The 288,358-nt window shown below is 36.0% G+C and overlaps 1 protein-coding gene across 3 annotated transcripts; it reads left to right on the forward strand.

Annotated features, from left to right (window-relative positions):
- The first annotated feature begins 64,197 nt into the window (after positions 1–64,197).
- Positions 64,198–204,450, forward strand: LOC138716529 (segmentation protein Runt-like). Of its 3 annotated transcripts, none has more exons than XM_069849679.1 (4): positions 64,198–65,599; positions 121,284–121,397; positions 185,612–185,788; positions 194,837–204,450. In XM_069849679.1, the coding sequence occupies exons 1-4, from the start codon at positions 65,122–65,124 to the stop codon at positions 195,415–195,417; spliced, it is 1,350 nt and encodes a 449-aa protein (XP_069705780.1). In that variant the 5' UTR covers positions 64,198–65,121; the 3' UTR covers positions 195,418–204,450. The 3 variants fall into 3 exon arrangements, with proteins under 3 accessions (XP_069705780.1, XP_069705781.1, XP_069705782.1); XM_069849680.1 differs by having other exon boundaries at positions 185,612–185,749; XM_069849681.1 differs by lacking the exon at positions 121,284–121,397.
- Positions 204,451–288,358: the final 83,908 nt, after the last annotated feature.

Here is a 288,358-nt window from a genome sequence, read left to right on the forward strand (position 1 = left end):
ACGTAATCAATAAAGGAATAGAGGAAAATAATTATAAGTGCAATACATAAAAATAAATAAATTTATTTTACTCTCAATTATATCCATAATCCTAAAAATAAAAATAAATTCGCTAAAAATTTTAATCTTATAATAACATTCAACCGCGAATACAACAGTGATCTTATGATTTTCTCGTTACTTCTTTTTTGTAGAAAACGTAAACGGTTACCTCTGTTAAATTAAATTTCATGTTCTATTTCAGTACCTCCAATTATTAATTGAAAATTTGTAAATATTTATTATTTAAAGTGTAATTTTAAGTAGATACATTAATGTATCTTTCGGCAGCTACAAATGTAGGCAGCAGTAAGTTTGTAAACTGTCTTCAATTTCGGTTACAAATATTGCAAATTCTATGAGAAGTACGAGTAAATAACATTATCAAGCACTGAATTGTTTCACAGTTTAAAATCGCAGAAGAACGAGACTTAGCTCGTTTTTTTCTGCACGCGAGTCAGCATGATTCATCACGTCGCAGTCCGAGAGAGTTCGTACCCCGAGAGAACCAGTCAATCCGTCAAGCCCCCGCAGCCCGGGGAGATCAATTTCCAATCCATTATTGCTGTTTTGTGAAACAGAATGGGGGCCGCTTTGTTGCGTGACCATAGTAATACTCTACTACGGCCGTCAAACCCGCACAACACACGAGCCAATAAAATATTATTTCCTACAATCGAGACCTAAAATAGTACTCAGTCCCTACACGCCCTGTCACGAGTAAACCAAGGCTACATTTTTAATAACATAAAACATTAACTCGTGGATTCACAGTGCCAAAACACTGCTATGTTTTTAATTGCTCAATTTGCTGCATATATTTCTTTAGCGACGATAAAAATTTCTGTAAGAGCAAAAACAAAATAAATTCTTATGTAGAACATCCTCAATGCTGTACAGGTCATTATACCAGCCATCAGATACTAGGATCGTGAGTTCTTTCTATTGGGAGAAAAGAAAAGGTAAAAGCCGTTCCCTTATATTTATAGCATGTAGAAGAATCGTCTTTCCGAATGAGAATAGTATTTAGTAATAGTAGGTCTAGTAGTAATACTAGTAGTAGTAGTAGTAGTAGTAGTAGTAGTAGTAGTAGTAGCAACAGTAGTTGGAGCAGCAGCTGTAGTAAAACACATAGTACCAATATCAGCAGCAGTAGTAGCAACAGTATCAGTAGTAGTAGGAATAATAATAATTGTAGCAATAACATCGGTAGTAGTTGTAGCCTAGTAGTAGCAGTGGTAATATTAATAGCTATATGATAATATCGCAGTATAGTAGTACTAAAAGTAGCAATAATATCGGTAGTAGTAGTATTAGTAGTAGGACTATACCTGGTAAGGTTTATCTTGTCTCAGTAGCAATAAAACCAAGTCCCTTCAAATGAGGGTGGAGTTATAAGAGGGTTGTAAATTTTCAGGATTCCTTTCAAAACATTGTTATTGTACAGGCTGCCGGAACTCAGTTTCTTGAAAGACAAGCTCAGTGATGGAACTACACAGTGCGAAGAGAGATATTTTGTAATTTTATTTTGCGCTGCAGAATGTATCAACTAGTCCCTTTCGCCACTGGATGGATAGACAGCACAGCTCCACTCCCCCATCGCCATAACGACACAGACGAAGTAAGACATATCTCCTTTCTCTCTCTTTTCACAGTGAGACAAGATTCATCACACAACCTTTAGTAGTAATTGTAATAATAACATCGTAGTAGTTCTAGCCTAGTAGTAGTAGCAGTAGCAATAGCCCTACTAATAGTTACATACAGTAGTAGTAATAGTAGCAATATGATAATATTGGTAGTAGTAGTAGTAGTAGTAGTAGTACTAACAATAGCAATAATATCGATAGTAATAGTATTAGTAGTAGCAGTAGTAGTAACAACTGTAATAATACTACAGTATTAGCAGTAGTAGTAATAGCAGCAGTAACAATTTGTAGCAATAACATCGGTAGTAGTAGTAGTAGTAGTAGTAGTAGTAGTAGTAGTAGTAGTAGTAGTAGTAGTAGTAGTAGTAGTAGTAGTAGTAGTAGTAGTAGTAGTAGTAGTAGTAGTAGTAGTAGTAGTAGTGAATGTTAGAAAACTGTATAGATAAATATTAATTCTGTGAATATGACTAGGGCTTGGGTTCGCTTTTCGAAGGCCGGAACCCGATGGGTTCTTGCAATTGGTATTGCAATCGAAAAAAAAATTCTGTACGAAGGAACTATGGAATTCACAACACATTTTTAGCTTTAGAACACTAGCCAATTAAAGAAATGACACTTCTAAATAGTTGATTGTCTATTTATAATATTTTTTTCACCCCTAAAACTAAAGAAAATTAGTACATTATGCAACTAGCCTATAATGATAGTAATTAAGACGCGAGGATGTTTATGAAACGAGCGTAAGCGAGTTTCATAATTTTCATACGAGCGTCTTAATTACCATTATAGGCAAGTTTCATACGACTTTTTATGCTCGATCATATTTATAAGTTGAAATTATTCATAAGTATTCATGTTATTCTTATGTGACTGGGGAGCGAACTGACCTTGTGCAATCTCGTAAATTGTGAGATGTGCGCAGACGCGAAAGTATTGATTTTTTCCGGGCAACGAATGTCGACGACCTTGATATAATCTAGAGAGTAAGATAAACGTTAAACTTGATATAACCTTGAAATTGAATTCGACATTGAAAAACGAGATGACAAAGAGAATTAATTTTAATATTATTTACAATTAACGCTAATTATTATAGTAACAGAACATAACCTTCTGCGACAGTATTGGATTTCCAGCCTGCGTGACGTTTTGCTAGTTGTCTTTCGATTGCAAATCCGAGAATAATCGAATACCTGAACTTTAATGAATAGATGTACTTTAATGACATGCATTAAAGGACTGCTACCAGGTGTATAATTACTACATTTCGGCATGGTCGAGCATAAAGGTACTTTACTAACAACTTCAAATTAATGTAACTTTGAAAATACTGAGATTAGGACAAGTGTTTATGTTAATTTTTTGTTCAGAATGTCTTTGGAATTAAGCTCCGTAAGTGACGGAAAAACCTCGTAAATCACCCTGTATCTTAATGTCGTTTATCATCTGATATCTTCTTCTACCCCGAACTCTTCTCCCGTTCACCATTCCTTCTAGTGCATCCTTTAGTAGGCAACTCAGCTTCAATATAATATAGATATAAAATTGGGCAATATGTATCTCATTTGCCAGCAATATTATGATCGAACTTCACATTACTATACGCTGTCTTTAAATGTGAAGAGATCCCAACATTCATTGAGGATCTGTTAAACAGTTATCCGAGTAGCAACAATGAAGTTGGGATTTCGAGCACTGCTATAGTCGCCCCTGAAGCGATGGGCCCAAAAAGCGGTCAAATTCCACTTATTGGGAACCCCTGACACAACATATTTCGTATAGAATAACATGTTTATACCCCAGTTGTTGCTGCGTGCACGATCCTATACACTGCAAACGGATGACAGTAGAGGGTCATCTGGAAATGATAATAAAGCGGAAAAGTGCATTGTATCACAAATATGTTGGTTATTGGATTTTTGCATCAATTCCTCTTTATAATTGTTACATTCCATCGGCACCAAATTTAGGGCTACGTGGCAACACTGCAGTTGTGGTCGCTGCATCAATATGAGCCATGCTATTTGTTCCGATAAAAAATATGACGACACTCGATGTCTGTGCAGACTGGAAGTATGCACCCGATATGTCAGCAAAGTTTACGTCTATTTCACTCATCGCACAAATATATTATTACATATGTGTCATTTTTGTGGTTGTGCTTTCCAGGAAGTGGCAAGTGGGAAGTCTGTGTCCCAGCTTGTAGTCTAAAAAATTTTATTTTTTGTACAGTTTTTCTGAACTCCAAACATCCTGACCATGAATTTTTAGTTGCATACATCCACAAATATCCTAAATAAAAACAACATTTACATAATCATCATCGTGAACACTTACTAGAATTCGTCTTAATATGTCGTTCAATTTTCAGAGAAATGGGTAGTAAAATTTTATTTCGATTTTTAACATTCATTCTTCGTCTAAGCTCATTTTGTATGTTTTGTATCCAACCTAATAACCGTACTAGACCAAAACAATATGGCATCACTGAATGATCTACTATTGGTTGAAAGCCAAACCAATATAACCTACGCTATAAAATATAGTCCCGTAAATATCTCACTAGTCCCGCGCCATGGCGTCGTGGTCTAAGGCTCGCATTACGGAATGCGCGCTGGTTCGAGTCCTCATAGGGGAAGAAATTTTCTCATGAAATTTCGGCCAGTGTATGGGATCAGTGCCCACCCAGCATCGTGATGCACTTGGAGAGCTACGATAGGTGGCGAAATTCGGTTACGCAAACCAGCTGGGAGGTTCATCGTGCTAACCACACGATACCTCCATTCTGGTTGGACGATCGTCCACCTCTCCTTCTGCATGTAGCCGTTAGGCCAGCAGCCGGATGGTATGTCTTGGCCCTCCATGGGCTGTAGCGTCACGGATTATTGTTAAATATTTCACTGTAATTAACGTTTTTACGCATATGACAATTCAAATCAGTGCAATGTAATGAACCATTATGCCAGATTAAAAGAAAACTAATATACTTATACATTAATGTGTAGTACAGTACGATTATTTAGTCCTGACAGTCGCCGGAGATGTGCGCCTGGGTCAAGTGAGTCCATTTATTTACGCCAAGGGGTGTTTGGGTTAGTCACTCACTTGCCTTCGGAGCGATCGCATGTCATGCGTGCGGTAGAGCGGGATGTTTCTAGCATAATTAAGCTGTACTGCATTCCTTTACCGACCACTCGCCCTTATCTCCACTTCGGAACTCTCCCCACTACTCCTATTACTTCTCCTCTTTCGCGTCGCTGAGTTGTTAGGACTAAATAATCGGTCCGTACTTTATCTTCTCTGTTTACCTCGGCATAGTGATACATTAGTATGGTTCTTGACTTGGATAATAAGAATACATTTTGGAATACCGTAGGCCTACCTTCCATATTTAATTCTCTTTACGCATTCAAGTCATATTATACTCATCGTTATCATCGTCAGAGTATTATCATACCATATATTAGGATCAGAAATGACTGATAAATTTTGTTTCAAGCTCGTCATTCAACAGATAAACATAACACGATCCTCTCAAACTTATTCCGCACTTTTAGGAGAAGTGCAATAATTTATTGTAGTGTTGAGATATTTGAAGTTTAATGTTTAATAGGTAGGCCCACATTTGAATTACACTAGTACCATAGGGCATCCATTTATAACCTACCGGCTTGTGACCATATAGAAACAGAGACGTTTTTACAGTATTAGGTAGCAGTGTTATCACTAGTGTTGAGAATTATATGCCCTAAAAACCCTAACATGCTTATAAATATACACTTAATATTACCGCGATATGCACATGTATACACACTAAAAGTTGAAGAGTCGGTACAATTATCATAGTACAGGATCCCACGGAGAACAAAATATAATTATAACGGGAAATATTAAATTATTGCGCATAAAGAAAAACACGGCCATTTTAATTTCCTAGTTATTTCCTTATTGGCTATTGCTTTTTTTTTTTTTGTAGTGGCTTATTTTACGACGGTGTATCAACATTTTAGGTTATTTAGGGCCGTATTCATAGACATTTTTAGCGCAGGTTTCCGGTGGATGATCAGCGTTTTTCGTATTCATAAACCAGTGTTAGCGATAGGATATGATTTGAATTCTGTACTAGTAACCAGTGGATAGCCGGGGCTAGCTTAGTACGCTCGTAGCGCGTGCTACGAAATGTCTATGAATAGCACCCTTAGCGTCTGAATGAGATGAAAGTGATAATGCTGATGAAATGAGTCCAGGGTCCAGCACCGATAGTTACCCAGAATTTGCTCATATTTAGTTGAGGGGAAAACCCTGGAAAAAACATCAACCAGGTAACTTGCCTCGACCGGGATTCGAACCCGAGCCACATGGTTTCGCGGTCAGACGCGCTAACCGTTACTTCACAGGTGTGGACTTGGCTATTGCTAATCTCATTGAAACCAATTCGATTGAATAAATGAAACTTTGTGGCCGAGACGTAAATGGAAGGATAATATTAAAATGGATTTAAGGGAAGTAGGATATGATGGTAGAGACTGGATTAATCTTGTTCATCTCCGGGTTCCTTAAAAGCCATAATTAAGTAAGTATGAAATTTTGTGACACAACAATATTTTCAGATCCAATTTGTCTTCTGTCCGTGAAAATAAGCTTGTGCATAGAAAAAGTTCTGTCAATAGGTATGTAACATGAAGTTAGAGATCAACACTTATAGGCTAAACTGGGTACACGATAGAATTAACGTCCACATCCCTATGGTATCCTTCAAATTCCCTCATCTTCTTTAGACCATTCTTCTTTACTTTAGCTTACTATGCGTTTTCTCGACAAAATTTTATTCAGAACTCCTTGATTTCCTTGCGAAATATGTACAATATTAGACACAAAAAATGATCGCACTCCTGTAGCGTGAATGTCTAAGTGCACGTCGAACAGCATATGGTTCACACGACTAGGAAAAGAATGTTTATTTTGCACCTAATTTACTTCTTGAATATATCATTACAGATTATTCATAATACTTGGCCTGTAAACGGATAGGAAAAGCAACAAACAAACAAAACACAGGAAAAACGGAGAGAAGTCATGCATAAGAAATTCCTTCACGTGTAAACCTACATTCTCACGGAAACAACCGAAGTCTTTCGAAAGAGACTTTGCGTATGGCAGCCGGTTATTTTTTTATCAAAGACTTTACAAACCACAGAAGTTGAGCGGAAAACGCTGTTTTTTAATTTGAAAAATCAAAATGGCAGACGAAGTCATTAATACATAACAACGCCGTCTATACAAGGAACTTCAAAATAAACACACCAAATTCAGTCGCCTCCTGTGAATTGCACCATACACTGAAGTCTACCCAAGAATACAAACTTTAAAATCGTCCAAGTACTACGTAACTAGATGAAATGAAAATTATTGCTTTCTGCTCAATTTTAGCAATTTGTGCATATACCCAAAGTCAAATCAAGGAGTTTTAAAATAAATTTTTTCGAGAAAACGTGTTGTGCCGAAGTCCAGAAAACTATAAGAGAGTTTCCACTAATAAAAAAATTTAAATATTCATAAAATAGATCTTATTATAGAACTTTGCAGGCATTTTCACGAACCACCATATGTCAATCATCCTAAATAAACAAGAAACATGTAATTATTGGTTTCATTAAGATATACAACTCTGGTACAAATATGTATTTGCATATATTTCTCATCAGTAGTTGTCACAATTCAAGAAATTTGTGCACTTGTGGCCTTCTTCTTTCCAAGGTGTGATTTATCTTGTGCAAGAACTGTGTTAACTAGGGACCGTACTTTGTAGCCTTATTACTGAAATTTTTACTGTAACGGATGAGTGCGCGCATGTAGCAAGAGAAGTACTTCTGTCTCTCACGCGAATTCTATCGAGTAGAACAAAACATAGACAACTTTAACAATTACATTACAGGTAATATTTACAATTTATATTATTTAAACTATGTATACTAGAATACGTTATTTTTACTATTTACATTATAATAAACAATGTAGGCCTACTTTGATCAAATATTATTTACACTATTATGTACAGTGTTTTGTATTATAATAAAAGGTATTTTATTTCAAAATACTATAGCCTACTTATTCTGTAAATAGTGTATAAAGGGGCTTCAGACATTGACTACTTTCAAAAGCCTTTTGTAAAAAGACTGTTTTTCGTCTCCAAAATATGATCTTTCTTCAAATATAATTTTAGAGGAATATGATTTTTATTTTTCATGTACGCAGCAGTTTTCCTTCATTATGAAATATCATTTCTTTGATACAAATTGTCTTATTTAACATTAAATTGCAATTGTTTAACCCTAGAATTACATGTAACTAAACAAATATATATATATATATTTTTTTTGCTATTATTATTATTATTATTATTATTATTATTGTTGTTGTTGTTATTATTATTCCATTGTTTTCTGTGTTGTTATTATTTATATTTGATGTGCATTTTTATACCGGTTGAGCGGAAGAGAAGACTTTATGTTCTTAACTCAGCTAGTGAAAATAAATGAATAAAATAAATGAAGAAATAATTTAAATTGTAGGAAACATCATCGTAGTATCAGTGTTTGTCACTATAATGCATTGTAAACAGTCTATGAGGTCTAATTTTGAATCAGCTTCAGCACAAACAAGATACTGTGGCACGCGTCAAATATGACGCCACATCAATAAATATTTCGTAAATCTATATAAGAAGTTAATTCATCAATATTATACCATTATTTATTCAGTTGCAGCTAACACTCTTCTTTCATATTGCACTGTGAATAGGATGACTAGATTCACATTGATAAAAAAGAGGACACAAAACTTCAAAGAGGAGGACATTATTCGAAAAAAAGAGGACAGAAAATATGTACTTAGATTCAGGATTAGACCTATATTATACTTTAAATTGTGTCAATATCTATTTAATTACAAAATATTTATAGTACAGATTTAAGCCCGTAACACACTACAGCGAGAAATATGTAATGCGTTTGTCGAGCTATGAAAAATACTTTTGTGCTAGATCGTGCGTATTTGCTTGGTTTCCGCACAAAACCAACCCGCGGTAAGTCTAAAATTCCGCATTCAGTATTCCCAACCTAACACACATAACAATTTCCCTCTTCTTACCGCTTAAGTGACATATTGATTTTACTGCTTTAGGCTTTTAACATATTATTTTTAGAGACGTTCAATATAGTAATAATTATAAATTGGAAACTTACCACTGCAATTTCACCTAAATTGCACTGTTAATTATTGTTTTTAAATATTTGCAAAAATTAAGTAAACTCTACAACTCCACTAAAGTTACTGCATTTCGTGATGCATGTAACATTAAGGAAGTCGTTTGTTTTAAGTTCGCATTTATAGACGGGAGGGAAAAAAAAGACAGACGTATATCACGGCCCGCTGGAGTAGAGTAAACACAGAAAACATTTTAAAGCAACAATGTTGAAGATATGTAGATATTTTTGTTTTGCAAATTTGCCGTCATTGAACAGAAACCAAGATGGAGATTTCATTGCAACTAATTAGAAATTCTTCTTTCAGGTATGTAATAAACGATCTTCGCACAAAATAATGTACGATACACGAGCGGTATGTTTTCTTTCAATTCTCGAAAATTAAAAAAGCTCAACTACGTTTCGGTTTTTCAAACTTTTCCTCGAACATGAAAACTTCAACATACCGCTCTTGTAACGCATATTACTATCCTTTAGCACGGAGCAACGCTCGAAATAAGGCACAGCTGAACATTGGTTGGCTAGCGGTTTTTTTAAAACACAGTTACCCCACCATCTATGTTTCATGCTCTCGCAGGTAACCTAACCTAATTGTAGCCAATAAAATTTATATTACGTAAATGAAATTGAACATTTAATAAAAAATCAGATGTTCAAAATTATGTAACTTTATTTCAATCAGTGCACATCAAACTCAAAGATCTCGCAAAGTACTGTATTATATACAAGGTTTTTGATCAAACTTGATTTCTAAGCCACCGGCTGGCTCAGTCGGTTAAGGCGCTTGCTTGCCGGTCTGAAGTTGCGCTCGGGCGCGGGTTCGATCCCCGCTTGGACTGAGGTTTTCGCCAACCGTAAGATGAATGCCAGGTAATTTATGGCGAATCCTCGGCCTCATCTCGCCAAACACCATCACGCTATCTCCAACCTCATCGATGCTAAATAACCTAGTAGTTGGTACAGCGTCGTTAAATAACCTACTAAAAAACTCGATTTACTAGCTACCTCTGAGCAATGACCATAACAAGGAGAAGCAAAGAGAGTTATGATCGTTGGCAAAGAATATATTCCGTCGATGTTGCTGCCACCTACAGGGAAATTACTTAAAAAAAGGCGTCAAATCAGATCATTTCAAAATATCAGGCATACAGGTTACGAAAAGTAGAACATTTCTTGATTATTTTTAAATAAGCCCGGGCCCCGGACAAAGGCCTAAAAAGGAGGACATGTCCAGACAAAAGAGCACGTCTGGTCACCCAAACTGTGAACGAATAAGTCTACTGTCCGTTACTCAGGAGAAGACGAGCGGAAAGAATGTGACCTTCTTGACTATCGCTGTTGATTATTATAAACATCGCTCAGATAAGCATGCCAGTAGCCAGGTTATTACTCGTGCAGGAACCATGAGTAACAATGCGTATGGAAATTAAAGCTAAGTTGAACAGAAGGAGATCTAATGTTTCCGCTTACTGCAGTACAAATATTGCACGTGTTGTCGTACGTTATCTGTTCACATCCCTTCCTCCTCAGTCCGCTCTCGTATTCTCTTGAGTCACCGACAGTACATTAAACGTTACACTAAAAATGAAGAGACAGGGTCACATTGCGGGAAGTAATTCGTTATCAGAAGTTTAAAATGCACTTCGCATCTAAGTGTAGAGTTGCTATGCTCTTAAATTTCGTAATCAACAAATCGAAACAAACCATTAATTTAAACTTTAATCATACAACTATTCGTTTTGCGGTATGGCTAATTTAAAAAAGTGATTAGGTTCTCCACATGAAATGGTTCCTTCGTTCGTGAATATTATAAAACTCACTGCTTTCGACGTCAGCGCTTTGTTTAACAAGAGAGAATGCGGTTGAATGGAACTTTGTTTATTTCTCTGTGACTTTCTGTTCACAGTGGACGGTTATATTGCAAAAAACATCTCGTGTTGTGACACAACGAATGTCACTGTTGACACTCTTTTCTGATGCTGAACAAAACATTGATGTATAAACTAGCAAATCTGTTAACAGTACGCTAGCACAGTGAAGGAAGAGTGTAACACAGGAAACAAGCAAAACCTGAATGTCACAAGAGCGGCATAATGCCAATGGAATCTTCGATATAAATCTATCCATACGTTTAATTAGGGTTACCATCCGTCCGTCATTTTATCCTGTCGGGGAGGCACTAAAAAACAAATTGAAATTTCACATTTCAACTAGAATTAATATGAATTTTGAATAATTTGCGATATTATGCATAGAATATCTAAGCAAATGGTGAAAACCTATGAAAGAATTTAACTGCTTTCAATAGTTGAAGCTGGAGCACATAAAAAAACATAAAATATGATGACCTATTGACATGCATTGAATTCTTACACTTTAAAAATGTCACTATTCATGATTCTAAGCTATTTTATCAATTTTATTCTGCAATGTACAAATATATGCCAATCAAGTTAATTCGGAGAAAGATTTAAGTTTAGATGAACAATGGTGCAAATTCTTCAATTCCAATAGTTCTGCGAGCAGTAAAACTTTCTCAGAACTCTTAAAAATATGTCAGTTCTATTTATCCCAAGTCACAATGGAAGTGCTGAGAGAGTACTTTCCCTAGTATCTGCTCAATGGATAAAAGAACGAAATCGGATGCTAAAGGAGACAGTCAAAGGTATCATCATGGTGAAATATAATTTCAACGACATGACCTGTGAACAGTTCCCTAGTTATATGTTTTTATTTTTTTTAATTTTTTTTGTTATTTTACGACGCTGTATCAACATCTAGGTTATTTAGCGTCTGAATGATATGAAGGTGATAATGCCGGTGAAATGAGTCCGGGGTCCAGCACCGAAAGTTACCCAGCATTTGCTCGTATTGGGTTGAGGGAAAAACCTGGAAAAAACCTCAACCAGATAACTTGCCCCGACCGGGATTCGAACCCGGGCCACCTGGTTTCGCAACCAGACGCGCTGACCGTTACTCCACAGGTGTGGACTAGTTATATGTTACAAGATATAAGTTTGTCTCTTCAGGGTCTTGTGCACAAAGTGGGCTCCACCGATAAGTAGGGTACAGATGTAATACTGATGCAGCAACTATGAGAAAATTTACAAAGGTGAGCCATTCTTTTTTTCTTTAATTTTGTTCATATCAAATTTTAAAAAGTTCTCCTTTTTTCAGCAATGTCCTCTTTTAGATTTATATTTTAGATCCCATGTCCTCCTATAGAATTTCTTCTCATGGTAACCCTATCTACACCAGAGTCACCACTAACGTCACAACCATTACCTCCACCACCAACGCCGTAACCGCAAAAAAAAATCACCACTGCTGTCACCACTTCCAAAACCAGCACCTCCGGTTACCACATACAAAATCTCCATACTTAGCATTACCATCACGGTCAGCACAAACAGAATCATCGTCGCCTCCACCTATACCATTACCACTTACTTCAGACCCACCACTGTCAATCACCATCATTGTCTCTAACAGAAGCACTATTATCATTGTCATTACCACCAATACCACCATAATTTTCTCCTTCGCCACCATCGCCACCATTACAACCACATTAATTTTTAACTGGAGCCATTGGCATTGCGGTGTAGGGCTTTCCAGAAACTGTGGATTCGTAACTATACGATTACGATAATATGTTATTAATGTGGCGCAAGACTTCCTCTTAGAATATAACATACAACAAAGAAAGAGAGAAAACTAACTAAGGTGAGCCATTGTTTTTATCTTTAATTTTGTTCATACCAATTTTTTAAAAAAGTCGTCCTTTTTACAGCAATGTCCTCTTAGTTTAGATTCCATGTCCTCCTATAGAATTTCTTCTCATGCTAACCCTACGTTTAATTAACTATAAAGAAATCAACAAATCCATGGCAAAAATTTAGGAGCAATATTATATCTTTCACTTCAAACAGAAAATATTTCTTTGTAGACTACGTTTCTCGTAAAACTTCTGCTGTCTTCACTTTGTGTTACACATATTTTTATGTTATCTTGTGATAGCTTTCTTAATATAACCACATTATATTATTATTATTATTATTATTATTATTATTATTATTATTATTAATGGCAAGAAACATTTTGGAAGAATATAGGGTTATAAAATGGGGTTTAACTATTAACAAGGACAAATCCAATTACATGGCAATACAGGATCAAACTCAAGACTTTATATTAGGAGAAGATATGGGAATATTTAACATTGCGAAAATTATAAATATCTTGGCGTAATAATTGTTAAAAACAACCCAGCCACTAGCCTTTACAAGGGGGCCAGCAGAAACGGGTAGGTGAAACCGGGATGCGACATAAACACTCAAGCGGACAGTATCTTCTTTACATATTAACAGTTTAATTTCATATAGATCAGAGGTGGCCAAAGCGGGTATCGTGATTACATCGTGTAATCACAGACATTCAAACGGTTACGAGGAGTTTCCTGTATATTGCTGTGTGTTTCATTCAGGTACTGAAGGCAAGCAGTGGCGGTATCATGTCGCTCTACAAACTCTGTCTCCTGTAAGGAATAAGAGATGATTTCGTGAAGAATGAGAAGGAGATCTCTTGTGTTGTTCTGTCGGACAAAATGTAATATGTTTACTTTGATCAATGGTTCAATTAGGAGTATATAGAAACATTAATTGCCACGCTGAATAATGTATTATTATTATTATTATTATTATTATTATTATTATTATTTTTATTATTATTACTGACCACTAAGTATGTGTTTCTATAATTATTCTTCTGTACGTGCATGAATATTGATATTCTTAGATCATCTCCCTAGAAGGATAAACTTATTAGGTTTTATCTCAATTTTAATCTTCTTAATCTTTAGATGAGGGTAACTATTTATTAGTTATTCATTTAATAATAATGTTGTAGAAAAACTTTTTCAATATTATGTGCCAACGAACTTTTAAACGCCAGGAACTGACATGTCTTAAATCATAGCCAGGGAGAGAAAGATGAAATAAATAAATGTAAAGAAGTCAGCTACTAATGGGGTTTGAAATATCTCGTATTCTAAAGCCTTTTAATAGAACAGAATTTCTCAAAAGAGTAATGATTAAAATAACTTAAATAACTTGTCCATAAGAAGTTTTTAATTGTGAAAAACTGTGAATTTCTCGACTAAGTATCAAGAGAAGAATTTAGAAAATTCCTGATTATATTCAAGAGGAAGGTTAAAAAAAGAAGCAAGAAAAATCGTATATTATTCACTGGCTCTTGATGACAGCAGTGACATTACTGATACAGCAAAGCTTGACATTTTTATCCGCGGGATTCATCAAGATGTTAGTACAGGAACCACCACTGGTTGTAGTTTTCATGCCAAGTACCTTTCCTCCGTCTCCTTACTTCATAGGCTGTCTGTCGCATATAATCAATCACTGTAGCTCGAGTTTTGGTCACCGCTGATATAGATTAGATAGACCTACCATTACGCTTTAGAGATATTGTTTCTTTTACTTTTTCCGATATGTATTTCGTTGCTTTGATAACTGTGTCACGCTTGTGTAAACAATTATTGTGGTTAAGAATGCAGATAGCAGTTACATTGGTTTTGCCTTTATTAGTTCGTATTGACCTCGTTCAGTGTTGTTACGAATGCAATAAACAATATCCCAATGCATTGAGGGGATTTTGAACGTCACATAGATTGAGAAATGGACCCCGCTCTGTAAAGCTATTTCGTAAGCTGGTGAACAAGTATGAGGAAACTGGTACTGTTATCCGATAAAAAGTGATCGGGTAAACCGAAATTGGGATATTTCTTAGTAGACCTACTGTCCTGAAGAGGTGAAACAATCGATATCGGATGTCATTGAAGAGAGAGAGAGAGAGAGAAATAACTCGTCGCCCTTAATTAAGGATGACCACGAGGATTCGGAAATTAATAGCAAATAAATATAATTAATTAAATATGAATATTGTTATAAAAATAAAATGTAATAATTAAGCACCATTGATTATCAATTATAAAATAAAATCTTAGAAGATAACTATAAAATTATATTTATAAATAAAAGATTTTATTTAAAATGAGCATATCCTTAATTAAGGCCTTCTGAGTGGTATAAATGAAACTGTATAATCTGCAGAGAATCTTTAAGAAATGCACTTGTTAATACCGTTTATAATATAGAAAAACGACTATTTCTTATTATATTGGTGGTCATATTTAAATTTCTGTTTCCTGTTTCTTCCAGTTATAAGAAACTCCCATTTTTTTTTTACCAACAAATTGGTGTATTTGCCAAAATTATGGCCATTTGGAACTGGGAACTTATTTCAGAATAACATTATTTATCAAAAATAAAAGAAGTGTGACGGTGGGTTGCAAGAACGCTTTTATTCCTCCGTCAGCTGCTAACGGACCAATAAGTTCGAAAGACGCGCTGCAAGAAACATCTTTATTGTTATTAGTCCGTTAAAGGATTCACTAACTTAGAGATCTGATTTCCCTCCTATAATAATATTTATTCCTCCGTCAGACAGCCATCTTGTGTACATTTTGTGTTTTGGCGAGTAGTTTATATATTTTGATTCATCATAATGTTAGCTGTATGAGATTTAGGCATGCGATATTTTGTATAATAAGCCTATATACACGATATTAAAATAATATTGCATATCGTTGGCTAAAAAGTGATACATCGTATCTGTACATTTGCAGGTAAATAAAAAAAACTGTTTTAAAAATGATTTTCTTAAAATAGACAAACTTAATTGTATCCTATGTTTCTGCTTTGTAAGATCTGCTATTCGAGGACAAAATATTAGTACACTGTTCAATTTTGTGAACATAATAATAATGTAGTTAATCTAAATACTGTAGTAATAATGCAGTTAAACTAAATTACCAATTTTGTAGATACGGAGTATCTCTTCTTAGCCATCGATACACGGTAATTTGATTACTTATTTATTTACTAATTCTTCGAATATTGAATTTATTATTTATTTCCTTATTACAGACTCTAGTTCATTGTCTGAGGACGAGGTTATATGCTTTCTAGTCTGTCTTTTTATTTTCCATAAAATTAATGCACTCGTGCGCTATTTCTAATAACAAATAATCACATTTATCTTTCTCACTGAAACTTCTGTTCTTGACTTCTTTCTGGTTCGTATTATTCTATATTTACTGCAATTTTTTACAATAAAAACAATACCTCACATCAGTCTAGCAGCCAATGTTAACTTTTTTATTCATATTGCTGCGTCATTTGTGAAATCCAAAGATGCTTGGTTAACGATCCAATAACTAGTGACCAGTTAAATTCCTTTTCTGCAACCCGACAATCCACTAACTTTAAAGATCCACTAACTAAAGCAGAAATACATTACTTATAGGTCTGTTTCTTGCAACCTAGCATGAAACTTTTGAGTGTTCTTTTTTTGCAAACACTGTTTGTTTCAGTTAAATAGCTTGTCTTATTTAGTGTTAAATTGTTCAAAAATTTTCCACAGCAAATGATGCAGGTTATTCAAACTTGTTTTATTTTTTTTCTGTTAGAAAAGGGGAAATTTGCTCGTCAATAATGTCGGACTGTTGCCTGTTGTCAGCCCTGTTGCATGAAAGCGCACAGCGGACCGCAAGTTGCCAATCCCTGGCTGGAATCGTTCATATTTCCTTGTATGCATTTGTCACAATAAATTCCGTTACAGCTTCCTGTATCTGATGCGAATTTTCGGACACACGACATTACGGATGCATGGAAATGCGTGTGTTTTGAATTTAGAAGGGCGGCAAAGTAGTGTGCAAGTCATCAATATGACATCTACATATTCATAGTGACGCTGCGCGGGGGGCAGTAATTCACAAAACAACCAAAAACTTTACCAACACTGCGCACCGAAAAAAAAATCCACCCACTCTATCCCATCTATTCACTTCCAATCCCGGCCAACAGTGTATCAATCACCCCATCTCACCCCCTCCCTACAATAACCCACCGCAATATCTGACTTTACAGCCACTACAACCGAACCCTACCAGCATTTTGGGTCCAATGATCAAACCACATTCCATACATAGTTGACAAGTACAATCAAAACTACAGCAGGGCTATCTCTCTTTTCAAATCTCTTTTTTTTTATTTGCCACAGAAATGCGGGCTGCTATGGTATGAAGGCTTTACTCCAAAACCAGAGGGTAGTAGCAGAGATGAAACTGTAACGCAACACGAAGTGGTGGGGGTGAGAGGGGTTGGAATAGACCAAATGGATAAAAAAATTTCAACATAGCATCCAAAAACCACCGTAGAGGCATTTTATTAGTTAGTAATGAGGGGACATCAATTTTAAGCTTTGGCTGGAAGTCTAAACCAAACCAAACTACCCTCAGCGCCACTCCGTGTGTGTACGGGGGTGTGGGAGGGTTGCAGTAAAAGTGATGTTGGGACAGCTATACCGGTCGGGGGTGAGTGGACGATGGTTATGTGTGATTGCGTATGACGAGAGAGACGGGCTATGCTGCAAAAATGAGACGGCTAGATGTGATGGGTAAATAAACTAAATATGCCAAAAATGTGTGTGCATATGTGTGTGTATGGGTGGGATGGTTCGGGGCAGATGGGGCGGGTGGGAAAAAGAAGGGGTGATAGTGTGTTTTTAGAGAGATGGACAGGGCGATGAGGGGATGTGACGTGAAAGAGTATTGTTGCGTTTTCACCGTGCCATCATAGTATCAGTAACAGCAGGGAGAGGGCAGCACAGTCGTTTGTAAACCGCGGTAATGGAACTCTGTCGACACGCGCGCCGCTCCGTCACCCGTCTCAAATACTGAAGACAAAACACGATCTGAAATGCGCATCCCGCCACATCGTAATCATTCCCATTGGTTGTTTAAATGTGCAAGGGAATTGCATCTGTTTTTTACAGGGACAAAATTGAAAATACAGCAGCTCTAAAAATGTTACCCGCCGCCACAGCGCTCTAGTGCATGGGTGTCCAAACGCCTATAGAACCAGGAGATACTACACGTCAAGCACGTTCTGCTGAGGTCAATAACTTTCCATACAAAATAGGAAAAACGACCTTAAAGAATATGAGTTGTGGGTTGCTCACACCAGGGGTTACCTCGTACGAGTTACAATATTGGACATCTATGGTCCAGTGGCTAGAGCGCTGGACTTATAATCTTGTGGATTGCAGAGTTGACAGATTCTCTCGTCAGGAATCCCGGACAGATGATGATACTGCGTACCTTAATGTGACTACATAGTGAATTAATTCAATTTGTAATACAACTGATTTTATTAGTTTTATGTATTTGAACTAATTACATAGTGCTTAAACTTTAATTTTGTACTGTACATCTTGATTACACAACTTTTAATACTATATCACTTAGGAATATATATGGTGATTACTTTCACGTCTTAATTTGACGCCGAAAGACGCAAGGACCTCGCAGTTCTGAAGATGGTCCCCAAGCCGAAATTAGTCAACTAGGTAGGTTATTTATAAAATTAGTTCAAATTATTATTGTATTCCTAAATTTAATTTTGTTGCATATTTGCCACATTATGAAATTTCCTTTGAATTATTGATGAAGTCTGGAAAAATGTGAGACTGATCTCCACAGAAAATATGCATAACACAGAGTTTAAATCCTATAAATAATAAATCAACTTCTAAAGAGAGTACAGAATTAAGATCCTGTACAATACCTAATACATACTATAGTATAGGTTGGACAGGGTTTTGAAACAATTAATAAGGCATTTTAAAAATTATTTTATAGCAATGAGCAATTTTTTTTTTTCCCAATCTTTTTGACATTCCGGGACAAATATAACTCATCCATGACACAGAACACACCTCTGAAATCCAGAACAATCCTCGAAAATCCAGGACGTCCGGCAACCCTGGTAGACCCGGGTTCGATCCCTGGCGTACCCCCGATTTGTAACTTGGTTGGGCAAGCACATGGTCAAGGTAACACATGAGATTTCTCCGAAAGTTCCGATTCTCCTGTAGCATTCCAAAAAACCTCCATCATCATATTCTCATTTCATCAGGGTGTAGCTTATATCAGCGTTCTATGGTGCACCCTGGGCAAACACTCTGTCGGTAAATTGATCTACACAAATGGCTTCATATGGATGAATGACAAAGTCAAGTACAAGCCATTAGTAATAAAATAGGAAGAAATATCGGGATCAAGACGATGATTCTACGTTTTGAACCATTAATTCTTAGTTAAAATGAAAAGCACGCTATAAAATGTGGATTTAAATGGTATTTAAAACGTAGAAAAGTGTTCCTAAAATTCCAGAATTCCTTACTGATTTAATATTCAGAGTGATAATTGAAGTTCGTCACTTATATTACCTAATTATTATCCACTGTCACATTCAAGTAGATAGATATCAATTCCAACATGACAGTACAGGGACATCATTTTATTTTTATTTCAACTTTTATTGTACCTGAGTTTTTGAAAATACTTCACTCCCACCCCTTCTACTAACGAAGTTCCAACTGTCCTCCACATAGAACCAAGGCCGCAGTACTGAGTTAGTGATTATAGTACGTTTCAGAAATATGTTCGCGTTTTCCAGTGACGAAAACTTGCAATATTGAATCATATTTTCGCACAGGTATTGTCGTCCGTTTGCCTATGTCGTATCCCGATTTCCCCCACCTGCTTCTGCTCGCTCCACTGTAAAGACTAGTGGCTGGGCTTTCTTAGCTCTTTTCTGAAAACATTAACTTCTGTTAGAAATTAATTGGACGTCTACGTAATATTATGCAACTGTTTAAAATAACTTAAATAAAAGGGCCTCGTTAAGTAGTTAACTATCACGTGATTCCCCCCCCCTTTCTACGATCCTGCGACATAATCATTTTGACGGACAGTAGATAGCATGTCTGAGTAATTTTATCTGTGCGGGTCGGGCAGAAGTGAAGACTGAACTTACAGTACGTAAAGTACTCTTTTATAGAGTAGGTACAGAATTATTTCAACATGAGTTACTAAGTATGAAGGACGAAACTGGTAATTGGAATTAGATGCAATAGTCTATAGTGCGATAATAGGCAAAAAGAACTGAAGCCTGTATCGAAATGAACGACCACTATTTTCAAAAATGTGTTTAAATATCCATAGGTATTATTATTATTTTTCATTTTAACTTCATTCTCTATATTGTACGCTAATGTGCTGTAGACTGTATAATATACACTGCATAATGAATACGTCCACATGGATAACTCAGTTCGTGAGTAAAAACACTTATTGTTAATACTGTACTGTATTTTGATTAAACAAATCCTAATGAAAATTATCACACTCAAAATCGCGATATTTCCTACTTTACGTAAATGGATGAATTACTTTTCTTCCCTCCTGTACCTAGTAAAGCGATTTGTTTGTATTTTACGCCAGTATCGAACTCCAGTCGTGGAAGGAGGTAGCAAACGGTGTTTCCGGGTCTCAATCATTAATCCAAAGGAATAGGCAGGTTAATATTTAAAATGTTAGTAAAAATAAAATTATGTCCCTGTATTTAGAGTTATTGTAACACTAAAATGAAATAAGTACAATTTCAATTTAATTACACATTCATAGCATAAATTACATAGGCTACTTTAAAAGCTACGTTATAAATTTAGCCGCAAATCTACTTATTACAACAGTTCATACCAAGCTGATAGGAGGAAAAAGCGTTCAAAATTATTCCAAGTTACGAAACCACTAGCTTCACTAAAATTATCCAAATTCAATCTCAAATTGACTAATTCAGTGAATAAAGAGTAAATTCGAATCTACAAAATTTAACTCACTAAGATGTAATGATTACTACAAAGCAACACTATTGTTTTTGTTATCCATTGTCTCGTAGTTGCAGTACCTAAATACATTATAGGCCTACTGTAAGTTCACGGGTTGGGATTTTAAAAGCAACAAACCTAATAAAGATGATTTCCTTATAAAGAGAAATAAAACTGAGGGTATCATACTCTAAAACAGTGACGTGTAATGAATTTTATCCTTGTGTGAGGGAACTGCAAGTAAAAATTCACCGCGAAGTTTCCAGCTAGACAGATAAACTTCTTTAGGTATTGCGAATATGCTCGGAATATAAGTTAAAAAAAAAAAACTGAAAATATTTTAAACTCACTTCTCATGGAAACTAATTTTTTTTTTATTAATTACAACATAAATTTAATAGGATCAGTCTAAAAACTTATCTGATCATCACATATCAATATAATGCAGAAATATTTAATTAACATTTTCGCCTTTGTTATGGAATCATTAGATTTACATGTATAATGTAGCTATGTAAGCAACATATATTATACAGGATGTTTCCGGGCTGGTGTTACAAACTTTCAGGGATGATGGCGAAGGGCACATCTATCAATTTGAGATAAGGGACCCTGGTCAGCAAATGACTGAGTCGAAAGTTACAAGAAAAATAGTTGTGTAGAAATGAAATAATTTTATTCCTCTGTACACCTTATTTATGTGTATTTATCTGTACATCTTACACATACTGTATTCATCTGACGTTGTTTACGTTGTCTACTTACAGTATTCCATTCAGTGCGCTGTCTGAGGGATGGGGACAGGAAACTACACTAAAGCAATGCAGATAGCGTAATGTGTAACGGACATGGTCGGTCCTGATATGCACGTCTGTAAATAGCAATGTACGTGTACAAGTTGCAGTGTCCAGTCGATCAGTCCTAGTGAAATGGAGGAGTACACGAGAGCGGAATATGCAGACCTGGTTTTCGAATACGAATGAGCCAATGGCAACAGTAGAGTAGACAAGGTCACAGATTGTATCGGGACAAGTACCGAATTAGCAGACATCCGGTCCATACCATCTTTCCACTTCTGTTCCAAAGGTTAAGGGAAGGAGAGCACGTGGTGCCAAATTACAATTCCATTTCCACACAACTATTTTTGCTTATAACTTTCGACTCAGTCATTTCCGGACCATGGTTCCTTATCTCAAATTGATACATGTGTCCTTTCCATCATTCCTGTTTGTAACACCAGCCCGGAGACGAGTTTTGCAGTTCGACAGTACAAAAAATGACGGAAACAGACTAATAATACTTTTACGTCAGACGGATTGAGCCATCTATGTTGAAGCAGGACGATCTTTTGTGATGGAACGTTTAAAAGTGTTCCAAGGTTGTTCTATCAGTAGTACAAAATTAATGGAATAATACACGATTACATTATTTCGATTAATTATCTTTTGTGTTAGAAAAGTTTAAACAACTTACAGAGCAATTTTCTAATATATTAAAGATGCAGCTTAGGCATCAAATTTGGACTTGTGTTCTCAGTTCGTTATGGTGGACTTTGAAATAAGCGCAATTGACTCGGTACAGGTCATTCTAACTAATAGCACCGTAAATGGATGCCTATTCCATTTTTCACATGAAATTTGGCGGTATGTTGTTAATTTAGGCCTGAATGTACGTTTCAATGATGATGACATTATACGAAATGATAACAGACGCCTGATAGTCTTCCATTTGTACTCTTAACAATATTGAAGAGATTTTCGATGACTTGAGTCGTCTAGAATCAAACTGTACTTTGTCCAAAGTTATGAAAAATGGAATGAAGATATTTTTCAGTGCAAATTTTATCAGGGAATATGATAAACTACTCGGTTGGAAGCGACTTACACTATCTGCTTTAACTTCACTAGTAAAGTCACTTTTGGAGTCAAAGCGCAATTTCACTCCATGATCGACCAGTCAGAGCCTCTAATTTTCGGCCAAGTTGTTTTGTTACTTGCAAAGATTATCAGTTGTATATATTTAGTTGAGTTTTAGTGCTGAAGCCGTATTCCGAAATGACGCAATTCACAATTTTATGGTCTTGAGGCTAGGAACACGTTCTTAAGATGAAATCTGAAAGTGTGCGTGCGGAACTGAACTGAAGGATTAAATGGCATACCATAAGGAATAAATTTATATTACTGTTTGATATTAAACTTCAATATTTTTCATTTTATGTGCAGTTGAAAATGGGGAGATATTTCTGTGTCACCTTGTATATGAATGACTGAAATAAAATTCCCTAATATATTCTGTAAATAATATAGTAATCGCACAATGGACCGTAAATATTGTGGACTAAGAAATATGGATTAAAATATATAAAATGCACAAAAATGTTTGAGAAAATTTTAATATGGTGTACTAAATCATACAGTGGACGATTTTTATAAGTTGACATAAATTGGTAGACAAAAGTGTTATGGACATAAAATTACTGTGGACGAAAATCTCAACCGGACGAAAATTTATGGTGGACGTAAATACTGTGGACGAAATGTCACTGGACAATCAGTCTGTGAATCGATTTTTCAGTTCAAGTTAAAATAAATACATGTGCAGTTATCGGGTACAATCCTGTCCACCCGGAATAAATTTCCGGTAGAGAATGAAGATTGCTCTCTCTTTTGCAAGTATTCAGAGAGTGTTCAGTGAACTGTTTGTCCTACACGATTAAAGCGGCGGTTTTACGTCATGATGAAAACATGACCAGAGATTCCCGTTACTTTTAAACGCCAAGTCTTAGCTCGGATTTCACAGAAGACTGAGTCCTACATAGCCCAGTATTTTAAAATGTTTCATGTTGATATTGATTATGATGACTGTTACACTTTTACTATGTCCTATTACTTTTGACCAATAAAACGGTACGAAAGGGCTTCTTTCAACCAATCATGGCTGCTTATCGCACAATTTAATCGCTTCCCTAGCATTTGTTTGTTTTTATCACTACTCTAGCATTTGTTTCTTTGTTTGCCAACATTTCAAACTGCAAATTTACGGTACTCCTATAAAATATGCTTTGCAATCGGAATTTGTTTCCCACATAGCTAAATAGTCGACTGAAAATGGTGGCTCCGTTCAAATATTTTGGTGAAGGTAACATTAATGAAATAGAATTTTATTGTATTAGAGTACTTTATTTCTTCTAATCTTTATATACTTTCTCCTGTTTTTATCACCTTGCTACCATGATATAGAGCAATTCGGTTTTTGCAACATGTTCTACATCTCTCAAAGTTTTGTTTTCATTCCTTTTGCAGATTTTAATTAAGCGTAAAAGACAATGACTATACCAGTGGAGAAGGCCCAAGGTGTGTGATGGTATGCTAAGTGTAAATCACCAATAACAGTTTGAGCGACAATTCCACCGGCAATGTGGAAGAAGGTCTCCATCAAAATCCACTATAATGAGATGTGCCACGAACTTTCAACAGACTCGTAGTGTTAAGGATTTGCCACGATGTGGACGACTATTTCATTCTTAAAAGGAATTTTAAAACGTTACATTTGTTCAGATCAAATTTCTACACATTTAAAGGACAAAACTAAAATTATTTAATCATATACAGGGTTGTTTCCGATCTCTGATAACGGATTTGATGACATCATGTGCTTCAGGAATCACACCAACAGCTGAATTGCGGCGAGAGGTGACAGACCAGTAGTGAGTGATTTCATAATCAGAGTGCACGGTGTATCACAGTAGCAATGCCCAAGAAAATCTATCCTTTTTGGGAGGGGTACATAACTCTTTCCGATGCCAAGTACAGTTACGTGAAAATCATAGCAGCCTGCAAAAATCGTGGTTTCGTTATTTCCAAGAAAGGCATCTTGTGTGTACCTAATAAGACTGGCAAAGCTCGGATGGGATTAATTCCAGAGTGGAAAAAGTAAGCAAATCCACCCCCCCCCCGTCACAAGTCGCCGCACCCCACGAGATGACACAAATTAATTCCATTCGAGCTTTACCAATCTTATTAAGTACACAGAAGATGCTTTTCTTGGAAATACCGAAACCTCGTTTATTGCAGGCTCCTTTTACTTTCACTTAACTGCACTTGGCATTGGAAAGGGTTGTTATGTACCCCTCCCAAAAATTCTCGATTTTCTTAGGAATTTCTGCTGTGAGTCGCCCTGCACTCTGACTATGAGATCACTCACTACTGGTCTGTCACCTCGCGCCACAGTTCAGCTGTCGTGTGACTCCTGACGCACATGATGTCATTAAAATTCGTTATCAGAGATCGGAAACAACCCTGTATTATCATAATGCACTGTCCTCTTCAATTAAATGAACATAGACCTATTGGGAATTAAAGCAATGTCTTTCCCAAAACACGCTATGAAATGTTCCATATAAAACAATTTGTATCTCGAATAGGAAGCAAATACAAGAAATAAATGTATTAAACTTTTTTGTTTGAAATATCTCAAAGAATAACCCCCTGAAATTAGTGACATTACTTTCGGTTCACAGTGTATATATCGGCTTGAATTATTCATATGGATAGAGATACAGTATAATGCCTAACACATGTAAAGAAAGGAGGTAACGTAATACAGTATGTAGTAAGCTTAGACGTAAAACAAAATCCTTTTATGACGATGACGATGACAGCTACTATGGCAATAATGACAAAAGTACTTGTGCTTAAGAGAATATTTCCTTAATTCTGATACAAATAACCTATAGGCCTAACTTGTCTGTCACCTTCACTATTTTATTTTAACTTTCTCACGGGCTTGTCGAGAACAATGAAAGCAGTATAGAAAATGTATTCAAAGTTGTGTTAAACACGTTGAGAGAATGAACCTCCTTGTTGGAAATGATCAGTTTTGAAACTTGCGATTTAGCCCGGCAGCAGCTGTCGGGACTTCCCCCTCCATCAGTAGGCGCGTGCAGGTATGCAACTGTGCTTCACACCTCGCATCACGATCGATAGGTCGATCGCTGCCTTAATTACCTCGTGTCCGACATTCTCCCTCCTAGAGTACTGATAATGGGCACATTAAATCTGTGCATTGCCCCATGCATAAATAACAACTTATAATAGGCGAATTCGAGAATAATTATATAAATAATAAATACTCACTAAATGTGTTTATTATTTATCTTGCTTGAAGAGCCTTTCACGACCTTTCATATAAGATTATTACTTACTTACAGATGGTTTTTAAGGAACCCGTAGGTTCATTGCCGCCCTCGCATAAGCCCGCCATCAGTCCCTATCCTGTGCAAGATTAATCCAGTCTCTATCATCATATCCCACCTCCCTCAAATCCATGTTAATATTATCCTCCCATCTACATCTTGGCCTTCCCAAAGGTCTTTTTTTCCTCCAGCCTCTCAACTAACACTCTATATGATATTAATTTCTGGATTCGCCAATACGTGCTACATGCCCTGCCCATCTCAAAGGTCTGGATTTAAAGTTCCAAATTATGTCAGGTGAAGAATAAAATGCGTACAGTTCTGTGTTGTGTAACTTTCTCCATTCTCCTGTAACTTCAGCCCCCTTAGCCCCAAATATTTTCCTAAGCACTTTATTCTCGAAAACCTTAATCTCTGTTCCGCTCTCAAAGTGAAAGCCTAAATTTCACAACCATACAAAAACAACCGGTACTATAACTGTTTTATAGATTCTAACGTTCAGATTTTTTGACAGCAGATTAGATGACAAAAGCTTCTCAACCGAAAGCAAGTAAGATTTCCGTGATTTCCCTGATCGTTTCTGGATTTTCTCCTAACATATCCACATCATCTGCATAGACAAGAAGCTGATGTAACCCGTTCAATTCAAAACCCTCTGTTATCCTGGACTTTCCTAATGGCATATTCTACAGCGAAATTGAAAAGTAAAGGTTATAGTGCATCTTCTTGCTTTAGCCCACAGTGAATTGGAAAAGCATCAGATAGAAACTGGCGTATACGAACTCTGCTGTATGTTTCACGGGACACATTTTAATTGATATAAGATTGTTACTAATAATGTTTCAAAACGAGATTTCTTGCTCTCGTATTCTTCCATTATACTTACAGATGACCTTAGAAGCACCGGTACAACCCGAGTCACTCATTAACGGTCAAATTATTTTTCTTTTTCGTATAAATAAGGTTAAATTGAGACAAAAACACATTATTATTATTATTATTATTATTATTATTATTATTATTATTATTATTATTCTCTACATAATTTTATTGTGTTAGGAATGGGTGAAAACCCCTGTTCTCGAATGAGGACACTGGCCTTATGTGATATATGAAATTTACCATAAACAGAAACATTGCTATATATAATTTTTAATTATATTATTATTATTATTATTATTATTATTATTATTATTATTATTATTATTATCAAATACTTTCCCTAAACGGGGATTGCCTAGAAGACAAATTATATCATTTACAATAGCATATATTACATGGATAATTTATTATGAATATAAAAACCAATGCAAGAAAGAGAGAAAAGTAAATTACAGTGCAATGTCTTATCTGAGGTGATTTCTTAACAATGCAATCGAACCTTTCAACACAAGTAAACAAACATTGGTAATTATAGATGATGGCAAATAAAAAGCCTTGCAAAATTCAAAACAATCTACTTCGGGATGGATCCTCTTGCTCCGACCATCAAGCCTATTACGTCTATCTGTTGTAACTGATATTTCTCTTGATAATACGGGATTTTTGGTTCATAGATGAATTGTTTCTCCTTATGGACATCTTGTGGTTGGCTCTTGCAAGTCTCGAAACGAACTGTAGAGTCAATAATAAAACCTCTCCGATGGTCCTGGAAAGCGATCATATCTATCCTACGAATACTGCTGGTGGTTGATAGACCATGAACCTCTTCGAAAACAGTAAACCCCGTATTGCGTAGTGCTTGAGCAATGGCGCTTCTTACTTGGTGTGTCTGGTATTGCGCAAAGCCTCGCCATGAGGGCAAGAACCGAGGACATGTGGGAGAGTTTCTATCTCGCTGCCGTTATTGTTGTCCATGGTCCTTCCAGGCATGGCACGAACTACATTGTTATTCTTATTTTGTATTAAATGTTCGAAAACAACTAACACACAATTTTACATTTAATTTTATGCAATAGGTACGTGGTTTTCCCTGACAATCAAGAAGGAATTTTGGAACCTTTTCCTGTGAATTTGCCAGTTCGTAAATAAAATTAGCCAAGCATTCACAATGCTCATACCCAACATTAGCCTACAGTAAAAAGTGCCTAATACCATTTTCTGCGTCTTATTGTGACATTATACTTTTTAGAAACTAGCCAATCATGTTTATCGACTCCACCCATATTTGAGCTGTAATTTTGACAACTTTTGGCTGTGGAACAAGGATTCCTTTTCTCTCTTTTCTACTGAAAGGGTTTCAGTACTCACTGGTTCAACATAATTATGATTACTTGCCAGTCACAACAGTATTGCCATGCCATTTCAAAATCAAAATTACTTCATCTCTGTCAAAAGGAAAATCGTAAGTTCATCTTGCAATTCCTTAACATTCAAGACAAAATCTATTTCATTATGCACTGAAAATCCTACTTAACACTATTATCCTGTGACTATAAAATAAAATTTGAAAATCATTAAGACTCACGGAACACCTAGCATCAGGGGTTTTCCGCAGAACACATTTTTAAAAATGCTGCTTTAGGAAAATAAAAGATGCTTCAAGAATAAAAAAGTACGGAAAAAATCTCAAAATGAGTAGAGAAAATGTACAGTAGAACAAAACAAAGGTTAAAGCACTTAGACCCTAAACGAAATTGAATATATTGCACCACGTTACACAAAATTTACTTCGCAAACCTGTATTTACTTATTTTCATTCATAAACGTAGGAAATTATGTAGAATGTTATAAGAAAATTTTGCTCTTATAAAGAAATAACTTAACATATTATAGTAATTATCGAACTTGGTTATGTAACAGAACTTAAACAGGAGGCCGTCATCACAGCATGAGCACAGTTGTGTGTTCTTACCTGGCGCATCTGGTCCGACGCTGCAGGAATGCCGTTACAGCTGATGAGTGAATTTGAAGAGGATGATCCCATTACGCAATGCATAACCAGCCACGCGGCGTCAACTGAAAATGAAAGGGATTTGATTGAGTTGCTAGGGTACATTTTCCGAGGTTCTAGCGCTCCCAGCTCTTTTCACATGTTAATGTGTTTCAGTGTTTTAAGCGTAAGAAATAAAATTAAAGAGTATGCGTACACTGTGAATGGATACCAAACGCTCTACCTTATTGCTTTGTCGCCGTGATAAGTCCTCTGAGGCAAGTACACCAACAACGAGAAACGAGAGTGGAACAAGGCAAAAAGAACATAAGAAAAGAAACGAACTGAAGACGGAAAGCAAAAGAGGAATTAAGGGGGGGGGATATACTGGTTCGACCACTAAAAAATTGGGAAAATTCAATATTTTTTTCAGCAACTAATGACTCTTTCACCTTGCAATTTAACATGCTCATTATTCACTGCTTCTGTAATGTAGACTATTTTCAGATTTACTAAAATTTTCACCATTATTAGTAATTATAATAACAAAAAAAAAATGGCAGTTTTTGTGCACTGATGTGCCGTTTTATGATAATGTCCACAAATATAAGTATATTTCTGAGCTATTCGTTTTTCTATTTATTCCTGAATGTCAAATGAACAATATGAACTGCAATATTTGAAACGTCTACATTAGAAGAATTTTTTTTTTAATTTCTTATGAGAAGTTAAATTTGTAATATTTTTGAGGTAATAATCTATAAAGATTACAGCAATATTGTAGTTCGCTTGTTCACAAGTATGAAAGACAGTTACATGCAAAATTTTACTGCTGTATCTTAAACACTTACCGAGTTATCACAAAAACGGTTTGGAAAAGCACAAGTTACGGTAACTGAGCTTTGAATATACAGTATTACTCGACCAAGGCTAGTGGAGTCCTGCAGCCCGGAGCCGTGGCGCTACTGCTCCTGCGTTCGTAATACCGCATCGCGATAGTTCACATTACGCCCGTGGCTCCCTCGCCTTGGTCGAATAATACCTTAGGCCTATGTGTGAAGAGCTAAATAAGCGCACGCTCGCACGTTTATGGTCATATCTACCAAAATGTCGTATAGATCTTAAAAATTCCTTCACTGACATAAAGATAAATATCCAATCTTTATATAAAAATAAATTGAAAACTAACTTTCTTGATCCTCAAACCTGTATATTCCCCTTAAACAAAGAAAGAAAGTTCGAGAGAGACGGTAGAAAGAAAGAAATAAGCAGACAAGCAAATGAAGTGAAATAAAAATAAAAAATTCAAAGAACTAAAGAAAGGAGAATAAAAAGATTGAAAAATAAATGCGGTAAAAGAAACGCAAAGAAACAAATAAGATGGAAAAAAAGAGAGAAAGAGGGAAAGAAACAAAGCAGAAATGAAAGGAAGTTAAGAAATGTGTTATGAAGGGAAAAATGAAAAAAAGAATAGAAAGTTGAACAGATAGAACATAAGAAGGAAAGCAAAATGAAATGCCACGAGCAAATGGGACACGTATTGTATTATTAACTTTAACATTTTTTTTTGTCTCTTCTTTCCACCAATGATGAAGTGGGTCCAACATGTTACAAAAGAGTATGTGTGTGTGCGTGTGTGCGTGCGTGCGTGCTTGCGCGCATGTAAATTTTTATTTATTTTATTTTGGTTGGTTATTTAACGACGCTCTATCAACTACTAGGTTATTTAGCGTCGATGAGATTGGTGATAGCGAGATGGTATTTGGCTAGATGAGGCCGAGGATTCGCCATAGATTACCTGGCATTCACCTTACGGTTGGGAAAAATCTTAGAAAAACCCAACCAGGTAATTAGTCCAAACGGGAATCGAACCCGCGTCCGAGCGCAACTTCAGACCAGCAGGTAAGTGCCTTAACCGACTGAGCCACGCCGGCGGCTTGTATGTATGTATGTATGTATGTATGTATGTATGTATGTATGTATGTATGTATGTATGTATGTATGTATGTATGTATAGGCTACAGTGTGAACCGAAATTCTACCGAAATGCTTATGGAGGTACACTTCAATAAACAATATGAGTTAGGAAACTTATAGTCAGAAACTAATTTCATTGTTCGCATGATTACTGGGTTTTAATGTCCTTTTTCCGTTTTATCTCCAGGAACTAATAAAAACATAGGTCTAATTGTTTGCAACAAATCATAATACGTAGAATGTTACATACGTAGAACAAAAAATAAATAGGGATCTACATGAAGCGCAATTGCAATAATTTAAGAAATCCATGTGAGTGCACATTTTCTTCGAAGTTTGATCCCCTAAAGGCTCTGAGTATAGTTATCAGTAGAGTCCTGCGTTTGTTTACTTTCAATACAAATTAAGTGTGCATGGATTATAGACCTGCTACGGAGAGCTTTGACTCGTTTCCCCGCTCCGTTTCGCATGTTTACACCTGCTTATTCCTATAGGCACTGAACAATGAGGACACTACTCATGTACATAATATAGCTACTGTCACGTGGATTTAATAACAAACTGAATATGTATTTAAAGCCACCGTATGGGCAACAGTAGATTATTCTCACAATAAGCAAAACACATCTAAATTCTAGACAGGCCTACTTTTTAGTTTTATATATATTTTTCATCGAAAAAATAATGTAATGATTTTTCGCCTATTTACAGAGTTTTTAATAATTTAAATTGGACTTTTCAAAATAAATATACATATTTTAAGAACTGAAAATTAGTTTAGAAGTAAATAATATAAGTTACTGAAAGCACTGAAATTTGAATATTCACAATATTAAATGAGTTAATATTGAAATATAAGAAATATATTTCGGCCCTGATGTTTCAACTTTAGTCCATTTAGAAATATATGTGTTCTTTTGTCTCCTTTTGTGTTCCCGTTTCTAATGCCAGATTATTGAAATTAATTATATATAGGCCTACTTGTTTTACACGTCAACGTTGTAACTGGACACAGTCTAGCCTATACCTATTCTGAAGCTAAAAATATGTTGTGAATTTTATAGTTGCTTCGTATAGATTTTTTTTTTTTTTTTTTTTGCATTTGTAACTACAAAATTACATTTTTATTACGCATTTATCACACAATTGTTACAAATCACGCCACTCTTGTAAATTCTTAAAGACTGTACATTAGGATACATAATTAAACTGTAAAGAATCAGGCAGGAATCAAGTTCCTAAAGTCATATCATTTGTAAGAATTTTTGTGATAAGTGCGTAAGAACAAAGTAATTTTTAATTAAAAATTAAAAAAAAACAACAACAACAAAATCTATACAAAGCAATTAACAACTTATTTTAGCTTCAGAACACTAGCTAATTAAAGAGATGCTTTATACTCTATCTGTAATATTCTTTTATCCTTAAAACTAAAAAAAAGTATTTTACTAACAACTTCAAATTAGTGTAACTCTGACAATATTGAGATTAGGATACATGTTTATATGACATTTTTTGCTCAGAATGTCTCCGGAAATAAGCTCCATAAGTGACGGTAAATCCTCGTGAATCAACCTATGTATGTGTATACACGCGCACACGCGCACACACGCACACGCACACGCACACGCACACGCACACACACACACACACACACACACACATATATATAAGTGAATTAATGAATGATTGGTGGAAATTGCAAAATTATTTACACTGACCACTTGCCTCACTAATCTCTACACATTACGAGTGACTAAACATTTTAAGTGTTTCAAATGAAACAAATGAAACATTTCTCCTTCTTCCTGAAAAAATACATTTTCTCCTTTCCTAATGAAGTGCTCGCTACCAAATTCTTCTATTAGAGTACTTGTCTCCAAGATCCTAGCTTTGTTTTGTTTCGGCATGTTCACTGAACAGCAAACCTGAAGTGTTTACCCCGCGCTATACTCCACACATACGTATACTGTTGCGGATTGCTCGTAGTCTCTAGGTAACCAAACGCAGGACTCGAGTTATCAGTTACTGTCTGACCTTTTTACGTAGCCCATTATTTTTATTTCATTTTCTTTTTTTTTTTCTTTTTTTCATTTCATTTATTATATTCCATAGATCTTACATGAGCAATGAAGCTTTAAGATGTGGAACAAGGCAAAATTTTACAATAGTACAATTACAATTTTTACAAATTTTTACAATATTAACTCATTAATGGCCAAATTATTTTTCTTTTTTCGTATAAATAAGGTTAAATTGTAGGAACTTTATATATATTAGACTAAAAACACATTATTATTATTATTATTATTATTATTCTCTACATAATTTTATTGTGTTAGAAAGGGGTGAAAACCCCTGTCCTCGAATGAGGACACTGGCCTTATGTGATATATGAAATTACAATAAACAGAAATATTGTTATATATAATTTTTAATTATACTACTACTGCTGCTGCTGCTGCTGCTGCTGCTGCTGCTACTGCTACTACTACTACTACTACCACCACCACCACCACCACCACCACCACCACCACCACTACTACTACAATATTTTACAATTTTTACAGTTTTATATTTTTGTAATTTTCTACAATTTTTTACAATTTTTTTACAATATTTTGGGGAGCTGTAGTAAGTTGATGTGAGGCCCGAGGATTCTCCAAAAGATTACCCGGAATTTGCCTTATGGTTGGGGAAAACCTCGGTAAAAACCCAACCAGGTAATCAGACCAAAGGGGGTGAAATGAAGTGAGGCTGAGGACTCGCCATAGACTATCCGGCTTCAGTCCCACGGCTTATCGGAAATAATTACGTTTGTGTGATTTTTTCAAGTAAGAAGGATCATGATAATATTAAATCCTGTTATCTTGCAATTCCTTTCTGATTATTAGTTTCCTATTTTATTTTGTTCCATTATATATAGCCTACTTTACAACCAAAAACAGTTTGTCAATCTTTCGGTGCATACTAGGCCTATAGATCTACGTTTGAAATAACTGCTTACTAAAAATCGAGAGTTCCCTTAAAGAAAAACAATAAAGTCTATTTCCATTGATTTAGAACACATCCTAAAATAGATGTATCAATGGCAATGTAGATCAATACATAGGTACACTTCTAAACCGGCTAAACTACAACTTGTGAATGTCAAAGCATATCAAAAGGTAAACGACTGACATCGTTCATTACACAATCATGCATTTGCATTGTTCATCTTCAGAAGACGCATTTACACTGGTAGTAAGTTATTCCCACGCCAGAGGTCATAGCAGGCAATAGCTTGTCCAGGAGACAACAGCAAACGGCTACATGGTGCTACATCGCCATTATGGTTAAGTAAGATGTATCAGTGTAGTTTAAATCAGATGGCGTCACAGCTGCTGGTCAACGTGACGGGCTGCTTAATGTTTCACCATACATGCAGCGCTCATCTTGCTGCCCGCTGCCCCTTAGCATTCAAATTAATGTGAAACCTGCTACAGTCAGTGCTAAAACCGTCGAGCGACTGCGATGCGACGCATTGTTCAGCCTACGAGATGTGCAATGAATCAGACTGATTGACTGGCTAGCTGATTCACAGCCTAACTGACTGACTAGTTGGTTGATTGGTTGATTTCCAGTACCATCAGATATAGTCGACTAAGAATGAAAACCTCGTACAGTATCTCACGAAAACCAAACTTTACAGGAGAAACAAAAAAACTGTCTGTAGACTTCATTTTTTTAAATATTTTTTTAAGGGGTTAGGTACAGCTTACAGGAGTAAAATTTTTGGAAATATTCGCCATTTTTTCCTCCATTACTACATTACTAGTGGCAAAAAAAATCGGACCGACGGAATAATCAAAGTCCCCGAAATGAGCCACTGCGCATGCCACGCCCGCATTCACAAGTAGCGAGTAATCTATTGAAATTGTTGTAGTTTCGACTGCTGACGTAGCCCATTTCGAAAGCCATTAGAAAATAAGCTGGTAAAATTCATGTTCTGGGAGTAATAAATTAATTAAGTAGTAAAATATCGCTGCAATCGAAAAGTACTGGGAATAAATTTGAATAAGGGACAAAAGAAAGTTTCCTTCCCAGGCAGGATTTGAACCACGAAAGTCTTAGTTACTAGTCTATCGTGCTGTCACTGTGAACAAGGCTCTGAAATCAGCTACAAGGATCGGTCCGGTTTTTTTGCCACTACTGTACAATAATGTAATTTGGTATGTGTAAAACTTATTGGGGATCATCAGTGCGGTTTTCGGCGTAATAGATCGACTATTGATCAGATTTTTTGTATTCGACAGATAATTGAGAAAAAATGGGAGTATAAGGGTACAGTACATCAGTTATTCATAGATTTCAAAAAGGCATATGACTCGGTTAAGAGGGAAGTATTATATGATATTCTTATTGAATTTGGTATTCCCAAGAAACTAGTTCGATTAATTAAAATGTGTCTCAGTGAAACATACAGCAGAGTCCGTATAGGTCAGTTTCTATCTGATGCTTTTCCAATTCACTGCGGGCTAAAGCAGGGAGATGCACTATCACCTTTACTTTTTAACTTCGCGCTAGAATATGCCATTAGGAAAGTTCAGGATAACAGGCAGGGTTTGGAATTGAACTGAACGGGTTACATCAGCTTCTTGTCTATGCGGATGACGTGAATATATTAGGAGAAAATACACAAACGATTAGGGAAAACACGGAAATTTTATTTGAAGCAAGTAGAGCGATCGGTTTGGAAGTAAATCCCGAAAAGACAAAGTATATGATTATGTCTCGTGACCAGAATATTGTACGAAATGGAAATATAAAAATTGGAGATTTATCCTTCGAAGAGGTGGAAAAATTCAAATATCTTGGAGCAACAGTAACAAATATAAATGACACTCGGGAGGAAATTAAACGCAGAATAAATATGGGAAATGCGTGTTATTATTCGGTTGAGAAGCTCTTATCATCCAGTCTGCTGTCCAAAAATCTGAAAGTTAGAATTTATAAAACAGTTATATTACCGGTTCTTCTGTATGGTTGTGAAACTTGGACTCTCACTCTGAGAGAGGAACATAGGTTCAGGGTGTTTGAGAATAAGGTGCTTAGGAAAATATTTGGGGCTAAGCGGGATGAAGTTACAGGAGAATGGAGAAAGTTACACAACACAGAACTGCACGCATTGTATTCTTCACCTGACATAATTAGGAACATTAAATCCAGACGTTTGAGATGGGCAGGGCATGTAGCACGTATGGGTGAATCCAGAAATGCATATAGAGTGTTAGTTGGGAGACCGGAGGGAAAAAGACCTTTAGGGAGGCCGAGACGTAGATGGGAGGATAATATTAAAATGGATTTGAGGGAGGTGGGGTATGATGATAGAGACTGGATTAATCTTGCTCAGGATAGGGACCGCTAGCGGGCTTATGTGAGGGCGGCAATGAACCTTCGGGTTCCTTAAAAGCCATTTGTAAGTAAGTAAGTAAGGTATGTGTAAAACACTGTCCTTCTCCTATGTGAAAAAATATTTTTACGATTTAAAAAAATTATTTATATTTATTTTTCAAAATTCAAAATGGTGGCAGTTCACTGGGCAGTGATGAAGTGTTTCCCCTCATAACTCATAAACTTGTTAACTTCTTCATGTTCTGTCTCTTTTATTTTTTTGCTGAAACTCACGTTTACAATATCATGCTCTTTCAACTACATTCCTTACTAAATATATATATTTTTTAATTTTGTGTTAGAAGAAAATATTGATAATTGACCATTTTTAAACGAATTTATTTTTTATCAGACAATCTATCAAGGTAGAGAAGTGATCTTGCATCATATTGTAGATACGACATGCATAAATACACAAAAGAAATTTCATCACAGAATGTAGGATAGTTTTAGAGTTAATGTGGGAAACGCTTCATCACTGCACAGTGAAATAAATTAAAAAAAAAATGTAAATAATTTTTTTAATCGTAAAAATATTTTTTTTCATATAGCAAAAAGACAGTGTTTTACACATACTAATTTTCATTATTGTACAAGATACAGTAATGGAGCAAAAAAAAATGTTGAATATTTCCAAAATTTTACTGCTGTAAGCTGTACCTAACCCCTTAAACCTACTTGAACAAAGTTAACTTTAAAATCTCTGATTTTGGTGTATACAGGGTGATTCAAGATCTCTCCAATAAACTCTGGGAATCGATAGATTTCGCAATGAGGATCATTTTTCGTAAAACAGCCCATGTTTTCCGATGCCTCATGTAAGAGCTACGCGATATAAAAAAAGAGATAAGTTTTAGTGACATTACAGTTAATTATATTTCTTGAAGTACCCTTGCGGACAGATTACAAGTGTCCTATCAATTTGCTGCCCCGTTTGAATGGAGCGTTGTTCCGAACACGCTTCAGCTGCTCATGGAGGATGTACCCTTCACGAAGGGGACATGTGATTCAACGTAACGTCCCAAAGCACTTCAACCTGGTTGTACGAGAATATCTGAACAACATCTGCGGGGAGCAATGGATAGGGAGAGCCGGACCTGTTGTGTGGCCAGCGTGATCACCCGACTTCACGCCCTTAATCTTTTTTTTGGGACATGTGAAGTAATGCGCCACTCGAATTGACATTACAGAGGAACTGTTTATGCGAGTATTAGCTGCTTTTGATCAGATTCGACACAGGCTGATAACCACTGCTACGACGGTGTAATGAATGTAATCAGGTTCAGGGTAGACACTTCGAACATCTGTAACTTGTCAGCATATTTAAAAAATAATTCATTTCACAATTGTTAACGTCATTAGAACCTGTCTTTTTTTTTTTCGATGTCGCTTAGCTCCTACACAAGGCGTCAGAGAACATGGGTTGTTTTACGAAAAAATTATCCTCACTGCGAGATCTATCGATACCCAGAGGTTGTTGCAGTGGTCCTGAATCACCATTTATAGTCGTTTTTTGTTAAAAATTGTTTGTTGGGTCCATTATGACTTACGAAATATTTACACTTTGTTCCTGATGACATACAAGTTTTTCATTTTTATGTTTGCTTTGACTAGCACTCATTTATCTTGATATACAAGATTTTCACATTATTTTTAAATGTAATACTCTTACTTCTGAGTACTTTAATGCAAATGAGCTACATTAAAAAAAAAACAAAACAAAAATTTTATCGGTTGAATATAGAAAGGTGAATGAGAAGAAAATAAATATAAAATTAGTTAGTATTAATGGTACTATTCGTAGGAAATGGTAAATATTACTGCAGAAAACGAATATAAAATGCAGAAAATTCAGATTCAGAAAAAGGTTACTACGTGCTAGTTTTAACACAAAACAGAAATCCTTCGACACAAGTCAAATATTTAGGAATTATAGATCAACATTTACGTTGGAATAAACACATTGATTTTATGTGTACAAGAATAAGAAAAACAATTTATAAATTAATAATACATCGAGATTTTATCACTAAGGAGACATTGAGAATAATAGTTTTAGCTTTAGTACAATCATTAATACAATATGGTATAATCAATTGAGGAGAAGTAGCATCAACTGTACTTAATCCATTAATTTTATTACACAGAAAATTAATAAAAATTTGTCTAACCAAAAATATGGATTACCCAACAAATTTAATTTATACAGATTTTAAAGTATTCACTATTGAAGAAATTTATAAATATAGTTTACTAACTTACTACTACAGAAATAAAATAAAACACAAATCTAATCGACATGAATATCGTACTCGAAGACAAAAGTCTACCTTCCCATTTATTGAGCCTAAATGTCATACAAGTGCAGCTCTTAAACATGGTGCTGGTTTCGGCCCAAGACTGTATAATAAAATTACAAACCATTCTCCAAATTTGAAATATTTTAAAATTGAACCTTTTAAAAAAGATATTTATAAAATTATTCCTGATCTATAATATTAATATATGTGTGTATTTTTACCTTTTATGTCAACTATATTCATGTTTTATTGAATATCAGTGGCTTCTGCTGTCAATTTATATTAAATGTATTTTTTCTCTCTTTTTCTCTTCTTTTTTTTTTTTTTTTTTTGCTCTTGTGTGTTATTTATCGGTCTGAATTAAGTTAATTACTGTATTTAGTAAACTGTCTTTGTAAATTTTATGTTAAACTTATTATTGGCTAAGACCACGCCGTACACGAGCCTGGCTCTTACTGTAGTGGCTAGAAAAAATTTTGTTTTATAATTTTTATTTGTACTCCCTAGTTAGCTACATACGAGGAAGTGCATTAATGAAAAAAATATGCTGACGAAAAAAATAGATATTAGTTTCAAACAAAGCTTTTACTACACTTTACTTGTACTTCAAAAGAGATATCAATGAAATGCATAGTTTTACGTTTTACATACTCTTAATCTATAGTTATCATTTAGTTTCATGTGACAAAAAATTATCTAGCACAATGAGATTAAACAGCTTCTGCCTTTCTTTGGCTTACATTCCTTCAACTAACAAGTTGCTGTATTAGTATCTTCCTTTCCCCCAATTAACTTTAAAAAAACAAGCAATGTCGAAAGCATTCCGTGCAATGAAAGAAGAAAAGCTGGTAGGCTAAATACATTTATTAGGTACCAAATAGGAAAGAATTGAGAATGCTGTGTTTGCAATGAAAGACCTGCCCTTGGGCAGAACGCTATGAATGAATGACTGAATGGATAAATACACAATGAAAACCTTGTATGTTTGACTTACGAATTTATTACACAAAAATCCAATATTGAAGCCTACAAAGTCCTACAAGGTTTTCATCTTATTATCTGATTTTTGTAAACGAATTATCCTGGAAAATTAAGCAAAAAACATAATTTTATTTCTCTAATTAGGTTAATACTTACTAGAACTTACATCCAGTTACAATATCTTCTTTGAAAATTGGAAATTGTTAGTAAAAATCGCTGTTGAAATAGCTTTCGCGTAGGCTACGTGGTTTTCACACTGAACATGGCAACACCTCTACATGCGAGTTTTGATATTCTGCCAGTAAAGTGCAGCACATTACAAAAATAGTTGTTTCTACACTTTTTACGAATGAGTTACGAGATTATCTAACGATTAAGCCAATTTTTTTTAATTGAGATACGAGGTTTTCATTCTTAGCCGACAATATAATTAACTAAATCTTTTCTGTAGACATAATTATGAATTTATGATGTTGAATCAGTGCTGAATTATATGAAAACACCTATTAAATGAAACTAATTACACATGAAGATAGAATGGTGCTACGTTTAGAAATATCCTGAATATGAGATGATAGATATCGCTACCAGAAAGAGTTTGTTTTAGGATGCTTCATATGACAGGAATCTATCGACACGGACATTCAGCTCAGACTCAAAACTTATCTACTCTCTCCATACCCACTAGTGATGCCACTCCACATGATAAAGTCACAAGACAAGTCTTGCCTGCTCTACTATAGTTGTGAACATAAAGTGTAAATGTTCTGGCTATTAGCCTCTAAATTTGATTCAGAGCTGTGAATACGTAGCTATTTTTGTAGATTAAAATTTACATAGTTCCACAACCGCTCGAATTCGGATCCATATTCAATATGATTTTTTTTTCTTAAAATTACTTCAAACGTTATGCCTAAAAGTTACGACCTTTCTTTATGAAACATCCTATATAGGATCACAGATTAAAAACGGAGAAAGGAAAAAGAAGAAAAGAAAAGGCAAAAAGAAAGGAAATGTAGGAAGAGAAAAAGTAACAACCAATAGGAAATTAAAAAGAAGAGGAAAAAATAATTGAAATAAAACAAAAGAATAAGAGAATAAAGAAATAAAATAACAAACGAGAAATAAGAAGAGAAGGAAAATTTTGAAGTGTAAAAGTCGTAAAAACGGAAATTGAAAAGTAAAATGGAGGAAAAATGGGAATAAATATTAAATGCAGTATAGAAATAAGGAAGAATAGGGATGGATGGGTGGGTGGATGGATGTGTCATTGGGTAGGTTAGTTAGTTAGTTAGTTAGTTAGTTAGTTAGTTAGTTAGTTAGTTAGTTAGTTAGTTAGTTAGTTAGTTAGTTAGTTAGTTAGTTAGTTAGAGGTCTCGCAAACAGAGAATACCGACAGAAGGAATGCGAATGAAACAATGCGATAAGGAAGAGCGGGCGACAGGAAAGGTCACGAGATAGCTTGAATGATATTCAAGAATACAGTCGGAAGAGAAATGAAATCGATAGAATCAGTCTTGCGTTGTGATAGTTACATTACGACTTTAGTTTGTTCCATTGCATGTGAATACGTGTCTTGTATCGCATGGTATTATTATTTCATTCGTAAACATATGTTGCGCGTTTTATTAGCTTCGAATTTTTCTCTTGCTACGTTCTTTATTTCCACACCGATGTCCTCATTTCTTCATCTTCTTGGAAGAGACAGTACTTCCATCGGCCCAAACCTCTCGCCCCCTCGGCGTGCCTACAGTACATACACATATTAAAACAGACAGCAACGCCACCATTGCATTTCGGTAATCGTTCCTTGCGCGAGCTTTAGTTAGTTAGAGTCGACGGCAATTCGGAAGGCGGTTGTCTGCTAGCGTTTGCGTCAAGAGAGACAGATAGAGAGAGCAAGGCAGCGTACAACATTGCCACATCGTACTTCACGAGCACGTGCAATACAAATAACGCAGGAGAGAATTTAAATTATGAAAAGACAATAATGACCTTAGCCGTTGATTACTGTAAGCATGACACCAAACAAACCCTCTTTCCTTCACTAACAATATTCTTTGCACGGTTCTCAATCCCACACCACATGCTTCTGCAGTCGTTTCTTGCATGTTGGCAACGTTTCTGCCAGCATCAAGATGGCCGGCAGCGTTCTGCTCGTTAACGTTTTTAAAATAATTATACACCTTAAACACTATTTTCCGCGCCTGCTTGTGTAATACTTGTCTTTTTATAGCCTCTTCTTCCATTTATTTACCTTACATACACACAGTAAATGTTAGTTTTACTTATTCAATGTATTGAAACACTCGCACGTGAACAAACGAACTCGGGAAGTGCTTGTTATAGACTGATTCTGATTGGTTCTACTGTACAAGCTTGTGATGTCACATACCAGAAATGCTACGGCGCATATAGAAGCTAACCGCCTTCCGAAATGCCGTCTAGTTTAGTTAGTTAGTTAGTTAGTTAGTTAGTTAGTTAGTTAGTTAGTTAGTTAGTTAGTTAGTAAATGAATGAATGAGAAATTATTGCAGGGAAGACAGAATAAAGACGAAATATTAATGAAAGAAGTACAGAATAAAAAAAAAGACAAAAAGAAGACAGAGTGCTGAAGTGGAAACCTGAAGTGAAAACACCACACATATCAAGTGTGGAATTTGAGAGCGTCTAATTTGAGTGTTGCGAAGCCCCCTGTACCAAACAATGCGATGGTTCCAGAGAGTATCAACAATAACTGAGCTGAAGGCAGCAACTGCAGAGGAGGGGGTGTGTGAAGAATATAACAGGGGTCGGATTTATTTGCTTTGGGGTGAATATTAATGCCGACTGCTTTTATGTGAACAGAAAAGGGAGGCGGAGTGAACGGGATCATGACGTCATCTAAATTACATTGTTGGATCGCAGCGCCGACGTCTAAGGTGCGCAGTGCTTACTTTTGTTCACATCTCAAGCTCTCTAATTCTCCCATTAAGATTTCTTTGCTTATTTATTCCTATTTTCTATTACCGGTAGGGCTTTGCAACAGTATTCTTTCTTGACTCCACATTAAAATTTCTAGCGGTAAGAGAGTGAGGGGAACACACGTTATTCTGTATGTATTTGAGTACAAAGAGGAACGTGAAAACTGTACACCAGCGGTCATCAAAACACTGCACGCTCGTGCTAGCGTCTCTTACCCGCGGATAAGACACAGCCCTAGCGTGCAATCGTCGCTGCTGGCGGGTATGCTGCCTCTCTATCCCTTGTGCACGACGGAGCAGAGTTCCTTACCCTTCATGCACTCTACCCATTTCAGCGAGTGCTGACGACCACTGCTGTACATTTTAAAATAGTTTTGGGCTATTTCAATACGAAAGTAAATTGGCATTAAATACTGTCAAAATACCAGTCATAAGAAATTAACTCAATGTAGTAGACAAAATAAGAACGAAGACAAGAAACGCATTAGCTATAAGTTACACTATTGCCACAAACCCAACACCACCAGCATAATCCTTCGGACTAGACTTCAACAATGTGACGACAATGGAGCAAAAACACATCTGATCGTAAAAGAACGGTCGCTTTGCAATGCAGTCAACAAAGAAAAATCGAAGGACGTAGGCCTACTCTTGTAGGACTGCGCGCTCTTAGAAGAACCTACCCGTAGATCACATGGTTATTTGTAGCTGTGTGAGTAGCGAGCGAGAAAATATTGTCATGTTATTGTTTTTCCTATTTTCGCTGTAAAATACAGACACTCCATCATAACGTATGTAACCAATCTTAACCAAAAGTTGACAATTATAATAGCCATAAATAGTCCTATCCATTGTTTTTAAAGTGCACATGGTCAGAATCTCAAATATGCATGGCACATATGCATAGCTGTGGAATTCAGTTAAACATGACGTACTGGCCTACAAGAGGGCGCAGTGTAGCTTCCCCAAAGAGTTCGCGCTTACTCTTTGAGGCAGATTTCCAACGGTAACTTATTTCCAAGTTCAATGTAATATTTTCTTCACACAGGTTGTAGTATGTCATACTACAAGCGGAAAACCGATTGTAAGCTTGTATTTAGGTAGGCATACTGAAGGAAATCTAGAAGAGTGTCGTAAAAGACTGGAAAATGGAGAAAGTAAAAGAAAAATAACACCTTCAATGACTCAGCTTTGAGGAAACGATTGAAACTTGTAAGTTCAAAATTAGTTTTGTTCGTCTACTTTAGTTCAGCTTTAGTCAATTTACATTCTGAATTCGTTGTATACTGTTTTGTTGCTAGGGTACCGTACCAACATCTCTTGGACGATTGAAGACAATGTTCAGCCCAGATCAATAGAAAGAGCTGGCGGGTCATGTCAGAGATTTAGATGCGAGAATCTACGGCATTACTAAAAAGCAGTTGATGATGCTTGTTTTTCAATATGCCGAAAGGAACAACATAAGTCATATTTTAACAAAACTACAAAACTCGCTGGAAAAAACTGGATAATCTGATTTTGCAAGAGAAACAAGCTTAGCATCCGCTCGGCGGAGAAATGCAGTTAGGGAGAGCTTTGGCATTTAGCAGAATCCAGTGTCATAGGCTTTTTGAAAATTTGAAGACATTCTCGAAGAAGAAAAGAAATTTCCCCCCTCGTCGCATATTTAATATTGACAAGAGCGGATTATCAACTACCCAATGCTCTCCCTAAAGTTATTTCGCCGAAAGAAAAACGACATGTTGGCAAAGTTGTGTCAGCCGATAGAGCCGATAGAGGTCAAAATGTGACAATACTGTGTTGCATGTCTCCTACTGAAAACTTGGTCCCCACTTCTATTTTTGTACCTCGGAAAGGGATGAATCCTGATTTATACAGAGACGCACCAGGAGGTAGCCTTCCACTTATACCCGATTCTGGCTATATGAACACTGAACTTTTCCTTGACTGGTTAAATCATTTTGCAATGTTTGTGAAGTCTAGCGAAGAATATCCAGTTTTCTTAATTTTAGGTAATTACATTTCCCATTGCAGTTTAAATGCGGTTATGTTCTGCAGAAATAATTTCATGGCATTATGGTCTCTTCCTCCGCATGCCAGTCATATGATGCAACCACTTGATAAGGGTTTTTTGGTCCACTCAAGAAAGCGTTCTCAATTGAATGTGACAACTGGATGGTCAATAATCCAGGACGAGCCATCACACAGAGGGAGTTATCTTCACTATTCAGATCTCCATATGAGAAAGTCTCGACAATTGAGAAAGCAAGGAATTCGTTCAGGGGAACTGGAATACATCCCTTCAACCCAACAATATTCTCTAATGAAGACTTCGAACCAACAGCTGTGAAAGAGAGACCCAATTCTGCCGAAGAAGAGAATGAAGGACACGTTCAAGGATCAAGTAGTAGGCTTAATGATAATGGACCTAATAATGAGGAACAGCCAGTTGAGGAATCAGAGCCAGTTGATGATTCACAGCCAGTAGGCCTATCACCATCTTCAATGATGCCTCTTCCAACTGCTACATTTGACCAGAAAGTACAAAGAAGAGGGAAAAGATCTGAAATTATGATGTCTTCACCTTTTAAAAATAGACTGATAGAAGCATCAACGAAACAACTTACAATTTATTAATAAAGTTAAGGGTAAACGCAAGCAGGTACTAAAGCACTTCGATCCTGAAGGTCCATAAACTTAATCTTCAACTAGAAATCAAGACATTCGCTGCCCAGGTTGTGATGAATCATACCAGGAACCCATTAATGAAGACTGGATACAGTACACAAACTGTCAGCTATGGTGGCATGAAGTCTGTTCCTGTTATGAGGGCGCAGGCATATTTAAATGTGATGCCTGTTAGTACGTACTCCTCGAGAAAACTGTGCGTACTCTCACAGGAATGTGCTCCTATGAGTACGCATTTAGAATCCTTTGTTTAAATTATTCATTTTGTATTATGAGACAGAGAAAAGATGATAATATCAGTGAGTAGACAAATGTTCAGTCTCTTGATTTGTGAAATTGTTTTGTATTTGAAACACTTAGGCCCGGTTTCTTCAACCTTTGTTAAATTATTACAGTGTGTTATTCCATTTTAACTGTAATCTTAACAGTTGAAGCATTTCTTCAACTACTGTTAGTACTAACAGGCTGTTAAAATCTATGTTAATTTAACTGCCCAATTTCATGCAGTCAAATCATTTAACTCTCTGTTAGCATATAAGTATCCAATATGGCTGGTACGTTGCATGCTGAACTTATATCTTGATTATTTAGAAAATGATATCCATGAATACATAAACAGAGCGGATGATTTCTGTGATTTCACAGACCAGAAGTTCATACAAAGGTATAGGCTATTTTCTGCCAAGCCTCACTTTTCGCTTTCAACTTAGATCCGTTTGTTTGTTTATTCTCATTAATTGGTTTATACTGCGAAATAATTTCCAGCAAAAGGTTTCTTTCGAACGAAGAGAAATTAGTCCCAAGATTTCTTTTTGTTCCAGTATTTTCCATTTCATAACAGCAATACCAATACTCCGCTCCACGCTATTGTGATACAGACGAGGAAAGAATCAGAAATCAAACCTGAGAAAATAGAAAGACTTCTATTCTCTCTGAATCAAACAACGGAAACAACCGAGAATCGCAATTGTCAGAGTTCAGAAAACAGCAGTGAGCCTATTCTTGGTTATAGGTTATGGTTAAACTCTAGAATCTCTGGTCCTAACAGAGAGTTAACAAACAGAATGTTAAAATGTGAAATGTAAAGTCGAAGAAACGCAATATTTTTAACAGCAATTCATACTTTTAACTTACAGTTAATTAACGCTATGTTAGGTGCATTTTAACAAAGGTTGAAGAAGCCGGACCTTAGTCTAGTGTGATTTGAAATAAATATTTTCTCTTAAGTGCGCTCTTAGAGGAACCTACCCTAAAGCATTATCTTCAGATTACGACATTTTAAACTTCCAAGTGCCTATTACACTTTGCTTAGTCTATGTTAACGTAAAGTAACTTTTCAGCAAGTTAAATCATAGTTAATTAGATAAGTTACATACTATAAGAACATGATTTATATAAATCTTACAGAGCCTATTGCATTTGCGAATAGAGTCAATCCATATCAAATCAACAAGGCGCTCAACCCGACCGACTCAGATTTCTTTCAAAATTTGAGGGTTTGTTTTACCTGCCGAGCTAACTAAAACTGCCGAGTTTCATAGGCTATGTCCTGTGCTTTTCGTTTTCTGTCAGTGGCGTTTCAAACATGAATAAAAATCATATTTTTCTAAGCACGCCGCTTCAGTTAAAATTATATATTTAAAAAACGTCTCCAGATAAATTTACAAAAATTGGGTGATACGTTCTTAATATGTGATAGTTTTTATTGCTTATATTGTTTTCTCCATGTATTCAATTACACTAAAAAAACATGGTGAAACAATTTTCATATATTCATATTTAAAAATGCGGGGGTTCTATTTTAAGGAAAAAAATATATAGTACTCCTTAATTAGTGATAAAATGAACTGATAAGTTTCAACTTGGAATCATGATTGGTTACAAAGATAAAAATTATTATGTCGCTCTAAGCGTAATCTAACCGTATAAGTCGCGATAATTAGCCTATGTCCCACACATTCGTTGTATTTAATTTTGATCATATTCTTGAATGTCGCTATGTAATTTAACATGTAGTACATAATTTGAATTTTTTTAATTATTACCTCAAATAAATTATTATCACATGCATTTTGTTAAACCTGAAGTTCTGTAAGAAATGCCTACCTTTGATTGCTGAGATGAAATAGCCTGATCATCTTTCCAGACAGGATGCTGCGTTGTCTCAGCTGCATTTTAAAACTGCTTAGCAAGTATAATATCCATCCTAAATAGCAGGACTGTATGAAACTTGTATTCCAGGCACTGCGGTGGATTTTGCAAATCGAAGAGAAAGCATTTTTTCCTCTTCAGTATAGCTTTTTTCAGTCACATAAACGGTATTAATGTTTGGGAGATGATCCCTTGTCCAGTCGTACAATTCCCTAGGTGTAGTTATTTATCGGATGGTCTCTGCAAACTAACACAAGCCGCAAACCTTTTAAGTGTTCCACCTACAACGTCGCATGCTCTTTTGCCATGCGATATGCAAAAATAATGCAATTCTGCTGGTAATACAAAATCTTCTTCATGCAATGTGAGGTTCAGGAATTTTTTTCCTATTTTTGTACTGAGCAGAGAATCCATCGGAGAAATACATAATTTTTGTGGTGAATTACATATGTTTGTTTTAATGACTCCATTAGATATTTTTGAAACAGATGTACAGCTGTAGTGTCATATTTCGGGCAGTATGAAATTATTACCAGATTTTTAATAGAGACTGTATCGGATGACGATTCGTTGTAATATATTACGAAAGTATGAATGGTTGTCTGCACATTAGTCCTGTGATATGACTGAATTTCATCTTGGATTACGAAATAATAGTTTTCAGCGAAATCGCATAACACAACAAGCTGGCATGGCTGTAGAAATGATTTCATATCACGTAGAAACTTACTTTGTTCAGATGATATAAATGAGTGAGTCAGTAAATCACCAAGTTTCTCCAAGAGACAGTCGAAAAATTTGTCTGTGGGTTTCATTATGGTCTCAAGCATTGATCGGTAAGTCGTCATCCACTGCTTGTAGGTCACTGATTCACTGAAGATTTATTCGAAACATTTGTCTAAACCCTCTCTTATTTTTAATGGTTCAGGACATTCTGTACATTTCCTGAACAAGCAATTTATATGAGGAGGATTGCACACCAAGTAGCCAAGAAATGTTGATAAGTTGGAAGGTATAAAGAAAAATTTTCTAGAAATCCACGTAGACCTGAAACTTTAATAAATTGCTTCCGGCATAAGTTTTACATTCTGATAAGGACACAAACACAGATAGTATAGTTCCACTAACTCCAGCTAGAATACAATTGCTTGGTCTAAGAGCTGAAAATTTGGAGAATATTACCTTCATTTCAGGGTTAGAATTTTTAAACACTGCATATAATTTATTTCTGCTCATGTGATTTACTCCCTGATTCTTTAATCACAACAAATATTTCTTACCAGGCATCATTCTGCTTATCTCGTCAGAACAACAGAATTCTTTAACTTTACCGGCAACAGCCGAGAGCAAGGGTTTTCCAGGTTTCGAATTTGGTGAACACAAAATTGCCTTTCCCTTTGCCAGGACTTTGGCTTTCCGAATTATGTACTCGAAAGCTGAAAGAAACTCTTTTTTATATTATCTACGCTCCAACTTTTAGGTAGTAGTGTTAAAGTGGTTATTTTCTGACTTTTACCTGAATTTTGAAAATTTTCCTGCAACTGAGACAAAATTTCAGAATCAGAAAGGTCCTGGTTCCTCGGCGTCTTTAATATCGAAGACTTTATCTTTTACAATATTTTCAAATTTCTGTCTCTTATATTTCTCTTGTTGTAGCTTTTTTTGTTCAATAAGGAACACACCTTGGTCAAAAAGACTTGTATTTAATGAACTTACATTTGCTGTAGAGTCGACGTATTCTTCATTACTACAGTCAATCTGAGCATTCTGCGTAATAGCATCATATTATATTTTTATTCTTTGCGACACATAGCGCACACCTTTTGTTCCTGTTTTAAATCAGGAAATACATTAAGCATCCACGATATAACACTTCTTAAATTTTTCCTCTAATTACAATGCCTTGATTTCTCGAAGGGATTGCAGCAAACATAGGCCTATAACTTAAAACGCGACTCCATTACATCGCACAAAACTACCACATACTACAAAAACTAACGACACTGCACTTGAAACAGATCGCACGTTTTGTATAAATTGAAGACTGTATAAACTGTCACTCATGACCGCCTGACAGATCGACGACGCAGATATAATCAGACAAGTACGAACTCGCGCGCATGCAGTGTTGGTGTAAAATGGGTTTAAGTGCTACAAACTAATACGTTGATATATTTTTTTTTACTGATATTCCTGAAACGTTTCCAAAATGAAACTTACACCAAGGGGAGAATACTCTTACCTCTATAACATACATTTTTTCGAAATAATTTATGTCCCGCATTCATAGATATTCAATGTTAAAATGTGTTTCACGTGACCATTCAATAAAGAATTCATTACTTTGATGCAAACCTATTTTTATTGAAACGTATGATCCCTTAGCTTTAAAATAAGCCCAAGTTTAAGATTCTACCTCAATTAGAAGAGAAGTTATGAATTATTTTTGTTGACATAAGTTAGTGTGCGATATTTTTACATTTTTTCTCGTATTGACAGAATTGCTGTATGGATATCGTGCATTATTGAGGGCTAAAATTTTACATAATTAATTAACTTAAGGTTCTTTACCATCCCACCAAATTTAATGAAAATCTGAGGTGGTCGTGTTGAAAAGTCCACTTTTTTGTGTTGATTTGACATGGAATGACCCAATACTAAATGAGGTAGTAGAGCAAGTGATCAGCTTCAAATACTTGAGGTGTATTATAAGCAGTAGGCCCTCTAACATGAGCCAAGAGGATAGCAATAGCAAAGGAAGCTTTTAATAGAAAAAGGAGAATCTTTTGCGGAATTCTAGAAAAAGAACTAAGGAAGAGAGTAGTGAAGTGCTCTGTGTGGAGTGTGGCATTGTATGGAGCAGAAACATTGACATTAGACGAAGCGAAGAGAAACGACTAAAAGCATTTGAAATGTGGGTATGGAGATGAATGGAGCGTGTGAAATGGACAGACAGAATAAGAAATGAAGCTATGTTGGAAAGAGTGGATGAAGAAAGAATGATGTTGAAACTGATCAGAAAGAGAAAAAGAAATTGACTGAGTCACTGGCTGAGAAGAAACTGCATACTGAAGGATGCACTGAAAGAAATTGTGAACGGGAGAAAAGTTCGGAGCAGAATAAGGTATCAGATGATAGACGACATTAAGCTACAGTAGGTCTATAGCCTGTTAATCATATGCGGAGACTAACAAGCAAACGTTCTGATGGGGGCAGATAAAGAAGTTAAAATTTTTTCTTTCACCATGTTAATAATGTCAAAAGAAGTTCTGTTACAAATTTTGGCCACTCGACCGCAATTACGAGGGTCGTAAAAAAATAAGTTTACCAGGGGATGTTAACAGAAAAAAAAAACAATTTCATTGAAAAAAAATTATTGGAACAGACAAAGCAATTGTTGAGCTATTTTTGAACATATTTTACATCGGAATTGAGACATTTCTCATATCATGGGATCGACAGAGAGAGGTCCAGACGCAGTCAAACGCTGGTTCCGATCTGAGGCGGCTGACTACTACGACACAAAAATTGATCCCATGGTACGACAAATGTCTTAATTTCAGTGGGGGATATACTGACGAATAGCGCAACAATTGCTGTATCTGTTTCAATAAATATTTACATGCAATTGTGCTTTTTTCTATAAAGGGCCCCAGAGAAAATTACTTTCTGGACGGCCTCGTAATTGCGGTCGAGTGGCCAAAATTTGTAGTCTTTTGACATTATTAACATGGTGGAAGAATAAAAATTAACTTTTTTATCTGCCCCCAACAGAACGTTTGCTTGTAAGAGAAAGGCAGAAAATAGGAAAATTTGGAAAATTCTGGGTTTGCAGTTAAAGACCTGCCCTGGGGCGGAACATTTATGTGTGTGTATGTATGTATGTATGTATGTATGTATGTATGTATGAATGTATGTATGTATGTATGTAAGTTATGTATGTATGTATGTATGCCTATTGCTTATCATTTTTTACTCTTCTAAGACATGAGAGAGAGAAATGCATCATAGTCTCTGCCCTCAAGAATTCTGTAGTTCTAAGACAAGAAGTGATCGGCCTATATCAATTGTTGGCGAAAATGAGATTTTGCGATATGTTGTGCAACTGATAGTATCTTTAGTGTGGCAGAAGATGACATGCATTGGGAGAGACTTATGTCTATTATTTTTCTCTTCAACACGTTGTTGTGAAACATGATTACTATGATTCTATACGGTCGTTCAAACTTGAACTGAAAAACTGCAAGAAATTACAAATCACATTTTGCCTTGGAGCCACAGAACTGTACCTCTGTTCCTTCATAATAAAATGAGCGCGACTTCTTATTGATTGGACAGCGATGCAGGACAAGGTACACAAATAAGTGAATATGGCATCGAACCCGATTCGTCTCAATTTGTTGCGAGAAACACTATCGCTTGAGTCGCAGAGCTTGACTCGTGAAACAGACAGACTAAATAGGGTGGGAAGAAAAACAATTTCTTTATTGAACGCCCATTTACAACAGACATTTTCGCGAACGCTCAATGGAGGAATCTCTGTGTACTGCCAGCACCACCAGCGTGTGGTCAAGCATGAGCGGGACAGTAACGAATTACCATAGTAAAACTGTCAATGGCGGCGACATATCATTTTATTGATTTTAATTAGAGAAGTTTTACAATGATATTTATATACTGATGAACAAGTCATTATCACAAATATGATAGGTTAATATTAACACCTGCGGAGTAACAGTTAGCACGTCTGGCCGCAAACCAGGTGGCCAGGGTTCCATTCCCGGTCGGGGAAAGTTACCTGGTTGAGGTTTTTTCCGAGGTTTTCCCTCAACCCAATACGAGCAAATGATGGGTAACTATCGGTGCTGGACCGCGGACTCATTTCAGCTGCATTATCACCTTCATCTCATTCAGACGCTAAATTCTTCTTCTTTCTTTATTGGTTATTTACCGACGCTGTATCAACTACGAGGTTATTTAGCGTCGATGAGATTAGTGATAGCGAGATGGTATTTGGCGAGATGATCGCCATAGATTACCTGGCATTCACCTTACGGTTGGGAAAAACCTCGGAAAAAACCCAACCAGGTAATCAGCTCAAGCGGGAATCGAACCCGCGCCCGAACGCAACTTCAGACCGGCAGGCAAGCTCCTTAACCGACTGAGCCACGCCGGTGGCTTTGGGACGCTAAATAACATAATATGTTGATAAAGCGTCGTAAAATAACCTACTAAAATAAAAAAATAAATAAAAATATATTAGTGTAGCCTGCAAAAGGCATTATTAGAATTTAAACATATAAATTACTGTATCATGAATAGGCCTATGTAATGGACCATTTATGAAATTCTTTAGATCGAGTGTAAGGTCTTTATTCTTGATAGCCTATGTAGCCTACTTCTTAGACTAGGTAAGAATGGATTTAGTCCCACAGAGTCGTGGTCTAAGGCATCCACCTAGGACTCGCATTACTGACTGCGTGCTGGTTCGAGTTCTCATGCGGCAAGAAATTTTCCAATGAATTTTCGTCCAGTGTATGGGACTGGTACCCGGTGCTCACCCAACATCGTAATGCACTTGGGAAGCCACGATAGATAGCGAATTCCAGTTACGAAAGCCAGCCTATAATGTCTATAATGGATTACTGTGCTAACCACACGATACTTCCTTTCTGATTGGACGATCGTCCACCTCTGTATCGGCATGTGGACGTGTAGCCAGCAGCCGCTGGTTGGTCTGGGGGCCATTAAAAGGCTGTAACACCATGGATTAGGCCCTATAATAATAATAATAATAATAATAATAATAATAATAATAATAATAATAATAATAATAATAATAATAATAATAATAATAATAATATTAATAATTATTATTATTATTATTATTATTATTATTATTATTATTATTAAGAAAGGATGTAAGAATGAAGGATGAGTAAGCCTACACTCTTGTACCCAATACAGTAGAACCCCTATTATCCGTGGTAATGAATAGGGTTGACTGAACGGTTAATCGAAAAAATCGGATAATCCGTACCATAAAATATTTTCGTAAATTAAGTGAATAATAGTGAAGTTTCGTCATTTTCTCCGTTGTCTTGTGTTTAATAGCCTATGCTTGGTTGTGAATCAGAAGTTCATTAATTTAAGTTCGGTTATCAACAACGTGTTTTTAAGGGGTAAGAAAATCCCTTTTAATGGCTGTCAGCAGAAAGATAGGAATACTGAAGGTCTCATGTTGTAGATTTAGATACTGTATACACTTCAATCTTTGGTTTTTATTAAATCGCGCACCGTTGTAACATTAGTCTCGTATTGTAATGCGAGATGACCGACAGTTTCTCTTTCCCCAAACCATTTAATTATTTTCATTTTATTCGAAACTTAGCACAACACGTTTTCTTTTGATATTCATGGAATACATTTTATATGGAAGTTATAGAGTACGGCAACACGAACAGTAGACCAAAACTGTGTAAATGTAATTTTTATTTTTAGTAGGTTATTTTACGACGCTTTATCAACATCTTGGTTATTTAGCGTCTGAAAGAGATGAAGGTGATAATGCCGGTGAAATGAGTCCAGGGTCCAACACCGAAAGTTACCCAGCATTTGCTCGTATTGGGGTGACTGAAAACCCCGGGAAAAACCTCAACCAGGTAACTTGCCCCGACAGGGAATCGAACCCAGGCCACCTCGTTTCGCGGCTAGACACGCTAACCGTTACTCTACATGTGTGGATTGTAAGTGTAAATTCTTTAAATACTTGTAATAATACTCTCTAGAAAAAATACGTATACTAATATAATGTACAGGGACATCATTTTATTTTTACTTCAATTTTTATTGTACCTGAGTTTTTGGATGTACTTCACTCCCACCCCTTCTACTAATGAAGTTCCAACTCCACACAGAACCAAGACCGCAGATAGTAAGCAGTACTGAGTTACTGAGTATAGTACGTTCCAGAAATATGTTCGCGTTTTCCAGTGACGAAAGAGCTTTCAATATTGAATCATATTTTCGCATAGGTACTGTCCGTTTGCCTACGTCGCATCCCGATTTCCCCCACCTGCTTCTGCTCGCCCCTCTGTAATAGCTGGGCTGTCTTAGCTCTTTTCTGAAAACATTAATTTCTCTTAGGAATTGGAAGTTTACGTAATATTATACAGCTGTTTAATTTAACTTAAATAAAAGGGCCTCGTTAAGTAATTAACTGTCACGTGATTTCCTCCCTTTCTACAATCATGCGGCATAACCACTTGGACGGACAGTAGATAGCATGTCTGAGTAATTTTATATTTTCGGGTCGGGCAGCAGTGAAGATTGAATTTACAGTACGTAGAGTAGGTACAGAATTATTTCAACATGAGTTACTAGTACGAAGGACGAAACTGGCAATTGGAATTAGATGCAATAGTCTATAGTGCGATAATATGCACAAAAGAACTGAAGCCTGTATCGAAATGAACGGCCACCATTTTCAAAATTGTGTTTAAATATTCATATTATGATTATTTTTCAATTTAACTTCTTTCTCTATATTGTACGCTAATGTGCTATAGACAGTATAATATAGCCTACACTGCATAATGAATACGTTCGCATGGATAACTCACTTCGTGAGTAAAAACACTTATTCTTAATACAGTAGGTACTGTACTTTGATTAAAGAAAAACCTAATGAAAATTATCAAACTCAAAATCGCGATATTTCCTAGTTTACGTAAATGGATAAACTACTTTTCTTCCTTCCTATACCTAGTAGAGTGATTTGTGTTTTACGCCAGTATCATCGAACTCCAGTCTTGGAGGGGGGAGCAAGCGGTGTTTCCGGTTCTCTAAAGATATAGACAGGTTAATATTAAAAATGTTAGTAAAAATAAAATGACGTGTTCCTGTACAATAATATCTACTTCATATGTTTATGTAGCAAAAAAAAAAAAAAAAAAGGAATGAGAGAATAAGTCGGATAATCCGCCAATCGGTTAATAGGGTCACGGATAATCGGGATTCTACTGTAATTAGATAATGGTAATGATTGATGATTATAATTACGATGATGTTGACGATGATGATAGAAGGGAGAAATAGGAGGAAAAAATTTAAAAGGTACGCGATTTCACGTCTTTGCAAGGGAATTTGACGCTGTGAGGAAATAAGTAAGCCTATGTGAACTTCAGGCCTGTTGGCCACTTCTCACACTCCGTTTTTCACCATTCTGTTGAAGGAACTTAAGATAATTTTCAAGTGGAAAAGCTTAGATTATAACATGAATCTTCCCTAATTAGACTTAGTGTCAATTCTAGGAATTACAATATACTGCTGTCCAAAAATCTGAAAGTTAGAATTTATAAAACAGTTATATTACCGGTTTTTCTGTATGGTTGTGAAACTTGGACTCTCACTCTGAGAGAGGAACATAAGTTCAGGGTGTTTGAGAATAAGGTGCTTAGGAAAATATTTGGGGCTAAGCGGGATGAAGTTACAGGAGAATGGAGAAAGTTACACAACACAGAACTGCACGCATTGTATTCTTCACCTGACATAATTAGGAACATTAAATCCAGACGTTTGAGATGGGCAGGGCATGTAGCACGTATGGGCGAATCCAGAAATGCATATAGAGTGTTAGTTGGGAGACCGGAGGGAAAAAGACCTTTAGGGAGGCCGAGACGTAGATGGGAGGATAATATTAAAATGGATTTGAGGGAGGTGGGGTATGATGATAGAGACTGGATTAATCTTGCTCAGGATAGGGACCGCTGGCGGGCTTATGTGAGGGCGCCAATGAACCTTCGGGTTCCTTAAAAGCCATTTGTAAGTAAGTAAGGGTCTAATTCATTAAGCGTTCACCACAGGAATCCGATGAAATTTGTCACGAGATGATGTGTGATTGCTTTTGCACCGATGAACTGATCATTTGAATGGTGAAAGAGAAGGAGAGTATGAAAACCAAACAAAAATCCTACCCCAACATTGGCATTGTTCGCAACTAAATCCACTCGGGCTCACGTTGTCATTCTGTTAACGAACAATATCATTAGTATATTCTAAAGCAAATAATAGACCTACTGTTCTTAAATAAGTCTAGGCCTATACTACTGGATACGTTCTACCAATTCATATAGCCCGAAATTCTAATCCCCCTCGTGAGAGACACTTAAGACCTATCCTCTGGAATGGTCGATTCTCCCATCTCGAAGAGCCTGCCGTATTAGGCCTACGTCATCGCAACGACCCCACAATAACTGTTATTATCTTAACGAATGACCGTTTTTAAACGGTTTTACTCGGCTGTTAGAGAAACGGTAGGTAGTAGAACCGTCAGCTCAGGAGATGTTATTTTGATTACTCCCCTAACTGAGGGCAAATTACAGCCCTTAGAATTACTCTTGCCACCCCTTCTTAAGCAGGGAATTATGGGATATCCTTGCAGTTCTCGTGATCTTGTGGAAAACCTCTGAGCTCATTTGTTTATGTGCTGTTTTATTATGTGTGCTTCAGTACTGAATTTCAGTCCAAATTGCCCCGACAGCAAACCAGAAGCAATTACTGTGGTTTATTATGTAACAGCGCTATACCAACTGAGGACACTGCTAGGCTGGAATGAGGGATTTAGAAAATAAATTTCTGAGCAAGGATGGTGGACAAAGGGAGAGGCAATTACGACGAATGGATGAAGTTACACACAGGGGTTCGCAAGTAGCTTAACTCGCAGGTAGAATCCGTATTCAAGAATTTATTCTTTGAAGTCCACCGAAATAGATTCAGTCCGCTTGTCATAAACCTGCAACAGAATACAATTTTTGTAGGAATTATTACTGTTTTCAATAGCTTTACCTTTTCAGAATTTCGTAACTTAATTTTTTTCAAAGCCGTCCATCATTGTCGTCACTATTTTCATTAGCCATTACTATTCTCGACATTATTCCTATCCTCTTCTGTCATTCCCTTCTGAATTCAGTGCTGCACAGTGATGTCATGGTTTTTAGAAAAATAGTATACGAAGAAGACCATGATTCAAGCAAACATGTCCAAAGCTCCTACATATAGTCTGTGCATTTCGAACTGGCGGATCAAGGTCATTTCGTCTCCTCCACACTGTACCCCTTCTCCTAAGCTCTGGCTGGTCCCCTTCCCCTCTAACATGCCACGCCACAGGTCCAGCTTACTTTTCTTGAAGAACTCATAGGACTAGGCTACAGTAGAACCTCTATTATCCGTGGTAATAAAGGGGGTGAAGTGAACGGTTGATCGAAAAAATCGGATAATCCTTATCATATAAAGTTTTCATAAATTAAGTGCATAGGCCTAATACAGTTTCGTAATTTCCTCCGTGGTCTTGTGTTTTTAACACGCTAGGTAATGGATCAGAAGTACAGTCATTTAAGTCTGGTTTTCAACGACCGATTTTTAAGGGCCAAGGAAACTCCTTACGACGACTGTCTGTGAAAAGATAGGATAGTTCTGGTTTCATGTTGTAAATTTACATACTTTATACACTTGATATTTGTTTTTCATTAAATCGTGAACAGTTTTAATTCCTATTTCGTATTGTTATGCGAGATGAACCACAATTTCGCTTTTCTCAAACCACTCAATTACCTGCACTTTTTTCTTAGCACAACATTTTTTTTCTTTTGACACCTCTGAAAAACCTATTGCATGGACGTTAGGCCTCTCGAAGAGTAGACCATACTGCATAAGGGTAAAGGTTTGTAAAACAAACACTCTGTAGAAAAAATTCGTACCAATATAGCCTTCATATTTTTTCTGCAGCAAAAAAAAAAGAGCGAGAGAGAAAGACAGTCGGATAATCCACCAATCGGTTAATAGGGTGACGGAAAATCGGGGTTCTACTGTATTACTACCTCCGCCACTGACTGTGTATAGGCTAGATACATACTCGTACTGTGATGTATTTGCATTACATTGAAACGGGCAGCCTTCGAGCGTTATGAAAAGAGGATGGAAGGGGAAAGTATGCGTGACTCTCTGGAGTCACAGTATCGCATCCCTGAGCTAGACAATAAATTCAAAATAATAATAAAATTAATAATATCTGACTAATATTTTCCATTTTTCCAACTGTTGACTATGTTTCTTCTAATTTCTACAAAATTCGTTTGTAAACAATGTAGGCCTAATAGGCCTATACCTAGTTAGGGCCTAGTCCTGCAGACAACGTCTGTCCAATAATTATAGGCCTACATTAGTTGATAAAATTATAAATTAATAAGCTTAGGCTATACTCCGAAATTAACAAAAAAATTGAGGCTCTTAATCTAAACCTCAATGACAGATTAAATGGACTACGAAAAATTTAATTCCCAGGTGATAATGTAAGACTATAGACTAACCATTAGACCTGTTACTTATAAAAAAATTATGGAAAAATGTTCATGAAAAATAACAGAAACTAAAAAAAATTCCATTTACTAACAACTAAATGAAGAAGAATTTTCTTTTCTTCAGATGTAAGCAGGCATAACACTTACTGATTACTTACTTAAGGAAGTTTATTGCCGCCCTCACATAAGCCCGCCATTGGTCCCTATCCTGAGCAAGATTAATCCAGTCTCTATCATCATATCCCAAATCGCTCAAATCCATTTTAATATTATCTACGTCTCGGCCTCCCCAAAGGTCTTTTTCCCTCCGGCCTCCCAACTAACACTCTATATGCATTTCTGGATTCGCCCATACGTGTTACATGTCCTGCCCATCTCAAACGTCTGGATTTAATGTTCCTAATTATGTCAAGTGAAGAATAAAATACGTGCAATTCTGTGTTCTGTAACTTTCTCCATTTTCCTGCACCCTTAACCTCTGTTTCTCTCTCAAAGTGAGAGTCCAAGTTTCAAACCAGAAAGAATAAGTTAAATGGTAATACAATTATTTCATAAAATCTACCTTCCAGACTTTTTGACTGGATGATAAAAGCTTCTCAACCGAATAATAACTCTCATTTCACATATTATTCTGAGTTTAATTTCCTTCCGATTGTCACTTATATTTGTTGCTGTTGCTCCCAGTTAGTCTATTTCAATTTTTCCACCTCTTCAAAGGATAAATTTCCAATTTTTTATATTTTCATTTCGTCCAATATTCTGGTCACGAGATATAGGCTTAATCATATATTTTGTATTTTCGGTATTTACTTCCAAACTTATCTCTTTACTTGCTTCCAGTAAAATTCCCTTATTTTCCCTAATCGATTGCGGATTTTCTCCTAACATATTCACGTCATCCGCATAGACAAGAAGCTGATGTAACCCATTCAATTCTAAACCCTCTCTCTTATCTTGGACTTCCCTAATGGCATAATCTAGAGCAAAGTTAAAAAGTAAAGGTGATAGTGCATCTCCTTGCTTTAGCCCACAGTGAATTGGAAATGCATCTGATAAAAATTGACCTTTACGGACTCTGCTGTACGTTTCACTGAGACACATTTTTATTAATCGAACTCGTTCCTTGGGAATACCAAATTCAATAAGAATATCATATAAAACATCTCTCTTAATCAAGTCATATGCATTTAAGTAGGTTAAAACCTGAAAGATAGAATTTATAAAAACAGTTACATTACCGGTTGTTCTGTAGACTATAGTTGTGAAACTTGGACTCTCGTTTTAAGAGAGGAACAGAGGCTAAGGGTGTTTGAGAATAAGGTGCTTAGGAAATTATTTAGGGCTAAGAGGGATGAAGAAAGTTACACACCGCAGAATTGCACGCATTGTATTTTTCACTTGACATAATTAGGAACATTAAGCCCAGACGTTTGAAATGGGCAGGGCATGTAGCACGCAGGTGGGCGAATCCAGAAATGTGGAGGGAAAGACCTTTGGATAGGCCGAGACGTAGATGTGAGGATAAAATTAAAATGTATTTGAAGGAGATGGGATATGGTGGTAGGGACTGGATTATTCTTGCTCAGAATAGGGACCAATAGCGGGCTTATGTGAGGGCGGCAATGAACCTCCGGGTTCTCTAAAAGCCATAAGTAAATAGGGGCTGTATAATAACTAACAAAGACATAGGCCTATTCTGAAGTCTAAATGAGAGACAATTGAATGTTGAATTATGCTGGAGAGATGTGGTTTCAATTTTATCGTTTGTGGTGAAGTAAGAAAAATTGCAACGTTTCGTGGGTTGCTCCTATTTGCGCCTTCAATTGAATAAAAGTGGCCATTTGTAATGACCAAAGCTCGGAACTTGGGGACTTGTGCCTTTGCACGTGGCTAAGCGACTGGACTTCCATGTCAACAACTCCCGCTTCCAGCACGGAGGTACAGTCAGGTCTGCTATAAAAGTAGTTTCTGGCTGTAACAACGTATTGATAGTATTATGGTAGGTTGAAACACGTAATTCTAAAGCATATGTATAATGAAAATAAACACGAGAAATATATCAAATTTACTATTCTGCTCTATACATTTTATTACAGTGTATGACTACGTAAATTCGAAGATTTCCGAACCCATAACTTCTTCGCCTATTAGTTAAACATGATTTGAAACGAGAAAAACTCATTTCCACTTTACATGAAGTGACGGGAACAAACTTAAAAAACTGAATGTTTTCACTGTTACTTTTTTTTCTATTCGATTTTCAGTATCTGAGAAAGATAAGTATTTCCCAAATTTTTCGAGAAAATAGTTTTCAATTTGTGTCTCACTACTAGGGCAGGTGGACAAATTTTCCACCGATTTAAGGGACTTCAATGTCTTTCACCGTTTCCAACCTCTAGTTTATGTGTGGTACAACTTACAAAATATAAACTTTCCATTCGAAGAAAATAATGTATCTCCCCCGAAGTCCTCCACGAAATTCTGTACCTAAAATTAAAAAAATGTATTTTCAAACTTCTAGGCCCATAATACCCATTCTAATAACACGTATTTTCTAATTTCTCAAACAGACCGTTTACCTGTAATTCTCTGAATGTCATTGGCTTCGACACGACACAGTTTCCTCGTCCGTCTTCCTGTCATTCGATGTAATCACTTTCTTAGTACACACGACTGTCCCTGAGCACTTGCAGCGTGAACATTGTGTACGTTGTACCTGTAACCTTACTCATGCACACGTCACACAAGTCCCCAAGTTCCGAGCTTCAGTAATGACTCCTACGAATATGATTACTTTTTCAGCTTTTCTTCACATTAAAACGAAAATAGGCCTACATCCGATCTTGAAAAAGTTAAATTTTTGTCACTTCACCAAGAATGGGAACAGTTCAAGCTATACCTCTTCTGAGGCAGTTTGAAGTAGTAGACCATAGATGTCCAATTGTAACTGGTACGAAGTAACCCCTGGCCTAAGCAACCCGCAGCGCATATTCTTTAAGGTTGTTTTTCCTATTTATATGGAAAGTTATTGACTTCAGCACAGCATGCTTGACGTGCAATATCTTCTGGTTCTATAGGCGTTTGGACACTCATGTAGTTGACCTTAAGCGATTAGACTGTGCATATCAGGAAAAAGGCTAGTTGGAGCAAGCAGTTTTCAATAGTGTAGCCCTAAAGGAAAATCGGTGTGGAATTTAGCCTATTGTTAGTCCTACATTAAATAAGACTTCAAAATTTTCCACTTGCCACTTAAACTTCCATTCGTGATAAATAGCCCATAGCGTTATAACTCGCTCCCCTCCCTCCTCCAAAAAAAAAATAGGCAACGCTTGAGTCATAGGCCTAACTAGAGTTTAAGTTAAAATAATCAATAATTAACTTAAGCAGTAGGCTATTACTAAAGACAAGAAAATGTAGGCTAAAAAAATTAAATTATGGTTTATTTATCGACGCTCACAACTGCAGAGGTTATATCAGCGTCGCCGGTGTGCCGGAATTTTGTCCCGCAGGAGTTCTTTTACATGCCAGTAAATCTACTGACATGAGCCTGTCTCAATTAAACACACTTAATTTCCATCGACCTAAGCCGCGATCGAACCCGCAACCTCGAGCATAGGAGGCCAGCGCTATACCAACTACGCTACCGAGGCCGACTGTAGGCTAAGAACTGTAGACCTATTTTCAATATTAAAATATTCTAATTTTGTAGCTATAGGCCCTACATTTGTGGAATAAAAGCCGAGCTAGTTAATGACTTTGTTCAAATGAAACCAAGACGTTACCCTTTGCTACATTAGGGTCTATTGATTGTTACCTATTGCAGACTAAATAAAAGTAGGCCTCCTACTTTCTTTTCTGTTAGTCTAATTGATTTTTTTTTTCACAGTAACAACAAGTGATAAGTTATAGTCTAAATTAGAATCTACGTACTGTATAAGTAAAATAAGAAATTAAAACTATGCCTAACATAAGCTTAGGCCTATGTGTGGAAACTGGAAATGGAATTAAACCATGATACCAGCCTTATTTGCAACTTATAAAAAATTGTCTACTTAAGAAATGCAGAAGTAAATGATTTAAAAAATACGTTCAGTGTATCTGATATCATGGTTTGATTGAGTTAACTAGGCTGGATCCGGGATGGATCCTTGCACTTAGGCCATAGTTTAAATCAATTTCCTTTTTTTAGGATGAAGTTTACCCCAGTTTAGGCTTATACGGAAGCTAGGCCTATGGAAAATTCTTCATTTGAGAGAAATTAGGGAGGAAATATGCCATGCGATTGGCCTAGGCCTATAACCTATAAGGTTTTCCTTAACGTATTTTGCTCCTCAAGCAAAAACTGAAATGATGACCTTGGAATTCGAGTGGACTGCAATTTCTGGAAAGGGGCACTATGATCCAATATTGCGATATTTACAATCTATTGCGCTAACCCTCAATTTAGGCGCGTTCCCAATCCCACACCGGCTGACTATAATAAAGTTCGCTACGTACCCGGGTTTCGAGCAGGCCACCTTACTCGTCCCTATGCCAGCCACTCTTTGCTTCGCCTGCTGGCGTATGCTAAAGAATAATGACGGAATGGAGAAATGGTGGCGGAATGAGTCCTAACCAGGACTCGAACCCAGACCGCCTGCGTGACAGACTGAATTCTGACCACAGCGGGAGACGACATTGATCGTAACAACATGTGCCAAGAGCATGTAGGCTATCTATTTATTTTTTAACGGTCGTTGTGATAGTGGTGATGGTAATCAAATCGATTTATTTTTAAGCAAAAGGTAGTAAGATTACATTAAACTCATGTTAAAAATTTGAAGTCGCTAAAAAGGATCGCGGAATGGTGTCCACTAAGTGCCGGGGGTCAGTAACACTTGGAGCTATTCCTTTCACCGCTGCGATAGCTTCACTAGGAATTTCTTAGAGTGACCGAAGCACAGAGCATCTTCCCGAGGTAATCTGTGTGAAGTGAACGAGGCGCAGGACTGAAGTGGATGCACACAGACCATCGTGTGATTCCATAAACCGCAAGACACTGGCAAGTTCATCAAAACGGGGCAGGGGGAGGCCGTTTCTTCGCCTCCCCACTCCGTAAAACTCGTCTTCTTTCGCCCAACCGGATGCCAACGCCGCCAGTAGGCCAGGCTTAGTTGCTGGGTAGGCCGCAAAACTCGGGCGGTGGCCACGACACAAACCACGGCGCTACGGATTGGAGCTGATGTAGGCGGGGGGAGGGGCGGACAAGAGGCTCGCAGGGTGGGGGGAGAGACGTCCCACTCGCACTCGTCACTCCGGCCGTCCGTCTCTTTCCCGCAGCCCGCATTATAAAACAGGTTTTTCAGTCGCAGGGGCCGGCTGTAAAAGAGGGGTGGCGTAGAGGGCGGTGTATGTGTGTCTGTATGGGATATTGACGAAGGAAAAAGTCGTCCGGCTCGTCGTGACGGCCCGCGCAGTACTTTCCGAGCCGCTTAGCGCTACGGTAGCGTCAGTGTCCTACTCTTCAATCGCTTTTTTTTTTAATTCCAACTCATCATTTTGACTTGCGTCGTGCAGTGCGATTTTTTTTCCTAAATGGAAGTCCATTCCGACGCGTAGCGCGGTGCAGACAGGCTGTAGGTCTGCGGGCAGCTTCGAGCCCCTGCAAAACTCACGGAAGTCTTGGCAAAACCTGAAGATTCTTCGTCAACTCGGAGCCAAGTGATCGTCTGCCCCCAGTGTTTATACTACACGTTATATTCGGCAATGTTCGGTTATATTCGGTGAGGGAAGGGTAAAAGGAAGAAGAAGAAGAGGCGAAGAAGAGAGACAGAGAGAATTATATGTGCGAGTGTGGTAGTGGTAGGCGTCGTGACGCTAGCACCCCCATAGGGAGGGACGGACGCCCTCTCCCCTGTGGTAACAACGTGACGTTGAGGTGAGGTCTTCTCAGCGTGGCGGAGCGCCACAAACGCATCCCCCCTCCCTCCAGTTTCCACACTTCGACGTCGCCCCCACCCCTCCTCTCACCCCTTCATCTCTCTATCTCACACAATATTTTTTTTCCACAACTCTCTTGGAACTTCAGTGCACGGGCTGCGCGCACGGTAGGGACATGTAAAACTATCAGCATTCTTTCCAAAACACCCCCACACACACGACGCTGTGACTTTGCAGAGGAGGGGCGAGCGTTTAGCGACAACGTGCCACAATTTCGATTCCGATTTTCAAAAAAATAGAAGCGAGGGACTCGCACCCGACAGCCACCTGTTCGTCGCGACTCCAGGCGGAAGAATACCACGGCGGCGACTCTTTTCCTGCCGATGAAGAAATGCTAACGGCAGCTACAGTGTGTTCCAGAAGAAGAGAAGAGCACCCTCAAGACGCTCTACGAAATTAGGAGCTCCTGCCTGTCGACCGGGAACCCTTCTTCAGCGGCCACGGAGGAGCCCTCCTTCCTCAATGCATCTACCATCTCCCTACGACTTGGACATCCACCACCAGCACCGCTCGAGTCTGTCACTCGTCCTCAACAGTAAGAGTAGTGTTAGTGCAAAGTCCGGGGACGGCCACGAATCCTCGCCGGCGATGTCAGGCTCGGTGCCCGCGAGTTCGGGCGAGCCTTCCCCGGCAACGACGACCACGGTCCCTGGTACGGACTGGCTGCACGAGGCCTTGCAAGAATACCACGGGGAGCTGGTGCAGACCGGAAGTCCGGCGGTGCTATGCTCGGCGCTGCCTACCCACTGGCGCTCCAACAAGTCCCTGCCCGTCGCCTTCAAAGTGGTCGCCCTGGACGATATCATGGACGGCACGCTAGTGACTGTGAAGGCCGGCAACGATGAGAATTTCTGTGGTGAACTAAGGAACTGTACGGCCGTCATGAAGAACCAAGTGGCCAAGTTCAACGACCTCAGGTTCGTCGGCAGAAGTGGCAGAGGTGAGTACATACACATTCTTTCTAATTACTAGTCCTATGAAACTTGTTCAGCTGCAATAGTCATTCAGAACAGTGGCTTCTGACGTGAGTTCTATGCTATAAGCATGTCAATTATTATCGTAAAAAAAGTAAAATCTGAGCTGTAAATATCACAGGGATGTCTCAACTCTGCAAATTCTTGTAAACATGAAAGTCATGAACTTTGAGACAGGAATGTAAAAAAAAATCCATTCCACTTGCAGAAAATTATGTGAAAAGACAAATAATAATTAAGAAAGGCATGTCTTGCCATCAAAAATGATGTACAAATGTGAAATAAATTAATTTAAACAATTCATCAAGGTTTTCCACCAGCATATCTGTGTAAGTTACACTAGATTTGTCTAATGTTGATGTAAATAGGCTGGTAAGATATAATCCCATCCGAAAGGCAGAAAAGACGACGATTCTATAACAAACTATTTGCACTGAATTCCTTTAAAAATGCACACAGCTTTAAAATAAATTTATTTCTATCTCATTCATACAGTATTTCAATTAGAACGTGATTATAATTTTTGACGCTGAAGGCCTAGAGTACGTATAAGTTTCAATAGGCCTATTACAGTTTGTGTTCTTCCAATTTATAGCCTATGTTTAGGCCTATGTATAAGTTATTCATTCAAAAGGTTCAATTCAGAATGTATTAATATGTCCCAAACGTTTTTGTAGAGTACTGAATTTAAGTGGAATTATTAAAAAGGCAATGCATATGTACTAAGATGAATGTTAGTGAATTTTTCTGAATCAAATGACTAGGGCCTATATAGGGATCTGTGATTGTCTTTTAACAACTACATCTTTCACTTTACAGTAGGCTAATTGTTTTCAATTTTCGTAACATTCAATATGATGATTTGTTACGGCCCACTGTTTTTAGATAAGCTACAAGATAAAATTTCAAGAATAATGTCTCCTTAGCCTATAAACCAGCTGCGAAGACCTACTAAATTAGCTTGTTTGGAACATTAATACATTTAGGAATAAAAATCATACATTTATTTTTGACAAAAATTGTAGTATTATAGATAGTTGTTTTGTGTGGACTGCTTAGTCGGTATTTCAGGTCTCGTTTCTATCCCCTACTAATTTATGTGTGTTCTTTCTTTTCTGACGTAAGAATATGATGCTTGAGACACAGTTCTGTGTGAAACTTACGTTTGTTAGTTCAAATTCGACCAAGGTATGATGTTAGGTTGTCATTGCGACATCCTATGTTGTCTCAGGTCAAGATCAGATCCTACATTGTAGTAGTAGCAACTTATGTCTATGTGATAAAGAATTGTGAAATAGGCTTGATGGTAAATACTTAAACATAGCAAACTATATTATATGCCTATATATATTAAGCTTAGATACATATATTTTAATAAATGTATGTTAATTATCTAAATGATACAACATGTTGAAGAAATGTCTGGTGTCAAGACGCTATAATATCCAGATTTATCATACAAATGCCTGCAGATGCTATCTGACGTAAGGGACATTAATCCTGTCTTCACACGTAATACATTGCGTCTCCATTAAATTAATTAGCCATGCCATTAGCCTATGCTCCTCTCACCACCATGAGTTTCATGACTACCTCTGTCGAGGCTCTCTATTGGCGTTGCATGTCTTATTATCACGCATGACTGTAGGCTAGTTATTAAATGTAGGCTATAATATAAAAATAATACATAGTATATGTGAAATAGATCTAAATTATATTGGATATACCCTGGTGCAAACTAAAGGACTTCATATCTTGAGAGTCATTTGATTCGAAAACAGTTCACAAGACACTTGCCACTGATTACAGGAATTAATAATTAAGATTTTAATTTTGAAGGCTCGATAAACATTTTTCACTTTCCTACGAAAAATAATAACTAGATTTGCCCGTCTTGAAATTATACACATCAGTTACATTCCTTCAAGGATTGCACAGTATACTAATTTATTCTAAGGTTGCCGAGAAGGAAAGAGAGAGAGAGAAAGTAGGAAATTAGATAGAGAGGAGAATTATTCTTAGTGCTTAAATATTAAATTCGCTTAGTGTAGGCTCAATCAAAAATTATTTATTTATCTATCTCCAGATGAAAGTAAGATGACATTCATAATTCAGATGGACTGATAGTAATTATGATGAATTTAATATCTAAGATTTGTGCACACTGAGAATTAGTTATTGTAATGCTGTGTTTTATGTTTTTCTTTTAAGATGAATCAATCTGGTTTCAGGTCAGTGTTAAGTGTTAATTATAAACATCTAATTTAACAATAGACTATTGCAGAAACTTTATATAGGCTATACGATCAGCTTACAAAATCCGGACCTTTTCCTTCATATGATCGACATGTTCCTTCCAGTTCCTCCTACATCAATGTATTTTCTTCTGTTAATTCAAGATGTTAAGTTCTCTCCTAATAGCCTATCTCGTTTCTTTTCCTGTCCTGACAAATAGATACCTCCGTCAACACTGCTTAAAAACTTCATCTCTGAGGCCTCAATTTTCTTTCCTTATTCTTCCTCAATGCCAAGTATTCCACACTGTAGGCTATAATAATGCGGGAACTGCCATTATTTTATAAAATTTCAGTTTAGTTTTCTCTCGAGTATTATTATTTTATTGTGCTGTATAGGCTATGTAATTAAATATTATAATATCTTCCTTGTTAAAGTAAGATAGGCCTATTTCAACAAAAATAATTATCAAAATAGTTTACCTGTTTTACTGACTTCACTTCTAAAATAATTTTCGCCCTTGATATTTGTGATAGGGTCTAAATGCTAAACCGTCATATTATTGAACGACATATCTGCAGTGCTTGGGAAAAGTAGCATAAGTTAAGTCAGTTTCCACAAACATATTTTATTAATTTATTGACAACTTGCGGAACATCTCCTCGCTTGGGAAAAGAGACATAAGTATTTCTCCCATTACAATAATTTATACAGAAGAAAATCAAATCGAATAAACCAGTGTGAAGACAGTTTTTTTCCTTCTCCTGTAAAATTAACATTTTTGACTTGTGCTACTTTTCCCGAGTACTACAGATATTTAAGCTCTAATTCTTACACATAGCCTATGTTTTAAATTAAATATAGTTTCTTGTAAGTTATGTTCGGAATTAAATATTAGAAACTGATAGTCCACGAGCAATATCGTGTTTAGGAGTAGCCCAATGTATTTCATCTTAAAATTAAACGTGATTGTAAAGATATGTCACATTCTTACGAGATCACCAATGTATAATCTATAATTAAAAAGTGGTTTTGAAGGAGGATATTCTAAAAGGAATTTATAGGATAAAAAAACACAAAAGATCAGAATTTAAAGATTGAAATAGCTACGTGTGGCTATGTACTGCAGGAAAAAAGAGGGAAATTAATGTTTTTCGACAAGAATATCCATGAATACTTGCATAAATTCCGCATTGATTAATTAATTGATTTTCAGGAATGTCAAATGCCACCGTGACTTGTAGCAGGATTAAAGACAATAAATGTACTAAATAGGCCTACTAAATAAATACAAAAAAATTAATTGATTATGAATTTGAAGCAATGAAATTACTATGTTCAAAATTTAGTACAACTTACTTTTATTACAATTATTTTCAATGTTAGTCAAATAGGCCTAGAAGCTATGACAAAAATTTGCTACTTTGAGCGTAACTATAAAAAGTTTCAAGTTAGAAGAATTATTATGTATTCTTCAAAGTATAAAGTAGGCTATATTAGGCCTACATGCCTTATTCAAGTCTAGAAATAATAGTGATTTGTTTTTCTGTAATAATGTTTGGACTCACTCAGATCCTCTTAATATTCTAGCATCTCATCTAAGAATGCGATATTCTAATTTGTTAAACGCCAAATAACCGATATTGATAAATAACAATATTTTATAATTATAATAGGATCATAGTGATAAGAACCAGGTTTGAAACAGTTATACAATAATAAAAATAGTATACCAGAATATTTCAACTTTACGAAGCAGAGATATGGATAACTGCTCATTTGGAAACAGACAGTAGGGTCTAACATTTGAAGAGTAAAGAACCTGGTTGGGACAAGTTTCCAAGTTAAGGTTTTTCCGTGGTTTTCTCTCAACTAATCAAGAGCAAATGCTGGGTAATTTTCGGCGCTGGATCCTGGACTCATTTCGCTGGCATTATCGCCTTCATTTCACTCAGACGCTAGATAACCATCGTAGTTCATAAATAATAATAATAATAATAATAATAATAATAATAATAATAATAATAATAATAATAATAATCGAAAGGGTTGGCATTCGGGAGGTCCCGAGTTCAAACCTCGTGGTCGACGGATCTGACTGGGTTTTTTCATGGTTTCTCTCAGTCACAAAAACAAATACCGGGTTGGAAATTTACATATCATGATTCATCATCGCCTCAATCACCATCATAATATATTAATAAAATATTAAAAAAAAATAGTTACATGAACACAGGCGATCTACAACACAATAGAAACAGGAACTCAACAATAGTAACGGCTTACTGGTATATTCACAGATCCTAACACGCGATATGAATACAGATGTTAAATCGTGTATAAATAAATTTAACAAAATTATACTTACTTACAATTGACTTCTAAGGAACCCACAGGTTCATTGCCGCCCTCACATAAGCCCGCCATTGGTCCCTATCCTGTGCAAGATTAATCCAGTCTCTATTATCATATCCCACCTCCCTCAAATCCATTTTAATATTATCCTCCCATCTACGTCTCGGCCTCCCCAAAGGTCTTTTTCCCTCCGGTCTCCCAACTAACACTCTACATGCATTTCTGGATTCGCCCATACGTGCTACATGCCCTGCCCATTTCAAACGTCTGGATTTAATGTTCCTAATTATGTCAGGTGAAGAATACAATACGTGCAGTTCTGCTTTGTGTAACGTCCTCCATTCTCCTGTAACTTCATCCCTCTTAGCTCCAAATATTTTCCTAAAAACCTTATTCTCAAACACCCTTAATCTCTGTTCCTCTCTCAAAGTGAGAGTCCACAACCATACAGAGCAACCGGTAATAGGCCTATAACTGTTTTATAAATTCTAACTTTCAGATTTTTTGACAGTAGACTAGATGACAAAAACTTTTCAACCAAATAATGACAGGCATTTCGCATATTTATTCTACGTTTAATTTCCTCCCGAGTATCATTAATATTTGTTACTGTCACTCCAAGGTATTTGAATTTTTTCCACCTCTTCGAAGGATAAATCTCCAATTTTTATAACAAACAAAATAATAGTAGTAGTAGTAGTAGTAGTAGTAGTAGTAGTAGTAGTAGTAGTAGTAGTAGTAGTAGTAGGCCCTAGTATTAATAATAATAATAATAATAATAATAATAATAATAATAATAATAATAATAATGCTACTATCGAGACCACTAGCGAGCGATTCGTATAGCTTACATTGCCTGATCAATAAAAACCGATCCCAAGTTCTTCGTAAGCATCTCGAATATAACGAACAACATAAGTGACTACAAGAACTCCTGGAACCAGACTATATCACCAGTGTATAAAAGAAACTCGCATCTTATCAAAACGATAAATAACGTAGGACCGATCTGAAGAAAAACATAAAAGAAAAAAATCTTGGAAACCAAACTATTCTGAATATGAACATTCTGAATATGAAACAGATTGTTTTTCTTCTGCATATTAAGCTCAGAGCCTGTTCCATCCAGAGATCAGGAGTTCTTTTATCACTCTCTCGGACTTCCTGGGCTCCTCCTTCCCCCGTGACATTATCACGTGCTACATATCGTCGTTGTTCCTGCAATAACTCCCATGTGACATATTTATCGATTTTCAGATTTTTGCTCTATTAAATAGCTTAAATAGTGATACAGCAAATGATAAAATTTCCTATACGTACCTAATTATATTTCTTTCTTTCGAAAATGTTGGAATTCACAATCCCCTATGATGAATAAATAGGATGAATAAATGTTTTTTTTCCTCCTACTAAAAAATTGTACATTTTGCACATAGGAATTATAGCAGGAACAACGACGATATACAACTTTGTCCAGTGCCATGCGAGATACATGCTTGTCCCGTTAAAATCTTCTCTCCACCCAGTTGCCAACATTCTAAGTCAGTGGTTCCCAAACATTTTTGATCGCGGATCCCTTTCAACTCGAAAAAAGATTAACGGATCCTCAAATTAAATTAAATTAAATTAATATCACTAGATTAACAAAAGCTTAGATATCAATTTAATATGCCTCCGTATTTATATTCTGTACATATTTAACTACATTAATTACCTACCATGCATAGCCATGAGTTCATAAACATGCAGTAGTATTTCTTTGGGTAATTACATGAATAATTATAAAAAAAATTACTTTCAAATTGCTAATGTCAAGTATGGAATTGTTTCCTCATCTCACAACTCACTCGGTATGACTCCTCTTTAGCATTTTCATTGTCGGTTTTCGCACTTTTCACGAACATATTCTGATACTGTTTTAAAGGCTGGTTCACAATAAACCGGGAACGAAAACGAGAACGGGAATATTGTTAAAATAAATGTATTTAAATGTGAGCATTCACAATTAACTATTGTGAATGCTCACATATAAATACATTTATTTTAACATTATTTTCGTTCTTGTTCTCGTTGCAGTTTCCGTTCCCGGTTTATTGTGAACCAGCCTTAACCCTTCAAGTTATGTTGAAAAAAAATTATGTTCTTATTTTTACATTCGGGGTGATTTGTTTCCAAATGTCTATGCAGGTTTGCGAGCAATAAAGAACTGTTACTTAACACTTTGTTAAATAGTACACAAAGGGCGTCTGGAATAATTTTATTGCCTGTAACTTATACGTAAATCCAAGAGCCAAATATGATTCATCATATTTTAATTTTTCGGTTGATTTACCCGTTTTTAAATTAGCAGCACTGGGGTGTGACACATGACAAGGTGATCGACTGGTTTCTGAATTTGTAGAATTGTCATTTTTATTGTCTGTTATTAGCCACCGATCTACTGAGACGACACACTATAGCTAATATGGAATATAATATGTAATATTGAATTAATATTATTATGTTCGGAATTAAAGACACGTGGTTATTAACACACAGTTTAACACGAACGCCTCACACAAGCCTGTTCGTACTGAATGAATAAAAACCGACTTCACAATAAAAGTAGCAGAAGCAGAACGCATGCATAACAATTGACTAAATTCGTTTCTTTTTTAAAATACAAGTCTCCGAGCACATTTACAAAAACTTATTCTTACGTTCTTACACTGTTGGTCTCGAGAGAAAAAACTGCAAACATTCACATACACCAAGCAAATGAGAACTAATTAACTAATTACTCGCCACCTTCACCAAGCAGACAAACATTTTTCTACAACAACTCGAAGGCCAGCTCACGCACTGGTGAGATCTGGTCATCTACCTTTGCCGATAATTAGCCTATACTAACTTTTACAAGTACAGTCGCGTATAGTACTGTACAATCGCGTCGAGAAAAACGGTAGTAATGTATGAAGAGTCCACTGCAAGAATGATGGATATCATTTGGAATACATTTTGCAGGAGAAGGAATTGAAAGTTTGAAATGCTTAGCGCTCAAAGCTTAACTGAGATTTTCCGATCATTACTGGACAATGACTATCAGTGTTAATGCCATATAATTCTCTATGTACATTCTACATGTCTTAAGCTATGCATTGACAGTCTTGGTTCATTTTCGACAAGAAAGTGACATCCATCATTCTTGCAGTGGACTCTTCATATGTTATTATTTCAAAATATACGATATTTAGGCTACCAACCGCGGATCCCCTGATAAATGTTGGCGGATCCCCAGGGATCCGCGGAGCACATTTTGGGAACCATTGCTCTAAGTCTCGTCTTAGCCTCTATGCCATCATTTCTTACCCTATATATTCTTTCGTTTATTTCTAATAACTTATATGCTGAATCTTTATATCAGCTCTTGTCTCAGCTACATACTGTAAGTCAATAGCCTATTAGACGAATCATTGCATTACTACTGTATTTCCACTTTAGCATCTGAAACATATTTAAAAGCCTAAACTAATATAAAGATGTATCTTATTATAACTTAGTATTAATTTGCCGTAAATTCCCATAATATAGACCTAGTCTAATACATAGGCCTTAACTATATTTTTATTACTATATCTATAGGCTACTTTCTTTACTGAATAATATGGACATAGAAATTTCTGTAGGCTACCTGTAGGCCTATCTTACACCGTTAGAGTCTAGAAATATAAAATCGATAAGCTGTTGTGTGAATGCATTTAATCAGGAGGCATTAATGCGTGAAAGGTAACATTTTCATTGATTGGCATTCACGTACACAGCAGTGTCCAGGATAGCCTATGCCGCGTCATGAAAGTAAGATAGATTCCGTCCCTTTATTGCTTTGTTATGGCGCCTATTTAACCAATTTTTATGTTATGCTTATTAAGCCTACAACAGAAAAGCTATTCACAGACGACTAAATTATGAAAATAGATAAACGAAACTATGATGTAATGAAAAATGGTAATAAACAGAAGTGCTTTGAGAAAACCAACCGCACAGTCTTTGGGAGATTATGACCTACTTCACTGCGGTGAGAATCTGTCATTAGACAGCTACGACCAAGGCTAGCCATATCTAATAGGCTATGTATGTAAAGTGGTCTATGAGGAATATGAAATTCAGTACTAGGTGTATTGATTATTTACAAAATTTGCATACAATAAAGACAATTCTTGTAAGTCTACTGTGTATATTAAGGCAAAACAAGAACAAAAGTAGGCCTATGACGACTTACCTCTTATACCTACAATTTTAAGCTGTTTAAGTTATTTGGAGTCTTACTTACTTACAAATGGCTTTTAAGGAACCCGGAGGTTCATTGCCGCACTTACATAACCCCGCCATCGGTCCCTATCCTGTACAAGATTCATCCAGTCTCTATCATCATATCCCACCTTCTTCAAATCCATCTTAATATTATCCTCAAATCTACGTCTCGGCATCCCCAAAGGTTCTTTTCCCTCCAGCCTCCCAACTAGCACTCTATATGCATTTCTGGATTCTCCCACACGTGCTACATGTCCTGCCCATCTCAAACGTTTGGATTTAATGTTCCTAATTATGTCAGGTGAACAATACAATGCGTGCAGTTCTGCGTTGTGTAACTTTCTCCATTCTCCTGTAACTTCATCCTTTTTAGCCCTGAATATTTTCCTCAAAATCTTACACCCCTAATCTCTGTTCCTCTCTCAAAGTGAGAGTCCAAGTTTCACACCTATACAGAACAACCGGTAATGTAACTGTTTTATAAATTCTTACTTTCAAATTTTTTGACAGAAGACTAGATGACAAAAGCTTCTCAACCGAATAATAACACGCATTTCCCATATTTATTCTGCGCCTAATTTTCTCCCGAGTGTAATTTATATTTGTTACTGTTACTCCAAGATATTTGAATTTTTCCACCTCTCCAATTTTTATAGGCCTATTTCCATTTCGTAGCATATTCTGGTCACGAGACATAATCATATACTTCGTCTTTTCGGGGTTTACTTCCAAACTTACCGCTTTACTTGCTTCAAGTAAAATTTCTGTTTTCCCTAATCGTTTATGGATTTTCTCGTAACATATTCACGTCAGCCGCATAGATAAGAAGCTGATGTAACCCGTTCTATTATTTGTAATTAATAGACCTATAAAGTTTCTGCAAGATTTGAAAGTTTGGAGCAGAACTACATTTTAATACGATCTTGTAACGGTTGAAAACATAATAAACACCAGCGTGTTAATAATAAAAATGAGCTAATAATAATAATAATAATAATAATAATAATAATAAATGATAATATAATCGCATTCATCATCATCATCATCATCATCATCATCATCATCATCATCATCATCATCATCATCATCATCATCAGGGCTCTTAGGGCACAGGGACTGTTTGTTCAAAATTCTACTTCTCTCTTGATCTTTGTAATACAAATATGCTGGAAGAAATTTGCATACTATAGTCTACCACATCTTTCTATCAAACTAGCCTTCTTAACACAGTGAACACCCAATTACAGATCTGAAATAATGAAGTTACATCTGTAACAAGGTTTACCAACCGGAAGGCCGCGACCCTTTCTGTATCTGAAATTATACCCTGAGGCGAGGGTCCGAAGTCTCTCTGTCTCTCTGTCTGTCTGTCTGTCTGTCTCTCTCTCTCTCTCTCTCTCTCTCGCTCTCTCTCTCTCTGGCAGAAAAATGGCTTCGTCCGGAAAAAAAAAAGTTCAGGTATAATCATGAGAAATTGCGATGTGATCAAGTTATAGATCTGGAGGGAATGATAAATCTTCAGCTTAAGGAACACTGAGTATCTCTGATATCGTAGCGTTTTCTTTTTCAATATTTCTTAACTCTACTCGAGTTAATCGGAAATTTAAAATAGTCTACTTGCATCGGAAATATCCTCATGAAATTCCGCTCAGTGTATGGGACCGGTGGCCACCTAGTATTGTGATGAATCTGGGGATTTATGATATACAGGTCGATTTCGAAAACCAGCTCTGACGACTGGGGAGCTCATTGTGCTGCCTACACTTTACCCCAGCTCTGGTTAGATGATCGTTCACCTCTGCTGAGATATGTGGTCGTAAGTTCAGCAGTGGTCTGGGCCCCTTCATGGGTTGTCACGCCACTGATTATTAAATTACTTGCATCGGCATCTTTTACATAAATTATAAACTGATTTCGATTATTACAAAATGAGTAAATAAATTTTATATTTCCTTTCCTCTTCTTATTCTTCTGGTATGGTTAGGATAGTAGCTTGTTCCATGACTATCTCACCTTTCTCGTGGTGACTTCTGTAGGCCATAACACTCCAGTTGAAATTCTGTCTGATGTTTCTGTTTTTACATGAGCCAACTGTTTTATTCTTATTATTGAAGGATGCACTGGAAGGAATGGTGAACGGGAGAAGAGTTGTAGATAGAAGAAGATATCCGATGATAGACAAGATTAAGCTAGATGGATTGTATGAGTAGTAGTAATGGGGTGTGATTTGGAGACCTGTGATTTTGTCACTGGTTCCAACTGTGACTACAGTTCCAAATTCACAGCTCCGAGATATCGCCATCTCTGTCCGATATGCGACTCACAGCGTTGGCGACTGATGAAGGCCTACCTATGTACAGCTTGATTCAACGATATTGGCCCTTGTCCTTGCTCGTTTGGCTAGTGAGCGTCATAAGAAGGAAATTTAATCACAAACATGCATAAGAAGGGAAGGGGGAAGAGAAAGAATGAAAATAATATCTATCTATGCTCTTAGCTGAGAGACACTCCATGTCAAGATAATAATGTCATCATGGCATTGTTTAGTCAACAGACGTGTGGTTAGTAACGGGACGTGTGACAGAATATTGTGTTTTAAGACGGAGTGTACCGCGACATGATAACCGAGTTTTCCAATTTCCGAGATTTTGTAATGCACTTCACAGACGTGTATTGTACAATGTTTCATGCACAATCATATTTTTAAAATTGCAAATAGACCTACAATATATTTTGCATTGAAAATTTAGACCAATATTAGGCCTATTCCAAAGCCTTTGAAAAACTTCACTATAATGGTAACTAAGTAACAATAAGTGCATTGAAATGGGTCTATTTCAGAATAGAAGAATGGCTTCCATTGCACAAGTTTCTTGTGGGAATTCTAACTTTCAATAGCTGTAAATACTTACTTACTTACTTACTGGCTTTTAAGGAACCCGGAGGTTCATTGCCGCCCTCACATAAGCCCGCCATTGGTCCCTATCCTGAGCAAGATTAATCCATTCCCTATCATCATATTCCACCTCCCTCAAATCCATTTTAATATTATCTTCCATCTACGTCTCGGCCTCCCTAAAGGTCTTTTTCCCTCCGGCCTCCCAACTAACACTCTATATGCATTTCTGGATTCGCCCATTCGTGCTACATGCCCAGCCCATCTCAAACGTCTGGATTTAATGTTCCTTATTATGTCAGGTGATGAATACAACGCGTGCAGTTCTGTGTTGTGCAACTTTCTCCATTCCCCTGTAACTTCATCCCTCTTAGCCCCAAATATTTTCCTAAGCACCTTATTTTCAAACACCCTTAACCTATGTTCCTCTCTCAAAGTGAGAGTCCAAGTGTCACAACCATAAAGAACAACCGGTAATATAACTGTTTTATAAATTCTAACTTTCAGATTTTTTGACAGCAGACTGGATGATAGAAGATTCTCAACCGAATAATAACTATAATTTCCCATATTTATTCTGTGTTTAATTTCCTCCCGAGTATCATTTATATTTGTTACTGTTGCTACAAGATATTTGAACTTCTCCACCTCTTCAAAAGATAAATTTCCAATTTTTATATTTCCATTTCGTACAATATTCTCGTCACGAGACATAATCATATAATTTGTCTTTTCGGGATTTACTTCCAAACCTATCTCTTTACTTGCTTCCAGTAAAATTCCCGTGTTTTCCCTAATCGTTTGTGGATTTTCTCCTAACATATTCACGTCATCCGCATAGACAAGCAGCTGAGGTAACCCGTTCAATTCCAAACCCTCTCTGTTATGCTGGATTTTCCTAATGGCATACTATGGAGCAAAGTTAAAAAGTAAAGGTGATAGTGCATCTCCTTGCTTTAGCCCACAAAGAATTGGAAACGCATCTGACAGAACTGACCTATACGAACTCTGCTGTACGTTCCACTGAGACACACTTTAATTAATCGAACTAGTCTCTTGAGAATACTAAATTCAATAAGAATATCATATAAAAATTCTCTCTTATCCGAGTAATATGCCTTTTTGAAATCTATGAATAACTTATGCACTGTAGATGTGTAGTCTGAAAATGAAAAATGTACATCGTCGAGCCCAATACAATTAAAATAAGCTATTGGAACCAAACCATTCTTACATGCGAAACATTTAGTATGACTATATTATTACTGTTTAAATTTTCGTGGTTTATAACCTGTGGGTCGCAGTCCGAGACAGTTTGCAAAATCAATTACGAATGTCTGCGACTTAAGCCGTTCGTTGTATTGATTTTAGAAACATGTGTGTCCTCACACAGGGAGGCATCGCTTCATGCGAGGTGCGATTACTACAGCTTGATGTGTGCGCTCAGAGGGTGCGTTAGTAGGCTACAGATCAGATGTGGTCTGCCTCCTGTCGCAAGGAGAGTAAGTTGCTGACTCAGACCGACTCAATGAAATTCATTTAACTGAGATATGTTAACGAGGATGCCAATCTTGGTGCACGAAATGAGTAAGGCACAGCTTCATCTCTGCGCGAGCCATATCGCGACGGATGTTTGTTCGTTGCCAATGCGATGTCCTGACCCGTCTTAGATGGAAGCCCAGCAACATTCTGCCGCCTTTAATAATAATAATAATAATAATAATAATAATAATAATAATAATAATAATAATAATAATAGCCTAATAATACCCTAATAATAATAATAATAATAGCCTATTAATAATAATAATAATAATAATAATAATAATAATAATAGCCTATTAATAATAATAATAATAATAATAATAATAATAATAGTTAACGACGCTGTATGAATTACTAGGTTATTTAGTGTCGATGGTATTGGTGATAGCGAGATGATATTTAGTGAAATAATGCCGAGAATTCGCCATAGATTGCTAGATTGCCTGACATTCGCCTTACTGTTGGAGAAAACCTCGGAAAAGACCCAACCAGGTGATCAGCCCAAGCGGGAATAGAACCCACGCCCGAACGCAACTACGGATCGGCAGACAACCGCCTTAGACGACAGCTACGCCGGTGACATGAATATTATTATTATTATTATTATTATTATTATTATTATTATTATTATTATTATTATTATTATTATATTGTATTTATTTTAATCCTTCTGTCAAGTAGGCCTAGGCCTACAAACATTTCTTCAACCAAAAACTTTAGCTCTTTTTTTCTCCGTTGGTCACTGCCCCAATATTCCACATTCACATCGTATTTTTGTTCCCGATCTCCTTTCTTCTCAAAAACAGAGGCCTTCTCTAGTCTTTTTTCCGAATTATATTGATCTTAATAATCTCAATCGTATAACTTTTTTTTTTTCTTTATTGTGCTAAAACAGCATGTTCCATTGCATACAATATTTGCAATACTACATGCTATGTTTATGTTACATATCCAAAATTTAAAATAAACAAAAATTATCTACTCTACACAATATATGATCAACTAGCAATTATAAATCTTATGCTTAAGTACATTACAAATGCACAATTAATTAATACATCATAATTACACATTACACATCCACAATTAAATTATCTATGTACTATACAGAATCAATCCGCTCGCCAGTTACAAAGCTTATGCCTAAATGCATTATCAGAAAAATTTTTTACAAGTGTTGCAATATTACATACTATGTTTAATATATTTATATGTCATTTTTATGTTACATACATGTTCACAGTCATTTAACAATACACTATTGCAATAGACGGAGTCATATTTGAATTGTACATCACAGATCCACAATTTAAAATCTTATAATTGTATGCTTGTTTGGATTCATGTTTAAAAAGTGTTGTACTTATTTGTGTTCATGTTTATAATGTGTTAAAGTCTATTGATTGTATGAATGTTTTGAATTGTTTGTAGTGTTTCAAAATGAGTTGATTTTGAGCAACTGGCCACTTTCCATGATTCATTACTATTTGATGTCTGAAGATGTCCCTCTGCTGCTGAAGTTTTCTACACCTGTATATTACATGATCCACAGTTTGGGCCTCTTGAAGACAGGAGCATGTAGCATCATTTATTATCTTAAATCTTTGGAGATAGGATTTTAGTATGCCGTGTCCAGTTACCATAGCTGCAAATCGTATAACTTATTACTATTATTATTATTATTATTATTATTATTATTATTATTATTATTATTATCATTATTCAAATCCGGCCGGCCCCGGAACAATTTTTCCATTGAAATTATTTACCACCAACACCACCACCACCACCACCACCACCACCACCACCACCACCACCACCACCACCACTAGGCCTACTACTATAATTTATTATTACAAAAAAAACTTACAAATGGCTTTTAACCCTTTGAAGCACAAATTAATTGTTTATGTTTTTCATGTCATGGATCGTACCAAAGCTTCGATCAATTCTTTTCAACATTTTAACTCTGCACACAATTTAAAAACACAAACGGCACCTCTATGTATACTCAAGAGATGGTTCCTTGGTGGAATATCTGTGCCATAAAATTTAGAAAGAAAGGAAACGGTGGTTCTTCTGAATAACCACTATGCTGCAAAGGGTTAATGAACCCGAAGGTTCATTGCCACCCTCACATAAGCCCGTCATCGGTCCCTATCCTGTGCAAGATTAATTCACTCTCTATCATCATATCCCACCTCCCTCAAATCCATTTTAATGTTATCATCCCATCTACGTCTCGGTTTCCCTAAAGGTCTTTTATCCTCCGGTCTCCCAACTAACACTCTATATATTATTCCCTCGATGTAATCGAGCCAGATAATGTCCTATTCCAAGGCTTATTTTAGAGATTCGTAACAAGCTATTTTTTTTACAGTGATGGGTTGTTAGCCCTTCGCCCAACCCTCAAGCTGGAGACAACCCCTTAGCGGCTGTCCACGACTGCTTATTGAATATATTCGCAGTTACCCTCCATATCTGGAGATTATTATTATTATTATTATTATTATTATTATTATTATTATTATTGTCATCATCATCCTCATAAAGTCTGAGGCACAGTCTACATATCATGATTCACAGAAAGAATTAGCCTACTTCTTTGACCTATTCAACTGCTAGAAATAATGCATTATGTCATTATCAATGGAGGACATGGGGAGAGAAGCATTTAAAAGGAATGCGAAAACGCAGCCTTCCAAATGAGTTTGAGGCTGAGAAGAGCTGAATATGTGAGCTCCAAGCCTGTTGGCCACTTGTCTCAATCCGTCGTTCGCTATTTCATAGAATCAATGCTAGAGAATATTGAAGGGGAAAGCCAAAAATTGACATAACCTAATAGCTACCACATGTGGGGGGAGCAAGAGGACAGGAATGCCGTAAGATGTTAAATGCCTGCAGTCCCACTGACTGCATCAGTCCTTGCAAGAGGAGGGTTCCGAGCGCTTGAACTGTGCGAGTGACACTCGGGTAGGCCTACAGTCGCCGCAAGTAGCTTAAAGAAGGTAATATGCGAAAGACAAGGGTCCTATTTCGAAGGCTTTAATTTGAAACAATTCTGAAAATTGTGCGGAAAAGGATATGTAGGTCCGTGGCCCATTTCTTTTAGGCTTATCTCGAAATTTATCTTAGCGTCTTAGAAAAACCATGGAAAAATCAGGGTTGTAGGTCCGTGGCTCATTTCTTTTAGGGCTTATCCCGAAATTTATTCTAGCACCCTATAAAAACTATGGGAAAACCGGGGATATAGATCCGTGGCTCATTTCTTTTAGGGCTTATCCCGAAATTTATTCTAGCACCCTAGAAAAACCAGGGAAAAGCGGGAATGTAGATCCGTGGCCCATTTCTTTTGGGCTTATTCCGAAATTTATTTTAGCGACTTAGGAAAACTATGGAAAAATCGGGGATGTAGGTCCGAGGCCTATTTATTTTAGGCTTATTCCGAAATTTATCTCAGGGACTTAAGAAAACTATGGAAAAATCGGGGATGTAGGTCCGAGGCCTATTTATTTTAGGCTTATTCCGAAATTTATCTCAGGGACTTAGGCAGACCATGGAAAAATCGGGGATGTAGGTGCGTGGCTCATTTCTTTTAGGGCCTATCCTGAAATTTATTCTAGCACCCTATGAAAACTATGAGAAAATCGGGGATATAGATCCGTGACCCATTTCTTTTGGACTTATTCCGAAATTTATCGTAAGGTCTTAGGAAAACCATGGGAAAACCTGGGATGTAGGTCCGTGGCCCCTTTTCTTTTGGGCTTATTCCGAAATTTATCTTAGCGACTTAGGAAAACCATGGAAAAATCGGGGATGTAGGTTCGTGACTTATTTCTTTTAGGCTTATTCCGAAATTTATTTCAGCGACTTAGGAAAACTATGGAAAAATCGTGGATATAGGTCCGTGGCCCATTTCTTTTAGACTTATTCCGAAATTTATCTTAGCGTCTTAGGAAAACCATGGAAAAATCGAGGATGTAGGTTCGTGACTTTTTTTTTTTTTTAGGCTTACTCCGAAATTTATCTCAGCAACTTATGAAAACTACGGAATAATCGGGGATGAAGGTCAGAGGCCTATTTCTTTTAGGCTTATTCCGAAATTTATCTCAGCGATTTAGGAAAATTACGGAAAAATCGGGGATATAGGTCCGAGGTCTATTTATTTTAGTCTTATTCCGAAATTTATCTTAGCGTCTTAGGAAAACCATGAAAAAATCGGGGTTGTAGGTCCGTGGCTCATTTCTTTTAGGGTTAGCTATCCCGAAATTTATTCTAGCGTCCTAGGAAAACCGTGGGGAAAACCGGGAATTTAGTTCCGTAGCCCATTTCTTTTATGCTTATTCCGAAATTTATCTTAGCGTCTTAAGAAAACCATGGAAAAATCGGGGATGTAGGTTCGTGACTTATTTCTTTTAGGCTTATTCCGAAATTTATTCTAGAACCCTAGGAAAACCATGGGAAAACCGAAAATTTAGTTCCGTGGCCCATTTCTTTTAGGCTTATTCCGAAATTTATCTTAACGTCTTAGGATAACAATGGAAAAATCGGAGATGTAGGTCCGTGGCTCATTTCTTTTAGGGCTTATCCCGAAATTTATCTTAGCCTCTTAGGAAAATCATGGAAAAATCGGGGATGTAGGTCCGTGGCTCATTTCTTTTATGGCTTATCCCGAAATTTATTCTAGCACCCTAGAAAATCATGGGAAAACCGGGAATGTAGTTCCGTGGCCCATTTCTTTTAGGCTTATTCCGAATTTTATCTTAGCGTCGTAGGAAAACCTTTGAAAAATCGGAGATGTAGATCAGTGGCCCATTTCTTTTAAGGCTTATCCCGAAATTTGTCTTCACCTTAGGAAAATCACGGAAAAGGCACTAAAGACAAATGTAACAACTTTTGAGAGTTGCAGCCCTTTAATTTTCCACTTGAAATAGTAGTAAAAATATCTTCAAAGTGCAATTTTTTGTTCATTAAAAGCACGGAAGACTAAAATTTTACTGATTTAAATTTTAACATTGCTTCTACTAACGGTCATCCCACATATTCTTGGTTTCTAGAACATTTATATTTTACGTTGTTATCAATTTGCTTTACTTCAAATAATAGTGATGTTATCAACGCACGTGTTAGCCTTTGCGTGTTTTGGTCTCACATCTTTTCACGTTTCTTGGACGCCCAACAGTTCGACAGCCTCTACCTATAATTCATAATTTACCTTCCTTTCTTTGTTATCTATTCAATTCAAACGTGTTTGTCTAATATTCTATCATATTTAAAATATGGTTCCACTTATGGTTCCATTCTGAAGCCATTTTAACATTCTATTTTAGTTTATACACCTCGAAAGAGATCGGTGGAAATCCATTCTTGTTCATATTTTTTAACAGCTGATCATGTTTCACTGTTATAGAAAAGCACTGGTAAGGTATTCACATGTAGAATCCAGTCTCGAACTGTGTATTCGTTCATGTTTTTTTTTTCTTAAAATCTCTGTGTATGATAAAATATGTAAATTTGGAGTTCATGATTTTGCATGAACGTGAAAGACCTGCCCTTGGGCAGAATACTGAAGAATGAATGAATGAATGAATGAATGAATGAATCCTGATCAATTTTGTAATGACCAATGCTTCCCAATTGAAAAGAAATTTGAGAACTCGTGCCCTCTCGAGAATAAGTTAATTCTATGGAGTGATGAACATCCTTAGTCAAGAGTAGGACTACACTGTGGAAAGAAGTAAAACCAAGGGTCCCGTACCGTAGATTTAGGCCTACAGGACATTAAATAATTCTGACCTTAACAAAATCATGTCATAGCCTACTTTACGAAGAACTGTAGAGGCAATCGTTATGTTTCTATGATGCATTTGGCAACATCACGACTACTGCAATAACTACCAAGAGCAGCCTGCACTCCTTACCTTCCTCTCCCCCCTCTGCTGTACTCAGTCGGTGACGCACAACAGTGCGCTGCGTTGCAAGGTTTATTTTAACTAACGATTTTCACAATTATTCAACAGTAATCTCACTAGAGGTTTTGATTTATCTAGAGAAAATCAAAACTCGATTTAATTGATTATTACACGATTAGAAGAAAGTATATAAAGATTAGAAGTAACGAAGTACTCCAATACAATAAAATATTGACTTACGAAAATACAAAATGTCTTCAAATTTGTACCATCTCAACATTATAAATATTACGCTAGTAGATGGCAGTAGTGTGTTATGATTAGCTGTTTTCTTATCAGTTGTGCCAACTATGGAATCTTCATTGAACTCTATGGACGGTTACTGGTCAAGAAAGCTTTGTTGATTCAGTTTCATTTTCATTAAAACAGTTGCATTTCACTTTCAATTATCTCGATCCCAGTAATCAACGTCACTTGACAGATGATTTTCAATAAATCTTAGTAATATTAAACAATCTCTGATACGTGACTATACATAATATATAGCATAAGCTATAACATAACCTAAATACTTAGGCCTAAACGAGTGTTAGAAAAGTTTTAATTAGGGATGATGAAATAAAAAATAAACTTGAATATTTTAAAAGAAACAATTATTGAAAGTAGGTATAATTTTCAAATTTGAATGTTTTAGTGGTTGGTGGTTCAGTTGATGTTATATTGGACGTGTGCGTAAAAGAAGTGAACTCGTTGATGTACATGGTATATCCCTCAACTTATTCAGGATTTCCGAATGGTGCTCTTCATTTATTTGTAAATAGGGTTTCAGGGAAGATGCATAGCTATGACCAGTGATCTTTATTAATTCTTGTTCTTGAATGCCAATGTGAGTCATATTCGAAAGTGTTGTGCATCGACTGGAGTGGTTTGTAATTTTCTGTTTTTTGACGTCCAGACCAGTGCAGTTTGAAATGTTGGCAAACAAAGAAACAAATGCCAGGGTAGTGATAAAAATAAACAAATGCTAGGGACGCGATAAAATTAAACAAATGCTAGGGACGCGATAAAATTGTGCGATAAGCAGCCACGATTGGTTGAAAGACGTCCTTTCGTACCGTTTTAATGGTCAAAAGTAGTGTGACGTAGTAAAAGTGTAACAGTCAATTTAAATTCATGGCTAAACGGTTTCATATGCAAAAAAAAAAAAAAAAAAAAGAATAAAGACAATAACTGTTCGGATTATTTTTTACCTATCTGCTTGTATAGCAATGAGTAATTTTTCTCTGGTCATGACCACAATTGAGTGCTGCAGACTTTGGGCAAATATTATTTTCCTGCTTAACTGTGTTTTATCGAAGGAAAAGTGTAATACAAGTTTTTTATATATATATATATATTTAACGTATAGAATCACCTCTTAAATTTTGGTACATCGCTCCCTTTCCACTCTGTATATGGACTCGAAACTGGGCTAGATATCTGATAAATATCGAGGACATCATGCCAGAAGAGCTTATCAACAAAATTTCAAATCTAAGTTACATTAGAGCCATATCTGTACAGTAGATATGGAATTATTTTTCTTATCCTTGTGTACATAAGAAGATACTTTCTTTGATTCTTTCTGATGTCCATTGTAATTCCCAAATGATTCTTTTCGAAAAGATTCTAATTTCCATTAAAATATTTGAAGAATGCAAAATTTATTGTAACACCCTTCTGGTATGATGTCCTCGATATGAAGATGGTAATTGTGATGGTGATGATTTAATGACGGTGAGAGTGTACCATCACAGTATATTTAGTCTAGGCCTATTATTTTATAGATTTATTTCTACTGGCAGAGTTAACGCCGTAAAAGCCTTCTCTTCTACTCAACCAGTATAAGAACAATAGCAAATATAAAAAGACAGTAATATTAGGAGCAATATATAATTAATAGGCCTAATAATAATAATAATAATAATAATAATAGGCCTAATGAGAGAGATTTAAAGGGAAATAAATCGTCCGGTCTTAACTAAAGATCACCATGAGGATTCGGAAATTGATGGCAATAATATAATAAATTGAAGATATTTTTGTAAAAATAAATTGTAATAATTAAGCACTGTTAATATCAATTAACTTATATAAAATCTTAAAAGATAACCTTAAAATTAAATTTATAAATAAAATATTTGAGTTAAAATTAACCTACGGCATAGCCTATCCTTAATTAAGACTTTCTGAGTGGTATAAAAGAAACTGTATAATCTGCAGAAAACCTTTAAGAATTTGGATGATAATTTTTTGAATTTCAGAAGATGGTATTGATATTGGTTTAACAAATTATGTAAACTTTGATAAAGAACACGAGCATCAAAAAGTAAACCTATTGCTAATCAATTGAAGAGAAGGATGTTATACTTGGCACTAAGGTAGGGAACACAAGGTCCATAAATGGTCCTCTTTTCATGATCAACGCGATGAGCTTGGTTGAAATCTCTCTTCATGCGTAAAGTTAGATCTATGATAATAGCCTTTTTTGTTACTTGTTTAATGCTATTATATCTGCTCTTTTGTGAGAATCATCTTCAGAAATACATTGGATCTGTTCATGAACTTCCCAACCCTTGTTCCGAAGAAGACATGCGACAGCTCCACGGACTCTATGATGCCTGTTGTTACGCAATAACTAGGGACCGGATTTTTATGTAATCTCAAGGTGTGGAATATGTACATATTTATGTAAGAAAAATAAACTGAATATGTACCAAAATATGTAAAATCATTAAAATATTTAATATCAATATCTCTCCAGTTATTTCATAGAGCACCTGACTTTTTTGCCGCACACTTGACACATTACTATTTTTCCATCTGTAGTGAAAGTTTGAAATTAAATCACAGCTGAGGTGCTGAGGCGAATGTCACATCGAACCTGGCGACGCTTTGTTTTGTGTGAAGATAATTATGGAGGACATACCTAGTAATCCTTTAGACACTTAGGATACAAGTTAGTGTAAAGTGGATGTATATTTGAGGTATTTATAGGGGATAGCTCTGTGCCCACTCTGTAGATACTATAAAAACCCCTAACCATGCGGCTGTCAGACTTGACACAGGTTTTCCATGGCAGGATTAGGAAGAGGGTGGGGTAAGGTTGCAAATTGCATGGGAATGGCTTGTTAAGACGTGTACAGAACAATTATAGTTCGAGACAAATCATGTCGTCCTCGTCCCACTCCACCGCATGAAGACAACGCTACTTACTGAGTGATTTTTACAATACAAGGTAGTTGTATGAGAAAGGTTGCCTTTTGTTCATTCATATTTACAGTGGGCGGTATGGGGTGAGTGCCTCTATTACTTTCTGGAACTAAGGACGTTATATTCCGTCCCGAAATACATCTTTTCTTGGGTAGGTAAAAAGGCTTTTTAAATCTGTGTATTTCAAATTGTAAACTTCTCCAGCAGAAGTTTTTTTTTTCTTTTAGAGAAGTAAAACTGAATAAACCCCCTAAATATGTAGATTTATGTAATACCAAGCCATAATATGTAATGTAAAAATATGTAATATCAAATTTTAATATATTGATGGTCATTACAAGATTCGCAAAGATTTGTTATTTATATACGGTTAGGTTGAAAGGAATATAATAAGTAATTACATAAAAATCCGGTAACTAGCAATAACTCTTCTTTTCGACAGAACCCCAACACGTGACCGAGAATAATAATAATAATAATAATAATAATAATAATAATAATAATAATAATAATAATAATAATAACAATAATAATTATTATTATTGAACAGAAGGTATAGCTTCCTGTTTTGTCAGTTCTGCACAAAAAATAGGTAAAGAATACGTGGTTAAAATGAGTCTTTGTTGTTGTAACGCTAGCTATTAATCTTCAACAAACACTCTCCAGAAGTCTTTTCGAGGCGAGTACCTCCTGTGGGAATTCTGACATAATTAAAATTAAGTCGTACGTTAGTTGTGTTTATTATTAACGCTAGTGTCTTCCAGGTGGGCAACTTCCTTCAAGTCACTCAACTGTGTCCCTTCTATAACTGTGAATTATTTTTCCTGTGACTTTAATTTGTTTCACAAGACAAAGGAAGACCCAACTGCTGCGTGTAGTCTACACAAACCGTTCCGTTCCAATGAACGAGCTAGAAATATAGTGAGATTATTGTTGTGGCCACGTTATTAAAAATTAAACAATTTAAGCCACAAAATTGACAACTTGCGGATCAATGCATTAGTTGACTAACCAGCGATAGAAGACTCTAAATAATTTCAAACTTCAGAATCGTCAATAATTGCACTGGAAATTAAGTGGGCTTCTTTGGCGTGGGAGTCCCCCCTGTATAGTGGGTATTTTGTAACTGTAGCTGATTAGGTTCGATAATCATGGATCAGCCGGTCGATATTCAATTAAAGAGGAAAGTTGGCCCAAGTAGGTAATGTCGGAATCTCTATTGATAATTCATGTTGTCAGGGTCGTTAGCTTACTTCGAAATTATAAAACTTTAATTATATATATTTTAATTAAAGACTTGGGGTTTGAATAATTAACGAATGTAACAAGTTTATTAGAAGAAAATTAATGAATAAAACTTATTTTCATTCATTGCCGGACAGATTGCAGAATAAGTAATTAGACTTAAGTTCGAGTTTTTTCACACAAATTTACATTTTTTCTCATCCTACACAGACAGAGTATATGTCCCTCGCCCTAGCATGTAGTAGTTATTACTGTTATGTCCATTTTCGGCTTTTGTCCTTCAAAATCTAAAGTTCCTTCACAGTTTCCTTCAACGGGACGGTAAAAACCGATTGAGACAAGTGGTCAACAGGCTTGGAGATCACATAGATTATTCCCCACAACCCTAAATTGCTTTGCAAGGACTCGCGGTTGCGTATCTTTTATTTTGTTTTCTCTTCCATTTCTCTTTTGTCATCGTCGTCATCATCATCGTCATCATCATCATCATCCTCCTCGCTCCTCATTGTTGTAAATGGTAGTTATTCCCATGCTCACCACAAGACCAGGATATTGGTTATAACCTTATCATAATAGGGGACACAGCGAGCCAAAGAGACTAGTCCCTGAAAATAATGTAAGCTTAAATTTATTCATTCATTCTACTCAAGGGCAGGTCTTTCATTGCAAATTCAGCATTCTCCAATCTTCCTTATTTTCTCTCTTCCTCTTAGTCTCCGAATACGATCCATATGTCTTAGCGTCATCTATCATCTGATATCTTCTTCCGCCCCGAACTTTTCTCCCGTTCACCGTTATTTTCAGTGTATCCTTCAGTAGGCAATTTCTTTTCAGCCAATGACACAGCCAATATCTTTTTCTCTTCCTAATCAGTTTCAGAATTATTCTTTCTTCATCCACTCTTTCTAGCTCAGTTTTTTTCTGCCTATTTCACACTGTACACTCTTCTATAATGGTGGTAGTAATAATAATAATAATAATAATAATAATAATAATAATAATAATAACAATATTAATAATAATTCATTTAATCTGGCAGAGCTAAGGCCAGTAGGCCTTCTCTTCCGCCCAGCCAGACTCTATATTCTAATTGAATACAATTGGTTACATAGTTATTACGTTAATATCTAGGCCATAAAAAACAACATGAAAGTAAATAATGAAAGTTGGATAAGTAATGTTAGTGAGGCAATAATAAACACTAGTAAGAAATAATAATAATAATAATAATAATAATAATAATAATATTAATAATAATAATAATAATAATGAGATAATTTAAATATTTATTCTGTGATATATATAACCATTAAATATCGAGAAACCTGAAACAGCTATCATTGTTAACAAGAATTGTTAGAAAAATATTTCGTTAGTCTATTATTAAATTGGTTTGATGAATAACAAAACGCAGGACCATAGTCGTAATTTAAATCAATGCGGTTCAATTAATACTAATTTTCAATTTGGTTTCGTCTTACAAGCACGAGGATGAGTTCGTTACACATGGAAATTTCTATAGTCTATTTGTGAGCCTGGGAAATGGTATAGGCTAAATCAATTTCTGTGTGAGAAAACTCCACAATTTTTGTTCTGATATCTCTCGCCAAATGTTCAGTTCGAGATGATGACGAATGCATAAAAATATATTTTGCGTTCATTAAATCTATTATTTGGGACTAACGATTTGCTTCCTCTTTAATCTAAGAGTGTACGCCTGGAAACAGGTTTCGCTTAATACAGCGCCGTTCGCAAAGTGGCATGGTCAAGTAGCACCTAGCTTGTCTGTGGTTCTGTTAGTTAGCAACTTTTACAGAGGTAATTTATCTGCTTACCTATAGTAAGTGCTGACCATACTCTGTAATTCACATTTCGTATCTTTAGAAAATAATTCTATACAGACGTTGGATTTCGTCTTTATCGATAGAAATTAAGCCTAATCACATAGTTCTTTTCATTAAATTTGTTGAAGACTGTTGTCTTAGTTTTAACTATGTCGACCTTTCGAATCTATCTTGGTTACGCCTAGCTTTCTTGACGAATTTATGAGAGCCTGTTCTAGTCTATAACATATAGGCCTATTATCGAGCTCTTTTTTTCAGGTAGAACGCGCTTTGTGTGCCGTCGTTTTTATTTAGTAAAGAGTCGGTTTTTCTCACTTTTTCACTATATTCCGAATTATTGAATCAGATCGTTATTGAACGTCAGGATATTTCCGCAGAAATTTATAGCACGATACTTTTTAACCATTTTTAGAAAAATTTACGTTATCGTAAATGAAGATTCGGTGTTCTAATGTGTATTACATTGCCACGAATTAAAGTGAACTGTACTGGATGGAAATCAGCTGTATACTAATGCTCTAACATTGCCGTCTCTTCAATCTGTATTATTTGTCCATATTATGCAACACAAATCTTCAAACGTACTACAATCCAAGAGAAATGTACATTTTATTTCCTCGGCAGTCACGTTCGATGTATAACAGTAAAAGGCCCACGACATAGCTATACCTGAACGAAACCTGTTTTCTAGCGAACGCTCTACAAATGAAAATATTTTGCGCCTAAAAATTCATCGTCCTCGATTAGGTGTGAGTGAAAAGAGTGGTCAGGCTAGACCAATGAGGACGATTCACCCAAATGTAACAATGTAATTAAATATAAGCTAAACTACACTTTTAGTCAGTATTTTATTCTTTGTAGCACACAATAATTACTAGCTATTAATAGTTTTCGTTGAATATCTATAACAAACTAGCCTATTCATAGAAAATGTCGATGTTGACAGTTCCCTGATCACGGCTAACGTGATCAAGTTTCTGATTCGCTTGCTTCACTTCCGTTACACAACGTGCACACGTTTTCTCCTTCCCTACGCACCATAACACTCATGAAAATTGTCAGAATTTCCATTTCAAACCATTAAATAATATCGAGCAACCAATAAATCATAAGTCATTGAAAACACAAGGGTTTGTGGCATGTTTGGTGCAGATTTACAGATAAAACACAGTAAATTGTCCATTATTTGTCCAATTTCATGAAAAACGATACATCTCCTCTCGATCGATGTTTTGCATTACATTTCAGTCGTTTAAAATAATTGGATTAATTTATAAAATACATGTGCAGAATGGGGCAAAGCGGCAGGATTGATTTACAGATCCATAATTTTAAAATAACGTCACGACTGATTGGATATCCGTGTGGTCAAAATTAGAATTAAAAACTCTGCATTTTTTGTTGACCACATTCTTCATTCATAATGGACACTGTTGTATGAATGTATGTAGACCTGCATATTATTTTCGGTGATCAGTATTTTAAACTTCAGTAGAAACAAAATAATACACTAAGATATTATTTTTCTTCGAAAGAGAGGTTATACAGTTTTCCATGTGTAGGCCTACAGGTCTATGTTATAGACAGCGGCGGCTCGTGATAAAATATTGCGTGTCTTCATAATTGCATGTCCGAAAACCGAAGGGAACTTGAAATAATTGGTAAAAATTAGTAGATTTAATATAATTATTATGACTCTAACGTCTCATTATCGAAAAAAGACCATGTTGTTGTTTAGTCAACTGTCCGAAGACAAATCTCGACCGTGTATTAGTTCAAAATATATATTAGCAATAATAGTAATAATAATAATAATAATAATAATAATAATAATAACAATAATGAAACCCCAATTATTTTATTTCAGTTTGATCATCACGTTCATCTTGTAGGATGTGACATTATAGCAACCACATATAGCTAACTAAAGTACTCTGAAGTATAGTGGTTCACAAACTACATGCCGTAGCAGCACTGTACACACATCCATACAAAATAAAAGATCCGTTAGCGAGAAATACTGACACCTATAGTCTAAAATATAGACAAATAAAAATGCCGGGTTGAAATTTTCAATCCCATGGTCCATTTTCTTTTTCCCTCCTGTGTAGAAAAAGAATTTAGATTTTCGTATCATATCATTCATCTTTCTCATCTCATTCAATAGCCACATTCAGGTCAAGACGCATGTCTTCACCCGCTTACGGGAGGGGGCGTCTTCTATACAACCGTTCCTGAGTTCCCAGCCTTTCACAATATCTCTGCCAGGATTCATTCCTTAACAGCACTTCCAAGGGCTCTTCGACATCTTAGAAGGGCCGCTGGAATGGACCTTGTGCTGCTTGGTCACCTTGGAGGTGTGAACTTAGAGCGGGGGGGAGGAGGCCGCATTGGGTGAGCGGATGAGGAGTCACATGCGGCCAGTGGGCTGGTACACCCTCATCCTCATTCATCCCATACACTTCGGGGTGCACAATAGGCCTCAATATGGCCGACGTGCCAAGGGTCGTCCTAACCTAACCTAAAATATAGACAACTTCCTATCTCGAGAACGCAACGAAGCATCTGACATCAGTAGGATAGATTAAAGCCCAATTGTATAAAACTCCCTGACTAAAGATCAACTTTGATATAAGATCGAAAAGTGAATCGAGTTCAGACACTTCTTCTATTGTATAAAACTTTTCTGCGATCAAATTATTGGTTCAAATGCAATCTAAGTTCACGTGAAAAGGATTTGGCAACATCGCATAAACAGGTGAAATACGTGATGCGCGGACCATGTTATACAGGTTTGTTCAGTGTTGCCAATCTAGCGATTTTAACTCTTTTTCAGCAACAATTTCTTTTAACTTTTATATTGCTTAAATAGGGATTTAGTGACCTTTTTAGCACCCCATAATGACAAAATTTAATCTTTCTTTGTTGATAATGAGAAATCTAGCGACTTTACAACTACTTTTTCGCGACTTTCCGTATTACACTCTGTTGGAGATACTGTTTTTTTTTGCAATGTAAATAATGGCGGACAATAAGAAGAAGGTTGACTGTTCCCCAAGTTGTTATCATGTTATGGTGTTTGATACTGCTAAACATAATAAAGCTTTACAAAACGACAATTTTCGTTTAGTAATACAGTTAATTGAACATTTATGAATGTACCTATCATATCCATTAATAATTAATGGTTGTTATAAACATAATATAATTATAGGTTATGTTATTTGATACTGCTGAACACGATAGAGCCTTATAAAATATAAGAATGTTTGTGTATTAAGGCAAGAAATTGAAATAAATATATATAAATGTACCTAACATATCTATTAATATTAATAATAATGGATATTTTATTTGCACAATCTGTCACTCGTTTATTTCAAACAGAAAAGAAATAACTGAACTTGGATCATCTAACTTAATCGGAGAAATTTCTTCAGTCAAAGTTGACTTTAGTTTGAGACAAATTAAACTCAGATTAGACTTTATACAACACAAAATTCCAAGTTCAGCTGAAACAAGGATCAATTTAACCTCTGATCTAAGATTAAATGGTTTATACAATCGGGCCTAAATGTTCACTTACCGCCTTGTGCTCTTGACGAGTCATAAGCGGCCAGCTACAGAGAATTTTGGCCCGCGCATGTGTGTCAAGTCGTGTAGCCTCCTTGATAAGAGCACGGCTTTCATGTGAACGTACGTTGCCAGATTTATACAAGAAGTCTGTGAAAGTTGCGGGAAGTTTAAACCACTCGATTCGGATATTACACTTTCGCAGTACGTAAATGCGGCATTAAAATAATAAAAATGGTCGTGTATTAACGTAAACAAAGTGTTCACGTGCTCTTGAGCTCTTATTGACGCACCGCCACTGGTTATAGACATTTAACCTGTTTCTCCAATTGCTAGAGATGAGGCGTGGTTTTCTCTTCAACATTTTGGGATCTTCCTAGCTAATTCTCTCCTAGAGGACGATTATCCTTTACAATTTTTTTTCCACTAGCCTTTTGCTCGATATTGTTTCTATGCGTTTATCCCATTCACGCTTTTGTTTTCCTACTCATTCTCAATATCTTGGATGATATTATCGTTCCTAGCTCGACCACATTTACTTCATCACCTTCTTCTTCTTTTCAACATTTACACAAAAAGAATAATGCCGAAATTACAGAAGTCAATGAAAATTGTAACAGGCTACAACTCACAAAACAAATTAGACTTAGGCCTATATACTGCTATCATTATTGTGTGCTGACAAACAAGTTTAGTCTTCAACAACAGAAAATGAAACAACTAACAGCATAGGCCTACCATATAAATAAAATTGGTGAAATGTATGATATGATAATTTCCTTAATAAAAATCAAAGCTATAGAATTTTTAAGAAAAATATAAGTAGAGTAAAAATGGAAATTGAAAGAGTGTCATTGAACAAGCATCAGAGTTCAATAACCTTGGTCATATAATCTCCGAGCATAGAAATGATATTGGCATCAAAATTAATAAATTAAATCCATTAACTCGAGTAATAAAAGAACAAGGAAAACAAATGAACACAAATACAAAATTACGTTTAAAAACATCACTTCAAAGTCATGTATTAAATATATGTCAGTGAAATCTGAATCTGTCAATAAAAAATATAAGCGAAAAATAAAAGCTGTACGTATGAAATTTTTACAACCATTATATTGGGATGAAGTAAGCGATACAGACTAAACAGGCAAAGAAATGGAAATATTCTTGATATTATACTTCATATATGATGAATATAATTCATGTCAGGTAAACTGAAGCGACAAAGTCCACAGAATGAACGATGATAATCTTCCATATTCTTCCTTTGCATACCAATCACGAAGACACCGGCATCTGAGATAGAGTTGGAAAGATCAGAGACATCTTGCAATCCAAAAGAATAAGCTGTAAGCCTGAAAGTTATGATGATGACTATAATCATTTTATTTGGCTTAATTCCCATCTATTTGTGGTTATGCTCACAGATTACCAGATTTCAATTGAAACAAAGAGATTTAATATTTCAGGAAAACTTTAATGTGACGATTGATTTCTTTTCGATTAATACGGGTAGGTCTGTATTTTACCATTTCTTCCTCTTTTTCATGTCTTATATTTTTATAACCAATATTTTGAGTAGCTTATAGTATTATACCTACTGGTCTCAATCTATTCGTAGCCTACATTTTTGGAATAGGCTATTCTTATAATTCTGTGGCCAAAAGTGATATAGCCTACAGTCGAATTTTGTTATTTCGAAGTTGAAGGGATCATTAAAAAATCGAATTAAACAACTTTCAATTGTTTTCTTACTTTCTACGTCAGAGGCATTTTGACTGAAATATATTAACTTTTCGAGAAAAACGGTCCAAATCAACCAACTAAACATAGAAGGGCCCATGGAAATCGCACCCCGAATCTCTTGTAGTATAGAAAATCAATGCACTATAATAAGAATAAAATGATTTATTCAATATTCTCTACAGATGCAGGATATTCAAAGCTTTAAAAAAAAAAAAAAAAAAACTTGGTACATTTGTTTATTTTTTAGCATTTTTATCTTTGATTCATGCAAAATTCTCCGAGTTTACTGAACGATTGGAAAATTTGTTTCACCCATATTTTGCTGTCCTTCAACAGAAGAAGTTAATTCGTGAACGTGTTCCATGACCTGTCGATTGTAGGAAATAGTTTCTCGGGATGTTCTGGCCCTTCTTCATCTCAAGACAGGACGACAGCCTGCTCGCACTATGTTGCGGGTTGATTTTCGTAATTCTGGAACTAAATTTCGTTTCATTGCACTTAGAATTGTACAAAAAATCGAATTAGACGATTTTTTAACATTCCGTTGTATAGAAATGCTAAGGATCACGCGAAAAGTTAAAATTATTCACATTTTTTTATTAGGAGGCGCGCGGTAGCGTCGCGGTTAAGACGTTGGTCTAACGCTGCAAGTTGGAAGGTCGCGGATATGATTCCCGATGGGATCATGGATTTCTCCATTGATCTAATCCTTCCAGCCGAAATATGGCCCTGGGGTCTACTCAGCCTCTAACAGAGACATTTCCTTGGGAATAAAGACAGCGGGCATGTAGGACTGACATCCCTACTGCCATTAACGCCGATTAAATTAAATATGGGAGTCTGAACCTCCCGCCACCTTCTAGGCCGATTTGCCAAATCATGGAGTTGATTTTGACTCTTACATTTTTTATTAATTTCTTATTGTGTCATTTATAGTATGTCTACTATGTATTATTTTAAGTTACCTTAAGGTGCACATCGACTATTAAAATAAAAACCCACATTTTTTCTTTAATATCTTTCAAACTTTGGTGACATGATTCTTGGGAGTAAACTAAGCAATTTATATAATTCGAACTTGAAAGTCGAATTTGAGAGCCCAAAGAAAAATTTGTTTTGGGAAAAAAAATTAATAAAAATTTTCGACCGAACTAACTCCATTAGAAATTGACCTAGGGTAAAACTTCTTTCGCCAAAATGATTTCGTACATATGGCGAATGTTACATACTAACATTATTTATCTTGAACCATTTAAAAGATATGCCATATTATATAAACACTTTAGAAAATATATATATGTATATATATATATATATATATATATATATGTATATATATATATATATATATATATATATATATATATATATATATATATATATATATATATATATATACAGGGACATCATTTTATTTTACTAACATTTTTAATATTTCTGGATGAACGCCGTTTGCTACCCCTTCTACAACTGGAGTTCGATGATACTGGCGTAATATATAAACAAATCACTTTACTAGGTATAGGAGGGAAGAAAAGTAGTTCATCCATTTACGTAAACTAGGAAATATCGCGATTTTGAGTTTGATAATTTTCATTAGGTTTTTGTTTAATCAAAGTACAGTACAGTAATAACAATGAGTGTTTTTACTCACAAACTGAACTGTCCATGTGGACGTATTCATTATGCAGTGTATATTATACTGTCTACAGCACATTAGCGTACAATATAGAGAAGTTAAATTGAAAAATAATCATAATATGGATATTTAAACACATTTTTTAAAATGGTGGCCGTTCATTTCGATACAGGCTTCAGTTCTAATGTGCATATTATCGCACTATAGATTATTGTACCTAACCCCAATTACCAGTTTCGTCTTTCGTACTAGTAACTCATGTTGAAATAATTCTGTACCTACTCTATAATAGAGTACCTTACGTAATGTAAATTCAATCTTCACTTCTGCCCGATCCGAAAAGATAAAATTACTCAGACATACTATCTACTGTCCGTCCAAGTGGTTATGTCGTAGGGTCGTAGAAAGGGAGGAAATCACGTGACAGTTAATTACTTAACGAGGCCCTTCTATTTAAGTTATTTTAAACAGTTGCATAATATTACGTAGACGTCCAATTCCTGACAGAAATTAATGTTCTCAGAAAAGAGCTAAGTCAGCCCAGCCACTAGCTGGCGAACAAAATCTGGTGGGGGAAACCGGGATACGACGCCGACGTAGGCAAATGGACGACAGTACCATTGTGAAAATGATTTAATATTGAAAGCTCTTCCGTCACTGGAAAACGCGAACATATTTTTGGAACGTACTGTTTACTATGACCATAAGGCTACTATGACTGTATATGCGGTCTTGTATCTGTGGGGTGGGAGCGAAGTACATTCAAAAACTTAGGTACAATAAAAATTGAAGTAAAAATAAAATGATGTCCCTGTATATATATATAGAGGTTTCCGAAAAAAATGTATACATACTTTGACAGGCGATATCTTTTAATATATATCAAAGTTGGACTGAAAAACAACAGTAATGTGTAGTATGATAACCCGTAAACACAGGAGACTCACATACGTTATGCTAGCGTTGCTGCGCGACAGGTCAACCAACAACAAAATGGAGCCAAGATTATCGTTTGAACAGCGGAAAGCAATTTTGAAGTGGTATTGGAGAACCGAGAATGTTGTTGAAGTTCAACGGCAACGGAGACGCGAGTACAGAACAGAACCACCAACGCGATTAACAATTGCACGCATTCGTGACAAATTTGAGACCCATGGTACCATATGCGATGTTTACAAGGGCAGATCTGGCAGACCTCGCACATGAACAAGCCCCGCGTCCTCGACTATGGTTTTGGAACGTTTTGAACACTCACCGCTGAAATCTACAAGGCAATGTGCACGTGAGACTGGGATTAACAGAACGTCGTATTATCAAAACAGCAAAGTTGAAAGTTTTCACCCCAAGACTTTTGCATGCATTAAATGCAGATGACCTTGATCTAATTGGACCATTCTTTTTTGATGAAACAGTAACTGACCAAGTGTACCTGAACATGTTACGCACATTCGTCTTTTTTTTAGTCGGTTATTTAACGACGCTGTATCAACTACGAGGTTATTTAGCGTCGATGAGATTGGTGATAGCGAGATGGTATTTGGCGAGATGAGGCCGAGGATTCGCCATAGATTACCTGGCATTCACCTTACGGTTTGGGAAAATCTCGGAAAAAAATCCAACCAGGTAATCAGCCCAAGCGGAAATCGAACCCGCGCCCGAACGCAACTTCAGACCGGAATGCAAGCGCCTTAACCGACTGAGCCACACCGTTGGCTACATCTGTCTTACCCGCCATTCGTACACTCTATGGAAATGAGGAATTTTACTTCCAACAGGATGTACGTGCGTATCTTGATGACAATCTTCCAGGGCACTGGATAGGACGAACAGGTCCGACTGAGTTTCCACCGCGTTTTTCGGATCAAACTCCGTTGGACTTTTACCTATGGGGGATTCTCAAGAATGTTCTATAGCGTAGAAAACCAGCTACACTGGCAGCACTTCGGGAAGAAGAAATTGAAACGGCATGTGCTGCAATCGCCGAGGGCACTTTCGCAAACGTTGGTCGAGCAGTAGTTCAACGTAATCAGAAGTGTGTCGACGCCCATGGTGGGCATTTGGAGCAACTGTTGTAACTGTGAAAGTCCAAGATTTTTGGCACTCTCTTTATATATACATATATATAATATATTTATCGATTAATAATAATAACTTTAGTTTACAAAATAGCCACAAGTTTAAGCTTTAATTTGGTACCTCAAAGAAGTCTTTTGCTCAATTTGAAGTCTAATTTTTGTCCGTCGGAAAGAAAAAAAACGTCAGAAAATGTGAAACAGGAGAAAACAGACACTGAAGATGGCGTAAGGTATGAAAAGCATAGTGCACTTATATTAGGCCTATATTATTATTAAATATCCTTATTTACCAGTGGTATGCTAGGGATTTAGTTTAGTTATACTATATATATATATATATATATATATATATATATATACATACATACATACATACATACATACATACATACATACATACATACATACTACTTCTATTAGGCCTATAGCTGCCAAAATAATTTTGAAATTATTGAGGTAATGGGTACAAGTTAAATATTTTTTATACTAGAAGAAATGAGCTTTCAGATGAGGCAAAAACATTATTTACCAAAATTTTGAAGAAATCCGACATTTCTAGAGTCGATGAGTACCTTAAGAAATTCTCACTAAAGTTACAAATTAATTTCAGGACAACATTTACAGACTCGCGTATCGCGACCCCCTGTTTGCGGGTTTCCGGCGTTAATAAAACAGGAGTGCGTAGTTGATAGCTTCCCCAAAGTTGGCATTCACACGGCAATTAAGTTCTCCGCTAATAAAGACTTAGTAATTTAACACAAACCAATGTGAGTGAGTGGCGGAGGAGGGGGTCGCTGCTGGGAGCCGACTTTTTAAGTTTTAATGACGTAACTGCTCTTCTGACATTTATCCCAGGGCACAAAAAGACGAGCCGTGCATGCGGGCGGGAGCCTGACAATTAAAGTCGGCATTATATAGCCTCGTAATCCTGCTTTGATTCCACGACTGTTTAATGACGCTGTATCAACATTTGAGGATACGTAATGCTCCTAGTATAAGGTAAGGTTCTCCCAGGTGACACTCCATCACAAATACGGGCACACAATTACATTCCCCGGATGTCTAAACAGAGAAGTGGTGTACGTAATTTGGTACTAAAACACTTGGATCATCGCGTGTTGAATTTTAATGTAGCAGGCAGCATGTTGGCCTTTTTCTTATAAGATATTATCGCGAACGGAACATGCGATATTTAAATGAAATTCTTGTAGTTGCGGTTCTGAAGAGGAGAAAATTCAGTAGTACTATCTAGGCCTAGATGGTCAGCCATAATTAAAAAAAATTATTGTCACGAGGTTAACATCTACTTTTTCAGTGTACTTCGGCGCGTTTTTACCACTAAATAAGCTATAATACAATCTAAGCATTACTTAGCAAGACTAAAGTATTGTTACAGTCATAAATTCTCATGTGAAAGTAATGGTTAAAGGAAAAATTTCCTTTCGGAAAAATGTACAGTAGGCCTACATTAGAAATTATACTCTGATTGAGGTTCTGGGCGATTATGTACCTCAGGCAGTACATTTCACTTGACGAAATATGTCAGAGGAAGAACAATTGGATGGAGATACGCAATAATAGACCAACCAACAATTTGAAAAAAAAAATGAGATAGGCCTATTTGCACAGATCTGTTGATGGCAGGCTAATTTAACTCGGAAAATATCAAGAATACGATATCTGAATTTTTCTGCAATTTATAAGCAAAAATTCGTTTATTGCATAAAATTCATTTATTTATTTTCCTTTGAAGTATTATTTCAACTGCTGATCTCTTAGTAAAATTCGGTTAGCCCTTCTTGGTATTATTTGTGCTATTTTTTGTAATAGTATGAATGTTATAATACTTCTTGCATAAAATGTTTGATAAAAAAACAGATTTATTTCAATGGCTAATATCTCGAAACAGGTTTTTGGCGCTTGGTCTCTTATTGCGTAACTCCGTTCAATTGTTTGCATGCATCTATAGTCTGATTAGTGTAATATGTAGCTAGTATGCAATAGATGGGGAAGGAACTGGCAACCCTAGCCCAGTATCTCCTAGTCTAGTTGCTTCATAAGTGGTGTCTTCTTGGTATCACTTGTGAGGTTCAGACCTGTCTTCGGACACTTAACTAAACAACAACATTAGGAGTAACTGTTTCGGAAAGTTTAAAAAAAAAAAGATTCTGAAAAACAAACGTTACGATCAATGGTTTCGGAAAACAGATTCGGGAAATGGTCTGGAACGAAATGGTTTCTGCCAGATATGCTAATCCTATTACAATGAGTCGTTCTTCACTAAGAACAGTGGCAATATGACAGGGTCTGAAGGAAATTTGCACTAGAATGTTCGTAAAATTTAACATTAAAATGTGACAGGGGACTCAGGAAATATACTGGATTGAGTAAAATGTCTTATTCTTGGTAGGCTATATGATTAAGTTCACAGGTTTAAGTTCTTGGTCTTACTACAGTCTCTAACACGTATTACTGATATAAATGTAACCAAAATTACTGTCAACAAAATGTTTAATGTAATAACTACAAGGTTCTTCATAACTAGGTATACCTCGGATTTTTAGGTACTTAAAAACTAGCTTTTAGGCACCTAAAATAGGGCCTGAATTAATCAAAATAGGCACTCAAAACATAGATTTAGACACTTAGAAATATAATTTAAAGCAGCTAAAAATAGCTATTATTTTATGCAGCTAAATTGTATTTTATATTACAAACAAACTACGGTAACTATAAAAATGGAATTAATTAATGAATATTACGCGTTTCGGTAGACAGTGACAAAAATTGTAAAAAAAATATTGCGATTAGAAATGTTAAGTCTTAAATTATGAATACCGGTATGCAATTTTTAATGAATTTATCGGCCTCATTGCTCTAGGGATGCTAATATATAAGTGCCCATATTACTATTAAATTGATTAATTTACCAATCAATTTACATTTAACACATTATTCATAATTGGTATTGCAATATGAAACAATGTTTTTCTCTAATTTTCTATTGTGAAACTTTTCCTTTTCTTAGAACTATTTAATAAGCGAAAAAAATATTTTTCAATGATACCGAAGCATTGGATGGATATTTAAATCTAGCAATATTTGCCACGCTGATTTCTTTAGGTAGAACTACATCCTCCCGACTCATCACAATCCTACTCTCTGCTGAAGAACTCAACAAAATCACTTTCCAGCAATTTCTTCATTTCTACAACCAAACTATTACAAGATATTTGAACCATACCCACTTTTTATTTAAAGACTCTAGTATTGTTGGTCAGATTTTTAGGCAGTTGATTTGGATATAAAATTTCTAGGATTGTTCATAATAAATAACTAGACAATAAGAAACCAAACCTAAACCAGCCCAGTCCAACAAAATTCTATCCAAGACATTTAAAACTTTCTCTTCCACTGTTACATGAAATTTTAAAAATATCTTATGTAACAAATAGAAATAGGCAATTTTAGGCTCTAAAACCTTAAAAATAGGTCTCAATGGGCAAAATAGACATTTTATGCACCATAGAACTGCTTTTAAACGTTCGTATTTTATATAAAATGTGAAAATATTTAACTACTTTTAGTTAAAAAATAGGCATTTAACCTAAAGCCCGAGCTCTATTCATAACATTTTTTTTTAACATTGGCAACTTTTAAAGTTTGCACATTCACAGTTGATATACAGTAAATGCATTATTATTTAGACCTATAGCTACTACATCTTGTCAAATTTTTTATTGATCCTTTTTGCATTGTCTTCACACCTTCACGTTTTTTCCACTCTTCTTTTGGCACGTTTTGGTTTTACTGGTTCAACATTTCTACTTTCACTATAATCTGCCTTCTTCGCTTGAGTTAAACGTATAATGTACTTCGCTTACGACTTTTTTCGCGTCCATAACAAAGCAATACTAACTTCAAAAGTTATCAATAGAATTTCAGCCAGCCACCGGCGTAGCTCAGTCGGCTAAGGTGCTTGGCTGCCGATCCGGAGTTGCGTTCGGGCGCGGGTTCGATTCCCGCTAGGGCTGATTACCTGGGTGGGTTTTTCCGAGGTTTTTTCCAACATTAAGGCAAATGTCAGGTAATCTATGGCGAATCCTCGGCCTCATCTCGCCAAATATCATCTCGCTATCACCAATCCCATCGACGCTAAATAACCTCGTAGTTGATACAGCGTCGTTAAATAACCAAGTAAAATAAAAAATAAAGAATTTCAGCCTTTACAAGGTGGACGAGAAAAACGGATGATATTAAACTTCACATTTTTCCGGCTAAGCTCGGTTGGACTCGGCTGCGAACATTCTCATTGTGTTTACCATTTAGTCAGGATGGAGAACTGGAGTGGTGCACAACGTGTGTATGTTATCAATGCATATTATAAAAAAGCGATAGTTCTGTGACTGCACAACGCTTGTTTCGGCAGCATTACAATATTCGTCGTAATGATTCAGTGCCATTTAAGGATGCTTTCAAAACATAGATGAAAAATTTCAAAGAAACGGTTTCTGCTCTAACGAAGAAACCTCCAGGGAGAATAAGAAGTGTGCGAACATCGCTGCTGTAAGAACAGCATTTGAGCGAAGTCCTAAACTTTCTGCTCGACGTCACTCTGTTTCTCTTGGGACATCGCATTCTAATGTCAGGGGAATGTTGCATAAACACTTAAAATCCCACCCATACAAAATCTATGGATACATGCCCAGATGACACTGAATCATTACGATGGATATTGTAATGTTGCCGAAACAAGCGCTATGCAGTCACGAAACTATTACCATTTTTGTAATGCACATATGCACGTTCTGCACCACTCCAATTCTCCATCATGACTAAATGGTATACACTCTAAAACAAAACAGAACGATGAGACATTTCTCTATTCCTCATTTATTTCTGTCTACTTTCTATTTATTACATCATCATTATAATAATAATAATTATTATTATTATTATTATTATCATTATTATTATTATTATTATTATTATTATTATTATTATTATTATTATTATGCAGGTTTTACAATGTTAAGAACTACTTGAGCACAACCGAAGTTCTGTCTCTTTTCTCCAACGTTCCCCGTCATTCCAATCTTCATCCTTTAGTCCTTTATCGTGCATTCTGCTAAAAATTCCATTCTTTCATGTAGGTAACCGTCTGTCATCCTCTTTCTTTCCTACCAGGTGGAACCCACTGGCTAGTATTTATTCTCTGCCTTCCTTTTGACGTGTCCATACTATTTCGATGTTAGTTTGTTCGTTATGACGTTCATTATTGAACTTTTTTATTTAATTAATTTTCAACTCTCTATTAGGTCTATCTTTTGGTGTTTTCTGCTTGAACTCATAGATGATGTTATTTACCATCAATGTGCCGTTGAAACGTGTGTTCAGGTTTGCGCCCAGCAACTGTCCTCATTTGTATTGTATTGTACAGTGCATATATTTCGTCTTTTCACGCTCGCATATGGATAGCTGCGGTGTGCACTGCCGCTTCCTCTCTAGCTCCGTAAGCGTGGAAAGATAAAATGTATGTTTATAGAATGGTTAATAACTAGACATACTCGCAATCGTATTAGCATTCGTACAAATTACCAGACTCTAGACAACTCAAGGAACCTTTTTTATTCAAGGAAAATTTCCCGAGAGCTGAGTTCTGGAATCGAAATCTAGACCTCCAGATCTGGAAACCAGCATGCTGACTACCTGATTACGCAGACAATCAATTACTGAATTTTGAACATTAATCTTTTCTCTAATCACATTGTTCCTTATTCTGTCTCTAGATTCTTGCGACGCGTCACCAGAAATCCATTTCCGTCCAAAATAATATTATTTTATTCTGCATTTTAGCTCCCACTTCTTGTAATTGTATTATTATTATTATTATTATTATTATTATTATTATTATTATTATTATTATTATTATTGTTATTTGAACCTACCAACCTACTCCATTATCTCCTGGCTTAGTTGCCTCATGAATGATGCCTTATTGGTGCTACTTATGAGCAGAGACCGGAACTTTGTCAGAATGCCTTTTTAAATGTGTTACGTCTCTCTTCATTTTGAAAGTAGGCTAAATCTGTATGAATTATACTTTTGTGATTGAAACGTCACAGTTTTATGTTACCCTTTTCTGTCTTTTTAAATATAAATGCCTAATTCACAAAATAAATACTTTTTTTGCCTTTATTTGACTATTTATCTATTATTTATTAATGTATTATTAAAATTTGCCTACAGGTATATTTTAATTTATTTCTATAACCGTTACAATGAAAGCGACTTCACCGAATGTATATTATTGTCTTTCAGTAAGTTCATATTCTCTTTGCAACAATGAGTGCGGATCTAACGTTATTTTTAACGGTTATTTTTCTTTCAGTTCTCATTGCGACGTTGTTATAGCTATCGTCGCTCTTATTTCCGGCAGCCAATCACGTTGCAGGTCGGCTACATTTAAACATGTGCGTCTTCCTATTCGCTGCTGATGACGTTATGCACTTCCTAAGACTCGATAAATACTTAATATAATCGCCCGCCATTTTTGTTCTTTCGTTGGCGTTCGCAGAAAGCACACGAGGATGTTATTTGCCGCTCAATTATAGACTTTATAGAACCTTCACTTCCTAAGGCGTAAGCAAAGAGGAGGAGTTGCGCCAGAAATAACAGCGACACGACTGTAGCTAAATATTTCATATCGCAACATATCAGTACAACCAAACACAAAAATGCACTTTCCAAGGCTACTGGGAAGAAGATTTCTTTGCTTCCAACAGTAATTGCAACATCGAGTCGAAAATCTCAATATGCATTCGACTTATGTAAAACTTTTCTTGCTGTCGAAATCCCTTTGTGGAAAGTGCAAGGTTGTGTGTCTAGTGCAAGGTTTTTGTAACTGACTTTCATTGCGGATTTTAGCTATTTATAATGCCCTTTTGTCTGCCTATTTTAGCTATTTATGATGCCTTTTTGCCTGCCTATTTTAATGATTCATAATGCCTAAACTTCCGGTCTCTGCTTATGAGGTTCAAACCTGTCTTCGGACAGTTTACTAAACAACATATTATTATTATTATTATTATTATTATTATTATTATTATTATTATTATTATTATTAATTTTCTTAGTTTCGTTTAAGATAACTTGAAAACATACAAAAAAACTGGCCGCATTTGCAAGCATGTAGTTCAGCTATTTCTGCTAACACGTTTCGGAAATAAGTCTTCGTTAATCTTCACCGTGTCGATGTTTAGCTTCATTGTATACACACATATTTTGCACGTGGCTCACTAAATGCAGTGTTTGTGGAAATAATCCTTATCTACTTCCCTTTGCCCACCATCGACTATAGTCCATATGAATCAAAAATAAAAAAGAGCCTTTAGTAGCTGTACGGGCGGTGTTACCTAACGCATTCGATTGCGGTCCACATAATAATTCATAAAGGATCGCTTCATGACTCGCGACTGTTTATTTCCCACGAAAAAAAATCACGAAAAGTTGCGATAAAATGAGCGAAGCCAGTTCTTTTAGGAAAAAGACAGTCTACAATTTTAATGGGCCTTCTCTTTCATTCCAGACTCTGGAATTATGCACAAGCCAAGTTCTTTAGAGTTGAACAAACACTTTGGAGCTGCTCTGAAAGAGTAATGGAAGTGTTATGGCTACTGTACGTAGGAATTAGTGTTGTGACCAGCCCAGCCTGTGTAATTAAATCTGCATTCAACTTGTGGTGGTATCAGAGTTAACTGTTTCGAGACTTTCATTTTTAAAACGAGCCTTTGTATAACACCAAAGCTATGAGGAGAGAGAAGAGGAGCAATTTTCGAAAACGTTCTCCAATTACGAACAAAATTCTTACTCACGTAACTCCTTAGCCCATCTTAAGAGAACTCTTATCATTTCCAAGACCTGTCACTCCATAATCTTATACACCTACAACATAAGAAAACGGACCCTAAAAAACATTTACACATACACGTGAAAATTTATTCCTTATTAAGGAAATTTTTAGTTCATTTATCTTGCTAAGTTTTATAACTGTACTTGCATCATTATTTTTGTTTTAATTTTGTCGTAATTTGCTAAAAATTTGTTTTCGTACATTTTATAATTGTACTGGCATAATTAACAATTTTTTTCTTGAAGCAAGTAAAGCGATAGGTTTGGAAGTAAATCCCGAAAAGACAAAGTATATGATTATGTCTTGTGACCAGAATATTTTACGAAATGGAAACATAAAAATTTGGAGATTTATCCTTCGAAGAGGTTGAAAAATTCAAATATTTTGGAGTATCAGTAACAAATATAAATGACACTCGGGAGGAAATTAAACGCAAAATAAATACGGGAAATGCCTGTTATTATTCGGTTGAGAAGCTTTTGCCATCTAGTCTGCTGTCAAAAAATCTGAAAGTTAGAATTTATGAAACAGTTATATTACCGGTTGTTCTGTATGGTTGTGAAACTTGGACTCTCACTTTGAGAGAGGAAAGAGATTAAGGGTGTTTGAGAATAAGGTTCTTAGGAAAATATTTGGAGCTAAGAGGGATGAAGTTACAGGAGAATGGAGAAAGTTACACCACGCAAAACTGCACGCATTGTTTTCTTTACCTTACATAATTAGAAACATTAAATCCAGACGTTTAAGATGGGCAGGGCATGTAGCACGTACGGGCCAATCCAGAAATGCATACAGATTGTTAGTTGGGAGACCGGAGGGAAAAAGACCTCTGGGGAGGCCGAGACGTAGATGGGAAGATAATATTAAAATGGATTTGAGGGAGGTGGGATATGATGATAGAGACTGGATTAATCTTGCACAGGATAGGGACCGATGGCGGGCTTATGTGAGGGTGGCAATGAACCTGCGGATTCCTTAAAAGCCATTTGTAAGTAAGTAGGCCTAAGTACTGGCATAATTATCACTCATCTCTTATTCTGAAAGGCAAATAAATTAATTGCTACTCAAATTCCCAACATTTATATATAACACATATCTTAGGTAGTCTATCGGTCTTACTAATAAACCGTGTATAGTTTTTATACGAGACTTATGCAAAGTTGGGACAGAAATCGTTACTAATATAAACCATGTATAAGCGATGGATGTATAAACAGTCTGTAACTATCCATGGGAATTCCTTTGCAGTAGTTACATACACGAAACCCCTTATTTAAGCGTTGTATATAGAGAAAAATGGCCGCCCCTCTAACAGCTGTTCGTATCGACTGTCATTTTATGATGATGGTTGCCTTGTAACCACAGAAGAACAAACCAAAGAGTACATAATAATATTGCTGTAGCTTGTACTCTTTGACCAAAATATAGTGTGGTAATCGATCAGAGCCAGTTGTACTATGGATACTTAACACGCCACACTAGAGCGCTCTACCGGATGCAATAGAGAACCTCAGATATTCTATTAACTTTCGTAATGAAGAAAATGACGAAACTATGACGTAGATACGTAAGAGTTATGTTGTTATACACGACGTATGTAGTGATTATTAGTAAGGAATTTACACACGACTTATAAACGAGCTACTTATTACTAAGACCGCATATGTAGCCTATTACGCAATCAAACGAAAACTGTACCCGCACAATTGAAAATTTATAGGATTTAAAACAAATGTGATGTGCTAATTAACTATAGGAAGCAGTTTTCTCAGAAAATCACAGACCATAGTGTATGTAACGTAGAACTTCACATTTGCTATGGATATGAGTGACTGACCGAGCTATGAATGCGTTGTAAAAATAAAGTAAGGCACAGAGATAAAGAAGTCGTAAATCACGAACGATATACGATTAATATTTCCCTTAGCCAACAAGAAATGTTTCAAAATGATAGTCATACATCAGCTCCATGTGGAGCACAAACAGTGTCGTGATAATTTAGATTAGTTCAGTAAAATTCTCAGAAAAGTATATCCGTCAGAATTTGTTTCTTAATTTTTGTTAATGTTATGGCAATGCGAACGTGACAAAGGCGCTTATTCTGGAGTCGGTATTGACACAGCCATCAAAGGCTAGACGCCTTACGACTTTGGTAAGCTGATGTCTAATGACAATAGTTAGCAGTACATGTGCATGTCTTGAGGAGGTAAGCAAGGGATCGCAGAAAGCAACAACTTTGCCAGGTGGAAAATTTTCCATTTCAGAAACGTCTGTACGAAACATTTCCTTTTCACGTCACTATTCATTCATAATCTTCTGTCCAATGGTAGGGCTGTTTCTTCACTGCAAACCCAGTATTTTTCAATCTTTATATATATGTATACAGTGTGATCGGAAAGTCCCTCCGCAGCTCTATTAGTTCTAGTAACCCTAAAATACAATCCTGTAGAAAGTTGGGACTCACCGATTCATTCCGGTTTGACAACTTCACACCCACAGTCCATCATACGCTTAGTGGCCAGTACAATCACTTGAATTCTCTGCCTAGTGGATTTTAAAAAAATTATGGTTTATTTAACGACGCTCGCAACTGCAGAGGTTATATCAGCGTCGCCGGTATGCCGAAAGAACTCCTGCAGGGCAGAAATTCCGACACACAGGCGACGCTGATATAACCTCTGCAGTTGCGAGCGTCGTTAAATAAACCATAATTTAGAATTTATACGAATATATAGGCCCTATAGTGAAGTAGACAAACACAATAAGAAATGAAGCTGTGTTGGAAAGACTGGGTGAAGAAAGAATGATGCTGAACTGATCAGGAAGAGAAAAAGAAAATGGTTGGGCCACTGGCTGAGAAGAAACTACACACTGAAGGTAATGAAGGATATACTGGAAGAAATGGTGAACGGGAGAAGTGTTCGGGACAGAAGAATATATCAGATTATAGACGATACTAAGGTATATGGATCACATGCAGAGACTACGAGAAAGGCGGAAAATAGGAAAGATTTGAGAATGCTGGGTTCGCAGTGAAAGACGTGCCGTATATAGATAGGTCATTGCTGTGACTTAAGTGATAGTGTTTCCAGTTACAATTACTACATTACGCTTACTTGTTTCATTTCTAGCATGAAGTAAAGACTTAACCCCGCCTTTAAAGACTTAATGACATTTAATGGTGGGTCTGATGTAAGTGGTAATGGTACAGGTGGAGGCGACGATGATTCTGTTTGTGCTGACCATGATGGTAATAGTAAGTATGGAGATTTTGTATGTGGTAACCGGAGGTGCTGGTTTTTGAAGTGTTACCAGCAGTGGTGATTTTTTTTTACGGCGTTGGTGGTGGAGATAATGGTCGTGATGTTAGTGGTGACTCTGGTGTAGATAGGGTTATTCTATAGGAGGACATGGAATCTAAAATAAGAGGACATTGCTGAAAAAAGAGAACTTTTTAAAAATTGGTATGAACAAAATTAAAGATAAAAACAATGGCTCACCTTAGTCAGTTTTCTCACTAGTTGCTGGATCAGTATTACATCTGTACCCTACTTATCGGTGGAGCCCACTTTGTGCACAAGAGCCTGAAGAGACAAACTTCTATCTTGTAACAAATAACTATGGAACTGTTCACAGGACATGTCCTTGAAATTATATTTCACCATGATGATACCTCTGACTGTCTCCGTTAGCATGCGATTTCGCTCTTTTGTCCATTGAGCTGATATTAGGGAAAATACTCTCTCAGCACGTCCATTGTGACTTGGGATAAATATTTTTAAGAGTTCTGAAGGAAAGTTTCAGTGCTCGCAGAACTATTAGAATTGAAGAATTTGCACCACTACTTATCTAAACTTAAATCTTTGACAAAATTAACTTGATTGGCATATATTTGTACATTGCAGAATAAAATTGATAAAATACTTAGAATCATGAATAGTGACGTGTTTAGAGTGTAAGAATTCAATGCATGTCAATAGGTAATCATATTTCATGTTTCTTATGTGCTCCAGCTTCAACCATTGAAAGCAGTTAATTCTTTCATAGGTTTTCACCATTTGCTTTGATATTCAATGCACAATATCGCACATTATTCAATATTCATATTAATTCTAGTTGAAATGAGAAATGCCGGACATACCAATTTTTTTAAATGCCTGCTGGACAAGAGAAAATTATTAAAGAAGAGGACATGTCCTCCTTTTGCCGGACGGATGGTAACCCTAGGTGTAGGCGATGGTGGTAGTTGGTGGTGACAACGAATGCCAGAATGGTGGAGGCTTTGGTAGTGGTTTGGAAGTGTTGAAGTTTGTGATGGTTTTGGTACTGGTGAAGGTGGTGGTTGTAGTTTTGTTTAGTGGTGACGTTGGTTATGGTATTAGTATTGATGCGGTGATGGTGACACTGGTGGTCTTGTTGTGGTGAAGCTGGTGATGGCTTTGATGACAATAATGGTAATGAAAATAAATTGAAATATTTACGACTGTGTATTGGTAATACAGAAACTGAGTTGGGAGACAGAAAATTCATCTAGCTTGAGTTATTTTAATGGTACTAGTAGACGAACTTTTTATAGTACTAATACAGTGTAGTATATACAGTCACGAAACTCAATACATAGTAAATATGGGCTATTCTATACGAAATCAATTAGTAAAAAACCTCGCATTTTTTAGTACTCTAATTTTTTCCCTATTTATACAAGAAGCTGAGAAGAGTGCATTTTAAAAAATATACTATCGAAAGTCAAACGGTTTTCGTATTGTTGAGCGATAAATTTAGCGTATTTTATAAAACAAGCCTCTTTCAGCGCTCAGAACTCTGGAACCGTTTACTGCATAACATTGAACGGGAGCTCATTTTGAAGCTGACATTTGGTAGGTTATGTTAAGAAGCAATCCTTATTTTTATTGTGTACAGAGAGACAGATAATCTGATTTTACTTACTTTTAGGTTTTTTGCCCATTTGTAAAAATGTAAAATAATATTGAGAAAAAACCTTGCATTATTAAGAGGGATTTGGCATTGTTTTCTTAGTGGCTCGGCAATAAGTTTCGAGGGTATTAAATAAATTATTTTTACACGCCCAGACTGAACGACGCAGTACCGCATGCACTGGCCGAGAGATGAAGATAAGCGAGCATTGGGCGTCATTTTACTCCTGTGTTTATGAAAACTTGTGATAAAGCTAGCCCAGCTATGCGCTACTAGACGAAACATCACGTGTTTGTCTCCTGGCCTTGGTTGTCTCGGCTAGCTCTTGCCTCACAGTCAGCTGGTTACTTCAGCGTACTATTTGTTTTCTTTATTTGATATTTTCAATAGGCCTACTTTCTTATCAACGGTGCACCAGTAAAAAATATGTTTATTTGTACTTTCAATGCGGAATCTAACCATAGGCCTATTCTTTAAAAATATTTTTTCGTGGGCAAAGGCGTCTTAATGAAGAAAAATCTAAATTTCTCTATTTCCATAAAAAGTAAGAAAAACTGTTTACATGTCAATGTAAACTTTAATTTCTCAGCATCAAAATAAACCATGATTTTGATCATTGGGTGAAAGGGTTTCGGAGCCACAACAGTTTAAAGTTGCTAATTTTATGAAAATGCGATAAATTTAAATATTTTAAATTTAAACACTATGAAGTTCTGATCCCTCAAATTTTGCACAAAGCATTTGTGCTCCAGCTTCAACCACGCAGTCAACGGACAGAAAAAGTTTCATTGTATTTAAAAATTGCAAGGTCAATTTTCTCTATATTTCGGTCGAGTTGAGATGGAATAAGTTAGCCCATATGCATCCATAGATAGTTGCTAACCACTAGGATCGCTACTATCGCCTTATTACAGACAATGCGAAATAGTACCTGCACAGTCTATTGTTCCTAGTACCCTCATAAACTCAAGCTTCGTGACTGTATATACTGGTACTAAGGCAGTCGGAATATAAAGCTGCACATCAAAGCCTTCTTTTGCACATGGAATAAAGAATAGGCGTACTTTATCCTTGATGACCGCTTCCTCCGAGCTCCAGACTAAAGTAAAACGAACCGGCAGCTCGAGTTCAACAGGTCTGCCGAAATTCTGCTAATAAAGCATCGCAAGGTTCGCAGTGTCGTCCACTTGGTTGCATGCTCTGCTGATCCGTATTGATTTTTATCAACTGAACTCTACTTGCGAAATGACTCAGCAGGCAGGGTAGGTACAGTAGTTATCCCCTCTCTCTACATCCCCCTGTGTGTGTACACAACCCTCCCTCCCAGCGCGCCCTCTGTCCCTCCCTCCAACCTTCCTGTTCCCTGGATACCATGCTTGTGTCAACAATGCTCTGCCTGCCTTTCTAGTGTACTGATGTTGCCAGCACAATGCAGTCAGGCCAATCTGTGCAGAATCGAGAAGGCAGTGAATCAGTAAAATATTACCCCGCAAAAATCGATAAAATTTACCTTATGCAGTTGACAATATGTGAATGTTGTTTTCATCCGCGCTCGGAAATGATCGCAATTTTATTTATATAATTTATCTGTTGTGCTGTTAGGTGACAGGCGTAATGTGACACTGGCATATAATGACGGCAGTACACGTCACAGCACGAAAGTCGTTTCGGTGATTGATAGACTATTTGACAAAGTATCGATTGTTTGGAACTTTTGGACGGACAATGATGCTCTATCAAGTATAAAAATCGTTTAGCTCGGAGAGACTTATAATATAATGAAGATAATTTCAAATTTTTTAGGTACAATATTTTTATTTTCCAAGAAATGGATTTTTTGGGAAATTAAAAAGAAATACGTCTTTAAAACTTTTGAAAGGTATTTTGGAAGAAATTATTAAGAAAGAATCATTAATAGAATTTCACGTACAATAAATGATCCTCTCCATGTAGCAATGTGGAATTAAATAAATGGCTTACTTTATTAAATAAAAATAAATAACCCCTTAAAAGAACAGCTAGTCACGAAAATCGACAAAAAAATACTAAAAATCAACTAAATTAATTTTTTAATTAATATAATCTTAATAACATTATTAACTACAATCCTATTGGTAGGAGAAGTGTTGGAAGACCTAGAACCCGCTGAATAGATGACATCATTCTTTGAAGTCGGAACAGGCCTTGAGGCCTATACCCTGAAGAAGAAGAAGAAAAAGAAGAAGAAGAAGACTACAGGAAAAGTTGAATTACATTGGGTTGAATATCTGAATGTTTCACGTAACAACATTACATTGAACAGAAATGGCAAGAAGTTATACGAACATATATTAGAGTTAGTTAGTTAGTTAGTTAGTTAGTTAGTTAGTTAGTTAGTTAGTTAGTTAGTTAGTTAGTTAGTTAGTTAGTTAGTTAGTTAGTTAGTGGGGCTTAAAAAGGGTGCGTCAGCTACTATGGCTATTTGCGCTCTTATTTAATATCTTTCGCAAAACAGAAACACAATACAATAACCAGATTGCTTAAGAGAACTAAAAAGCGTTGTCACGGTTAAAACGAGACAAACAAATGCAGTTTCAACAAGGTGATGCATAAAATCATAAAAGTGAGCATTTCTCAGAAACAATAAAATAATAAAACAAATGCCACCAGAAATAAATTATCTGGCGCATTTATAAAATGCTCGGATGTAAAAAGTCCGAATGTCAAGTTTGTTAAAAAATATATATACTAAACAACAAATGCAACCTCCGGATTTAAAGGGTCCGGAGGATAAGTAAAACGATTCAATAAAAAACTAAATCACTCTGTCAAATCCTGCATTCGATAAAAATCTCAGAACTGCATTTGTATAATTAAAATCATTTGCAAGGCTGAATTCCATGACACGGTCATATTTTCTACAATGCAACATAGCATTAGATGTTGTCTACTGAATTAGTGTAGATGAAGATGATGAACAATCAAGACACAATGAAAATTTCAGTAGAAATATTAAGAAGTTGAATGATTCATCAAGACGAATCTCTTTTCTTCCGGATAAACGAAATAGAGCCAATAATATTCAAATTAATTGCACATATTTATAACATACTGCAATATATACCATACCACAAAAAATAATGAGCCAAGTCTTGATGGCAGTTCCCCTATATATATGCAAGATGTTTCACAAGATTGTCCACAAGTAGCATATATACTACAGGCGCCCTTGTTTACTGTATATGCGCAGTGCATTGTATCTGAAACTTAATAAAATTAGACTGCCCGTTTTTTTTCTGGATCTGTAAAACTGCACTGTATTTTGGGTATAGTGTATAAAATGCAGCTGTTGTGTGTAAGCTTAGTTATGATTGGACGTTTGGTAACACTTTCAAATATAGCTCAGTCGATTTAGACATTCCTGAACGCTGCTATCTTGACAGTGTGAAAGAAATGTATTTCTGAAATAAGGCTTCAAACTACATAGTGATAAAAGCAGATATGGAGAGCTAGAGTTGAATTTTCACGAGAACAAGAAATGGCCAGTAAATTTTTCTGGAGCCCTCTCATTAATTAACATGATTTTTAAAGTACCATACATCTTTCATATCAGTACCCGACTTTACAACTCATCCAAAGGTGTCTTGCCAATGATTTTCATTGCCTTAAAAAATTAATCAACAGTAAAAAAAAAATCGATCCCTTTGACAGAATTTAACACTCGTGAACATCGGTTTCAGTACAAATGACTCGTCAATATTAATTCATCATCGTAATAATAATAATAATAATAATAATAATAATAATAATAATAATAATAATAATAATAATAATAATCATCATCATCATCATCATCATCACAAAAACAATGAAATAAGAAAGAAAGCGAGGTTGAAATTTAAAAAAAACTCTAGCTGTATCAGGTTACTTACAGTACATGAAAAGGAGACACTGGTGATGAATAATGATAGAAGTAGGCTGGAAGCCACTGAAATTAGATCTTTGAGAGCAAGCTGGGATATGACTAAACAGGAGACTATGAGAAATTAGCTCTTAAGACAATAGCTGGTAATATACCTACTAGTGTCGTGCAATGTTCGAACATGAGAGGGAATATGAAGATACTACGAACTTCGCCCTACTCCATAGACATCCCAACAGTACGTGGAAGTGAAGCATGTGAACTAAAATAACCGAGTCCATTGAAAACCGGTAAGAGGCGTTATGTTCGGTTCATGTTTGCCGAGTCTCTGCAGAACTGAAGTTTTCTTTACGTTTGTTCAATATTTCCCTTTCTTTACATATGTTCGGTGCCATTCTCTTTAGTTCCTACTCTCCCTGCGCCTTTATGCTTTGCCTGCATAAGGACATCAGGCACATATCTTGCGAAGTCACGAATAGTAATGATTATAGGTATTTTTTTTTTTTGTTATTAATATGACTGAACATTCACACATATACGTATAAATAAATCAAAGAAAATATAGGTATTTAAAAAAAGTATATGTTCAAAGTACCGACTAGTACGTGCAATGTTCAAACATGAGAGAGGAAACCAAGATATTGCAAACTTCGTCTTATTACATATGAAAAAACAAATCTCAAAATATTATGTGCTCAAATCCTTAAGCGGTTTAAAATAGTGTTCTGCAATATTCGAACATGAGAGAAGTAACCAAGACATTACAAATTTCGTCTTATTTTACATGAAAACCTAATCGCAAGGTCTATGCTAGAACATGAAGGGGTGGGAGTGGAGGACAGCCAATATTTTTATAACAAAGTGGAACAAACACGACAGGCCTTCTTCTGCAGAGCGAACATCGACGAATGTCGAACTTCGTCAAACTCCACTAACTTAAATGGAACTTAATGCCTGTAATACTTCCATCATCCGTATAATTACACAAAATTTTTAATATTGTTACCGAAAAACTGTGATTTATTTGAATGTTATGTCAAGAACATAATTATAGCTATTTTCTTTCTGTAATTGGTATAGTAACAACTGTCATAAATGCTTATTTCTGTCGAAGTTTAATCATATTTCTGTAATAAAAATTACCTCTCCTTACAACTAAATAATACTTCACAATATTTGTTCTAAAATTCTGTCTCAGCTAAAAGCATGAAGGGTTGGGAGAGGCGTGTAAGAAAGCCCAGCGAACTTCAAGGACACAGATCATACAAGGGGCAAGACCGAGCGAGCGAGACAGATCCGCTTCTTCAAAGCAGACTTCGGTTCTTGTCACGCTCGACAAACTTGAACCGAACATACAGCATGAAATGTACGACACTAATACCTACATCAACGAAGAAGTAATAATATATAGGCTATTCACAAAGGACTAAACAACGTAAAAATGATGAATAAAGACAGATTACAATACAAAATACTAGAACACAAACCAATGGTAAAAAAAATCTTAGACTAAACAAGACACGGTCAAACGAATGACTGTTTTCCGAAAACGCAACGGGCAATGCTCTGCATGAAGAAGATCATCCTCATCACCAAAGTCGTAATGCACAGCAAACTAGGTAATTGAGAAATAAAGACAGAACAGCCATATCGATAAATCTATATTCAGATCCGCCGTTACTTTGTTCCCAGTTTTTCGTGAAAGATGTCCCTCTCGTAACGAATGAGAAGACTTCTTCTAATGGAGAAGAATGGGAACAGGTTGATTCATAATCTCGCTGGTCACAAAGCCGTCTATGTAATGATACCGCCTACACACCACTAAAAGGTGCACTGATTCAATTCAAATCCAAAATGAATATCAATTTAAGTGAGGATGCATGAGAAAATTAATGACTTAATTGTCAAGTGATAGGTATTGAAAATTAACCAACCATCGTATAGAAGTACGTTCATAACAGGCGATGACGTCACACGCCTATAAAAATACTGGAAAATGTAAAGAAATTATCTTCCTAAACAGGCTAGAAAAAATCAAAAGTGACGCTCAAAAGGTTCAACAATGGTCAAACCAGATTCAATATACTTTTAAAATATATCACTTACACATAAATTACACTTTATTATTATTATTATTATTATTATTATTATTATTATTATTATTATTATTATTATACCATCTCATCTTGTTTACCATCTGGATAGCTATCAAAATTTCACGAATTTCATGTTGTAGAGTTGACGATCCTACATCGCTGATTAAAATTTCATTGTGAAATACCATCTTATTATTGGATATTAAAAAGTGTTTATAATCATGAACGTCATCAGTTCCTCATCCTTCTTGCTTTTATTCTCCTCTTTTCCATTCTTTTCTTAGGTTTTCAATTTGCTTCTCTTCCTCTTTCTCGTAGTCGCATAGAATTATTACCACCTAAGTTATTTATTGCATGATTTCTTCTCAAACTTCTTTTGCTATTTCAGTTAAATGTTTACTTCTTTCTACTCGCCTCTGTAATATCACCATTATCATTATCATAATCATAATAATCATCTTCATCAGCTGCACGGATTACGCCTCCTGGCCTTTTCGATTTCACAAAGTTTTGTTTGATTTTAAAATTGTTCTATTCAGCTTTTCCTAAGTGTGCCAACATTTCTTCTTCCAATAAGTTTATAATTACGTAAGTAATTATACCATAAATGGTTCTGTCCTATCTACATGGGTGAACTAGTCTCCATATTGCATTATAGGGTTGTTTCCGATCTCTGATAACGAATTTGATTGACATCATGTGCATCAGGAGTCACACGACAGCTGAATTGTGGCGCGAGGTGACAGACCAGTAGTGAGTGATCTCATAGTCAGAGTGCACGGCGACTCACAGCAGAAATTCCAAAGAAAATCGAGCCTTTTTGGGAGGGGTACATACTAACCCTTTCCGATGCCAAGTACAGTTAAGTGAAAATAAAAGAAGCCTGCAATAAACGAGGTTTCGTTATATCCAAGAAAGGCATCTTCTGTGTAGGCCTACTTAATAAGATTGGTAAAGCTCGAATGGAATTAATTTGTATCATCTCGTGGGGTGCGGTGACTTGTGACGGGGAGTGAATTTGCTTACTTTTCCACTCTAGAATTAATCCCATCCGAGCTTTGCCAGTCTTATTAGGTACACACAAGATGCCTTTCTTGGCAATAACGAAACCACGTTTTTTTTTTTTTGCAGGCTCCTATGATTTTCACTTGGCATCGGAAAGGGTTGTTATGTACCCCTCCTAAAAAGGCTCGATTTTCTTGGGCATTGCTACTGTGATACACCGTGCACTCTGATTATGAAATCACTCACTACTGGTCTGTCACCTCTCGCCGCAATTCAGCTGTCGGTATGATTCCTGACGCACATGACGTCATTCAAATTCCTTTTCAGAGATCAGGAACAACCCTGTACTTTATCTATTGTTTATTTATTTAGACAGTAAGCAAAGTGAGTACAACTCAAAAATATACAACAAAAAATATTTCTAGCCACTTCCGTAAGAGCTAGGCTAGTGTACGATGTGGTTTTACCCGATAATATAAAGCATAAAATTTACAAAGGCAGTTTACTACACTAATTAACTTAATTCAGATCGGCAACTAACACATAAGAGATGTTGATTTCTAATTAATTTCTTATATCTTTACATCTTTTGTAATCCTTCTAAAGGTTGGAGCAAACTCATTTCTACTGCTTGTAGGTCTTATTTGTTAAATTTCTTTCACGATAAGTGCCCATATTTTATACCCATATCTGTGTTAACTAATTATACTAACTATAATACAGTTTTTAAATAGTTTCAGGACGTACGCTTTTAAAGTAGAGTTTGTTTCAGATTGCTTATTAATTTCCTAAAATTTATATGTTTTCTATAACATTAATTTTAATATCTCATTGCACTTCTTCAGGTTTAAAGTTACAATTTCATTTTAATTAATCCACTTTTCTTCGCTCATATTCCACATTATTTATCTTACACTTTCCCATGAACAGTATTATTTTTCATACATTTATTTCGCATTGAAATATATATTTTTTTTCTCACTTTTTTTTTTTAATTGCAACATTATTTCGATGTTCTTAAAGCCTCTGTCCTCGACCAGACCATCGTTAGCTCCTCGCAGCCGGTTTGCATTCGGAATGTAGTCCGTTCCATCGACAATGAATCGTCATTGTCATAACCCACATGAATGCACTTGGCACTAATTGGCATGTATTTAGAGCACATTCCTCAGAATTGTGTCCTTGTTGCAGGGAAGAGCTTCTCGCTGACCATCGTCATCAGTTCGACGCCCTTTCAGGTCGCCACGTACAACAAAGCCATCAAAGTGACGGTAGATGGACCCAGAGAACCTCGTACAAAATCTAGTAAGTGTTTTACATCATCATTAAAACATTTAAACTCTATTTGATTCGTCTTCAATAGGCCTACTGGTTTTATAAATACAGAATTCAATCAATGATACTTCAAAGTTACTATCAGTAAATCCAAATGTGAAAGCTACTCAGAAAACCAAGACATTATTATTAGGCCTATTATTATTATTATTATTATTATTATTATTATTATTATTATTATTACTATTATTATTACTATTATCATAAATGGCAGTAGTAATATTAGTACTAACAGTAGTGCTGCTATTATCTCTAATTTTTTCTCAACTATGTCGATTTTTCTCTGATGAGCATGCTATGCAAATCTATTAACTCGGCGAAGCTCGCACATATTTTCCTAGCATAAATGTTCGCTCCGGGTCTGTCAGACCCAATCTAGATATTAAAAAAATGATAATGTTAAGATCATTATACACCCTTTTTTTTTACTAAGGTTTTAGATAGTAACGTAGAAAATGTAAACTATTTGCTCTTGTTCCCAGAGACCCGGCGCGATCTCTGCAGGGTTAAGTATTCAAACTATATTGAAGAATTTGTAAAATAACATCTATTATAGGTCTACTATCGATTTACATTTCAGAAAGAATGTTTATTTTAAAGGATACTTTTTCACATTCATAAGTAAATTTGGTATTTGGGCCTACCTTGATAGCAGACGAAACTACTGTAGTCACTATAATTTCAGTAGTTCACAAATGTTAATTTAATTGTATCACAATGAAATACTGTATGTACATAATTATACCGAAGTTGCGACACATCTTACAAAGCAGCAGAGAAGCTGTATTTCTAATAAAATTATATTGAGATATTTTCTAGACTAGTCTAAAGAAGATCTTCAAGAATGATAAATCCCACGAAATAGTAAAATGGATATTTTTCTCTAGGTATTATGTTATTACTATTTTTATTAGAATGGAAATGAAACTCAAATTTTTAATTGTAACGAAGTTCCGTACTTTATGCTAATCAATTTCTTTCAGAGAATGTGACAGGAAAAACAGCTTAAAATTCTAGATGATGAATATCAATTTGGAATCTATATTCATACTCCTTCAGTATTTCCATAAGCTCTTTGAATATTAAAGCCCATGAGAACAAAAGAATCAAATAACATAAACTGGAATGTCATTTTTGGTGCACAGTTAGTTACGTACGAAAATAGAAATTATTTATATCCTATTTCGAGGACTGTTTGGACATCGTTTGCATTGTAATTTCGGTCCCCCACTATGGTTTCCAATATTGACCAAATACTCAACCCTTCTTCTGGTCAGACTGACCAGTAATAACCATAGTCACGACATGAAACGAGCTAACAGCAGTTTAGCCATGGATAATTTCTGTAGCATTTGTTTGCACGGGGAATGTTACTTTTTATTGGACTTAGAATTGAAGCCGTTACATTACCACGTTTCAAACTTGGTGCACATGTACTATCATGCAAGCTGCGACCTTCCCGGTTAAAAATTTAGACAATTTATTTCAAGTGACTTCCACACAGGTCTGTAAAGTTGCTTACAAATGGACAGTAGTGGTAATCGAGCAGACTTCGATGTCGTATATGAAAAGATGTGGGGTTCGATAACCGGCACTAAATACTAACTGAAAAATAATGTGATGACATTTCGATTTTATGAAATATAAGACTATAGGCTACAAGTCTGCTCCGTACAGTGATGGAGAATTATTCAAGACGTAAAATACCTACATCTTGGTTTCAAAATTCTCAAAATTTCTTCAACGAAATTGAGAAAATGCAAAGAGACAAATGACCAACAGGCTTGGAGCTCACACAGATTCTTTCTCACAACCAAAATTCCTATCTCGTTCATTTTCCACCTCTTTATTTTCCATTCATTGTAAATCGTCATATATTTGTCTGTTTTTAGTAGGTTATTTTACGACGCTTTATCAACATCTTTGGTTATTTAGCGTCTGAATGAGATGGTGATAATGCCGGTGAAATGAGTCCGGGGTCCAGCACCGAAAGTTACCCAGCATGTCTGTTTTTAAGAGCTAAGAAATGTATGTTTTTACTTTTTTACCTGTTTTTTACTTTTGTATTAACTGTACAACTGAAATGCTACGTACGTTTAAGACTTGAGACAATCTCACTTTCTTAGTTCTGGCCTTTCAATAGGCCTATTTATTCCTCTGGGTTTATAATAGACATATAGCCTATTTACTGCATGTATTATATGACACGTACGTACTAAGCTATATAATTTTATATCTTCCGCAATACTATTTTTGATTTTATTTTTGTTTTAGCATAATTTTCTAATATTTTTCATTCATATGAAACAAGCGAGTGATTCAATAAACTCAACTTCATGAGCGCCCAGTTTTTATATTACTTTTTGCTTTCTTTTGTGGAACACACGTTTGAGGGGTGAAAAATAAAATAATGTCGATTCGAATGCAGTTCATTTAATAATTCGTAAATTATATTTTGTTTTTAATACTTGAAACTGAACTTCCTAAATACTTTAGTACAACATTAGCTAGGCTATATGTTATTAGTTGCTAATTGATTATTACTTATATTTCTTACTGTTAGTGTATTACACAGTTGTTTTTTACTTGGTTATTTAACGACTCTGTATCGTTTACGGGGTTATTTACCGTCGATGGAATTGGTGATAGCGAGATAGTCTTTGGCGAAATGAGGCGAGGATTCGCCATAGATTACCTGACCTTCACCTTACGGTTGGATAAACCTCGGAAAAACCTAACCAGGTAATCAGTCCAAGCGGGAATTGAACACAAGCCCAAGCACAACTCCGGATCGGCAGGCAAGCACCTTATCCGACTGAGCTACCTCGGTGTGGCCCTCTTGGTTTTTACTGCCATAAATTTCATTTCATTATCTGAGACGAACAAAGTTTTTTGATGCTAATTGTAATAAGATTGAATGTTGCTTTTAGTACAGTCTCTCCATATTAACCTTGTTTATTGGAATGAAGTAGAATTGCTTTGATATTTTGATTTCTTAAAAAAGAAAAAGAAAACAAACAAACAAACGTATTCCGTTTTACTTTTATGAACAGTAATCTCACTAGAGCAGCGGTCGTCAGCACTCGCTGATGTGTGCAAAGGGTAAGCGGAGCCGTCTCGTGTGCCCCATCGTGCAGCAGGAAGAGGTAGAGAGCATACCCGCTAGCAGCTACGAGTGCACCATGGTGCACTGTGTTCTCCGTGGGTAAGAGACGCTAGCCTCAGGGTGCTCTGTGCTGACGACCGCTGTATTAGAGGTTTTGATTTTTCTAGAGAAAATAAAAACTCGAGTGGGATTTAATTTACTATTACACAACTAGAAGAAAGTATATAAAGATTAGAAGGAATAAAGTACACTAATGCAATAAAATATTGACTTATTGAAATTCTATTTCACTTATGTTAGCTTCTCCAAAACGTTTGAAGAAGCCGCCATTTTCAGTTGACTGTCTATACTGTAAACAAATGACGATCGCAAAGCATGTTTTATAGTACCGTAAAGAATTTGCAGTTTGAAATGTTGGCAAACAAAAAAAAACAAATGGTAGGGAGGTGATAAAAAACAGAAGAAAGTATATGAAGATTAGAAGAAATAAAGTACAGCACTCTAATACAATAAAATAGATATTAATACGCTTTCTAAAATTCTATTTCACTAATGTTAACTTCACCAAAATGTTTGAACGGAACCGCCATTTTCAGTCGACTATCTATGCGGGAAACAAATTACGTCACGTTTTATAGTACCGTAAAGAATTTGCAGTTTGAAATGTTGACAAACAAAGAAACAAATGCTAGGGTAGTGATAAAAACAAACAAATGCTACGGAAGCGATAAAATTAAACAAATACTTGGTAAGCAATAAAACTGTGCGATAAGCAGCCATGATTGGTTGAAAGATGTCCTTGCGTACTGTTTTATTAGTCAAAAGTAGTATAACTTAGTAAACGTGTAATAGTCATAGAAAATCTCAGTCCCAAAATGCTGCCTTGTCTGGTCCCGCTTCTGACCCGTCTAGCAGACAGTGACCCTTCTTGATTGTGACCCCTCCAATAATATATTGCGTGTCAATGGACTAATGTCAGCCGAAGACACGCGCAGCTGGCATCAATGCCATCTGTGGTGTGAGCTATCAATAACGAATTTGTTCAGCCCTGACATTGACATCCAAAGACCCAACTGTTCGAGAATGCGGACCACGTGTGGAGTAACATTTAAGTTAAATTGTTGCCAAAATAAATTAAGCCTTTATTTAAAGTACCCATTAAACTACAAGAGTTTATCCACAAACGATGAGATGACGTAGCGATGATGGTAGCAGAATAAAAGTGAAATAGAAATCGGTTAACGTGAAAATAGCTGCCTTATAATTGACCTTTTTTACTGCACCTACAGTAACTAAGGCTTATTTTATTACACGGCATATCATATATATATATATATATATATATATATATATATATATATACAGTAAAGGATGTGTACGCCTGAAAACAGGTTTCGTTTAGTATGGTGACGTTCTGAAAGTGACGGGCAAACAATAACACTCTTAGCGTTGAATCAGAGCTTCAGATTTAGGCAAAAAAAAAAAAAACCTAGCGGCTTATACATTACATTACAGATGTAATTTACCGGTGGTTTTCCTTATAACAAATGCAGAAACTGGCAACTATTTCTCTAAGGCAGTGGTGGGCAAAATGAACGCAACCCACAAGACAGGATTTAAATGGCAACTTCATACTGTGGGAGGGGTTGCACTCTACAGTGCAGTGACGGATTTACAGACAGTTGCGCCACTACACTCCTACCTACCACATGTAATTAGAATAGTCCGTTCACGTGATATTTAATTAATCATTTTTCAAAGCAATTTCTTCGAAATTGGGATTTATATCTGCGCATGCTATTTTAAGTTGCGCAAGGAGATGAGCATCGCTTAAGCGGGATGTGTGGCTGGACTTTATAAATTTAATTTTAGAAAACAGCTGTTCGCACTGGTAGGTTAATGAATACATACCGTCATTTCCCATAACTATGGTCCTGGAACACAGCCATGGTCCACGATACAACCATTCAAAGATCATTGTAGAAGTAACATAGACCGTTCGCAGATAGCTGCAGTGACTTGAATTCAAACTACAGTACAGCAAGAATATAGATAAACGAGGTACTACTTTATGGAGTACAAAATTTGAATAGTTGTATCGTGGACAATAGTTATGTTCCAGGACCATAGTTATGGGAAATGACGGTACTCATTATTTTTTAAGCAAACTGTCTAAGCAGTGGATATATGTAGTACTGGACATCTTTTAAAAAATTTTAGCCCCCAGTAGACCTTCACATTCTGCTTCCAAGAAGCCATCATTCTGCAAAACCAGTACCTCTAACTGCAATTCTGGGATAACATTTTCAATTTAAACATATGATTCTGCGAAAGACATTGTATCACTAATGAAGCTCCGAAGTACAACAATCCAGTATAATCCGCCACGTACACGCGCAGTATTTTCATGGAGTGGGAGAAGGGGAAGGTAGGGGGTAAGTTTGATGCTTCGCTGAGGTCTGACGTCAATGCGGCAATGCCGCAGGAATGCCCACCATTGCTCTAAGGTATACCCTTTGAAACGGAAATTGGTCGCTGTAACGTCCCACCTCGGAATAGCTCGGTAATCATCGTGTATCCGTGTTTACACCCGTGTGTTTCAGGGTAGGCTGGGGCAAAGGTGCGAACTTGATATTTTTTCTTATGCTGTACCGAAATACATATGATACTTCCGTGCAGGAATTCTGCGTTACCATATGATGAAGGATGGATAGGACAGAGAAAAATTCTCTCCGGCACCGGGACTCGAACCCGGATTATCAGCTCTACGCAGAATTCCTGCACGGACATATATGTATTTCGGTACATCATAATAATATGATATGCGTAAGTAATCAGTGATTAAAAACGGCGTTCATCCCGTCGGATCCCGGCCACTTAGTCACTCGTAATGAGTGCACCTCTATACATAGTGCGTTGGACACTGTGCCACTGTCACATACTCTGTGACACAATATATGAGGGTAAGCCACCAAAGGGAAAAACTGAGAGATATAACTTAAACTGAGGGGATTCAATCCGGCATTGGAACTGGAATCCGGTGTGGCTTAGTGGATAAAGTGTCAGCATGTAGAGCTAAAAAACTTGGGTTCTAGTCCCGGCGCGGAGAGAATTTTTCTCTGTTCTATCCATTCTTCATTAATATTTTTTGTTTTTCCCGATTGCTTTTCTGGTTACATGACAATGAAAATTGTACACAATACACCTAGAATCATACTTTACACGATGCCATAAGTTCAAGACTGACTGCATGATCTGCTGAAATTATATTTAAAATAATGTCACAAATGAAGAAAGGGGATCTTTGCCCCTGGCCTGGGATAAACATCCTATTGCTATGGGACAAAATTCCACACATGCAGAAACTATAATTATAATAGGCTAGAGTTGAATTACAGTATTTACAGTATTTGTCAGGTAGTGGCATTCATAACTTGTATAATGTTTTATATCATCATCATCATCATCATTATCATTATCGTCTCCATCATATGACAAAATCAACATGATCACTAGGAAACACTTGAAAAATGAAGTAAATGATTGTGACAAATAAAAACACAAACAAATTAAACGTCAAAGTCAAATGTCAGTCAATATTTTGCTAAAACACTCCAATGATGCCACTCCGTAGCTCCCTTAATTCTTTTACGTAATGTGAATTCATTTCAGGCAAGTATTTTAGTCGCATATCTAATGGAAAACACATTTTCTATTAGCCTCTTTTAACGTTTAGAAGACCACAACTTTATGGACGTTTTCCTTTCGTAGTTTCTGGAACATGGATTTGAATCTAGTTTTATTAATAATGAATCGATGTAAAAAAAAAGTTAACTATAAATTAAAACCCATTAAATATGCTCAATAAAACTACGTGTTGAGTAAGAAGGTATGCATGCGGACCTTTGCCCCACCTAGTTCGTAGAATATTTTCCCAATGGTGCTGATTTCTAAACTGCTGGTATCAGCTGCCATCTATAGCAACTTTTCCACTAACAACTAAGCTTAAAGCATGAGTTTGCTTATGTACTTATAAGCCGCGCCACCGTTTTTGGCATGTGAAATAAGTAATGGGAACCTTAAGTGCGAGTGTCTTACCTTTGTAGCAGTCTATGGGCTATGAAGCTTACAATTGTGATTGGCAGATTGTTGATGTGACGTGTATTAGGAGGAGGTACCGTTCTCAGCTGCAGTGGCAACAGAAACGCACTGACTGGACGCTGTACTCAAGGACACACCGCAGGAAAGTTAAGTGCGAGTATCTTACTTTTGCCGCAGTGTGGTCAGCAAGACTGGTAACTGTGGTTGGCAGATTGCTGACGTGACGTACATAGGAAGTGGTACCATTCTCAGCTACACTATCAACAGATCCTCGCGGACTATGCATTGTACTCAAGGACACGCGCTAGAAACGCCGGCGTCAGCAATACATATGAGATATTGATAAGTCTTTGGGATTTTGTTATGGCAAACATATATCCATCAATTACATAGGCTAGTAAAATTTAGATCGAACGTTCCAAAACAGTAACTCATCTCATATCTCCAAGGCTTGAAAGCACAAATCACTGACATAACACGTTTGACTCTTCCACCATAAGACCTCTCAATTGGAAATGCAGGACTGCCACATCACACTCAAAAGTACTAAAAAAAAACTAGATTCGGAGCTTTGCCCCGTACGCACTTTTGTCCATGCCTACCCTACATAGAGAGATTCAAAGCCCATCTTTGGAACGAGAAGAAAGAGCTCTACCGCTAAACCATAAAGTCTTCGTAGGGAATATGTCGTTCCGTGACATACAGATACGTCGCTGCTACGACTTGACTTCATCCTCGAAACTCGAGGCTTAATTTTTCCCACTGTGAATCGCGCGTTAACCCGAACAACACTTGGAACAAAATATTCTCACTATAGGAGAGCGACCATTTTCCGTGTCAAAGGATGATTTTTTAGTAGGTTATTTTACACGCTTTATCAACAGCTTTGGTTATTTAGCGTTTAAATGAGATGAAGGTAATAATGCCGGTGAAATGAGTCCGGGGTCCAACACTGTAAGTTACCCAGCATTTGCTCATATTGGGTTGAGGGAAACCCCCGGAAAAAAACATCAACCAGGTAACTTGTCCCGACCGGGAATCGAACCCGGGCCACCTGATTTCGGGGCTAGACGTGCTAACCGTCAAAGGATGTACGTTTCACATTCTTTGAATATATATTTTAGACTAACGCTAGATTCTGTCTTTATCTATAGAATGGAATCCTACGCATAAGGTCTGTTCCATTCAATTCATGAACAATTGTTGTCTAATAAGCCTTTAGTTTTAACAATATTGCTTGCTTTCTAAGCTGATACCTTGAATACACCTGCCTGTTGATCTAACTTTCTTGACGGTTTCGTGGTTGATTGTTCTAACGTATAACTTGTCATAGCCTTTTTTATAGTCAGAACGCGATTTATGAGCCTTCTTTTAAAAATCAGCCGGTAAATCCCACTTTATTTGATTAATTTTTGGATTATGAATCAGAAGGTTCTTGAACGCTAGGATATTTCCATAGAAACACAGCACAACACTGTTTGTACTAGGCCTATTTCTTTGTTATATACGTAACACAAAAAAAGTGATAATCTCCTATTCTTATGCGTACTTCATTGCCAAGAAATGAACTGAACTGCATTGAATGGAAATCAGCTATATATTAATGCTATAACTTTGACGTCCCGTTATTCTGTGTTATCTGTCCATACTACACAACATGAAAACTTCGCACGTCCGTTCTTGGGCAAATGTGCACACTATTGTATTGGCAGTCACGTTCGATCTACGATATAACAGTAAAAGACCGAAAGCATTTACTTGAGCGAAACCTGTTTCGTGGTGAACACTCTGTTTAAAAATGCCTATAAGTTTTACTCGTATTAACAAAGAGAGACAGATATACACTAAATATAGAATAAAATATATAAATTCCTTCAATCTTTCCTATTTTCTGCCTTCCTCTTAGTCAACGCATAAGATCCATATATCTTAATGTTATCTATCATCTCATTTATTTTGCCCTGAACTTTTCTCACTTCCACCATTCCCTCCAATAGGAGGTTTCTTCTTAGCTAGTGGCCGATCCAGTTTATTTTTCTCTTCCTGATCACTCACTAATCAGTGTGATCATTATTCTTTCTTCACCCGCTCTTTTCTAACACAGCTTCATTTCTTATTCTATATGTCCATTTCACACGTTCTATTCATCTCCATATACAGATTTCAAATACTTCAAATCGTTTCTTTTCACTTAGTCGTGATGTCCATGTTTCCGTCCCGTACAATGTCACACTCCACAAAAAGCACTTCGCTAGTTTCTTTCTTACTTCTTATTAGCATTAGAGTTGTGTTGAAAATACGTTGTGAGTTATGAAATAATTTTATTTCTCCCTTAGAACTGAATCCATTCTTCAAGTTGCCCCACGTATTGCGTTATGTCCTGTATAGAATATACTCCTCATAATAAAGAAGTATTTGCTGGCGCCAGCGTTTTCGACGCTTGTCCTTGATACAATACTCAGTCCGCGAGCTTCTGTTGTCACCGTAGCTGAGAATGGTACCACTAGCGTATAGGTAACTAAGTATGGACACTTCGCGTTGGAACCTTTGATGTAGCCGGACTTACTACCTTCAAGCCAGCTAGAGCGTGAGATTCTGCTTTCTCCCTAGAGTTGGCTCTGACATTACACCAGCTAGCAGTCGACACAGCGGAAATAGCCTATAACACATAATTAATGCATCTAGGTACATTATGTATTCAAATAAAATAAATTGTATCTGTAAAATAATAAATCCGTCATTAACTGTAATGTCTTTATAATGAGAGTTGAGACGTTGACCCCAACAAAAATTAAAATATGTAATTATTTAATAGCAGTGAAAATGGAAAAACAAAACTCTTATGAGAAGTAAAACCACATACCTATGTTATATTATATACAAATATTAAACGAATTTGATACATAATTTTATAATGTATTATATTATTTTATAATATAACTTATTATATCTGAAATATAAAAAATTATTATTACTACTAGTTTGTCACTGAGAAATAAGGAAAAGATGCTAACTTGAATTTATTTAAAACAAAGCGTTACTGGATTATGCAATAAGGTACGCGATGTTTGGATCCTGTGTCACAACTCCACTGTATACTCAATTATTATCTTAGCGTACGCTCGATTACACTAACCTCTAGCGCTTGAAAGTGGAACTAAACGCCGACGAACAGAGAAACAAATCACAGAAAAATTCGCTCAATGTCCATTCTTTATAATCCCTATTCGTTGGTACCACCTGCTACACACGTCACGTTAGCAATCTGCCAAACATAGTTGTCAGTCTCACTGCCAACTGACTGTAAGGTTCTCGCGCTTAACTTTCCCTACACTAGCGTTCCTGCGGTATATCCTTGAGTATAGTGGCCAGTCAGTGAGCTGCTGTTGCCACTGTAGCTGGAATGGTACCAACTCCTAAATATACATCACATCAGTAATCTGCCAATCACAGTTGTCAACTTTAACGCCCATAGACGTCTGTAAACGTAAGACACTCGCTCTTAACGTTCCCACTACTTATTTCACACACCAAAAACAGTTGCGCGGCCTGTATGAGTACACCACTGGTCTAAGAAGAGAAGTTCTGGATAAATTAATAATCTTCTAATAAATAATGATAATAATAAATGAAAATTGCTAGTTTCCAGTATGCGACATTACAAAAACAAACCTTTAAAAAGCAACTGAACCTACAACAATGAATTTGACCAAACAGACTGTGTTGCTAAACGAATCTGACTGTCAAATAAAAACGCACAAGTGGAATTGAGGAGAAAACTAGAGTCGTTTTCGTTTCAGAAAGTCTCATTCTCACTTCGAGAAACGAGAATTTCTGCGAATGTGCCACTCATGTCAGGACAAAGTGTACATGCTACTGGGAACTTCATTATTCGCACGCAAGGGGTAATTTTGCAGTCACAAGGGTACAAAAGGTCAAAAGGCCAATAATTTCACCCTTCTAGTGAAGAGAGTCATCAGAGAGGAAAAGGGAACAGAAGGCGAGCGAGAGAGAGCGAGTGAGCGAATTAAAAGGCCTATGAAAATCTGTTCTCTTCATACACACCTCCATAAGCCGGTCTGCTATGTCTCTTAGAATTCTCTCCTCACTTGAGAGAAGCTTTATGTATTGTCTTGCCCTGTCCACGGTGGAGTGTTTCAAGCTTTACATCAGTATCGTCCAAGACAGGGAGAGTGTTGCGGAGGGGTGGCGGAGGGAGGGTGTTGGCTTTGAAGGTACGAGCGAAGTGCTCTTCAATCCAGTCTGATATTTTCAGTAGCTTGCAGTAGGTGACTGCGACTGGTCATTCTGATAGCAAGAGAGAGAGAATAGGCAATTTTATCCACCAACCGCCCTCCCTCGTCCCGACCAAATCCCACCCCTCTCATCCCCCCTCCGACCCTTGCTTGTCTAATTGCCTTGTACGTTTCCATGGTGATAGTAAAACACACATGGAGTGGGAGTAATTAGTAGCACATGAGGTGGTAGGAATATCTCCCTCTAACCCTCGCACTCTCTCTCTATCTCTCTCTCGATCGCTCTCGTTTACAGGTGCCGGGTCCGCTACTTCCGTGTGGGGGTTGAGATATGCGTTGTCTCTCTTCAATCTCTTACAGCTCTGTCACTCCAGAGTTTTCCATCTTCCTTTTTTTTATAACCTAGTGGGTGTACCGGAGGGTTGGAAAAGCGCTTGTAAGGGTAGTCTCCTCTCTCTTTTACTCTCTTTTCGTGGTTGCTCAAAAGAGAAATCATAGCAAATTGCATGGTGTAGAGACTGGACTGACGTGAGAGGAGGAGAAAGGTTTAAGCTACTGTGTGAGAGGAAAAAAGAGCGAGACGGTTCTCTCTCTTTCCCCCTGAGCAGGAAGCTTTTTATTTTTACAGACCTGACAGCCAACCCCGGGATTTAAACCTTATGAAGTAGCCGGCTACTCAATTTGGGTGACGTACTAGAAGCAAGGCGACTCATCGCGTCGGATTCTCTAACATAGTTACTCCACTTGCATCTCCATCGGGTGCTGGACCCTAGTCATTATAAACACCCGGCACACATTCTCATTCAGTTCAATGCGACCCTGTCATAACATGAAGGATCATGTTTAAAACCCATTCAAGTTAGGCTCAATGCTGAGTATCACATTCGACCGTTTAAATATTCAAGAATTTCTTCTAGTTATTTCGTAACGAAATTTCTTCTACAGGGACATCATTTTATTTTTACTTCAATTTTTATTGTATCTGAGTTTTTTAATGTACTTCACTCCCACCCCTTCTACTACTGAAGTTCAACCGTCCTCCACACAGATCCAAGACCGCATATACAGTCATAATAGCCTTAGGGTCATAGTAAACAGTACGTTCCAAAAATATGTTCGCGTTTTCCAGTGACGAAAGAGCTTTCAATATTGCATCATTTTCCATTTGCCTACGTCGCATCCCGGTTTTCCCCACCTGCTTCTATTCGCCTCTCTGTAAATGCTAGTGGCTGGGCTGTCTTAGCTCTTTTCTGAGAAAATTAATTTCTGTTAGGAATTGGACGTCTACGTAATATTATACTCATACAATTGTTCAAAATAACTTAAATAAAAGGGCTTCGTTAAGTAATTAACTATTGCATGATTTCCTCCCTTTCTACGACGCTGCGACGTAACCACTTGGACGGAGAGTAGATAGCATGTCTGAGTAATTTTATCTTTTCGGATGGGCAGAAGTGAAGATTGAATTTACAGTACGTAAGGTCTCTTTTATAGAGCAGGTATAGAATTATTTCAACATGAGTTACTGATACGAAGTACGAACCTGGTAATTGGAATTACGTACAATAGTCTATAGTGCGATAATATGCACATTAGAGCTGAAGCCTTTAAAGAAATGAACGACCACCATTTCAAAAATGTGCTTAACTATCCAAATTATGATTATTTTCCAATTTAATTTCATTCTCTATAGTGTACGCTAATGTGCTCTAGACAGTATAATATACACTGCATAATGAATACGTCCGCATGGAAAGCTCAGTTCGTGAGTAAAAACACTCATTGTTAATACTGTATTGTATTTTGATTAAACAAAAACCTAATGAAAATTATCAAACTCAAAATCGCGATATTTCCTAGTTTCGGTAAATTAACTACTTTTCTTCCCTCCTATACCTAGTAAAGTGATTTGTTTGTATATTACTCCAGTATCATCGAACTCTAGTCGTGAAAGGGGGTAGCAAACGGTGTTTCCGGTTCTTAATCGTTGATCCAAAGGTATAGCCAAGTTAATATTAGAAATGTTAGTAAAAATAAAATGATGTCCCTGTATATTTCTTTCCATAATGTCTGACAGGGGATGTAAACATTGCCGGTAGAGGAGGAGAGAAGTAGGCTATATAAAGTAGTAGCTGAAGGCACCCGGCGTTGCCAGGGTTGTCCTTTTTGCTTCCTTTTTAAATTAAACTGGTTGTTAGACTTTTCGGAAATCTCAGAAACTCAACTATAGACAACCAAAACGAATTGTCTTTAATAAGCTTTCCTCGTCCATAAAGATGAATCTTTACATAGCGTCACTTACATAAATTAATGAACTTATTAGCCAAATGCCTGAAAGGATTAACTCAATTTAAAACAGCTGCAGTTCATGCAACGAAAGAAAACATTTCATTACGTTCCCTACTTTATATATATATATATATATATATATATATGAAGAGTCCACTGCAAGAATGATTGATGTCATTTGGAACACATTTTTCAGGAGAAGCAATTGAAAGTTTGAAATGCTTAGCGCTCAAAGCTAAACTGTGATTTTCCGATCATTACTGGACAATGACCATCAGTGTTAATGCCATATAACTCTCTATGTACATTCTATATGTCTTAAGCTATGCATTGACAGTCTTGGTTCATTTTCGACAAGAAAGTGACATCCATCATATATATATATATATATATATATATATATATATATATATGTTTATTTATTTATTATGGCGTAGTTAAGGCCATCAGGATTTATTAAGGCGTAGTTAAGGTCATCAGACCTTCTCTTGCGCATCACCAGAAATACAAAGAAAATAATAAAAAAAATTCAAACTATAAATAAAGTAAAACCAAGCGAACATATAGGCTACAGTCACACAAACTTTAAGTGAATTAGCATTGTCTAGAAGTTCAGCAAAACAAAAACACACCCCTCGGTCCCTATAGGCGCACTTAGCATTGTATCAATATTCTACAGATCTTACATTTTACCTCTGCCTGTCAGTGACTGTTAAATTTCAAGTGACTTATCTTAGTAATGGGACTCAACGTATTAAAAAGCATTACAACCTTTCTACAGTCTCTTTCCTCCCCCGCAAATGTGACGTTCCACAGAGGCAGATATAAAATAATTTTAAGATCTGTACATTGATCTGAAGGTGTGCATTTCACGTAATTTCATGTTTGTGTGTGATTTCACTTGAATTTCAGAGACAGCTAACGATAAACAGGGAATTCCCTTATTCCCAGCCAGAACCCGTTGGTGTGTCATCAAGAGCCAAAATTGTCTCTCTATCGGTTGTACCAAAGAATCACTTTATACGTATATATTTTAATTTATATTGAAAGATTATCGCTGTACGTCTATTTTTTAATATGACTTGAGAAACTCACTCTCACAAGTTCAGAACATATTATATTAATTTTTATTTTATACAGTCAGGAAAGGGATTTAAGCATACCGTACTAATATAGTCTCATTGTTGTCGTTTGTAAACTTTTTTAAAGATATTCATGTACATATAAAATCGAAGGCATGGAACATTACAACACATGTTTACGTAATAGAAGCAATTGAGTCACAAAATTATGTAGGCCCTACATACTGCACGAAAGGTTCAGTAACCTAACGCATGACAGAGGGATATTGATGGCTGTGCATTTCCTCCTTCCCACTTTAGTCTTGCTTCCGACTTCTGCAGTTACTGAATGCACAGTTGCCACGTCTTCCTGCCACACACTTTGTTACCGATCATCAATGAAGTTACGGCCAAATCATTTATTTTACGCAACAAGACAATGTGTGTATGTGTTTAGTCAACAGTCCGAAGAATGATTGGACACCAATAAGGCAACTCATGAGGCAACGAAGCCATGAGATAATGGGGTATGGTAAAGGACGCATCTGTTGAAATGATCCCCCATCATCACGTCTCCAAAGTTTTCCATCTTTCTGGAATACGCATTCCAAAATTCAACTATAATGCTACTTTTCTCAAAACCCGTTCACAAAAGACCTCAACATAATGCACTATTTTCTTTAACTCACTACCATGATTCATCTCTCAAAAGGACCCTATTTATTCCCCTCCCAATCCTTTATATTGTGTTGAGGCATAGCAATCTAATTGACCGTGATTCAGACTTCATGCTTCCTGAGTGCATTGGGAGAGATTGACAGTTCTTCTCCCATACTAGACCGATAGCGGATAAAGAATTTTGGAGAGACAGGCTAAACTACCACGGATGAATTCACTTTTTTTGTAACTACTCATACAAGACAATTACTATTTTGTACAATTTTAAAGACGCCAAGGCCATAGCGTAAGCATCGAGCGCAGAGTAATTCTCAAAAAAAAAAAAAAAAATCACAACAGAGAAATATTTCTTCGTGTGGCAACTTTTCATCAGGAACAGATGCCAGACTCAAATTTCGCTGTCATATAACATTGCAAGAATTGCCATTACTTTATGAAATTTCATTAGTCTCTTTTTCTGAGTTTTTTCTTAACCCCCTCAGGCGTGATGTACATTATAGTGTACATTGTTTCTTTTTTTTTCTTTTTTGGAATGTCTTCGATACTTTTAAATATTTTGAAAAATTCAATGTGATAGGAATGGAGAATATTATTTTTGAAACATTTCTATACCTGAATTAAAAATAAAATTGAAAATTTTCGGGTCCCAGATGTCAAAATTGTCCCCAAATTTAGATTTTCTGAGAAGACTTCATTTCGGAATTTTGAATCCCCAGAATGATTATTTGACCAGTTTTTTTTTTCAATTGTTTTAAATATAAATTGAGGTCTGAAGGGGTTAATATTCGGCGTATTGTTTCATAATAGAAGAATATGTTGATGGACCAGTCCAAAAGGGAAACAACTCGAAATTAAGAGTTTTCAGAATAAGCCTACCTGCTGAGTTTTGAAGTTTCATGTTGCTGTGAAAAATCCAATTAACATCACTCTAATTTAAAACTTGTAGCAAATAAACACATCATTAAGAGAATTTGGAGTAATTTTAATGATCCTTGAATTTTTTGCAGTAGTCTGAAGCTTTTAAATGCAGTATTGTCAAAACTTTAAATTTTTTATTTTTTCCCCTTTTGAACTGGCCCGTCGATATATGAAAACTAGGTCAATTTTCCGTCAAAATCAGCATTTATATAATCAAATTCATGTGAAATCTTCGACAAAAGTACCACGCAACACATGTTCCTGGGTACTTCATTCAACGCATTGTATCCTTCACCTGACATAATTAGAAACATTAAATCCAAACGTTTGAGATGGGCAGGGCATGTAGCACGTATGGGCGAATCCAGAAATGCATATAGAGTGTTAGTTGGGAGGCCAGAGGGGAAAAGACCTTTGGGGAGGCCGAGACGTAGATAGGAAGATAATATTAAAATGGACTTGAGGGAGGTGGGATATGATGGTAGAGACTGGATTAATCTTGCTCAGGATAGGGACCAATGGTGGGCTTATGTGAGGGCGGCAATGAACCTCCGGGTTCCTTAAACGCCAGTAAGTAAGTAAGTAATGTGCATAAAAGCTTTGTTAATGATTTTCGTTGTTTAGCTCCTTTTTCAAACATAGAGAATATTAAGGCATGGCTGTGGAGATGATTGTGGTGTGATGATGATAATGATGATGATGATGATGATGATGATGATGATGATGATGATGATGATGATGATGATGATGATGACGACGACGACGAGGACTAGTACTAACGGATTCAAGTTTGCTTCATGGTAGGAGAGTGGAGATTTTTCTTCTTATTGCACTCGTCCTAAGTGGTCTTGCGTTATGTTGACCACATGTCCACCGAGTCTTGCTATTTGTGGATGTCTAACATTCATTTTTTAAGAGGAGAGGACGATATTTTTTGGTGAAAAATGGGTAAATTAAAAAAAAAAAATTCTTTAAAATACCCTGTGATATGTGTGGAATGCAGTGCATAACATTTTGTGGGTATTTGTGTCCTTATCGGGTATTGAGACGCCATTTTTAAACTTCCTGCGCTATGGCTTTTTAAATCGCACGCCTCCTTTATCGTTGTTTCCGGTAACTTCATTTTTATGTTATATTGCCAGACAAAAATGGATATAATTTCTGAACTATTAAAGATACATGCATGAACTTTAGAATACACATTCTTTAAACTATTACGAAACTTTTCTCTGTAATAGAATTCTTTTAATTGATTTCATTTTTAAAATATATCCGTTTGTTTGCGAAAAAGGAAATCAAAAAAGGGTTACTAAAATTTAATTATTTATTGCACAAACGCAGGGAAGATTATCTAAATTTTTTACAGACAGTTTGTAGAGTATGTTTTTGCAAGTATATTGCAAAAAAAAAAAACTGTTTCAATCTCTCTTTAAAAATGGTTTAGATATATCGGTTTTAGTAAAATCCTGCATTGGGTATATTTTTTTTTTTCAAATCTGGGCCCCCCAAATAATTTTCTTCGAAATACTTATATACATACAAAATAATAATATTTTACACCAAATAGGAAACAAGTTAAAAAATACCATCCTCTCCCCTTAAGTAGTTGCTGAATATTATGATGAAGTGCACAGTATCACAATGAGTAATCCGTATAACATAAAATGTATACTCTTATAGCAAGTTACGAAATAGCAAACTCTAAATTCATGAAAACCTTAGAGTAGTTCAACAGTCGTAGATAGCACGGGCCAGGCTCCCTTACGCGCCAAAATCAATCGCAGATACACACATTCAAATGTTATTTTTGTATTAATACATATTGCTATATTTACCATTGAATTGGCTGGTAAATAAATAAACTAGACAATATCATTTATTTACCTTTAATTAAAAAAACTTTGCAATTCCCCATATTACTTATCGATTTTACTGAATCTGCTGGAAATAGCGCTTGGTTTTATTTAATCATTGAAGCAGCGTGCCTAGTGCTTGCAAATTACAATGAATTCGGCTGCTTAGCAGTACACCGTGCGAATTAAATTAATTTATTTGTCATCACTAATTTTTTACTTCATTTTCGAATGCAATCTCAAAGATTTTGGTATAATTTCTGCAGGATGAATATTTGTTAATATTTTAACTTATATATACCATACATAAATAAAAATAGGTTGTCATTCAATTACACATAATTTCTCATCACACACACATACACACACAGGGTGGTAGTGAAATAACCCTGCAGATTTTCAGAGCAAATAGCTCTGTTGTATGTAACAAAAGGCTGTAATACCATATTGGTGGAAAGCTCATAGTTATCTCAGCAAAAAATGTATTTTCTCCAACTCTTTAACACCCTTTTAAAAAACCGAGGTCTAGTTATTACGAAAATGGTAGAAACTTCGCTGCCTCATTAAGAAAACTTCGGACAAAAATGCATCTTAAGGATGGACCTTGAATCGTGCTACCTTATCGTGCATTAATTAAGTAGTTTCAATAAACTACTTCATTTCACGATAAAATTAAATCGGAAAAACCAAAAATTAGTTTTTCTGATAGCAGATGTTCTTCATGAAAGCTAGAGAAAACCCGTTAGCAGTCAACATTCTAATGTGTTAAGCAAACGTTTGCAAATGCCATATCTAAGAAGTACAACATTGAGAAATTTCATGTGAACTTCTGAAAATGTATCCTTACAAATTACAATGATGCTTGAATTAAATTAAACTGCTACGGAAAGAGACATAACTTTCCATTAGGTGTACATCTATCAGCTCGTATGGAAACTGAATCGACGCAGCGCATGAGGGTAGGCCACTAGAAGGAACCCAAGAGGTGGAACTTAAACCGAGAGGATTCAATCCGACATCGGGATGGGAATCCGGTGTGCTTAATGGATAAAGCGTCAGCACGTAGAGCTCAAAACCCGGGTTCAAATCCCAGTGCCGGAGAGAATTTTTCTCTGTTCCACTCATTTAGCATATGATGACGCAAAATTTCTGCACGGAAATATATGTACTTCGGTACATCGTAATAATATATGAATCGAAATGGTTATCTCACACTGTTGACAGATGAGGCACACTTTAGTCTCAATACTTACAATTGAAGACTGAACATAAAAAATGCTGTAAGTGCCAATATCTTTGGAAATTAGCTTTCCAAAAATAGAGTCTATATCCCTGGGTCAGAGAAAAGAGAATAAGTCCCATTGCAATTTTATTTAGAACCTAACTTCTGCATAGTTGTGCAAAATGTATGATACTACATTATTATTATTTGCACAAAAAAGCCCTGTTTTCTAGGGTTTTTCTCTTTGACACTTACAGTCTTTTCATGCCCAGTCTACAATTGTCGAATATGGACAATTCACGTGCACAGATCAAATCCCATTCTTCGCATATACCATAGCTCCTTAGTTCACCTTGACTGCTGAATTCGTTTGGCAGTTATATTAATTTCAATTATTAGTTAGGCCTACTTTATAATAATCGATACTTCCCTTATACTTCATATAGTGAGGAAGTAAAATTACAGGAACTTCTTGGTGAAATTCTTTTGAGAAGATATTTACAACGTGATATTGAAACCAAACTGTGGTACTATCCAATAACTTCTCCGTTTTATCTATTAGTGAATTGGGTTTAGTCACTGTTAATGGTCTCAACAAGAGGGATTAATTCTCCAACGATTGCCCTCACTATGTTGAACTCTGCATCAAAGAAAATCACGCCGATATTAATCGACCACAGTGGCCGAGAATTAAACCAATTTAAAAAACGTTCTCAATTGACATATGGTATAGTACACTCTTTGGAATGTTGTTGACGTACCAATTCATTTTTTGCATGTGTCTATACAGCACAATGTCATGCGACGCCAATAGATAATATAATAATTAAGCTTTAGAGATGTGTTACTTCAAGAAAATGAACTATTTTGAAGATGGAAAACCTCAGATCTAAAAAAATTCAATGTGATTTTTTTTTTCGAAACTATAATTTAATATACAGCGTGGATGGTAATCTCTTCACCAAACTTTAAGAGGTGATTCTACATGTTAAAAATAACAAAACATTTATTACACTTTTCCTTCGATGAAGCACCGTTAAGCAGGAAAAAAAAAGTCTTTGTCCAATGTTTACAACGCTCTATTGCAGTAATGACCCAAGAGAAATGGTTCATTGGTATATAAGCAAATAGGTATAAATAATCTGAACCGTTAATGTCTTGAATATTTGTTTGCAAATTAAACCGTTTAGCCATGAATTTAAATTGAATAATAGCGAAAATGTCTGAATTAAAACTTGCAACGCAGCCCACGTCGCATGTTACCGACAGACAGCAGGCCGCGCTTGCTTAGAGTTATTGCAGCAGCCGTGATCTTACCAAGTTCTTCATAGAAACATAACAATTCCCTCTAAAACGGTGAATGTTAACGAAAAAACTTATTTTTCAAATATCTCCTCATGATCTATTACCAATTTCATTTTGGTGCAGAGGTCACAATTCATTCTGTAGGCCTATAGTGAAGAAATTTTTGAACTTCTGTCATTTAATACGTCTAATATAGCCTTTTTTTCACCAAATAGGCTACAGGAAAATGATCGTTAAAAGGCCCTAAATAGTTTCGGCAGCCTGATGTACGTCATTTTTGTCTTGCCTCCTAATGGTTGACTTCGTTTGCATCACTTCTTGCTGATCACCTAAACGGATAGGATCACGTAAGTTTTTCAAGATAATTTATGTGCATTTTTGTAAGATCTAAGATCTTTACCCAAAAGTTTTTAATTGGAGGTATTTAATAATCAATTCCTTGAAAAAATGTATTTTTGTACAACTCCGCTTTATAACATACTTGCTCAATTTCTTTCATGTAAAAAATAAATCTAAGGAGGAAATGTTTAGAGTGAATCTTGATTGAATTATAGTTTTTAAAGCTATAACATATAACCAGGGCGCGAATTTTGATGACCTAAAAAAAGGCCCTAAAATGGTCTATAAAATGACCCAAAAAATTAGAAAATGGCCTAAAGTGCTGAAAAAAATGACCTATAAGTAAACAATCCTATAAGTTAAGTAAATAGTAAAAGTCCTACCTCAAATTAAAAATTCTCTTCATTACAATAGATGGCAGTACACACCCAAAGATTCTAGAATGTGAACGACCGGCAGTTGTAGGCGAGAACATTTTTATACATTGAGAAGCTTTTCTCCACATCCGCGCTGACTGAAGGGGCATATTTGAGGAGTGACATTTCACTGGGTGTTAATTCTTTTTGTATCTGCGCTGTTTTAAAGCTTTCTGTTGAGAGTACTTTCACGATTATACACATAGTTTCAATCCTGAATTATTTTTGTCGAACATAATTCCTTTGTTTGGAAGGTAGAACGTACAACATCTCAGCCGAGAGCTTCATCTTTTATTAGGGGCCTATATTTCTCTTCTTCCTTTTGATATCACTTACTATCGAGAAATTCCTTTCAGATTCTGCATTTGCATGGGATAGTGTCAGTACTAATATTGCGAGTTTTCATAAAGTGGAACATTTTAGTTCGTCATTGAAGTCTTTAGCTTAAACTACTAAAAATCACTTTAAATTTTAAAAAATCGACCATAAAATGCCCTCAAAATAAAAAAAGACCTAAATATTAAAACAGCGAAAAATTACCAAAAAATTACATAAAAACTCTACATTTCTGTAACCAGGAGCTCGTATGTAGGATTTATATATTTGCGGGCGTTGCTAAGGATGTAAAAAAAAAAGATGACATGTCATCTAAATCCGCCCCCTGCTTATAACGTTCACCTACGAGCCTGCGCTAGACAAAATATAAGTCACACTGGCGCGAAAAAATTGTTAAATGCCAAAAACTAAATACCTGTAAAAGATAGACTACACAAACCTACTGTATATGTAAAATAAAGAGGAAGTGAAGAGCTTTCTATCTGTTTATTTTATTTCATAATTAGTATTTTACAGATTATTACAGAGTTTTGGTAGAAATTGTTAATAAAGCTTTGTTACATTGAAAAACACACTTCGCTGTGACTACATCTACAGATACTATATCGTGTCGGAGGGAAGCAAGCGTGTCGAGTGCATACCTGACTATACAGTAGGCTATTATGAAATTCATGTCATGCATAATATACAAATATATTACATAACGATATTCAACGGTAACTTGGAAACAGAAGATACCCTATTTCTTTATAAATAAAATCAACATTTTTCTTATTTTACCGAACCAGTATACACTGTACATTTCGTATATACAATCAAATATAAAAGTAAAAATATATATTCTTGAATCTATGATTTAGAGTTATTATGAAGACATACAAATCTGTACACAATGTAAAAAAATATAATTGAAAATATATATTATCATACTGATGAATTCAACAATACTGAAGTAATTGTGCTGTATAATTAAAATAAATGAATACTTGGAAGGTACCAAAATTAGAGCTTCTATATTAGACATACGAAAATGGAGACCAAGAAAGATTTCGGGAAATCAGATAGGCGTTTTGCTGGATACAAACTCAAGAACGTAGGTAAATTGTGAAATGTGGAGATGGAAATCATTTCATGATCATTTCACGGGAATAATGAAACATCCAGACAACAATCATTGAGCACAAATATTTGTTATGATTTTTAGATAAGAAAAAGTGGAGAATTATCACTAAGCATTACCTTACAAAGAAACATTCAAGAGAAAGCAATTTTTGAACTCTCCCTCGTAATAATAACTCACGGTGTGTGGCGATGGCTGGAGATGTGTGAACAGAAACAAGTCAAATCATTCAAGACAGACACAAAGACAGACGACGAACGATCTTGGTACTTTCAAAGGAACAGTGTTCTAAGCGACAGGGGAAAGGTCCGTAATATGGTTAACTTATATGGCGCCAGAACGCGGTATCGAAACTGATGAAGAATTGTGCAGTCTCCAAGGCTGTTTGACACTTGTCTCACTACAGTATTCGCCGTTTTACTGACGGAAACTGAATAATTTTGAAGAGAAAATCCCAAATATGGCGTTAAACTTAAGCTAATAGAAATTACAACAGCTTCCGTCTGTTGCCAGATACTATGTCTTGAAAAATGCATCAATAGTGGGAAGAGAGGGGCGTGTCTTCATCATTTGTGGACACTGCCATTACTCACAGTCAACAGAACTCGGACTCAAGATTAATGAGATTTCTTTTCTATAGTCGGTATTGAAACCACAACAGTTGCAAAGTCATAGTTTCTACCATCAAAACATATGGAACGGTGCACAAATTTGAAGTTTCATTTGAAAAATTGAATGAGAATATCAACAGTGAATGTTATGTCCTTTTTGTCCGAAACCATGGCGACAGGGCATAGTGTTATGCGCCGATACATTCTAAGCCAAACCGCGCTCCCGGTAGTAAAACTGTATTTAATTGTGCCGCCTTTGAGGCACCCTTCTTCAAACATCCATCAGATACTAAAACTCTCGCTCGACACGCAGCTATAACCAAACAGAATCAAGTAAACACATGATAATCCCGGCACCACAATACAGCCGCCCCGTCTCTGTGCAACAAACCTATGTCATTCCTGAACCTTCCTAAAATGTTAAGCAGACAGAGAGAAGTACAATAATTATTCCATAATCTAGTAGATACCCTATATGCTTTTCTAGGAGTTAAATTTATCCAATATCAACTTTATATAATAATTTTTAACTGCTTTTGTCGTAAAATTGTGTCAAAAGACTTATCTTCTGATACAGTCTTACAAACACCTTTCCGTTCGCAAATTCTATACCACACAATCAGATAAATAATATATTGTAAGCGAAACAAATCAACAGTGTAAGGTTCTTTATGTACACATTCACCTGCTACGGCTGATTTGGTAAGAGAACTTCTTCATACTGAATTCTGAAGGAAGATCTGCTGTTTTTTTAGCTATTTTCCGAGTCAAATCATGAATACAACTTCTACATTGGGACCATGGTTGGATCTATTCAACGTACATAATCTTTTATAAGAAGATGTGACAGGCGAGAACCAAAATGGGTGCATTTGCAGCCAAGGATACCACATAGATTCAAATATCACGAATACAGTCACTGTTAGATCTATTCCACGTACATCTTGTAAGAATATGTGTTAGGTGAGCCAAAAATGGATGCAGAAACTAGAACTCTCCCAAAATCTTCACTTTCCAATATTACAAGCCATAGGTAACATTTCAGCAACGCTAAGATCCGAATCCTAGTTTGCACAATGAGCAAATATGCTGGAGAGACATTGAGAGCACACGCAGAGATGTGGAAGAAAATCTATAAATAATTACTCGCAGATAATCAGGATAATTCGGTGAAACAAAGATACAGTACATCGATATATCAAGAAAATAAAGAACTACAGAAGTTGTAGATCTGTAGACGACATCAGAACAAACCTCATCGTAAAGCGGATGACAGTCGCCAATTTATCACATGGAGAATTGTTACATATGACGACAAACTAATATATTACAGCAACCCTGGCACATGAAAATAGTATCTAATTACTCACCAGGTTGATAAGGCTGTTGCTAAACAAATCTGTTTGATCGTACAGTAACCCAATGGTTTGTGTTTGGTGAAATTAGGAAAATGTAATTCACTTCTGAGTTTGTTCCAAACGGGTATGATATAGGTAGACCCCTGTATGTTGATCGTTATTTTCAATAGCTATTAGTATGAGTTTATATAGTTTTTTGGTCAGAAGCATCCGGAACTAGTAAATCCAAAGCTAGTTCTCTTGCATCGCTCACGTAACAATGGAACATATCCAGTATTTGGATGAAATCAAACTCTACCACGCCTGGCGAATGACTCTCACCTTGCGCGTCTGATCTATTTTGATCCATGGCCCATTCTCGTCATGGAAAAAAATTGCAAAATATTGAAGTAGTTTAAGTGGGCATCCTGGAATTATTTTCATCTGAAGTCAAGAACTGGGGAACCGTCATGTGATCATGATACTGGCTGAAATGTGGACTTAGACTATAGAATCAAATATTCTTTACTTAGAACAGAACAGGTAAAACACCCTACGCGCTCTGCTTTGAAGATGAAATACATTTCGTGTCAGAATGTGTTCTAAACGAAATTTTACTTAAAAATCGGAACTAATTTAATTAAAAATCGAAATTATTTTATGAATTATCTGTAAATAAATAAATACCGGTGATTATTACACAAAAACTAGAACTAAAAGCAAGCAACGGATATTAACCTATATGTTCCAAATGCTGAGTTAATGTTTCTTGGTATAGGCCTATAACTTCCAAATTAGGTTTTCTTAGGTCCCATCACTTGCTCATTTTCACTTCACCGAAATCTGAAACGCAAGGGACAATTTAAACCTCGAAGTTAAGAATATAGGAATATAATAGGTTCAAATGTTGGGATTTATTGCTTAATCGCCATCGTCCTCGCCATTATCAACCACCATCTTCAGCATTATGAGCACTGTTGCAACCACTACCACGACCATAAGAGCAGTCAGGACAACTAAGCAGACTTGAAAGCTTAGTTGACATAGTGCTGACTTACAACGACCGCGAACCAAAATTCAAAACTCGACAATACTAAAGTTGTATTTGTGTTGGGTAAAATCAAATTTGTTAGGGTTTTCTCGGGGTTATTTCGTTTTTCTCAGCCTTTCCATTGACAGTCTCCACAATACCCCTTTCCCAATCATCTTTGTCTCGAAATATGACTCACTTGTGTTTGTGTAATGACGAATCAATCGACCGCTATGGTGAATGTTCCTCGCTTTTTGGCCAAATATTAGTACATGGTAGTGATGGTTGATTCTATTCGACCCATAGATCTGCATAAGAGACACCAGAACCCCTCAGATTCTTCCTTGATTGACATGGACATGGGCATGGACATGGTAACTTATGTAGATTTGTGAGGTACGGCAGACATCACCAGAGATATGGTATACGGAATTGATGGCTGGAGAGGAATATGTACAATAGCTCGTGGTTGGATCAGCTTAGCCCGGCTGAACAATCGGCATGCAACTCACTCCTTCTCAGCTGCTCAAACGCCTACTGTTGAAGTTCTTAGAGATGCTACATGTCCCATGATAAAAACATCTCTACACGTTCATACCTCTATCACTACAGTAATTATCATCATCACTTGCATTAACATTACTATTTCAATTGTTTTCAACGATGCTGTATAAACTACGAGGTTAAGTATGGAGCTTCGGTGGTATTGGTGATAGCGAAATGGTATTTGGTGAGATGAGACCGAGGATTTGCCCTCATTATCCTACTGTTAACATCATAATATACTTTCATATGTTGTAATTATTCTTAAGCCCGTTTAGTTCTTGTAAATATTATCAATTTATTACATTAAACATTATAACTTGTAGGCCATCTCTTAAGACATCACGGTACAAAGACAAAACACCGATCAAACACAAATTTCACTTGGAAGATAAATGAATCTTCAGTTTACCAGTAGAATAACAGATCTTGTTCCTTTAGGTATTTAAATTATCACTGATTGAATGATATCTGTACATTATTTTGATAGATTAAGGGACATTAGAACTGAATTTTTGGCCAAATGGTAAAAATAATAAGTTTTTTACACAAATAATTACTGTTACATTTGTTTAACATTCTGTTCTATATTTAGCTCTCGCCTACTACTTTAAAAGATTTTTAAAATGCTACGCACCGCACTTTTAAACCTACCGCATCCAATAAAAATGAAAGTTTCTCAAAACTAAATTTCCAGCGGTTTCCATTTGCTCCGATTTACATGAAACTTTGCAAAAATACTCAGTACACTCCAGTACACAAAGCTGTGCTTGGAATCGGATCTTCAGTGAAAACTTTTCATGATATGAACTTTTAACTTTGAAAGAAAATTAAGCAAAATTTATGATTTGTAAGAGAATTTTTATCTCATGGACTAATTGAAGACCTCCCTCGAATATGGGTGTAACCAACAAATCTATAAATCCCGTTACAGGATAATGGAAAATAATTTCAGGGGCATATTTCGTTAGGCCTATGTTTACTACCAGAACCATTTGATAAATCAAGGATACAAGTTTATTCAGCCATTGAATGCAATCATTTCTTGTAATAAATGAATGCTTCAGAATTACTTTTTCCACCGAAGTCACAATTTCATTAATTTAATGTTACACCCTTTTTCGAAGGAAGTCTTCAATTCTCTAATTTAAAAATGCACGCGCAGTTTTCTTTATCATGAAATCTAAATCCTTCACAGAAAAGTTTTAAAAGGAAAAACAATTTTGAAGCTATCAGGGATGTTTTGAATTTACACATAATTTAATATCATTAAAATAAATGAAAATTAATATCTAATGGACTAACGAATGAAACTTAGTGAAATTTGGTACTGTTATTTAAATGCACAGACACAACGAACTCGTAATTTTTTTTTAAGAAATGAATAAAAAAAACTGTAAAAGTTTCAAAACTTAGTCCCAGTGTCTCTTAAAATTTACTCCCTAAACGAAATCCCATTGCATTTAAAATTCGATATTCGCCTTTCGAATAGTGGAGACAGGTTAGGAAGCAGAATCGGTTCAGATTTTAATAATTCCGTTGCCTTAATTTCAACGAATAAAAAAATTTACCGAGTAAGCAAATTATAATAGGATATAGAGAAGCGTTTGCTTTTGCTTTTCGTAGAGACTGTGCTAACAAGAAGGACTCGCATCAAATCCAGCAGATTGGAATATAAGTAGAGTAGGATCCGGAGTCGTGTTAATTACACTCTGAATCAATTTTGTTTTCCTTCTTGTAAGCCAAAAAGTATTTGCGCTCATCCTTCTGTAGATAAAGCCCTTTTTTAATAGCAATTAAAATTTGTTTTACCTGGAGTAAAAGCATGACACAGATCATAGCCTACTGGTTCGTACGAATCAGTAATCGGAGAAGAAATTGCAGTTGAATCGCTAGTGCGTAACATTACATTTCTAATCTTTGGGTTCGATTTGTATGTTCTGGTCAGTAAATCTTAATAAATCCACTGGATATTTGGAAGGTTGTAGTTCCAACATCAGCCTACTATCTCTGAACTCAATTACCGATATTTATTTTATCTTTTACTTTTTGGAATATGTATGATAGGAACTTTGTGTTAAATATTATTAACGTACCTTGTTAACATGTTTCGACCTATTTTCGGTCATCTTCGGAACTGGTCGTTGTTGGTCTTGGCGCCTCTTGTTTCCTGTGTGGGTGCGTTCGTAGTGTAGAGTCAAAATGTGTATGTGTTTTGAAATTGAGTTGTGTGTTGAGAATATCGTTGGGGTGTGTTTTCGTGTGTCTGCATATTTCATATTGTTCTAGTGTGTTGAGTTTCTGGCTTTTTGGTTGGATGTGCAGTATTTCCATGTCTGTGTTGATGTCTCTGTAGGTGTGGTTGGCATTTGTGATGTGTTCTGCATATGTGGAGGTGTTTTGTAATTTCTTTATGGCTGTGATCTGTTCTTTGTAACGTGTTTGAAATGATCTGCCTGTCTGTCCTATGTAGAAGTTGTTACAGGTGTTACATTTGAGTTTGTATACGCCTGTGTGGCTGTATTTGTTTGTTTGTGTTGTTTGTGTGTTGAGATGTTTTTGTAGAGTGTTATTTGTTCTGTATGCGATGATGTAGTTTAATTTCTTCAATGAGGTTGCAATTTTATGTGTGTTTTTGTTTTCGTATGTTAGTGTGATGTATTTTTTGTGTTCTTGTGTTTGTGTTGTATTCTTCTGTTTTTTTGTGGTTTTGTTTTGTCTTACGTATTATATTGTCTATTATGTTGGGGTTGTATCCGTTTTTTTGTGCTATGTATTTGATTGTGTTTAGTTCTTCGTTGTAATCCTGTTGGTTCATTGGTATGTTTAGTAGTCTGTGTACTTTTTGGTGGAAAATTTGTTTCATCATTCTTACAATATATGATTCTATTGAAGTAATTTTGTTACTAGGAGTAAATCTTTGTATTTTCTTTCGTATACTATATTATTGTTCACTTTAAACGTTTTTAATCAATATAACTCCATATTTAACCTACCTTACCTGATCTCAACTACTAATATTTAAATCTAGTGGTCCTTAGCCCTTTTCGTAAGGTTTTGTCATTCGTTTCTAAAAGGTCTACAGCTGTAGTTCTCAATTTCGGTCTTCCGCATTCTCTTTGTCCTGAATAAACTTTCTTCTGTGACTATCCTATCTTACTGTACACCTAGTTCATTATAATATTTCTGTAAGATTCTTTCTAATCGTGTATAACACATTTATACATTTTTCTCCACTTTCAAATTTCACATATAGAATTCATTTGTGAAAACCTAATGGGGTAGATACACCTTTTCAATTTGTATGGCTAAATTAAATGTAATTTCACATTTTATATCTCAGTATCTTTCACTCGTGGAATATCTCTATGAGTAACATTTACCAAAAAGTTTTACTTAGGCTTATCTCTTTGAAAAATATTTTCTTTATTCAATTTCTATTCAATACATTATTAGTACTATTATTATTATTATTATTATTATTATTATTATTATTATTATTAGCTTGGTACGTAGAACCAAGGACCCGGGTTCGATCCCCGGCGCCGAAGCGAATTTTTCTCCTCTAATAACCATTGTTACCATATGTATTATGTAGGACAGAAATTAATCTTTACTTAGACAACGGAAGTTACTTTTCGGAAAGCTTTCGTATAATGAAGGAGGGATAGAATAGAAAGCAATTGATGGGTACCGACTAATCACTTATACAAATGGTACTTGTTCCAAAAAATTAATGCAGTTACATATCATTAGTTCACTTTAAGCTACAATGTTCATTTATTATTATGTAATGATTCGTTTAATATTAGACATGCCGCTGAAAGTAATTATGTGACGTTCATTAACGCTCCTTGTGGTAAAGTAACAAACAACGAGGACAGTCCAATTATTTGTTTTGAGAACAAATGAATCGATCTTGGTGGTAGACACATTACAAAAATTTCTGGATAGCGCCGTCGTTTAAAGGCAGTAAAACGCAGGGCCTGAAGGGTTCCCAGAACTCGGCACGGATGAGGCCTTTGTGCCAGACTTCATTCACGTGGTCAATTCATTTAGAGACAGTTGGAATTGAAATATGGGGACGGGCGCGCAGATTGCAGATGCGAGGCCCGCTCAAGCGTGCAAATCTGTGGCATTAGGCCTGCGTATTAATCAATTACACTGATGCTCCCGCGGTGCGGACATCCGTCAACGAATTTCCATAATATATTACTCAATAGAAATTAAAACTGCGGTCCCAAATCGCGGTCCAGTCAATCATTATCCTGAGGTTTTCCATAGACTCGTTCATAAAACACTATCCAATAATACCTATAAAAACTTTCTTCAGATGCAGTGGAAATACAGATATGGAAGTGCTCTCATTCTCTAAACGTTTAACTAAATTCTAAAATCTTACATGTTTCTCGGTTTAGGTAGCCTATTTCTTGGTAAAAAATTTTAGAATATCAGTATTTGTTTGTCTAAATGAGGGGTTGGAAACCAATGGTGGATTGTTAATGTTTAGGTGAGGAGTTTGGACTTTTTCCATTGCTGGTTGTCACAATCAAAAAATTAAGACACAACGCTTCGAAGGGTGGTTCTCCCTTCGTCTTCAGGTGGAAGGAAGGAGAGAAGAGAAAAAACCTACTGTTGGGATCGTTACGTACAGCTATTCTGTATGACTGATTGTCGATTCCTCGAAAAAAAATCGAAAAAGAATTGGGAGGACAAATTTAAAAGTTACGCAAAACGCGTCCTTGCAAGGGGTTGGGGGCTGTACAAAACTAAATATGTGAGCTCCAAGCCTGTTGGCCACTAGTCTCACTCCGGGTTACGCTGCTCCACTGAAGGAACTCTAGAAAATTTTGAAGGGGAAGCCGAAAGCGGACGTAACCTCTTAGGTACCACATACGCGAGGGGGACTGAGATTTGATCAAGTGATCACGGAACGGGACGAGGAGGAGATGGCTGGTGTTTGCCGTTAGGATGACAAGGCATGTGAAGGCCGTCGGAAGAAGCGCCGTGAAATCTAAATCTGCAATTTGAGAGGTCTCTGTCCTTTCAAATTGCAACTAATTGAGTGACCTCGTACATTTAATAGACAATTTATAGGTTCTGAACTAGGGCATACGTCGTTTACAACAAAAGGGGAATATATATGGGGAAGGTCGATTCCTGGCTTCGGTGGAGTTTATAATTAAGAAAGACCCGAAGTCATTAGCAGTATGTTGGCACTAAAACTAAACGCAATAAAGAAGATGAGCGTGAAGTGGCTAAAAAAATTGATGAAAGACACACAAAAGGAGGGGGTGGAGAACTGAAAAAATGAACAAGTGTTATGACACCGCGATAGAAAATAATAGAAAGATAAAAAGGAAAAAACTAGTAACAAAGGAAAAGATAAAAAAACTACTACTGCCACCTAGCGGTAGCAGACACTACTACTAATTACTAAGCTGTTTGTCATTCGAGTAAATACACTAAGAGACTTCGATGCTCCTCAATACTTATCGAGCAGTATTCCTTAAACCATTTTTAGTAGCTCTTGAGTAACCTTATTAAGATGTTATTCAATGGACTATGTACTGCGTTTCTCAAACTATGGTCCGCGGACCACCATTGGTCCTTGAGATTTGCCATTGTGGTCCTTAAAAGCGATAGAAGAAGAAATAAAATTCAAACGAATTGCGTATCACACTTACTTACTTACTTACTTACTGGCTTTTAAGGAACCCGGAGGTTCATTGCCGCCCTCACATAAGCCCGCCATTGATCCCTATCCTGAGCAAGATTAATCCAGTCTCTATCATCATATCCCACTTCCCTCAAATCCATTTTAATATTATCTTCCCATCTACGTCTCGGCCTCCCCAAAGGTCTTTTCCCCTCTGGCTTCCCAACTAACACTCTATATGCACTTCTGGATTCGCCCATACGTGCTACATGCCCTGCCCATCTCAAACGTCTGGATTCAATGTTCCTAATTATGTCAGGTGAAGGATACAATGCGTACAGCTCTGCGTTGTGTAACTTTCTTCATTCTCCTGTAACTTCATCCCTTTTAGCCCCAAATATTTTCCTAAGGACCTTATTCTCAAAAACCCTTAATCTCTGTTCCTCTCTCAAAGTGAGAGTCCAAGTTTCACAACCATACAGAACAACCGGTAATATAGCTGTTTTATAAATTATAGCTTTCAGATTTTTTGACAGCAGACTAGATGACAAAAGCTTCTCAACCAAATAATAACACGCATTTCCCATATTTATTCTGCGTTTAATTTCCTCCCGAGTGTCATTTATATTTGTTACTGTTGCTCCAAGATATTTGAATTTTTCCACCTCTTCGAAGTATAAATCTCCAACTTTTATAGTTCCATTTCGTACAATATTCTGATCACGAGACATAATCATATACTTAGTCTTTTCGGGATTTACTTCCAACCCTATCTCTTTACTTGCTTCAAGTAGAATTTCCGCGTTTTCCCTAATCGTTTCTGGATTTTCTCCTAACATATTCACGTCATCTGCATAGACAAGAAGCTGATGTAACCCGTTCAATTCCAAACCCTGCCTGTTATCCTGAACTTTCCTAATGGCATATTCTAGAGCGAAGTTAAAAAGTAAAGGTGATAATGCATCTCCCTGCTTTAGCCCGCAGTGAATTGGAGAAGCATCAGATAGAAACTGGCCTATACGGACTCTGCTGTAAGTTTCACTAAGACACATTTTAATTAATCGAACTAGTTTCTTGGGAATACCAAATTCAATAGAATATTATATAAAACTTCTCTCTTAACCGAGTCATACGCCTTTTTGAAATCTATGAATAACTGATGTACTGTACCCTTAGCTATACTCCCATTTTTTCTCCAATATCTGTCGAATACAAAAAATCTGATCAATAGTCGATCTATTACGCCTGAAACCACACTGATGATCCCCAATAATTTCATCTACATATGGAGTTAATCTTCTCAAAAGGATATTCGACAACATTTTGTACGACGTCAACAAAAGTGATATTCCTCGATCACACTATAGCTGAAAATCTCAGAGTTTGGAAATGACACATGGCAATCGTATTTCACTTTTTCTCCCAGTATTGACATTTTATGAAATTTTTTACCCTACCCGTTTATCACCTTCCCACTCTATTCTCAGCAACAAAAGAGGGATTTAAAGCACTATGAACGTGGTTTTTCTCGCAACATTTCCGCGCACATCTGGCGCTGTGCCTGTAACCCAGATAGGGACCACCCGAATTTATAATATGACCAAAGTACCGAACCTTTTCATGTACGTTTGACTTTCTTAATAGTTTTACCCACACCCAGTCTGCACATTGAAATGGTCACGTACTGTACGTCGTACATCAATAATAGAACATGCAAAATTGCATCTTTACTTGTTGAAAATCGGGCATGTTTCTGCATTAGTTTTTTATTTCCGTTTTTGCAAATGAGGATATAAGAAATTTTCTTCTATTAACATTAACTTAATTAGTTAATACTAATACAAAATTAATTGAATTGAATTAAATTAATTTTAATTAATTATTTTTACATTAAAATATATGTATACTGGTATTAAAATATGCTACATAAATGATAAATTTGCTTTCGAAGTAAAAAAGAGTAAGGTGGTCCGCGGAACTGTTCTGACTTAAAAAAGTGGTCCCCACTTGAAAAAAAGTTTGAGAAACGCTGGATTAAGTTATTAAATAGTAAAACCTGTCTGAAAGATCACCCCTATTAGAGACCACTCCTCTTAAAGACCGATTTTTTAAAGAACCGAATTAAAAATCCATAAAACCAATGTAAAAAATACCTCTTTTAAGAGACCACCTCTCTCTCAGACCACCGACCAGTGATTGAATAGCCATTTCTTTAATTTAACCCTTTTAATAGACCATACTGTATTTTAAAAATTTACAATTTCCTATTTTATTACATTACTGTAGCTTAAATAAATTCCAAGAAATTCGTACAGTACTAGAAGTTAAATAATGTTTCGCAACGTTGTTAAGTGATGCTGTATTCGCGTTGAATGCCCATTTCTGTCCTTAATCTCTTAAGAAATGTTGGGATTGCTACGAAAAAGGTACAATGACAGCTTGCAAACGGCCTCCGAGGTATGACAAATGGTTATTTGCACCGCTGTTTAACAGTTTCTTGAAAGGTAAGACTTCTCATGCCATATGACGGTTTTACTTTTCGTTTTGTACATTAAGAATCAAATCGTTACTTGTTAATTACAGTGCAATAATTATTTTTTCTTCCTCCTACCTATTAGAAAAATCCGGTGATCGACCCACTGATGACGAGGATGAAGTCTAGAGAGAATTACAATCCGAAAAAATGTGACTCAAATAAGCCTTATGTAATATTGAGTTAATTCAACAATCGGCACCACTGACGACTATATGAATCGAGAACATACAAATGAACTTAACAAGTTAAAGAACAGTTTTGAAAATGAGACTGTAAAAAGGAAGTGTAAAAATGTTAAGCAGAGTTCAATTTATGATTTTATGAAGGGGAATCAAAGGAGAAAATTGGAAAAATAACATAAAATAAGAAATAAATTTCTGATATCAAGCTTTTATTGTTAGCAATATTTTCCACGTTTTTATTTGATTAAAATAGAACAGTGTTAACTCATTATTTGTGTAAATACCCCCCCTATTGAGAGACCACCCCTCTGAAAGACCAATTTTCATGGAACGAACAGTGGTCGTTTAATACAGGTTTTACTATATGTGCTAACAAAATTGTTCTGCAATGAAAAAATTAAGCAGGTCATATTGAAATGGACATAAAAACATATATGAATATTCTGACATTTGCTGATGATATGATTGAAGGGTATTTTGGAAAAACAACGATAGTCCAAAAACATAAGTTTTCAGGAGAAACAAAAAACTATCTGGCATGGGTGTTGTTGACAATTCAAGTATGAATTTCATGTCGCTATTTCTTAAGGTGTTGTAGAAACTTGGGAAAACTGAAGCACATTTATAACATAATTGCCTCATAGAAATACATGGTGTAAATGTAGGTAACTGTGGACAATGATTGTTTTAAGAAAAAATATTGTTGTAGCTGTGTGCCTCTCCCTTAATCTTATTTTTCTTTATTATATCCTGTTTCTTCTCCTTTCGTTGCTTGCGTTTCTTCCATGGGGTTACTTCTGCACCTAAAGATAACTACATAATTAATACAATAATTCATGTGCTACAGTATTTTTCTCTGAGGTATCTTTTGCCGCGTACATAAGAAGTAGTATTACCAATCTACTATAGTTTAAATAAAATTGTAGGCTATGGATAAATATTACAAGATGATATGAATGGGATATTTGTAAAAGCTACCATCGTCCTGTACAATGACTGTCTTCATAAAAAAAAAAGTCTTTGGAACTATGGTTATTCTATAAAAGCCGCGGAAATTATTATTATTATTATTATTATTATTATTATTATTATTATTATTATTATTATTATTATTCACGTATGGGCGAATCCAGAAATGAGTATAGAGTGTTAGTTGGGAGGCCGGAGGGAAAAAGACCTTTGGGGAGGCCGAGACGTAGATGGGAAGATAATATTAAAATGGATTTGAGGGAGGTGGGATACGATGATAGAGACTGGATTGATCTTGCTCAAGATAGGGACCTATGGTGGCTTATGTGAGGGTGGCAATGAACCTTCGAGTTCCCTAAAAGCCAGTAAGTAAGTAAGTATTACAGTATTATTTTATTATTATTATTATTATTATTATTATTATTATTATTATTATTATTATTATTAATCTTCGTATTATTATAGAATCCTACTATCACTGTTATTAATTTAGCTCGTGAGAACGTACACAAAATGTTTTCAAAAGAAAACTATATGATAAACACATTTTATATCAGCTAATGTAGGCCTGGTAGCTCTGTACAATGAAAGTATCCTGACGTAGCTGATCACGCCAATTTGAAACATATCGATAGGACCAATCATTATAGGTCTACAAACAGCACATATTACCTTCAAATAGTCCCAGTTGATGGAAAGTGTTTTTTTTTTATCTCTATATTCGAAGTAATGAACTTGCATACAAAAATACCCGGTTTATCAAAATTGAACACGACAGAGAGTACTGTGTACTTTCTGGTGGTCTCAATATAGAATACCGACACTGATTTAATATCCAAGCGTATGGTTTTTATTAACGTTGCTTAGATCAAAGAAAATTGAAATATTAGCCTAGATAATTTAATATATGGCTTGAGCCAAAACTGAGCAAGATTTTCAGTACAAACCAGTTCCCCAATAGGTTTTAGTAGTGTCAAATTCTTGAAAAGAACAAAAGCTTTACTTCAGTGTACGAATCAATATTTCTGTTTGGATAAAGAGATGGGGGAGAGTAGAATTGTTTATTCAAGACACCTTCAGGAGGAAAATAACCATGACACATTTTTAGAACTCATGGCTGTTCAGAAATGAAGAGTTGACACTTTGATAATATCTAATGCCTGCAGGAAAATTACACAATTATAATCACTACGACCACCTTCACCATAAACACCATCTTCACCAACACCACCTTCACTCTCAACACCATCTTTACTATCAACACTACATTCACCATCAACACCACATTCACCCTCAATACCATATTTACTATCAACACCACCTTCACTATCAACATCTCCATCACCAACACCACCTTCACTCTCAACACCATCTTTACTATCAACACTACATTCACCATCAACACCACATTCACCCTCAATATCATATTTACTATCAACATCCCCTTCACCATCAACACCACCTTCGCCATCAACACCACCTTCACTATCAACATCTCCACCACAAACACCACCTTCGCCATCAACACCACATTCACTCTCAACACCATCTTTACTATCAACATTCCCTTCATCATCAACACCACCTTCGCTATGAACACCATCTTCACTATCAACATCTCCACCACCAACACTACCTTCGCCATCAACACCACATTCACTCTCAACATCATATTTACAATCAACATCCCCTTCACCATAAACACCACCTTCGCTATCAACACCACATTCACTCTCAACACCATACTTACAATCAACATCCCCTTCACCATCAACACCACATTCACTCTCAACACCATATTTACTATCAACATCCCCTTCACCATCAACACCACCTTTACTATCAACATCTCCACCACCAACACCACCTTCGCCATCAACACCATATTTACTATCAACATCCCCTTCACCATCAACACCACCTTTACTATCAACATCTCCACCACCAACACCACCTTCGCCATCAACACCACATTCACTCTTAACACCATCTTTACTATCAACACAACATTCACTCTCAACACTACAATCACCATCAACTTCAATATCAATAATTCATCCCCAATTTCCTCTTGATCTTTTCCTTGATATTTTACTTTTGGGAGAATTAACGAAAACATAAATAGGCTATTCCCTATTCATGTGCTTAGCATGGTACAAAGATACTACATATCTGATGAAACAAGGAAAATAACAAGAAACAAGAAAAACACACCCAGTTTCTGCAGAATGGAGACAAAATCTGTAATTTCAGCATCATCATTTCATGGTTTTAGGCTTTGACGCTTGTTCTACCTTCACATTTATTAAGCCCCACCTCTTCCTAAGACGCCCGGCATTTTAAGTGTTATATTTATTGTTTCACATATTCACTACAATTTCCCGAAATGCAAAGTCAGTTTCACTTGAAGCCACCGCTTTGGTCACAATCGAGGACGAAGTCCAGGACAGTAAATTCTTGCCAATTTTCGTGTCCGTCAGCTCATGGTTTTATCGACACTTAAAAACGAATGCGTCGTTTAGCAAATAGGTAAGTAAATAAACAAAAATGTTAGTGCATATAGGGTAAAGGTTGATAATACTGTGATACGAATAATATTGTGATAGTTCTTTTTTAAATGTATTAAAATTTTACTGAGCGAGAGAAGGACGGTTTTGTGCAGCAACTTCCCTTAATACGTTGACGCAAAAAACCGATCTTCCTCTCGCTGAGTAAAATTGTAATAAATTCTCAAAAATTACTATACAATATTACCAACCTTTACCCTAACTTATGCTGAAAGCATTTTTTTACAATTCAAAATAAAAAGATTATTCAAAATTTCTAACCGAGAAGTAAAATGAACCAGTTTGCAAATAACAATAATAGGCTAAGTAAACGAGTTTCAACTGTAGTGAAATGTCGTCAACTTTTATGTCACTGTGGTCTGCATGTATGCACATAGCAATTTTCGTCATCGATATCCCAGTTAACTAAACAACTACTGTCATACGCAATTTCAAGGTTTAGATCTCACATATGACCAGTTTCCAAGTCTCAAAATTTTCTGATCTGTCCGTCCTCTTTTTATTTCCTCCAATGGACTTACAAAGCTGGAATTTATGCTTGAAAATTATGCATTATTAATTGATAACCTTAATATAGGCCTATGTGCGTCCATTGCCGCATATTGTAGCCTATCATCAGCGATAGTTTGATTGTAATTTGTACCTGATAACTAATTCATTCTAATTATATCTGTTCGCTTTGAAACTCCATAATACGATCTAAGAAATGTCATATTCGAGAACTGGTCTTGTCGCTCTCTCTTTCTACCCATCTATTTATCCATTTCTATTTATCTACCCATCCTTTTTCTCTAAATTACAGAAGAAAAGTAATATTGAATTTGATGCTATTTTTATAGTCTATATATTTTTCAAAATCCATTGTAGTAATATAAATATTTTAATTTAAACAATTTTTATTATACAAATTACAGACCTAGCATTCTCTGGCAAAAAGTGCTGCAGTTTCGAACTTCAATTTGAGCTATAGTCTGTGCCCTTATTCATATGTGAAAAGAAAAATAAATGAGCACGTAATGAATAAGAGGAACAATCAGTGGCCATGCAGTACAAAGGATTCAGTTACGAGAGAAATCTTCTTTCCTAGGGTCGACATCCGCTTAAATAGCAACCAAATTATACCAGATTTTATACTAATGCAATTTTTATCGGGTCATGGGAAATTTGGGTCTTATTTAGAACGATTTAAATTACATAAGGAAAATGTCTACTTATTTATCTGCGAGGAACAGCAAACTGTGGATCACCTTTTGTTTCATTGTCCGGTATTCGAAAACAGAAGATTTATTTTGGTCGGACATTTACATTTTTGTCATGTAATATATGATAAACCATTATTTAATATGTTCAGAAAAACATGTTGTTATAAACAGTTTTGCAATTTCATATGTAATATATTTAAGAACTTGTAATTAATTCAAATTAATGTAGTAGATATAAGTGTTAATTTCAAGTAGCAAGACTGGGTTACCCACCTCAAACGAATTCTCATTGTAATAATATAAACTATCAGTCTATAACTATAACCCTAATGTACTTTCGGGTAAAATAGGGTACAAGAAATTGTATATTCAACAGTAATCTCACTAGAGGTTTTGATTTATCTAGAGAAAATCAAATCTCGAGTGGGATTTAATTGACTATTACACGATTAGAAGAAAATATATGAAGATTAGAAGTAACGAAGTACTCCAATACAATAAAATATAAATTGACTTACGAAAACACAACTGTCTTCAATTAATGTATTATTGTACCATCTGAACATTACAAATATTACGCTAGATGCATGCTAAATGGCAGTGGTGTGTTATAATTATGTGATGTTATCAGGTGTGCCAACTATGGAATCTTCATTGAACTCTGTGGACGGTTACTAGTCAAGAAGGCTTTGTTGATTCAATTTCATTTTTATTAAAACAGTTGCATTCCACTTCAATTATCCGGATCCCAGTAATCAACGTCACTTTACAGATGATTTTCAATAAATCTTAGTATTAAACAGTCTCTGATACGTGACTATCCATACTATCATATAGCAGAAGCTATAACATAACTTAAATAATATAAACAAGTGTTTTAATTAAAAGTTTTAATTAGGGAAGATGAAATAAACAAGAAAAGTTTTAATTAACGATGATGACATAAAAAATAAACATGAATAATTTTAAAAAACAATTATTTAAAGTACAATTTTCAAATTTGAATGTTTTAGTGGTTGGTGTTAGTGTTTTATATTAGACGTGTGCGTAAAAGAAGTGCAACTCGTTGATGTAGGCCCTACATGGTGTATTCCTCAACTTATTCAGGATTTCCAAATGGTGATCTTCATTTATTTGTAAATAGGGTTTCAGGGAAGATGCATAGCTATGACCAGTGATCTTTATTAATTCTTGTTCTTGAATGCCTATGCGAGTCATATTTGAAACTGCTGTGCATCGACTGGAGTGGTTTGTAATTTTATTTTTTATTTTTTTTTGACGTCCAGACCAACGTAATTTGAAATGTTCGCAAACAAAGAAACAAATGCTAGGGACGCGATAAAATTAAACAAATGCTAGGGACGCGATAAAATTAAAGAAATGCTAGGGACGAGATAAAATTGTGCGATAAGCAGCCATGATTGGTTGAAATACGTCCTTTCGTACAGTTTTATTGGTCAGTTTTATTGGTGTGACGTAATAAAAGTGTAATAGTCAAATAAACTATATTACCGAAATACCTAAATGCATCAACATGCTGTACTATTTCCTTGTCAGCTAATTTTTTTTCAGGCTTAGACCCTTTTATTTACAGAATTTTGAGTCCCTCCATCTTTTCTTTGGTCGGCTCGGGTTTCTCTTACTTCGACTCAATTCGTCCGCGCCAATTTTAATTAGCCTATTGCATCTTGTGTCATTTTTCAATCCATGGCCATTCCACTCTGTTCTTCTTTTAATTATTTATTCACCTATTGGTTGAATGTTACATTGTTCCCTAAAGACACTGTTCTGTATTGTCAGAAACGGAATAAAATGTTCATTTTGCAATTGGTATTTCTTTTGCTTTGGATAACTAAGAATAGCCCTGAATATAAAATAGTAAACAGTTCAGTTTTCAATATCATTTAGAGCTGAAAAAATTAATCATATATTAAATGCCTGTGCTGCTTTCAATAGAGAATACCATAAGGCAGTGTTCTGCAACCGGTGTGCCGCGGCACACTGGTGTGTCTCCACAAGGCGAAAGGTGTGACGCGAAATTTGACCTATTATTGTAAGAAATTAATACAATTAATTAAAATTAAATTCCTCTCTCTCTGGTGATACAATTAGCCGCCGAGTTTTACATGTCCAGTGACATCCAAGACATTATGAAGGAGAAAATAAAGAGCAGTCAGATCTCACTTTAGATTGATGATATTAGCGGTCACGCACAACTTCTTTTCTACATTCGGTAGATTCATTGGGATGTAATTGCATTATTATTATTATTTTTTTTTGTGCAGAGAAGTGCCCGAACGAGCAATCGGTGAAGAAATATTTCGTGCAACTAATGAATATGTGGTCCTTAATGAATTAACATGGGAGGATTGCGTTAGCGTTTTATAGATGGAGCCGTTTTTATTAAAGATTTCGTGGCTAAAGTAGTTGAAGTATTATCATAACATACGGAGCGACCATTGTCTCATTCCTCGCGAAGCCATTGTTGCTAAGTCTTTGCCATCTCCTCTGAAAATTGTGATGCACGAAGTAGTAAAAGTTAATATGTTACTGTCATTTGCAACTGCATATATGTGTGAACTGGACTTCTCGACGTTAACTGAAATTAAAACATTAAAGAGGGAGAGAATCAAATCCATCGATGAAGAAATTAGGCTTGCACTGTCAACAATTCCGCCGCGAATGAGCCACCTGTGTGCAGCTAAGTAGGTTCAAATATCACATTGAAAGTATGAGTAGAGTTATTTACTTTAATATTGGTAACAGAAATGTATATTTTCGACAGTGAATTAAAGTTCATAAATTTTTAATAAATGCAAGAGTCGATTTCTGTTTGTTGATAAATAATAATAATAATAATAATAATAATAATAATAATAATAATAATAATAATAAATATGATTACATTACGAAATTATATTAGGAGAGTCACACCATATATTTTTGAGGGGATTAACATTTTGGTCTGCCGTGTTAAGTCTAGGGCTGTCTAGGGTGTGCCGTGAGTAAAAAAGGTTGCGGAACACTGCCATAAGGGACGTCATTCCTCTGATATGATAAATTTTATAGTCTTCCGAGACTTTTCATGCTGCTGCCTTGCCCATCTTGCTCCATGTATCATGGCCCTCACTGTACTGCGGCATAGCGTATATTTGTTAACTGTAGTGAAATAATAAATGTAGGAAATTCCGACTCGTATGCGATGATATTCAACAAACAAATGGACTAGAAATGCAATAACACGGGACACAAAGCGCGACCGCTGCTACCTATACGCATTTATCAGACAATACAGATCAAAGTCATCAAAAGAAAGCAAAGTGATTATTTAAATGTTTCAGAAAAAATGGAGAGAAAAGACCAGGGGATGCTTTTATATTCTGCTAGCCAAGGGGTAGGGTATAGATCTGTCAGAGACTAGCTAGGAGGGAGTTAGAAAAGAGGGGCATTTTGAGAAAGCGAGGTGGGTTGCATGACATAGCCACACATGAATCACTGGAATTGAGATCATCTTAAAAGTCTCTGGCATCCCCTCCCCAGCTTCCCTTCCTCCCGAGAAGACACCCTTCTCTATATTCAGTCTTTCCCTTTTCAAATACCTCTGTCTGCCCCCCTGCTTGGTTGTTTAGGGTTTTGGTTTACCAACGAACTTAAAGGAGGATGGAATCTATTGATGCGACGGCTGTAAGAAGTAATTGAAGACTGGACAGACAGAAGGGCAACTGAGCAGAAGGGTTTCGCAAATCTTCCCTTTAAGCAATGAAAAACTGATGTCGGTTATTCTATCAACCCCTGAAAGATATATATTTAATGTTACTAGATTGTATCTAAGGTAAAAATAGGCTGCAAGCAATTGTCACACACATAGCGACCGCCCAGTATATGTAGGCAATCCCACTTCACTCGCGCAGAATGTCTAATGTTTATTCTCTTCAGTAGCAGTGTTCCACAATTTTATACGCACAGGCATATTTATAAAGTGTAACCACTGCTGTCAACGACGGCCTTAAGTCCTGCTAAAATAAAAGAGAGGTTACTTACGCTATAAGAGGGCACACTACTTAGGCTACTGTACGTGGATGGAGGAAAAAGCCTACATATTCTATCAACAAGAAGCACTGTGCCAATAACAGAAAGGGTTTGGAATTGAACGGATTACATCAGCTGCTTGTATATGTGCATGACGTGAATATGTTAAGAGAAAATCCACAAGCTATTAGGGAAAACACGGGAAATTTACTTGAAATAAGTAAAGAGATAGGTTTGGAAGTAAATCCCGAAAATACAAAGTATATTATTATGTCTCGTGGCCAGAACATTATACGAAGTGGAAATATAAAAATGGAAATTTATCCTTTGAAGAGGTGGAAAAATTCAAATATCTTGGAGTAACAGTAACAAATATGAATGACACTCGGGAGGAAATCAAACGCAGAAAAATACGGGAAATGCCTGTTATTCTTCGGTTGAGAAGCTTTTCAGTTTGTTCACTTATTTTCGACATCTGCTAATCTCAATGCGATATCTATTACAAGAAATAGTTAAGTAGTATGTTAACGAAGATCTAAAATTTAAATATAAATGACGAGTCCACTGGAAGAATGATGGATGTCATTTGGAATACATTTTGCAGGAGAAGCAATTTAAAGTTTGAAATGCTTAGCGCTCAAAGCTTAACTGTGATTTTCCGATCATTACTGGACAATGACTATCAGTGTTAATGCCATATAACTCTGTATGTACATTCTATATGTCTTAAGCTATGCATTGACAGTCTTGGTTCATTTTCGACAAGAAAGTAACATCCATCATTCTTGCAGTGGACTCTTCAAATATGTCTGTTGTAAAAGGTAATTGGATGAATATAGCAGCAGGGACGATTTATATACACTTATTTATTGTAGAGTTAAGAAGGGAATTTAAAATTTAGCAATTAAAGAAGTTTGATTGTTTAAAATAAATGCGATATGTTGAAAATTTGCACTAAGACAAGAAGTAAGTGTAAAGTTAAACCAACATAAATTGAATAGTTATATGATAGAAAATTCGTTATTAAATTGTATATTTTTTTGTATATAATCACTATTTGTGTACATGTCAGTTTTAATTATTAAGTTTCTGTACTTTTCAACTATTAATTAATAAATATCATATCATATATTCGATTGAGAATCTTTTATCATCCAGTCTGCTCTCAAAAAAGCTGAAATTTAGGATTTATAAATCAGTTATGTTACCGATTGTTTTGTATGGTTGTGAAACTTGTACTCTCATTTTGAGAGAGAAACAGAGGTTAAAGATGTTTGAGAATAAGGTGCTTAGGAAAATATTTGAGGCTAAGAGGGATAAAGTTACAAGAGAATGGAGAAAGTTACACAACGCAGAACTGCACGCATGGTATTCTTTACCTGACATAATTAGGAACATTAAATCCTGACGTGTGAGATGGGTAGGGCATGTAGCACGTATGGGCGAATCCAGAAATGCATATAGAATGTTAGTTGGGAGGCCGGAGGGAAAAAAAGATCTTTGTGGAGGCCGAGACGTAGATGGGGATATTATTAAAACGGATTTGAGGGAGGTGGGATAAGCACCTTATTCTCAAACACCCTTAACTTCTGTCCCTCTCTCAAAGTGAGAGTCCAAGTTCACAATCATACAGAACAACTGGTAATATGACTGTTTTATATATGTATGTTAACTTTCAGCTTTTTTGAGAGCAGACTGGTTGACAAAAGCTTCTCAACCGAATAATAACAGGCATTTTCCATATTTATTCTGCGTTTAATTTCTTCTCGAGTGTCAGTTATATTTGTTACTGTTGCTCCAAGATATTTGCATTTTTCCATCTCTTCAAACATAAGGGCGTAGTAAAGCTTATGTATAGCCTAACTCATTATTAGACAATGCCAGACGTGCACTTAAAACAAATAGTAGGCCAACATTACATCGACAACGGTTAAGCATTCATTCCAAAAGAGGAATTGGATTACCTTGCGCTATAATTGTTAACAGTATCGATAGTATGCATGAATGAAATTAAATTACTTCGTTCAGAAAATAAACATTTGAACGTGTCAGAAATTGTCTAAGCATTCCATGCAGTCTAAATTCTGATGTCGAACTGCTTGCGTAATCAGGGCACTACACATATGAAGAACTAAATTACACTTTACACTAATATGTGACGTCACAATTTTGAATTAAAACTGCTTTTCATTTAAATGACACAAGAGACGAAATTAAGACCCCTTGGTCCTTTGCCATGTTTGTTATTACAGGAGGGTGGATTTAAACTACTGCAATTGTGCAATATAAGGGTGAACAGGGGGATGTTGATGAAAACCTGGAGGGCTGTTAGTATTACCAGTATAGAGGAAACGTTTCCAGCCAAGCATCACATGTTGAGCGCTTGTAAAACGCAACATAAGGCTTGCACACGCCTTCATTAGGCATCATCGTGATGCTTTTAAATACCAAGATGGCTGCCAGCAAAGGAAAAGCCGCACACACTGGCTTGGCAATAAACAAATGAAGTACGTGGTGCAACCGGCGTGGGATTGCCGGCATCTGCCGCCACCGCCGACACCACCATCAGAAGAAGAAGAAGTAGAAACAGTAGCCTACAGGCGCCCGCCAAAGTAAACCAGGAGGCGAAAATAAAATCTTACAACATCCAGTGGCGTGCGAGCTGTGTCAACTATATTCCTTTCTAACTTCATTTCTTTTCAAAAGTTTTAGATTAATTTGATGAATTTGTGAGAAGGGTGCTTCTGTTACTGTACAAGTAGTGATGAAAATATTTAAATGATCAGTGGTAGGTCTACTATTAAATGTACAATAACGAAGGATGGTCGCCATTTTATACCTTCAGCAGTTCTGCATTGATCACAGCAAACCTACCTAGCCCATTCACCTCGTATGCTAAACCTGCCGGTGCAGGTGAACTAGAGGTTTGAGAAGTCGCGTTCTACTTATACTGTTCTCCAATCAGGAGATAAACCGTGAAAGGAATGTGCTTACTATTGCGTCATCCATTGGAGCGAAGTAGATATATAATATTAGAGTTATAACGTCAGTTTAAAAATCATGCGTTCTCCTGCATATGTTATTTCCTGTATGGAGGGATTAAAAGACCAGGAGATTAACCGTGATCTAATTTTGTAACTAGGGTAGTATAAAAATGTGTATATCAGTGTTATTGTTTGTGCTGTGAGAGCTAGCCAATAGAGATACGAGTATCCACGTGTGTGACCTTATGACATCAACATTCATTCACAGCATCACCCCGCTCCCTCTCATTCCCTGGAGACTTTCTCGTGGTTGGAGTACAGTACTATAGTTCCGTCGCTCTTATGTCCGGCAACCAATCACGTTGCAGGTCGGTTACATTTAAACGTGTGCGTCTTGTCATTCGCTGCTGATGATGTTATGCACTTCCTAAGGCTCGATAAATACTTAATATAATCGCCCGTCATTTTCGTTCTTCGTTGCCGTTCGCAGAAAGCACACGAGGACGTTATTTGCCGCTCAATTATTTGCTCAATTACAGTGCGTTCGATTTATTATCATAGGAGCTACGACATGATAATGTTTAACGGTATGGCAAATAGATTCCTCGTCTGGTAGCTCGGCAACGATAGAACAAAAATTGCGAACGATACTACCTACCTAGACTTTATAGAGCCTTCACTTCCTAAGAGGAGGGTTCACGTCGGAAATAACAGCGACGCGGCTATAAATGTAGCTACTACATTTGCCGACCGCTGTACTAAATTATTGTTTTCTAAAGATACTACACAACTCGGAGAGACGAGCTGTAGAAACAACACTTCCAGCAATCACAAGTGAAAAATGAATACTAACTTACTTACAAATGGCTTTTAAGGAACCCGCAGGTTCATTGTCGTCCTCACATAAATCCGCCATTGGTCCCCATTCTGTGCAAGATGAATTCAGTCTTTATCATCATACCCCACCTCCCTCAAATTCATTTTAATATTATTCTACCATCTACGTCTTCGCCTCCCCAAAGGTCTTTTTCCCTCCGGCCTCCCTACTAACACTCTAGCCTATATGCATTTCTGGATTCACCCATATGTGCTACATGCCCTGCCCATCTCAAACGTCTGGATTTAATGCTCCTAATTATGTCAAGTGAAGAATAAAATGCGTGCAGTTCTGCGTTGTGTAACTTTCTCCAATGTCCTGTAACCTCATCCCTCTTAGCCCCAAATATTTTCCTGAGCACCTTATTCTCAAAGACCCTTAATCTCCGTTCCTTTCTCAAAGTGAAAGTCCAAGTTTCACAACCATATAAAACAACCGGTAATATAACAACTTTGCTGTGGTCGTGCCAGAGAATCAGTCCCATTTCTAGGCTTATTGTGTGGATTCGTAACAAGCTGTTTTTTTTTCCGGTGATGAGTTGTTAGCCCTTTGCCCAACCCCCATATCGGCTATCCACGACTGCTTATTCAATATATTCGCAGCTACCCTCCACATCTAGAGACCGTCTCCTCTATTTGCAACCTGAGGACGCGCCATGCCGCAGTGATAGGCACCCATAATTCATGGACTAAAAATTAATAGACCTATAAATTAATTATACTGAACAAATCTTAAAGAAAGTTATATTTTTCAAGATACATAAATAAATACACTCAATTAATGGAAGCAGCATATTAAAAAGACAAAATTATTATTATCTCAAAAGAAAATGGAATACCCGAACGAAGATGGTCGAAACAGTAGCCTACTAAACTTCAAGTGCCAAACATGTCATTAGCTCCAACTCGTTAAGTGTGCATGTGGTGGTGATGATGATGATGATGATGACGATGAAGATGATGAAGACAACGATACCGATAACACTAACCCTCAATTATGAAAATTGTTTTGTTTTGATTTCAAAGCTTGGTTTTTATTTCTAGTTGGTTCTTTACAAAGCGAAGTAGCTTCATATCATTCCATAGACATATTCAGATCAAGACACATGTCTTCGTTCGCTTACGGGGGTGGGGGAGATGTCCTATCCGCAACCATTCCTGGGTTCCCAGCCTTCCGCAATATCTCTACCAGGATTCATTCCTTAAGAGCACTTCCAAAGGCGCTTCGATACCTTGGAAGGGCCGTTGTAATGGATCCTGTGCTGCGTGGTCACCTTGGCGGTATGAACGTGAAGGGGAGTAGGGGGCTATCATTGGGTGAGCGGGTGAGGGACCGGTGGGCTGGTACACCTCATCCTCATTTATCCCATAAATTCGGGGTGCACAATATGGTATGGCCGACGTGCAAAGAATCGTCCCTAACCCGCCCCTAGCACAGTTGCCTAACATAACCTAGTTGGTTATTTAACGACGCTGTATTAACTTCTAGATCATTTAGTGTCGATGTAATGGGTGATAGTGAGATGGTATTTGGCGATGAGGCAGAGAATTCACCACGTGATTATCTTACATTCGTCTTACATTTGTGGAAAACCTCGAAAAACCGAACCACATAATAATCACGCGTGGGAATCGAACCCACTCCCGATAGAAGCCCCTTCTCAACAGGCAAGCACAAGTACTATCTGAGCTACGTCGATGGCTAAAAACTCCGTTTATAAAAAAAAAGTACATAAAGAATGCTGAAATTCAAAACAAATTAATTTTTTCTTTTGCCATTTCTATGTTATACTGTACTCATGAAATCTACCTACCATTCATTCCATTGACGATTTTTAAGGAGTCCGCGAAAATAATGATCTATGGACAAGGGGTCCACAGTGCTAATACTTACTTAATGGCTTTTAAGGAACCCGGAGGTTCATTGCCGCCCTCATATAAGCCCGCCACCGGTCCCTGTCCTGAGCAAAATTAATCCAGTCTCTATCATCATATCCCACCTCCCTCAAATCCATTTTAATATTATCCTCCCATCTACGTCTCGGCCTCCCCAAAGGTCTATTTCCCTCCGACCTCCCAACTAACACTCTATATGTAGTGGTAATAACTTTAAGAAATACTGTCCTAAGTATTTGAAGCTGTGCACTTCTTTTTAACTTCAAGTAAATGAAGTGATCTTAGGGCTCAAATCTTATAATGCAATTAGTCTATGTATGATGATGATGATGATGATGATTATGATGACGATGTAGACTGTCCGTCAGTCATAGAACTAAGCAACCGGAACTACGCTCATACAGTGTCGTCCAATAAATAAAAACACACGCATTTGTATGTGTGACTGATAAACGAAAATAACAACTTTGATGTCTGCACGCCACTGACATAGAGCATCGTGGTCTGGGAGGCGACTCAAAGGGACACCCGAGGGTGGGGATTGGAATGAATCGATCAATTACTGGCAATCAGCATAACATACATACTGGATTGTGTATAGCAGACCCGCCCCCCCCCTCGTCCTCACAGTCACAAAGCGGCAGGGCGACACGGTCTGTGTATTATAATGCCCCAATGTTACTTTGATAAGCAGAGTGACAACCAGTCGCGCGCAGAGATTTGTTGACGGACAGACAGAAACACAAAAATGTACATTAAAATATTAGCCTCAATCCGATGGCTTCCAGGTATGGGACGAGCAACTTAAACTGCGACAATGGTTCTCATTTTTATTGATTATGACAATGATGCAACATGTGAAACAGAATTCCACTGCAACTGCTGCATGAGGAACACCTCTGAGTGAGGGTTCATCCATTGTTGGGCTAAGTCTGCTGGCGCCCGACTATTGTGGGCGAGATTCAATTTCAGTTCCTCTGCGACTTAAAATGTAGTCTGCAAATGCAGGTTTCCTTCTAGATATCCCTGCCTTTCTTTCTTCCATCACGGTTTCATTAGTATCTGTATTCGAAGGGTTCATTCAATAAAATCATCCTACAAAATGCAAAACGCTCTTCCAGTAATTACACTGAACAACAAGAATTTTGCTCCGACTTAAAACAATGTGTCCCTTATGGTTTTGTGTGCGCTGAATCCGAAAATGCATCTCTTTTCTTCATACCACGTAAGGTTTTTAAGATATACTATGATTCCACTTTTCGATAAGCGCTTCCCCAGGAAACATTTACTATGAGTTGGGGGTTGTAAACCAAAACAAAATCTAATGCATTTGATGAGTTTATTACTTATTTCCGATTTCTTATGGTTGTTGGCATTTTTTTGTACTTCTTATAAATAAACGGATATTGGTCCCTTCTATTCAGTTAATTTCATAAAGTTCAAAGTGAGGTCTACGAAATGAAAAAACAATCTGGTTTTCGGTATTTAAAAGGAATGTTTGCCAGTTTGAGTGAAGGCAAATTAAAAGAGGGCATTTTCATCAGTCCACAAATTAACAAAGTTATGGTTGACCCTTTGTGTGAGGAAAAACTTTCCGTTACAGAAAAACTGGCATAACGCGCTATCAAAGATATTTGTTCAAATTTCCTTGAAATTCTGAGGCAAACAACTATATAGAACTACTTGTGTAAACCTTGTCAAGTTCATATGAGAAAATGGGGTGTAATATGTTTCTCAAAAACACTTTTTACATTCTTATTTAGATTTCTTTCCTCCTAACCTTGGAGTGCTAAGCGACAAGCATGGGAAAAGATTTCATCAAGAATTATTTGAAATAGAAAGTCGATATAAAGGAAGATCATCATCCAGCATACTTGCAGACTATTGTTGGTTCCTTGTTTAGTTATAAACGGAAGTCATCCTTTTAAATGTAAGTTCAAATTCCGAGATTTTTCTCATTATAGGCGTGAAATATTTTTATTGTTGTGCTTTAAACTATGTAACATCATCTTTGTATCCAGTACACATTTTTCAAGTATTATGAGGCATTTTGAATCCTTAGTGTGTTGTAATTTTATCAGTAACAGTGAAAAATTAAAAAAAAAATATTTTTTCATAAGAAATTCAATTCACTTTCCCCGTAAAATGGCACGTGATGGGGCAATTTGGATTTTAAATTCAGATTTCGGGTACACATAGACTACTAGTAATATTCACCTATTTTTATTTCGGAGCAAGACAAAAAAATTGTTGCTAAGTGTTTTTATTCACTGATGAACGTTATTGAACAAGTAACAGAAGCCGTTCCAAGGTAGTTGAAGCATGACCTTGTCATCTCGTGTAGGTTACGTGCGCTGCAGGACATGTAAATCTTACGGAGTAGACGCATTTCCGTCCATAACGCACCCAAGGTCATGCTTCAACCACCGTGGAACGGCTTCTAACTACTACATTGTGTTGACATTGCAAATTTTGGTGGTAAATTACCTGGTTGACTAGTTTCGATGTGGTTTGCGTCATCCTCTGAATCGTAGTGTTATGATTCTATTCCTTCGTACCTGTCGCCTCGCTTCACTTATCCCTCTTCCCATCATAATCTAAACACACATTCTCGCCATGAAACAATACTAACAATAGGTACCACCCCATTGCACCTCTTCATACTCATCCTCTTTCACAATAGCCCTGCCAAGACTCTGGAATTCGCTATCTCCTAGCATCAGAGACCGTCGAAATGAAATTCAATTAAAACTCAAACTTACTAGGCCCTTGGTCAGTAATTGAAACTCGTTCAGACATGGCTTCTTGTAAATAGTTCTCCTATTCTAGTATAAAATATTTCAATTTCCGGTAATTTCATCACTATACAATTATGCTAAGGATCAATTTGTACTTGTGTAAAAATTCTTTCTTTGTTCTTAACTTCCACAATAATCAAGTACAGTCTTAGAAAAATAGTTTTCTCTCACAGATACTTTAAAAGTCCCAGAAATGAGGCATGCGCATGATCAGAGGACGAGCGACCTGGTTCACTAGAGGAGGACTAGTTGAGATAATAAAATTAGTTCTGTTTCGTTGTATGTCTGATTATGCACACTGCCTCCTTTCTGGGACTTATACAGGGACATCATTTTATTTTTACTTCAATTTTTATTGTACCTGAGTTTTTGAATGTACTTCACTCCCACCCCTTCTACGAATGAAGTTCAACCGTCTTCCACACAGATCCAAGTCATAGTAGCCTTACCGCCACAGTACGTTCCAAAAATATGTTCGCGTTTTCCAATGACGAAAGAGCTTTCAATATTGCATCATTTTCGCAAAGGTACTGTCGTCCATTTGCCTACGTCGCATTCCGGTTTTGCCCACAAGCTTCTATTCGCCTCTCGGTAAAGGCTAGTGGCTGGGCTGCCTTAGCTCTTTTCTGAGAACATTAATTTCTGTTAGGAATTGGACATATACGTAATATTATACCCATACAACTGTTTAAAATAACTTAAATAACAGGCCTCGTTAAGTAATTAACTGTCACGTGATTTTCCTCCTTTCTATGATCCTGCGACATAATCACTTGGACGGACAGTAGATAGAATGTCTGAGTAATTTTATCTTTTCGGATCGAGCAGAGGTGAAGATTGAATTTACAGTATGTAAGGTACTCTTTTATAGAGTAGGTACAGAATTATTTCAACATGAGTTATGCCTACTAGTACGAAGGACGAAACTGGTAATTGGAATTACATACATTAATGGAAATGAACCGCCACCATTTTGAAAAATGTGTTTAAATATCCATATTATGATTATTTTTCAATTTAACTTCATTCTCTATAGTGTACGCTAATGTGCTATAGACACTCTAATATACACTGCATAATGAATACGTCCGCATGGATAGCTCAGTTCGTGAGTAAAAACACTCATTGTTAATACTGTACTGTATTTTGATTAAACAAAAACCTAATGAAAATTATCAAACTCAAAAGCTTGATATTCCCTAGTTTACGTAAATGGATGAATTACTTTTCTTCCCTCCTATACCTAGTAAAGTGATTTGTTTGTATATTACGCCATCGAACTCCAGTCATGGAAGGGGTTAGCAACCGTTGATTCAAAGGTATAGGCAGGTTAATATCAGAAATGTTAGTAAAAATAAAATGATGTCCCTGTAAAAGTAATGCTGCGACAACTTTTTTCTAAGACAGTACGTAATCTTTCAATACTTTAATTTTTATTGTAGTTATAAATTTAATATTAACTGCAGTTACAATTTTAATTGTATTCTTAATATTGTAGTTGTAGTTTCCTAGTGGAGGAGAAGAGAAGGCCTGATGGTCTTATTTCTACCACGTTAAATAAATAAATACGAAAAATACTAATGCAAGTCATGAATAGCTAATGGTAAATAATACACAAAACGTATTCAATCTAGTGAAATTAAATCTCTAAGCAGAATATCCAGATATAAGTTAATAAATCAGAAGTGTATGTGTGTCTAATGCCTACCCACTTCACTTAGCGATAAATGAGAAGTCAAATGAAGAAACATGAAATGAGCTGGGTGTATCTCTAAACTTAGTGATAAAATTAAAGAGTACACGGACTAATGAGTCACTCTTTTAAAAATATAAACCAAGAGAGATTAAGTAGATATTACACTATAGACCAGTGGTCGGCATTTATTGACTCGCGAGTGACCCCCTTAGCACACAACCAGGATGGAGGAGTAAAGCATAATTTCCCTTCTTCCTCTTAGCCATCACTTGTTCATTCAAAGTTATACAGTGTTCAAGTAAACACGACAGGATCAGTTGTAAAATCAAAAAGAATTTCGCGTATGACAGACGAACATCTCGTTGCTCAGTTAAAATTCGCTAATGAACTTAACTCCTAATTTTAATGAATCAATTACACATCCATTTTAATGCTTACATTCTGTATGAAGTAGCAGAAAAGAGAAATCAAATTATACAAAAATTAAAAACAAATTAATAAATATACAGCCTGAACACTAAGTGATGTCTTTACTTTCGGGGGGTTATTCTTTGAGATATTAAAAACAAAAAAGTTTAAAACAATTTTGCTCGTTTTTGCTTCCTTTTCGAGATAAAAATTGTTTTGTATGATATTTCACAGCATGTTTTGGGAAAGCCATTCATTTAATTCTCAATATACTCCGTCAATTTAAGAGAGCATGTAATCATAGTAAGTGATTGAAAGAATTGTAGTTTTTTTCCTTTAAATGTGCAGAAATTTCATCTAAACAAATGTAACTTTTCGTTCTGCAAAATAATTTTAAAATGTTGCCTAATGGTGGCCTAATGCGTGATGGAAGAAGATGATCTTACTTATTCCACACGTTATCCACTTGAGAGAGCATCTATCAGAGTATGTATGTATGTATGTATGTATGTATGTATGTATGTATGTATGTATGTATGTATGTATGTATGTATGTATGTATGTATGTATATGTAGGCCTACGTATGTATTTATTATTATTTATTATTATTATTATTACTATTATTATTATCATCATAATTCTTCGTGTGCGAGGTCAGTTCGGCAAAAGAAAATGATCGTCTCAAACATTCCCAATATTAAATAGTTAAATATTAGTAGAGTTTTTTTTAAATCATCCATTCTAAGTATATTACAAAATGATCTCCACTATTTATGTAATTATAGAGTCCACCGCTGTGGAGTAATTATTAGCACATCAGCAGAACATGATTTGAGTTAATATCCGCTCCTTGTAAAGTCTTTGCATTTTTTAAGCAATTTCGGAATCTTTCCTGTACCAGTAAATAGTTTATCTGATATTCTTTTACAAAAATTCACCAAAGATTCTCCTCTGTCATTTCTTTTTCCCAATCCATATTTTGCAACTGTTCTTCCATCTTGTCCTTCTCCTACTACTGCGTTCAAGTCGCCCATTACGATTACGCATGCTCCCTTCTTCTCCTTCTCAACTATCTCTTCTATCTTGTCGTAGCTTTCTTCCACTCTTCGTCTGCTAATCCACTATGTGGCATGTAAATTTGCACAAGCACCAAGTCTTTCTTCTTCGCTAGTAGTCTCACCATTATCATCCAGTCATCTACGTAACGCACTAATATCATTTTGCCTTTCACACGAGGTCCTAGTAGTACACCAATACCATGACTTCCTTTGGACTCACCACTTGAATAAAACAACATAAATTCATCACTCACCAACTCACCACTATTTTCCCACATAATAATAATAATAATAATAATAATAATAATAATAATAATAATAATAATATAATAATAATAATAATAATTTCGAATGATCTTATGTGGTATAAGGGATAAAATTCACAATTGCTGTTTTGCTTGATATGTTTTAATTCCAGTGCGTTCCGAAACCAATGAAGACATAATAATAGTAATAATAATTATAATAATAATAATAATAATAATAATAATAATAATAATAATAATTTCGAATGGTCTTATGTGGTATAAGGGATAAAATCCAGCATTGCTGTTTTGCTTGATATGTTTTAATTCCAGTGCGTTCCGAAACCAATAAAGATATAATTATAATGATAATAATAATAATAATAATAATAATAATAATAATAATAATAATTTCGAATGGCCTTATGTGGCATAGGGGATAAAATCTACAATTTGCTGTATTGCTTGATATGTTCTAATGCCAGTAGGTTTCAAAAGCAATAAAGATATAATTAGGCCTAACATTTTATAACTTTCAAATCTTTCCTTATTGAATGAAGCTGTTTGACTCCATCAGTGTCAGCGATATGGTATTATGCTTGTAGGTAGATATAACAAACGCCGAACCACATGAGGGTTATTCAGGAATGAAAGCTCGTACGCTACATGTGAGAGATAATGCAGGGTCTACCTCACTTTTACTAACCAAATTGAGCTCTCTTTTGATATGGCGAAGTCTGTGCGAAGGTTCCACTAGCTTATTAACGTTTTATGTTATTGCACGTACAAATTTCCGGGAAATAATCCCTCGTCCTCAATTTGTTGTGAATTCCTTGGAGAGCTCCTTCCGAAACATTTACCACAACTTCCGCTCAAAATAATTTTCTATTCATAGCAGGCATCTGAACGAATATTATTTTTTCTTAATTACAATTTAGAACATAAGCAGTCTGGTCTCTTTTCATTGTTAGTGAAGTTCATAAAACACTCGCAATTTTTCAAAGGTTCAACGTACTCGTACTTTCGTCTACAACAGCGGTGAACAAACTGGGTATCGAGATTACATCGTGTAATCGAAGACATTCATACTGGTAAGGCGAGTTTCCTGTACATTACTCTCTGTCTCGCTAACAAACAGTGTCGGTACCATGTTCCTCTACAAACCCTCTGCCTATACGGGCAGGAACAAAAGGTTTCGTAGGGAATGGGAAGAGCAATTTATTCGCTGTTCTGTCGGAGAAAATTTAATATGTTGCTTTGCTCAACGGTTCAATTAGTAGTAGTATATAGAAGCGGCATTACAGGGCATTACGGTGAATACACAGGCATAACAGGTATTATTATATTATTATTATTATTATTATTATTATTATTATTATTATTATTATTGTTATTAACCAGTAAGAGTTACCATAATTCTTATATACATGCCTCAATATATAGGCCTAAATCTTCCCTTGAATGATAAAATAATTATAGGCCATATCTCCATTTTACTTGATTTTTTTAATCTTGTGATGATTATTATCAGCCATTTACTAGTTATTGATTTAATAATAATAATAATAATAATAATAATAATAATAATAATAACAACAACAATACTGATAGCTTTATCAGTAGTAGCAGCAGTAGTAGTAGTAGTAGTAGTAATAATAATAATAATAATAATAATAATAATAATAATAATAATAATAATAATAATGTAGAAAAACTGATTGAATATTACGTGCTAGTGTAGTAATGAAACTAGCTATTAAACTCCAAGAACTGAAATCAGCCTTCAATCACTGTCATGGAGAAAGATGACACAAATAAATGTAAGGAAGCCAGCTATCTAGTGGCGAACGAAATAGCTCGTTCTCTTAAGTCTTAACGAAGAAGAGTTTTATAAAAGCGTAATGATCAAGGTGGCTCAAATAATTTGTCCAATAAAATTCGTTAATTAATTTTGAAAAACTGCGCATTTCTCGACTAAATATCCAGAAGAGAATTCAGAAAATTTCTGATTGTGTTCATGAGGAATATTTATAAAAAGAAAGAAAATTTGTACATATTTTTAATTGGTTCTTGATGAGAGTAGTGACATTACCGATACAGCAAAGCTTGGGATTTTTATTCGTGGGGTTGATGGAGAACTCAATGTTAGTGCACGAACCACTACTGGTTGTAGTTTTCATGCCATTTACCTCTCCTCCGTCTCCTTAGACTATCTCTCGCATGTAATCACTGCCGTTCGAGTTTTTGTCACCGCTGGTCTACAGTTACAGAGAAACAGGTTATTCGTTATAAATGACTAAGTGAACAGTCAGTAATATTCTGTTCATTAATATTGTTCAACTGAAGACTATGGTGGATTCAGCCTTCGAAAAGTCGTGGTTTTTTAAATGGAAAGAGTAAAGGTACATTCGTTTAAATAGTCCGTGACTGATTTCTCCCTCACGAATGATGTTTAGAAATATTTCCGCACTATATCCTGAAAGTGTGTCATTGATCTGAGATTCCCTGTTCAAATCCGTCCGATAATGATAAATATTTAAGTGGAACACGTATATTTAACATGGAGTATACGCGGAGTTATGTATTCTGTCCTGAATGAAAGGAATCCAGAAATAATCTACGAGCCGTTCATACTGACGTCAATGTGACGTCCTATATTGTCTTATCTACAAGTGCGGCATAATATTTGCCCCGTGGCATTGTGAATACTTTTATACTTATCATGCTTGCAATTCGAACCTAAAATCTCGGGATGAAATCCCGTCGAGGGCGGTCGATAGTTAAGAGTGATTGAAGTTCGAATAGGATTTTTTTTCGGAAACAAAATCAACCTGGTATTTACAATACTTACTTGCTTTTAAGGAACCCGGAGGTTCATTGCCGCCCTCACATAAGCTCGCCATTGGTCCCTATCCTGAGCAAGATTAATCTAGTCTCTATCATCATATCCCACCTCCCTCAAATCCATTTTAATATTATCTTCCCATCTACGTCTCGCCCTCTCCAAAGGTCTTTTTCCCTCCGGCCTTCCAACTAACACTCTATATGCATTTCTGGATTCGCCCATACGTGCTTCATGCCCTGCCCATCTCAAACGTCTGGATTTAATGTTCCTAATTATGTCAGGTGAAGAATGCAATGCGTGCAGTTCTGTGTTGTGTAACTTTCTCCATTCTCCTGTAACTTCATCCCTCTTAGCCCCAAATATTTTCCTAAGCACCTTATTCTCAAACACCCTTAACCTATGTTCCTCTCTCAAAGTGAGAGTCCAAGTTTCACAACCATAAAGAACAACCAATACAATTGGGACCGTAAAAGTAACTTGTACCAGAATGAGAAGACTTTAGACAAAATCACAGGACAATTCCTAGCCAAATTCGGAAAAGTCTCTCTTCAGGCCAAGTAAGAATTTAGCATTCTCTATTGCTCAAACCAGGAAAGAATAGAGAAATTGTACAAATCTGGCTTTTCAGATATAGAACCGGGGTCTGTTATAATTCCTGGGTAGCTGAGTTGCTAGAGCGTTGGCGTCAAAGACTCCAGGTTCGATACCCGGCCCTGGAAGAATTTTTTCCCTGGAAATTATTCAAGCTGTATCTGAAAAGCCAGATTTTAATAATACGCGTTACTGTTTCGATAACAGAAAACCACAAATTTAAGCCACACAATAAATGTGCACTCAATGCTGGAGTTCTGTCGACTCACTTGAGGTATGTAGATATAAGGGGAAAATTGAGTCGGGGTGTAGTTCCTGAGTAGCACAGTTGGTAGAGCGTTAGTGCGCCCAGCCAAAGGTGCCGGGTTCGATACCCAGCCCTGGAACAATTTTTCCAGTGAAATTATTCATATAGAAATTGTGTTTATAGCACCGTTATCAAGATTATAAAAACTTTTAGGGAACTATTGTCATTGAAAGAAACTAAACTTGGTTGACAACGTTACATAACCGATGTTAAAGATGTATCATAACTTGGCCGCTAAAAACTCAGGACTCAAAGCTAATTTAATGCATCACAATAACGTGAAAGAGAAAAAATTTGAGATTTCTATCTGACTGGATATTATTTATAACTGACTAAGAAGAATACGGTTTTCGTCAGTCCGGACGACTAACGATTTCTCCTGTTTCCAATTTTTAGAATCAAGTCCTTATATCCTGAAATATATTCGCAGTTACATAACCATCAAATTTCGCCTATATCAAGGTACAGATATAACTATTAAACTCACAACACTCTCTACCTCCCTCTTTTGCGAATGCAAATAACAAGACTTATTGATATGCTATTAAATATTCTATTACGGGAATTATTCTAGAAATTAGCCTAATACCAAATTCCAATCATGAATAAACAATATTTCAAAGAGAATTCTCCGAAACGATTGCAATAAAATACATTGGCTCATCTTTGAGAATGTGTTAATTTATTTAACTTAAAAAAATTAGCAATATAGTCTTTGTACTTAATACATTTATGGAAGTCAATGAATTATGTTACAGAACTAAATAAAAATAGTATATCTGATGTGTATGGCGTTTGAAATCAGACAAGTAACTTCGCCGAATTTTTATTTTAATCGTTTTAAAAAAATACCAAAAAAGGTAAAGCTAAAAGGGACTTGGAGATCTTCCATGAATGAGACCATGTAAAAGAGAAGTCTCACAAATGCGGATTGGAAGGACTGAACGCCATGATAAAATACTGTAGAATTGGCATTGGGTGGCAACCAAAAAAAAAATTATAATAATATGTTGTTTATTTCTATTAACATAACTTCTAAAAAGAAACGGAAAATTCTAAACGTGTTTAAGTTGCCCATCCAGTCCCTAAGGCAGAGAAAGAAACTGCGAAAAATCAAACCTTATTCCTTGATTCTGGTTTCGAAAATATGATCACTGCACTCAACGAGGAAGTTAATATAGAATACCTTATATGAATAAAAAATCGAATTAAAGTGGACAGCTTCAATACTTGGAGTATGCTATAAGTAATAACATTAGCTGGGGTAAAAAAGGTGAATAGGAAGGACAAAGGAAGTTTTTAATAAAAAAAAAAAAAGAGTTTCTTGTGCGGATCTCTAGAAAAAGATTTAAAGAAGGGACTAGTAAAATGCTTTGTTTGGAGTGTGGCATTGCATGGGGCAGTAACATGGACATAACGACGAAGTGCATAGAAAAGACTAAAAGCATTTGAAATATGGATTTGGAGAAGAACGGAACATGTGAAATAGACAGATAGAATAAGAAATTAGGCTGTACTAGAAGGAGTGGGTGACGAAAGAAAAATGTTGAAACTGATCAGGAAGAGAAAAATAAATTGGCTGGGCCGCTAGCTACGAAGAAACTGCCTACTGAAACATGCACTGGAAGAACAGAAGGAAAGTTCGAGGCAGAGGAAAATATCAGATGATAGCAAAAAAATTAAAATACATTAATCGTATGCTGAGACTAAGAAGATGGCGGAAAATAGGAAAGATTGGAGAATGATGAGCCTACAGTGCAAGACCTTCCTTTGAGCAGAACAATATGAATGAATGAAATGCTGTGGATGGGATGAAGTTGTTCTAGACTTGAGGGGCTATAAACAGCATGCATTCTGACATTGTCCGCGAGATCTTTAGTTTGGGTAACTTCATCGGAAGAATCCAAATAATGTGAAACATGTTATTGTAGGCTACTAATAGTATCTGTAAGAACTACCCGTTGTGTGTCATTCACGCTGTCCAGAGTACCAAGGGCCTGCACAGTAATGATCTCATGAACGAAGACTTTAAACCCAAATTGTAGTAAGATCTGATTCAAATTGAACTTTAAATTTGAAGGTACCAGTTAAGACCTTGTGCTGTGTATGCGGAAAGGCCGCATCTCGCTATAGTTTATGTTGATATCTCGCGGTGCGCCTTTCATCTCGAGCAAGTGCACAGTGCAAGATAGCCGCCTGCCATAAACCGTCGGTTTAATGTGTCTGTAGGCCTATAAAGCATCAATAAGAGATAAACACTGTGTCGCATGTGTGCGAAATGCTAGGCGCATGCACAAATTGAAGGAGGAATGTTTGCATGATTGCTAGAGCTGCTGCAGAAGTAAACGGCATTACGTCAGCGCAATGTAATTGTGTATTTACTCAATATTTGTAGTACAATTTTTCATGAAAATTTGAGTGAAGGAAATTTGTAAATTTTGTAAATCGTTGGGAATTGATATAAAATGTACCTGAAGACGCACGAAACTTGAAGACATAAGGATTCATTCACTCATTCATTCATTCATCCATTCACTTAATGTTCTGCCCAAGGGTAGATCTTTCACTGCAAATCCAGCTTTCTCCAGGCTTTCCTATTTTGTGCCTTCCTCTTTGTTTCCTCATATGATCCATATATCTTAATGTCGTCTATCATCTGATTTCTTCTACACTGAACTCTTCGCTCGTTCACCATTCATTCCAGTGCATCCTTCAGTAGGCAGTTTCTTCTCAGCCAATGACCCAACAATTCCTTTTCCTCTTCCTGATCAGTTTCAGCATCATTCTTTCTTCACCCATTATTTCCAACACAGCTTCATTTCTTATTCTGTCTGTCCACTTCACACGTCTCCATATCCACATTTCAAATGCTTCTATTCGTTATTAAAGAAGTAAATTAGTAATTTTGTAACTGCACGCATTGTATTCTTCACCTAACATAATGAAGAACATTAAATCCAGATGTTTGAAATGTGCAGGACTTGTAACACGTTTGGCGAATCTAGAAATGTATATAGAGTGTTAGTTGGAAGACCTGATTTGAGAGTGGTGGGATATGATTGTAGGAACTGGATTAATCTTGCTCAGGATAGGGATCGATGGCGGGCTTATGTAAGGGTGGGTTCCTTAAAAGCATTTGTAAGTAAATAGGCCTAATAGTAATTTTGTGGAAGGAATATTGTTACTTATTTGCTGTGTAGGCAGCTGATAAAACGTTATTTCACAATTGTGTCTGTTTTCTAGCTCATAAACTCCTAACTTTATATAGGCCTACATTATCCGAAGACACAAAGAATCTTTCACATTCTAAAATCTTATTCTGAAGAAATGCTCCATTTGAGGTATATTTTCTATCGTTATCAATCAAAACACACATTTTTTCATGAAATAGAACTAAGTTTCTTATTTTACACTAGATAAGTGTCATAAGATATAAGATATTATTAAAAATGAGAAAATATTGGGATCGGATTTGGATTTAATAATAATTTTGGGCAATTCCGGCTTGCTGATTTCAAGTACCAGTAACATAAGATTATTTTTTGCACGATCGTGATTTTTTATGTACTATTTAAAGCTATTGTTGTCAGGCCTTGAAAGTTAGAATTCCCACACAGAAACTTGTTGCTAGAGAAACCTTTCTTCATAACATAAAACTATAATGAAATAGACCCATTACAGTGTATTTTTATTGTTACTAGTTACCATTACAGTGCAGTTTTGCGAAGGCTTTGGAATAATATTGCTCTAAATTTTCAATGCAAAATATATTGTATTTTCAATTTTAAGAATCTGATCGTGCAAAAAATGTTGTACAATACACGTTTGTGAAGTGCATTACAAAATCTCGGAAACTGAAAAACTTGCTCTACTCGTTTTAAAACTTTTCGTCAATTTTGTAAAAAGCACTTCCCAACTTTGTATCGTGATATAGGCTACTATTCTGAGCATAAATATGCTTAGGATCCAGTTGATATGGCTACTTGGTATTTAATGTAAATTGAAGCATCTGTTTAATTCAGAAGAAAAGGTAATACACATATATTTCAAATAAATATACAGTAGAGCATAGATTATCCTAATATCGATCAACCGAAACATCGGTTAACTGAAAGCGTTCCAGTCGGGAAATTCAAATTTGCGCGCGCGCCATGTAGAACCTTCGCTAGCGCTGTTTGCGAGATTTAGCTGCAAAAAAAAAAAAAAAACAAATCTCACTCTGAAGCAAAAAAAAAAAAAAAAAAAAATTGGACTACTTTTACTAAACTTTAGGCCTACTTTAATGGCCATTTTGAACTAGTCAAACTAGGCTAGTCAGTTCTCTGTGTTCTTTGTAAGACGAGTGATACAAAATATATACTGTATGTGCAGTTTTGTGTTTAATATGTGTTTCTTTATTTCATACTGCTCCTATGACACCGGTAGAAATTGTTTTCGTAAATGATTGGTTATACAAAAAAATCAGTTATCCGAACACCCCCCAGCCCCAATTGTTTCGGATAAACGATGCTCTACTGTAGCTGTCAAAATTCATTTCTCTATGTCAGAACTACTAAAAAACATAAGTATTAAGAAGATTTGGGAATTTTTGCCCCTCCCCTTCAGGCAGCAAAACAATTACATTTTCCTTAGTATAATTATAAAACAGACAATTGTTTTTCTGACTTACTTGGGCGCTCCCACCTAAGGTAAATTGGAGCATGCTTTATTATAGTCACCACATAGAACACACGTGGTAGGATCGCTAACCATGATGTAGGAATAGCGTATTTTAACTCTCGCCTGTATTTTAACTACATTTTCTCTTGTTTCAGACTTCCATTACCTCCCTGGCCAGCATCCCGGATTCGGTCCCTTCGCACTCTTTCCAGCGGCCCAGTGGCTGGACACTGCGGCGTATATGGGCTATCCTTGGCCCGAATACTTCAGGAGGCCTACGACTGCGGAACTCTGTAAGCTACCGAGCACCTGCGGTTCGTCTATTATAAAAAGTAAGTAGAGTTCTGACACTTCATCTGTGCGTTCCGAAACTGTTATTGTGTGAGGGAGAAGGCGTATGAAAGGCAGCAATGGGAGGCTCTGCGCCTGCGTATATCAGCCCTCCTGCTACTCTACCGGATTTCCAAAAATATCAGTTGTTAAAATTAAAAAAAATATATATAATATTTTATTTTAAGTATTAGATATACTATACTAAAATATGAATAAAGCAAGAAACAAAGAATAATTTACAAAGCCCACTTTCCTCTTACAAATAGGTAAATTCCTCTTGTTCCGAAACCAACGCTAAGCGTGCACGATTAAACCAATGTTTTAGTTATCTGTTGTAGTGACAAATCCCCCACCGTTCTGACGACATCGGAGCGTACGGGTAAAGTATCAGAACTCTAACCTACCAAGACTCCCTAAGAGCGTACTTGCAAATATATTATAATAGGTTATTATGAAACCAATGTTTAAAAATAGGTCCATTGTATATTATAGGCTATTATGAAACCAATGTTTAGAAATAGATCTACAGTCTTACTAATAAACCATGTATAGTTTTTATACGAGACTTATGCAGAGGTGAGACAGAAAACATTACTAATAAACCGTGAATAAGCTATGGACGTATAAACAAGCTGTAACTATATAATGGGAATTGCTTTGCAGTAGTTATGTACACGAAACCCGTTGTTTAAGCGTTATATATAGAGAAAAAATGGCCGCCCCTCTAACAGCTGTTCGTATCGACTGTCATTTTATGATGATGGATGCCTTGTAACCAAAGAAGAACAAACCAAAGATCATAGAATTATTAGAATAATATTGCTGTAGCTTGTACTCTCTGACTAAAATGTAGTGTGGTAATCGATTAGAGCCAGTTGTACTATCGATACTTAGCATGCAACACTAGGGCGCTCTACCGGATGCAATAGAGAACCTCAGATATTCTATTACCTTTCGTAACGAAGTAATGACAAAACTATGACGTAGCTGTGTAACAGTTGTACTGTTATACACGACGTATGTAGTGATTATTAGTAAGAAATTTACACACGACGTATAAACGAGCTACTCATTGTATAAGTATAAGACAGTTAAACGTGTGTATATAGAGTTTTTATTAGTAAGACCGAAATTGTATAAGTGAATCACATCCGACAAACTTGACAACAAATCACAGCTTTATACCACGACGGCCACCAGTGACATCATCATCATAATCATCATCGTCGTCGTCGTCACCGTCGTCGTCCCTTCAATACTAGTAACCAGAGCTGGCGGTTTCGGAACTTACCAAAAAAAAAAAACAAGTTATGTGCACATAGGGTTGTGACTACTGGTCTACGTCATGCAGTCCCTGTTTACACTCAGCATAATGGGAGTTAGTCGTTCAGTGCATAACTACAGCGAAAACAATATGCTTCAACGAATAAATATTAAGTAAATATTGTGAAAGAACTGGACACTAATCAATTCCTGCAGTGAATTTAAGACTGTAACACAGAGTGAATTTATGTCTGGACAGTGCAGGGGTCAAGATATTGGTCCATCTCTACCTATCCGTGTGTCACGGAACCTTTGATTTAGGAATAGACGAGCATTGACATCGAAATGGACAGAAACTCCACCGTATATAAAATACATGTTTAGTCGTATTGCTACCGGCACATGGTGTAGTAACGCAACATGTAAGGTGTACTCTAAGAACTCTGTATTTTTTTCCGTTGAGCCTGGGTGAAAGAACATGAGGTCCCACCAGAACGTCACCAACAATGATGGTCAAACATTCATACTTCCATGTGGTATGCTATTCTTATTTCATAATGAACCGCATCAATGTAAAAAATATTTTACAAAAAGGGATGTAGCAGGAAAAAGTGTTTCCGGACCAATGTCCATATACCATTTATTCATCCACTCTATGAGATGAATGCGCCCCTAAATTTTTGACATACATGTTAATTACATCTTTTATGTGAATAGTTAACTTCCATTGAGACTAACAGAGGATAGATGGAGATCTGAATATACTTTTCTAAGAAAAATAATTTAGGCTTATTAGGCTTCCAATCTACATTATTCGTATTTCTCGAAAATCGAAAATCGAAAATCGAAAAATCGAAAGAGATTTGGGAGGACAAATTTAAAAGGTACGCAAAACGCGTCCTTGCAAGGGGTTGGGGGCTGTACAAAACTAAATATGTGAGCTCCAAGCCTGTTGGCCACTAGTCTCACTCCGGGTTACGCTGCTCCACTGAAGGAGCTCTAGAAAATTTTGAAGGGAAAGCCGAAATTGGACGTAACCTCTTAGGTACCACATACGCGAGGGGGACGGAGATTTGATCAAGTGATCACGGAACGGGGCGAGGAGGAGAGGCTGGTGTTTGCCGTTAGGATGGCAAGACGCTGTCATCTGTTGTTCGATGACAAGGCATGTGAAGGCCGTCAGAAGAAGCGCCGTGAAATCTAAATCTGCAATTTGAGAGGTTTGAAATCTTAGTTTCTGATAAAAAAATCACTATGTTTCATTATTTGCCTGAACAATTTATTTCTTGCCACTAAAAATAATTTATGCTACGCTCTATCCTAGCTCATATATACCCAAATTGCTCTGCGTACTAGGCTTTGGCGGTAACAACTTTTGTCAGGTTTACTATGCTGCCATCTAGTTGTTACATAAGGAGTCACGTCATAACTCCCATTTGAATTGCATTAGCGACTGTACTGCCATCTCGTGTTCGTTTACGGCGGACGGGTGGCGATCCTGGCGTTGTTCTCTTCAAATTGCAACGGATTTTAACATAGGGATGAGTAATCTATATGTGATCTGGGGCTCTATGGAAATCATTAGATATTTGAAAGCCCCAGAAGATGGAGAAATAGTTCCGGCACAAAATTTTAAAGCAATGGATTCTATCTTCCATAGAACACAAATTTTAAAAAGTGATACGGTGTTGATGCAAATTTTTCTCGCGATTTCAGGAGAAATTCATCCGTTAATATTAATTACACCGTATTATTCAGAGAACAAAATATATCTATACTAAACAGAATTCTAGTAGAATGGTGGGAGAAAATCACAGCTACTGACTGCGGAAATTTCGTACAAATATTAAAAATAACTTTTCATCTAAGAAACAACTTAAGAAATGAAGTTTTAAGGGGGGGGGGAAACATACATCTTTGAATACTAGGCTACTGAAAAATTGGTGAAACGCAGTATTTCCTTTTTTTGGCAATACACTGTGTAACTTTCAAATCTAATATGCTCAATATACACTATTTCTCCAATAGTATACTATTTTCGAGATTAAGGGTGTTTGAGAACAAGGTTCTTAGGAAATATTTGGGGCTAAAAGGGATGAAGTTACAGGAGAATGGAGAAAGTTACACAACGCAGAACTGCATGCATTGTATTCTTCACCTGACACAATTAGGAACATTAAATCCAGACGTTTGAGATGGGCAGGGCATGTAGCACGTATGGGTGAATCAAAAAATGCATATAGAGTGTTAGTTGCTAGGCCGGAGGGAAAAAGACCTTTGGGGAGGCCGAGACGTAGATGGGAGGATAATATTAAAATGGATTTGAGGGAGGTGGGGTATGATGATAGAGACTGGATTAATCTTGCGCAGAATAGGGACCGATGGCGGGTTTATATGAGGGCGGCAATGAACCTTCGGGTTCCTTAAAAGCCATTTGTAAGTAAGTAAATATACTATTTTCAGATTTGCTCAAATTATTATTACCGTTATGGCAAAATGACACCCGTAACTTCTGTTTATTAGAAAGTTTTCCTTGATACCTTAAACAGTTCTTCTTACATTTCAGTGAAATTTTGAGTGCAGCTATATTTCATATACTTCTGAATAAATCTGCTAGAACCGTTGATATAACACTTATGGTTTATTTATAAAAAAATATTCTTGACATAATATAACTTAAAAATTGAACTTTAAAATATAAATTAAAATAAAAAAAAAATATTTATACTGAAGATATTTAAAAGATTGTACGTGATGTTATTCATATGACATTCGGGAATAAATATAAAACAGACTCATTCAGAATTATTGGCATTTGTCGAAATTATAAGGGAAAAGGCATCTGAATGCATAAAATGTAAATTCCATTTCTTATTTTTAATTACCCGTAACGGTAGTAGTTTAACTAAATACGAAAATAATATACATTCTACAAATAGCATAGGCTATAATAAAATTTCAAGTTACAGTGTTATTCATTGTATTTCGCCAATTTTTCAATACTCAAAGCTGTTGTGCTATCAATTAAATGGGAATGCATCTTCGAATCCAGTCCTTATTGTTGTAATGATTATAAATGCCTGATATGAAACAGATAGACGTGTTTTACAGATTTATGTGTAAATGAATCTCACCTCTTGATGAGAGAGTAATAAGAATATTGCGGACATATCTCGTCTACGGCAAGATTCCACTCGGTTAGAGATCATCCTAGTCTATCATTCCATCATCGGGGTTATGAATGTCGTCTTACAGACTTATCAAGTTCAGAAATTGACTATTTCACATTATCACAGACGAGTGTACGAAGGAGTTGCACCTGATGCAAAATCAATTAGGCTCTGGTTCAGTAAGTTGCTTACGATCGGCAGTGTCCTAAAACGATCTGGTGGAGCTCGGCGTTCCGTGACAGAAGAAAAGGTGGAAGAAATTCGAGCGAGTTTTCCGAGAAGCCCGAGTAAATCCATTCGCCAGGCATCAAGGCAATTCATTGTGCGTCCGACAACTTTGTAATATTACGTTGCGTTGAATTCACGGATTTCGTCTCTACTTACTACACCACCGTTTGCCCGCGTTGCTGTGGAATCGCCATTTTTGCTTTTGCGAATGTTCATATTATTGCGCAACGTAGTGATAAAACAATCAACTTCAAACAAATGAAATGCAAATTTTTTGAGTTTCTCTTCTTTTGGTACCAGTCTCATTTCATAAATCCGCATACCTTGTTAGCAATGATTAACTGAAATCAGGGAGGTTTGAATGGCACACCTTGTACTATTAATCCGCCAAACCAAGAGAAGTCAGCAACGAGAGATGAACAACGATCGAGAAAGTCGACCTGGTTGGCGAGTTGATATAGCGCTGGCCTTCTATGCCCAAGGTTGCGGGTTCGATCCCGGACCAGGTCGATGGCATTTAAGTGTGCTTAAATGCGACAGGCTCATGTCAGTAGATTTACTGGTATGTAAAAGAACTCCTGCGGGACAAAATTCCGGCACATCCGGCGACGCTGATATAACCTCTACAGTTGCGAGCGTCGTTAAATAAAACATAACATTCAACACTATCGAGAAAGCGAGACTAACAGCGCCCGCAAAGCCGAAAACCTACACGACAATGTTGTATTACGTCGCGTCCTTGACGTAAAGACTTCCGAGTCTTCTGAGACTCGATATTGATCAAGTCCCGAAGTCACGCAGCCTTCAAACGCCACAGTTGTTTATACCTGACTGAACTTTTACCTACTTTGGTAACTGTTATATGTATGTATAAACAATCAAGTAGGCTATTTGAAACAACCTCTACCTTTCAGTGTATAATAATCCGTTCGCCAGTCTTTATTTAATTACTACGCCCTTACTAAAAGGCTAGGAATTTTCTTTTCATATGTTTAAGATGAAGTGTGCAATCTCAAGTAAAAAGATATTAATATCATGTTTTATGTTTCTTAGAAATGCAAATTTATTTGAGAATGTTTTTTTTTCTATTTATATGGTTATAGGTAATATCATATAATAGAACCAGAACATTTTGATAACTAAGATACTGTTCTGTTTTCTCTTTTTGTCTCATTTAAACATTTATGTTATTTATTTCAATGATGTATGTTATTCAAAGTTTCAAAATCTTTCCACGCCGACCAAATGCTATTTCGAGAATGATGAAGAGACTCGGAACGCACGAGAATGACGAGTCGAGACTCGGAAGACAAATGCAACGAACACAGCGAGCGAGAACGGCAGTTGTTCATCTCTATCAGCAACCAACCAGCAACACAAACACTGACCCATAATTATCTTTATTTCATCTAATATTCCTACAGAATGTCGACCTGGTTGGCGAGTTGGTATAGCGCTGGCCTTCTATGTCCAAGGTTGCGGGTTCGATCCCGGCCCAGGTCGATGGCATTTAAGTGTGCTTAAGTGCGACAGGCTCATGTCAGTAGATTTACTGGCATGTGAAAGAACTCCTGCGGGACAAAATTCCGGTACATCCGATGATGATATAACCTCTGCAGTTGCGAGCGTCTTTAAATAAAAAACATAACATCCTACAGAATCTGGAACAATTCACAAATTTTCGTTCTGGGAAGCTGTAAACTGCGGGCATGTGCAACCCTTGAAGAAGAAATGTTGACGGCGATAGGGTCAGGGCCATTAGGCACGAAACCGAAGTATCACGGAGTTGCATTAAACCACACAAGATGGCCATGTCGGTTAGCCAGTAGCCTCGGTAGCTGACTCATCTCAGCTCTGATTTCTGCCGGCAGCACATACATCCCCATGGGCTAAAGATGCTAGATTGGGAGGGAGATATACACAGACAGGGTGAGGATTTGGAAGAGGGTGTATGGAGGTGGAGTGTTTCAATTCAAAGGCTGCAAACCACCCCCCGCTCCCTCCTGCCTCCTTTCACCCTTCTGTAGAATATAGTGCAAGCTCGCTCAAATCGGATTAAGGGATGGCGGCGGTAGGGGATGAATTTCATACGAGGGGGCGTGCAGTCAGTGCAGCTAATTCCCATAAGACTATCTAAAACCTGTACTGTGCCCGCTACCCGTGTTCACATATCATGTCACAACCCCGTAAGGAGACCATCTGGGACCGTGTACTCAACAAAACTAGTAATGCAGAACGTGCTTTATGTAACTTAATGCCTGGCAAAATGGACACTGTAACAAAGTTGTTAATGATAGTCAGCAGTGCGTTGCTAGTACATTTCAAAACATGCCACGTAAAAACAGGCTCCTTTACATTTCTTTTCAATGTCATGAGTGTGCCTTTACCAACAAAATTAAGTGCAAGAAAACTTCTCTATCTTGACAAGCGTGTGCCGCGAAAAGAATCGTGACATTTGTTATGCTTGAATGAGCTGAACTCCTGGTTGGAATAAGTTAACCGGTTGAGATTTTTTCCGGAGTTTTTTCTCAACCTATTAAGAGCAAATGAAGGGCTACCTGCAAAAATGAGGTAGCTCACTTTTACAAACTTGTGGAAACTACGAAAAACATTCTAAAAAATTCAAATTTTAACTGAGCTTCTTTCTTTTTTCATAGTATGTCCTAGGTACCTAGGAGTTTCATTCTATCATTCAATCATTTATTATAATTAGCAAATTAGTTGGGATAAAATGTAAACAAATAATGGAGCTGATCCATTTTAGCAATAAAATTCGATATAATTGGCCACATTTTGTACAGAATACACAATTACTGTGTCAATATCATAAACTACAACACAATATATAGGCCTCATATATACATACATTTATTTATTTATTTTGCTAATAATTGTAACATAAAATATAATATAAACAAAAAACATTTAGCTCGCCCCTGAAAGAGTAGAACTCGTGCTCAGGGGTGGATTCCTGAATTGAAATTAAGATGTATGTAATACAATTCGTCTTATTTCTACTAAGCTACGCAATAAGAATATATAAATTTAAATTTACAATTTTTCAATTTTTATCAAATCCATACATAAAATTTTAAATTTGATACTAGAACTATTAGAATTGGCATGATTAGGATATTTAAATATAAATTTGTTATATATTGTTGGGCCTAAATTACTACTATGATCAAATAGCTACTGTAGCAGTGTTGCATTTTGGTTCAAACAATCTTAAACAATTCATACCTTTTGTTTCATAACTATGAGAATACAATTCAAAATTATTTCGAATTTTATGCATGAATACTTACAATACATACATACATACATACATACATACATACATACATACATACATACAGTTCACACCTGTGGACTGTGGAGTAACGGTTAGCGCGCCTGGCCGCGAAACCAGGTGGCCCGGGTTCGATTCCCAGTTGGGGCAAGTTACCTGGTTGAGGTTTTTTTCCGGGGTTTTCCCTCAACCAAATATGAGCAAACGCTGGGTAATTATCGGTGCTGGATCCAGGACTCATTTCATCGGCATTATCACCTCCATCTCATTTAGACGCTAAATAACCTAAGATGTTGATAAAGCGTCGTAAAATAACCTACTAAAATATAAAAAATGCATATATATTGAATTGTAAGTAATTCATTAATTTCAGAAAGTTTAATATTTCATAGCGTGTTTCGGAAAAGCCATTGATTTAATCTCCAATATGCTCGTTCATTTTAAAAGAACAGTACAATATGGTAACAAATTACTGAAATAAAATTAGTTTTGTTCTTTAAATATGCAGAAATCTGGTCCGAACAAATATAACATTGTAAAATTCCTTTACAGAACAAAAAGTTAAATTTATTCGGATCAAATTTCTGTACATTTAAAGGACAAAACTGAAATTCTTTCAATAATTTATTATCATAATATTGCGTTCTCTTAAAATGACGCTACTCTTTTAAATGACTGAGCATATTGGGAATTAAATCAATAGCTTTCCCAAAATACGCTATATGTCTCATGTAAAACAATTTTTATCTCGAAAAGGAAGCAAAAACGAGCAAAATTGTATTAATATTTTTGTTTGGAATATCTCCAAGAAAACCCCCTGAAATTAATGACGCTACTTACGGTTCACTCTGGATAAAGCTCCAGGAGCTGCCTCCTTTTTGCAACGAAACGATTGGGAGCTCAGCTCCACTTCCACTGTAATACTACCAAATGCTCAGAATCACACCATTCTTGTACATATTTTTTCACGTATGAAACAAGCAAAACATTATTTTTACCAAAAAGTGGAGCCCAAGAAAACTTGAAACGTGTAATATTTGATACAAATAAAAACATTGTATCATTGTTATGATAAAATCATTCTCTCTTCACAGGTGCAGGTGGTACGACCGACTTCTACAGTCTTCACCAACATCCGCACAACCCTGCGGCAGGGGTCAGTTTAGTAGCTGGCGGGGCTTTTCCAACGGTCCCTCCTCCAGCACCACCTCCAGGATACCTTCCTCCACTCTTGGGATACCCGCCACCACCCCCTCCGCCTCCTCCACACCCGGTGACCACAGCCGAAGCCCTCATCACGGCCGACAAACTGCTACTGTCGCAGTCTGGGGCGAAACACGGGTCAGCTTTTGGCTTGGCGACCTCCACGTCACCGGACTTCACGCCGGGACCTCTGAGCCTCGCAATCCCCCCGCCACCAGCGGCAAAAGTGTCTCCGCCTCCTAGAAGATCGCCTAGTCCGACCCCCAACGCGAGGGCGAGCAGCGACGATGCGAGCGACGCCGGGGAGGACGCGTCCGACGTGGTCAGGTCGGCATTCCAGCAGGTGCGGCCCCACGGGGGCGGCCCGGAGCGGCGACGGAGTCCGGCCAAATCGCCCGAACCGCGGCCAGCGACTCTGCTGACCACGGCGACCCGACCGGCTGCCCACAAGACAGTGTGGAGGCCTTACTAGTAAACTGTGTGAGCACCAAGTGCTGCTTTGTGCGGGAAGAACGATCCAGTGTTTCGAAACAAATTCAGGGTAGAAGACTATAACAATGTTAAGCACTACTTTATATAATAAATGAAATCATACTTATATGTCTGCACCCCAGTACTTAGAACTATTTCTGTGGTGCATGGGGGCTAGTACTGAATGTTTGTTGCATCGAAAGTAACAAAAGATATTATCTTAACAGGATTTACACCATCACGTCCGTTTTTGGCACATTTACGTAATTTAGTGGGGTACGTATAGATTTTACACCCGTTCTTGGCTAGTGAATTATATTAATACAAGTTGAGAAACAGACCATGATAGAGTCAGTGTGGAATTAAACTTGTTTAAAATAAATTTAGGTAAACCTACATGCTTTATTTGCACTTTGTGAGGCTCTTTGGAACTTTTAAATGGCATGTCCTCTTTCTCATGTTCTTGTTGGTCCTTTACGGTCCTGAAGACGAATTTTTCGCACATTTCTCTTCCTTTGACTATACTTGTTATTGCATTTGCCGCTTTTTAAATTCAGGCAGGTAAGTTCATCTTTATAAATAATTTGTCAGTTATGATTGAGTGAAGTCCTTTGATTTAACTTTTCTAAGAACTAGTGAAATGGTTAATTTATTAACGTTATCTGCGGTACACATATGAACATTAATGCAATGCCCTTAAGACAAAGACTGTCCTCGCAAACGATTAAGAGAGATCTAGGAACAAAATATCATACCTAATGAACGTCTGATATTACTCAAATTTCATCCGACAAGTTAGTAACTACATCTCATTTATAAATATTTGTTTATAAGTTGCGATTTTCTGATATTAGAGCTACAGATTATTTTAATCCAATGTCTCTCAGAATGGAATATTCCCACAAGGTCAGAGACCAAACAACGGTTTTGGGAAAAAAAACTACATCTCTGCTTTGTATAGTTCATTTCATAACATCTCAATTATCATTAAAATGGTATTGTATTTACTTAGGATATCTGCAATGAAAGTAATGATTATTATTATTATGTTGAAATATTTGCTTAAGAGTTTGGATGGAATTAAATATATTCAGAATCTCACTGTAAACCACTAATAATGTTCAATATTTTGTCTATTATATTTAAATGCCGATTCTCGCAAAGAGGAGAACAATTATATAATTTTTTAGTCTGTAATTCAAAGTTGTACCTTATTTTATTTCAAGGATTGCAGTTTGGTGGCTCCTTTGAACACCCACTTACAGATTTATGACTTCCTACACAAACAACTCTGACAATTCCGTCCTGTCCCCTCGTCCCAACATTGCACAGTTGCCACAATCCTGTTGTCCCTCGAAATCAGACTGATGGGATTCTTGGAATTCGGAAAGATGCGACAACTCTGCCTCCACGTGGATTTGAGGGGAGCCTGTCAATTCTTCTGAACGAAGGTTGTGATTGGTCAATAAGAGGAGAAGACAAGATTTCCGTCACAGTAAGGAAGACATTTATTTATGACAACCAATTAGTAGGGGGCAGTAGAAGGTCTGTCGGCAAAGTCCTTTCTATGAAACTGCACTCCATGAAATAAAATAAGGTATACCTTTCTGATGTACAGTAATTCCATGGGCACCGAGATTCAGTTGGAATTGTTTCTTCCACACTTGAAAGCAATTCTGAGAACCCCTTCTGGGCAACACTATATGAAGATTGTATGAAGATTGCCGATTTATGCACGTGATTCCATATATCTTATGTACTCAGATATAGGCCTAATGAGTATTGTGGAATCACTGTAATGTGTTTTTTCAACTAACTACCCAAGCACAAAGCAATGCAGTGAATTCACTGTCGTGATGAATAATGCTATAAAGAAAGTGCCATCTGTCTGCTTATGTAACAGCAAAAGCGACGGTACTGCCCTCATAATCAACTTTAAGAACTTTATCTTACACAAAGTGTTACATATTTCCCCAGTTTATAAATATAAATATAAATGTTTCAAATCAAAATTTCGATGAGTGACGATCGACTGATAAGAGTTCCAAAGCAATATTCAATTAAATATTTCACACCGTCTTCGCTTTTTAAGGCATTCTAGAGCATGGTCCGAATCCAGAACTTTTCCTACATAATTCTTTGGCATCATCGAAAGCTCTACACATGCAGTAGTTTCGGTTCCATAAGCATTGATCAATTTACTCGTATTTTAGGTTTCTGTTGTTTCACGAAATATACCAAATTTAATAGCGTAGAGTTTAATATTCCTGGTTCTCTTATTTTTGATGCGCTCAAAAAGCACTTTATTATCTACTTCGCGGTAATTCAGCGTATATCAAATGAATAGACTTACAAATAATCTAGGTTCACATGGTATCAACATAGAAATTTTTCCGCTGGTTTTGTGTTTAGTATTATGAGCTTCTTTTTAAAAATAAAATTCATTACTTTTGTTTTAGAATCCATGTATGATCAATGACAGATCTATAAACGAATCGTAAAAAAAAGAGGGTAAAACTATTATATTTTAGACTCAACTACATCATTTATTATTTCTGCTTTAATGAAATTGTGAAATCGAAAAACACACTTTCAGTATTTGAAGTAACAAGAGGGACTTTCTATTCCCGTTTGTTTTATAAAACAATGCAAACAATTTTTATATTTATTTATCATTGCATAAATTTAAACCAGTAAATTATATACCACATTATTATAAATCGGAGTTTAAACACAATTCGCAAATGATCAGGCGTGTAAACGTAATTTTTTTAACGCTCTTCCATTTCATCACAGCAGAGAAGGTTTTGGAGGCAATCAGTTTAGACTAGTAGTTGGGGATTTTTAAAAGAGTGTTAATAGATTTCACTCCTTGACTTTTATGAGGGGTCTCGCTTCCTCCGACTTCCGCACCAAGTTTGGACCTTCACAAATAATGCGACTCAGTGAAGTTGCTCTTCAGATAAGCGTAAGAATCAACCGGAAATAGTAAATCTCGCCTCACAATGTCGTCAAAGGCCATCTTCCTTGTTTTCTCTATTCTGTTTAGTGTGGATGCTTCACAAATCTTCCAGCAGTTTATTGCATTGAAAGAAAAACAATGGCTAAGAAGAAGACTTTTACAAGTGTAAACACAGTAACTTATAACACCACTTTCGACACATTTCACATCCAGATTAAAAAAAGAAAAAGAAAAAACTTTATTTCTAGCATTATATTTTCTTGAGTCATTTCTGCTCGTAGTAATATTTTATCGGCTTATTTAATGTTAATTGATTAATGCAATTACTGAGTTAGCGTTTCCTTTGTTATGAGGAACAGTCTCATTGAGTTGTTAACAAATTAATCAATTAATTATTACGTTAGTCAAAACAAAAGACTCTTTATTTTAATTACCGCCTTCGTTTCTTTCTTAATATACAAGAGTTATTCAAAAGTCAGGAAATGTTTTTGACGTGAATACGTCTGTATGTTCGGTCCTGTAATGGGATGCCATCCCAGAAGCTCACCGACACATTTGCAGGCGGGTTTTGTCGCGAATTTCTAAACTATATAACATATTCCGATTAAATAAACACCAATCTACAGATGAAGGATCAATGTGTCTAATGAGACCTTCAGTTGGAGCGGGTGACGTCATTAAGTGATACACGGGAGGAGAGAAGTTGAGGCACGAATTGGCAGGTCGAGCAGCAGCCGAGGCAGTGTAACTCGAGACAGCGAAGTGATAGAACGTTAGCAGTGGCGTCAAAATCCATAACGAACCAGGCTACAATCTCAATTGAGCAACAATCAACAGTCGACAAGGTAAATTTGAAAAATTTGCGAGAAATTTTGAGTGAAGAGAGAAAATTGACAATGTCGAGGCATATACGGGACAAATGGGAGAAATCGTATAAGCAATGGTTAGTAAACGATAGAGCACGAAAGTTGCTATAGCAACCGACATGTTTACTCTCAACGTATACAAGATGGCTATTCCCAGAAGTCTCCATACATCGAAGGTAGGCCTATACAGTGTTTTCAGGGTATCTGAAAAGAAGAGATGTTGATTGTCACAACTGACCGTTTACATAACAGCAATTCTATCAGTGATGTATTCATGCATGAATCATGCAGTTGTCTCCGATGTAACCTACCGTTTGTTTTTACTCTCAGCGAAACTTGTTTCAATTGTTTCACTATTGTTTCTGTGGCTATTGAAATAAACAGCAAGTAAAGTCATTTTTAAGGGAGGTAATGTATATTTTTTTGGGGGAATTCATACCAGATAAGAATACTTTTGACTTGAAATGCGAATTAACTGGATAGAGGTATGGATTCAAATATATATCGTCGTTGTGGAAGTTTGTAAAAATTTGAAAAAAAAAATCGGTTCCGTGGCAGATAAAAAAAATTGTGGTAGACCATAATCTGTACACAACGACATTAATGTTGTGAAGGTTCTATTTTGAAATTGGTTCACATCTGAACAAATCTAATTCTTTCATGAATAAATATTTATTACTATGTTTCCATAAGCTTACTAATTAAGAAAAAAATAAGAGAACTTTCAAATCTTTCGTGACTTTTGAATAACCATACATAATTCCATTCCAATAAATTATATTTCTACAAACTTATTAATTAAGAAAAAGTTAAGACGACTTTCAAATCTTCCCATTCCAATGTTATTTTCTATAAAGTTGCGCCTTAAGAAAAACTTTTTTTCAAATATTTCTTGATTTTTAATAGTCCTATATAATTCCATTTGAATGAGGTAGATAACTTTCATTTACATATTCTGAAGACCAATTTAAAAAAAAATTCCAGTGAAATTTCTGGGGGACAAAGACGATGTTGAGATATTTTCAGCCAGAGAAAAATAAATTATAATATTCTCAAGTCTAGAGAGAGAAGTTCACGGGAATAAACATGTAAGTAGATTTAAATATGGCTGTTCATAAATGAATAAATATTTAACTATTTAAAATTACACGTAACAACTTGAAGAAAGAGAGAGGTTACTTTAGGAATATCTTTATAACCACTATTAATAAAATGTTTTGTATTGAAAATAATCTAAAAAATCATACTACTTTACAGAAATTTCATTATGAAAGTCTGAAAATAACTTACTGAAAATACAATGATTTTAATTAAATTGTTTAAAAATATCAGCCATCTTACAAAAAGAACATACAAGAGCTAGAATTTATTTGTATGAAAATCTATTAATCGATTAACTGAATCCTTCTTCCAACCCTGTAACAGTTTTTACATAAAATGAAGCGAAAACTCCAGTAATCTCCAGAGCTATGGATATTTGAGAGAACTTACGTAGAAAAATACTGACTGATAAATAATATGAGTCCATCATGAACTATTTTCATGACAGAATTATAGAACTATGGAACTCGAAATCGATAGTTGTACAAATATTTCTTGTAACAGTGAAATTCGTTACTCAAGTGTGACTTCACTTTAACATGTGGAATTTCATCTGATGGCAAATGACTGACTCTTCGTGAGCTTCAGAATAAGGTCCGGACATTTCACATGCTAGACCTACCAAGGGGTGCCTGAAAATATTTGTTTCTGATTATATAATACAGAAATAAAAGCGTTAAATTCTTCTGCTAACTGTTACAACAGAAGTTAACATCAATGAATATCGGAACTCCAAATATATATTTAAAATGTTACCCAAGCAATGAAGTGTTAAAGTGATAAAAATGAAAATAATGGCTATGAAGTTAAATATGAAAACTGTACCATGTCAGACTAAAAACTAAACACTTCTTAGTGCAACCAGAGTTTCTGAATCTGATGACATCACATGCCATAATATGCAATTACTTTTTGCACCAGTTATACTTAAGAATTTGTTTCACTTGTGATATAATGTTTGAATGGTCTTTGAAAAACCCTCTTATCTTTTTTCAAATGTCTCGTCACTAGTTCAGACAATCACCACAATTCTTGCAATGTGTGCAAATTGAATTGTTACGCAAAGGATAGAGTGCGAAGTATGGGGTGTTTCAAGAGTACAATGTTTGTTTTCAATGTAAAGGTGTTTAAGCAAAGTTGTACAAGAGAGTTTTAACAGATTTTTTGGAGACACTTACGACAATAGTTGCAGTTCTAGAGAGAATACTCATGTATAATGATCTATTGAGTTTTACCTTTACACATTCAGTATTGGTTTCAGTTTATACATTAACATTAACTACCATTAATTTTAGCATGTAGGCTTTCACGCCCGGTCTCTATGTGATACAAGTTTTCCGAGCTAAGATGCCGTGGTCTACTGATGATATCTGCCGCAATACCAGACGAAACGTCTGGTAGTAAACCACGGCATCTTAGCCCGGAAAACTTGTATCGCATTAACTACCATTTTTCACCATAATGGCAGATCGGAAAATTTTTCACCAAAGACAGTAAATGCAATGGATAACACACTGAGATTTTGGTAAACCCAGACAAACTAAGAGAGCTTTCAATGCAGAAGTGCCCAGATCATGATGTCTTCATCTACGATTTTCACTTGCGGATTTAACCTCTTTATAGCCTTGTGGCAAAGTGCATCAACATCGGTTAAAAACGCAGTAATCATAGATTACGAAACGACTGTTAAACAGTAACTGTGGTTAAAATGTAATTTCTGTGCACCATTCACAATCACCGATTACTTAAACATGGCTAGCTGACACCTCATTTTACCAGAGTAAAGTCTATGATGGTACACTGTTTCTACAAAATGGCTAAAGGAAAGCATCCATACCGCTGCAAAGATAATAGTCAACGTCTAAAAGCGACTGTGCTCACTCTGTTCTACATCAAAATGAATGTGTCCTACATTTTCGCGTTGCATTTGTTTGCCTTTCGGTACTGTTATATTTACGAGTTGCATTTCTTTGTTTTTCAGTGTTGTTAGGTTAAAATCGTACAAAATGGAAAACTGGATGCAAAAATGATTATATCCCAATGTGAGGTTGAAGTATTGATAGACTTACTTACTAGATGTAAATATATTATATAAAAAAGAAGTAATATCCATAAAGGAAAAGGATGCAGAAGATTAGTAGGAATGTGCGATCTTTCTTCAGCCAGTGACATAGAGAAAGAGATATTTGAGTATTCCCTCTTAAAATACAGAAAATAATAGTTACATAGAATCGTAACATAAGCAGCCGATCCATGGGAGAAATATGACTTTTCTTGTGTTATATCAAGTGATCCATTTGTAGATTTTGATAAACGAAATCCCTCCTGAAATTTTCTGTCACCTCATTCCTCGTAAAAATTCTCTCTTTCCACTAAAGAAACTTCACGCTCACGCTCTATCCAAGTAATTCAAGTACTGTGTAATAATAATCGTCTTCGAAATAAACATCTGTGGCTCTGGCCGCCATTTTGCTTTACTTGGTCTACTGATCGCTGGTTATCTCCTTTAACCGCTCGAATATGGCCGGTTAGAGATTACTGTGGTTAACCTCCTATTTAAGTCGTAACCGAGGTCGATCCACTGTAAAAATGCTTAAACACGGGTTAGGTGACAATTTTAACCAGTGGTTACACTAACCGACGTTGATGCACGTGGGCATTGGTTTTTCTGAACCGACGCATGCGACGTGCGAGGCTCGCTTCGCACAAATCCGGATTACACGAGAGCACTATAGAAACCACACACTATCTCTCGTGTAGTCCGGATTTGTGAGAAGCGGACCTCACACCTAGCACGTCGCATGCGTCGGTTCAGAAAAAACCAAGGCTTAACTGATAAATGACGTCTTCTTACTAAACGCACCAAAGTTCAAACATCGGTAGATTGTGTGAAATTTGTGACAGGTAAATAATACCATTTTCAAGTACATGTTCCTCAATTCTATTGATGTTTCTGAGTGTAAAACTTCAAAACTACAGAATTTCATATTATATTTATTACAACTTATAGGCCTATGTTATACTTCGTCGTTATATGAAAGAGAAAAGCTAAAAGAAATGATAGATAGGCCTATAATCTACTTAATTCCAAAACTGCTGAAGGACTTTTTTTTCTTCCTTTGCCATAAATTTCGTACTTTACTATTATTTTTTATTCTTTAATATCTATCTGGTCTCTATCTTGACCAAACGTGCATGTTTAAAAATAAGAGACAAAACTGAATGACTCAGAAAACCCTGTAGCAGATATATAATGAGCTTTAGGAATGCTCTGTCTCCAAAATGTCTGTAGATCTCTTAAAGAAATTAATAACTGTCACAAAACTTTAATAATTATTTGTTTTTAAATCAGCAAGTGTATTGTTCAATATATATTTATTTCAGAAAATAAGTTGGTGTTCCACATTGTGTTGAAATATACTTGTACTGGTCATATCTTCAGGCCCAGTTAATCAATTGAATCCATTATGTCGTGGATCTTTGTGAAGGTTTTCCTACTCTAGTTGAATCCATTACTTCCTAGGCCGTCCTGAAATTTCGTCACGAATATTGTCTTCGAAGATAGGACCAGTGATTTCAAAACATTGCAAGTCTTATATTTTAACATGAAGTTGAAGAAAAGTAAACAAGTTTTGAGCTGATAAAATGAAATCTTAATCACAAAGAATTGATATAGACAACACAATTTTTATTCGAATTTTCATGTTCTGTTTGAATTCACAGTTATGCACATATATAAACAATTTCAAGGAATTAAATCTTGTTGTCAATGGGTTAGAGTGGGCAACATGAGAGACAAATCACTGCTCCAATTTAGTATCACAAAGTCTTCTGAAAAAGTACTTTCTTTAAAGAACGCTTGAGTATTTCTGTTTTAATTTAAAACTGAGACACGTAATATTAGTATTTCGTAGCATGTATTGTAAATTTTGTACATTAGATTTGAGTGATATATGAAGTGCAAATGTGTACTATAGTAAAATGCGTTAATGATGATAAATTAGTATGTATATTGTACATAGTCGAAACTCTTTAAATATATGGTATGAATGAAATTCAAATGTAATTATAAAATCTACAATCACTTATTGTATGGATAATATATAAAAAGTATTAAAAACAAGTTCTTAAGTGTCTTGTCTCTAAATACTGTTCCTTTGTCAAAACCTAACCCATATTCCAGCAGTCACAGAGAATCATCATTTCAGTTTCCCTTCTGAAATCTTTCATTATCGTTAAAAAAATCAGTAACTGCTATTGATAGATAACCCTCCTCAACATGCCGGTACTCTCCCTAAAGGGACTGCAATCAGAGCTACTGTTAGGAGAGTGACGGGGACCAACCTCTCTCAAAGGGCTTAGCTTCTCTCGTTACCTTACTTGCTGTTATATGTAGATACTCATTCTACTGCTCTGTTTACAGTACGAGTTCCCCGTCCCTGGTGTAATATAATCAGAGTGATTCACGAGGATTTACCGCCACCTCTTATTTCAGAAGACATTTTGAGCAAAAAATGTCATAAACGTGTGTCCCAATCTCAATATTTTCAGAGTTACACTAATTTGAAGTTGTAATTAAAATGTCCTTTTTCTTCAGTTTTAAGGGTAAAAGAACATTACAAATAGAGAATGAACTATTTAGAAATAGCATTTCTTTAATTGGCTAGCTTTCTGAAGCTAAAATATGTTGCTAATTGCTTTTTTTTTTTTACAGATATTTTTTTTTTATTTTTAACTAAACATTACAGACGTGGACAAATTATTAGACTAAAACGTTTTTCTTGTTAACATAATGTAATTCGTCGTATCAATTATCAGTATAATTCACAGAGTATCTATTGTTATAAATATGATTGTTTACATCTTCTGGTATATTTTTCCAATGGCTAAGTATATTTTGTTTGGCTGTGTTGGTACTGCTGGTGTTTTAATTATATACTGCAGAAGATATTCAACAGTCTGTTCTTCCATGGCCTGCAAGAAGACCGGACATGAACGAAATTGAAAATCTGTTATCTATACTGAAGAAGAAAGTGAACAAAAAGAGGCTTACAACAAAACATGGACTCATTCAACCACTGTCTGATATCTGGCTAAATGATGCTGATATTCAAAGAAAGTGTCAAACTTTGGTTTCCAGCATCCCTGACGAAATCAACGTATTAATGAAGAATAAGGGAATGTTCACAAAATATTAGTAACCTCAAGACTCAATTTTATGTTCATTATATCTGTCCAAAATACATTTTTGTTCATTATTTTTGCCGATAAATACAGCTTTGTTGCACATATAATTAATTTAGTCTAATGATTTGTCCACGTCTGTACATTATTCTTACGCACTTATAAAAATTGTTACAAATCATACGACTTAAGGAATTTGATTCCTTACAGTTAAATTATTATGGATCCTAATGTACAGTCTTGAAGAATTTACAAGAGTGGCATGATTTGTAACAATTGTGATAAATGCGTAAGAAAAATGTAATTTTGTAGTTAAAAATCGAAAAAAAAATTCTGTTCGAAGCAATTATGGAATTCACAACACATTTTTAGCTTCAGAATACTAGGCCTAGTTAATTAAATAAATGACACTCCTGAGTAGTTCATTCTTTGTCTGTGATATTCTTTTACCCTTAAAACTAAATAATAATGGTATTTTACTAACAACTTCAAATTAATGTAACTCTGAAAATATTGAGATTATGACCCATGTTTATATGATATTTTTTGTTCAGAATGTTTTCGAAAATAACCTCCGTAAGTGGCGTTAAATCTTTCTTGAATCATCCTATATAGCCTATCAGTGCTGGTATTAAAGTGGTAATTTTTCTTCGCTTTATGTGCTAGTGATGGCACAATTCCGCCGTAACAATACCAGATACGAAATCGTGTGTCACAGTTTCGGTACAATACACGTAAAGAGTCCTACATAAATTATCAGACGTTCTGAATATTAGCATGTAGGTATAACGATTTTTTAAATGCAAGCGTAACATTGTCTGAGGTCTGTATTACAGTAACCACAGTCTTATTTTAAAAGGATTAGGTTAGACGTTGACAAGGGGCTGAAGAGACATCCTGAGTAATGAAGTGTGTGAAATGAAATTAAGCAAATTGACTTGACTGACGCGTTTATTCGCGCGTGTCGCTCATGTGGCTTCTGCCAGCTTAACTGCATCATACTAGACACTGCCCGACAGAATCAAGAATATCCCGTCTCTATGGTTCATTAATTTGTCATTGGATACTGTCCATTCAACTATCCATCAAGTTTGTCATTTCGGATTATTTCTCTCAAAGCTATGTTCTCTCACCCCAGATAGGCATTCTGTACAATATGACTTATAGATTCCTTTTCTCCTTCCATTTCTAAGTCCAAACACCCTTAGGCTTTAAACATTCTCAGTATCGTTTCCAAAAATCTATAAATAAATACAGTATATTCAATATGTATGTTTAGTCAACAATCCGAAGACTGCTTGGAACCTCATACGTGACACAACAGCAATGAGTCATCACTGATCAGGCACCTAAGCCAGGAGATAATGGTAGAGATTGACCAATTTCTTTCACCTCTGACTAGTAACATAGTTCACTAATAAGTAGTGTTGTGGGATTTAATCGATTAATCGATCAATTTCTGTTATAAGATTAATTGATCAAGGATATTTAATCGAATAATCGAGTCGATTAAAATTAATCGGTTGTAGTTGATATTATTATTTTGTTAATACAAACTCATACTAAAAATTCCGACAATATTTCTCTCTCGGAAATTGCTTACTTAAAAGCGCAATAGTATTATTATTTTCTAACTGTAAACCAGATAGCATAGGGAAAATCTTCCCACAAACACTTCAGAAAGAGATGGAGATATGAGGGCAGTGACCTAGTCTACCTCTATTGAAAGTTGAAACACAATGCGAAACCCTTATTAAGTTTTATGGTTTTCCAAGAAAACTTCCATCTCGTTGTCAGCTCATCTTCCTACCTTATGAAATACCTACTTTTCTGGAATTCGTCCCCCTCATCCCTCATAAAATAGCCATATCTACACTGTCTGCAAGTGAGAACGTAGCCATCTTCTTCTCTTTCTAAAATCTGGTAATTCGATTACAATAGGGGCCAGTCTTCTTTTCCGACCGCTGTACTTCTGCAGTTGCAGTTTGTGTACTGAGTTTATATATGAAGGTTGTGTGTTTAGTTTGATAAAGAAAAAAATTAGTTTTCTGTGGTTTGTGAAAACTGTAAACTCCATTATGTCATATGAGAATTTGTGAGGTGAACTCGGTGAAACGTTTGGATTTAAACTGAACGATCGTGGAGAAGTGCTTGACAGAAAAAAGTTTTTTTTTGTGTGTTTACTGATGTAGAAAACATTGTTACTAAACACAGAGCGGCACTTAGGCTAATTCGGAGCATGTGAATGCACTCACATGTTTAAAATCATGGATGGAGCAGTATTAACTAAATGAGCCTTCATACTTTTTGTTATTTATGTTTGTCTCAAAAATTCCTGGGAAAATTGACATACTAAATTAGCAGCCTCATAATAAATATGTTAATAATTAAAATAGTTGTTTTGTAATATAACGATACAATATGTACAGATACACAACATTTCATACTTATCCTTATCACGGAACACAAGTTAAATTTAACAATAATTGTGTATTACAGTATACTAAAACCTTTTTAACTCGATTAATCTATAATCTATAGATTAATCGATTAAATTCAAATAGTCAATCGATTAAATATTTTGATCGATCGACAGCACTACTAATAAGACTTAGATGTAGGCCTACGATATGCAACAATTATTGTTTTTCCTCTGACACATATCAAATGCAATATAAATTAGTTAAATAGTTAATTCTGTTGTGAAAAGGCATATACGTGCATTTTTACGTTTTTTTGTAGGCCTATTGATATGTATTAGGTCTATTTTGGTGACAATCTTTAGTTTGTCATAAGCTGATAAGTCCACGAAATGAAGTAGAGTCACAAATTGTTAGGACACTCCTTGATATCTGAGTTGAGAGAGAAACTATAACAGCCAAAATCTGAAAACTTATATGGTACTTACCATGTAATGAGATGTTTTCCTTTCATTTATTTATATAAGTCAAAGCATGATAAGTTACATGTTCCGTGAATAATCGTAACGATAAGGTTACAGCAATGTTTTTCTAAAGTGATATACGGATATCTAACAATCCAGATCATTCACTGACCATACGTTCTCGGAGTAGAGCCATACCACAGTCTAGTATTACAGTCACGAAGCTTGAGTTGTTGAAGGTACTAGGGACAATAGACTGTGCCGATATTATTTCGTATTATCTGTAATGAGGCGATAGTAGCAATACTAGTGGTTAGCAACTATCTACGGATGCATATTCCCTACGTATTGAGCTTCGTGACTGTATATACTAAACTGTGGCCATACGTACCTAGAGTGTGATTCAGAGCACGATTACACTGGAAGAGCTAAGAAAACTACTGCCGTAGAAATTAGAGTACCTCAAGATTTGTACACAACTCCTTTTAGAGTAATATAGTCAAATAATTTTGCTTATGTTAATTCTTGTTACTGACAGATAATTACAAAATTGGTGAAAATTTGTAGTTATAATTCCAGGAAATCAGGATATACTTTGTCATCAGAATTATGGTCTTCTTCTTGTTTACAATTACTACGTTTAGGCCCTGATGATCACGGATTAGGTTATAGGTATCCTACAAGCAAAACTCAACTCGGATTCCTCGCGGGGCGCATGCTATACCCCTCTTACTCCCCTGCAGTAGGCGTGAGAGCATGCTGGGAACGGGAGCATACGTCATCTGCGCGATACAGTCACGCCAGTTGGTTTCTGAGCACTGAGTTTTCCTTGTTGGATGCCTATAGTACAATAATCTTATTCCCTGAGCACAACTTGCAAATTAATTATTGCCAATTATTTAACCGTCAACACTGAATGTTCCTTAGGCAATAGAGTGTAAAGCAACAGGATTAATAAAATAATTAACACAGCATTTTAATACCTCCACAGCATGCTTGGCGTGGAGCAAGGTTAAGCTACTTAACTTTTATGCAGACAGTTCGTGTTTGAATCTCCGTAGTGAATTGTTTGTTTTGTCCTTTCTTTTATTTTTTACAACTCGTTTTAGTGTAATATAGTCAAATAATTTTCCTTATGTTAATTCATGTTACTTACAGATAATTACAAAATTGGTGAAAATTTGTGGTTATAATTCCAGAAAATCAGTATATATTTTGTGATCAGAATTATGGTTTTTCTTCTTGTTTACAATTTCTACGTTTAGGCCCTGATGATCACGGATTTAGGTTAGTATAATACGATATATCATACAACAATCATATTCCCTGTAGCACAACTTGCAAATTAATTAATGCCAATTATTTAACCGTCAACATATTTACTGAATGTTCCTTCGACAAGAGAGTGTAATTAATTGTAGGCCTATGATGATAGACGACATTAAGATATGTGGAACATATGCGGAGACTAAGAGGAAGGCAGAAAGTAGGAAAGATTGGAGAATGCTGGGTTTGCAGTGAAAGACCTGCCCATAGGCATAACATGTATGTATGTATGTATGTATGTATGTATGTATGTATGTATGTATGTATGTATGTATGTATGTGGGACTATATCACTAAAGGGAATTGGATTCATTTGAAATTAAGTACTTTACAACTAGACTACGTTAAATTAACTATTTCTATCTTTATACTCCCCCATACGAGCAAATGCTGGGTAACTTTCGGTGCTGGATCCCGGACTCATTTCACCGGCATTATCACCTACATTTCATTCAGACGCTAAATAACCTAGATGTTGATACAGCGTCGTAAAATAACCCAATAAAAAAACTCCCCGCATCTGTTAATTACTCCCATTTGTGAAGGAATTTTTTTTTCATTTAAAATCAAGTTGAGTATTTCCTTAAGCTTCAGCATTTACCATAGAAAATGAATTCATTACGTCACATTAATTTATTTTCCTTTTATAATTTATCACAAAGGCAATTTTCTTCCTGTTTAACAGTGCTTCATCCAAGGAAATGGCTAATCCCTTATTCATCTGTCGTAAAAAATCTTGGCTTCTTTTTTGATAATAATCTAAGCTGGAATTTTCAAGTTAAAGAAACGATAAAAAAATCTGTTCCTCCATTCACTGTTTGAGTCGCTTGAGAAATTTCTTGCCCCAGCAACTAAAACTTACCCTAGTACAAACCCTAATAATGCCGCACTTCGATTATTGTGACGTTTTGTTAAGTGATCTAAGTTCTGAACTGTCAGTCAGGTTACAGCGAGCTCAGAATATGTCCGTCAGATACGTGTGCAACATCCGACGATATGATCACATATCACCGTCCTTCGCAAGTCTTTCGTGGCTCCGACTTAAAGAACGCAGAACTTTACACTCTTTGTCTTTACTCTTTCGAATTCTGCACACCTCAACACCAAATTACCTTTCGTCTCGTTTCTCTTATCTATACTCTAACCACGACATAAATACTAGATCACTTATCTGTGGTACGCTAAGTATACCTATTCATAGAACATCTTGTTATTCATCATCTTTTACAGTATCCACCTCGCGTCAATGGAATTCCTTATCACAAAGTATTAGGGGCTGCAAGACAATAAACACCTTTAAAAACAGCTTAAAAGATAACCTTATTAGCATTTCACTCCAATCATACTGATTTAAATTATCACTGACTATATTGTTACTTCTTTCTTTAGACATCATCCTGATAGTGCTGTATTTTCAAAATTGTCTCATAATAATCTCTTTCTATTATCTAATATTATTTGAAATATATTAACATTCTATGTGTTTTAGCTTAATTCTGCTACACACTTTATTTCAGTGTTTAATTAATAGTTCATAGTATTTTGTTGTTTAATTCGTAAATAACTCTTGTATACATGTAACTCTCATCTAAATCAAATTGTTGAATTCTTTGTAAGTTCATGCATATGTATATATACTTTTTTCTGGTTGAGTGGAAGAGAAGGCCTTACGGCCTTAACTCTGCCAGCTAAAATAAATTATTATTATTGTTATTATTATTATTATTATTATTATTATTATTATTATTATTAAATAATAGTTTCGTTATATTTAACATATAGAATCACCATTTAAATTGTCTTGCGGAGGTTACCATTCACTCTGCATACATATAGTATGATATAGGCCTATAATATAGTGTCCCATAATTCTGGAATCTTAGGCCAAATCTCTGAAATAATACATGTCTTTAAAACCAGACGTAATTTAAGAAATTAAAATACTAAGAGCGAAACTCAGACCAATCGTAAGTACCAAAAATTATTATTAAATCAGTATGTTCGTCTGTCTTTGGTTAGGCTAGGCAAACAAATCTAAGACACTTATGGTTCCAGACTTAAGGGACACTGTGTATATTGCATAACATGCTTTGGTGTCTGTTAGAATTTCATTCCGGTGGTCTGTGATATATAGATTTCCTTTTTGACATCCGAGTTAATAGGTTTGATCTTACAAACCATCTGTCTGGAGCTTTACATATCAATTCTTCAGATATATGCATGCATTTCGAAATTTACGACTGATTTCTTTCACAGTTTCTCTCATTCAACAAATTTCTCTTCCGTAACGATTACCTATTTCAACTATTTCGCTTCTGGGATATTTTATTTATATTGGTTAATTAATATAATCCATGGACAGTAACCGTTGTCGCCACTGCTTCAACGAGATAGAAACTCTCGCTCATGTTCTTGGATCTTGCCTGCATGGTGAGACATTACGCAATACCAGGCATCACAAAATTAGGTCCGCAATCGCTCAAGCTCTTCGTGACAAAGCATATACCACCTATGAAGAAATCCATGGTCTATTGGAAACAGGAAACTGTCGGCGGGTTGATATATTAGCCTTTAACAACACAACGGACTATATAATAGATCCTACTAGCAGCTTCGAATTGAATACAACTCAACCGAAAGATGTCAAATTTATGGTCCAACTGTTCCTCATTATTTACATATGTATAAGTTACAAACTATTGGAATTATTGGGTTATTAGTGGGTGCTAGAGGCACGATTACAAAAAAATTCATTAAATTCTGCAAAGAGTTTAATCTTGAACCCTCTTTGGTCAAGACTGTTTCTCTAAAATATTCACTCTATCTTCTGAGAAATCACATATATAAAGTAAATTAATAACACAATAATAATAATTATACATCTCACGAAAATATTTTCATACAATTGTATGCGTTTACTAATACTTGTATATTCGGTGTACTTTGTCCTTCAGGGCAACCCCTATTTTTGGGGAAGTTTGTATGCATACATATGAATTACATGTAAACTAAATTATAAATAAACTAAGCAACATAAAAAAAAAATGCGTGGATTTGAAACCTATGGATTGTGGCCTAACCTGAGCCTTCAGAATGCAAAGGCCACAAACTGCGTGGGCAGTTGCTCGGTTTGTAAATTTAGAATCATAAATTGTTTACGAAGTCGGAATTTAATATTTCATTGCTCGTCCGTTTAACGAAAATTTCACTGGAAGTTGTTAAAATATTACCGCGTTTTTATGGGAGTCAATTTGTACCCATATCAAACTAATTAACTGAAGCCCAATAAAGGTTACAGCAATTTTGTTCACGTGAAAGCGACATATTGTATTTTGTACTTCGTAATATGACTACAGATGGAGTTAATTCCGTGAAAGATTTATCCATGTGAGCAGAATCTTGTCAGTCAGCCAAAAATTATTTTATGAGGTGAAATCACTCAGCTGAACTCATAATGAATGCATATATGATGTAGTCAACTGATTTTAGTTTTATTTTTACTAACCAAAAAATCCATACCACGTAGGTTTACAGACATACGTCATGGCTCAGGTCTGCAAACCCGACAAACTGATAAATTTTAGTTATCCATCATACTACAGCATGAAATAATAAAAAACTAGCTTGCACATTCATTCGTTATAACTTGTGTTTCTGAACGAAATATTAGAGCAAGAATCGCAAATGCTGTAGTTTCTTTAGTACAAATTATAAAATAAATATCTTGATTACTTGGCTTGCTCATAATAGCCCTTCTCATTTACAAGAACGACTAGGCCTTTATTTTATCTTACGGCCCTTTATGTTGTTAATATAACAGCGAAAAGAAGCGACTAGGAACATTTGAAATGAGAAGGATGGAGCGTGTGAAATGGACAGACAGGATAAGAAACGAAGCTGTGTTGGAAAGAGTGGGTGAAGAAAGAATAATGCTGAAACTGATCAGGAAGAGAAAAATGAATTCGCTGGGCCACTGGTTGAGAAGAAACTGTCTTCTGAAGGACGCACTAGAAGGAATGGTGAACGGTAGAAAAGATCGGGACGGACGGAGACGGAGACGGAGACGGACACAGTCGCAGAGGCAGACAGACAGACAGACAGACAGACAGACAGACGTAGGTAGGTAGATAGGTAGATAGACAGACAGACACAGACAGACAGACAGGCAGGCAGGCAGGCAGGCAGGCAGGCAGGCAGACAGACAGACAGACAGACAGACAGACAGACAGACAGACAGACAGACAGACAGACAGACAGACAGACAGACAGACAGACAGATAGATAGATAGATAGATAGATAGATAGATAGATAGATAGATAGATAGATTTATTCGTTCCATAATATTCTTACAGTTGCTTTATAGCATAGAATAAAGAACATGTCCAATTCTTACGTTTAACAAATAAAAATGCAAATATGAAATAAGTACAGAATTAATACCTTAAAAACAATAACATATTATACAATGCAATATGTTGTACCATTTAATAGTATTAAAATATTTACACAGTGCTGTGAAATGTCAAGAATTCATCTACAAAATAGAAAGTGTGAGATATTAAGTCATCTTTTAATTTTACCTAAAATAATGCAGGATTTTGGTTATGATTTTTAATGTCTTCAGGGAGACTATTGAAAATTGTTATCGTCATGTAACTTACTCCCCCTTGACGATGCCGTATGAAAATCATTCTTTCTGCGAGTATTTATACTATGTATGGCTGAATTAGTTCGAAAATTTTCTTTTTACATAAGAGGAAAATGTGTTAAGTGCCAATTGTTTCAAATTTCATTTTACTTAATCTAAGGAACTAACATCCATGTGAGAATATCACACTAAATTGTCTTTGTCTTAACTCAACTGTAAGCTACTCATTCGTGCGCCAAAAGACGGTGTTGTAGGTACCTCAACATGCATTTCGCAGTGGGTTTTTCATCAATATCTCAGAAAGTTGTTTTTGGCATTTAACACGTTTAGTACGTTAGGTCCTCAATTGTTTATCAAAGAGAGTCCAAGAAACGTATATTGAACAAAAAATTAAGACACCAACTCACCTGGATGTAAGTTGCTATATTTGAATGAATGAATAATGTGTCTTTAGCAATATACCTTTTGGTGAAGCGGCACTTCACATTATTAGTATACAGTGCCGTCTCCCCTTTTACAACGCTTCTCGTACAAGTCATTCAGTAAATTACTTATTTTTATTTATTATCGCAATTCTTCCACTATTCTTTCCTTGTCTGTCATCAATTCTTCCACTACTTTACTCATAACCCATTATTATACCAAAAATACTATACTTCTAATTTTTACCCCCCCCCCTCCTGTATGGCACATTTTCCCTCACTTCACATCTTTAACTATTTGCACTTTTCACTGCTAACTTTTACACATTGCTACTATATTTAGGTCTTAGTTTTCTTTTCTCACGATTAAATTTCCCCTCCACACCATTTCCTTAAGTCATACTGCTTTTTCACCTTGTTTTCCCCTCTTCCTTCATCACTGCTCCCTGAACTATCTCCTACTTGCATTACTCTACTTCTCGTCAGCCTCGATTTAGACCTTAGTTCCTTCACCCGCTTCGGAATTGCTCCCATCTCATGTCCACTATTTCCATTCGCTTGCACTGAGGTCATGTTCTGCTGTGCTTGCTGAATACCAGTTCGCGTCACTCTTGTTTCTTCTTAAGATGACGTCACTGCCTGCTTTCCGGAAAATTTCGCTGAGTTTAACACGTTTGCATTTGCCTCACGTACACTATCCACACTTGTGTCACTAACCTCGCCTTTAGATACGATATTCTTTTCTTTTTCTTTCAATATTTTCTGTCCCTTTTCTTTTTATCTGAGCCTACAATCGGTTTCATTAACGTTACTAAGTTCTCCTCTACACTAAAAACCAAATTGTTTATCGGTTTCATTAACGTTACTAAGTTCTCCTCTACACTAAAAACCAAATTGTTTATCTTAATTTTGTCCTTGACAAGTTCGCGAATTGTCCATTTCTTCGTGCTGCTTTAAGAAAAGGGCTTAAAACTCTTCTTCTACTTCTCACTTCGTAGCTTCAGTCGTTATCTATTCTGATCGTTGTGTTCCCTAGCATTCTTGTATTCTTAATAATCCTCTCCTTAGTAACCTTCTTCTTCTTCTTCTTCTTCTTCTTCTTCTTCTTCTTCTTCTTCTGCACTTCACGGTATAGGCAAAATGCCTGTTCCGTCCTCACAGCATATCTCTCCATCTCTTCTTTGGTCGTCCCACGTCCCTCCTTCCAATCGGTCGGTATTGATACAGTAATTTTGGTAGTCTCGAATTGCTCATCCTATCTACGTGATATAACCAATTATTACGGTAGCTTTCAATTTGTTCGTTTATAGAAATTGTCTGCAATTCTGTTCTAATTTCTTCATTTTTAACTTTGTCCATTAGTGTGCAACCTTTGGTTCTCCTTAGAAAATACATTTCTGCACTTTGAATTTTTCTTTTTGTACTGTTCGAACTTACCCAGACTTCACTTCCATATAATAACGTTGGGACTGCCATTGTTTTGTAAAATTTCATTCTAGTTTCTTTTCTTGTTTTATTTCTTAATGTCTTATGGATGGTGCTGCATATCATCTTAAATCTGGACAATTTAGTGTCTATGTCTTTTAAATTTCCTGAGTAGACACTCATTTCGCAACCTAAATATTTATAATTGGACACCTGCTCCAAGGGTTGTTCATCAATTATAATTTTTGATCTTATTTGCATTTTTCCCAAGAAGGCCATTATTTTAGTCTTACTTTTCGAGATTTTAAAGTTATAGTTCTTCGCTATCTGATTTAATATATGGAGAGAGTATTGTAAGTCATTTTCGGTTTTCTGTATTAAAACTGCGTCATCTGCATATAATAAATATTTATTTTTCTTTCTCTGTTTATTTTTATGCCTGGGTTAATAATGAGTTTCCATTTTTGAATAATGTCATTCATATAAATATTAAAAAGGGTTGGCGACATGCTACACCCTTGTCTAACTCCTTTATTTACTATTATTTCTTCTGTTCTGTCATCCCCTGTGTTAATGATTATTTTAGAATTTATATACATATTTTTCACTACATCTATTAAGTGTTGAGGGTATCCTTGTTCTTTCATTATAAACCATAACTTTTTTCTGTTTACTCGATCGAAAGCCTTTTCAAAGTCTATAAATGCGACATGAGTTTCGAGATTAAATTCCTTCCTCTTCTCAAACATCTGTTGCATGATAAACACATTATCAATTGTGGAGCGTCCGGGTCTGAAACCATTTTGTTCCTCCTCCATAAGAACTTCTGTTATTATTCTTAGCCTTTTATTTACTATTCTTGTATAGATCTTGTATATTGCATTTAAAAGGCTGATTCCTCTATAATTTCTGCAGTCTTCACGGTTTCCTTTCTTAAATAGCGATATAACTTCTGCTATTTTCCATGATTCAGGAATCATTCTAATTCTCCAACAATTATTAATTAGCTGTAGCAGTCTTCCATGCAAAGCGTTTCCTCCATATTTTAATAGCTCCATATTGATACCATCCGGGCCTGTTGATTTTCTGTTTTTAGTGTGTTCTATAGCTTCTTTAAGTTCTTCAAACGTAATCCCATCAATCTCTTGCATTTCCGTCTTCTCATTATTTATGTCAGTTTCACTATCAGTTTCTTCCAACCACAATTCCTTATAGTGTTTTATCCATCTATCTTTATCTATTATATTTAATCTCGCTACATCTTTTTCGGTTTTATTCAATTGTTTGATTACTTTGTATGCGAAATCTTGCCTGCCATGTATATCGTCTTCTATTTCGCTTATAAACTTTTCCCAAGAATTTTGATGAGCATTTCTAACTATTGTCTTTGCCTGGTTTCGTTTCTCCTTGTAAATCTGTTTAGATTCTCTTAAATTTTACTAATATTGGCCTAACTTGTTCCGTATTTTGTATTTGCTTCTTTCCTACTCTAAATGCTTCCTGTACTTGTCCATCGCTCACGTCCATATCAAAACATTCCCAACACACTCCTAATATCTTCTCATATGTATCGATACTCTGTTCTCTATCTTTTTCTTGTATCCCGAAAAATAACAAGTTTTTTCTCCTCTTTTCCTCCTGAAAATGATTCCATTTGCTTTTCAAAATTTCGTTTTTCAGTTGAATCACAGTATATACAGTCACGAAGCTCAATACGTAGTAAATATGCATCTATATGTAGTTGTTAACCACTAGGTTCGCTAAAATCGCCTCATTACAGACAATGCGAAATAGTACCAGTACAGTCTATTGTTCCTAGCACACTCAAAACTCAAGCTTCGTGACTGTATATACTAGACTAGGCCTGCACAAGGTTTGCGCTCTCCGAGCAAGCTCACAGCTTATGAGCGGAATGCAGATATTAGCTGCGCTCTGTATAAGGTGGACTGGAAGAAGGGGCGATCTCGTACAAAATATATACAAAAGGAAGTACTACTATGAGTGTTTCTGAAGTGAATTCCCGTTCAGTGTTTGCAAAACTATCTTGGGCTATTATTAATTAATAAAGAAATATTTATTTTACAGAAATAATATAAATTCTTTAGCTACTCATATGTACAATATCATTTTGTTATAATTTTATTTATCAGTACATCAAAACGAGGTTTTATGCTGTTGGCAGCTGAAAGGAACAGTAGCTTACTGATCGTAATGAAACATCAGTTACAGATGTTCGATGTCTGACTTTATTAAAGTTAATTATAGAAAACAGTTGCTCATAAATATAAATGTTGAGCCAAACATAGCAATCATTTTCACAGCCAACCTGTGTAGTCGTGGATATTATTGCTAATGTTTAGTCTTGTAAAACTCAACAAGGCTAGTAGTATTATTCAAACGATCTTTAGCCCTTAGGTCACATTGAAGATCAATAAGTTCGAGCTGTAAATCGTTAAATGTTATGTTCCGTCTTTTAGATTCCTCCATACTGTACTGTAGCAGTAGGTAAGCAACGTGAAACAATTACTGAGAATAGGCCTACACACTGCACTCCATTAGATAACTGAGTAGTCGTTTCCCTCTCCTCTACCTATAGCAAGTTTATGTCATTCTGACGTATCTTCCTCTCCATTTCGGCGAGCGGCAAACACGGCTCTCCCGCTCCGAAGAAGCGCGCGCGTTCGTTGAGCGCTGTTTGTGCAGGTATGTATTAGACTGTGGTTGAATTTCTTCCATCTTCTTTCCTAGCTCTGTCATGCTCTCTTTCATTTCCATTAGGTCTTGTTTCACTGTACTCTCCTCCATTTCAATATTACGCACACTTATTCACCGGTTTAACACAGGTCAACGCCTCTACTACACGTTACTATCCCCTGATTTGCACAAAGCGAACCGACTTCCTGTGCAACTTGCTTAAGACTGATGTAAGTTGCTATATTTTAAGAATTTTTCATAATTCGACAATTCTCACACATACAATGTTTACGATGTCGTACCGAAGGCAACAGGGTCGCGGTCTACAGTTTGAGAAGCCTTATAGGATGTGAGAGTTCCTAGAAATAAATGAAAGTAATGATATTACACGAGTCCGGAATAAAACAAGAATATTCACAGGAGAGAGAAAGCAGTGGAGCGTCCCCGCTGGTTCACAATTCCACCCCCCCCCCCCACAGCCAAGTTGTGTTGCACTGGTCGGTCAATCTCGCTACTTTCAGTAAAATGCATTCGTCATATTTTATTAAAAACCCCCAGTCACAATTTTTTAGTCCACACTCACAAATTCTGATTTAGTCAGTAACAAAACACAGCAACTTTGATGCAAATGTTTAGGTGGTCTCATCTGAAACGAAACCAACGGCGCAAGCGTAGGGTTGATTTATAAAACATGGGCGGCTGCCATCATATAAAAGCAAGCGCCAATCTGCTCTCTCTTTATGAGTGCGAATGGTCGCCATTTGATTTCATCAAATCAAACATGCTTTAGTCATGAGTAAATCACTATGCAGTGTTGGTGTGAAAGAAGCCTACCACTTGGATTAATGCGAGCTCCCCGTCCACACAGACTCTCTCGCTGAAGTCCTATCATCAGCCGAGGGTTGCGGCATTTAATGTTAAACGAAAGTTTTACAAAAGGTGGCTATTTATTAATTTCTAAGTTACTTATAAAAATAAAACAAAGAGGAAACGACACCAGAACTTAGCCAAAAAGTAGCGGGTGTACGCCTGGAAACAGATTTCACTTAATACGAAGCCGTTCAAAAACTGACATGGGCAAGTAACAGCCTGCTTGGCGGTGATTCAGAGCTTCAACTATCCCCATAATATCTCGCAAAGTATTATACATTCCCGGTACATTACAGATGTAATTTATTGGCTCACCTTATAGGCTAAGTACTGGAACTTTCGACCATCTTATTTAATGCACAATTAATTCACATCTTTTGAAAAGATTTGTAGACACAAGCGGCATTTCGTCTCTATCGATAGAATTTAACCCTTCAATATATGAACAATTGTTGTCTTATAAGGCTTCAGTTTTAAAAATTTTGTCGCTTTCCAAGCTGATGACTTGGATATACGAGTACCTAACTATTGACATAATTTTCTAGAAGATTTCGTGGAAGACTGTTCTAATCTATAGCCTATGTCATCGAGTTTTAGTTAGAACGCGATATATGTACCTTTTTTTTATTTAACAATTAACCTGATGCTCTCACTTTTTAAACTAAATTCTGGATTGTTAAATCATACAGTTATTGTAAAAATATAGCAGATGCTAATGCATGATTTATTCGTAATTAATATACTTATCATAAAAGAAGAGGTGGTAATGATTGCAATGGTGATAGTGTTGAAAGTGGTCATGGTGAGATCTATTATGATGAAAATGGTATTGGTAGTGGCGTTGTTAGAAATTATGGCAAAAGTAGTGAAATTGTGGCCAAAGAGATGACAGTAATGGTAGAAATCGTGGTTATGATATAAGCACAGTTTCTTAAGAAAAGATTTTGAACTGAGCTACAACTAGATCGAAGGAGAAATGGTGACAAAGAAAGTGGTGATGAAAATTTTGTGTTGATGTTGGTGATGGAAGAGAATGACAGAGAAAAAGGCAATGACAATTCTATTGGTGTTGTGATTATCTTTATAAAATGTATTAATTCTGTCTGCATGGTCTTATAGCAATTACTTAATGCAGTGGAATGAAATTATTATAAAAATAAACAATATCAACATTCCAATACAGAATACAATAGTTTATCATACAAGTTAGTAGCATTGAACAACATAATTAATTTCATACAAAACTTGTTGCTTCGCGCCATGCAATACCTTGCCGTCTACACGTATAAACAGTCTAGTATATACAGTCACGAAGCTTGAGTTTATGAGGGTAATAGAAACAACAGACTGTGCAGGTACTATTTCGTATTTTCTGTAATGAGGCGATAGTAGCGATCCTAGTGGTTAGCAACTATCTATGGTTGCATATTTACTACGTTTTGAGGGTGCTAGAAACAATAGACTGTGACGGTACTATTTTGCATTGCCTGTAATGAGGCAATATTAGCGATCCTAGTTGTGAGCAACTATCTCATGTTTGCATATTTACTACGTTTTCAGCTTCGCGACTGTATATACTAGACTGTGGTACAACTTCAGTACAAGCCCACTTGAGAGGTATGAAAGACAAAAAAATGTTGGCACCGCTGCTATTGTGAGTTCGTAGTTCAGAAAATACTATTAGATATAGGGCTATAAGCATCTTTTTCATGGACACCCCCTCCTTTTTGTGATATAACTTAAACTATTTATGCATTTTCTATCGTATATAAAATAACAGAAATAAGTCTATTACATTTATTCGGTCACTGAAAATACAAATAAAGTAATAAAGTAAAGTAATATCTAAGTACAGTAGTGGCAAAAAAAAACAGGACCGACCCTTCTAGCTGATTTCAGAGTCACAAATTCAAATTCTGCTAGTCACAAAACACATCCAACTTGTATAATTAATTATATCAATGAAATTTATTGCATTTGTTCCATTCTTACCGTCTTTTGTTTCCTTCAGTGGCTCAAACTTACAGACGAAAAAACTTTGAGAGTTTTATTTTCATCTTGCATCAATATTGCATTTCTGCCTCTATTCAGCAGAGATAATTGCGTATATTTACATTAAATAGCAGTACATACCTCTGGCTTCACTATCCATATTGAAATTACCAAAGTTTGACACAATACACAGCACAGGATTCTTTTGTATCAGCTATAAGAGTCGGTCCAGTTTTTTTTGCCACTACTGTACATTTATATGGGATGCAAAGCGTTTATATTTCAAGCAATGCTTAGTTACAGTATTTCTTGCTCATAGGTGCCCGAGGGACTATACCAGCTTTTTTTTTCGAAGAATTTCGACAGCAGTTTACTCTGCCAGCATCTCTGAGAGAAAACATTGTTATAATTGTGTTTACAAAATCATATCAAATCCTGATTAATCACATAGTGCCACATTAATAGCAATTGTAGTTTTTCATGTCCATTTCTTTGTTTCTTTTTTTTTTATTTAATAACTAAGATGTTTACATACTTACTGGTTTTTAGGAACCCGGAGGTTCATTGCCGCCCTCACATAAGCCCGCCATTGGTCCCTATCCTGAGCAAGATTAATCCAATCTCTACCATCATATCCCACCTCCCTTAAATCCATTTTAATATTATCTTCCCATCTACGTCTCGGCCGCCCCAAAGGTCTTTTTCCCTCTGGCCTCCAAACTAACACACTATATGCATTTCTGGATTCGTCCATACGCGCTACATGCCCTGCTCATCTCAAGCGTCTGGATTTAATGTTCCTAATTATGTCAGGTGAAGAATACAATGCGTGCATTTCTGTGTTGTGTAACTTTCTCCATTCTCTGTAACTTCATCCCTCTTAATAATCCGTGGCGCTACAGCCCATGAAGGGTCTAGACCAGCGGTGACCAAACTGGGTATCGTGATTAAATCGTGTAATCAAAGACATTCATACTGGTAAGGGGTGTTTCCTATACGTTGCTCTCTGTCTCGCTCACGTACTGAAGGTAAGCAGGGTCGGTACCATGTCGCTCTACAAACCCTCTGTCTCTACGAGCAGGAACAGAAGGTTTCGTACAGAATGAGAAGAGGAATTTATTCGCTGTTCTGTCGGAGAAAATGTAATATGTTGCTTTGCTCAACGATTCAATTAGTAGTAGTATATAGAAGCGACATTAATGGGCATTACGCTGAATATACAGGCATAATAATAATAATAATAATACAATAACTTATTATTATTATTATTATTATTATTATTATTATTATTATTATTATTATTATTATTATTTACCAGCAAGTGTTACCATAATTCTTATACACGTGCCTCAATATATAGGCCTACATCATTCCCTAGAATGATAAAATAATTACAACGCTGTACCTCCATTTTAATTTCTTTTTTTAATTTTCTGACGACTATTATGAATTATTTACTAGTTATTGATTAACAATAATAATAATAATAATAATAATAATAATAATAATAGTATAGATAAAATGATTGAATATTACGTGCTAGTGTAGTGATGAAACGAGCTATTAAACTCCAAGAACTGAAATCAGCCTTCACTTATTGTCATGAAGAGAAAGATGACAAATAAATGTAAGGAAACCAGCTATGTAATGGCGAACGAAATAGTTCATTCCCTTAAGCCTTCCGACGAAGATGTTTTTTATAAAAACATTAATTCAGGGGCAATTGTTCATGCTAATTCAATTATTTGATCTTCCAATAAGAAAACTATTGCAGTTATTATGTATGATACAACTATTAAAATTATAATTATAATTATTAGGGCATGATCATGAAATAAATTAATTGTTCTATAACAGGTGATGCTCTATCTTGTAAATTTATATTGGCTCATGTTGTCATTATTTCTAATAAAATTTTTCAGGGATACTTTATATATGGAGCTTAAATCCATTGCACTTATCTGCCATATTGGAATAGTAGGATAAGAATATTAACTAGTAATTGTTGGTAATTCTGAGTAACTGTGCTCTGCTGGGGGTAAATTTTGCAATTAATCAATTGAATTTCTTGTTTGTGTTGGAAATAAAATTTGTCGATCAGTTCCTATTCATGATCAAAGTGGCTGAAATAATTTGTCCAATGAAAGTTGTTAACTAATTTTGAAAAACTGCGCATTTCTCGACTAAATCTTCAGAAGAGAATTTAGGAAATTTCTGATTGTGTTCATGAGGAATATTTAAAAAAAAAAAGCAAGAAAATTTGTATATATTTTTTATTGGTTCTTGAAGACAGTAGTGACATTATTGATACAACAAAGTTTGCAATTTTTATTCGCGGGGTTGATGAACTCAATGTTAGTGCATGAACAATCACTGGTTGTAGTTTTCATGCCATGTACCTCTCCTCCGTCTATTCACTTCTTAGACTGTCTCTCGCGTGTAATCACTGCCGTTCGAGTTTTGGTCACCGCTGGTCTAGACCGACCAGCTGGCTGCTGGCCTCACGCCCACATACCGAAGCAGAGGTGGACGATCATCCAACCAGAATGGAGGTATCGTGTGGTTAGCACGATGATCCCCCCAGCCGTTATGGCTGGCATTCCCAACGGGATTTCGCTACCTATCATAGCTCCCCAAGTGCATCACGATGCTGGGTGGGCATCGGTCCCATACACTGGCCGAAATTTCATGAGAAAATTTCTTCCCCCATGAGGACTCGAACCAGCGTGCATTCCGTAACGCGAGTCCTAGGCAGGATGCCTTAGACCGCGACGCCACGGCGCGGGACCTTCATCCCTCTTAGCCCCAAATATTTTCCTATAACTATGTTAAATATGCATATTAATTCTTTTGAAGATATACTGAGGGGCAGGGCATAGTTGCGCCCCGCGGTCAGGTAAGATGCAGCAGATAAAAAAGGATCCCTGTTCCCATCGGGTAGAGAAAAAGGGCATGGCATAGTTGCGCCCCGATGAAATAGAGAAAAAGACATTACGGGAACTCGAGACTCGTAATAAACCAACCTTATTGATTTCTTATTCGATTTAATATTCATTATCGATACCGTAAAAATGAACACCATTAAGTTGGCAGTACTTTATTAACTGTTTTTCTACTGTTTATGCAGTGATTATCGATAGCCTACTGTTAAAATGAACACCCATGAAGTTGGCAGTACTCTATTAGCTGACATATTCAAATGAGTGAGTCGTTGGAATATAGGGCCTTAGCAATCTTGACAATTTATTAGTGATTTTCACACCGTCTGTGGCGTATAGTGAGGTTAATTTAAAATGAATGTTAAGTTTAGTGTAAAGGGTAAAGAGTTAATAATTCACAATGGTTAGGCCTATAAGTTTCGATTTGCGAAACCCTGTACCGTAGGGTTAAGATATCGGTGTACAAACAAAAAATGCAGTTCGTTTATTGTATGCGATCGATAAAAAAATGTGTTATTTTAAATACCAAAATTGATCATATGCTAGGCCTACCTGATTTCAATGCAGCTATCACTATAATATTTTTTAAGTAATTTATTTATTTTATGACAGTCACTTTCGTGTGTAGGCTACTATGCCCATCGGGGCGCAACTATTCCATGTCCATTCTGCTACCTGATTTCTTCGGGGCGCAACTATGCCAGGCCTAGGCCTCCCAATTGACCGCGGGGCGCAACTATGCCATACCGGAGTCCTTAAGGGCTATCGTCAACGGGAGGGGGGGGGCCGTTTTTGTAATAAGTGATTTACTTCTGTTATTTTATATAGGCCTAGGTTACAAAATGTGTAAATAACTTATTTTAGTTTACATTACAAAGACGAAGAATATTCCCTAAGACGACGTCTACATACGCAATGGTATTTTCGAAACACCGAAAATACTATATCCCTGTTCATTGTACATATCTGCTTTATGTGTCGAGGATTTCAACTCCAGTCTCCATAGCATCCAATTGATATTGGGGTGGAACTGAAACGAGGCGTCGAAGCCAAGACTATGGGAAGGACTTTAGCGCCTTAGGGCAAAAGAGTGGAGCGCAGAGCAACGCGCTCGAACGTGGCTAATATGCAGCACAGCGCTGTAGCTTTTGCTCCGCCGGGTCTATCCATCCACTGTGCATACTCTCTGTATTTACCCCCACAGCTCTTGCTTGCACAAGCCCCTTCATTTAGAGCAAAAGGGGTGAGAGAGCTACAGGGGGAGGGGTTCTCTCTCTCTCTCCTTTTTTTCACAAAAAATATATAAAAAAAAGTAGTGGGTAGCTGTGCTTGAATGCGACTGCGCCGTCAAGGACGGGACAAAGGGCTCAACGTGGCGTGAAATACGATGAAATGCGATGCGCCTTCGAGTGGCGAGCTCGCCTGTGACACCGGCTTCCACGCCACTGAACGAACCTTCATGCTAACGAGACTTAGTTCTGGATTACCTTAGCACCAATTCTCAGGATACTTCCATAATATACTGAATGGTCTCATTCGGACCTTCCGCATGGCTGGACATATGAGATTTCTACTAGGAGAGAGAATGATAGCAACGGGTTTTAATTTACCTCCTGAACCGAGTTCAATTTTGTCTGCCTCGGAACTGAAGAAGAGATAAGCTGAGGAACCACGCCCGAATATAATTAAGGAATATGATATTCAAGTTTATCTCAGGGAAAAAAATATGAATATTCTCTCTCGTATAAACCTACTTTATTCATTTTGTTTTTGGAACCCGCTAAACAGAAATAAAACAATGTCAATTTTTTTAAGTAACTCACTGATTATAAAAAAAAACAAGCAAGATCTCACATAACATTTTAAACATATAAATTTGTTTTATAAACGAGAAAAAGTATAGACGCAATAATGGCTTTAAAATATTACTTCAAGAGACGTTTAAAAAATACACATTACAAAAATCTCATTTATTTCATTTAAAATTCATTAATCATCACAATACATTTATAATCCATGCAGCCTCTACTCATTTATTTTCAACTGATAATAAACTTATATAAGGAGTTGATGGAATCCTCATTGAATTATTTATTTATTTATTTATTTATTTATTTATTTGTTTATTTATTTAACCTGGTAGAGATAAGGCCATCAGGCTTTCTCTTCCCCTCTACCAGGGGATTACAACTACAATATTAAGAATACAATTACAATTATAATTACAATTAATATTAAATTTACAAATACAATAAAATCAAAGTACTAAAAGATTAACTGATTAATAAAAGCTAGACAGTTTATTGTAAAAGTTAAGAAGAGAGAAGCATTTCTTTTATTGATTAAGTAAAAGTTAAACCTACTCTACGCAGTAAGAAAATGCTTAATAAGCTTGCTTTTGAACGCTACTAAATTCCGACAGTCTCTGATGTTACTGGGTAGGGTATTCCACAAGCGCGAGAGCGAGATTGTGTATGATGATGAATACGATGATGTCTTATGTGTTGGTATGACTAGTATGCGGCTATTTTGCGTGCGTGTGAAGAGATTGTGATATGATGACAGGTAACTGAAACGGGAGGCAATGTAGGTAGGTGTAGAAGTGTGAAGGACTTGGAAAAGGAGAACAAGAGAATGAAAATTTCTACGTTCGTTAAGACGTAGCCAGTTTAGAGTTTGGAAGGATGGGATGATGTGGTCAACGCGACGGACATCGCAGACGAAACGAACACAAGAATTATGAGCACATTGTAATTACTGAAATGCTTGGATGAAGACAAGAAGAAAATTCTATCGTTATGCAACGAAATATATGAGAAAGACGAATGGACTGAAGATTTTATGGAGACAGTGTGGATTCCAATACCGAAGAAAAATAATGCCAAGAAACGTAACGAATTCAGAACTATCAGCATAATATCGCACCCGGTGAAAATTCTCTTGTGAATACTTAATCGACGTTTATATTCTAAGATATTTTTTGGTTAGTTATTTACCGACGCTGTATCACTACTAAATTTGGGGCCGATGAGATTGGTGATAGTGAAATGGTATTTGGCGAGATGAGGCCGAGGATTCGCCATAGATTACCTGGCATTCACCTTACGGTTGGGAAAAACCTCGGAAAAACCCAACCAGGTAATCAATCCAAGCTGGGACCAAACCTGCGCTCAAGCGCAACTTCACACCGGCAGGCAAGCGCCTTAACCGACTGAGCCACGCCGGTGGCTTATATTCTAAGATGGAAGAACAGTTGGAAGAAGAGCAGTTTGGCTTCAGGAAGGGAAAAGAAACGAGAGATGCAATTGGACTGTTACGAACAATTGGCGAAAGACACCTAAAGAAGAATAAAGAAGTGTATGTAGTTTTTGTGGACTCAGAAAAGACTTTTGACAGAATGAACTGGAATAAACTAATGGGAATCTTATAGAAAATACGTGTGGATTGGAAAGAGAGAAGACTGTTCACTAATCTTTACATGAAACAACGTGTCGAAGTCAGAATAGGAGAAGAAATGTCAGAAGGAAGTGAAATAGTGAGAGGAGTACGTCAAGGATGCCCTTTATCACCTACGCTGTTCAACATCTACTTGGAGAATTTAGTAAAGAACTGTTTTCAGAACATGGGTGGAGTGATGGTAAGAGGAAGAAGAATAAAGCGCATAAGATTAGCTGATGACATAGCTTGTTAGCAGAAGAGGATACGTTACTAAGGAATATGCTAGTGGAGCTAAATGACAGCTGTGAGCAGTAGCCTATGGGATGTAGATAAATGCAAATAATATGAAGACCATGGTCCTGGAGAGAAAAATACAGAAGATAAACTAACAAATTCTAAATGAGGCAGTAGAGCAAGTGGACAGTTTCAAATACTTGGGGTGCACTATAAGCAGTATCATGAGCTGCTGCCAGGAAGTCAAACGGTGGATAGCAATGGCCAAGGAGGCAAAAAGGAGCATATTCTGCGGACCTCTGGAGAAATAACTAAGGAAGAGACTAGTGAAATGCTTTGTATGGAGTGTGGCATTGTATGGGGCAGAAACATGGACATTACAACGAAGTGAAGAGGAGCGAATAGAAGCACTTGAAATGTGGATATGGAGAAGAATGGAGCGTGTGAAGTAGACAGACAGAAATGAAGCTGTATTGGAAAGAGTGGGTGAAGAAAGAATGATGCTGAAATTGATCGGAAGAGGAGAAGGAATTGGTTGGGTCACTGAATGAGAAGAGACTGCCTACTGAAGGATGCACTGGAAGGAATGGTGAACGGGAGAAGAGTTCGAGGCAGAAGAAGATATCAGGTGATAGACGACATTAAGATATATGGATCATATGAGGAGACAAAGAGAAAGGCAGAAAATAGGAAAGACTGGAGAAAGCTGGGTTTACAGTGAAAAACATACCCTTGGGCAAAACACTAAATTGATGGATGGATGGATATGGATGGATTAATGAATGAACTCTTGTTTTGTTGTAAATTTATATCTGAAATTACAAAAAAAAAAAAAAAAAAAAAAAAGATACCTACTCTGTTTAGTTTTTGATACTATTGTAGAAATTTATTAAACATAAAAGTAAAATGGCTCGAGCAGAACTTGGACAGAAAAATATGGAGTATTAGACTAATAAATCGTATACATACTTTTTCCAAAAAGCTCTTAAGGAACTAGCCGGAATACTCAAAACTATAAAAATTATCCACTACGTGAATTTCATTCTGTGCAATTCTAGTTGTTTATATCACATTGTCGATGTGACAGCCGGAAGTATTTGTAAATAAATAGGCGCAATATAATTGCTACTATTTCTCCTAATTCTTTTATACAGAATTATTCCTATTTCCCCTAACAGATATTATTTCTTCTACATAAAGTAAGTCTACTGCTACTGTTTCTCCTAATAGATTTTAATTATTTTGTACAGAATTGTTTTTAATTCCCCTAGTACTTTTTAATCTTTCATACAGAATTACTTCTATTTCTCCTAAGAGATCTTAATTCTTCGACGAAGATTTCGTTCCTATTTCTTCAAACAGGTCGAACTGTTTCTATTTCTCATAACAAATATTACTTATTAATACAGAATTGCTTGTATTTCTACTAGCAGATATTAATTATTCTACATAGAATTTTTTCTGTATTTCTAACAGGTATTAATTCTTTTATAGAGAATTATTTCTACTTCTCCTATTAATTATTAGTGGAGAGTCGGGTAGTATCGGACATCGGGTAATATCGGACAGTGAGTTTCTTTCATCTACCACATGATGATAGTATCTGATTGACATGGTTACATTTCTGTGACGTCGCATAGAGAAACGTAACCATGTCATTCAGGTACTACCATATGGTGGTAGATGAAAGAAACCCACTGTCTGATACTACCCGATGTCCGATATTACCCGACTCTCCCCTATACAGAATGGTATCTGTTAGAAAAGACAGAAACAAACTATTTTACGTAAAATTGTTTTTATTTCTCGTAACAGAAATTAATTCCTGCTTCTAAGAAATATTAATTCTTCTACACGAGTAAAATCGTCTCTATTTCTCCTAACATACATTATATTTTTATATTACAGTATTGTTTCTATTTTTCCTAACAAGTATTAATTCATCTACCTAAAGTTGTTTCTATTTTATCTATCAGACATGAATTATTTTATAATGAATTTATTTCTATTTCTACTAAAAGATATCCATAAAATTCTTCTACATAAAATTATGTCTATTTCTCCTAACGAATACGAATTCTTTTATGCAGAATCGTTTCTATTTCTACTAAAAGAAATTAATCGTTTCTGTTTTCCCTAAAAGATATTAATTCATTCATATAGTCACTTCTATTTCTCCTAGCAGATATTAATCCTTTTACACAGAATTAAGTATGTAGGCCTATGAGTCTTTGTATCTCCGTCACAAGGAGAGTAAGAACCTGGGCGGCTTATCGATTCCCTATAGTAACCTCAGACCTCGAGTGACATTTATTAGGACTATTTCGTGAATAATATATCTCTAAAATTCACTCACAAAATGTTAATAATTGTACATTTACGGATAGTTAACCTATTCAGTCATTGTGAAGTTGAAATAGATTAATATCGATTACTGTAATGAAGAAATTGGATGTTATTCAGTAATGCCAATTGAGAAAATCGAAATACAGGTTTAATAACATGTACGTACTGCGCTTTTCTCTTATTATTATAACAGAAATACATTTTCATTAACTGCTGAAATCATAATTTAATTTAAACATTTTATAATATAATTACAAGTAACCTGATTAATACATTAATTAAATGAAGAATTGGTGGAAACGCAATTATCAAATCTGAATAAAGGAATGTAATTTTTTCATAGCCTACAATGGACATGGAATTAGAAGATGAAGATGTAGATGTGGAAGTAGAATTTCGCACTTTATTCAGTACTTCATCGTTACATTAAACACTACACCGAGAACTAAGAACTGCGTAATATATGTGGGGACAGCTATATAGCAATCCTTATATATTCACAGCGAGACATGTTGATACACAGTGAAGCCATCTCTGTATACATAATTAAAACACACATTTTATTACACCCTACGGAAGACAGTTTGATCAAAGACCTTGTATACAGGGTGTTTCAAAAATACGGGACATAATTTCAGGTATGTATTTCCCACATGCAGACAATCAAAATAGTTCATTACAACATATGTCCGGAAATGCTTCATTTCCGAGTTATGGCCTTCACAACATTGAAATTCACCGGAACGTTTTTCTTTCCGCAGGTCGTTGTCATTACAGAAGATGTTCAAAATGTCCAAACTCCTGCTTGAATACAGACCTCACATCGATGTCTCATTGACCTGCGAACACGATCCCAAACTCCAGGAGTATTGCGTAGCCTATGTCCTCTGAACATGCCACAATTCGATTCCGAAGGGATTCCAAATCAGGCACCGGAGACGAATAAACCAATGATTTTAAATGGCCCCACAAATATAAATCGAGAGGGTTCAGATCAGGTGAGCGTGGAGGCCAAGCAATTGGGCCACCTCTACCTATCCATCGATCAGGAAACCTTCGATCCAAGTACCGGCCAGCCGTACGACTGAAGTGTGCAGGAGCGCCATCATGCAAGAAGTGAATGTGTTGACGATTGATCAGTGGAGTATCTTCTAAAACATGAGGTATGGTGTTTTCCAGGAAGTTTGTGTACGCCTGCCCCGTAAGTCTGTTTACAAGTACATGGGGTCCAACTAATCGATCACCAATGATACCGGCCCACATGTTGAGGGAGAACCGCACCTGGTGATGAGATGGAACAGTTGCACGTGGGTTTTCATACGCCCATACATGCTGATACATTGTGGAAATTTGTTATGCCATCTCGTGTGAACTGTGCTTCATCTGTAAATAATACTAAGGCAGGAAAGTTCGGATTTACACCACACTGCTGCAAGAACCACTGACAGAACCTTACTCGTACAGGGTAATCTGCCGGTGACAGGGCCTGTACACGTTGCAAATGATAAGGATACAATTGATACTCTTTCAACAGTCTCCAGACAGTCGTAGGCCTATGAGGAACATTGACTTGCAACGCTACCCTTCGTGTGCTAATAGAAGGAGTCATGTTCACAGCTTCCAGAATCTCCTCCTGTACTTCTGGAGTTGTAGATCTTGGTCGTCCCCTTCCCAAACCAGGAGAGTTAAATTTTCCATACTCGCACAGACGGTAATGGAGACGTACAAATGTCTTCCGATCTGGACATTGTCGCTGTGGGTACCTCTCCTGGTACAAACGACGAGCCAGCGCAGCATTGCCGTCCGCCTTACCGTCGTACATGAAGTGTATCTCTGCTAGCTCTTGATTTGAATACATGTCGCACAGCCTAACGCCTACACAACACTGAATGTAACCTTCGCCTCGGAATGAACTGTCAGAGTGCCCTCTTAATGTCTCCTTTGACGGCAACGACCTGCGGAAAGAAAAACGTTCCGGTGAATTTTAATGTTGTGAAGGCCATAACTCGGAAATAAAGCATTTCCGGACACATGTTGTAATGAACTATTTTGATTGTCTACATGTGGGAAATACATACCTGAAATTATGCCCCGTATTTTTTAAACAACCTGTATATTACTATACAAGGTCTTTGGGTTTGATATAGGATCATGTTACATAAATCTGAACATCTGACTTTCTATTAATTGTTCAATTTCATTCACATAATACAAATTGTATAGGCTACAATTATAGGTTAGGTTACCTCTGGGAGCAGGACCAATGTCAGCTGTACCTTATTTCGACCGTTACTCAGTGGTACAGAAAAGCATTTTTTATATCTCGACAAACGCATTCTCGCTGTAGTGTGTAACGGAACTAAAGCTGCATCAATATTCCAATCGCGTATGCATGCAATCTGGGGAGAATATTGAAATAATTAAGTTTAAAAGGTACGTTCAGTTAAGATGCATGAAGATTTTGTGTCTACATGGTGCGCCGTTTTGAACGTCGTCTTCACTGCGTAAATATATTAATTAATATTAAATATCAATCTTGCATTCATTGCTTTAAAGTTAAAAGAAAAGTTTAACCGTGTAGTTGCATCTTAATGTATTCATGATCATCAATTTACGGGGAAACAGTTGTCGACAACGATTAAACAAAAGAACGACCGTGCGATAAATTGATAGCGATAAATCTAGCTGCATAAATTATCGCAAACTATGTCTGTGATTGATTGAAATTCAAAATTTCATTACACTTCATTGGTTGAAAATGGAATGACGTCATATAAACGAAATAGTCACCTTCATTTCACTCAGTCGCTAGATAATCATCGCAGTTGATAAAACGTCACAAAAATAAACCAATTTACTGCTACTATTAAATAATTTACTACTCTACTGCTGTCCAGCACGTCTGAACGTGAAACGACCTGGTTCGTGTTCATATCCTGGTTGGGTTTTTCCGGGCTTTTCCTTCAACCAAATGACTCAGAATTGATAGGTAACTTTCGGAATTGGACCTCGGACTCATTTCATTATCATTAGGCCTAATTCACATATCATCATCATCATCATCATCATCATCATCCATGCCGTACCCCGGATTAAATTCAAGGTGCTGCGTGTTGTACTTGTACAAGAGCGAGGCCGTTCGGCTATCCAGTCATTCACAGAATAGGAGTAAGCATAATAACCTTCGTCCCGCGCCGTGGCGTCGTGGTCTAAGGCATCCTGCCTAGGACTCGCGTTACGGAATGCGCGCTGGTTCGAATCCTCATGGGGGAAGAAACTTTCTCATGAAATTTCGGCCAGTGTATGGGACCGGTGCCCACCCAGCATCGTGATGCACTTGGGGAGCTGCGATAGGTAGCGAAATCCGGTTGGTAATGCCAGCTATAACGGCTGGGGGGATCATCGTGCTAACCACACGAATACCTCCATTCTGGTTGGATGATCGTCCACTTCTGCTTCGGCATGTGGGCGTGAGGCCAGCAGCCAGCTGGTCGGTCTAGGCCCTCCACGGGCTGTAGCGCCACGGATTATTATTATTATTATTATTATTATTATTATTATTATTATTATTATTATTATTATTATTATTATTATAAGCCTCAGGCTGCAGTGTAAGCCTTCGGGTCCCTCCTCCGTAGAAAATAACTACTACTGCTACTAATACCACCTCCACCTCCACCACCACCACCACCACTATGATCCCTTTTTATAAGGGAGAAATTCTGTGACACCATCGCACGAAACGAATAACCCTCAAATTAAAAAAAAATATATATAGATAATATTATTAATGTAATGCTAGATCTTTCATATGCTGTATCATCCCTCAAATTGTCTGTGTTGTGTACAAAGTTGTAGTAAAGGTACAGAGATGACAGCATAGGCCTACTGTAGGCATAGTTAAAACAACACACCTCCATGCTTTAAATACTTCATTTGCTCAGAACGTGTTAACGGTATATATACGTGAACGGCCACATATATTATGAGAAAATGCAGGCTTTAAATTTCCAAAATTTTATAAGAAAATGAACTCACAATTGGACAAAATTACAAGGTACCACAACAAGACTAATTATTAGAACTTAAATATGTGATAAAAGCATAAAAAAGGTTACTAATAATATTTTTCAAACCAGTTTTATCAGAGTATGAAAAAAAAAATTCTGCAGTTACATCATTTGGTAGCTATAACATTGTTACGGATCTCTGACATCTTAAATATTTTTCCTGCTTGTAATAAACACTTATTTCTAAAAAGTAGACTACTCTCAGACATGTAGAGTTGGTTATTTTAACACAATTAATTGTTTATTTGTCCTATATGAAATATATTAAATTTTTTTATCCAATTTAATAAACCCTATTTTACCCTGAGGTATATTAGGGTTATAGTTGGCATCAAAATACATATTTTATAACCAATAAGCAATAGTAAAGTGATAAATAAAATAGTGGTCACAATTACAATTCACATGGATTATGTAGAAGCATGCACATTAGCGAAAGAATGGCTCCTGTTAAAGATTAATGAGATGTTTGAGGAATAATCAACGCAAAAGATACATAAGAATGTCTAAACGTTTCCGAGTAAATCACGATCTTAAAAAGATAATCAATAGTAGCTTAATAAAACAAAGTTTCACTTTCACTTTCAAATTAATAATTAATGAACAATGAAACAGTTAAGAGTAATAAAGAGATATTACAAGCAATGATTTACGGTTACAAGTTACATTCATGATTCAGGAACAATTACAATAATTAAAATATAACACAAGTAATGACTTACAACTAACGAATAACGAAATCCTTGAAGGGCAATATATAATGGTAGGGGCAATACAAAAGATTTAAAAACAAATGTAAACAGTACAGTAAAGGAATATTATAAAAATAACTTAAGATTACAAATTAAACTCATTCTTTTTCAAGCAATAGGTAACAACAAAGAGATACTAATAACAATACACTGACTGTGGTTACAGATTAAACACATTATTTTTTAAAACAAACACGCAAAAGATTAATAGCTATTTTCAGGCATCATTCAAAGGGACCATGAGTGTAATTCACATCTTCTTGACGTTATTTCGTATTATTATTTTGTGTTTCAATCTATTTCAATTTGTTATTTTTCACTGTAACAACAAAATATGTTTCATAAAGCCTCAAGACATTTCTCTATACTTATTGTATCACGGTACTCTTTGTCAATGGCAACCTGTAAGGTTATAGGAAGAAATATACAGTACAGTGTGTCCACCGTGAATCTGACACATTTCATTTGGCTGCCAAAAATCAATGAATGGAAATAAGTTGGTAACATGCATTAATAATAATAATAGGAAATGCGCACAAGTGTGCAGAGTAGTTAGTCTATACTGAGTTCAGTCACGGTTTTGGCATTCTTCTTGCAGTTCAGAACGTGATATTTGCCACATTTTTCACCACACAGTTTGCATATGCATTTTTCGGACACTTCATGGAACCTATCTATGCCGCACACTTTATGGTGAAATCCGTGTACCGCCAGTCTGGTAACAACGTTTCTCATTTGCTGATTAGCTCCTTCCCAGCTTCTGTCGGTCATGGCACTGGTGGTGTAAAATTCTTCTTCTACTTCCTTCTTCTTCTGCAGGATCTCGATTAGTAGATTCTCGTAGGTAACATGCATTGCAATACGTAGAGAAACTGTGAAAATTTCGTTGGCTATTTTTTAAAACCCGCGCGAGAGGTTGTACGTGGCGCTGCGGTAGCTTAAGTCAAAATGGCGACAGCGCAAGAGCGAGCACAAGCGATCTGGTGGTATGCTGAAACAAATTCGTTGATTCAAGTGCAACGCAACTTTCGGCGCGTGTTCCAGAAGGACCCACCATCACGGAACACCATTAAGACATGGAAACAGCACTTTTTGGCAACGGGAAGTGTGGTGAAATTGCATGGTGGCGGTAATGTGCGCGTATCAGAGGAGCGTGTAGCAGCAGTGAGGCAGGCGTATGAACGAAGTCCACGCAAGTCATTTCGACAAGCGGGACGAGAACTGCAGATGCCGAAGTCCACGGTACATACTGCATCGCTCTCTTGGGTTTCATGCATACAAATTGCAGTTGGTTCATGAACTGAAACCAGATGACGGTAATAAGAGGCAGGCATTTGCTATCGACATGTTACAGCACATTGATAAAGACCCAACATTTTTAACTCGCATTGCTTTTTCTGATGAGGCCACTTTTCATTTATCGGGCAAAGTCAACACACATAATGCGCATATTTGGGGGGTCAGAAAACCCACGCTGCATTTTGGAACACATTCGTGACAGCCCGAAATTAAATGTGTGGTGCTGATTGATGCACAATTTGATCATCGGCCCCTTTTTCTTTGCAGAACAAACAGTTACGCGCAATACCTACCTCGACATGTTGGATCAATTTGTTGTGCCTCAGTTAATGCATTTGCAGCCGAACGTCATCTTTCAAGAGAACGGCGCCCCACCACATTGGAGCCTGATCGTTCGAGAATTTCTCGACACACAATTTCCCGGTCGCTGGATTGGGCGTGATGGACCGACAAGATGGCCACCTCGATCACCGGATATTACCCCTCTAGACTTTTTCTTGTGGGGATATGTCAAGAACAAAGTGTATACAGGCCACAAAATTCGAGATCTTCAACAGCTACGCGGCCACATAAGAGATGCCGTCAATTCCGTTACGCCCGAGATGCTTCAGAAGACCTGGCAGGAAACTGAATTCAGGCTAGATGTTCTTCGAGCAACGAGAGGATCTCATGTTGAGGTGTACTGATTTTTTTCAATAAAACTTGGTGAGTTACTCTTGATATTGCATACATTCTTTTCTTTTTACCTCAAGCAGTATGAATTATATAGCAATTTCAAATGTGTCAGGTTCATGGTGGACACCCTGTATATAAATAAAAATAAAATAGTTATTAAACACATTATTTTAAAAGCAATAAATAGCTATATTAAGAGAAGACTTGAAATTTACGAATTAAATGCATTATTTACTAACAACAATTGGAAATAAGGAGGTATTACAAGAAATGGCTCAAAATTGGAAATTAAATACATAATAAAAAAATAAAAAATAAAAATAAAAAATAAAAACCAATAATACAATAGCATGCGAAATTGAAGACTTACAGTTTCATAAAAGTTTATTATTAAAATTTACATAATGTTTTGTGACCTAATTTTTCTATTTTCAAAGAAATGGGCATAATTGTAGTTTACCTTTTGCATAAATGCATGTTAAATCAGTGTACAAAATTTCAGAATTCTATCTCTAATGGTTGTGGAGTTATGAAATAATATGTGTAAAAATTTAATTTAAAGTAAAAAGTGAATTCTAAAAAATATTATTAGTAACCTTTTTTACACTTTTATCAGATATTTAAGCTCTAATAAGTTTTGCTGTGGTACCTTGTAATTTTTGTCCAATTGTGAGTTCATTTCGTTATAAAATTTTATAAGCTTTGAGCCTGCATTTTCTGATAATATTTGTGGTCGTTCACGTACATATACCCTTAAGTGAGTGTTATGGGTTTCATGCACGGCGTCACAGAATTGATAGCAGATAAGTCAGAGAATGTTACAAACAAATCTGGAACCTTATAATCTGTTAGCAACAATAACCTATTCTTTTAGAGGTGAAAGGTCGGTAGGAGAAACGGGAATACCTCGATCGAATTTCACGTTGAGGATCGCACCCTGGACCTTGCAGCGGCTCGCACGAGTCCCGCGGTCGGCTCCGCAGCGCTGCAGTGTGGCGGTTTATCCGACATCGTGACGCCTACATTAATTAGGTGTGCTTGTGCTGCAATATATCCGCGCGCGGGCTTACAAATAGCTGCCGTCACTTGCCGCTACTGGAGACCGCTCTAATTCAGTCGTTTTGTCACCAGCTGCATGGTGTCAAGCCCGGCGCGTGCACGCACAATCACGGCATCGCCTCCTCTCACTAATTGGGGAAAAGATTGTCGTCCAACAGATATCATCATCAAGATTATACAACGAGATTATTCAATCAAGTTTTTCACATGTTAACATTATAATATGCGAGAGCATGTAGGGGTAGTTAAACGCAACTTACGACTTTAGCAACGTGTGGATATGATGTGATGTGCAAAATGCGGCTAAGATTAGTCCGAACGAGCAAACGAATGAATGAATGAATTAATGGTTTGATGGATGGATGGATGAATAAATGCATTGATGGATGGATGAATAAAGGGTGGATGGATGAATGGATGGATAAATGAATACATGAATGGATGAATGGATGGAAATGTTACAAATGAATTTTTTTATTGGGTTATTTTACGACGCTGTATCAACATCTAGGTTATTTAGCGTCTGAATGATATGAAGGTGATAATGCCGGTGAAATGAGTCCGGGGTCCAGCACCGAAAGTTACCCAGCATTTGCTCGTATTGGGTTGAGGGAAAACCCCGGAAAAAACCTCAACCAGGTAACTTGCTCCGACCGGGATTCGAACCCGGGCCACCTGGTTTCGCAGCCAGACGCGTTACAAATGAAGAGTCCACTGCAAGAATGATGGATGTCACTTTCTTGTCAAAAAATTAACCAAGACTGTCAATGCATAGCTTAAGGGAAGACTCCACTGAAAATCATGAAAATTTTTCCAAATTTTTTTTAGCTATTTCACTTATTCAGAATTTATATTTTCATACCCTAAATGGATTCAGCTCAATTCTGATTACAAAAATACTCGTATATTTACACTTTTAAAATTAAGGCTGGAAGGGGGCGTGGAATTTAAAGAGCTGTCAAAATTGTTTTTCATCGAAGAATTCTTTTTTAAAATTTCTGATTACAAATCTAGTAACTTTTTGTTGGCTCCCTGAAGTTACTAGATGAATGTAGCGGAGGAGAATATTAATTTACATAAATATTCATTTTATTTTCAAATCTATTTTTCTGTGTTCATTTTTGTTGATTCAACACCAACTTTCTTATGCCAAATATTACTCAATCTGGATGAAATTTTTAGTGCAAGTATTTCTGAGGTAGCTGCATGTTTCTATGCATTTATTTTGTGAGAAATGCTGCTAGTTTATTTTATTAATATTTTTCTTAATGCTGCTAGTTTATTTTTTCTTAAGAAAAATATTAATAAAATAAACTAGCAGCATTTCTCACAAAATAAATGCATACAAACATGCAGCTACCTCAGAAATATTTGCAATAACAATGTCATCCAGATTGATTAATATTTGGCGTAAGAAAGTTGGTGTTGAATCAACAAAAATGAACACAGAAAAATAGATTTGAAAATAAAATGAATATTTATGTAAATTAATATTCTCCTCCGCTACATTCATCTAGTGACTTCAGGGAGCCAACAAAAAGTTACTAGATTTGTAATCAGAAATTTTAAAACAGAATTCTTCGATGAAAAACAATTTTGACAGCTCTTTAAATTCCACGCCCCCTCCCAGTCTTAATTTAAAAAGTGTAAACATACGAGTATTTGTAATCAGAATCCATTTGGGGTATCAAAATATAAATTCTGAATAAGTGAAATAGCTAAAAAAAATTAGGAAAAATTTTCCTGATTTTCAGTGGAGTCTTCCCTTAAGACATATAGGATGTACATAGAGAGTTATATGGCATTAACACTGATAGTCATTGTCCAGTAATGATCGGAAAATCACAGTTAAGCTCTGAGCGCTAAGCATTTCAAACTTTCAATTGCTTCTCCTGCAAAATGTATTCCAAATGACATCCATCATTCTTGCAGCGGACTCTTCAAATGTTATGTTTTATTTAACGACGCTCGCAACTGCAGAGGTTATATCAGCGTCGCCGGATGTGCCGGAATTTTGACCCGCAGTAAATCTACTGACATGAGCCTGTCGCATTTAAGCACACTTAAATGCCATCGACCTGGCCCGGTATCGAACCCGCAACCTTGGGCATAGAAGGCCAGGAATGGATGGATGTATGAATGAAAAAAGAATGGTTTATTTAACGATGCTCGCAACTGCAGAGGTTATATCAGGAGTTCTTTTACATGCCAGTAAATCTACTGACATGAGCCTGTCGCATTTAAGCACACTTAAATACCATCGACCTGGGCCGGGATCGAACCCGCAACTTGGAGCACAGAAGACCAGCGCTATACCGACTACGCTACCGAAGCCGATGGATGGATAAATTCATTGATAAATGAATGAATGAATGAATGAATGAATGAATGAATGAATGAATGAATGAATGAATGAATGAATGAATGAATGAATGAATGAATGAATGTATAAATTCACTGAGGAATGAATGGATATATGGGTGAATGGATGGATGGATAGTTGAATGAATGCATGAATGAATGAATGAATGAATGAATGAATGGATTGATGGATAGATGAATGAATGAATGGGTGGATGGATTGATGGATAGATGAATGAATGGATCGATGGATGGTTGGATAATGGGTGGATGAATGAATGAATACAAGGATGGGTGTATGGATGAATGAATACATAGATGAATGGATGAATGAATACATTGATGAATTGATTAATAGATGGATGAATCGATGGATGGATGGATGAATGAGTGAATAAATGAATGCAGGGTTGGATGGATGGATGAATGAATGCAATTTTTACTAGGTTATTTTACGACGCTTTATCAACAGCTTAGGTTATTTAGCGTCTGAATGAGATGAAGGTGGTAATGACGGTGAAATGAGTCCGGGGTCCAGCACCGAAAGTTACCCAGCATTTGCTCACATTGGGTTTAAGGAAAACCCCGGAAAAAACCCAACCAGGTAAATTGCCCCGACCGGGAATCGAACCCGGGCCATCTGGTTTCGCGGCCAAACGTGCTAGCCGTTACTCCACAGGTTTGAACGAATGAATGCATGTATGGATGAATAAATGGATGATTTTATGGACGGGTGAGTGGATGGGTGGGTCGGTGGATTAGTGGATGGATGGATGGATGGATGAATACATGGATGAATAGATGAATGGAAGAATGAATTAATAAATCAATTAATGAATACAAGAATGAACGCACAAATTAGTGGATGTATTGATGAATGCATGGATGGATGGACGCATGGAACAGATGAATGAATGTATGAACGAATGAATGAATGAGTGAATGCATAGATAGATGAACGAATTCATGAATGGATGAACGAAATCATGAATGGATGAATTAATGAATCAATGAGTGAATAAAAGAATGAACGAATTAGTGGATGGATGGGTGGGTGGGTGGGTGAATGGATGAATTAATTAATGGATAGTGTGAGATAAAGAGAATGCTATTTCCTTTCAACTGTTCTGTTAACAGAAACAATAGACAATCGTATCTACAGACCATGCACACAACCCATAGCATGCAGGCCGCCCGTAACTCTGCACCTACATCTTAGGCAAGTGCATCAGTTTGTTAATTTTGCACAAAGATGCAGCTATGTTCTATTGATCGTCTGCAATGTAATGTGACACTCGATTTATTTTTGGAGGGGTATTATAGATAATGTTACCAATATGAGCAACAAGAAACTTTATTTGAATATTTTGTAGACTCGCTTGTCACTGGCTACAGATACTGGTGATGACACCTATCTGAACTACTAATGGGCAAAAATAACCAGTTACTTTGATAACCTGTTATTTTCATTAGATTAACCTGTTAATTACCGGTTATTTCTGCTTGTCGGTTTAACCTGTTAACCAATTATTTTCATCAATAACCGAACGATCGGTTATTTTTTTTAAATACATACCGTATAAAATATATTAGACATATTTTATATGCATCTCAAAGGTCAGTAGATCATCTCTCGTTTTTATAATGTACGCTATGTAATCAGCCCTGTACACCAATTGAAACGTGGATCATTCGTAGAAGTGATACGGGCTGCTGTTTTAGCTAGTACTCCATCTGTCCATAGATGGCAAAATGAGCTTCGACTCGCATTCAACCGTCAGTAATCTATTCCTACCTTAATCGCTGACTTTCTCTGAGAAACATATTGTACTTAAATATGCGATAATTTAGCATTTCAAACAGAAGACATTTTTATTTCGGTATTTATTGGTTCCAGAAAAACAGATTACCTGTCGAAATATATCATAAACAAGATTACTATTCTAAGAATGGTGTGATTATACAGGGCTTTCATTTCCCTGTCTAAATAACTAATTATTTAAATTGAATTCAACTTAAACAAAAACACGTCAATTTAAATATTCAGGGGGAAGTCTGAAATCAGGCTTAATTGCATTTTAGATTTCACCCCCACACCAGCCACCCCACTTTGAAATTTCAAATGACACCCCTATATTTTTATACTTAAATATGAAAGACTATTCAATTGTTTATACACCTCATTCATTTGATTTCGAACTTTTGTTTTCTATCGTCGCCTGGCAACTTGTATTTTTGTTATTATCAGTTGATTGTAGGATGAAAACACAGCTTATTTTGTGTAATTTCCTAAATTTAATCAATAAGGATGATTTATGTTCTCTCTGAAGGGTATAAAATTTTTTAAAATAATTTAATACACAATCCAGCCCCTTCAACGAGTCCCAGAATTTAGAAATGCGCAAGGATGGAATATTTTGCCATTGTCATTGTTTTACAGCGTTCGTCTTGTACCCTTACATAAAAATAGCTTTTAAGGAACCCGCAGGTTCATTGCCGCCCTCACATGAGCCCGCCATCGGTCCCTATCCTGTGCAAGATTAATCCACCGTCTATCATCATATCCTACCTCCCTCAAATCCATTTCAATATTATTCTCCTATCTGCGTCTCGGCTTCCTCAATGGCCTTTTTCCCTCCGGTCTTCCAACTAACACTCTATATACATTTCTGGATTCGCCCATACGTGCTACATGCCCGGATTTAATGTTCCTTATTAAGTCAGGTGAAGAATACAATGGGTGCAGTTCTGCGTTGTGTAACTCTCTCCATTCTCCTGTAACTTCATCCCTCTTAGCCCCAAATATTTTCCTAAGAACCTTATTCTCAAACACCCTTAATCTCTGTCCCTCTCTCAAAGTGAGAGTCCAAGTTTCATAACCATACAGAACGACCGGTAATATAAATGTTTTATAAATTCTAAATTTCAGATTTTCTGACAGCAGATTAGATGACAAAAGCTTCTCAACCGAATAATAACAAGTATTTCCCATATTTGTTCTGAGTGTCATTTATATTTGTTACTGTCCCTCCAAGATATTTGAATTTTTCCACCTCTTCGAAGGATAAATCTCCAATTTTTATATTTCCATTTCGTACAATATTGTGGTCACGAGACATTATCATATACTTTGTCTTTTCGGGATTTACTTCCAAACCTATCGCTTTAGTCGCTTCAAGTAAAATTTCATTGTTTTCCCAAATCGTTTGTGGATTTCCTCCTAACATAGTCACGTCATCTGCATAGACAAGAAGCTGATGTAACCCGTTCAATTCCAAACCCTCTCTGTTATCGTCTGGCATATTCCAGAGCGAAGTTAAGAAGTAAAGGTGATAGTGCATTTCCTTGTTTTAGCCCGCAGTGAATTGGAAAAGCATCAGATAGAAACTGGCCTATATGGAATCTTCTGTAAGTTTCATTGAGACACATTTTATTTAATTGAACTAGTTTCTTGAGAATACTAAATTCAATAAGAATATTATTTATAAAACTTGTTTCTTAATCGAGTCATGCCCTTTTGAATTCTACTCCCATTTTTTCTCCAATATCTGTCGAATACAAAAAAATCTGATCAACAGTCGACCTACCTACGCCTAAAACGGCACTGTTGATCCCCAATAATTTCATCTACCTACGGAGTTAATCTTCTCAAAAGAATATAGGTCAAAATTTTGTAAGACGTCAACGAAAGAGATATTACTCGAAAGTTATTCTGCTTAAATATTTTCAATTTAAAAATCTAGCTTCCTCTGCCGCAATCTTTGGACTCAGTGATGGCCAGTGGACTGCAAAGGAAGAATCAGATGATCATTAAGACAATAATTCATTACATAAATATACGTTATTGCATTTATACAAAGTATTATATATTATATAATGTAGTTCCCATTGGCATTGTTGTCGTAAATTCACTCTCAAACTTGCCACTGAATTGTCGGAGTTATTGACTGCGTCGGATTGCAGCGGCGGGTCTGTCTGGCACTTAAATGTAATAACATTGCGATACGAGGGTGCTACAAAGAGGTGAGTGTTTTCAACTAAATTTCAATCTATGAAACGATGATTCGATACTACTTGTACCTATAATTGAAATGAATAAAAACAGCAGATCATTCAAATATCCAATAAAAATTATGTGTGTGGGTTTCACAGATATTAGATACAGAAATATGAGACGGTTTACACACCATTCCAGAGGGACAAAATTGAGTAACTGCCAGAATCGATGCAGATATTATATACACATTTTCATAATGACAAAAAATTAATAATGTAAGCAAAAATTATTTTTAAACATCACTTTCAACTGCCATGAAGTTAATATTATATACTTGGAAGCATTTGATTTATTTATTTCCGAGTTTTAAATTATTATTATTATTATTATTATTATTATTATTATTATTATTATTATTTATTTAACCTGGTAGAGATAAGGCCATCAGGCCTTCTCTTCCCCTCCACCAGGGGATTATAACTACAATATTAAGAATACAATTACAATTATAATTACAATTAATATTAAATTTACAAATACAATAAAAATCAAAGTACTAAAAGATTAACTGATTAATAAAAGATAGCCAGTTTATTGTAAAAGTTAAGAAGAGAGAAGCATTTCTTTTATTGATTAAGTACAAATTAAACCTACTCTACACAGTAAGAAAATAATTAATAAGCTTGCTTTTGAACGCTACTAAATTCCGACAGTCTCTGATGTCACTGGGTAGGGTATTCCACAAGCGCGAGAGCGAGATTGTGTATGATGATGATGATTACGATGATGTCTTATGTGTTGGTATGGCTAGTATGCGGCTATTTTGCGTGCGTGTGAAGAGATTATGATATGATGACAGATAACTGAAACGGGAGGCAAGGTAGGTAGGTGTAGAGGTGTGAAGGACTTGGAAAAGGAGAACAAGAGAATGTAAATTTCTACGTTCGTTAAGCCGTAGCCAGTTTAGAGTTTGTGTAACAAAATCTGACTGTGAAGTTAGAAAGAAATATAGGAAAAAGAAAAGTAAAATGGCTAAATAAGATAAATGAGATAAATTCGGAAGTAACAGTTAAAGTAGTAAAGCAAGGTAAACTATGAATGAAGGGGAACCAGTAAGAAAGGTAAAAATGGGACAACTAAATAGAGAATAAGATAACTGTAAGGGGCAGCAACAAAACTAGAATTGTGAAAGGGAAAAAGAAATAACAATAAAGTAGAACATATAAAATATAAAGGAGAATGCGTGAAGAAAGAAAGAAATTATAACGAATAAATGAATAGATTAATTAATGAGTGAATGGACTAATTAATAAGTGAATGATTTGAGTAAATTAATTAACGAGTGAATTAATGAATACCTAAATAGTGAATTAATTAATTACCGAGTGAATGAATTGATTAAATTAATTGATTTGATTAATTAATGGAGTAAATATAAATAGATGAAAAGGGTAATGTTAAAGGACAAGTTAAATGAAACAGATTTAGGCATAAATATATACAGTATATACATACATACATACATACATACATACATACATACATACATACATACATACATACATACATACATACATACATACATACATACATACATACATACATACATACATACATACATACATATTACAGAAAAGAAACGCTGAAAAAATGGCAGGGGAATTATGAAATCCCTTGCATTGCGTGAAACGTCTTTATTCTCTGTATGTAATCAAGCTCATAGGTTTGTACGTACCACAACCTGCCACATACATTACAAATGTAATCAATTTATTGTCAATAAAATGTTTATTAAATAACGAAAATGTTCTTCGTAAAATTGTCTTTTACAATGATCACATTTATATTTTGCACATTTACAATTAATGCAGATCGTAGATGCAGTCATATTTATGCGTGCATCATCTTTAAAATGTTAATTTATCATTCATTCCATCAAATGTTGTTTTCCACTCTGTTAGGCTTTACTTTTACCACTTCACCATCTTTACTTTCACTATTATTTTGTATTTTTCCCTTGCGATAAATACGCATGTATTGTACTTGTAAAAATTGTCAATTTAATCCTTCGCGTGTAACATATAATGAATTCTTCCATTTTTTATTTTGAGTAGCCAACCTTCCCTGTAAAAGTGAACGTGTCCAGTTTGCACTTGCAAGGTCACTTGCACATGTCCTGGGCTCTTGTCCGCACGGTGAAGTACTCCGTAACTCACGACACCATAGAATTCGTTCGATGATCGCCGAACAGTTTAGATCAATAAATTTTCAAGTGTTCGAAGAAGTAGACGGACTGGCAGACATTGGCAGTACAAGAAGAATAGACATGATTGCCATCCCACCAAATAACAACAATGGCTACATCATCGATCCCACCGTTAGATTTGAAAAACAAAAGAGGCAACCTGAAGATGTAAATAGGGAAAAAAAGACATCTATATACGTACCGTTCCATATTTCATGGACAAATACAAATTGAAGTAATAGACCTTATGGTTGGAGCGCGCGGAATTCTTCCCGGTTTCTTCTTCCAAACTTGGCAACGTTTCGGCCTACAGAGGAATTGATGACATCGTTCTTGCAGCTCTGAAAAGATCCATACTTCTACTCCGAAACTATCTCTACGGTCAACAGTGATCTTCAAATAATTTATTACTACCTAATTATTTATTCAATCATTTCTTGTCATTGTTGTGTGACTGCATTAAACTTAAACGTATGTATGTTATTTATACTTTTTAACTGCTATTGAACAATATGCTCTGTCTTTGTGGCAGCCTGTGAATACAGGGAGCTGTTATCGTTCAGATAAATAAATAATAAATATCAGGTCATGACTTCACAACATCGTAAGTTCCTTTTAAACATTTCATTTTGGAAACTTATCTATCGGCTGATGCAATAACGAAAGCGATGGCGCTGTACATAGACTATAATCAAAAGATGAAGGATGGATAGAACAAAGAAAATTTCTCTCCAACACCGGAACTCGAACCCGGATTTTCAGCTCTACGTGCTGATGCTTTATCCACAAGCCACACCGGATTCCAAAAACTTCATTTTACTTCATCTTACAGAAAAGTGTTACACAGAGATGTCGCCATGTAATTTGTCCGCGACGCAGAAACCAATTTCTGGTCAGTCGCCCCTACTTTCAGATAACGTGACGGGGATCTTCCCCTTTCTACACTCCTCTCCCCGATACTCCTCACAGTCGCTCAGATACGTGCTGTATTTTCGCAAACTGATCAGGCTGTGAACTCCATCTTCCCGTCCGTCCCCCACCTTACCGCCACCATCTGCGCACCTCGCGGACAATTCTACAGATATTTCTATTTCTAGGTCGACTATAGATATTACACATCAAAATCAGAGAAACAAAGGACGAAGTAAAATAGGAAGAGAAAATGAAGTTATTAAAAAGGTATAAAACAGAAATTAAGACAGGTATGAAGAAAGGAATAGAAACGCAGAATGAAGAGGAATCAGAAGTTGCATTAAGGAAAAAGAAATAGAACATAAAAAATAAGAGAGACAGGAAGGAAAGAACAAGATACAAACAAAATTAGCAGTGCCACGAACATTACAAATCATCTTACGTAATTTTTCTATGCGTTTCGCAACAATTGTTTATCTCATTGTTAATGATAATATCGTTAATAATTTATTTATTTTCTAGGGCTATTTTTCAAATGACAGTCATAATTTAAATTATTTACTACGCACCGAAATAAGGACATAAAATTTATTTTCTTGGATTGAACACAAAAGTTATTCCTTATAACCCCTAAGCAAGATATTTCACTTCATTTATAAATTGTAATGGTTCAGTAAACGTAGTGTACATAATTATTTTCGTACAAATTTTTCTTTACTAACGAGAGACAGCACCGATCAAGCCTTCATCATGATTGCATTGCGCATGCGTACCTTCGGGATTCTCGGAAATGTTCGTGTTGGAAACATTTCATAATCGAGCGACCGAAAATGGAAAATTAGTCAAGTCATTTTGAGTTTCAATGTATTTATGTCCTTATGAACAGTAATGAAGTTTTATTATATCCTGTGTTCCGTGTGTAGATGTGAATACAAGCTCGTGTGTTCCGTTTGTTGTTGTGCATACTAACCGAAGAAGAACTTGGTGGGACATTATTATGAACAAGTGATCCCGAGCGAAAATGTGGGAGTGAATGCTGGGAAAGGCACCTCAAAACTCTAGGCAGCTGCAAAATAAATGGTTTCTGCCCAGCTAGCATTCAGGTGACAATGACAGCAGATAGTGTGTCCAAAATAAATCATACAATTACACACATAGGTCACCAGTGTGAATTAGGACATTTAAGTTTGAAACAGCAAGCACGAGAGCTGATTACATCAAAAATCGCTGCTCATATTCCTCTGAGTGCAATTAGAAGTTCCATCAGTGATCCGTTAGAAAGGCTGGACTCACTTTCTCAAAAAGATCTGCAGAACATTGAACGAAGCTTCAATTTAAACTATGGCGCAATACGGCATCAAGACGACGGTACAAGTGTGAGTGCGTGGGTGCAGGATAGCGACAATTCATGTGTACTATTCTACAGGGACATCATTTTATTTTAGCTGACTTATTGAATGTACTTCACTCCCACCCCCTCTACTAGTAAACTTCCAACCGTTCTCCACACAGAACCGAGGTCGCGTATGCAGTACTGAGTGAGTATAGTACGTTCCAGAAGTATGTTCGCGTTTTCCAGTGACGAAAGAGCTTTCAATATTGAATCATATTTTCGCACAGGTACTGTCGTCGTCCGTTTGCCTACGTCGCATTCCGGTTTCCCCCACCTGCATCTGTTCGCCCCTCTGTAAAGTCTAGTAGCTGGGCTGTCTTAGCTCTTTTCTGAAAACATTAATTTCTGTTAGGAATTGGACGTCTACGTAATATTATACAACTGTTTAAAATAACTTAAATAAAAGGGTCTCGTTAAGAATTAACTGTCACGTGATTTCCCCTCTTTCTACGTCCCTACGACAAAACCACTTGAACTGACAGTCGATAGCATTTCTGAGTAATTTTATCTTTTCGGATCGGGCAGAAGTGTAGATTAAATTTACAGTACGTAAGGTACTCTTTTATAGAGTAGGTATAGAATTATTTCAACATGAGTTACTCGTACGAAGGACGAAACTGGTGATTGGAATTAGGTACAGTAGTCTATAGTGCGATAATATGCACAAAAGAACTGAAGCCTGTATCGAAATGAACGGCCATCATTTTCAAAAATGTGTTTAAATATCCATATTATGATTATTTTTCAACTTAACTTCTTTCTCTATATCGTACGCTAATGTGCTGTAACAGTACAATATACACTGCATAATTAATACGTCCGAATGAATAGCTCAATTCGTGAGTAAAAACACTGAGTGTTAATTTAGTACTGTATTTTGGTTAAACAAAAACCTAGTGAAAATTATCAAATTCAAAATTGCGATATTTCCTAGTTCACGTAAATCGATGAACTACTTTTCTTCCCTCCTATACCTAGTAAAGTGATTTGTATTTTACGCCAGTATCATCGAACTCCAGTCTTGGCAGGGGGAGCAAGCGGTATTTCCGGTTCTAGACCTTTAATCCAGAGATATAGCCAGGTTAATATTAAAAATGTTAGTAAAAATAAAATGATGTCCCTGTATAAGCCACAAGATTAAGAACACATAAGCCTCAGCAAGGATGACATGTTATTGTTGCTAATAAACGATGCGCAGCGAAGTATGCTGAAGAAGTACGGGAGCGACTGTGTGTGTATGGATAGTACGCATGGTCTCAATAGCTACGGATTTGAGTTAGTTACCGTACTAGTGCTGCACGATCTGAGACAAGCATTTTCTTGCGCGTTTATGATTTCAAACAGAACAGATCAAACTATGTTGACATTATTTTTAGAGCACATTTTCTGTGAGATTGAAAAAAATCATACCAGAAGTGTTCATGTCTGATATGGCTGATGCTTTTTATAACTCGTGGCGTGAAGTTATGGAGCCTGCCCGGAAAGGATTGCTTTGCTTCTGGCATTGTAATAATAATAATAATAATAATAATAATAATAATAATAATAATAATAATAATAATAATAATAATAATTATTATTATTATTATTATTATTATTATTATTATTATTATTTATTTATTTATTTATAGTGGCAGAGTTAAGACCATAGGGCCTTCTTTTACACCCTACCAGCAGTTAAAATTTAACAAAAGTTTAAAGAACAGAATACTAACATATTACAAAAAAATAATAATAGCATAATAAAATCGACACTAAACAACATGAAAATAATACCATAATAGAAAAAAAAGAAAGTAAAATAGATTGGAATATAGTACAAATGGTTAATATGGAAAACGTAAGGAAGAAAATAACAAAATGAAATGTAATAAAATAATAATAAGAAAGAAAAGAAATACGAAAACTAAATAAAATTCACAATAAAAAGGCTATGATAATAAATTCATCGGCTGATAAAGAGAACAAAAAGGAAAAAGGAAGGAAAGAAATATATAGTCTATATTTTTACAAAACTGTAGCAGAGAAAAGAGTTTATAACTGAAAGGAATCTGAATTGAAAAAGTGCAAATTTAGTTTATTTTTGAAACTAGACAATGTCCGACAGTCTCTGACATGTTGTGGTAGAGAGTTCCAGAGATGAGCTGCAGAGACGGTGAAAGATGAAGAGTAGAAGGATGTTCTGTGTTTAGGAATGGAGAGTGTGATACGGTGTTGTGAGCGAGTATCTATTTCGTGATATGAGGACAAATGTTGAAAACGAGAAGCTAAGTAGCTAGGGTTAGAGGTTTGAAGAATATTGAAGAGTAAAGTGAGAGTGTGAGTAGTTCTTCGCTCTTTGAGGCGGACCCAGGACAGCATATTTAGTGAAACATGCACGTATGACTAGTTTCTGATGGAGTAGTAGTATTTTGAACATGCACATAACCATTAGTATGTAATGTAACAGTGGTATTTTGGACGCTACATGATCACATACTTCCCGGTATGCCATGTGATGCAGTATGATGTCATAGTGAGCCGAGATGTGAATTCGTGGAAAAGAAATATTTTCTAATGCCAAATTGAATTCGTAGAACAGATTTGTTCGAAGCAGGAAATGTAATGTAATTTTAAATTATTTGTAAATTGGTCACGAAATCGAAGTGGATCTCAATGGCAAATAAAAGCTAACCTATGCTTTCTCTTCTGCTCAGCTCAAGTTCACAATGGTCTTAAATTCCTCCAAAAATGCGTAAATAAAAGCTATAAGTTAATCATTTCGGCCGTGCTAAAATTCATATTAATACCGCCACGAAGAATAATAATCTCATTGTAAAGAAATAGAGAAATTTATCTCTGTATTTTTGTTAATAAAGAAACTTGAACAATACAGTCATGTTTCAACAAATTTCAAGATAATTGTGTTAAATCCTGCCAAATCCTAATTAATCACATGCTGCCACATTAATAGCAATTGTAATTTTTCACGCCCTTTTCTAAGTTTCCCTTTTTTAAAATTTAATATCTATGTTTACTTATGTATATTAATTTTTTTGAGGATATACTTAGTCCGTAAGGGCTACCCTCAATGGGGGGGCAGTTCAATATTATTATTACTATTATTATTATTATTATTATTATTATTATTATGAAACTAAGATTATAAAATATTTGTAAATAAAACATAACTCATATATATATATATATATATATATATATATATATATATATATATATATATATATATATATATATATATATATATATATTCTCATCACCCTTGATAAAATTCACATTGCAGTTACTATACTCTAATACAGGCATTATCTTAATAATTGTTTGATAGATAAAATCAGTTTCAAGTAATTTGCGTATCTTTACTATTTAGCTTTTACTTTAGTTTCCAACATTTCTTTCAGTGTGACGAAAGAATTCCACTTCTGCTTTTAAAACAGTGGTGCCAACTTATATGGGCTCGTGGGGTCCGAGCCCACCTAATAATTTATCGTGTTATCATTATTCTTATGACATTTAGTTAACTTATATCTCAAATGTTTGAGTCCACCCATTGTTTTCTAAAAGTATCAACTGTATTAACTACGAGGTTATTTAGCGTCGAAGGGGTTGGTGATAGCGAGATGGTATTTGGCGAGATGAGGCCGAGGATTCGCTATAGATTACCTGACATTTGCCTTACGGTTGGGGTAAACCTCGGAAAAAACCCAACCGGGTAATTAGCCCTAGCAGGAATCCAACCCGCGCTCGAACGCAGTTTCTAAAAGATGGCGCCACTGCTTCCAATAGTGTCAAACATGTTCCGATCTGTGGAACAGCCGTTGTCATAATGTAGTTCCAAAATGAAACGAGTATTTTGTAACAGCAAGTACCTCGTACTAGCTCAGAACAACACTGTTATTTTGGAACGTAGTACTCCAAGGTGCTTACTTTTTGGAACAGTTACAAGCAAGGAACTGTTCCAAAATAACCGTTACGTTATTTTTTCCCCAGCTCTAATCAGTTGTACATTAAGTCTCCTTCCATTTAATTCTCTCAGTACTTGCTTCATTTGTTAACCTACGAGTAACAGATGTGTTAATAACAGGTCGTAAAAACGAAGGGCGAGAAAAAGAAAACAAATAAGAAGGGATGAATGAAGAATGGGGGATTAAAATACTTGTAAACAGCTTACTGGAGGAAAGTGACCTATAATTACAATTAAATATTAATTTGATTTAGAAACTTGGTAACAGTCGTTCGTTTCGCTTTTTCCTCGTTTACGAAATACATTGACTTTAAAATCGTTGTTACTTATACCGCTTCTTGTGCGCACTCGGATCTTCATAGCTCCGCGACACCGTATCACGGATTTCACATTAATTCTCCAGTCAATTTTTTTTCTCTTAACTCACATTAATACAACAGCAGTGCAATCCATGGCATCTTCCACTCATTCGTACACCGTCCAAATCCACAGGTATGCGCCTGAAAAGTCTAAGAACACGACTGTACATACTATGCTTTGAAGAACCGAAAGGGTAATTTGGACCTGAAGTAAACAATGTGTAGGCATAGATAAGCCATTTAACGTCGTGGCCGATGTAAGTAGTTCCGGTAAACTGACAAAAAGTCACGTGAGAAGATGGTTAAGAGATGTATTTCTCCCGGATGTTAAGAAAGACACACAGCTACTTCTGGATTCCTGAAGTGGTCAGTTAGATGATAATTGAAGGAGTGAACAATAACAGCCTATTGGTATACCCACAGATCCTAAACAAGAAAGACGATTATCTATGTAAAAGACTTCATAATTTAAAAAGACAGAATAATAAACGAACATCAGTGTTTATAATCACATCATCATCATCATCATCATCATCATCATCATCATCATCATAGCCCTAAAATGGCTATGAACTTCTTCAAATGTTTTCGTCATTTTCCTCTATTCAAATGCCAAATTCCTCCAGTTCTTAATTCCCAGATCCATTAAGGTTTGTCTCACACAATCTTTCCATCTTAGATTTGGTCTTCCCAGCTTTGCTAGTTCCTTCTAGAGTTTTATTGAATACCTTCGGTTGTCATTGACACCTAAAAGATATCCAGCATATTCCTAACCTTTTAATCGTTTTAGGTCTAACAGTATTTTGTTCAAATAATTTGTAGAGTCCAAAATTCTCCACCATATTCCATTTTGTTACACCGGGCCTAAATGTCCCTCAGACCTTTTGTTTCAAATATGTTTAGGTTCTTTTCATCAGATTTTTTAACAATAGCCAGATGTCAGAGACATACGAGTATTAACAGAACTAGTTTCCCTGAAACATTACACAATATAATTTTAACATTCTTATTAAATGAACGAGTAACTTAGATGTTCCCTGAGAATATGAAAGCATATCATCGGTTTACTTCTAAAATCTCATAAGTCCACTTTTTCCCGAATGCTGAAATCTGTGTATATTTTCAAAAGTGCAACTGCTGATAGCACCTCGTAAGTGTACGAATGTTTTTTATATTTTTTTATAAATTACATTGTTGATCATTCTAGAACGAGATGGAGAGATTCTCTTTGAGCCGGAACAGACCATCGGGCCTACCATGTAGAAAAAGAAAAAGATGATAATAAATGACAAATGTAGCTACGAGGGCTATTCATAAAGTAACTTCCGTTTTCATATAGCGTGCGTAACAACAGAGACAGTGGCGTCGCTCTTGCGATAGAGTGTACCTTGAAGCAGTACGCGTCGAACAGCGGTAGAGTCAAGGTCGTCTCTTTGTTCCTCTCTGAGCCACGTGTTGTCAAAATGTGTGCTGCAATCGCAAGTCCCGCCAGGTGTGAGGTGTGTTCTGTAATAAGATTTCTTGTGGCCAAAAACTGTTAAGCTAGTGAAATCCATCGCCAACTTTACGAAATTTATGGGCCAGACGTAATGAGTAAAGGTGGTGTAAGGCAATGGTGCCTTATGTTAAAAAATGGGCGAACTAATGTACATGATGAAGAGAGAAGTGGTCGACCGAGTATCGTGAATACAGATCTGATTCGTTTGGTTGACGAAAGGGTTAGAACAAACCCCAGGTTCACCATGTCGGAGCTTAGTGAGGATTTTACACGGATTAGTCGTACTCTTCTGTACAAAGTAATTACCGAAGAGTTGGGCTACCGAAAACTTTCTGCCAGATGGGTGCCTAAACTCCTTTCTAAGGAACAAAAGGCTCAGCGGATGGGAGCAGCACTGTCCTTTCTTGAGCGTTACGAAAGAGAAGGTGATGCTTTTCTCGATCAGATTGTGACAGGAGATGAGACTTGGGTGCGGTATGTGAATGCAGAAACAAAGCTTCAATCAATGCAGTGGGGCCATACTCACTCCCCGAAAAAAACCCACGATGTGTCGTCAAATACTTTCCACGAGTAAACTCACGACATTTGTCTTCTGGGACAGAAAAGGAATTTTGCTAGTGGAGTTCTTGGAGAGGAATGCCACAATTAACGCTGAACGTTACTGTAACACACTAACAAACTTGAAAAGAGCCATTCAAAACAAACGTCGTGGCATGTTGAACTCTCCTGCATGACAACGTCCGGCCGCATACAGCGCATCGTACTGCGACCAAACTGCAAGAGTTCAACTGGGAAGTATTGGAGCACTCTCCCTGTAGCCAAGATTTGGCGCCTGGCGATTACATCTTTTCATGCACATGAAGACGTGGCTTGGCTCGAAGCGCTTTGACGATGACGAAGAGTTGAAAACTAGCGTCGTAGGTTAGCTTCAGTCGCAGGCGGCCGAATTATACGATTGCGAAATTTCAAAGCTTGTCAAACGCTACGACAAGTGTCTCAATGTGACTAGAAACTATGTGGAAAAATAAACTAGAGTGTATACTTTCAAACGTATTGTAACCCAATTCTAAAACGTCATTCACAGGTTTGTAAAAAATAAACGGAAGTTACTTTATGAATAGCTATCTTATGACAATTATTAGTTGGGGTATGAAAATAAGAAAAAGTTATTTTGCTCTCTTGTACAATTTCCTCAAATGCATTTGCCAGGTTTTAGAAGCAAGCAAACGATATATTTTCGGAGAGTATCCGTTTATTAATTTCAGAACTGATATCATTTTTGCAAGGTCCAAGGTACGAATCAATTTTTATAGGTGCATAATTTTATCATCATTATATTATGTCTTGGTTACCGGTATATTCTTTTAATATAATATCTTCATTAATATGCAGATGTACCTTTCTTGCTACCTTTTCCAGATTAACCCTTTCCGCTCGAATGAGTCAATTTGGAATCTGTAATCTTCGCCTCATATGATTTGCCTGATGATTCCATTTGGTATTCTCAGAAGTAGTTTCATTCTTTACCGATGGAGTGCAGCACCTGCTAGTTCCTTGGCCAGCTGTTATTAGGAAGAGGATTATTTTATTTTTTTTGTTTCTCTATGTTCTCTATGACCTTGTGCACCCATAATGGTGGAAAATCATAAAAAGAAATCAGGTCAGAAAAAGTTATTGAAGTTTTCTTTCATATCTCACATGTATTTCCTTTTTATCCTCTGGTTGAGTGGAAGAGAAGGCCTCATGGCCTTAACTCTACTAGAAAAAATAAAGTATTATTATTATTATTATTATTATTATTATTATTATTATTATTATTATTATTATTATTATTATTACTTTTAAATCGATAACTGCACATGCCGAAACCTGAAGGACTTATGAAAGACAGATCTTCTAGTTCTAATTCAAGAATCTCTAATAACCTCCTTTAGCGCTGTACTGAACAGAAGGAAAGTCAATACATATCCTTGTTGAACTCCATTTCGAGTATGTATGGGATTTTACAACATATTTTGAATCCAGATTTGACACCGAGCATTTTCCATGATAGTTTTTACTAGGGCAATCAGTTTTCTTGAGATGAGCAGCTCTTCCACTGGCTCATAGAGAATGCCTCTATCTATACTCAGTGCTCATTATTACTACTATTAGTCCACCGCTGTGGAGTAATGGTTAGTATGCCTGACAGTGACACGAACGGGCACGGGTTCAAATCCTGGTTGGGACAAGTTACCTGGTTGAGGTTTTTCCGAGGTTTTCCTCTCAACCCATTAAGAGTAAATGCAGTCCTGGGTAATTTCCGGCGCTGGACCCTTGACTCATTTTCCTGGTATTATCACCTTCATCTCATTCAGACGCTAGATAACCATAAAACTTCATAAATTGTCGTAAAATAACCAATTAAAATTGCTATCATTATTTTACTGATTTCTTACATTGTTCGCGAGTTACATATTCTGATTCGGCAATGGAGAAAAGAAAAGATTGGTCAACATAAAGTAAATACTTCGGTAATATTGATTTACCACAAAATCTATAGAATCGTATGATATCGAGGTCTCCGTTACGTAGTAAAATTTCCGCTGTTCTAAAATAAATAAGTAACTATGCGTGATAAAGCAGTATTCTCGCTTAACGTATTCTGATGTTACAGCATGTTCTGAAATACTTGAATATAAACAAACGTTAAGGAATCTACACTTCTTGTTCATACACAGAGAGAAGAACGATGTGTTCTAAGCTTATACAGGTTGTATTTCACAATCTACTGAATAAAAATGTTAAATAGTGTTTTGTTCTCTATAGTTTTAATTTTAACGTGACTATTACACTTCTACTACGTCACACTACTTTTTACCAATAAAACTGTACGAAAGGACGTCTTTCAACCAATCATGGCTGCTTATCGCACAATTTTATTGCGTCCCTAGCATTTGTTTAATTTTATCGCGTTCCTAGCATTTGTTTATTTTATCACTTCCCTAGCATTTGTTTCTTTGTTTGCCAAGATTTCAAACTGCGTTGGTCTGGACGTCAAAAAACAGAAAATTACACCCCACTCCAGTCGATGCACAGCACTTTCAAATATGACTCGCATTGGCATTCAAGAACAAGAATTAATAAAGAACACTGGTCATAGCTATGCATCTTCCCTGAAACCCTATTCACAAATAAATAAAGAGCACCATTCGGAAATCCTGAATAAATTGAAGAATATATAATGTACATCAACAAGTTTCACTTCTTTTACGCACACGTCCAATATAACATCAATTGAACCACAAGCCTCTAAAACATACAAATTTGAAAATTGTACTTTCAATAATTGTTCCTTTTAAAAGTATTCAAGTTTATTTTATATTTCATCATCTTTAATTAAAACATTTCTAACACTTGTTTATATTATTTAGTTTATGTTGCAGCTTCTGCTATATGATATTACGGATAATCACATATCAGAGATTGTTTAATACTAAGATTTATTGAAAATCATCTGTCAAGTGAAGTTGATTACTGGGATCCGGATAATTGAAGTGGAATGCAACTGTTTTAATAAAAAATGAAACTGAATCAACAAAGCCTTCTTGACTAGTACCGTCCACAGAGTTTAATCCAATGAAGATTCCATAGTTGGCAGAACTGATAACAAGAAAAGAGCTAATCATAACACACTACTGCCATCTAGCGTAATATATGTAATGTTGAGATGATACTATAATACATTTGAAGACAGTTGTATTTTCGTAAGTCAATATTTTATTGTATTGGATACTTCGTTACTTCTAATCTTTATATACTTTCTTCTAATCGTGTAATAGTCAATTAAGTCCCATTCGAGTTTTGATTTTCTCTAGATAAATCAAAGCCTCTAGTGAGATTACTGTTGATAAAATATTATGTTTTTATGGTAGATAGTAGCCATTAGTCATGTGACCGATTCCATATTAATCTCAGTCTTAATATTTTAGCAACAACAACAAACGTTGAACGTACAAGAAAACTATGCTAGGTAAATTATATTTGGTTAAACTGAAACCCTATTCTCGTGACACACCATGCTTTCCTCCTTCGGAATGACGACTGAGCGTGCGCTGTTGGTTAATTGCCCGGACATTTAACATTCTTTCTAGTTGACTGTGCGCTTGGTTATCAACCTGCAAAATTTACTTAAGTCCTTTACATGTGAACGAAGTGAGACAAGTGGCCTTTATGCTAGGCGTTTACGTAAAGGTTGAGATGTGTCCTAAGATCTCTTGCAAGGGCGCGATCTCATGTACTTTTAGCTTAGCCTACATTTCCTCTCTTCGCCCTCATTTGTTCATTGGTTCGCTAAATACTTACTTAGACAGGGATGAGCAGGCACATGTTCCTTTCTACTCCCAACCAACCAACTACTCGCACATGCCCATAATAAGAGCATCGGATACTCGTAAACATAATTCAAGTTTGTGTACAACGCTAACGCGCCGACTTTAAAATACTCAGCGTTTTTAAGCCATATTAAGCCACATCAAACTGTGGCGCAGTTGTAGCACACTACCTAACCAAGAAGTAATAATGTATGTAAGCATATTTTAATTGTAAGCAAGGCTTAATTACCTTCTTTATGGAAGTCAAAACTCTGCTAGATGTCAAAGAAAGAAAGAGACACACTTATAAGTCCATGGAGAAGAGGAGAAAGGATTAAAGGGAAGAGAGAAGTAAGAATGAGGAAAAGAAAAAGAAGAAAAAGGAAAATGACAGGAAACAAAAAACGAAGGGATAAAATGGCCTTTTTCATTTACTTTTCTTTAAAAAATTACCATTTCCCGTGGTTTTTCAGAAGCAAAAATTACTGAGAAATGGCAGAAAACAGTTAAAATTCCTAAAAACCAAATTACACGTTACTAATTCCAAGTTTAAAAAAATCGGTAGAAATGGATAAATTCTACAAAAGAAATACAAAATAATTCACTTTTCACAAACATAGCACACCTATACTTCCTTTTTGTAATTTTAGCACCAAAAACGAATATGCATGGTATAAAAAGAGTCTGAACAAACCTAACCTAACCTGTCACTCGTGAAATAAGTGATAGATTTATTGATATTAGTTCACAAAAGCACAAAACTTAATAATTTAAAAAATGATCTTTATGCAAAAGTAGTTATACATAATAAATATACAATTTCCTAAGCTAATTAATTTATCGCAAATCTCAATAATTTATTGGTTCAAACTTGCACTTACGTCTGTACCTGTCACTCGCTTTCTTTCTATTTACTTATAATTTTATCAATAAGCATATATGCAAGGGATACCAAAAGCCGTAAGAAACCAAACCTAACTAGTCACCGATCTTCTACCTTAGGGAAACTTACTTTCTATCTACAAAAAAAAAAAAAAAAAAAAAAAAAAACGCGTACCAAAAGCCGGAACAAACCAAACCTAGCTTGTCAATAATAGCCTATTCGACCTTACAAAAATTAGCTTATTCCAAAGTTTCGCAATTGTCTTAACAAAAAGATCGCAGTTCTTCAATAATAAATAATGATCCCTTTGAAAATCCTAAAACCGTCCATTGACAGCAGTCGCACAAACTACGTACTGTATTTCACTAGGACGTCTCCTTCATGATCGTTAACCAAAACATTCAGGGCCGGTATTATAAACGCCGTTTAAACCTTACGTTCAGTTTAAACTGAAGTTTTTCGTTCTGCTTCGTATTATAAACCTTAACTACTAGTTAATATTGAGTTAACTTGAGTTTAACTTGATTGGCAGTTCCCTGCCGTTTAAACTGCAGTTCAAGGCTCAACAGTGCACGATGGCGGTTAGCGCAATACACATGGATATTGCAGATGTTTTCCAAAAACTTATGAGTGACGATATGTAAGTGATCAGTATTACTGAACGACTAAGGCTGCCAAGAATTTTTCGGAATAGAGTGCACCACTTTGAAAGATACATAAAGGAACATAAGTTTTAAAACAGATTGAGGTTTTCGAAGCAGACACTCCTAATCTTAGAATTAGGCTTATAGTCCTAACCTTGTTTCGAAAAATTGAAACTCGTTTACAACATGCAACAGAAAAATAAAGTGCAAAAATATGTGTTTTAGGGTTTGAATTTAAAGATTATTTGAAAAGATAAATTATTTCTTTTTTATTTTTGAAAACATTCTGTTGAATCTCTGCATCAGTTAGGGCCTACTAGTTGCGCTGCGCAATTTTTCCTCTGGTAGTAGACATATTGAAAATGATGGAAGATTTCGGAGGTGTCCATAAATCTACTATAAACCTCTTGCGCATTGTACTGTGTGTGGCAGACAGTCTCCTGGTAAGAATTACTATGGGGCCTGATTTATAAACACACTAATAATATTACATAATTTTACTAGACTCGTAAAAATAATTTTGTTTGACTGAATTCTGTCTCATAAATATTCTAGACAACACATAAATTACGCACACTAATATTATTACTTCATTACTCAGTTGATTCTGTATGGAGTTACGCCGCGGATGGTCATGCAAGGTTTAGTTTGGTTGCATTGAGTTTGGGAGTATAATGTTGTAGCCAGCGTTAAGAAACTATTTAAGGTTAAATCTGACAAGCATACTGAAGTACGCGGTATTGGTCCTCTTTAGGTATTTTTATGATACTCTCTCTGATATCGAAGAACAAAGATGTTTCTTAATGAAGATTCTCCACGAGCGTCGGCTATTTTAAATCAATAATATAATTACACAGTTGCGATGTTCTTCTTTTCTTTCCTAGAAGTAATACCAATCGTATTCCACTACGGTTTAACTTAACCGAGACTCTGTAATACGGCTCGTTGAGTTAAACTCATAGTTAGGTTAAACTTAGGTTTAACATAATCTTTAGATTAACCGTATTTATAAAACCGGGCCTTCAGTGACATGATCTAACTTCGAGGAATATAATCAAATCTACCATCTATACGAACGTCAAGTACCGGGATATCTATGCATTATTATAATATCACACATTACGTAAATACATTGCCACATTAACTTCACAATGTTAAAAGCACAAGTACCTCTCATCACCGGAGAGCCTTGTTCTACCACGAAACAGGTAAAATCACAAAAATAAAAAATACACAGAATAAATTTTTTATTCATTGGCGTTCACTTCTTAACCCTAACTAAATGCATTCAAACATACATTAACCTCAAAAATATTATTTCTATATTTTATCGGCATTGGCATGAGAGAGAGTTAAAATAATTACCACGAGAGTAACGGTTTTACGAGAAGAGACCACATAATAGCCTATAAAATAACGATCGATATTAAATCGATAGAATAGATGAGAAAGTTAGATTATTTTGAATTTAATGTGTGTTTTACAGTCAAAGGAAGGAAACTGAGAAGAAACTGAATAGACTCTATTGTATGTGAGGAACAATTAAAAATACATCAAAATAATACTTGGAAAACTATACAACTAAAGTTTTATAAAACTATGACTTACTAATGCTGACACAGCCTACATATAAATATGATACATAATATGAAAAGTTGACTACCAGAGATTCGATATGAGAATGATAAATAAAATCCCTGAGTTTAATGGCAGGCTACAATTTACTGGACAAGAAACATATCTAATCAGGATAAAAGAAAAGAGATCAATTGAAAACATGTAATAAAATATTAAAGAATAAAGTACAAAATCTAAAGTCAGCTGGTATGAATGTATACAAAATATATCACCCGATAGAATGTCATACACACTACTACACGGCATGCAATACTGCATTGGATACCTAAAGGCAGTACAGATGTTGGTCGTCCATTAAGAAGATGGAAGGGTTCAGTCTCTTGTAGCGGAAACAGTAGTGGCCTAATTCAGCAAGCATATGAAATTTAAACTAAGAAGATGCTCAATTGCAATTGCTTTTAGTTAAAAATAAATTGAAGAGCTATGGTACAACTTTTCTTAAAGAAGGGGCATTTCTGATATTCAGTACGTATATTAAATAAAATATTTGAACTTACCTCCAAAAATTTAGTGTAGGCCTACTCATCGCAGCATCTGAAGCCAGGATTGTCCGTCCATTATACACAATAACACATTAGCAGTAAGTAAACTGGTAACGTAATCCTAATTTTTACACTATTTTCAATTGAAACTGCGCATAATTGTAGCAAATAGTTCAGGAATAAAATATTTAATAGATAAATTAAGGTTAACAATACGAAGACATCCACTATATCCAACAGCTTCAACATAAATGCTATGTTTCACTGGGCGACCGATAGACTACTCTCCAATCAGAACTAGTTCCTATTTCGAAGGAAAAATACACATGGATAGCAAAAGCTTTGGTTTTTGTTGCGTCTGACATGATGCACAGCCTGTCTCGTAAGTATTACAACCATCGCCATCAATGGATGAATTAGCATTATTTATTTTTATTTTAGTAGGTTATTTTACGACGCTTTATCAACATCTTAGGTTATTTAGCGTCTGAATGAGATGGTGATAATGCCGGTGAAATGAGTCCGGGGTCCAGTACCGAAAGTTACCCAGCATTTGCTTATATTGGGTTGAAGGAAAATCCCTGAAAAACCTCAACCAGGTAACTTTCCCCGACCGGGAATCGAGCCCGGGCCACCTGGTTTCACGGCCAGACGCGCTGACCGTTACTCCACAGGTGTGGACAATTAGGCATTTTAATATACAGTAGGCCTTCGTGTTTTTAAACTAAAATGTTACAATTTATAATTTCAACACAATTAAGTGCGTCCATCTCATATTTTCCTTTCTGATCTGTATTCGTGGTTGTTTTTTATTTTCAATAATGAACGATTATTAATTCTACAGGGAGGCCACGAAATCCCGTTATCCCCTATAATAACCAACATAAACCCCTAGACTTAAAGAAATAAAATGAACAACAGTTCTTTAGAGGAGTATTCTTGAGATATGAACCGATACTTGTCCAAAGGATCAGTCTGTGTACCGTCATTCTCATGGCATAAGATAATACGCCGCCAGGTTCTGTGCGACATTTTTCGGAGTATTGCTGGTGTAACTTGAGTGAAAGCTTGTTTCACAACATCTTAAAGGGTATCGTTTCACAAAACCGTTACAATACCACTGACGAACTGAAAGATGCTGAATATAGGGTAAACTCATCTAATTCCGTGATAATAAGATTTTATTACTATTATTTCCATATGGAGACACAAAATGATATTGTTCATTACTGTAAACATTTGTTCAAACGTCGTAATATGACAATCCGTGAAGTAATAACTGATAGCTGTATTTACTTAGAGAGAAAAAAAATTAAAATCATCACTTAATTTCACTTAATTCCGTGATATTTCACTTAGGCTAATTCCGTGACACTGTAACCTTAATTCCGTGACACAATAGTTTACATAAAATAAAGACAGAATAATCTTACACTGTGACCTTGAACATTAACATGAACGTAATTACCTTAATTAAAGTTATTCATTATTCATACAATCAACTTCAATCATCACTATCAACATTCAGAAGTGGCACAACTATCACACACAAAATATCAGCATCAGATTCTGCAATTTGACACTTCTCATGATATGTTTTCCCACAGAATGAGCAAGCAATCCAATTATCACTATTTCGTTTTTTGACGTCAGCACTATAGGACCCGTTACAAACTCCACAAACCCAATTTTCATCGTTAGAACAGGCTCGTGATGTGGATGGCTTTCCTTGAGAAGATTTTTTAGACTTCTGCGGTGAAGCATCAGCTGGAGATTTGATTGGTAGCGTAAGGCACTTGGCTCTGACTATATTTTGCTGTTAACCGTTCTCTTTTTCTTTGATGGATTATATATGGGTGTTTTCAACAAATCTCTTACAGCCTGACGTCGTTTCTCTTGTGTTCAAACAGGCAACTGAACAGAATCATTTTGTTGTGATGAAATAGACAGCTGAGCGAACTCTTTCTTCTGGAAGGTCACCCTGCGTTTGTTGGCTTCCAAGAGTTGGCTTGTCTTTTAAATTGCTAGATGTAAGGGCTTCATCTGTCAAAGAAGATGGGTTTAATGGATAAACTCCCGTTTTAGAAAACTCTGAACGGATATTTGTTGGTGTCATTGCCTTCTCATATGCCACATTGAACAACTTTTGCAAGTCAAATTGTGTTGGAGCAACATTGGAGTTCGTCACATGAAAGTTCTCCAACTCATTTCTCTAAGCTTGCTTCAAGGGACGATAAACACTGACGCCTAATGATTACGGAATATGGCTGTTATGAGAGGTCATGGTAAAGAGGACGATCTTGTTTTCTCTGGCCAAAGCCAACACATCAGGACCTACGTAACTTCCATGTGAGTCCATCAACAAAAGGAAAGGTCTGCTTGGAGGGATGTTCTTCACAAAGTGACGTATCCAATCAAGAAAGAGATCACAATTGATCCAGCCATTTGCTGAGAGTGAGATACTCAGTTATCTTTAAGAATCTGGGTAGATAAAGCTCGAGACCAGATACTGACTAAAAAAATGTCTTGAGAGTTCCGAGAATCGAACCCACGTGCGGATCAGAGAACAGAGTGCTGATCCCTACGCGAAGATGGTCATTATTAAATATGTATATCATATGCAAAATTTTTATTTTAATTGTCGTTAATATTCGATTACTTAATACAAATTATCTAATTATTATAAATAAATAATATAAAAAATGTTATATATTCAAATTTGTTTCAAAATTAAGCATATATAATTAATTAATATAGGTGATAATAGTCGTACAGGTCATGTGACGTTCATTTAACGAGTTTTCATTTGCTGTTCACTTAATTCCGTGATACAGTAATGGCTGCCAAATGTTAAAATTCTTAAGAAATTGTGCATACAACTTAAGGTTTTTATACTAAATCATATAAGTTAACTGACAACTGTGTACAAATTCTAAATCTTCAAAGCAATCTCTATAGAAATATATATTTATACATACGTATAATTATGCACATACCTGTTTTTAAAAACTTATTTTAGGATACGACACCAGAACAACTCAAACCAAGCTTCTTAGCTAGGGCGCACTATGAAATGACTTCCTGTTAGCAGTGCACTTGTTCCCAGAAGCCCAAACTTCTTGAGACGGTAGCTGATTAGTGCTGCTATGCATTGAATAAACTACCAACAATTTGTCATGTACACATAATTCAATGATATTAATTATATTCAGTATAACGGAATTACATGAGTCACGGAATTAGATGAGTTTACCCTATGCTTCCAACCTTAAAAAATATAACTAATTGAATTGCGCCTCAAAAGTGCTAGCTATTTATTAAACAAAAAGAACTACTTCAAGTAAGGAATTGCTGGCTACAGTTTCATTTTGGAAGATGGCAAAGAAAAATTGTAATAAAACATATGCAACCTCGACAGCAAGCTATGTTATCATAGGTTATGTTCAATACTTGTAGGAATCTCCGAAGTTTACGCCTGCATTTTACAATGGGACGATACGGGGCCTACAGTAAATTCTTGATTAACTGGATTGTTTATTATCCAGGATGATCCGTAATGGAAAAAAATAGACCTACAATTAATATAGTCTATGTATAAAATAACAAAGTACGATAAACTTAACTCCAAAAATCCATTTCGTGAATAATGTCTTTAATGTAGGCCTACTTAAAACCATGTTTTAATTTCAAATTTTCAAAATCATCCTACTTAACCCCTTGGGTCCAGATACATGATTATAATATAAGATGTATGTGCAGAGACCCGAAGTATAGTATAATATACTTTAATTTGTGCCCTAACTGTAACCTGCAGAATTTTTCAGTATTTTTCCCCATGTCAGTGACTTTTTTTTAGTGCATAATTATAATGAACTTTAAAAATAAAACAAGAAACATCTTAGGACTCAGTAGAATATTCAAAACTGCATATCCTTAACCTACAAAATCCACGAATAATCGTGATCTACTTCGATCATTTTATATTATTCCATTAAAAATTGCATTTGTTCTTTCTGTAACTAGAGAAAAAAATACGAGGAATTCTAGCCCGATAGTCCCTTCCATATAAAAAAAAACACATTGAAGGCTGCACATCCTGTTTTCCGCATAAATACTTATGATTAAAGAGGCAATATTCATCTTCGAGAAAGTTCCTATTTTTTTATTCGTGCACCTCGTTCACAAAGTCCTCGTTTAGGTTCATGAACATTCAATTTACTCGTCTCTAATATTCTGCATACTGCTGATTTCCCTATCCATCCTTTAAGGGGAATCGCTCAGTATTATAACTTTATCCTATTATTTATTATAAATTTAATTAAATTATAAAGTAAGAAAATAATTATATTAAATTATACCTACTAGCTTATACAAAATAAACTTATAAATATAATTTTTACACGCATAGGAAACCAACAAGCGAAAGAACTTTATCAACTGTAGCATATGACATAATTTTAATGCAAGGATTCGTAAGGGGTATGTCAGGTCTTCGTTATTTCCCACTTGTTATAGTTTTATGTTGTTCATAAAATATATTCCATTACAGATTACCTCCATGCCCCCCAAGTGCCTTCATGGCATGTTACTGGAATACCTTTACTTTACCTTTACAGATTACAGTATGTACAAAACTCAGACAAATACAATTCATAGGCATGTATTCATTCATAGTGTTCTGCCCAAAGGCAGGTCTTTCACTGCAAACCCAGAATTCTCCAGTCTTTCCTATTTTCTGCCTTCCTCTTTGTCTCCTCATGTCGTCTATCATCTGATAACTTCTTCTGCCATGAACTCTTCTCCCGTTCACCATTCCTTCCAGTGCATCCTTCAATAGACAGTTTCTTCTGAACCAGTAACCCAGCAAATTTCTTTTCCTCTTTCTGAACAGTTTCAGCATCATTCTTTCTTCACCTACTCTTTCCAACACAGCTTCGTTTCTTATTCTGTCTGTCCATTTGACACGGTCTGTCCATCTCCATATCCACATTTCAAATTCTTCTATATTAAACACATTTTGTTACATGGTACCTTATTCAGATTCTAGGCCTAAGTTCGGTTTTCGGCCAGAATTAATGGAGCTATTCAGTTAGGCTACGCCATCTTTTTCAAACTTCAATAATGTAAATTTATAAAAAGTCGCTGTAGACAACTTACAAATAATCCGTGGCGCTACAGCTCGTGAAGGACCTAGACCGACCAGCCGGTGCTAGCCTCACGCCCACATACCGAAGCAGAGGTGGACGATCATCCAACCAGAATGGAGGTATCGTGTGGTTAGCACGATGATCCTCCCGGCCGTATAGCTGGCTTTCGCAATCGGATTTCGCTACCTATCGTAGCTCACCAAGTGCATCACGATGCTGGGTGGGTACCGGTCCCATACATTGGTCGAAATTTCATGAGAAAATTTCTTCCCCCATGAGGACTCGAAACAGGGCGCATTCCGCAGGATGCCTTAGACCACGACGCCACGGCGCGGGACGAACTTACAATTAACTTCTCTTTATTATTATATATTTTTATCATATTTCCAACATCTAGACCTATACGGCAGTTTTATTGTTCATCAAAACATTATTCCATTACATTACGTTCACTACTCAAACACATAGGCTACTGTACAATTTCTAGGCATAAAAGTAAAGATCTAGGGTGCTATGCATAGACATTTCGTTAGCCCGCGCTACGAGCGTGCTAAACTAGCCCCGGCTATCGACTGATTATTTGTACAGGATTCATATCATATCATATCATATATCGCTAACACTGGTTTATGAATACGAAAAACTTTAGTTCGCTGATCATCCAGCGGAAGCCCGCGCTAAGAATGTCTATGAATATGACCCATTGACTTTACACTATATTAATATGTTTTATCTTATTTATTGTTATTGTTGTTGTTATTATTATTATCATTATTATTATTATTATTATTATTATTATTATTATTATTATTATTATTATTATTATTATACAGTAACTTATTCCCAAGGTAAAACTAATATTAATTTTTTCTCTTCACCAGCTAATCCTCGTCCTTTATTTTTCTAGAGTAATAATAATAATAATAATAATAATAATAATAATAATAATAATAATAATAATAATAATACTGATATTCACATTTCAGTATATCAATTCTCAATTATGGGATGAAATAGTGTACAGAAAAAGTCTTTCAGCGATATCTTTTCAAATACAGACAACCTTCCATGAACTCACAGAAACGATCAGCATTAATGCTTAATGAAGGTTTGTAATTATTCATTAGTTTTCCGTCATTCTCTCTCACTTTATTTCCGTTTGAATCAGTCCAAATCGGTTTAGAGACTCGGTAGAAATCCCCAATAACTGAGATATATCTCAGGTCCACGCAGCGGTGTGAAAACCACCATGTTGCAGGGTTACCAACACTCCCCCAAGGTTTGTGCGACAAGAGATCGAACAGACAATCCCCATGGGGATAGTGATGTATTTAAAACCATACTCTCAACCCCAAAATTCATCCGCTTCGACCAGGAGACCGTGTCATGGCAGGCAGAATCATAGGAAATGAATAAGTTAAGTGGTGAACTCTTTACTGCCGTGTTCGGGCAGGTATGTATAAGGAAAGCATGCAACCGTCCTGTGCCCATGCATACTTAAAAACACAGGAGGTTGCCCCGGTGTTATGCCGGCAGAATTGCAGTCTGTGACGCGCGAACCCCAGAAAACACGAGTCTAATGAAGTGCTTCAAGTGACTGGAATCAAATTTATTTTAAGCATTGAATAACTAAAAATGATCATCCGAAATGAAGAATACATGGTGATTCACGAGAATTTACCGTCACTTACGGAGCATATTTCCGAAGACATACTGAACAAAAAATGTCATATAAACATTTCTGCAGTGCTCGGGAAAAGTGACATAAGTCAGTTTCCACAAACCTTTTTTGATAATTTATTGACAACTTACACTGGTTTATGTAGATTTGATTTTTTTCTGTATGAATTATTGTAATGGGAGGAATGCTTAGGCTATGTATTTTTTTTCCAAGCGAGCAGATGTTCCGTAAGTTGTCAATAAATTAATAAAAAAGGTTTGTGGGAACTGAATTGTATCACTTTTCCCGAGCACTGCAGATTTGTCCTAATCGCAATATTTTCAAAGTTACATTAATTTGAAGTTGTTAGTAAAATACTTTTTCCTTTAGTTTTACGGGTGAAAATTATTACAAATAGAGAACTAACTATTCAGAAGTGCCATTTCTTTAATTGGCTAGTGTTCTGAAGCTAAAAATGTGTTATTAATTGCTTTGTACTGATTTTATTTTTAACTAAAAATGACATCATACTAACGTACTTATCACAAAAATTGTTACAAATCATACGACTTTAGGAAGTTGATTCTTTACAGTTTAATTATGCATCCTAATGTACAGTAGTGGCAAGAAAAACCGGACCGACCCTTGTAGCTGATTTCAGAGTCTTGTTCACTCCAGAGCACGATAGACTGGTAACTAAGACTTTCGTGGTTCGAATCCTGCCTGGGAAGGAAACTTTATTTTGTTCCTTATTCAAATTTATTCCCAATACTTTTCGATTGCTGTTAAAATTCATGTTCTGGGAATAATAAGTTAATTAAGTAATAAAATATCGCTGCAATCGAAAAGTATTGGGAATAAATTTGAATAAGGAACAAAAAAAAAAAAGGTTCATTCTCATGCAGGATTCGAACCACGAAAGTCTTAGTTACCAGTCTATCGTGCTCTGGAGTGAAGAAGGCTCTCAAATCACCTACAAGTGTCGGTCCGGTTTTTTTTTTTTTTGCCGCTATTGTACAGTCGTAAAGAATTTACAAGAGTGTCGTGATTTGTAACAATTTTTGTGATAAATTCGTAAGGAAATGTAATTTTGTAGTTTAAAAAAAAATTCGGTATGAATCAACTATGGAATTCACAACACAGTGTTAGCTTCAAACTCTAGCATAATGGTACCTTACAAACAACTTCAAATTAGTGTAATTCTGAAAATATTGAGATTAGGACAAATGTTTATATGACATTTTTTGCTCAGAATGTCTTCGGAAATAAGCTCCGTAAGGGACGGTAAATCCTCGTGAATCACTCTGTATATAAAATTGTAATAGTCTACTGCAGTTGAATTTTCGAATAACGTCTTATGAGAATTTAAAACGTCAAAGGGTTTACATCAAGAATGTTCGATGTCACCCTCTGTCTTTAGGATTTACTTGCAATCTGTCTTAAGGCTTTTGAATAGACAGCCTAGAGAACCAACTGACGCGGCCCGTAACCTGAATTCTTCCGGCTCTCGGAACTCTGAGGCCTACTTTTCAAAATCAGAAATTTTCTACTGTACGAACATAATATTCAGACTTATCGGGACGCTTCACATATTTACAGCGTATTACCATAGTCTACTATATACAGTCACGAAACTTGATTTGTGAGGATGCTAGAAACAATAGACTGTGCCGGTACTATTTCGCATTGTCTGTAATGAGGCGATATTAGCGATCCTAGTGGTGAGCAACTATCTATGGATGCATATTTACTACGTATTGAGCTTCGTGATTGTATATACTAGACTGTGGTATTACAGTAGACTGTTTATGTTCTCACTGTAGTCCAGTGATGTCAAAGCAAGCGCATTTTTCTGACGACGTCGTGCGTTGGCATCAAGCGCTAGATATGGAAGGAGGAAGGATTAAGTATATGAATAAGCAGCCTGTTGAATTAAGAAGACGGTGGTGTACAAACTTCAAACGGAACATGAAATGTTATGTCGTTATTTTTACATGGCTTCTTTCAGTTTGATATTATCTATATTGTTTCCAAAACAAAAGTATTTACACCAATTTCTTAATATTGCACTTGTGTTTTAAATGTTAATAACATAATAAAGATTTAAGAAGGAATATTCGTATAAATTCCATAATAGTTTAACTATACTGTACTAAGTGAATGAAACATCATTCATAAAGAAAGAGATAATCCCAGGAAAGAGACTGGTTATGACATAATAAGTTGGAATTGATAATGATGGTATCTTTAGCCTTATGAAAGTAATCAATAAACTAATCAAAACAATATTATAGTACAAAGCAAAGTTACCTAGGTATATGTTTTAACTGTAACTAATATTACATAACAAAACTCTTATCGCATTATGCTTTTAAGGTGATATTGGTGCGCAACATTCTATCATCAGAATATTAAATTATTTTCTCGAAATCTGCTGAAGCTATAGAGCTGACTTTTTTTGCAACACATGAGCACATATCTTTTGTTTATAATGTAACAATAGTTGCTTTCTTAATTCATTTCCTTACAAACATTTTCCATGCGATTATTTTCAAAATTTGTAATGCACTATCTTCAGTTATACGTATTTTCGATATATTATATTTACGAAAATATTGTTTCAGTACCTGTAAAGCTACTAAATAAACACATCTGAAAATTTCATTTTTCTGTAAAAAAAAAGTAGAGAAAATATTTTTTTGAATAAAAAGCAAACTTGTGAAAAAGGAGCATTAAAATTAAAACTTACATTCTTATAATGCACTTATACTTCTCAGATAAATCTAAAAATTAATATGGATACAATTTTAATAAATTCTCTCCCCTTTATCCATTGAATCAGTGCTGGCCATCCCTGTATATAGCTTGACCAAGCGGCATATACTACTTCTTTCGTCTGTCTCTTTCCTTTCCGCTGTAAAGCGCTCAGGCTCTCCTGAGCTCTAAAGCGCGCATTTGTGCCTATGGGCATCAGTTGTCACGACTGCTGTAGTCTATTGGACATTCTCTTTTAAAATTCGTTAGCTGGAATAGAATATTTAGGCCTACTGTTTCTTAATATCTTGGGTTTTGTAAAGGATTATTTTATATTAAATAATGACCAGAAACCACAGAGTTTAGTATGTCCTCACGTGCTAGCAGATTTGTTTAATTTGTCATTTAACGATGCTATTACTGTGACCACTTGTGAAAGATAAAGTGATAATGGTGAGGCTGTTAGGGAAGAAAATGGACTTAATGCTAGCGCAAGTTTATATGCCTGATAAAGAATTAGAAAACGAGGAAGCGGAAGAAAGCTATGACAAGATAAAAGAGATAGTTGAGAAGGAGAATAAAGAAGCATGAGTAATCCTAAAGGGCGACTGGAACGCAGTTGTAGTAGAGGGTCAAGAGGGAAGAACAGTTGGAAAATATGGATTGGGAAGAAGAAATGACAGAGGAGAATCTTTGGAGAATTTCTGTAAAAGAAATGCAGTGTTTATTGGAAATGTATTATTCTAACAACATAAACGAAAAAGATACACATGGACATCTCCAGGAGACGAAAGCAAATACCATATAGACTACATACTGGTACAGAAAAGATTAAAAAATTGCTTAAAAAATGCGAAGATTTTACCAGGAGCGGATAATAACGCAGATCGTGTTCTGCTGATAGGAGAATTCTAATGCAAGATGGTGCATCAGCACTTACCTACTACAGAACAAACTAGGGATGACATTCCTTCGCAAGAACTTCAATGATGCCTGGATTCATTGGTCGAGAAAACATCCGGACTTAAAGTCATTCAGCATTTGAATCGTTTTTTGTTAAAACCGAATAAGTCGGAATTCGGCTTTTCTTTTTTTTTTTTTTACCATTTCGTGTACTTAAAGTCAAGGCCTATCGATAGACTTTAACACCGAAAATGTTATGTTATCCGTTATATTGTATATTCTGATCTCTTTTTATATCCTGTTTTGTGTTAAAGTAGAATAAGTTATTGACTTTTTCATTTTTAACACAAAACGGGTCGGGCGAATGCATTCTATCTTTCAATATTGGCAAATTATTGTCATTCTGCCAAGCGCAATTATGAATATTATACAGTGCGATCGAAAAGTCTCTCCGCAGCTCTATTAGTTCTAGTAACCCTAGAATACAACTTTGTAGAAAGTTGGCACTCCTCCATTCATTCCGGTTTGACAACCTCACATCCCCAGTCCATCATATGCTTAGCAGTCAGTGTTATCACTTGAATTCTCTACCACATACACTTGAATTCTGTGCCTAGTGGATTCTCGGCTACACAAGCACTGCGGAGAGACTTCTCATTCGCACTGTATTTCCCTTCATTATTGAGCTGAAATTGATTGTTTCCCTATTGGTTGTATTACAGAACATTCATTTCGCCTGAGAAGAACATCAGGGAGCGGTAACATAGATATATTTACTACATTAGTACCAGAATATCCACGAGACAAAGTCAAATCCGTTGCGCTATAGCCCATGAAGGGCCAAGACCGACCAGCCGGCTGCTGACCTCACGTCCACATGCCGAAGCAGAGGTGGACAATCATACAACCAGAATGGAGGTATCGTGAGGTTAGCACAATGATCCTCTCAGCCCTTAGGCCTACAGCTGGTTTGCGAAACCGGATTTTCGCTCCCTATCGTAGCTCCCCAAGTACATTACGATGCTGGGTGGGCACCTGTCCCATACACTGGCCGAAATTTCATGAGAAAATTTCTTCCCCCATAAAGACTCGAACCAGCGCGCATTCCGTAACGCTAATCGTAGGCAGCATGCCTTAGACCACGACGCCACTGCGCAGAACTAAAAGACAAAGTACTTATTGGAAATAAAAAGGTGGAAGATGTGAGAAAAGTAGTGAAATATATGTCCTCAGAATCCAAAAACTTCTATGATGAAATAATTTTAAGGTCTCTCACTGAAGAGAGAGGATAGTAATTTTTTGTTATAGGCCTACTTGTTACACAGGATGTTTATGTGATTTCTGTAAACTTGTCTATAATATTATTGTACGTAGTTTTTTTTATAGAGAAGTTGCACATTTAAGCTACTTCATCATATATAAAATGTATATTTAATTTAATAATATTACTATTCTGTTATTTTTAATCTAATACATATTCATTTTTCCTTGTAGTACTTCAATATTAGTTTTGTTTGAGTGACAATATAAATGTTCTAGTTTCTACAGATTACCAGAAATCTATGCAAAGAGTATAATGTTTAAAGAAACTGATAAAAACTTCAGTAAAATAAATATTTTAAACGAATGTATGTATTTTTCGGAATTTTTTTGGTTAAAACAGAATAAGTCAATTTCCGAAAATACCTTTAAAATCACAATCTAGAATTAAAAACCAATTTATATGCAGTGGTAACTGAATTAGGAATGCTTTGAAGTATGTATAAGGATAATCATTTTCTTGCAGTTAGTATCAATTGAAATAAACCGTTTTTTATTTCTACTGCAAACCTTTAAATTTTTACTTATTTGGTTTTCGATTTCTGGTCGGGGCAAGTTACCTGGTTGAGGTTTTTCCCGGGATTTTCCCTCAGCCCAATATGAGCAAATGCTGGGTTACTTTCGGTGTTGGACCCCTGACTCAGTTCACCGCATTATCATCTTCATCTCATTCAGACGCTAATAACCTAAGATGTTGATAAAGCGTGCTAAAATAACCTACTAAAAAACTTCACATAATTGAAAGGTGAGAAACTTTCGGAAGCAGTAGTAGAAACGGAAGCAGTAGTAGAGGTGGAAGAGGTAACTTAATGGTAATGGAGACACTTATGTAATATAAAATAGTATTCCTAGTACTGTAGTAGTACACTGCTCCGTTGATATAGTAGAATGCGTTTGAGTCTAAAGAAAGTAGAAAACAGTAGCCTACAATGTTGACTGTTGTGACGAGAATCCAAGCCCCGCATACCTGTATGGTATATTTTTGACAAAGTAAATTTTATTCAACGCCTTGAAAACGGCACAAATGTTAAGGATATTGTTGGAGAGATTAAGGTAATATTTATTTGTTTATAATTTATTTCTTTATTATCCCTTCATTCATTCATTCATTCATTCATTCATTCATTCATTCATTCATTCATTCATTCATTCATTCATTCATTCATTCATTTTCTCCTTCCTCTATAACTTCACATACTCACTCACTCCTTCCTTTCTTTCTTTACTCATTTATTTATTGCTTTACTTATTTATATTAATTCATTCATTAATTTATTATTGCATTATATATATATATATATATATATATATAATTTGTATTAACGTTATATCAGATTCGCTATTTATAATGAATTAACAACTCATTCCCATATGATCGAGTCTTTACTGTCCATAATATTCCTTGACTTTCTTGCTCTACGAGTTTACCTAAAGATGAAGCTTGCCAATTGCAGGGGACTTGCTTCGAGAGTTATATCTAAGTAGTAACTTGGTAATAGTGCAGAAAGCAGATCTATTAAATGTAGGCCCTAATATAAAATAGTATTTCCAGTAGTGGTGGTGGTGGTGGTGGTGGTGGTGGTGGTGGTGGTGGTGGTAATATAAGAGATAGTGATAAAAGTACTTAATATAAATAGTAGGCTATTTGGAACTGCACGCTTTGTATTCTTCACCTGACATAATTAGGAACATTGCATCCAGACATTTGAGATGGGTAGAGCATGTAGGACATATGGGTGAATCCAGAAATGCATATAGAGTGTTAGTTGGGAGGCCGGAGGGAAAAAGACCTTTGGGGAGGCCGAGACGTAGATGGGAAGATAATATTAAATAAACACAATATAATATTTGTTACTCAGTCAAATGACAAATCAATGTAAAATAATGACTTATATTATATGGTCATTAAGTTTTATATACATGAGCTACAAATTGCAAACTTTTCGCCCATTCAGGCATCTTCAGGCACAATTATACAATATCTCAATATCAGACTATGTAGGTATTACATTGGTGGTAGATAAACTGTTTAAGATTAATGGTGTACAAAACATCTCCATAATTAAAATGTAATATTACAAGTCATAAATTAAAATAATGTTAAAAACCACGTAGTGTTGTAATTAAACTTCATAATATTCTGTGGAACTCTTGTTCAGTAGAGTCCATTTCATTTGACTGAGTAACAAATATTATATTGTGTTTATCTATATTAATTGACAATCTGAATATTTCCAACATGCTTTCTAAGATAATATTAAGATGGATTTGAGGGAGGTGGGATATGATGATAGAGAATGGATTAATCTTGCTCAGGATAGGGACCAATGGCGGGCTTATGTGAGGGCGGCAATGAACCTCCGGGTTCCTTAAAAGCCACTAAGTAAGTAAGTAGGCTATTTCAAATAGTAGTAGTAGAAATGGAAGTAGCAGTAGGTTCAGTAGAAGTGGAAATAGTAACTTAGAAGTAGTGGAGATAGTAGGTCTATTAAATGTATTATAGAACAGCAGCAGCAGCAGTTTCATTTAACTACAGAAGTTATTCTCCAGAGTCGAAAATGAATGATTTTTCCTCGGGCTTTCTATCAGTGATAAGGTTTTTTTTTAAGTGTCATACATATATGACATAGGCTTCTCAGGTTTTTTTTTCCTGCTGGAGAAATCTATGCGAAGAATTTTATCGTCCTTTAAAATACATCGTGTTTTGCCGTTTATTGAACCCGCATAACCTTGGATTCAACGACCATGCCTAACAACTGTCGAACTACTCACGACGAAATGATCACTAAACAAGAAATTAAACTGAGAAAATTTCAATGCTATTTCACATTTAATACATCTGTATTTACTTACACAAACTACGAAGTTAAGCCAAATTTATTTTACAAACCCTGTATATGCATATCGTACCGCTGAGTACATATCGTTCCAACGAACATCATTATTGTAAAGTTGATGCAATTATCATCACGTAACACCATCACTATCTCTATAATAAATAGCTTATTATTATAATCATCAGCATGGAATTTTCAAGCACCATCAATACCAAATTCTTGGGGTGTACTATAAGCAGTAACATGAGTTGCTGCGGGGAAATCAGAAGGAAGTTTTTAATAGAAAACGGAGCATATTCTGCGGACCTCTGAAAAAGGAATTGAGGAACATATTAGTGAAGTGCTTTGTGTGGAGAGAATTCAGTGTAGCAGAGAGCATTTTTAGAAACAGTTCCTGCTACAATCTCCTATTCCTCTTCTAATATGAATGCTAACTTCCTTGAATATTATCATTATATTTTCTGTTTATCTTCACTCATTGTTTCTCCCTAACTATTATTCATATTTATCTATATTATACTTTTCGTCTATCTTATCATATTATATTATTTACCTTATATAATCATTGATCTTTCCTTTCATTGTGTTTCCAATTATTTTTTCTCTCATAACTATACACGGATTAATGGGCAGAAATCTGAAATAACAAAAAGACATGAATTTGCTTTGTATATTTTCTAATTTAGCCGGATCAGTAGTTGTAGTTATTGTTGTTATTATTATTATTATTATTATTATTATTATTATTATTATTATTATTATTATTAATCTTAATTCCCACTACACATTGTTCGACGGATTCTCTCTTCTAATTTTCGGATTTCAGAGCAGCATAACTGTATTTGTTTCGTGTATCCAAAATACAAAACAGAACCTGAATAGTGGTCAGTGCTGTATAGGCGAATGGCAGCAATGTCGTACTTAATGTTCGATACATCGTCTCGCACAAAGGCAACTATTATTGCTAGCTTAGTGGAGTTCCTATATTCGGCTACAGAGTAGAGAGAAAAAGAAGGCTACCAGCTGCTTTTACAGAGTTGAGTACTCACACTACAGCATCACTACAGCTCGTACTACTACTTCTAGAGGAACTAAACTAGCACCATTACTCACAGAGCTACTACTAATACCACTGCTATTCAAGAAGATACTATCACTACTGTTACAATCACCACCACCACCACCACCACTATTATACAGAATTTTCCCAAGCACGATTTCAACTAAAATTGAATGAGGAGATTGTGAACAGAAAGCTCAGATACTTCAAACTTCGTATTTAGAAATAAATATTTTTATGGAAAGAAAATATTTTTCGATTAGGCCTATTATTGCACACATTTTTAAATGACACCATAAGGCCCGCTACCACTTAGCGCAATCGAATCGAATAGAATTTTTCTTCACAATAATAATAATAATAATAATAATAATAATAATAATAATAATAATAATAATAATTAGTGTTGTGAGATTTAATCGATTAATCGATCAATTTCTGTTGTAAGATTAATCGATCAAAATATTTAATCGAATAATCGAGTTGATTAAAATTAATTGTAGTTGATATTAATCATTATTTTGTTAATATAAACCCATACTAAAAATTCCGACAATATTCTTCCCTCGGAAATTGCTTACTTAAAAGCACAATAGTACTGTTATTTTCTAATTGTAAATCAGGTAGCATAGGGAAAATCTTTGCACAAACACTTCAGAAAGAGATGGAGATATGAGAACAGTGACCTAGTCTACCTCTAATGAAAGTTGAAACAATGCGAAACCCTTATTAAGTTTCATGGTTTTCCAAGAAAACTTCCACCTTGTCAGCTCATCTTCCTAGCATATGAAATACATACTTTCCTGTGAGTCGTCCCCCTCATCCCTTATAAAATTGCCATGTGTGCAAGTGAGAGCGTAACTACCTTCTTCTCTTTCTATAATCTGGTAATTCGATTACAATAGGGACCAGTCATCTGTTTCGACCGCTGTACTTTTGCAGTTGCAGATTCTGTACTGAGTTTGTATATGAAGGTTGTGTGTTTAGTTTGATAAAAAAAAATAGTTTCCTGTGGTTTGTGAAAAGCGTAAACTCCATTATGTCATATGAGAATTTTAGAGGTAAATTCGGTGAAACGTTTGGATTTAAATTGAACGATGTGGAGAAGTGCTTGACAGAAAAAAAGTTTTTTCGTGTTTAGTGATGCACACAATTGTACCTACACCGATTTCATCTTTCTGATACTCCTACTTGTCTATGGTATAATGATCATTATGATGATCTGGAACACATTCTTCTATACTGTTCATCCATAAACCAGAAAAGAAGTAAATTAAAATCATCAATATCAGTTGCAGAAGACACACCTCTGCAGTATACAGTATATTGACTACACCTCAACTCTGGCTACTAGCAACAGGCATTTATAATGAACACCGATCAAAATATCCCTCACTTCTCATGAAAAACAAGAACTGGAAAGACTACAGCGGACTATAGTGGACTTCATGTTGTCAGTAAAGAGCTGGATACATTAAGAAGATTGATTGATTTAATGGTGCAGGAAACATTGCTACTAAACGTAGAGCGGCACTTAATTCGGAGCATGTGAATGCACTCACATGTTTAAAATCATGGATGAAGCAGTATTAACTAGGTGGGTCTTCATACTTTTTGTTATTTATGTTTGTCTCAAAAATTCCCGAATAAATTGACACAATAAATTATAAACCTCATAATAAATATGTTAGTAAGTAATTTAAATAGGTAGTTGTTTTCTAATATAACGATACAATATATACACATATACAACAGTTAATACTTATGCTTATCGTCGAACACAAGTCAAATTTGACAATATAATTGTGTATTACAGTAGGCCTATACTCTTTCAACTACTATAGTAGGCTAACAGTCGTCACTCCCCCAATACTCCAGGGGTAAAGTTCTCTCATCTAGATGGATTTTTCAGGACGTAAAAATCCGGAGTGCAAGTCCTCCAGAAGGAACTTTAAGCCATGTGTCCCAGATCGGAGTTTCACGTTACAGAACTTCAAGTCTAAATGAAAGCCTCTAGACTAAATTATTTCGCCTAGTAGGCGTTTGAGGCGATGAGCTTAACACTTACTTGCCCCTCGGCGGCAAATTCCTAGTACGTACTGAAATCTCCGTTGGGTTGGGGGGGGGGGGTACCTATGTTCCGAATTCGAAACTTTGGGTTCAGTGATATAACAGTCAGGCATAAAGGCGGACCTGATTACAGAATTTCTGCAAATATACTGTCACATGATCTCGTGGACAAATCATGTTTAATCGATTGACAGACGCTAAAATAGCGAAGTAAGTTGCATTGAGTTTCGTTATTGGTTTAGACAGTAATTAAATTAGTATTAATTATGATTTATATAACTACATTATCTCTCTTACACAAAACAACTTACTAGATGTAGTATCCTAAACACAGACAAACCGATAAATGCAGCCCCATTTAAATTTTTAAACCGCATATTGCAGCCAATGCAGTTACTTCAACTCAAAAAACTGACTGAAATAAATAGACTTTTCTGTACACGTTGAAACCTTCTCAAGCTTTTATTTCACAAGATAACATAAAATGTTTGGACAGATGGCTATTATCCGTGTTTAAAGAGCTTACAAACTAGTATGACTAGTAAGAAAGCGTAATCTATATAACATAGATGTCCAATTGTAACTCGTACGAGCTAACCCCTGGCGTAAGCAACCCCCAGCGCATATTCTTTACGGTCGTTTCTGTTATTTTATATGGAAAGTTATTGGCCTTAGCAGAGCATGCTTGATGTGCAATATCTCCTGGTTCTATATGCTATACAGGCTGTTAAAAATAATGTTTACAACGTTTCAGGGATGATAGAGGAGATAAAAACAAACATCTGTTTTAAGTGACAAAACTTCAGCAGATGCGCCGTTTTGCCGCTAGATGGCCTGAAGGTTAGATGACTTGACTTCCGTCACAGCACACACTGGTTAGTTCTGTTTGTGCATGATCATCTTGTAGGGCCATATCTGTTGCCTAACATTCTCCGTCGTGGTAGTTATTTTGTTTTTCTACGCGACGTCCTACCAGAACTTTTAGAAAATATCCCATTAAACAGCAGAGAACGAATATGGTTTCAGCATGACGGTGCCCCTCCACACTTTGATCGTCGTGTCAGGAATCACCTAAATGCTACATTCCCCGATCGTTGGATTGGGAGGGGTGGGCCGGTACCGTGGCCACCTCGATCACCGGACCTAATCCCATTGGATTTCTTTTTGTGGGGAGACGTGAAACGTTTTGTGTATGAGACACCGAACGATACGGCAGAAGACTTAGTTGCTCGCGTTGTTGAGGCTGCACATGTTATTCGAGACAATGATGGCCTTTTTGAGCGTTGCAGACATCCATAGTACGAAGGTACCAGTTGTGCAATGCCTTCAATGGACGGCAGTTTGAACACCACCTCTAAAACGACAATTGGTCTTGTTACGTACTTACGTACACAATAAACGGCGCATCTGCCAAAGTTTTGTCACTTACAAAAGATATTTGTTTTTACCTCCTGTATTATCCCTGAAACGTTGTAAACGTTATTTTTAACACCCTGTGTAATGCTCTTTTGTCATTCTATTTATTTTGTCTTAATAATCTTACTGAAGGGGACTTCAAATGAAATAACTCCGTTGAAATGATGCAGTATGTGGATTTATTTTGCAAAATATTTCGCAAGAATTTAAATATTTATTAACTTAAATTCCTTAAAGATATAACAGCTTCATCAATTGAGCAACACTTAAAACATCTAAATTATGATTTCCTTAACATTCTGATCAGAATAAAACCAGCTCTGACATTTTAACACTTGTATCACTAATGATTCCTTAAATTTGTTAAGTAACAACTTGTTCCGTTAGTATTGAAACTTTTACCTTAATTGACGATTAGTTTCGTCTTGTTTCCGCCATATTAAGATTTATTAAGTTATCCTCAACATATATGAACTATTTAAAGGAAACGTAGAGAAAATGATCGCTCGGTGGTACAGGTTGTTTCAGCACTGTTCGTATAATTTGGACTCAGACTAAGTCCAGACAAATCACAAGCTATAATAATGGGCCACCAACGAGCATTAAACAAAATAGATTTAGCCACTGTATCAAATACAGAAATAAATAATATCACAATTACATATAGTAAGACAGTAAAAAATTTAGGGGTATATTTAGATTCAAATTTAAATTTTCAAAGTCAAGTGGCCTACATATGTAAGAAAACTTTTTCCATAATTCATTCCCTCAGACACTTAACCAACGTTTTACCTCTCAGCCTTAAAAAGAACCTGATCCAAGCTTTAGTGATGCCCCACTTCGATTATTTATTGCAATTCTCTATTCACGGATCTAAATACTGATCTTGCCCACAGACTACAGCGTGTTCACAATATCTGCGTTCGTTTCGTTGGTAACATTAAAAAATTCGATCACGTAACACCATCACTAGAATTGTTGTCTTGGAATCCACTTAAAGAAAGAAGATTCTTCAACTCTCTCTTATTACTATTTAAAATCATCCACACCCTCTTACCTAGCATCTCGTTTTGTTTACCTTTCACTACCTCGAACCCGGAACATGTACCTTCTCTCTATTCCTCTGCACAGAACATCCTTCTACTCATCATCTTTCAGCATATCTATTCCACGCCTCTGAAACTCTCTCCCTGACCATGTCAGAGACTGTCGGACAATATCAAAATTCAAATTTAAATTAAAAAATCACATTCTAGTTCATGGAATTGCTTATTGAACACCTGTCAGGTTGCGCAACTTCGGCTTAACCCATGACATATAGTAAATATTGTAACTATGCTGTTGTAAAATTAACAATTAATATGTAATGTATTTATTATTATTAATATTATTATTATTAATATTATTATTATTATCAGTTATGACTATCATCATTGCTATCTCTGTTTTTATTTATTTTTTTTTTCTTGTATTAGGTCGATGAGAGCTCTATAGTGTTCTTTTGACCCTGTTGACCCTCTATAGGGCTTTAATTTAATTTGTATTATTTTCATCAGTGTTTATATTTCTTTTTTGTATTTATATGTGCTATCTGGTAGGATGGAAGAGAAGGACTTATGGCCTTAATCTGGTCAGATTAAATAAATATATAAAATAAATAAAATATCAATGTATCTAGTTCTGGAAACAGGTCAAGTAGGTCCTTTTCTTTTCCAAGTATGCCACTATTTCATCCAAGGGACTAATATTTTCAAAATCACTACTTTGGGTAATTTCATGAAATATGCTATAAGAAAGAAGCGTTTTATCAATATTTGATTCATAGAAAGATAAAAAAATATTCAGAATGTTTATCAACAGAGAAGATAATATCATAGCAACAAAATCTAATTTCACTAATTTATTTATGTTAATTAAATTAAATGACCGTCGTCTAAAAATAGTAAGCAATACACGTGGTTAGGGTGTTTCCGAATCTCTGAAATAGAAAAATCTCGGCTTTGTTTCGTTTTTCAAGCCTTTACTCGATTCTGTAACAACGCACCTACCACAGTTTGTTCTACTTATTTAGTGATTTTAAGACGATCTGATTCGAGTTTAGAGATATCAGTTTGTTCTTTACAGGTCAATGATATTTTATTACTTCTTCAGGGTATTTTTCTTACTGTCTATCGAGATGGGGTGGACGATCCCAGTCTATTGCAATTTTTAATCGGCCCCGCTTACAAATGACATTATTTCGTGAGAGCCTTATTAGTTTCCCAACTGCTTCAAATATCGTATTTCCTTCTCAATTTTAGAAAAATAGCAAATTTGCCATTCACACTTCGAAAATATGTAACAGGCGTGCTTCCAGACAAGAAACTAATACGTATTAATGTCACGTTCTAGGCACCATAAAGACGTTCTTTGTCCTGCAGGCACTGGAAAGGATTTCAGACACGTGCATTTGCTTATATACGGAGTCTTCTTGTATGAGATGAAGATCACATAGCTGTGCATTGATATAACGTTGTTAAATAACAGATCCGAAGAGTCACGCGATGAAGACCACTACTCTCGTATGGAAAAACGAGATTAAGTAAATCTACTTGTAATGAAAGCAGCCTCACTCCTGCGGTGGCTGAGTGGTCAGACCTCAGGCCTGTCACGCAGATGGCCCGGGTTCGAGTCCTGATCTGGTCTGTGATTTTTCTTTGACTATTACACTTTTACTATGTCATACTACTTTAACCAATTAAAATGTATGAAAGGACGTATTTCATCCAATCATGGCTGTTTATCGCTGCAATTTTATCACTTCCTTAGCATTTGTTTATTTTTATCACTTCCCTAGCATTTGAAGGGTTCAGTGCCATAGTGGGCCAAGCGCCATTTATTAAAAACGAAGAAAACAAGAGTTAAAATTAAGTAATTACCATAATTTAATGAAACATATAGCAAGTAAGATAAAGTATGCACATTAAAATTAAATGATATGGCATTCTTAATTAAATTATGGTATTTACTTAACTTTAACCCTTGCTTTCTCCGTTTTTAATAAATGGCGCTTGGCCCGCTATGGCTCTCAACCCTTCATTTGTTTCTTTGTTTGCCAACATTTCAAAATGCAAATTTTTTACGGTACTATAAAATATGCTTTGCGACCGTCATTTGTTTCTCGCATAGATAGTCAAGTGAAAATGGCGGCTCATTTCAAACGTTTTCGTGAAAGTAATATTAGTGAAATAGAATTTTTAGTGCCTAAGTCAATTAATACCTATTTTATTGTATTGAGTACTTTATTTTTTCTAATCCTGACATACTTTCTTCTGAATAATTTCAAGGAAAAAGTGTTCCGGGGCCGGGTAACGATCCCGGGATCCTTCGCTTATCGTACGAATGCTCTCCCGACTGAGCTACCCCGGAAACTATACACAACACCATCACAATTTGTCCTTATATCCACACAGCTCAAATGGGCTGACAACACTTTCTTCTCTTTTTATTACCTCCCTCTAATTTGTTTCTTTGTTTGCAAATTCTCTACGGTAATATAAAACATGCTTTGCTCGTGTTCCACTCGCAGATTTATAGATAAAATCAAAACCTCTAGTGACATTACTGTTGAAAAATCCATAGTGACACTTGTAGCGGACTACGTCGCAGTTCAGGTTTTTCTCGGGGTTCTCCCGTTTTTCTCCATATTAGGCATTCACATCATTCCGTCAACATTTTGGCCCCATCGCCGGCTGGCGATTCACGGAGAGGGTTGGGCTAGGGATGAGGGGAGTTACCTGCTCGAAACCAGGGTACGAAGGGAACCTTAGGTAGTCAGCCGGTGTGGGTTTAGGAATGCGTCTAGCTTGAGGGTTAGCGCAATAGATCGTAACAGGTCGCAGTGTTGGGTCATAGTGCCGCCCTACCGTAAAGTCCATTCCAATTCCAATCAAACCAGGCGTACAGACGTAAACCTGGATGATAATGATTAGGGCTAGGATATTGATGACTTATAACTCATGAAAAAATGTCCTAAAACAATGCATTTATGACGTAAAAATCTTTCAAAAATGCCATTAAAATGTCCTAAAAATTGATCTTACATAATTGGCTTAGTAGGAAAACAGGTTTTGTACTACTTAATATTTCGATTAGTATTTAAATTAAATTTTACATAATTTTTTCTAAGTAGTACACTTTAATTAATTATTTTACCTGATGTAGTTTCCATGTATGATAGATCACCTCTGCGTCGGCATGTGGACGTGAGGTCAGCAGTCAGCTAGTTTGTCTTGGCCCTTCATGGGCTGTAGCGCCATGGATTTGCTTTACTTTTAGTTTCCATGTATTCTACCACAAGGCCACTCTTATCCGGAATAATTAGCAGGTATAGAGGAGTCTATATTGAAGGGGTGGTTGGACTTATCCATTACATAGGGTGTTAAAATGGCAATATTTGTGTAGAAAAACGATTAAAATATCATACAAAATAATGGGTATTAATGGACAAAATATGTAAAGAAAATATCAATGGAAATAAACATGATTTTACATTAATAACTAGTGGCTTGTGCAGTAAGTGCTGCAAACTAAGTTCATTAGACGTTCAAATAAACATTTTTCAGATTTATTTTCAATGAAGAATACCAGACATTTTGAAAGTTATTTGCTTCCATAATAATGAAAGATACTCTCTCTCGAGCCAATACTGAAGAGAACCACACATATAAATATCTACACCACACCGCCATTAAATATATGAAAAAGACCCAACCCCACTTGATTAATAACTATAAAAATATTTGATTTTTAATAATATTATTATCTTACGTAAGTTTTATGGCTTTCAGTAACATATACTATATATACTATATAGCCGCCACTCAGTAAAATATAGAAATCAAAATCTAATTTAAGTTATTCTCTACATCTACTTATATAACCCCAAAACGTTTCACTTTCATATCATCAATATAGGCCTAGCATTAATATATGTATAATTAATGAAAAATAGTCACATAATGGCAGTAACTACAATAATATTTCATTTCTAACGGTAATAATGTCATCAAACCACTTCAAGTTTTGTAGTTTTTAATATCCAATACACACCTGTACCCAGAAAATTACACACCACAGAATCGAACCTGTAAATTATTTTTAGTAAGTTAAGTTTTTAATAACCAATTTAATTCGAGCTCTAAATATATCAGCATTCTTGCAGATCTTCGTGCAATATTGTTTACTGTAGTGTGTGTTTTGTTTTATTCTTAAATACAATTAGCTAGTTCTCAAAACTGACGACAGATGGATTTTGGAAAATAGGAAAATTATATTGAAAAATTGACATTTCACTTAAAACTACTATTTTTCTGAAAAACTTTGAGTTTCAAGCTTCAAAATGAGGAGTCATTTATTAAAATCCGTTCAGCCGTTTTCCCGTAATTTCCATTACCAGTTCAAATTATATATATATAGATGGGGATTTATGGCCAAAATTAAATGAAAATGTCTAAAAAATGACCGAATAAAACAAAAGATGCTCTTATATGTTGAAACAGGCAAAATATGAAGAAAAGAAAAAGTCCTAACAAATATGTCTTAAAACACTCAATTTATCACATAACATATAAAAACTAAAGCAGCAATGTTTCTGGCTTACTAGAAAAAAGATGCAATTTCATCAAAATCCTAGCCCTAATAATGATAATGATGATGATGACGATGATGACAACGAGCACGACGAAAATTTATCCAGTGTCAACACGGCAGTCAACTGATTTCTGATTACTTAAATGGGAATTAGTGAACACCTATCGTCGTGTCAGTTCTCCCCCTTTAATTTACTTTTTAAATGCAAAATGAGTGTTTTTGAAGTGTG

The sequence above is a fragment of the Periplaneta americana genome, chromosome 16, assembly GCF_040183065.1.
Source record: "Periplaneta americana isolate PAMFEO1 chromosome 16, P.americana_PAMFEO1_priV1, whole genome shotgun sequence".
Lineage (NCBI taxonomy): Eukaryota > Metazoa > Arthropoda > Insecta > Blattodea > Blattidae > Periplaneta > Periplaneta americana.

Excerpts from the sequence above, each read along its gene's own strand:
- LOC138716529 (XM_069849679.1), top strand. The coding sequence starts at position 65,122 with ATGCATCTACCATCTCCCTACGACTTGGACATCCACCACCAGCACCGC. Across the intron at positions 121,398-185,611 it reads AGAACCTCGTACAAAATCTA|ACTTCCATTACCTCCCTGGC; the intron begins GTAAGTGTTTTA and ends CTCTTGTTTCAG. Across the intron at positions 185,789-194,836 it reads CGGTTCGTCTATTATAAAAA|GTGCAGGTGGTACGACCGAC; the intron begins GTAAGTAGAGTT and ends CTCTCTTCACAG.